General features: G+C 42.4%; 3 protein-coding genes across 3 annotated transcripts; 2 read left to right on the top strand and 1 right to left on the bottom strand.

Annotated features, from left to right (window-relative positions):
* Positions 1-28418: 28418 nt before the first annotated feature.
* LOC136845659 (gastrula zinc finger protein XlCGF57.1-like) lies at positions 28419-30917 on the top strand. The gene is made up of 4 exons (XM_067115809.1): positions 28419-29696; positions 29747-30044; positions 30282-30401; positions 30692-30917. Exons 1-2 carry the CDS (start codon positions 28644-28646, stop codon positions 30023-30025), a joined length of 1332 nt encoding a protein of 443 aa, XP_066971910.1. The 5' UTR covers positions 28419-28643; the 3' UTR covers positions 30026-30044; positions 30282-30401; positions 30692-30917.
* Positions 30918-42285: 11368 nt separating this feature from the next.
* LOC136845658 (adenine DNA glycosylase-like) lies at positions 42286-160146 on the top strand. Its single transcript, XM_067115808.1, is given in 16 exon segments — positions 42286-42478; positions 70390-70500; positions 80196-80383; positions 88448-88592; positions 88595-88638; positions 104592-104702; positions 119284-119437; positions 119655-119700; positions 135760-135881; positions 146789-146954; positions 150605-150778; positions 151097-151116; positions 158162-158352; positions 159049-159297; positions 159755-159787; positions 160090-160146. Coding segments are annotated over 16 exon segments (2004 nt in total).
* Positions 160147-184174: 24028 nt separating this feature from the next.
* LOC136845657 (craniofacial development protein 2-like) lies at positions 184175-184795 on the bottom strand. The gene has a single exon (XM_067115807.1). It carries the CDS (start codon positions 184793-184795, stop codon positions 184175-184177), a length of 621 nt encoding a protein of 206 aa, XP_066971908.1.
* Positions 184796-207500: the final 22705 nt, after the last annotated feature.

The following is a 207500-nucleotide window of genomic DNA, read 5'->3' as shown; positions in this document are numbered from 1 at the left end:
GTCTGCCGACAAACACAGATGTCCGGAACATTACCTCTATTTTGTTTTGTCTGTGCGTAGACGCTACTTTTCCGCTCGCACAGGCCAGCTAAATATGAAACAACAACTGTACATTCATTCAGTAAGGAACTGCCAATAAACCAGTCAACACCCAGCCAGTATGTCACTCCAATCCCGTCCTTACAAATACATCAACACCAAAATTACACACATAAACAAACACATACAAATCATAACAGTTTACAACAAAAATATACTGAGTTATGGTGACTTCACCCTGCATCTGGATGATAACGATGACAAATATGTCAAAGAATTTATAGTTACTTGAAAGCCACGACTTCATAAATGTCGTGAAAAAACCTGCATCACTATTGAACCATACCATTAACCTAGTGATACAGAACAAAAACAACGAGATTGTGAGTGACACAAAGGTGAGCCCGAATGCGTGATATCTCCAATACATAAACTAGTTACAGTATAAATATCTGGAAAACTATACGCTGAAAAACTATCACTTACAGAAACAAAACCAACTTTAAAGCTGATGAATTTATTGTTAAGAACCTCAAGAAAATAAGAAAAGCAAGTCAGGAGTGCAGGTGTAACTTGAGGAAACCTTGACATGCGACCAAGTATGTGTAAGCTGTTTGACATTCTATAGCAAAAGTATATTGGCGTCAAGCTACAACGATAAATGTCCAGAAGTAACAAGGCAAATAATAGTTCAAGAAAATGCCAAATGGTTTAACGGTGAATTACGTGAAGCTAAGAAAAATAAAAGGAAAATGGGAGATCTATGGAAAAGATCGAAAGAATCAAGAAGTGGTGAAAATTGGTCCTGCATAAAACAGCCAGAAATCAGTACAACGACTTGATTATGAAAACCAAGAAGATATATTGCAATAAAATGTTTAGTGTAGAGAAAAATCCCCAAAAACCCCATGACAATTTACCCGGGATATTGGGACTCATGAAAGGAAAGTTCTACCTGATGTAACTAGTGACTACAAAAACCTGGTCGATAACTTTGTGAACTACTTTGAAGAAAAACTGAAAGAATGTGTCTTAGTTTAGATAAGGAGATCCCTGCTGATCTCCCGGTGATCGCAGTGAGAAATAACAAACTGAGTAATTTAAAGAACTGAACATGAAAATGAAGAGGAAGTGATGGCTGATAAAAAAACTTTTATTTACAGGTCTGCCGAGGAAAGAATTAAGAAATAGGTAAGAATTTATAAAAGAATTATGGTATTTTAGAGACAAAAGACCTCAACACAAACAAAAGAGGAATAGAACGAGAAAGGGAGGAGCCGTTTCATAGGAAAATCACACCTCATAATGCTACTTCAACTTAACACGTAAGGTAGAAAATAAGTAAATCGCCAAAAATGCTCCATTAATTATATTTATAAGTAAAATAATTGAATTTAACAGTTAAATAATATATATAAAATATATCTATTACATATTTATAATTCTAAAATGTTAAAAACGTGATTATTAACCCAAAAACGACTCAAATAAAGGACCTAATCGTTTTGGGTGGAAAGTGACCGAACGACTCTTGATGTAAACAAATACTTTGTGATTCCTGTCGTCAGAAATCCAATCACAGAAATCAGTCGATTTCGACCGGAAATATCGACCGAATGATCGATTTAAAGATCAACCGAGGTAAATCAACGATTGAGGTTGAATTCGTGAGTTAAAAATTAGGTTAAATTTTATTTTTTAAGGTAAATATGGTTAAATAAAATGAGAAGCATTCTCAGTCTCAAATTCGCCTAAGGTTATGATTGGCAATGTCAGCCCAATTAACCGTTATTTAAAGCGGTAATTCCGTTGGTTTAGTTATTTTCGCGACTTAAATAATGCAGAAAGTTAAATCAATGATTGGCGTTAATCGAAATTGAAACTTTACAACAGCTGCGCAGCGTTTTTTACGCTAAAAAATGCGCGAAAAACGTACATTTTGGCGTAATTCCCGTAGACACGCAACCAGTGAATATGCAAAAGCCTACATCAAACGGTAAGCGGGATGATGTTGGGAAACCGGGGTTTCTGGTTGAAGAAACATACACAAGGGATGAAATCACGGAAACGGATGTCTTAGAAACATGTTCATATGCAAATGAGGCTGACCGAAGATACTCTGCACAAAAATGTTGTCCCGCAATCTGCACACAAAAATGTTGTCCCGCTAATCTGCCCACAAAAAATGTTGTCCCGCTAATCTGCCCACAAAAAATGTTGTCCCGCTAATCTGCCCACAAAAAATGTTGTCCCGCTAATCTGCCCACAAAAAATGTTGTCCCGCTAATTGCCCCACAAAAAAATGTTGTCCCGCTTTTCTGCCTAAAAAAAATATGTTGTCCCGCTAATCTGCCCACAAAAAATGTTGTCCCGCTAATCTGCCCACAAAAAATGTTGTCCCGCTAAATCTGCCCAGAAAAAATGTTGTCTAGTTTTAGCTGAATCTGCCCACAAAAATGTTGTCCAGCTAATCTGCCCACAAAAAATGTTGTCCCGCTAATCTGCCCACAAAAATGTTGTCCCGATCAATCTGAAGAAAAATGTTGTCCCGCTAATCTGCCCACAAAAATGTTGTCCCACTAATCTGCCCACAAAAAATGTTGTCCAATAATGAAACACAGAATGTTGTCCCTTATTTTACAAAACGTATAAGGCTGACCAGCTACACTCATCCCTATGAGGGGACCCGCTACATTGCACACAAAGTGTTGTCCCGCCACTCTGCTTACAACAGGTAACCTTATGCACCTGCGGACACCGCTAGCCTGGGCCATTTTCTTTTTAACATAACTGCTTTCAGTTGGAAAGCGCCTTATACGCTTTTTGAATTATTCTTGGCAAGCTTTTTGCTCTGGCAAGAGGTCATATTGCTGCTGCTTGTAGATCAGGGATTACAGTAGGCTACTTCTTGTTGCTGTAAACAAAACCCAACTTCTTCTCTTTTTCTTCTAACATATGTTTATGTTCTGGCCAAGTTCATAGTCCGAACACAAGGACTGTTCTTAGCCTGAGTGGACATTCGGACAGCGTGAGTGGCCCTGACTTCCGCTTGCCAACAGCAACACTTACCTATTTGCTCTTAGCCTTACTTAGGAACCATTTACCTTAGCTAAATACATCAATGAACTTACTTTTTGTTCTGACACAATATACAAACCCTCGGTCCTTTACATTAGGATTACTTTCCAGGCGTGGCTGAAAGAGCCGTTAAACTCTTGAGCAAGGTGGTTAGGCAATGACAACCTCCAGGTAGGCGGGGATACCAGCCTGCCCGGTGCAAACATTCCAGTTTGCTTTAAAAATAGTCCGTCATGCGTTGCTGGCGTGTTTTCATTCTCTGCCTGACTGTCGTTAACTCTTATTATCCCGGTGGGATCTTTCTGTATTTTTGTTTATATATAGTGTGTTTGATATTTGTTAATACAAACCCATGATTTGTGATAACCTTGCGTAAGCCGTCGTTCCCCTTTCTGTGTCTTGGGTTTGAGGCCAAGGGCATAACTGGAAGTAGCGTAACCAAGTGGTAATGCTTCTCTCCAGCAGTCCTTTACGTAAATACTGAAGGCGCCCTCTGTACTTTCGGAGATATAGCTTGGGACGTAATATCTTCACTCCCTACATCCATCGGAACGTAAGAGTTAGTTCCCTTCTTGGGCTTCCGCCCTCCGTGTGTAAGGGGCATCACTAATTTCTTCCTATTTATGCTGAGTGTTACTCGCCGCCTGCGCTTAGAGAATTAACGGGCTGAGTGGGAGGTTATGGGCGTGGTCGATAAGTTCCGCTTCCACGGCGCCCTTTTGGCCTCCCCTCCGTCCTTTTTCTCTTCCCGTAGGTTCTTCCTTCTCCCCTTAGTAGATCTCTCTCCTTCGCCCTCTTCGCTAGCAGTCGGGCGAAGACGGGATCTGCAATCGGCGACCTCGTCTAGAGTACCTTCTCCGCTGCGTAGGGCTGTTCCCCTTGTAGCGGGAGGAACCGTCTACTAATCATCTTTGTTTTCTTTCAGGTTGACAGTGAGCATCGCAGACACAGCAGTAGTTGGCTGGATATTTCAAGAATATCTTGCATGAAGCAGTCCCGACTGACTCTCTTCCAGAAGACAAGTTTCTCGTTGACCGAGTCGCATTCTCGTGTAGGATCTTGTGTTTAATAGCTAGAACTAGGTAGCGGGCTTCTCAAGGCCACGCCCTAACGTTGCCAGTCTTGGAAGTCTTCTAAGACTGGTTCTGTGCTTGGCTCTTTCGATCTATTAGGAAACAAAGCAGCCGCTCGGATTTCGGAAGTCTCGTGGGTAACTCGAATTCTATGAATCACAAGCGCTCTCCCATACGAGGCACAGGACGAAGAAAGTGCCGAGGTACCCAGGTGTTTGATTGCGGGACACCCAGGTGTCGGTGTGCCGTGGCGCCAGGTGTCAATAACCCGCCAACTGCTTGGGTTGCTCAGCTGGGCTTCGTTCTTGTGTCTCGAACTTTAGGGTTCGAGCATGCAAGATAGCAGACACAGAATTCCCTTTGAACCTTCTTCTCGAGGGCCTCGGCCTCTAAGGAGTTTAGGGTTGGGAAACTAGCAGTTGTTCACAGCAGAACGGGTCCGGCCTACCCAGTTATGATTATGTTCGCGCAATTGGCTCGGCTCGGCCCCGGTCGCAACAAAAGACTGGCTCGGCTCGACTGGCTTGCCAGACTGGCTTGGCTCGGCTCGACTTCGACTCGCTTGTCAGACTGGCCCGGCTAAAAGAGTAAACTCGCCCCGCCTGCCTCCCAGTCCGCAGAGAATACCACCAGCTGGGTCGCGTTGAGTGATCGGCTCGAGTGGCCCTACCGGTTTTCTCCGATTCGGGTTCTCAGCTATGTTCGAGTGAACTTTTTGCTCTTCCCAGTTGCGCTTTGCCACGGCACAAGTGCTCTTCTTTCCCGTGTGCAGTAATCTCCTTAAGGTTGATTATCGCTCATGGTCCGCCTCTCCTGCTTATCATACTGGCAGGACAGGTAGGATACTCTTTTCTCCTCACATGTTCTCTTCTCCTCTCGGTTGTTCTGAGAGGCGCGAGACGGACAGAGAGAGCTAATGAAATTTTCTTTCAGAGTTCGCTGCCTGGCGTGCTTTTGGGTATCGGTCTCCCGATTCTCTCGTATTAAACCAGGTAGCCAAGGAGGGTTTCATGGGATCTGTCAGGGTCTCCTCCAAGGGAGAGGTACAGGAGTTTCACGCATCGGAAACAGCGAGGTCTTCCTCTTCAAATTACTGATGGCCCCGTGTTCTCGGGAACTTTGCACCTATTTGTCTAACGAGGATCCCCAGGACAGGACCGCGGCTCCCAATGAATAACCTTCATCACTACAAACCCTTGCAGTTTCGAGGGGCCGAGAGTGTCAGGGACCGCTGCAGTCCTGGCTTCGGGGCGTTCTCGACCTGATGAATTCTTTTCTTCAAAGGAGTTAATTCAGGGCAGACACCAAGCTCCACCCTGCCTCGACAGAATGAATTCTTCTTGCCTCAGAGGGTCTTGCAAATCTGCAGTTTTTTGGGCAATTCTGGTGCTAAGAAGAAGGACTTTGTCCCAATTCGGATCTCGGTTTTTAAGTCCCGAGTTGGCTCGACCCTTAGGGGAACGAACCTTAAAGGTTCTGCCTTTCTCTTTCAGAGATTTGCCAGATACCCCTAGTAATCAAGGTTCCTACCAGGGCACTGACTTGTCCTTTGGACAATGGCCAAGAACTTTTGGGTCTTCTCGGATGTTGTAGGTGGACTCCCTTCCATTGGAGAACTGTCGGGTTCAAGTCCTTCTTGTTCCCTCCTCCTTGGACTTTGTATCAATGATCCAGATCATTCGTTACTTTGTCCTATTGGGAGCTGTGGTACTTTCTGGTTTGACATTTCCTAACCTGGATGTTGTTAACGTTTTAGCGCTAGTACTGTCTCTCCCAAGGAAGAAGTGTCTAAGGACACATCTTCCTCCTGACTTCATGAAGCGATCAAAGGAGGTACTTGGCAGCTGATGACTAAAGATGAGATACCGGTACCTTTCACCAAGAGCTCACGGGTCGATGGCTTGGTCCATCCCTCGCATTCTGGAAGAATATGTCGGTACCACAGGTGCTGAAGGCACTTGTGTGGGTCCCAACAGACTACCTTCACCTCCTTCTACCTCTGGGATGTTGCACACAAGTCCTTGGACACTTTTTCCTTGGGTCCTGTGGTGGCTGCTCAACAAGTTGTGTAGCTTATCCAGCTCCCCTAACGGGACAGGAGATTGCATCTCGTCTATGTTGTACGGTTGTGATTGGGAGAATGAATGTTGGTGACTGGCCTCTCTTCTTTCTCCCCATCCTGGCTCTCTTCCCACGGGCAGGAGGGACATGCCGTTACAAGCTGGACCGGCGATTGAGGCAGATAAGCACAAAAGGTGAGCTCCCGTTCTATTTCCGCTCAGGTTAATAGAACAACCCCACTCCTTCCTCTTGCAAGGGGAGGAAGGAGACCATGACTATGAGACAAACCCAATGCTTGTATTTGCCTTCTTGTCATCTGAAGGGTTCTTCCTAGCCTACTTTGCATGAACTGATTTCCTCTTTCATGCAAAGGGACCCCAGAAGTCTGACAACTGATCCTGCGTTTTTACAACCCGATCTTTTGTCAGAGGCAGTTTTTTCCTTCCTCGCTCTCACGACCAGGAAGGGAAGACAAGGTGGTGAACTCCAGTCATTTCAGAGAGACTTTATCAGATTCCTCCTCCAATCAGTGAGTCTCCATAATGTAACATAGACCGAGGGTTTGTATATTGTGTCACTACAAATAACAATTTTAAAAAGTAAATTGTATTTTTCCTAACTATACAAACCAGGTCCTTTATACTTAATGCCCACCTCATGCCACCCCTCAATCTATACCTGGGCCGAAAGGCAAACTGGAATGTTTACATCCGAGGCTATCCCCGCCTACATGGAAAAATTACTGCTTAACCACCTTGCTCAAGAGTTTAACGGCTGTTTCCAGCCTACGCCTGAAAGTAATCCTAATGTAAAGGACCTCAGGTTTGTATAGTTAGGAAAAATACAATTTTTTACATGCAACTTACCCGTCAGATATATACTTAGCTATAGTCTCTGACGTTCCCGACAGAATTTCAAATCTCGCGGCACACGCAACAGGTAGGTCAGGTGATTTACCTTTCCCGCCGCTGGGTGGCGGGAATAGGAACCATTCCCGTTTTCTAATCAGATTTTCTCTGTCGCTGGTTCCGGCAACATCTGTTGTTGGTTCCTCCTGCTTTGATTTTCGTTTCTTGCTTGCTGAGGATCTTTTTGGACGGATTTTGGTGACGTATTGGATCTTTGGCTTGGCATACGCTTTTGTGGACTGTTTTTTGGATTTGCTTTTTGGATTTCTGTTAAGATGTCTGATATCAATGTTACACCTGTGTTTCGTGTGTGTGTTAGGCAAGAGTGTAAGGTGAGGTTGCCGAAAGCTTCGGTAGACCCTCACACTGTATGCATGAGGTGTCGGGGGAATGATTGTTCTTTGGACAATAGGTGTAAGGAATGTGAGAATATGTCTGAAAAGGAATGGAAGGTTTTGACTTCTTATTTGAAGAAGCTTGAAAAGGATAGAGCTAGGAAGGCTTCCTCTAGAAGCTCTAGTAGGTCTCGCTTTGCTGAGCTTGAAGTAGACATTAACACTGTAGGCTCTCCTAATACTTTGGTTTCAGCCCCTTCTCCCTTCACCGAACCTGCAGATTCGTCTTCTGAAATGGCTGCAATGAAGGCGGAGATCCTTAGGATGAAATCGCAATTGCGTGTGGTGAAGGAAGGTAAGAGTGGCAGTGATGTGTGCAGTGTCCCCAGTGCAGTGGAGGGGGCGTCTGATCGGCTCCGCATTGCTCCTAGGCCTAGACCTCTTCCAAACTCCCAGGACCAGTGGAGGAGGAATGTTGAAAGCCGCAAGGAGGATGTAGAGCATCCCCCCGGTCAGGCGTCCCTTCGGCAGATCCTGTTGTTGCGTCCCAGGCTGCCTTGGATCGCCATAGAAAAGGCATCCTGAGGAAGTGTTTCTTTTCTTCCTGACTTCGTCTTCACCGAGACGCGGTTGGAGTTCGGCTGAGGAGTGGCGCCCTCTGAAGAGATCCTGGAAGGCTCCCAGAGTAGCAGCATTGGATTCGAGCCCTGAGCGCTTCCCAGAGGATTCTCCGATCGTCAAGAAGAGAGCGCGAAGATCCCCCTCGTCCTCTCCAGTAGGAGTAAAGGAGTCGACGAAGCAGATTTTGGTCGGTCTCCAAGAGCAGTTGTCAGCACTTGTGGGATCTCTCTCCAAGGATTCGTCTCGTAGGAAGGATGATTTTCTTCCCATCAAGAGTTCCAGTAAGCGTCCTTCTTCGAGTCGACGCTCTTCTCCTGTCAAGCGCCCTTCCAGCAGCAAACTTTTTTCTTCAAGGAGGCGCTCTTCTTCAAGCAGGCGCTCTTCTCCCAGCAGGCGCGTTTCTGCCAGGCGCTCATCGTCGGAGGGAAGCGCCTCTCCTTCCATGCACGCTTCTCCTCACAGACCCTCTTCTCCTTTGGACAGGCGCTCTTCTACCAAGCCTCTCTCTCGAATAAGCTCCCTCCTTCCAGCAAGCACCGCTCTCCGACCATGCGTTCTTCTAGTAATAGGCCCCTCTCCTGGCAGGCTCTCGTCGGTGGACAAGAGCCCCCTCTCCTGTCAGGCGCCAGTCTGGCAGCAGGCGCCATACTCCTGGCAGGCGCTCTCTCGATGGACAGGAGTGCTTCTCCAGTCCAGACTTGCTTCTCCTGATAGGCGCTCTTCTTCTTTCAAGCCTTCCTCTCCGGCTGCTCCTTTGGAAGAAGTTTCGGAGGATGAATCCCCTAAAGACGCTGGGATATCTGATTATAAAAGACTGGCTTCTTTGCTGATTCAGGAGTTTGGAGAATCTCTTTGCCATGCTGCCCCTCCTTCTCCTGGGTCATTATGGAACAGTACTAAGCAAAACCCTCCTCTTTTGTCAAGATGCGCCCTACGATCTCCATGAGGAAAGCTTTTAAGGGAGTTGGGGAGTGGATGCAGTCGAAGAAGGAAGCAGGCAAGACTGTTTTCTCTTTTCCTCCTTCTAGGCTTTTGGGAAAGTCTGGAATTTGGTACGAGACCAAGGAGCCTATGGGGTTGGGTCTCCCCTCATCAGCAGACGCGGATTTTTCGTCGCTGGTAGACTCCTCCAGGAGGCTTTCTCTCCCTTCGGCGAAGGCGACTTGGGGAATGTGTGAGCTGGACCATCTCCTCAAGGGCCTTTTTAGAGTTCAACTTGGATGGATTGGTCTCAACGGGCTTGTCTTGTTTGGACAATTCAGCAGTGAGGATGACCTTGCAGTGTGTTGTCTTGCCTGAGGAAGTCGCTGCCTTGTTCGGAGCTGGAATCCTTAAGAAGAGATCGGTCTTCAGCTCCTTCCTCACAAAATCTGTGTCTCTCTCTCCAGAGGTCCTCTCTTCTGTTTGCTCCTCTTTCGCCCATCTTTTCCCCAAGAAACTGTTAAGGAGATTTCTCGCTCCTTATCTGAGAAGGCGACCCAGGATCTTCTGGCTCAGTCTTCCAAGAGAATGAGGCCTGCTGTTCCATTCGCCAAGAAGGAGAAGGTTCCCTTTCAGGAGCCCTTTCGAGGGGGCCCTTCGTCAAGAGCCACCTTCAGAAGTAGAAGACCTGAGAGAAGAGGAAGGTCTTCCTCACGTCCTATTGAAAGGACGAAGTGAAAATCAAGTACTCCAGACAACAGTGGGTGCCAGACTGCTGAGATTTGCTGAAGTCTGGGCACAGAGAGATGCGGACGACTGGTCCCTCTCTATTCTAAGGAAAGGTTATCTCATCCCCTTCAGGAGAGTCCTCCTTGACAACAACTCCAAGGGAGTTTTCAGCCAGATACAAGGATCCTGTCAAGAACCAGGCCCTTCTTCTAGCAGTGGTACAAATGCTGGAAAAGGAAGCCATAGAACCGGTTCAAGATCTCCATTCCCCAGGGTTTTACAATCAGCTTTTCTGGTTCCAAAATCTTCGGGGGTGGAGGCCGGTTCTGGACATAAGCTCCCTGAACTTCTTCAAATCAAGACGAAGTTCAACATGGAGACGACCTCTTCGGTTCTTTCTGCTCTTCGCCCAGGGGATTGGATGGTCTCCCTGGACCTTCAGGACGCTTATTTCCACATTCCCATTCATCCCTCTTCAAGGAAATTCCTAAGGTTCGTGATTCAGGGAAAACTATTTCAATTCAGGGCCCTGTGCTTCGGACTTTCGACGGCTCCCCAAGTATTCACGGGCATATTAAGGAATGTGGCACGCTGGTTACATCTAGAAGGAGTAAGGATCTCGATGTATCTCGACGACTGGCTGATTCGGCACAATCAAAGGAGAGTTGTCTGGAGTACTTGTCTATCACCCTAAATTTGACCCAGTCCCTAGACTGTTAGTAAACCTAGAGAAGTCCCAGGTGATTCCGCAGCAGAGCATTGTTTACCTGGGGATTCTGGATGGATTCTCGGGTTTTCTAGCATTTCCGTCCCGGGAAAGAAGAGATCGCTGCCTCGAGAAGTTGACAGTCTTTCTAGGAAAGAACATTGTTCCGCGAGGGAGTGGATGAGTCTGCTGGGGACCATTTCCTCTCTGGAACAGTTCGTTTCCTTAGGAAGACTTCACCTAAGACCCCTTCAATTTTACCTGAAAGAAAGATGGGATGAGAAGTCTCAGGACTTAGCAGCGTCGTTCCAGATATCGGACAGAGTAAAAGAGGATCTCCGTTGGTGGTTGGACCCTCAAATTATTAAACCGAGGATTGTCTCTTCAGTTACTGAGCCCTCACCTAGTGTTGTTCTCAGACGCCTCAGAGTCGGGATGGGGAGCAACACTCGGCTCGAGAGAAGTGTCAGGCACCTGGAGGGGAGAACAGGTGAGCTGGCACATCAACAAGAAAGAACTGTCCGCGGTGCATCTAGCTCTCATCCAGTTCGAGCCACTAGTCACAGGACATGTGATTCAAGTGAACTCGGACAACACTACAGCCCTGGCTTACATCAGGAAACAGGGAGGAACACATTCTTTCTCCCTTTACGAAACAGCGAAGACGTTGCTGTTGTGGGCGGAGGAGAGAAAGATCAGACTCCTCACCAGGTTCGTACAAGGGGAAAGGAATGTGAGGGCCGATCTACTCAGCAGAAAAAATCAAGTCCTACCCACGGAGTGGACTCTCCACTCAGAAGTTTGCAAAAAGTTGTGGAGCCTTTGGGGAAGGCCGAATATCGACCTCTTTGCAACCCACTGGAACGCAAGATTGGAAAACTACTGCTCTCCGATCTCGGACCCGAGGGCAGTTGCCATAGACGGTCTTCTCCAAGAATGGTCCTGGATAGACGGGTATGCTTTTCCCCCATTCAAGATCTTGGGAGAAGTAGTAAGAAAGTTCAGTTCTTCGAAAGGCACCAAAACTGACCCTGATCGCCCGTTTTGGCCAGCTCAAGATTGGTTCACAGAGGTACTGGAATGGATGGTGGATTTTCCCAGATCGCTTCCACACAGGAACGATCTTCTCAAACAGCCCCACTTCGACAGATTCCACAAGAATCTCTCCGCTCTCAATCTGACTGCCTTCAGACTATCGAAGGACTGGTCAGAGCGAAGGGATTTTCGCACAAGGCTGCAAAGGCTATTGCCAGAGCCAGGAGAACCTCAACCTTGCACATCTACCAGTCTAAGTGGGAGGTTTTTAGAAGATGGTGCAGGACCCATAAGATATTCTCTTCCAGTACCTCTGTGACAGGCATCGCTGACTTCCTTCTCTACCTGAGGGAGCAGTGCAACCTCGCTGTACCAACAATTAAAGGTTACAGGAGTATGCTGGCTTCAGTATTCAGACACAGAGGTCTGAATATCTCTGAAAATAAAGACCTACACAACCTCATAAGGTCTTTTGAAACGTCAAAAATAAGACTTCTAGCCTCCCAGTTGGAATTTGGATGTAGTTTTAAAATTCCTAATGTCCAAGAAATTCGAACCTCCTCAAAAAGCTTCCTTCAGGGATCTCACCAGGAAGTCGCTGTTTCTCTTTGCTCTGGCTTCGGCTAAGAGAATAAGCGAACTACAAGCCTTAGAAGGTAGAGTTGGGTTTAAGAAAGATTCGGCTATATGCTCCTTCAAACCCTTCTTCTTGGCGAAGAATGAAAACCCTTCTAAACCATGGCCAAGAAGCTTCGAGTTAAAAGGTCTCTCGTCAGTGACAGGGCAAGAGTTGGAGAGGACTCTGTGTCCTGTTAGGAGCCTCAAATTCTACCTTGATAAGAAGAAACAGCTGGGAGGTACAGTCGAAAGTCTCTGGTGCTCAGTCAGGGATCCTACTAGACCGATCTCTAAAAATGCGCAAGCTTTTTTCATTAAGGACGTCATCAAGGAAGCGCATCTGTCTTGTGAGGATGAGCACCTAAAGCTCCTTAGAGTGAAAGCACACGAAGTGAGAGCCATTGCGACATCTTTGGCTTTTCACAAGACGTTGTCTCTCCAGACTCTTATAGAGGCGACTTACTGGAGGTGTAATTCAACTTTCGCATCTCATTATTTAAGGGATGTTAGAGTTACGTATGATAAGTGCTTCTCTCTAGGAGCGTACGTATCTTCGGATTCGGTGCTGGGAAAGGGAGCTGAATCTAATCCTTTATAGTTTAGCTTTTTTGGTTGTTTTTAGTGCTTGGTGATGTGTGTTTTTATGGTTGCTTGGAAGAGGGTGTTGGAGTAAAGCTCACCCTTTCAATTCGTATCACTAACAAGGTTAGGCTTGGTCAGGTGGTCGGGATTAGTTGTTATGCTCCTTGTTGATTTTTATTGATACCTAGCTCTGTCATGTAAGAGGGATAGCCCCCATTGATATGATTCAGGTGAAGGCTCTGTCATGTAAGTGGGTCAGCCCCCACTGACATGATCCATATTAGGCTCTGTCATGTAAGTGGGTCATCCCCCATTGACACGATCCAGAAGGGCTGTCAGTCATAGGTCGCATCCTCGCTGAAGCTCTTGAGGCAAGCAGACTCATAGACAGTATCCATGAAGTCTTCCGCCCAATCAGGTAAGAACCATGGTTTTTTTGTATATCCTACAACATATGTTGTTTCCCGTTTTTTAGTTATTAGCTGTCTCTTGCCCTCCGCCAAGGGTGCCAATCAGCTAAGTATATATCTGACGGGTAAGTTGCATGTACAAAAATGATATTTTTATGATAAAATAAAGTTTTGTACATACTTACCCGGCAGATATATACGATGAATGGCCCGCCCAGCCTCCCCTCAGGAGACAGGTGGAAGAGAAAATCTGATTAGAAAACGGAATGGTTCCTATTCCCGCCACCCAGCGGCGGAAAGGGTAGATCACCTGACCTACCTGTTGCGTGTGTCGCGAGATTTGAAATTCTGTCGGGAACGCCGGAGACTATAGCTAAGTATATATCTGCCGGGTAAGTATGTACAAAACTTTATTTTATCATAAAAATATCATTTTAAAAATATTTTTTTTCCCTATCAGTGCTGATTGACCTCATAGGTCCCAGCTCTTGGCCTGTGGCCTAGATTTTATATTCCATCCTATTCCATTTGTTTTATCTCTGCTTCTGCCGTGCCAACAATTCCGAGACTGGTGGTGAGACTAAGGTCTGGTCAGGTATGAGTGGTATGGCATTAATTCAGTGAGTACTTCAGGAATACAGTTTCACAGCAGCAAGATGATGTCAGAATGGAGAGTCTTGTGAGACACACGACAGGATGAGTGAAATAGTTCCAGTTAACTGTTGGTCTACAGACACTTATGTTTGGACAACTGTTCGTCTGGAAGACTTGGGAATCAGTTTCTGTGGAAATCATGACTGCGATATGGGCTCAGTATGATTGATGGGTTTGTTATGAACAATAAATTAAAAGCTTCAGTTTTATATAAGTAACTTACCAAGTAATTACATAGCTATTAGTTCACTTACACGGCAGCTTGCATTCAAATTTCGCTGGTAAGACTTCAGACATCTGTGTAGGTGACCAGTTCCCCCCACTAGCAGGAATATTAGTAACAACTTTAGCAGATAACCTCAATCTGTTCCTGCTGTGCTCTGTAAACAGCGAGTTATGGCAGCAGCTAATTCATTATTTTCCAGTTATTTAACTGGCTTTCAGTGGTGTATACATCCACTGGAACGTGTATTAGTAACCTTCATGAAATCTCAGAATGAGCTTTTTCTTGTTTTGTTGTTATTAAGTTGATTCATCAACAGAATTTTGACTTGAAAGTAATCCTCGTATGTCACGCTGTTCCTTTAGGCTGAAACTTTTTCATTGTTTTGTTTACCAGGCCTAGATTACTTGTGAGCCATTAGTATATAGTTTTGCCTTAAAATTAAATTTTCGAATGATGTTTTCTGGGCATAATGAGTGTTTCGTCATTCTTTTAGGCTAAAAGCTAAGTAAAACTTTTGCGCATTTTTTGCCTAGACTACCTGCAAGCCTTCATAGTTTTGCCCTAAAAAGTCATTCTTGTATCTAATGCCATTCTTTTAGCCAATGAAGTGGAAGACGAGGACGTAGATGGCTGGCATGCACGCTTCTTCTTCTTCTTCTCGATCAGCAATAGCACCACATCCCCCAACCTACCGAAGACAGGTCAAGGGTCGACAGAAAATTCGGCAACAGCAGATGGCACAAGAGTCTGATGACTGGCAGGAGACTCTTGCCGTGAACTTACAGTGGTGGTAGGCACAACAGAGGCAGACACAGGCAACAATGGATGGAACATCTGGATGACAGGCACGGGCAACGGTGGAAGCGTGGTGAGAGGCGAGGGAGCATAGCCAGGCAGGGGTAGGGTCACTGAGCAGACCAGCCCAGCCACCGTCGACACTGAGACGGCTGGAGTAGGGACCGCACCATATGCATGGTGCGCGTTTGATCGGTGGTCATCAATGCTCCCAGCAGCACAGCGGTGACGGTAGTGGTAGTGAGAGCGTCGACCGTGTGGGTAGTGGGGAGAGGGAGGAGTACTCCTGCCTGCGCAGCAGTGTTGATGTGCGTGAGGAGCGATGGTAGATCAGGCCTGCCAACCTTCCCGAGCAATTCCGACGCCTGACTCAAACCTGGCACGGATGCCAACCCTGTGGAAGACAGAGACGGGTAGGGGCCTCCTAATCCAGGGATCAGCGACTCTGCGTGAGAAGGAGAACTGAGAGGAGCGTAGCCTAGGTCCACCGATCTTGCATCCTCTGTGACTGCGGATGCAGACAGGGGACAGCGAGACAGACTCAGAATTGTGAATTGGCAGCAAGGGAAGGCCTTGGGGCTTAGATACGATTGCAGAGGATTAGCAACCAACAGAGTCGAAGGTGCCAAGACAGCACCTCCGATGCCTTGGTCTCCTTATGCTTGTACCTAGGCCTCCGAGAATACCTATCCTACGGCTCGGGGGACCAAAGCCTACACTCATTGCAAGGTTCGTCAACAGTACAATCAGGAGGGTCCTTGCTCCCTTTCGTACACTTTAAGCAATGGGAGTGAGGATCCGAGTCTGCACTACAGCGGAAAGCGCCACATTTTCTATCCTTACCAGGACATACCCGGCGCACAGGCTATCCAAGTCATGGGTTTGTAATAATTCATTCATAATTACAAACATGCACATATATACTCAAGTAACAAAGAAAAAACAAGAACAAACACACCATGAAAAAGGTGAAGCTTTAGCATCCAGGAAGGTCCGAGCAGAGAGCAGGAAAACACGTCCGCATCAGACAAGGCCAGAAAGTAAAGTGAATGCAGATTCTCTAGGGTGGTAGCGTGGGTCCCCACTGCAACCACCCAACTTTCCCGGCTGGTAGTTATACCACCGCTAACTGCCTTGCTATGTCTTTAGCGGCCAGTTCAGCTTCGCTGAAAGTAACCCCATATAAGTAGAGGACCAAGGGTTTGTATGTTAGGAAAAATACATTTTACTTTTAAAAAATACGATATTGCTTTGTTTCCCGGGCCTAGACCTCTTGCAAGCCGCTGGTAGATTAGTTTTGCCTTTAAGTAAATTCTTGAATGGTGTTTACAGTGCATGGGCTTCTTGCAAGCTGTCAATAAATAATTGCCTTAAAAGTCATTCTTGAATGTTCTGTCGTTCCTTTAGGCCAAAGATTTGCATTTTATGATTGTTTACCACACATAGTCTTTGCTAGCTGTCGTTAAATAATTTTACCTTAACCGTCACACTTTCCGTTGTAGAATTGAAAAGTGTAAGGGCAGAAGTAGTAAGGAGAGAAGGGTGCTTAATGGAAAAAGACGTTATTGTTGGCCGAGAATCGGTCTCAGTATTTGCTTTGACAGTACATTTACTAAATGGGAGTGTTTCTGAGAAGCTTCTCATGTCTCCTGTGCAAGGATGACATGCATCTGGGTTGATGCACAGATCGAAGTGAGCTTCCACACTTCCAGCACCCAGAAGCACCCACTGGCACCCACTTCAGCCTGACGTCAGCCCATGCTAACTTGAGCACTCAATGACCCCACTGGCGCCATCTACTATCTGGCGCCAACTCATGCTCTGAGCAGCCAAAAGTGTCCCCCAAAAAAGCGTTCAAGTGCTTAGGCACCAGTTCGTTCTCTGAACAGCCAGAAGTGCTCATAAGTTCCGTTAGCGCTCACAGGCGGCATCTGTAGCAGACAGCCAAGTATGTAGAGCTGTCATACCTTTTTTCTTCTCCTACTTCTACCCTATATTATTACCACTTGCTTTTGTGCCTGGCTCCATCGCTTCCTGCCCATGCCGTCACCAGTCTTGTGTCTGGGTTACCAGAAAGTTAACCTTGCAAAGTGAAGTGTTGTGCAGTGGAGGAGGTGGTTATCCGGCCCGCCGGTTCTCCTAGACTTAAGTCACTGTCATACTCCCCTACACCTGGGAGAAGTCATGCTGAATGTCCAAGGGAGGCTGGTGGGAATTACTCCGGGTAATTGCCCCTTAGGTCGAACCTGATGCATATTCCCAGGTATCAACAGACAGCCATTGAAAAGGTGTCTTCGTGGAGGTGTAGTGGAGGAGGCAGTATCCAGCCCATCAGATATCCTAGACCTAAAGTTCCTGTCATACTCCCCTAAACCTGGGAGTAGACATACTGGCAGTCCAAGGGAGGCTGAGGGGGTTATCCCCAGTTAGTTGCCCTTCAGTCGAGCCTGTGATCCAGGTTTGTTCTGACACAATATGCAAACCCTAGGTCCTTTACACTAGGGATTACTTTCAGGCGTAGGCTGGAAACGGCCGTTGAACTTCAAACAAGGTGGTTAGGCAGTTAACTACTGTCTGGGAGGTGGGAGTACCGCCTGCCCGGATGTAAACATTCCAATTTGCTTTCGGCCGTCGTAGCGCACGGACATTGTTCTTTGTCGCTCTCAGCCTGAGTGCTTTTCTTTCATCAATTTGGTGGGAAATCCTTACTTTTTTGTTTATTTGCCATTATGGATAAACCAACTAAGCCTCCCTATCCCCAGCATGTATGTCCCGGGGTGGGAGGGAAGAAATGTAACTCTTTTCGGTCTAGTGTCGACGCGTACCCACACGCTCTCTGCCCATCTTGCAGGGGGCGTGTGTGTTCACACGCCACTCCTTGTAGTGAGTGTTGCTCTTGGTCCCCGAGCAATGGAGGAAGTTCGAGGGGAGGAGACATTACCGTCAGCAGTCTACCAAGGAGTCGTCTGAGGGAAACACACCCCCAACAACTCCATTGGTGGTGAATGTGTCGGGTTCGTTTCTCCCTCCCGGCGAACTTCCCCTTCTTGCTCCCTCTCCCTCGGGTGAGGACTCCCCCTCCCCTTCCTCTTTCGTTTCATCGCTTGTGGAAGGGTGCGGGGGAGAGTCAGACCGGGACATCCTCTTGGAAGTCTTCCCATTCTGGAGGGGATTTTTTTCCTCCAGAGCGGGTAGAGGCTTCCTAAACTAACACGACTTTTGCTTCAGGTCTCGGGCTGGGTAGCCAGGCTACGGACTCGGCTTCAACCTGGCTACACCTGGGCCTACCTGGTACGTCACTGGAGGGACTGGTACCTCATCTTTCCTCCACTCCAGTGACCACTCACTCAGCAACGACAGCCACTACAACATCTGTCACCATGTCCAGGTTCGTGCAGCTCCCGGTATCGGTAGCCTCACATCTGGATACCCAGATCTCGGCTTCCCCTGCCTTGCAACACGCGGTACCACTGCCTCCTGGCTTCCTGGCCCCATTCACGCGACCGGGCCCCGCCTACATGGTGATGTCATCCTTCCCTTATGTGACTGTCGCTGCCCCCGTTGCTGACCCTGGCTCGTTTATGACTGCAGTTCCTTGCTTCACGATCCAGCCTGGCTCTTCGTCTGTTCCTCTCCCCATTCCTTCGACTCTGGCGCGGCCTGGCATGACTACCCACGCAGGAGGGCCGGCGCCTGTGTTCCCTGCCCCGCCCACTTTTATTCCTGGCTGACACGCGGTTGCTCCCACCCAGGTAAGTGCTGGCCTGAGCTTCGCGGTCTCTTCCCGGGATGTGCCTTCTGCTGCAGCCCCTCCTGCTGTTCCTGAGTCTTCGACTGCGCCTGCCTGGTTTGGGGATCTGATGGCGATTCTGAAGCAGATGGTGAAGAAGGTGTCGTCATCTTCGTCTTCATCATCGTCATCGTCTTCGTCTGCTGCCTCTTCTGCTTCTCCTTCCGGGGCTTTGCAGCCGAAGAAGAAGAAGCCTGCCTCTTTCCCCAAGAAGTCTCGCACCAAGGCTTCTAAGGGTCTGCCTCCTTCCACAGGGAAAGTGGGATCTCTCGTCGGCTCTTCCCGATCCTCGGATCAGGGAACCACTGCCCTGGCCTCTGGGTCAGTCGCATCGGGAGCCAAGGGCGTGCAAACCAAGGTCTGCACCTCCCCACTTGCCTAAGAAAACTCCTGCTTCAAGGCCAGCAAGTCCGCGTTGGACACTGTTCGCGAGTTGCTCCGAGTACCTGGGTCCTCAAGGAGACCCGGGTACCCCAGGCTGATACGGGAGAAACTTCTCACCATACGGACCAGTGCATGGGGCGAGAGAAAGAGCCCGGGCATGCAGGTGCCCCGGCTCTTCCTACTGGCACTCCTGTGAGTGCCAAGTCAGGTTCTCGGGATAGCGCTTCGGCCCCTCAGGCCCGAACGCCAGGAGAGGTGGAGAAGAGGTCCCCTGCTCAGTCTTCCCGAGAAGCTACGGCCTCTAAGAAGAAGACTGGGGCGCGTCCAGAGGACAGCACAAGCTCACGCCAGCGAGACGCACGCTTGACTCCTCCCAGTCCCCTGCCACGTCCGCGCGGCCAGCCTGGCTCGGGGAAACGAGCGCGCGGCTCGGCTCGCTCGAGCCGCTCTGCTTACTCCTTGGGAGACTGCTTCGCCTAGGCGAAAGCAGTCTCCTCGACCCGGGCTGCCATCACCACCACAGGTTGGTGACCGCTCCCGGCCCGCTGCCTCTGTTGGTTCTGCCAGCAAAGCCAGTGGTAGCGCCTGATCCTCCTCGCCTGATCCTCCTCGCCTGTCCCCTCCGCCCCTTCGGCTTCTTCCAGGGTGTGCAAGTCAGACAGGAAGAACTCTGGCGAGTTTTCTCCCCAGAGTTCTACCTGCGTGGGCGTCACGAACCTGGCTCCTGGTCCTTGGCTCCGACCAGGTCTTATGCCTGCGTGGTCCAAGAAGGATCACGGGGTCTGCCGAGGTTCTCCTCCTGCAGGGAGAGTAGATCGAGGATCACACTCTGGAAGGACTCGAGGGTCCTTTGCCCCAGGATGCGGACACTCCCGAGATACAGAGGACTTTTGCAGAGGTTATCGCGCTGATTCGTTAGCACAATGACCTCAGGGGAGGGACCATGACTTCTTCTGTGGATCGTCCGTCGCGCCTCGAATCCTTCTGGGGACCTAAGAAGGAACCCAAGGCTTCAATGGGGCTACCGTGGTCCATGCTTGCCGAGGGGGGGTCATCAACCAAGTGAACAATCTTGTGTCTGGGCAAGACAGCTCACTTCGAGGTCGAGCCACTTGGACAAGCTTCTTCCCCCCCCCTGCCCTCGCCAGAAGCGCTTCATACGCCAGCTGGAGGGGCGTTGCTGACTAAACAGGTTGACCCGGACCTGACTCATCTGGATCCGGGTCTGACGTTGCAACAACTTGCTGGTGAGAGTATCTCCTCTCCCAGCAAGAAGCTGCAACCCTGGAAGCCACCGCCATGGCGGCCTTCCAAGCAGTCTCCTGGCTTGATCTGTGGTCCTTCACAGTATCGAGGGTAGCGTCTTCCTCAGGTGCTATCGTACCTGGGGAGGACTCTGCCTTTGGGAGACCGTGCCAGTCTGGGGGTAGGGCTATTTCCTACCTCACCCACCAGACTGCGAACCTGTGGGCAAACCTGGTTCTGAAGCGAAGAGACGCCGTTCTCTCTCGCTTCTCCAGGTCTGTAGGTCCCGAATCAGCAATCACCCTTAGGAATGGACCGTTGCTGGGTTCCTCCTCTCTCTTCCCTAGAGAGTTGGTGGACGCTGCGGTAGACAAACGCCGGGCCGATGACAGTGACCGGCTTGTCCACCAGGCAGTGGACAAGACCTCCAGGTCTTCTCATTCCACCGCGGCCAGGTCTTCAGGCCAAGTTGGCACTTCCTCGGCCCCTAAGAAGTCCCAGTCTTCGAAGGGGGTCCGAGGAAACACCCAGCCTTCTTCTTCCTCAAGAAAGGGGGTCCTCCTGCCCTTTTCAGCCCACTTTCCAAGCTGTTAAAGGGGGCAAAGGGAAGAAGAAGAAGGGGAAACGCTAGGGGCGGTGTTCCCCCCCAACAGCTGCCGAAGGTGGGGGGTTGCCTGTTGAACCATTGGGCAACATGGCAGCGACACGGAGCCGAGACCTGGATAGTGGATATCCTTCGGGAGGGATATCTACTACCCTTCGAGTCTTGGCCTCCCCTCACCTACTCTCTGGTCCATCTCCAAACCTGTTCCAGGATCATGAAAGGACACCGCACTACAGCAAGAAGTGCAAGCCATGCTGAGCAAGGGTGCTGTAGAAGTCGTGTCGGACCAGTCCCCAGGCTTTTACAGCCGCGTCTTTCTCGTGGAGAAAGCCTCAGGGGGATGGAGACCGGTCATAGACCTCTCTCCCCTGAACCGTTTCGTTCGCCAGACTCGGTTCACGATGGAAACAGTGCAATCCGTGCTGGCCTCCATCAGGGAGAACGACTTTATGCTTACGGTGGACCTGAAGGATGCGTAATTTCAAATACCCATTCATCTGTCCTCTCGCAAGTACCTCCGCTTTGTCCTCGGGGAGACGGTCTTCCAGTTCAGGGCACTTTGTTTCGGGCTCTCGACCGCTCCCCAGGTGTTCACGAGTCTTCTCTCTCTGTCAGCTTGGCCCACTCGCACGGGATGTCTACTACTGAGGTATCTCGATGACTGGCTAGTCCTGGCGGGCTCTCACTCGCAGTTGCTACAGGACAGGGATCGGCTCCTCGAGTTTTGCCGGGATCTAGGGATCGTGGTAAATCTTGAGAAGTCAGATCTCACCCCCAAGCAGAGGATAAAGTACCTGGGCATGCTGATAGACACGGTGGCAGCGAAAGTCTTTCCCTCGGACTCTCGTATCAGCAAGTTCAGGCAGGCAGCACAACTGTTCCTGTCATGACAGGAGCAGCCAGCCCAGCAATGGCAAGTCGTCATCGGTCACCTGTCGTCTTTGGAGAAGCTAGTACCTCATGGGCGTCTTCAGCTGTGGTCTCTTCAGTGGAGACTAAAGGAGTATTGGTCCCAGTCCCAAGACCCCCAGTCCTTCCTCATCCCTCTTTCCGAGGAGGTGAGGGAGGACCTTCACCGGTGGACAGACGACAGGAACCTCTTAATAGGAGTATCCCTGCATACTCCCCCTCCGGACATGCTTCTGTTCTTGGACGCATCGACCGAGGGATGGGGCGCACACCTGGAGGAGTTGCTGACTTCAGGAGTGTGGCACCGAGACGACAAGCACCTTCACATCAACATCCTGGAACTCAAGGCCTTCCTGGCCAAGAGTTCCGGGATCGAGTGATGGGACACTCCGTGGTACTGATGAGCGACAATACCACGGTAGTGGCATTCGTCAACAAGCAGGGGCCTGGTGTCCCGCCAGCTTCATCAGTTGACGATGCAGGTGCACGAGTGGGCCGTGGACCCACTCGGTAGAGCTGTCAGCCAGGTACATTCCAGGCAAGAGGAATGTCGTGGCAGACAAGCTCAGCCGCCAGAACCAGGTGGTAGGGACCGAATGGTCCCTCCACCAGGAGATAGCAGAAAGGCTGTTCGACCTGTGGGGGTGTCCAGGGGATGGGGATCTGTTACGCCGATTTCGCCCAACAGAAAACTCCAGCTGTTCTGACTCAGAACCCATGGGTCCCTGAGGACGGTTCAAGTCCTTCACAATCCTCTCCCTAGATCCGTCTGACTTTGTAGGTAATGAACCAGACGAGATACTCTGTGTCCTGTTAGATGGCCCCAGGCCGTTCTGAAGAGGACTCTGACACCTCTGGCTTCCGAGTGTCGGCACTCTTCGGCCCAACCTACTGGCTCAACCAAGAAAGAAGTGTCCAAGAACATAATCTTTCTGGCTTCACGACTGATAAGTTAGAGCACCATCTCTTGCTGAAGGAGAAGACAACTTGGTATACTTCGTCCGAGAGCTCACGAGGTCCGAGATTGGTCCGTCCCTCCTTCCGGAAGAATATGTCCACAGGTGCTGAAGGGAAAGTGGTCATCTCAACTTGACCTTGAGTTCAAGCCAGCCCCTTCAACTCCTTAGCTTCAGAAGTCCCAGGCTTCAGAAGAAGATTGCAACTGCTGATGCCTGGATGAAATGATACTTATTGAGTCTCTGGAACTGGCAGCGACATTACTGGAGACCTGGGAATGGATTCCTTCAGGAGAAGTATCTATTTCCCTTAGGTCTCAGCAATTCTTTCCATTGAACTTCCATCCCGCCTCCTCTCCCCGTGCTCCTGATTCAGGAAATGCCAGTCCAGCTAGAGCTAATTGGCTCGGTCTGACCCTGTCATCTTGCAGAAGCTTCCCATGGTGGAGAATGGAAGTCTGCTTCCATTCCTCCGGACTTCTTTCCTCTTCGATGTATGAGGAAAGAGTTAGGCTAATGCTTGATTGAAGGAACCTTCGAATATGCTTGCATATTCCCCTCACATCTTGTGTCTACTCACAGATTCACAGATTGAGGAATAGGTGCACACTGGTAAGACCTTGTCTTGAAGTTGTGTGACTTTGAGACAATTAGTACCTTCTCATCACCGTCCTGGGCTCAGGGCAGCTGAAGAGGCCATCCGAGAATTCAGGATGGGTTTTGCGGACTTGCTGGTTTCGTTGAACAACAAAACCACAGTAGTGGCATTTGTCGACAAACAAGAGGCAATCGTTTTTTCCTCCTGTTTCATCTCGACATTTGCAGGTACTCAAGTGTTGTTCTATTGCACACTCGACAGCTCAATTAACCAGATGCATCCCTGGTGGGGATGTATTGGTAGGCAAACCTGGCCTCGGGTTTGAGTGATCAGGATGGAACATGCTGCTCACTCTTTCTTCACAAGATTCATGCAGAGACTGCTCAACTGAGAAATCTGTACCGTCCTTCTGTTGCCTCCCCTGCACACAAGTCAGGTAGTTTTTTTCTCACTCCTTCATACCAGACCAGGGGCCGCTCTGTTGAGGCATGCTGTCTTTTTGGGAAAACTTGATATCGACGCTTTTTTCCCTCCATATTTGTCCTTTTGGCTGGCAGGGTTTCACAAACATTGCTCACCCCCGAGTTACAGACAAATCTTGAAGACTTTGCCTTCATCCTACCTGATTGCTCGAGGCATCGAGAAGAATTCAGGTTTGACCCAACCTCCTGTAGCAGCTACACAAGAAGCGGTTCTTGAGGCAGTACATCCCTGTGTGTTCAGGACTGGGAGACTTTCCAGCTTTCCTTGCAAGCATAGGCTTTCTTGCCGAGCTTCAACAGATATAGCTGGATATCCCTTGAAGTCCTCTGCAACACTGTCCCAGGGACTGGATCCGTCTTTCAGCTGGTGGTGTTGTTGACAACTTCTTCTTGGGCCAGAGTCGCTCTTGAAGTGTGGACTTCCTCTTCTTCTCCGCTCGAGGGTTGCTTCTCTCCATTTCATTTGTGAAGAACATAGGCCCTTGGCACCTAGTCTTCTATCTAAAGTAGCCTTCGTCTCCTCAGTCGAGAGTTAGCTACGGACAAGATGCTTCTTCAGTCGTGCTGCCCCAGGGAACTGTTCCCTGGGTGGCATGTGACTCTTGTTGAGGGTTCCTGTCTGTGCTCTGCATGCGCCTTACGAGAGTCATCGGATAGAGATATGCCCTCTTAGGATCGTCTCTCATCTTACCCTGGCCTTGGCGCAGAAGATAGAAGAACAGGGACGGGGATCATACCTCGACTCTTTCTCGGATGTCGCGGGTGGACTCCGAATCCATTGGCATCTACTGTCAGGTTCGAGTCCTTCTTGTTCCCCTCCTCCTTGGACTTTGTGTCGATGATCCAGATCATTCGTTACTTTGTCCTATTAGGGAGCTGTGGTACTTTCCGAAAGGCTCGACATTCCTAACCTGGATGTCGTCAACGTTTTCGCTAAAACTGTCTCTCTCCCAAGGAAGAAGTGTCTAAGGACACATCTTCCTCCTGACTTCGTGAAGTGATCAAAGGAGGTACTCGGCAGCTGACGACGACGATACCGGGACCTTCCACCCGAGAGCTCATGAAGTCAATGGCTTGGTCCATCCCTCGCATTCCGGAAGTTTCTGTTGGTCTGGAAGCAAGACGTGGTCTCTTAGACCACACTCTTGTCTTCCTCCTTCGGTCTTGCCCACAGGCCCTTGGGACCTTTTTTTCTTGGCTCTGTGGTGGCTGCTCAACAAGTTGCGTTGTCTTACCCGGCTCCTTCAAGAGGACAAGTAGCATCTCGCCTAAGGCGATGGTTCTGGAAGTGAGAAGGATTCCAAGAGTGACTGGCCTCTCTTCCTCCTCCTTCCCCGTCCCCCAACTTCTCCTTAGGGATGAGAATAGGACTCGAACCAATAGCTGCTGGAACTGGCACTGATGCGGTAAGACCACACATCGAGCTCCCGTTCTATTTTTCTTATAGAATCATAGAAGCAATTCTGCTCCTTCCTCTAGGAAGGGGAGGAAGGAGAGACTGGCAATAAGGGAACCCTATCTCGGCTTTCCCTTACTGCCTCAGACTCTAGATCCTTCCAGCCTATTTTGTAGGAGTTACGTTTCCTCACTCATGCGAAAAGGTCCAGTATCTGATATTTGATCTTGCAGTTCCTACACCCGATCAATATGTCAGAGGCACCGTCCTCCTCTTTCGACCAGGAAGGGAGTCTTTCAAACTAGGAGTTCAAACAGTAGATTCCTCCCTCCAGGTGTGCAGAACTCCAGTTTGTATATCGTGTTGGAACGAATCACAATTTTTGAAAGTAAATTGTATTTTTCCTAACTATACAAACCTGAGGTCCTTTACATTGCATACTATGCCCACCTCATGCCACCCCTCAATCTGAACCTGGACCGAAAGGCAAACTGGAATGTTTACCTCTGGGCAGGCGGGTATCCCCGCCTACCTGGCGGTAGTTACTGCATAACCACCTTGCTCAAGAGTTTAACAGCCGTTTCCAGCCTACGCCTGAAAGTAATTCCTAATGTAAAGGACCTTAGGTTTGTATAGTTAGGAAAAATACAATTTACTTTCAAAAATTGTGATGTTTCCGGGTTTTGCTCCCCGGATGATGGAACCTTCTCACATATGTTGGAGAGCTCTAACTGTGCTTCTTGACCTTAGTTTACACCTGGACTGTGGTTGTTCTCTCTAAACGAGACCACAGTCCTAGCATATATGCGTAGAGAAGAAAGGCTCACTTCCTCTCTCATTTTCTCTCCAAGCAAGAGAACCTCTACTTGAACAGATCAGTTTTGTCTTCAGTTCAAGTCCATCTCAGGTTCTTGCGGATGAACTGAGAACAGGTTCTTCCCACCTGGTAGATCTTGCATTTCCTGGTCTGATGAGAACTGTGGAGTCCATGGGGCAGTCCGACTGTGATCCTATTTGCCACCTCAAGAAGTCTTCGAAGCTTCAGGAAGCTCATCAGTACAAGGTTTTTTCTGCTAGACATATTGCATAAACTATTGTGATTGCAGACGTTATTCTTCTAGCACTGTCTGTCAGACTAAGTGGGCCATTTTTTGAAGCTGAGGTTGCAGTCTCTGAACCAGCCAATCTTCTTGTGAGACTTCCGTGGCCATTTTCAGAACACCCCTTCTGTTCCTGAGGAGATCTACATCTTTTATATTCTATCAGTAAAGGGTATCAAACTATGCTATATAAGTGTCTAAGCACAGGGGCCTAGCTTTTGATGACCTTATCTTGTCTTCACGTGTCCATGCGTGAAGGAATCCGTCTCCTGGAACCTGGATGTATTCTGAATGACTGATGAGTCCCTTGTTTGATCCCCTGTGTTCCTCTTCTCTACAAAATGAGAACATGAAAGACACCCTTTGGAGTGGTCTCTGGCTTCAACTAGGACACACTAGTGAGATCCACGCCATTGTTTAGAGAAGGTCTTTTTACAGACACTTTTTTTCCTCATTTACCCTGGGAATTTAGCCAATAACGAGGACCCATTCAAGCTCTAGGTCTGTTTTTTCTCCCTGAACAGAGAACCCTCTGTCCAGCTAACAGTTTAGGTTTTAAAACCTGAAAGGGCTTATTTTTAATGCATAAGGACATTTTGCCTTCTTTTTAAGTGAAAATAGCCAGGGACATCAGAGCAGCCTCTTCTTCCTTAGCTTTCAGGCTCATTTGCCCTTTACTTCCATTCCACATTGTCCTACTGGAAGTATAATAGTCCTCCGTGTCTCACTTTCTTATCAAATGATCCCAATCTTCTAGCTCACCTGTTGCCCAGTTCTCCAGGTGACAGCTGCTTTCTGGCATCAGCAGCTGTCTGACACCAACTATAGAGCTTCCAGGTCCATGAGCTTCTAGCTCGCCTGACACCCAGCTCGCCTGGCGCCCTGCTCGTTTGGCTCTGGTTACAGCCTGGTGCCCGCCAGCACCCACGAGTGCCTGTCAGTCCCAAGCTCCTAGCTCAACTGGAGCTAGCTATAGCGTGACACCAGATCATTCTCCGAACGTCCAAAATGCCTTCCAGCTCTGTGGGAGAATAGGGAGGTCTCTGTCCATTTGGAGTTTTCAGAGGACCATCCTCTACTACATATGGTTATATGGCAAGACCCATTCCGTCCACTGAATAGAATGTATTGCCCTCATGGACTTTTAACTTGAGACACACTCAGAATTGGGAGAGCAGTTTGCCTACTTTTAAGCAAAACTAAGGACGTCAGAGTAGCCTCTACCTCTTTAGCTTGCATGCATTTTATGCCCTGTACATCCTTTCTGCTTTCGACCTACTGTCTCTTCACCTTGTAATAAGGTGCAGAGTTTTTTTGCAGAGCCAGGGGTTACAATGTACCTGAAGCACCCACCACTCTGTTGATGGGTTGTGGTTATATCTCGGTGTAGGTGACAATGTTGTCTTCTTTTTTATTTTGGTGCTTCGCCATTTGAGTACTTCCTTCGCTGCAAAGTTCCCACTAAGTAGGAGGTGACCCATGGTTATACCACCACACCACTGAGTTAATATAAGCACCAACTAGAGGCAGTATCCACTTGCAGTAGCTCTCTTAACTGATAAGCAACAACAAGCATGGTTTTTCAATGCTAGCAGTTTTTTCTATTGCAAATTCATTAGTTATCTTAATGTTTTGGAGTAGAATATGCCCATGCATCCTACCTCCTATCAATGTGGGAATCAGCTATGCAATTATGTGGTAAGTTACTCAAATAAAAATGACATTTTTATAATAAAAATAAAGTTTTATACATACTTACCAAGTAATTACATGATCAAAGCCCATCCTTCTCCCCACTGATGGACATAAGGAATGAACAGATTGAGGTTATCTGCTAAAGTCGTTCCTAATATTCCCGTTGGGGGGGAACTGGTCACCTACCTAGACATTTGAAGTTTTACCTGCAAAATTTTGAATTCAAGCTGCCATGTAAGTGAACTAATAGCTATGTAATTACTTGGTAAGTATATATAAAACTTTATTTTATTATAAAAATGTAATTTTTATGTAAGGTTTTCTAATAATCTTGTACCTTCTTGTATTTCAGAGTTTCTTTCTGCCCTCATTTAATCAAGAAGTTGTCAGTTTATTAGCATCAAGGTTTTGGAAATGAATGGGGTCCAGCGATGAATTAGGTGCAAGTTCCTGTGAGGTGTTGAATAAGTTCATAAAATAGGAAATATAACATTCTAGACATCAGAAAGGAGAAATTGGAGGAAATAAGATACCTGTAATAAATAAATAAAGTGATAGAAGCAGTGATTAACAATAGGAGAAAGTGAAAAATGTTGGTGTTTACATAAATAAACAAGTAACATCAAAGGACCAAAGGCTAAAATAAGCATATTGGAATATCCTTTGATTAGCAAGACTGAAGATCCAGTAGTGATGTCTCTCGTCAAACACGAAAATACAGGTTTAGCGGTTAGTGATGCCCCAGCCAGCTGTACATCTCTATCTTTGGATCCATTGATGGAAATCAAGATGGAAATGAAGATGGAAGTGGAGGTGTGTTATGAGTCTGATGGCAGTATGAAACATGGTTCTGAGGATTTTATGTCAGCAATCGGAGGTGAAGATGATTTGCCACCCATCAGAAAGGAAGTCGATAAGGAGAAGCCCTTTGTGTGCCGGGAATGTGGGAAAGCCTTTTCCATGAAAACCCACCTGGAACAGCATTTCCAGAGCCATACCGGGAAGAGGGCAGACTCCTGTGGCAAGTGTGGAAAGGCTTTCTCCCAGAAGTCCAGCCTCAGAGAACACATCAAGACCCACAATGGAGAGAGGGCATACACTTGTGACGACTGGGGGAAGTCATTCTCCAGGAAGGCAAATCTTGAAAGAAACGTGGCGATCCACATGGGGGAGAGGTCCTTCATGTGCAACAACTGTGGGAAGTCATTCTCCAGCAAGTCATATCTCAATATACATATGAGGAACCACACAGGGGAGAGGCCATTCACGTGCAAGGACTGTGGGAAGTCGTTCTCCCAGAAATCAATTCTCAAGACCCACATGGCAATCCACACGGGGGAGAGGCCCTTCGTGTGCAATGACTGTGGGAAGTCGTTCTCCCAGAAATCAAATCTCAAGACCCACATGGTGATCCACACAGGGGAGAGGTCCTTCGTGTGCAATGACTGTGGGAAGTCTTTCTCCCTGAAATCAAATCTCAAGACCCACATGGCGATCCACACGGGGGAGAGGTCCTTCGTGTGCAATGACTGTGGGAAGTCATTCTCCAGCAAGCCATATCTCAATATGCACATGAGGAACCACACGGGGGAGAGGCCATTCTTGTGCAATGACTGTGGGAAGTCATTCTCCAGCAAGTCATATCTCAATATACACATGAGGAACCACACCTGGAGAGGTCCTTCAAAAACAAAAAATGACTGTGGGAAGTCGTTCTCCCAGAAATCAGTTCTCAAGACCCACATGGCAATCCACACGGGGATAGGCCCTTCACCAAAAACTGACTGTGCTCCAAGTCATTCTCCCAGAAATGGCATCTCAATGCCCACATGGTGATCCACACGGGGGAGAGGCCCTTCGTGTGCAATGACTGTGGGAAGTCATTCTGCAAGAAATCAAATCTCAAGAGCCACATGGCGATCCACACTGGGGAGATGGCCTTCACCTGCAATGACTGTGGGAAGTCTTTCTGCAAGAAATCTTATCTCAAGAGCCACATGATGATCCATCTTGGGGGAAGCCATTTGCTCGCGAAGTGTGGGAAAACATTTTCCAGTAGGAAGAGCCTGAAATGACATTTCTTGACTCACACTGGTGAGAAGCCCTTCAGATGCACTGACTGGAGGTTTGTTCTTACAGAAGTCACATCTGAAGGTCCACATTACATACATTACTGTACCGAAAGCATTCAGAGATTTGCTTGAAAAATACTTATTCAAAGTGGTGTAGCTTCTGGTATTTAATTCTAATTTGTTCCTCGCTCTTTACATAGGATTTCTAATATTTAATTCTAATAATTCGAATATTTCATTAATTTAATTAATTTTTCAGCTGTGGAGCGGAGTGTCCTTACTGGGCAGCAAGGGAAGCCTTCAGACGAAGTCCTGTAGGAACTTCATGAGTATCTAGTCTTACGAGGAATACATCGGCCTTGTCATGGAAAGTGGACAGGTATTGTGGGTAGGCCTTTGGATTCATCGAGGGTTAAAATTGTAGGATTTTCTTTATGTAGAAAAGGAAATGTTTCTGTTAAAATTGCAGGTTTTCTTTTATGTAGGAAGGGACTTTTTCCAGTGTATTGTACTGGGACATACTGTATGTCTAAAATGTAAAATGATTGTTCAGTCAAACAGCTCATTCAGACTAGCAAGAGAAAGAGAGAGAGATTGATTGATTGATTAATTGATTTATTTATTTATCACCAATCTCAAATGATGCCTCTCAGTCATCCCCTTACACAGGATGTCAGTCATGACTACAACCACAGGACCATGGACAAAGACCCCAGGATAATGTGGCCTTCTTTGACTCCCTCCTCCAATGGGAACTGGAGGGCTGGAATTTAACACAGACCCCTCGGACGACCAGAAGGACCTCGAGATGCAGCAGATGGTCAATCTGGAGGAGAAGGAAGATACCAAAATGGCCACTTTGTCTTCTGCCGTGACTTCCCAGTCGGACAACGATCATGGCTCCTCCGCCCACAGTAAAGTTTGTTCTTCTCTCGGGCCTCCGTTCTTTTGTTCCTCTCGGGTTCCCTTTCAGACTTTTTTATTCCTCAGTTTCCCTTTCTAACCTTTTCATTATTCCTCTCATTTTCTCTTTCAAACTTCTTCATTCCCTTTCAATCCTTTCTGTTATACTACTGTTTCCTTTTCAAACCTTTCAGATCTTAATCTGTTAGAGTACAGTATTGTGTACAGGGCCAGATTTATTATAGGGGGCAATTGCCCTGGGCACCCCCTCTCTAAGGGGCCCCCCCAACTCAAAAAAAAATAGATAGTTGGGAAATTAGCAAGGTTTTGGGAAAAAAAAGTATTTTCTGACGAAGGGGCCCCCCCATAACATACTGAGAAAGTGGTAAGCAGTCATTTGTTCTGACACGATATAAAAACCGTCGTTTCTTTACATCAGGAATTACTTCAGCATAGGCTGGAAACGGCCATTAAACTCTTGAGCAAGGTGGTTAGGCAGTAACTACTGCCAGATAGGCGGGAATACCTGCCTGCCCGGATGTAAACATTCCAGTTTTGCTTTCGGCCATCATGCGTTGCAGACGTGGTTTTGGTTCTCTCTGCCTGACTGTCATTAAGTTCTTATTATCCCGGTGGGATCTTAATGTATTTTTGTTTATATATACATGTGTTTGATATTTATTAATACAAACCCATGATTTGTGATAACCTTGCATAAGCCGTCGTTCCCTGTGCTGTCTTGGGTTTGACGGCCAAAAATACTGGCAGAACACGTAACCAGTGGTAATGCTTCTCTTACAGCAACCCTTTATGTAGATACTGAAGGCAACCCTGTACATTCGGAGATATAGTTTGGGACGTAATATCTTTACACTCCCTTACATTGATCGCTTAACGTATTTATTTTCCCTTCTTGATTTCTGCCCTCTGTGTATAAGGGGCATCACTACTTCCTTCCTACTTATGCTGAGTGTTCCTCGCTTGCCTATCTACCATACCTACAAAACTGGGATGGGAGGTTTGTGGGCGTCCCTCTGTAACCTTTCTGCTTCCACGGCACCCTTTTGGCCTCCCCTCCGTCCTTTTTTCTTCCCATATTTCTTCCTTCTCCTAATAAAAACAGATCTCGCTCCTTCGCCCTCTTCACTTGCTCATTGGGCAAAGACCACAGGGGCGGGAGCCCTAACTGACCTCTTGTAGAGTACCTCCTCCCATTATGTAGGGCAGTTCCCCTAGTAGTGAGAAGAGTCTCCCTCTACTAATCATCTTTGCTTTTCTTTCAGGTTGACAGTGAGCATCGCAGACGCAGCAGTAGTTGGCTGGATATCTCAAAGGATATCTCGCTGAAGCAGTCCTGACGTTCATTTAGTGTTGCTTCAGGATCGACCACGTTACCTGGTTAGATGACATACAGTATTTCCATGTCAGGATCGTTCTGACTTTGTTCCCGCCGATGTGGATCGATCACTGTCATTGCTGGTCTTCATGTATGCTGTTGCACTACCTTTGGCGTATCTGTGGTCCATCTGCTCCTGCTGCTCCACGTTTTAGGCTCTTGTTAACTTGACGACAGTCTCTGGGCGGCTCTTCCTGGTCTCCTGCCGCAGCCGCCATCTGTCGCTACTGGTGACTTTCATGTTACATTTCTGTCCATTGCAGTAGCTCCTGCCTTCAACCTTTCACTAACGTTTCCTCCTGCATCGGCTGTCCTGATCGTGCCCGCTACTTCTCCTTCCGGTCTCATTCACCTGGGGCCGCTTCCGTTGTGTCCCTGCCAGCTGCCCTGGAGATTAATGTCTGCCATCGTGTAGAAGATGTTAGCGTGAAGTTGAAGGAACAGCCTTGTGGAAGTGATTTCCTGGCCATTGCAATTGCTCCTGCCCTCCGAACCTCTGCTGTTGCTCCTGCATCGGCTGTCCTGATCATGACTGCTGCTTCACCTGGCAGTTGTGTCCGGGGCCGCTTTCATTGTGTTCCTGCCAGCTGCCCCAGAAGTTACAATGTCCGCCATCCTGTAGAAAATGTCGGCGGGAAGATGAAGGAAGTCACCCTGATGAAGTGATGTTTCTGACCGTTGCAGTAGCTCCTGCCTTCCGAACCGCTAAGGTAGCTCCTGCTTCGGCTGTCTGATCATGCCTGCTGCTTCTCCTGGTGGTGGTGTCCTGGGCCGTGTCCATTGTGTTCCTGTCTGACTGCCCTGGAGGTTATGATGTTTCGTGACCACCATCCTGTAGATGATGTCAGAGTAGAGGTGAAGGAAGTCGCCCTGTGGATTTGTAGCCAAGCTGACTTCATCTTATCTTGCATTTGTCTCCTGCTTCTTCTTCCTTCCTCTCCCCGAGGTCCAATGTCCGGTCCCGAGAATCGGACAGACCTTCATCGGCCGAAGGAGAGGAAGGCTGCTTCTTCCCCTTGATGCCCTTGGACGTCTTAGGGACTTCCTCCTTCCGAGGAGGCAGTGGGTCTCTCGTTGGCTCTTCCCAACCTTCGGGTTAGGAAACCGATTTGCATAGCCCTGGGTTTTGTGTTTGGAAGCCACAGGTGCGTGAACCTCGGTTTGTGGTCCTTTCCCAGTCCTAGAGGTTCCACCTCAAGACTGGGGCTGCTTCAGGCGCTCGTTCACAAACCAAGCTCCAGTGCTCGAGATTCTATTTTATTCCTATCTTGATCTGGTCTGGAGATATTTTCCTAACCCAGTTCAAGCAGTTCCAAAGGGCCGAGGCACCCAGGTGTCTCTGCTCTTCCTGCCAGCACCAAATGTTCTCCAAACCAGTGCTCGGTCGGGTTCCCAGCCTGGTGTCTTCATCCTGTCAGTTTGAACATCAGAAGAAGCAGGGAAGAGATTCCCTTCGAACTGGTCCTGCAGGGACTTCTAAGGGACTGACTCTCCTCCGGGAGACAAGTTTCTCTCGTTCTTTTCCCCCTCGGATCTAAATTTAAACTTCTGTGGGGTCTTGCATTTCTTGTACACAAATCAGACACCACATTCATCGGGAATCGCTCTTTCAGAGTGGTTCAATTCAAAAACACAAAAATCAACACACAACACAGATACATAGAACATATAACCACACTATTCTCACCCTGATCCTCGGTTGCTGGGAGATGGATTAAGGTGTCCACTGCTCCCAACACAGCATTGACAAACCACACAAACAAAACTGAAAACAGACTCTCAACCAACAAAACGAGCAAAACTAAGAGACACATGCACCATCAATGTCCCCAAAATCCTCGTATCCAAAAACTCAGACAACTGAACTGCCCACTTTCATTCTTGAACCTCAACTCAAGACTCTTACATTATCACTTACATTTTCATCTACCTTTACTCTTTCTTTCAACTCCTCATACGTCCAATCATTAACTCCTTTCAAATCACCTGTCATCACCTGCCGTCTACCTTCACATACCTCTCATCATCCACATTCACCAATGTACGTAATATTCCCACTCAATCTCCCTCACATATTCCTCGGACTCGCTTCTTCCTGACACTTTCGGCAATGACGTTATATATACCCTCGGATCTCCCATGTTCAAAACCCCATCATATACACACATTTGCCCTGACTAATTTATTTTCATCTATTCCCTCAACTACATACTCACAACTATCATTGTTGGCTATCCCGAGGCTATCCAGCCATGCCACTTTCACACTCACAACTTCTCCAATCTCATGTGGCACTTTTACCCTCTCTGTCGCAATTACAGGCACTCTCTTCCACAATTTTTGCTCAACCCTACCATCCTTCCCCAAATACAAATCCCCAAGCACATCCCCTTTCATACGTAATTCAATTACATTCATACTAGGACGGACCACCATCCCATTTTTTCAAAAACTTACATCCCAATAAAATATCATATTTATCATTCATTACTCTCAATCACACAAAAATCACTTTCTTCCATCATTACACCCCCAATTTCTAACCGTTCACACACTCTTCCAACCACTGCTATCCCTAAATTTCCAATCCTCTTACTTCCCCTGACAATTCCTAATTTCACACGTATTCCTCAATTTCTCACATCCATTCATAAATATGACATTCATACTACACCCGGTATCTACTAACGCAATCAATCTTACTCCTTACAACACACTTGCACACTCATGCACTCGTCAGTCTTTCCAGCAAAGCCTCCCTCATGCAACAACCCCTCACGTATATGCATCACACACACCGCTTGCATCCTAGAGGATCCACCCATTTGAACCCCCTTCACACTCAGTTTCCCGAATTCACTGTCACAGTCACCCTCTTTCGTCTACATACACTTGATACATGCCCTTCCATTCCACATTCGACACACTTCACTCTCGGTTCTGAACACATTCTCGCATAATGCCCATTCTTACCACAGTTGCCACATATTACATTCACTCGGGTACCCCTACAACCATTAGCAATGTGACCCCCTGTCCGCACCTGTAGCATTTAACCCCTATCTTTCGTGACACTCACTTACCAAATGTCCCGATTGCCCACACACCCAAACACGCTCCTAAAGCCCACCTACACTCATTCTTTGTATGTCCTTCCTTTCCACATCTAAAACACTTCGCTCGACTTCCACTCACCGACCTTCCCCTTTGTACACTACTATCCCTAACCCGCCCAACCCGTTGTTCCCTTACAAACCCACCATTCATCCTCACTGGCACCTCCACATTACTTGCTCTTACACTCCTATCTATTACACTATCTGCCATTCTCATTGGGCCCCTCAACACTGCATCCCTAAAGCTTCCAAACTCTGGCACTCTCTCATCTACCCCAGCCCTTACACTCACACTTCTGCTCTCTTTTATAACCCTGTCAAGCTCATAATCTTCTACAATTTCCAAAATTTCTCCCCAAGTTAACCTTTCACTCGTCCATCTTTTCTTCTCCTTCCGCTTCAAGTTCACAAATTCTCTCAACTCCATCTGGCACTGTCTCTAACAACTCTCGTACTAACTCCTTACATTCATCTATCCCATCATCCCCAAACTACTTCCTTGCCAACGTCTCCAGCCTACAAGCATACAATGACAAGGTTTCCCCAGCTTTCATTCTTGCCTCATCAAATCCATTCTTCCTCTTATACTTAACACTCGCTTTTCATACGCCTCCCTTGCTCAACTAGTCTAGCTTTCACCTTGTCATACTCAACATCTCCCACACTCATAATAACCCTATACATACCAAGCAAAACCCAGTCAAATATTCTCCTAATTCTCGTGCCCACACTCTCTTACTCTCCCCATACTTATCCTGACAAAACCTTTCATACTCCCTAAAGAAATCATGCACATCCCTACTTACATACTCATTATACCTTTCACACCAGGTACCTCCCTCACATACATAGCCTTTCTCACTTCTTTCTCACTTTCACTCTCACTTTAAGCTACTTTCACTCTGTCCTTTCATACCCTCTTCCGAATACAAAGAGTCCACTTCCGCACTTACATTCATCTTACTCATTACACTCTTCTTCCCCTTCTTTTTATCCACTTTTATCCATTCACCTCCATCCACCTCACTATCACTACTATCTTTACCCTCTCCCTTCTTTCCTGCCTTTCCCACTTCCTTACCCTTCCTACCAATTTCCTTTCCTTTTCCCTTTTTCCCTTTTTCTTCCCCTGACTTATCCTTACTTTCCCTCTGTTCCTTCCCTTGCTTTCATTCCCTTTTTCCTTACCGTGCCTCTCATTCTCTCGTTTCTTACTTCCTATTCCCACATCACTTTCATCACTCACACTTCCATTCACTTCTTCCTCCTTTTCTTTCTCTCTTGCCCCTTCACACGTTCCAGAGGACCTGCCTCCAACAACCCCTTCTCCAAAAACACCCTTGAACATACCTTTCACCATTTCTTCTACACCTTTCATCATTCCCTCCAACTTTTTATCCACCCTCTCTTCCATTCTCTCTTCTCACTTTTTCATCTCCCCTTTCATTTCCTCTTTCGCTCCTTTTACCAATGATCCCATCTCTTCCAACTGAAGCCTCAATTTCTCATTCTCACTCTTTAACCATGCATTCTCCTCTCTTGACAGCCGCAACTCCTCTCTCAACCTCACCAGTTCCTCTTCCATCCTTTCCTCCAGTCACACTACCTGCCACCAAGCTTAATTGCAACTGCAACACCAGTTGCCCCACGTTGGGCGCCAATATTATGTGGCGGAATTCAAAAACACAAAAACAACACACAACACAGATACATAGAACATATAACCACACACAACACTCACCCTGATCCTCGGTTGCTGGGAGATGGATTAAGGTGTCCACGGTCGCCAACACAGCACACAAAACCACACAAACAAAACTGAAAACAGACTCTCAACCAACAAAACGAGCAAAAAGAAAGAGACACATGCACCATCAGTGTCGGCAACCGGTATCCAAAAACTCAGATGACTGAACTGCCCACTTTCAAGGTTGAACCTCAACTCAAGATTCTTACATTATCACTTACATTTTCATCTACCTTTACTCTTTCTTTCAACTCCTCATACGTCCAATCATTAACTCCTTTCAAATCACCTGTCATCACCTGCCGTACCTTCACGTACCTCTCATCATCCACATTCACCAATGTACGTAATATTCCCACGCAATCTCCCTCACATATTCCTCGACTCGCTTCTTCCTGACACTTTCGGCAATGACGTTATATATACCCTCGGATCTCCCATGTTCAAAACCCCATCATATACACACATTTGCCCTGACTAATTTATTTACATCTATTCCTCAACTACATACAACTATCATTGTTGGCTATCCCGAGGCTATCCGGCCATGCCACTTTCACACTCACAACTTCTCCAATCTCATGTGGCACTTTACCCTCTCTGTCGCAATTACAGGCACTCTCTTCCACAATTTTTGCTCAACCCTACCATCCTTCCCCAAATACAAATCCTCAAGAACATCCCCTTTCATACATAATTCAATTACATTATTACTAGGACGGACCACCATCCCGCATTTTTTCAAAAACTTACATCCCAATAAAATATCATATTTATCATTCGTACTCTCAATCACACAAAAATCACTTTCTTCCATCATTACACCCCCAATTTCTAACCGTTCACACACTCTTCCAACCACTGCTATCCCTAAATTTCCAATCCCTCTTACTACGCCCTCGTTGCCAGTCTTGAAGTCTTCTAAGACTGGTTCTGTGCTTGGCTCTTTCGATCTCTTAGGAAACTGAAAGCAGCCGCTCCCAATTTTTGGAAGTCTCGTGGGTAGCTCAAATTCTATGAATCACGAGCTCTCCTGATGAGAGGCACAGGACGAGAGAAACTGCCAAGACACACAGGTGTCTGGTTGCCGGGGCACCCGGGCGTCTGGGTGCCGAAACACCCAGGTGTCTGGGTGCCAAGACACCCAGGTGTCTGGGTACCGAGACACCCGGATGTCTGGGTGCCGAGACACCAGGTGTCTTGATACTGCCCGCCAGCTGCTTCGGTTGCTCGGCTGGGCTTCATTCTTGTGTCTTGAACTTTAGGGTTCGAGCATACAAGATAGCAGACACAGAATTCCCCTTTGAACCTTCTTCTCGAGGGGCCTCGGCCTCGAAGGAGTTTAGAGTTCAGGAAACTAGCAATAGTTCATGGTACACAAGTTCCAGCCTGCCCAGTTCCGATTGTGTTCGCGCGATCGGCTCGGCCCCTGGTCGCGCTTACGAGACTGGATTGGCTCGACTCGGCTTGCGAGACTGGCTCGGCTCGGCTCGGCTTGCAAGACTGCTCAGCTCGGCTCGGCTCGCCCCACCTGCCTCCCAGTCCACCACATACCAACTAACTGGATCATGTTCGTGTGATCGGCTTGGTTTGGTGTAGCTCAGCTCGGCCCTACTCGGGTTTTTCTGATTCCGGTTCTCGGCTATGTTCGAGTGAACTTTTTGCTCTTCCCAGGAAAGCGCTTTGCCATGGCTCAAGTGCTCTTCTTACCCCGTGTGGCAGTAATCTCCTTCGGTTGATTATAGCTCACGGTCCGTCTCTCCTGCTTATCTTGCTGGCAGGACAGGTAGGGATACTTTCTCCTCACCTGTTCTCATCTCCCCTCGCTTGTTCCGAGAGGCGCGAGATGGACAGAGAGAGCTCTGACGAACTTCTTCCGAGTTCAGCTGCCTGGCATGCTTTGGGTGTCTATCCCCCGATTCTCTCGTAGTATAACCAGGTAGCCGAGGAGGGTTTCATGGGATGTGTCAAGGTCTCCCTCCAAGGGGAGAGGTACAGGAGTTTCACGCTTCGGAAACAGCGAGGGTCTTCCTCTTCAAGTTGCGATCGCCCCTGTGTTTCCGGAGAACTTCGTGCTGATTTGTCAGTGCGAGGATCCCCGGGACAGGACCGCGGCTCTCCCAGTGAAGAATCTTCATCACTCGCAACCCTTGCAGTTCCCGAGGGGCAGAGAGTGTCGGGGACCGCCGCGGTCCTGTTTTCAAGAGTGTTCTCAACCTGATAAATTATTTCCTTCAGAGGAGTTAATTCAGGTGGAGACACCAAGCTTCTCCCCTGCCTCAACAGAATATGAATTCTTGCCTCGGAGGGTCTTGCCGACCGCAGTTCTTTGGGCAATTCTGGTGCTAAGAAGAAGGATTTTGTCCCAATTCGGATCTCCGGTTTCATAAGTTCCGAGTTGGTTCGATACTTAGGAACGAACCTTTACTTGGTTCTGCCTTTATCTTTCAGAGATTTGCCAGATACCCTGGTAATCAAGGTTCGTACCAGGGCACTGCCTTGTCCTTTGGACAACGGCCAAGACCTTTGGGTTATAGTCATCTCAACTCAACCTTGAGTTCAAGCCAGCCCCCCCTCCACTCCTTAGCTAAGAAGTCCCAGGCTTCAGAAGAAGACTGCAGAACATATAGTCCTCTTCTTCCCTTCTAGGAAAGTGCACATAACTATGTCTCTTTCCACCCTCTTTCCCATATGGGAAGAGGGAAGAAGGAAGAGAGAAGAGAAGTATTGACCAGAAGTAGTTCTCCTACTGCTGATGCCTGGACGAAATGATACTTATCAAGTCTCTGGAACTGGCAGCGACATTGCCGAGACCTGGGAATGGATTCCTTCAGGAGAAGTATCCATTTCCCTTAGGTCTCTGGAATTCTTTCCATTGAACTTACATCCTGCCTCCTCTCCCCGTGCTCCTGATTCGGGAAATGCCAGCCTGGCTAGAGCTAATTATCTTGGTACCCTGTCATCTTGCAGAAGCTTCCCCATGGTGGAGAATGGAAGTCTGCTTCCATTCCTCTGTCCTTCTTTCCTCTTCGAAGTATGAGGAAAGAGTTAGGCTAATGCTTGATTGAAGGAACCTTCGAATATGCTTGCATATTCCCCTCACATCTTGTGTCTATTTAGGGATTCACCGATTGAGGAATAGGCGCACACCGGTAAGACCTTGTCTTGAAGGTGTTTGACCAAGACGATTAGTACCTTCTTATCACCATCCTGGGCTCAGGGCAGCCTTTTGGCCGTCCGAGAATTCAGGATGAAATTTTGTGACACTCACTGGTTTCATTGAACAACAAAACTACAGTAGTGGCATTTGTCGACAAACAAGAGGCAGTCGTTTTTTCCTCCTGTTTCATCTGTCGACATTTGCAGGTACTCAAGTTTCGAGAAGCTTCTTTGGTCGTGCTGTCCCAGGGAACTGTTCCCTGGGTGGCATGTGACTCTCATTTAGGGTTCCTGTCCGTGCTCTGCACGTGCCTTACAAGAGTTATTAGATAGAGATATGCCCTCTTAGGACCATCTCTCACCTTACTCCAGCCTTGGTATAGAAGATGGAAGAACAGGGATGGGGAACATACCTCGACTTCTTCTCGGATGTCGTAGGTGGACTCCGAATCCATCGGTATCCACTGTCGGGTTCGAGTCCTTCTTGTTCCCCCTCCTCCTTGGACTTTGTGTCGATGATCCAGATTATTCGTTACTTTGTCCTATTAGGAAGCTGTGGTGCTTCCCGAAAGGCTCGACATTCCTAACCTGGATGTCGTCAACATTTTTGCTAGTACTGTCTCTCCCAAGGAAGATGTGTCTAAGGACACATCTTCCTCCTGACTTCATGAGGCGATCAAAGGAGGTACCCGGCAGCTGACGACGACGATACTGGTACCTTCCACCTGAGAGCTCACAAAGTCGATGGCATGGTCCATCCCCCGCATTCCGGAAGTTTTTGTCTGTCTGGAAGCAAGACGTGGTCTCTTAGACCACACTCTTGTCTTCTTCCTTCGGTCTTGCCCACAGGCCCTTGGAACCTTTTTTCCTTGGCTCTGTGGTGGCGGCTCAACAAGTTGTGTTGTTTTACCCGGCTCCTTAAGAGGACGAGTAGCATCTCGCCTAAGGTGTTGGTTCTGGAAGGGAGAAGGATTCCGAGAGTGACTGACCTCCCCCCCCCCCATCCTCCCACTACTCCTCCTTAGGGATGAGAATAGGACTCGAACCAATAGCTGCTTTAACTGGCACTGATGCAGTAAGACTACACATCAAGCACCCGTTCTATTTTTCTTCTAGAATCATAGAAGCAGTTCTGCTCTAGCAAGGGGAGGAAGGAGAGACTGGCAATAAGGGTTTTTCCTTACTGCCTCCAACTGTAGATTCTTCCAGCCTATTTCATGAGTTGCGTTTCCTCACTCATGCGAAAAGGTCCAGTATCTGACATTTGATCTTGCAGTTCCTACACTCCGATCAATATGTCAGAGGCACGGTACTCCTCACTCTTTCGACCAGGAGGAGTAGCCCAGGTGTGCAGAACTCCAGTCAGTTCAGGAGACTCACTCAGATTCCTCCCTCCAACCAGTGAGTCTTCCTAATGTAAAGGACCGATAGTTTGTATATCGTGTAGGAACAAATCACAATTTTTGAAAGTAAATTGTATTTTTCCTAACTATACAAACCTGAGGTCCTTTACATTACATACTATGCCCACCTCATGCCACCCCTCAATCTGAACCTGGACCGAAAGGCAAACTGGAATGTTTACATCCGGGCAGGTGGGTATTCCAGCCTACCTGGCGGTAGTTACTGCCTAACCACTTTGCTCAAAAGTTTAACGGCCGTTTCCAGCCTATGCCTGAAAGTAATTCCTAATGTAAAGGATCTCAGGTTTGTATAGTTAGGAAAAATACAATTTACTTTTAAAAATTGTGATTTTAGCTCATCAATGGGCTGGTTAAGCAACCTTTGGCTGTTTTGTCATCAGATGGGTGACTTCTCTCCTCAGAGTTGATTCCTTGGGAAAGGATCTTTACCAAAACTTCCTCAGTCTAAACAGCTGTAAATTAGTACCTATTCCTGATGGAGTAGTGTCCAGCTATGGGTTAAATAGCAAAACTCAGTAATGAGGGGAAGAAATGAAAGATTAAACAACAACGACATAAATGGAACCTCTGGCAACAGGGAGCTTCATCCAACAGCCAGTTATACAGCCCAACGAGCGGGGGAGGTCGGTCAGGTACTTGGAGGTCATCACCCAGCAGCTGACCACCACAGTGACAGTAACCAGCAACCAGAGACAGGAGCTACAGAGGAAGGTCAGAAGAAGAAGAAGAAATGGACAAGAGAAGAAAATAAGGAAATATGGAGATGCTACATCAGGAGCAACCTGACAGAAAGATGACAATTGGGCAACATCTGGAATGAGAGAAATAACACCCCTCAAACAGAACAGAGGCTGGCAGAGCAAGTAAGAAACGCAAAGAGAAAGAACTGGCTCACCACAACAGAAAGATAGGAACTGGAGAGAGAAAAGGGATTTTGACAAAGGAAAAATTTATTTCTGAGGGAGGCCCCGTTTCACCCGGTGAAATTCCATTCTTACTTGAATTTCTAGGTATAAATATTGCTAAATATACCAGAGAAAAAAGCTTAGAGGAATGCTGGAGTTACTACCCCCAGATTGAGCACCTTCGATGAAGATGTCGGTATAACCAAGGGTGAGTGAAGGAATCACAACCACAGAGCCACACTCGATAGACATCCCCATGTCAATATCCCGAGAAGAGTGAGGGGCCGTGCCAGCGCCCCACGCTCCCCAGCCCGCCACGCGGCGACTCCAGCGCCATCTGAACTCATTCCAGACTAGCACCATCCCCAGGCTTGGCATGAGCCAGCAGGGGGCGAACCTGTACCTCAAAAATATTCTAGGGGGTCACCGGGTGACACGGGGCCTCCCTCAGAAATAGATTTTCCTTTGTCAAAATCCCTTTCTGAGCTCGGCCCGTGTCACCTGGTGAAATAGTGCCAGAGAATCATGCCAAGACTGCAAAGCTGCAACAAAATACCAAAGGTAAATGGAAAGAGACACATGCTATGGAAAAATAGATTTAATAAGAATATCTCAACAATGAAAATCGGGCTTAACTATAAGTAAATACTGGTGGCACATTACACCTCACATCAAAGATTACCATGAAATAACAAACTTAACCTAGGAACAATCGTAGAAATACAAACATGTAGTACAATAGGGGAAATAAAAGGCCCCTACAAATCAATAGAATAACCAGTAATTACAAACTTAAACCTAAAGGCAATGAGATACAAATGAAAGACAAAAATATATAAGGTACATGAAGCAAAATAAAAACCGCTTCAGTACCTCTGACTAAATCTAAATCCGTAACATATCAAATTCCAAAACACAAGACAAGCAATAATCAGATAAACCAATATCGAGTATGAGGAGCAAGGCAGCGAGGCATGAACGATCCAGAAAGGCAGGCAGTGAAATAAATGAGGCAGGTGGGCGGGGGCGGGGAAAGGAAAGGGATAAGGATAATTAATGTGGGAGATGACACTTCCCACAGCCACTGTAGAAAATTTAAGAGCTTGAGTGATTTTAAATAGTGGCGTTTAAACACTAGAGGTGATTTCCATCCTGTATATTTGGTAAGTTCAGCAAAATCCATATTATAAAAATAATTGGTGGAGGTAGCTACTGCTCGGATATCATGAACCTTTGGAACTGAATCGGGTTAGCTTGTAATAAAATACAGAATTTGTTGTCTTATAGCATTCAAAGAAAGAGTACCACCTTTTTCCCTGATGAAAAGAGGACCCGACTTAAACTGTGGAGTTCTTTGTAGGTAAGACTTTAAGGTAAATACTGGACATAATGACTGGTCCTGAGGAAGAGGCACCACCTTCCAGAGGGACCACCTGTCCTGAGGGTCTTCATTCTTAGCTAAGAACGTATGATCAGGGGAAAGGAGGACTTCTCCAGATGGAAGGAAATTAACATGATCATCACCTCTAGTGAGGGCCGACAGCTCTGAAATTCTGGCACCTGAAGCTAAGCTAATCAGAAACAAGGTTTTCCTTAACAGATCCAAGTGTGAGCATAGAGAATTATCAATGTCAGTGGCTAATTTCAAAACATCGTTGAGGAACCAGGTAACGGAAGCAGGGCGAGTTACTGGTCTCAAACGGGCACATGCTCTGGGGATGGAGGAGAAGTATGAATCTGTAAGGTCAATATTAAAACCGTACAAAAAATACCTTCTTTAAGGCTGATTTAGCTGTAGTAATAGTGGCCAGAGCAAGGCCTTTTTCAAACAATGACCTAAAGAAAGTAACTGCTAAGTTGGTTGTCATAGTTTGAGCTCCAGATGCCTTTAGAAAGGACGCCAATTTTTTGACTGCCGAATCGTATTGTCTGAGAGTAGAATCTCTCTTGTCTGATTCTAAAAACAGAGTGTTGACGGGGTCAATGTTTGCTCCCTTCTTTGCAGCAAACTTTATAAAGTCCATAAAACCAGTGCATTCTGAATTCTTAAGGAAGCTGACACAGTCTTTGTTTGTACAACTTGGGTCAGTCTGGGTTTGGGTATCTGATGACACCGCAACTTGAGTTCCTGTAATAGAGGGAACCAGTTGCTCTTCGGCCAATAGGGGGCTACTAGAGCTAATTGGCCGTTGAATGACCTGAGTTTGTGTAGGACTTTTAACAACATATTTATCGGAGGGAACAGATATATCCTCTCCCAACAATTCCAATCTATGGACATCGCATCTGTGGCGAAAGCCTGGGGGTCCAGGTTGGGAGCCACGTAACAGGGAAGCTTGTGATTGCTTTCCGTGGCGAACAGGTCCACTTGGAGGCCCGGAACCCGGCGCGAATCCACTTGAAGGAGTTCCCGTCCAGAGACCACTCCGTCTCCAACGGAGTAGTCCTGGACAGGGAGTCCGCCACCACGTTCCCGCCCCCCCGCTAGGTGGGTGGCTGACAGATGCCAGCCGTGCTTGTTCGCCAAGGAGAAGATAGCTACCATCACCTGGTTTACGCGACCTGATTTGGAGCCGCCCCTGTTGATGCAATGAACCACCACGGCGCTGTCCAGCACAAGCCTGTTGTGAATCCGGCTGGCGGGCGAAGTTTCTTGAGTGTTAGAAACACTGCCATAGCTTCCAAGGTGTTTATATGAAACTGTTGGAACATTGTGGACCACGTTCCTTGAACTTTTATTTTGGTGAGTACCCTCCCCAACCGCTTAATGAAGCGTCCGTGTGGATTACCAACGCTGGAGGGGGAAATTGAAGTGGAACCGACTTGACAGGCCACTGACTGTGACCATGGCCGGAGTGTTGTTTTCAGGATTCGCGGGATTGAAGAGATCCTGTCTCTGAGCCTGACATTGGCTCGTCTCCGCCATACTCTGTTTATATCTTTTAGTTTCGTTTTCAAAAGCAGGTCCGTCACTGAGGCGAATTGAAGGGAGCCGAGAATCCTCTCTTGAGACCGGCGGGATGCTGTTTTGTCCCTCAGAAATTTCCTGGTAGCGGCGGCAATCTCCTTCCGCTTGGGTGGCGGGAGGGACAACCTGTACGAAGTCAGGTCCCATTGGAGGCCTAGCCACTGAAACCGGGATTCCGGAGTCAGGCGGGACTTCTCCCTGTTCAGCTGAAAACCTAACGACTCCAGAAACTTGATCACTATGGTCGTAGCCTTCCGGCACTCCAAGACTGTCGGAGCCCAGATTATCCAATCGTCCAGGTAAGCCGCCAGGGAGATTCCACGGGACCGTAGTTGTTGGACGACTGTTTCCGCCAGTTTCGTAAAAATTCTGGGGGCTACATTGAGTCCGAAAGGCATGACTTTGAAGGAGTAGGCTTGTTTCCCAAGTTTGAAACCCAGGAAGGGAGAGAAGTTCCGAGCAACCGGGACGTGATAGTAAGTGTCTGAAAGATCGATAGAGGTGGTGACGGCTCCACGCGGAAGTAGAGTCTGTACCTGAGCTACCGTAAGCATGCGAAACTTGTCGCATCTTATATATCGATTTAGACGTGATAGATCTAGAATCACTCTTTGTTGGCCGGAATCTTTCTTTGGGACTGTGAACAACCTGCCTTGAAATTTGAGGTGCCTTACTTTCTTTATTGCTCTCTTGTTGAGAAGCTCTGTTACAAAGTCCTGTAGAGTTTTGGAGGGGTTGGTAAAACCTGGTCAAGGAGGATCCTTGATCCAGCTCCAACCCAGACCTTTGGACACAATCTGTGTGCCCAAGGGCTGAAGGTCCACTGGTCCTTGAACCAGTAGAGGCGACCACCTACCTGATTGGTTTCAGTGGGAGGAAGAGGGCTTGCTTCCTCTACCACGGCCTGATCGTCCTCGAGAGGTGGAACCAGGCCTACCTCTGTATGGGGCGCGACCCTGCCTCCCCTTGCACTTCTATTAAGGCCGTGAAAGACCCCACGGCCCTCATAGGGAGGGTTGTACGCGGAGAAGAGACGTGCGATGGTGCAGCAAGAGGTTGGGCTGGTTGAACCAGCACGTATTGGTGGGGTTGAGCCTTGGAGGTGGAGGGTTGGCCTACCACCGAGACTGGGACAGCTTGAACCACTGTCTGGGGATGAGGCCTCCTTCTCCTGAAGCGTTTCCCGGCTTAGCCTGGGAACCACCAGCTTCGGGAGTTTTTCCGTTGAAGGCGAAATACCCCACCTCGCTCGCAGACTCTGATTAGCCCTAGTAGCTTCGCCCAGGACCCTCGAGACTTCATCCTCTGGGAAGAGGTTAGTCCCCAGATGGAGCTCTTCATGAGCTTATTAGGCTCATGGTGAATGTTGGCATCCACGAAAATGAATTTGCGGCACTCCAACTTGGCCACCATGAAGTCAAACAGGTCTGACTGAAAACCTGCCAGCAGGGATTTAGCCAGAACCTGGAAGAGTTGTTCGTCTGCGCATGAGATGGCCACCGCCTCAGACAGACACAAGGAATTTAGAGACCGGCTCAGTCTCGTCCTTGCCTCGAACTCCGTCTTCAGGAGAGCTTCTGGGAGTTTGGGAAGCTGCTCACTGAATTGTGAGGACGCACAAGAGGCATCTAGTTTACCCACCGTGAAAGTAGATGGGCGTCCCTCCAGAACTCCTCACCCCCCGGGAACACCAGGGATGTGGAGTCCGTCTCCCTGAGCTGAGGCAAAGGTTTGCCTTCAAAGCAGGCCTGAGCAGTTGCCAAAGTAACTTTATTCATGCAGGGAGTGGGTAACTTGTCACCCAAGGAGAACATAGTATAGTTCCCCTTGAGCGGAGTGAGTTCGTATTATCTGCTTGCCACTCAGTGAGAGTGCGAAGCAGAGCCGATTGTGCCTGGTCCTAGGGGAAGATCACCGTCTCCTTTGGGACCTTATCAGAACGTACCCAGGCTTCCTCCGTCAGCCTAACGAAGCCTGGGTAGGGGGCAAGAGGTCAGGAGGAAGAACTCCAGCTCCTCCAGATGTCTTGTGCCCAAACCCTCGATTGTCAGGGTATCCTCATGGTGAATGGCATGTAAGGCAAAACGCCACGGGTTTCCAACGTCAAAGGAGGGAGGAAGCAGTATCAGGGATCTGATAACTGGGTCGGCACCGCCGAGCGAGCCATATCAGCAATCAGATTCTCCTGACTTTGCAACCTGTCCGCAAGCCAGCTTGGAATCGACCTCCGGCGAGAACCTTGCTAAGAGCATCCCGGCGAGCGCTTCAGGGTCAAAGGGAGGCTGGCGAGGAGGGCTGGGTCTAGCCGCCCTCTTACTCGCTCCTTTGCCCGAGGTTCCAGCTTTGCTCCCGGAGGCCAAGGTGCGGAGACCTTTGCCTTCGACGGGAAAGGGGATGCCTTCCGGGAAGACGAACTTAAAGCCCTTCGCCTTCCCACGAAGTCTTCAACTTGGGGACAGTAGATGGAGCACTGTCCCTCAAGATGGAAGACTTGGAAAAGCCCTGAAAGGAAGAGGTTGATGAAGGGGAATCAAAAGGGCGCCCGCCCCACTACCTCACTTACCTCACCACCTACCTGATCCTGCTCAGTATTCATGGGCTCTAAATCCAGGTCCAGAGTGGCGGCGTCTTCGGAAACCTCCGGCGTAGAGGTCTCTTCTACAAGTGGCTGGGTCACGACCGGATCTGCTCAATGATGGGGCGGCCACTTCAGTTGGTACGGCCGCAGCGATCCGGGCTCCGGGGTAGAGAAGGTCTCTCCACTTCGTCGAGGACGTATGGCTTCCCGACGGAACGTTCCTCCCAAACCCAGCCACCCAAGCGCGGAGGACTCAAGAGCCTCTTTTTCGAGGACTCGTCAGCCTGAAAAAGGGGGTGAGTCAAAGGGAGGCTAAGAAATACCTAAATAAATTACAAAATATTGCAAAATATTGCAATATGGAAGGCAGAATTAACATACGGTGGAAAGCAAATAGCTTACCGACTCGTCCTGGGTGCACCATGAAGAAAAAGCACACCTGCGCAGCCCTCTGGGTGCCACACGATCAGATCATCCAGTCGGACCGCACAACCAGCGTGGGTCCGACACACCACATGGCCATAGGGTTGCTGAAGAGTGGCGGAACACCCGGGCTCCTCACAGCGAACAGTCTGTAAGTGAAAACAGTAAATTAGTTTACCTTTCTAAGAAACTTAATCTAAGTAGGCAAGGGTATTTCAGTAAACCGCGGAGTACTCGGCGAATGAAAAACCTTATCAGAGACGGGCCTACTAAAAGTAACTTAATTTAAGGTAAGCTGGGTATAAACCCCGCCCGACTGCCGGAGTAAACCGGCGGAATGAGGGGGCCGAATCGATGGGACCTTCACCGCGAGGAATGCCGGGGAACAGAACGGCAAAACCAGGGTGAAATCACCGGACTCTATGACCATCATAAATAATAATAATAATAAATAAATTTCCACTCAACGGCGGGTGAACCGCTGGAAATTCAAACTAATAAACATCTATCGGCGGGGTAAACCGGGGACATAAATAAACACACACTAGTCCCAGGCGGGATGAGGCGCGGAAACAAAACACAATAAGATGGTAACATAATTGGTTAACAGACAATATAAAACTACGTTCCCGAGTCCGCAACCACCCACACCGGAGATCTCAGGACCTTATTGAAGAGAACCAAAGAAGGGTGAGGCTGCCAAACACCACGATCCACCGGGGCAGATGTAAGCGCCAGTCAACCCAACTAAAGTATCTTGAACACCAGAGCGAACAAAGAACAAGGTCGAGAAGAAAACCCTGAGATGTTCGAGAACCTGTTCGATCGAAGGAGAGCGGGTGAACGAAGCATTGAGCCCAGCTACGAGTCACCTGGAACCAGCTCTGGGAGGGAGCGAATCCCTCAACCAGAAAGATTCACTACATGGGGTGAGAGTCGGACACCGACATCACCCACAAGAGAAGATGACGAGAAGCTGGACCCAAAACAGGGTAGGGGAGGGGGGGGGTTGGAAGTGGACAGGGAAGGTAGTAGGCCAGAGCAGAGGCGAACAGGAGACTGGGGAGAAACTCACCCGCTCAACTGCATGGTATCAAAAATCATGGCCTACACCTAGGGGGAAGAATGACCAAGACCTCTGTATTCTCACCTAAAAACATAGACGTAGCCTATGAAAAAAGGGAGGGGGAAGAGAAGGGAAAGGAGAGGAGGGAACAACAGGGAGAGAATTTCCCGTCGAAGACCCACCAGAGCCGAACGTAAAGGGGAGGAATAACAGCTCGTGGAGGAGAAATACCCATAGCAGAGCTCAACCCTTCGTAAAGAAGAGGGAGGAGAATGGGGACTCACTCCACACCCAAACAACGGACAGGAAGGCACGACAACAGAAATCCCTCAACCTGCTGACCCAAACCTCTCACTTAACCTAACTCAAGGGAAGGGGAGGAGGAGGTCAAGAATAATACAAAATAACCAAATAAATCACCAAGTGTGTGTGAAATAAACAAAATAAAAATATAAAAATATACCGTGTTTGGTGCGTAGCCTAACCGAAGGAAGCGACAGGATGAGCCTGACGTCCCCACGGGAAAGGACAACGCAGAGGTAGCATGATGTCGAGCATCAGCCAAAAAATAATGAATTAAAATATAATCATTAACTAAAATGTCCAAGAGGAAACATCCCGGTGACAAAACTAAGCGGGAACAAACGGGAACCCAATGCGGGAACCTTAAGGAACGGATCAAAACATTATCGTTAAAATGAAACCGAACAATCCCACTTAGAAAACCACAAGGATGAGACCTATGGGGAAGCAAAAGGCATGAGCCGACCAGGAAAAACCCAAACAGAACAAGCCGAGTGGGTAAACCTCGCGGACAACATGGCTGGCTGGGGACGCCGTGGCGTCATAACAAAGCCACGAATAATAACAATAACGGGCTAAGACAGCCAACAAACTATAAGACAACCCCAAAAGAAGATGGTACTTAATCTTGGACATGGTGAAGCTGCTCGACGTCATGGCAAAAATACAAAAATAAGCCGAAAAACACAGGCTAACCAAACACCGTAGCGCAAAAATCAAGTGCTAGAAATGGAATGAGTTCAGATGGCGCTGGAGTCGCCGCGTGGCGGGCTGGGGGGCGCGGCGCTGAATGCGGCCCTCACTCTTCTCGGGATATTGACATGGGGATGTCTATCGAGTGTGGCTCTGTGGTTGTGATTCCTTCACTCACCCTTGGTTATACTGACATCTTCATCGAAGTGCTCGATCTGGGGGTAGTAACTCCATCATTCCTCTAAGCTTTTTTCTCTGGTATATTTAGTAATATTTATACCTAGAAACTCAAGTAAGAATGGAATTTCACCGGGTGACACGGGGCCGAGCTCAGAAATAACACCCAGCAATGAAGGACAAGAAGACAAACTAAGAGACGATTCCACAGAAGATGACAGGAATGATGGCCTGCCAAACAACAGCACTTGAGGAACTACCAAAGATGTAACATAGAGGTCGGAATGGGTGGAAAAGATCAGACAGTGGATGAAGCCAGATACAGAAAGAACAAAGATTCCATCCATGAAAGCCTACAACACAAAGAAACTAAGGGGGAAAATAAGTGAAGTCAATGACATAATGAGACTAATACATACCACCAGTACAGTTGACCCACACCTATTCGCGGACTCACTGATTTGCGGATTTCTCTATGGAACATATATACATATTATTCGCGGAAAATTCTCTTATTCTCGGTATATTTCACTGAGAAATATTCACCAAGTGCTGTATTTTCATATTTTCATGACTCAATGCACTTTTTGTGATAAAACTATTAAAATACTCGGGTATAAGCATTTTTAGAGGGCTTTTTGTGTTTGAACTACAGTATTAATTATTAAGTGGATTTTAGCTATTCGCGGGGGATTGTGGTTCACATCCCCCACGAATACGGGGGTCGACTGTATCACAGAAACAAAGAACCTGGCATATGCAGCAGCAAGACTACCAGTAGAATTCATGGGGATACAAACACTAACACCACCATCGCAGTCAACCCAACAGAAATCCTCTTGGAAAAGGAACCTGGAAAAACAAATCATGGTAAAATTATGGTTACAGCCACCACATGGGGTGCACAGGTGGCACTCCCCCTTCACGGGGAAATAGTCTTATAATCAAAGGTAGCAATAAATCTACCCAGCATTAGTGAATACTGTACTAATCACAATGATGAAAGACTAAGGACAAACTATTGTGCTAATAATAGGTACCAGTGCAATACTGACCAATGGAATTCCTTTTGCACATCCACAAGGCAAGTCAAATTGAAAGTTCCACATCATTATATCCACATTCAAAGGAGAACAGGAATCCAGTGATGCAAAAAAATTCAATATTTCACAACCAGACTTGTACATCTTCCAAACTGGGTTTACGCTATACTTTAAATAGAGCTCAATGCTTTCTCAGACTGGACAAGGAAGATGTCATAAGCAGCTTGACAATCCTGTCATCCTACAAACATCTACTACAGCATGCGTTGTGTGACACACTACAGTCAGTAATAAAGGTTCTTGCTCAATTCACACTTAGCCAATCAATTTCTTTGACTTTATTACTTTATTTACATTACATTTCATGACATATCTTTCAGGGTAAACCTATGAGCCTACTACTTGGACTTGGTGTAGCACAGAATTTACTGCCAAAAAAATGCAGTGTCTGTCTTACTCTCTCACTCAACAGAAGTTTCCAACTGCAACTAACTCTGGCCTCATGGCCCAAAATTAGCTAATGTTACAAATGGGATTGACTTTAAAACGACAGAGGGTTTGCAGTTGAAATGATACCAACATGAAATGTCACACACTCAGGCTAATTCCAAGTAGTAAAAAAGGTTATGGGGAAGCAAAACAAAATTAACGACTTTCCAAATGATTTTGAGTCGGAAGAAGAGCAAATAATTGGTCACAACAGGTATAAGACATCTGGTTTAGAAAATCACAGCATGGTTAACACTAATAAAGGGCAGTATCATGCTTGCTAAACTCTTTATTTCAATCAACAAGGTTAGGCATCATTGGGTCTTCTCAAAATTTAGACAGTGACCAACAATACAACAGACAGTTGGTTCCAACTGATGTGACTGATCATGAAACTTGCAACAGACCTTGGGAGTTCAATGTACCAGCAAGTTATACAAGGCCCAAGGAACCCACAGCATGGAGTTGAACAGGTATAAGCTACCCAACCCAAATTGAAGCCTTAACATTGTGTAGCATGTAACCTGTGGCCCAATTTTAGGTTGTTCCGACACAATATACAAACCGTCGGTCCTTTATATTATGAATTACTTTCAGCATAGGCTGGAAATGGCCGTTGAACTCTTGAGCAAGGTGGTTAGGCAGTAACTACTGCCAGGTAGGCGGGAATACCCACCTGCCTGGATGTAAACATTCCAGTTTGCTTTTGGCCGTTATGCGCTGCAAATGTGTTTTCGTTCTCTCTGCCTGACTGTCGTTAAGCTCTTATTATCCCGGTGGGATCTTTGTGTATTTTTGTTTATATATACGTGTGTTTGATATTTATTAATAAACCCACGATTTGTGATAACCTTGCAGAAGCTATCATTCCCTGCACTGTGTCTTGTGTTTGACGGCCAAGGGGTAATTTGAGAAGCGTAACCGAGTGGTAATGCTTCTCTTCCAGCAGCCCTTTATGTAGATTCTGAAGGCACCCCTGTACATTCAGAGGTATTAGATTGGGATGCAATATCTTCGCTCCCGTACATTGATCGGAATGTAAGAGTTCGCTTCCCTTCTTGGGCTCCCACCCTCCGTGTATAAGGGACATCACTACTGCCTTCCTACTTATGCTACTTATGCTGATTGTTGCTTAGCCGCCTGCACTTGGAGAACTACAGGGCGGTTGGGAGGTTGCGAGCGTCGTCTGTAAGTTCCACTTCCACTGTGCCCTTGTTGGCCTCCCCTCGTCCTTTTTCTCTTCCCGGAGGTTCTTCCTTCTCCCCTTTAGTAGATCTCTCTCCTTTGCCCTCTTTGCTCACTCGTCAGGCGAAGACCACAGGGGCATGGAGCGATCGGGGGACCTCTTCTAGAGTACCTCCTCTCGCTGCGTAGGGCAGTTCCCCTTGTAGCAAGAGGAGTCTCCCTCTACTAATCATCTTTGCTTTTCTTTCAGGTTGACAGTGAGCATCGCAGACACAGCAGTAGTTGGCTGGATATCTGAAAGGTTATCTTGCATGAAGCAGTCCCTACGTTCATTTAGTGTTGCTTTGGGATCGACCACAGTACCTGGTTCGATGACATATTTCCACGTCAGGATCATTCTGACTCAGTTCCCGCCAATGTGGATCGACTGCTGTCATTGCTGGTCTTCATTTTTGCTGTTGCACTACCTTTGGCGTATCTGTGGTCCATCTGCTCCTGCCATTCCCTGTGTTATGCTCTTGTTAACTTGACAACAGTCTGTGGGCTGCTCTTCCTGGTCTCCTGCCGCAACCACCCTCATCGTTCTTGTCACTGCTGGTGACTTTCATACGACATTTCTGTCCCTTGCAATAGCCCCTGCCTTCCGAACCACTACGTAGCTCCTGCATCGGCTGTCCTGGTCGTGCCCGCTACTTCTCCTAGTGGTCATGCCCGGGGCCGCTTCCGTTCTGTTCCTGCCAGCTGCCCTGGAGGTTACGATGTCTGCCATCCTGTAGAGGCTGTAGAATATGTTGGCGTGAAGGTGAAGGAAGTCGCCTTGTGGAAGTGACGTTCCTGGCTGTTGCAATAGCTCCTGCCTTCTGAACCTCTGCCGTAGCTCCTGCATCGGCTGTCCTAATCGTGCCTGCCGCTTCTCCTGGCGGTTGCGCCCGGGGCCACTTGCATTGTGTTCCTGCCTGACTGCCCTGGAGGTTACGATGTTTTGTGTCCACCATCCTGTAGAAGATGTCAGAGTGGAGGTGAAGGGAGTCACCTTGTGGAAGTAGCCACCATCTTCATCTTAGCTTTGATTTTTTTCTGCTGCATCTTCCCTTCCTCTCCTGAGGTCAAGGGTCCCAAAGAATCGGACAGACCTCCGTCGGCCGGCGTAAAGGAAGGCTGCTTCTTCCCCTTGATGCCCTTGGATGTCTAGGGACTGCCTCCTTCTGAGGATGCAGTGGGTCTCTTGTTGGCTCTTCCTGACCTTCAGGTTAGGAGGAAACCGATTTGCATAGCCCTGGGTTTTGTGTTTTGGAAGCCAGAACTGAGACCTCGGTTTTATCTAACTTTCCAGTCTAGAGTTCCCAAAAAGGCCCATTTTCTGCTTAAAACTCGTTCACAAGCCGCTCCGCAGTGCTCAAGATTCTATGGAAATATCAATGTCGATCTGGTCTGGAGATATTTTTCTCAGCCTAGTTCGGGAGCAGTGCGAGAGAAAGGATTGAATATTACCCAGGTGTCTCAGCTCTTCCTGCCAGCACCACAAGTGCTCCCGAGTGCTTGCCAGTGCTCTGTCGGGTTCCCAGCCTGGTGTCTCGATCCTTTATTTAAAACACCAGAAAAGAGGGAAGAGATTCACTTCAAGTCTATGCCCGGGACTTCTAAGGACTGACTCTCTTCTGGAAGACAAGTTTGTCTCGTTGGCTCTTCCCTTCATATTCGAGGCAAGAACATTTAAATTCTCCTGTGGGGTCTGGCGTCTGGGGCCACGAGTGCAGCCTCTCGAGACCACGTCCTCGTTGCCAGTCTTGAAGTCTCGTCTAAGACTGGTTCTGTGCTTTCTCTTTCGATCTCTTAGGCTGAAAGCAGCCGCTCCCGATTTTAGGAGTCTCTTGAGTAGCTCAGAAATCTATGAATCAAATACGCTTTCCTGTGAAATTTGGCAGCAGGCACAGGATGAGAGAAAAGTGCCGAGACTCCCAGGTGTCTGGGTGCAGAGATTCCAGGTGTCTCGATACTGCCATTGCTACTTGGTTGCTCGACCAGGCTTCATTCTTGTGTCTTGAACCTTAGGGTTCGAGCATGTAGGACAGCAGACACAGAATTCCCCTTTGAACCTTCTTCTTGTTCATGCAATCGCCTCGGCCTCAAAGGAGTTTAGAGTTCAGGAAACTAGCAATAGTTCATAGCAGACGAGTTCTGCCCTGCCCAGTTCCGATTGTGTTCACGCGATCAGCTCAGCTCAGCTCGGCCCCTGGTCGCACTTACGAGACTGGCTCGGCTTGACTCGGCTCGCTCGATAAAGCTAGACTGGCAGCTCACTCTGCCTGCTTCGGCTCACCCTGCCTGCCTCCCAGTCCACCACATACCAACCAGCTGGATCGCGTTCGCGTGATCAGCTCGGTTTGGTGCTGCTCAGCTCGGCATGGCCCTACTCGGTTTTTCCTAATTCAGGTTCTCATCTATGTTCGAAAAACTTTTGCTCTTCCCAGAAAGCGCTTTGCCATGGCGCGCTCATCTTTTCCCATGTGGCAGTAATCTCTTTTGGTTGATTATCGCTCACGGTCCGCCTCTCCTGCTTATCATACTGGCAGGACAGTGAGGGTTCTTTCTCAAAACCTGTTCTCTTCTCCTCTCGGTTGTTCTGAGAGGCGCAAGACGGACAGAGAGAGCTCTGATGAACTTCTTCGGAGTTCGACTGCCTGGCGTGCTTTGGGTGTCGGTTTCCCGATTCACTTGTAGTATAAACAGGTAGCCGAGGAGGGTTTCATGGGATCTGTCAAGGTCTCCCTCCAAGGGGAGAAGTACAGGAGTTTCACGCTTCGGAAACAGCAGGGGTCTTCATATTTAAGTCGCGATCACCCTCGTGTTTTCGGAGAACTTCATGCTGATTTGTTAGTGCGAGGATCCCCAGGACAGGACCGCGGCTCCCCCAATGAATAATCTTCATCACTCACAACCCTTGCAGTTTCTGAGGGGCCGAGAGTGTCAGGGACCGCTGCGGTCCTGGCTTCAAGAGCATTCTCGACCTGATGAATTATTTCCTTCAAAGGAGTTCATTCAGGTGGAGACACCAAGCTTCTCCCCTGCCTTGACAGAATATGAATTCTTGCCGACTGCAGTTTTGTGGATAATTCTGGTGCTAAGAAAAAGGACTTTGTCCCAATTCGGATCGCCGGTTTCGTAAGTCCCGAGTTGGCTCGACCTTTAGGAATGAACCTTTACTTGGTCCTGCCTTTCTCTTTCAGAGATTTGCCAGATACCCTGGTAATCAAGGTTCGGACAAGGGCACTGCCTTGTCCTTTGGACAACAGTGAAGACCTTTCGGTCTTAGTGATTAGTCAAATGGGATTGAGAACTAACAATTTAATCGCCTATGTATCTCAGAGCACCTTCCATAGAAACCATTGTGCTAAGGAACCACCCTTCCTTCATGGCCAGAATCGGAGAAACAATTACACTCTATTGAATTCAACTTTAGGCGTCACCTACCAAGCCAAAAATTTGTCAGTGAGACAATTAAACTTTTATCTGGAGTACACAAATACAAAATCTGTTACGGAAAGAAGGAACATAGATAGGAAGACCATGTTGGCTGGATGAAAACCAAGATCATGTCCTTCCAAGATGAGCAGCTGTTCAGGGACTGTATTTTTCAGAGCTGATCCCAATGCCAGAAAACACTCCACCAATTTCCACTCTATCAGAGAGGTCAAGCAGCTTCAGGATGATGTATAATGGAGTTACGCTGCAAGAGATAATGGCGCTGAATGAATTGGAAAAAGCAACTCTGTATTTGGGTCATTTTTATGCTCTCCTCGGTCTGCAGGGCTTTCGATGCAGTCGTTGCAGGACTTCATCTTCATGCCCCCTGAAGTATCAGGTGAGCAAAACCAGTGGGTCTGAAAGGCTGAAGCCTCTCTCTCTAGAACTGACAGTTTACTTGTGAACCTAAGTTCTGGAGAGAAGAGGCGAGGCCTTTCAGACCCAGGGTCTAGTTCACCCTCCGACCCTACCCCCGTAACCGAGGAGACCATTCTGGAGGAAATAAAGGATTTGTAAAGTAAACATACAAAGTCAACAGCTTACATGTTTCTGAAGGCCAGCCATAACAATTTTCAATTATTCATAAATTTCTTTAGGTATACTTACTCTTATCCTTGCATTTAAGAAATGCAACTTCTATGAGTAACAAGATAGGAATATCTTGAAAAAGGAAGTGAACTACTGTCACATTATTATCTTAGAATATAAGAGGAATGGAAATGTCAAAATTCTGAAGTGGAACTTTAAGTTACTACTTGTAGTAATTGCAATCTCAAATAAATCTCTCAGCAGTAAAATGGAATGGTAAGTACAGATATGCTTCATAGCAACTTGCAACTTCAAATATGGCGGTTGGTTCTTGTCAACTCGCATGTCTCTGGTTGCTCACCCGATGGGCGTGGTTTTGTGTGCGCTTACGGCTGTCTGGGGAGAGCCAGGGGTGTGTCATGCAAAACCAGTGGGTCTGAAGGCCTCGCCTCTTCTCTCACCCAGAACTTAGGTTCACAAAGTAAACTGTCAGATCCTAGTTCTGCTAGCTTTAGAGTATGTTGTGTGAATGAGTGTAAGGTGAGGCTACCGAAAGCTTCGGTAGACCCTCACTCTGTTTGCATGAGGTGTAGGGGGCATGTTTGCTTGATTAATGATCGCTGCAAGGAGTGTGAGACTTTGTCGGATGCAAGCTGGAAGGTTTATGATTCCTATGTTCGCAAGTTGGAGTGTGACAGGATCAGGAGATCCTCCTCCAGGAGTGTTGTAAGAGTCAGGGTACTAATTCCTCTCCTGATAACCCAATTGTGAACATAGTTTCACCTATCCCTGGTTTGCCTTGGGCCTGAGGTTGTGTCTGCGGAGGTATGGCCTTGACGGAGATTATAGACACCATCCGTGCTCTGGAATCAAAGTGACGTCGCTTCAAAAGTGCAGTGATGTGGTAATCCTAGTGTTGTAGAGGGGCGTCAGATCGGCCCCATAACGCTTCTGAGCCACCGGACCTCTGCCGGACTCCCCCGGGACTCAGGAGAGGGCAAGTCGAAAGCCGTAAGGAGATTTAGGGGCTTCCCACCGATCTGGTCGCTTCGGCCAAGCCTGTTGTCACTTCCCGGGCTGCAAGGATCGTGCGCGTACGCATTAATCATGAGACTGCTACCAGATCTCGAGGCGTCCTTCGCGCCAAGTGGTGGATCTCTCGGAAGGACTCTCGCCCGCTGAAGAGAAGCTTCAGGGAAGAGGACGCTTGCCCCAGTCGCTCCAGGGAGAGAGCTGTTTTAGCTCCCGTGAGGAGGAAGAAGGCGTCCCCTCGCCCCTCGTCTTCTCACAGGATCAACTCTTCCCCCAAGAAGGAGACCTCTCCCTCCAAGAAAATCCTGCTGGATATGCAGCGTCAGTTGGCTTCTCTCCTTGCAGAGAGGGAAGCAGAGCCGCGTCATCGACGCAAGGACTCGAGGCTGCCTATCAAGAGGTCCAGAAAGTCCCCCTCTCCTGCGCCTTTTTCGTTGTCTCCGTCACCTGCTTCATCGCCCTGTCGTTCTCACCGCTCGCTGGATCGCCATCGTGACGTTCGTCTGCAGCGTGACGCTCCGCAAGCAGCTATCCTGGACGCCTCAGTAGCTGCTCGTCAGGACGCTCCTCTCGCTACCGTGCAGGACGCTCGGGTGGACGCTCGGCTGGACGCTAGGCTGGACGCTCATCAGGACGCTCGTCAGGACGCCTCTTTGGTTGCTCGCCGTTGACGCTCCAGAGCAATCAAAGACTGTGGGGAAGAGAAGATCCCTCCTGCGTGTTGGGCCGCAAGGCCTTCGTTCTCCCAAGGTCTTGGGAGACTCTCTGGTTTCTCCCATTGAAGAGGGAGAAGTCTCTGGCGAGTCGGAGGCTGCAGACCTTGAACAACCTCCTGCTTCTTCGTCTACCGACTACCAGGTGTTGGCCGGTCTTCTTAAGGACTTGTTTGGTGACAAGTTCAAACCCTCGGCTCCTCTCTCTCCTCCTTCGCAGTTAGCTTCGTCCAAGACGAGGAGAGCGCCGAGGTTTGTTAAAATGCCTTCATCTCTTGCTACGAAGAAGGCCTTCAAGAAGGTTAACACCTGGATGGAGGAAAGGAAGACCCAAGGCAGACTTCTTTGCCCTGCCTCCGTCAAGCTTAAGCGGCAAGGCAGGTATGTGGTATGAGACGGGAGAGGACATCGGCTCAAGAGGTTCCTTTCGTCGTCCCAGGAATTTGCCAGCTTAGTCGAGCGCACCCAGAAGGTCCCTCCTGTCTGCAGCCAAGGTGTCATGGACTATGTCGGAGACAGACCATCATTTGAAGGGACTATTCCGTACCATGGAGGTCTTCAATTTCTTGGACTGGTGTTTGGGAGCTTTGGATGTCAAGCTTAGAAGTCCCGACTCGATCAGCCTGGGGGAGCTGTCCAGCTTGTTGAACTGCATGGACAAGGCCGTCAGGGATGGCTCAGAGGAACTGGCCTCCCACTTTTGTACGGGCCTCTTGAAGAAGAGGGCCTTGTAGTAACTTTACTTCTAAGTCAGTTTCTCCATCACAGAGGGCAGAATTGCTGTTCGCCCCTTTGTCGAGCCATCTCTTCCCCCAGTCTTTAATCAAGGACCTCGCTTCTAGCTTGAAGGAGAAGGCCACTCAAGACCTCTTGGCCCACTCTTCAAGGCGTCCAACAGTCCCTTTTACGTCGTCGTCGGGTCCGACCTTCAAGAAGAAGAAGCCCTTTCGTGGAGGAGCTTCTTCCTCATCTCCCCGAGGAAGAGGTTTTCCAGGCGCAGCCCCACGAAAACCTAGGGGCAAGAAGTGATTTACAGCGCCTCCAGACACCGGTGGGAGCCAGGCTTCTTTCGTTTGCGGGAGCCTGGAGAGCAAGAGGGGCGGACACCTGGTCCCTCGAAGTTCTCGAGAGAGGATACAAGATCCCCTTTCTCGACTCGCCACCCCTGTGCACGTCGCTTGAGGATCTGTCGCCCTCCTACCATCAAGAGAAGCAACAGATCCTGTTCGAGCTTTGGAGCAAATGCTTGAAAAAGAGCTGTGGAGCAAGTCCTGAGCTAGTCTCCCAAAGTTTTACAACCGACTGTTCCTAGTTCCGAAGCAGTCGGGAGGATGGAAGACAGTCTAGATGTCAGCAGACTGAACCGCTTCGCAGTGAGGAAAAGTTCCGCGATGAGCGTCCCCAGTCTGTTTCTAGGAGCATTAAGACCAGGAGATTGGATGGTCTCTGGACTTACAGGACGCTTACTTTCACGTCCCCATGCATCCCAGTCGAGGAAGTACCTGAGTTTGTACTAGGGGGACAGAGTGTTTCAATTCAGAGCTCTTTGCTTCGGGCTAAGCACAGCTCCCATGATCTTCACGATTATCATGAGAAATGTGGCGAGATGACTTCACTTGGCGGGTATTCGTATCTCGCTTTACCTGGACGATTGGCTCATCCGAGCCTCTTCACAGTCAAAGTGTCTGGAGGACCTGAAATCGACTTTAGAGTTGACGAAGTCCCTAGGACTTCTAGTGAGCGAAGAAGTCCCATCGATCCCGACGCAATCCATCGTGTATCTGGGATTCCTGATGGATTCAGTGGCTTTCGAGCTTTCCATCCCAGGAACGTCAGCTGCAATGCTTAGGAAAAGTCTCATCCTTCCTGGGGAAGGAAACATGCTCGGTGAGGGAATGGATGAGTTTGCTGGGGACCATTTCCTCGCTGGAGAAGTTTGTTTCCCTGGGAAGACTTCATCTCAGACCGCTCCAGTTTTTCCTGGCGGAAAACTGGATAGACAAGGAGGATCTAGAGGAGACCTGAAGATCTCTCTGTTGTCAAGAATCACCTGGTGGTGGCTCGACCCTCGAGGTTGGCGAAGGGTTTCTCTACGCCTTCAGAGCTGACCTGGTGTTGTTTTCCGGCTTTGGCGTCCAGGGAGGGATGGGAACTGTAACACTAGGAGGGAGGAAGTGTCAGGCACCTGGAGAGGGAACAGGTGTCCTGGCACATCAATCTCCAAAGAATTAGGGGCGATCCTGCTAGCCCGCAATTCTTCGAGCCAGAAATATCAGGCCGGAGTGGTACAAGTAAATTCAGACAACACCACAGCCTGGCATACCTCAGAAACAGGAGGAACTCGCTCCCGGTCCTATTCGTCCTGGCGAAGAAAATCCTGCTTTGGGCCCATGCTTGGGGGATCACGATCCTTACGAGATTCGTGGCAGGAGTGGAGAATATCCGTGCGGACCTTCTCAGTCAGCAGCGTCAACTTCTACCGACCGAGTGGACCCTTCACGAGGAGGTGTGTCAGGAGCTGTGGAGGTTATGGGGACGTCCCTTGGTGGATCTCTTCGCGACGTCCAGGACAAAGAGGCTCCCTCTATACTGCTCTCCCATTCTAGATCCAGGAGCAGTAGCAGTAGATGCCCTCCTCTGGGACTGGAAGGGAATGGATCTCTACGCCTTTCCTCCCTTCAAGATTCTGGGGGAGGTAATCAGGAAGTTCTCAGCGTCGGAAGGGACGAGGATGACGTTGATCGCCCCCTTTTGGCCAGCGGCAGGAGTGGTTCTAGAGGTCATGGCCTTCCTGAATTCGGACTTCCCAAGGACGCTTCCTGAAGTAGATCTGCTCCAGGCAGCCCCATTTCGAAAAGGTACCACAAAAACCTCCCGGCTCTGAGTCTAACTGCATTCAGACTATCACAAAGTTGGCAAGAGCGAGGGGTTTTTCGGAAACAGTGGCAGGGCTATAAGCCAACGCCAGGAGACCCTCCTCCAATGTGGTATACCAATCTAAGTGGGCCAATTTCAGGAAATGGTGCAGAAGCAAGGGATTTCCTCAACCACGACCTCTGTGCCGCAGATAGCAGACTTCCTGCTTCATCTCCGAGAGAAGGAAAAGCTGGCAGTCTCAACAATTAAAGGCTATAGAAGTATGCTGTCGGCAGTCTTCAGACATAAGGAGTCTAGACTTAGCGACAACAGGATCTTCGCGATCTCTTGAGATCCTTTGAGACTGTTAAGGTGCCTCAACCCAGGACGCCTTCCTGGAACCTGGATGTCGTTCTAAAATTTTTAATGTCAGATACATTCGAGCCTCTTTCGTCGGCATCTCTCAAGAATGTGACAAGGAAGGCTATTTTCCTAACTGCTCTGGCGACGGCGAAGAGAGTTAGTGAAGTTCAAGCCATCAGCAAGCACATAGGCTTTAGAGGGCTCAATGCTGTATGCTCCCTAAGCCCTATGTTCTCATAAGAACAAATCAACTAAATGGCCAAGAGTTTGAGATCAAGGGTACATGATAGAATTCTTGGGCAGAGTCAGAGAGTCCTGTGCCCTGTCAGGACTCTCAAATTCTACTAGACAGGACGAAGAAGGAAGTCGAGGCCCGTCGGACAATCTGTAGTGTTCTGTTAGAGACCTGACTTACCGATGTCAAGAGTGCTCTGGCATTCTTTTTAAGAAATACATCAAAGGCTCATTCTACCTGCCAGACAGTGACATGCCTGTGAGACTTCTGAAAGTCAAGGCTCATGAAGTGACCATTGCGACTTCAAGTGGCTTTCAGAAGAACATGTCCTTAACGATCTTCTGGGTACCACCTTCTGGCAGAAGCAATTCAGTGTTAAACCACATTACTGCGGAATGATGAAGACGACCACGAACTGCTCTTCGCTAGGATATGCGTTTCACAGACACAATGTTGGGGGCGAAACCAATACTCATCCTATCCTTTAGAGGTTAGGAAGTATTTTTAATCTTGTTTTTTTGTGTTTTTGGTTGTTGGGTTGGCCACCGGAGGTGGACGTCCCAGTCGTTAGCCTATGTTAAGTTTAATGACTTAAATAGGCTCGGTCAGGTGGTTGGTCGTTGCTCCTTTTGCCCTCTCAGTATGGTCGTATGATCTAGTCCCTTTTGGTCATGCCCCATGGACAGATCATCTAGAGAACTCACCAGCTATATAGGTCACTACCTTGGAGACTCTAGTAAGAAAGCAGAAGCAGGCTTAGGTGACAGTAACACGAGTCAGCTATGCTAACAGGTAAGGAACCAAGGCGTCAATCGCCTACATTTATTTGTTCCCTAAATCCTATTCTGTCTCTTCCCACCTCCAATGGTGGGATTCAGCTATATATATATATCTGACAGGTAAGTCTCATGAACAAAATGATATTTTAATGATAAAATAAAGTTTGTTCATACTTACCATAACGAATATATATAATCATAGTGCCCACCCACACTCCCTCAGGAGACAGTGGCGCTAGAAAATCTGAATAGAAAATGGGAATGGTTCCCGATACCCGCCTCCCAGCGGCGGGAATGGGTACTAACCACCTGGCCACACTGCGTGTGCCGCGAGTTTTTGAAATTCTGTCGGTCTTCGGAGAATACAGCTATATATATATCTGCCAGGTAAGTATGAACAAACTTTATTTTATCATTAAAATATAATTTTTGGCAGAATTTGGCTGCAGGCATCTCATGCTCCATCCCTTCGGAGTATGCACAACCCCTTGCTTCCCTCCAGCGGCTGTTCCAGTAGTATCAGGTATTTCTCACAGGGTTTTGCCTGTCGCTCCCAGTTCGGGTTTGCGCTCCGCAGTTTTGGCAGGGCTTGCGGTACCTTCTTCGAGCGGTCCGCAGTTTTCATCGCCTGCATTTTTCTGTGGCGGTAACTCCGAGGGTAGCTTCTACCTCTTTCATTCTCCCTCCTTCTTCTTCATCTTCTTCCGTCCCTCCGCAAGCAGTTTCATTGGCATATCCTCCCCCAGGGTTTAGCAATGTGGGTTTGGCTGCTCTCACTCGTCTTCTCCTTGGCTAATAATGATCAGCTCCGGGTTTTATTTTCTGGGTTCAGCCTCCTCTTCTTCACGGTGGGTTCAACTATGCGCGGATTCAGCTCCAGGTACCCAATTAGGTGTGGGTGTGCAGCATTCTGGTTGGGGTGGTCTGCTTGCGGATTCTTCATTGTTGTCTGGGCTTCGTTCAGTGCCTCCTCCTTTGTCGGTCTTAGACTGTTTGGACATTGCGGAACAGGATTCTTGTCAGAGGTGCAGGGATTCTGGCAGACGCATGCTTGAGTGTCCACCTCTTCATTACCCTCAAGCAAGAGCTCCAGATCTCCCGATTTTCTCAATTCAGTCTTTTTTTTTAGGCTTTTTATGCCCACTAAGCCAACTCCTGCCTCTTTTTTGTGTTGTCTGGTTTGGTTCGATCGGGTTAGGCTTTGGAGGAGGCGGACGGTCATTTAGCATCTGTAGTGGCTTCTAATAGACAGGACCCTTCTCTTCTCTCTCCATGTAAGACGATTTACGCAGTTCGAGGTAATCCTTTGGCACGTGTCAGGTTGCCATTCAACGAATCGGTTGATGCAATCCTGTCTAAGTCTCCGGCGTCATCTTGGCTCCTTGGGACTTCTCTTAGGAAAGCAGGTGCTTGGAGGATGTGTTGCGCAATCAGACTGAGGCTCTTGCGCACTCTCTCTGGATGCTGTCAGGTTTACTGTATTGGGGTTCTAAAAGAGTTACGGCTATGTCCCTTCGGATCCGTGGTTGTTTGCGGCCTAATAAGTTTATCTCGAGGGGTGTAAAACGCCTAGAGCCAACTGATATTAAAAGAATTAATTGAGTATACGCAGTGATAACGGTGCTCTTTGGTGGACTCAAAAGGAAAGAAAACGACTTACATGCACGACCACGTACCTTCTTCGCCTCTCATTTCATTTTTAAAAGCATGATTCTTGGTTGATATTGCACTAAAATATGAGGTGTTGTATATCAAAATTCATTAAAATTTGTGCACTTTCTCGTGAATTGAGTGTTTTTGTTCTATTGCACTTTGTTTGCCGTATCTGAGTGATGCCGAATTTGCCGCTATATGCCCCTTTGTTGTTTCTCAGCCAATGGGAGGCTGCTACGATGGAAATGACTGAGTTTTTAGTTAGTAATTTTTGTACTGTATTGATATGTTTTCTGGTTGCAATTTGGCGATTTCATGAATGATGAAGAAAATGATTTAGGTTCCGGTAAATTTATTAAACTGTTTTTGAATTATTTGGAGCTGCTCTTTGTAGTTTAAATGTGGATATAAATGCAACTGTTTGGCTCCCCTGCTGCCTCTCTGGATCTCAGGGCCAGGCGGCGCGCATCTCCATTTCTTGAAGGGACACCTGGGACAGTGCACATGCCAGAGACCGAGAGGAAGGTTGGCGAGTCATTCATTAAAAAGTGTTAAGAACTGAGTGGGGATAGTACAATGTGGTAAATGTTTGCAATTATTTATGATCTTGTAATATAATATAGCCTATTGTTTTTCTGATTAAAATTCAATTAAATTAGATTGATTATTTATGTGCCACTGTTGTGTTACAGTGAACGACGCGCTTGACGTGATCTACTATGAAGATGTAAATGAAGAATGATTGAGGATTTATTAAATATCATTTCGCAACACTCAAAAGCACATTTTACAAGGGGTCTGGCTCACCAGGCGAATGCTATGGCTTCGTCTACGACGTTCGGAGCAGAAAAGTCAAAATTTCTATCTTGGTCATCTTCCCCCTCAGCATCTGGACGTTCATAAGAGGAATTGCTTAGAACACCTTAGCCTTAGCTAATTCTTGTTCAAGGATGATGACATGTAGTATGACAAACGTGGTTGCTTCTAACTCATGTCTTCGGTGTCGGCAATTATGCATCGTCGAGGGTACAGAGTGTTGAGGTATCTAGACGACTGGTTGATCATGCCTCCTCTCTAGAGGAGCTAGTAAGAACGAGGAACTTTTGTGGAATTTTAACCTATTCAGGTAGGAGGATTCTCTCTCTTCCTTTGAGGGTTTTCCCAACCATGGAAGGGATCAGTTGGTCCTTCAGCAGGCAGAAGGGTTCTGTCAGCAGAATGGCCGGTACCAGCTTGGAGAAGCCTCTTAGGGAGAATGTCTCTCTCTCTCTTTTAATTCCAGGGTCTCGTCTCTGGATGCGTTCTCTTCAGGTATGTCTCAGGAATCACTGGAACTTCAGCAACGAGAACGCAGTTATAGTTGGGAGCGATTCTTGCCTTTTGGATCGTCTGTGGTGGTCAAGAAGAAGTGCATCTGACACAGGAAGGTATATCACTCCCTCTTCCTGACATTCATCACCTTTAGATGCCTCAGATCAGGTTAGGGAACAACCTTGCAGGAAACCCAGGCCTCTGGCCTCTAGGGGTGTTCGGGAATGAGAGGAGGGGCCGGAGGAACAGGCTCAACAGAACTTAATACTATAGCACAGAGAGTCCTGAGTGGGTGCGAAGAATGAAAAGTGTCTCTTCTTCCTAAATTTTCAACGTACTGGCTGATTCGCTAAGTTGCTCCCATCAGGTATTGTGGGGGGGGGGGAGAGTGGACTTTGGCTCTGGAAGTAATATGTCAGGTTCTCCAGAGGCTCTGGAAGTAATATGTCAGGTTCTCCAGAAGTGGCCAGCAACTGTGGACTTATTCGCAACGTGATTAAACCATCGTCTTCCGGTTTATTTCTCACCAATGGTGGTCCCCATGTCAATAGGCACTGATGTGACGTTGCAAATTGGAATCACATGCAGGTGTATGCCTTTCCTCCATCCGGTCTCATTCATCAGGTAATAAGAAATTGTGGGAGGTAATCAAGACGTGTATGACTCTAATGGCTCCTGCTCACCATAACATGTAGTTTCCAGAACTCCTAGAGCTCCTTGCGGAAGTTCCGATGTCCCTACCCATGCGAAACTTCTTCTCAGACGACCGTATTCTCACCATTATTATCCAAACCCTCACGTACGGTACCTAGTTGCAGGGTGACGCTGTAAGAAACCACTAGACAGTCTGGACTCCTTAAGCTGTGTCTAGACAGCTTTCTTTTAGCCAGAAAGTCAACCTTTAAGCCTTACCAGGTTCAAGCTGGACAAGTATAGATGTTAGTGTCGTAAGGTCATTCCATCTCTGAACCTTCCATAGCCAAAATATTTGATTTCCTTTTATCCCTTTGGAAAGTCAAGGGTCTTTCGTATTTGGCTATTGCGTTCCCCTGCCTTTGAACCCATTGAAGCTATAACGTTAAGACACTGACTAAAAAGTTGCTTTTCCTTACGGCTTCAGCTTCAGCTAGAGGGTTGGGTGAGCTTCAGGCAGTTTCTAGGTTGGGTTCCTATTTGAGAAATGATACGTATTTGTCTGTCTTCCAGAATTTGTGGTGAAGACAGGTCGGAGGTTAAAACTGCCTCGTTCGTGTAAAGTTCCTAGTTTGTTTTAAAGTTGCAGGTGTTCGTTACTGGCTATCAGCGAAGATATCTTCATGTCAAGCGCGAACATTAAGGTCTGTTTATGAAGGTTGAAAAAACTCCGTCGCTTCCGCATACACTTCTTGTCTCTCTACGGAATCCTTCCCGTCTGCTGTCAAAGATTGCAATTAGTTACTTTCTGAGGGAGATGATTTCCCAGGCTTCTCAGGGTTGTTCTTCGTCATCTTCAGCTCTGTATTTTCCCGACCGCACAGTATTCGGAGTATGTCCACTTCATCTTCCCTTTCTAAAGGTATTCAGTGCTTCTATTCTGGGAGGCAGTTACTTGGAAGTCTGTCTCAGTGTTTACTTCCTTTTACTTAAGATACGTTTGATTCGCCTCAAAGCATGTAGCGGCGAAGTCTGCTATCTAAAGGTACGCTCATTTAGCTGGTGGTATTCACTTAGTGCAGAGATTCGTGGAGTTAACCAGTTAGAAATTCGCTTTTAGTCTTTGGAATTCTTAGGCAACAGTGACAGCATAATCCTCGCGAAGACTTAGGTTTTCGTGTTTGTGAAATCTTAGTCTTTGATAGTTTCCCTACGAGAGTCCAGGGGGTGCTCTGGTAGGCTAGGCTATTTCGTCAGTGCTGAGATATCCTGGCAAACTTCCCTTCGTTGTCGGGCCTTATCCTGAGGATCAACAGCTCAGCACACTGCTTCATTCCCATTCATACATGAGAGGCTCTGAATAGCTGCATGGGAGGTTCATCATACTCCTCCATACATGAGAGGTTCTGAAGAGCCACGTGGGAGGTTGACGGACTGAACAGTACTGACCTGACTGTCGATCGAAACTCTCAACATGTCTCTTCACTGAAAGTATTGATTGATATGGTGAGTGTGTGACTAAATGGATATTTGTTCCGACACAATATACAAACCCTCCGGTCCTTTACATTGGGATTGCGTCAGGTGTAGGCTGGAAACAGCCGTTGAACTTCAAACAAGGTGGTTAGGCAGTTAACTGCACATCCGGGAGGCGGAGTACCGCCTGCCGGATCTCGCTGTTGGTACTTTCGGCCGTCATAGCGCTCGGACGTTGTTCTTCGTCGCTCTCTGCCTGACAGCTATACTTCTTCTTTTGGTGGGAAGTGCTTTCTTTGCTTTTTCATTATCATGAAATCCGCTAAACCATCCTATCCCCGGTGTGTGTGTCCGGGGTAGGGGGTAAGAAGTACAATTCATTTAGATCTCAGTCGGCGTGGACCCACCGCCCTCTGTACATCTTGCAGGGCCGTGTGTGTTCGCCAGCGACGTTCCCTGTAGTGAGTGTTCGTGGTCCTCCGAACAGTAGGGCAAGTTCGAGAAGGGAGGAGACGTTACCGTTGTAAGCCTACCAAGGAGGTCGTCCGAAACACGCCCCCGACGACTCTGTTGGTGGCGAATGTGTCGGGTTCGTTTCTCCTCGGCGAGCCCCTTCTTACTCCCCCTCTCCCTCCGGGTGAGGACTCCCCTCCCTTCCTCTTTCGTTTGTCGCTGGCGGAAGGCGCGGGAGTAATATAGGACATCCTCTCGGAGGTCTCTTCCCGTTCTGAAGGGGAGTTTTTTCCTCCAGAGCGAGTGGAGGATTCCCGAACTAACCCGACTTTTGCTTCAGGTCTCAGGCTGGATAGCCAGGCTGTAGAGGCTTTTTATAGTGCACAATTGGGGCAGTATGATGCGAACAAATTTAGAGGTTACAAAATAAAACCCTCTGCTTTCCTTAACCTACTTTATTTCCTTAAATATTACAATGACCAAAAAACTTGATATGATCACTATAGTTCATCAAACCTTAATCTACTCAGTCTTAATCCTATAGTTTCCCTGCCCTTCTGTCAAAAGAACCTTAACCTAAAGAACTGCAACCCAAGCTATTTCGGTCTTAATATTACCTAAACCTAATTCGCCAACCTAAATCTACAGCGTTTCGCACCAACTATGGTCTCTATCACATCATCTTCAATGTGATCTCTATCACGTCTTCTTCCAATTGGGGTTAACTTGCTCAACATCAGTCAGTTGAGGATTTCGTCGCACTTTCCTTGTAGCAAATGTGTCGAGATCAGCACCTTTAAGGGTATAGAGTCATGTATGGAGGAACAGGAAGAAAAAAAAAAACAGCCTGACCAAATATCTGTCTCTTTCTTGCGGTCTGGCAGCTTCACGCTCTCTATGTTAATTATCACTTGTCTGTCTTATCCTTCTGCTATTTCAAAAAAACTCTACCACACTAGAGTGTCCCTCTGTCTTCAATTTTATTTATTTATGTTTTTCTGTATGCTACCACCACCGCAGTAGGCAGCTGCTTACACCTTGGAGTTGAAGGGAGCAAGCCACACCACTCCGACACATTCAGCAAACTGCAAGTAAAAACAAAAAAACAGACTTACCAAGTGTACTCCTTCTTGACATACAACAAAAAATCAAACAAAAATAAAAACATCACAACAAACAAAACGGAACAATTAATTCATGCAAACGTCTTTCATCATACAAACCCAAACTTAAAGTTGAATCATTCAGAAAAAAGATTCTTCTCTGGTACGATCTGAACAAAAGAGAGCTGCCATGGAGGTCCATTGCAGCTACAGAAGCGGACGCAAACAGGAGGGCTTATGCAGGTATGCAAATGCAATTGCAACATTATTTTATCATGAAAATTCTATTACTTTAAAAAAACAGCCTTATCTGTGGTAGCAGTAGTCTCCACAACACATCCCACATGAAGAGTTCTTTTTATGCATTTAGGTCCCAGAACACCTCCCAGTGGTGGAAACTGGTCCCTGTCAGTGATTGAATCACGTCTGCAGTTTCATTTCTGAAGAAATGTTTGGTGTAGCTTTCTTCATAATTTTTTAAATAATTGAGATTTCCCAAGCTATAATCCTTGCATTTTCTTTGTGGATGATTATCCAGTGGTAATTACCCATAATTCACCTCATTTTGCTTATGTGAATGTGTATATTAGGTAGCCTTATCAGCGGTTGTAAGTGACACACCTCGTGGAAATCTGCAAGTACAGGCGGTCCCCGGTTTACGACAGGGGTTCCGTTCTTGCGCCACGTCGTAACCGAAAAATCGTCGTAAACCGGAAAAAATCGAAAATCGTAAAAAATCATAAGAAAACCTTACTTTTAATGCTCTGGGTGCATTGAAAACGGCGTAAACTGCATTATTATTGAGTTTTACATAAAAAAACCTTCAAATTATGATTATTCTGCCGTTTTGGGGCCAAATTTCTTCCGTCGGATCGACGACGACGCGTCGTAACCCCGGGCGTGCGTCGTAAGGCGGAAATAATTTCTGATGAATATATTTGAAAAGCGTCGTAACCTCGGAACGTCGTAAGCCGGAACCGTTGTAAACCGGGGACTGCAAGTATAGAGTTTATTTGAACATTTTTAAAATTTGATTTCAAGTTCTCTTTCCTCCCAACCTCAAAGGTTAATGACACCAATACAGTACATTGAACCCCCCGTATTCACGGGGGATCGTCCACACCCCCTGCGAATAGGTCAAATCCGCGAATGCTTATAACCCCTCTAAAAGCACTTAGAACTGCCCATTTTTTAATAAATTTATGGGAGATGGCAAGGACTAACCACAAAGCCATGTAAACCAAGAACTTACTGTAGTAAATAATTTTTTTTATCATAAATGTATTTGTACGTAATCACCAAAATACTAACATGACGTAACAAACCTAGCATTCTGTTTGGAGGTACGTGTCCCATCGTTCTAAACTACCCACGTATTATAGATACACTCTGTATAGCAGTACTATCCTAAAATATGTACTGTACAGTAAATATCATTTCAAAATCTTACAACACAGCAAAATATCAATATATGTAAAATGTACACTCAGTGCATTACAGTATGTGCAGAACGATGTGCAAAGTTACGCAGGCCAAAGAAAACTTGCGTGTCTGAATGATAGGGGATTCTTAAGAGTAACAGTTGTAGGGTGGTACTTAATTTTGCAACATGACTTTGAAATGATATTAGGGCGTTCTGGGATGATAGTCCCAGTTTGGCGATGAACTGTTAAAATAGGAGTTATAAGCGTTATAGGGGTGTAAAGAGCCTATTTGAGAGTAATGTTATTAGGAGAGTACTGTAATGTAAGGTTACTTTGGGGGTTTTGGGATGATGGTATGGGATGTATTTTTTGTTTGAAATATTAAGTTGTTTTAGTATGATAATTTAAGGTATGTTTTTGTTTGAACTATCAAATTAAGCAGTGAAATAATAAAATAGGTAGTTATGAGCATTTTAGTTTATGGGGTACAAGTTATTTGGCAGTTATAAGCCAGTTATAAGCATTTTTAGAGGAGATTTTTTCATTTCTGCAGATTTTGCATTTCTGCAGTAGGTTCTGGAACCTGTCCTCACGTAAAAATTGGGGAGCACTGTACTGAAAAGGGGGGTCCAGATAGCAGGAGAGGAACGAAAAGTGAGAATATCCTAACAATTTTACAAACGAAGTTGAATATCCTAATGAGGCCTTTGTTAGTTGTGATCTCAATAGTTTCAATTAACCTCCACGTCTGGAGTAAATCCCAAATATGCAGGGATAAAGGGGCCGCAATGACAGTTGTGACGCCCACGAGCGCCGTAATCTCACTTATATAATAGCAACACCCGAGCCCTTTGTTGGCCGAGCCGGTTGAGCTTCAGACTGTCATTCGATGGGCCGGAGTTCAATTCCCGCGGCCGGCTGATGAAGAGTTAGAGGAATTTATTTCTGGTGATAGAAATTCATTTCTCGCCATAATGTGGTTCGGATTCCACAATAAGCTGTAGGTCCCGTTGCTAAGTAACCAGTTGGTTCTTAGCCACGTGAAATAAGTCTAATCCTTCGGGCCAGCCCTAGGAGAGCTGTTAATCAGCTCAGTGGTCTGGTAAAACTAAGGTATACTTACTTTACCAGAGGAAGGTGAGGTCCCTCAGGCAGTAATAACTGGGTAAGAGGCGAAGGCGATTGACAAAAAATCCTTCGGGTGATGAGAATGACAGCCCAAAACGTAAAGCTGACAGCGATCAAACTGGGGCAGGTGTTCCCCACTTCAAAGGCAGAGGGCAAAAAGTAGAAGCAACCAGGTTAATAATAGTTGCAGACAACTGTCAGACAATCCAAAACGCCTTGAGGAGGTGGCTCAGAACAGACTAGCTGCCCAACGTCACTGGACCAGCGACAGTACCTCTCAAGGAGGCGGGCAGGAACTGGATTGCCTGAAAAGAAAAACAAAACTTTAACAACAGGTAAACAAGTGAAGGGCTGGTGAGGAGGGAACTGGAGATCTTACAAAATACTGCCAAAGCGGCTTAAAATAAAAATTACGTAAATACAATTAAATTGAATTAAATAAATTAACAAGGCAAGCATACTGACAGTATATATAGGATGAATTTTACCCACTGTTAAACATAGCCTACTGCGCTAATAGGCGAGTCAGCATTCAGACAAAAGATTGAATGGCTGCCCAGATGACTGTCTGGTACAACCTCTTCTCAATCAGGTGTGTTTTTGAATGTTTTAGCTCTTGCCAGAATAATCCATGATGCCATTGTGTATAGGTGGCTGTTGGTATTTCATGCTTTTGGTTGTTTATTGCTATCACGGTACTGTACATTTATTCTTACTAAGATTCCTGCCACTGGAATCAAGGCTAAGAACATCAGATTCTGTAGGAATGAGTATTGTGTTAGCAGGGTTGTTGGTTTGTAAAGAGAGACACACACTTTGCTGGCTGCAGTGGTATAAAATGTGATCTTGAGAACAGATATGAGGAAGTAGGGATTTTCGAAGGGCTTTCGCTTACGTTTGTCAGTGTAAGAAGAGAAGGGAAGCAGATTGATTGCAAAAGTAACCAGTTAAGTCAGGTCACTAACCTGCCATTTCTCCCCCTTCTGCAGGTCCTTTGTCTGTAGCTATTCTTACGCAGTCCAGGCTTTTCCTTCGCTAATGCTTTAGTTAGTGCTGAGGCTTCATCTTTAGCTCCGGCAAGCGCTCCCCTTTCGGTTCAAGAAAAGCATGCAGTGTTGAGAAGTTAGAACAGGATGCAAACCTTATTTTCGTCAGTACAGGGTTAGTCTGAATTTGTTAGGGAACTGTTCCTATACACCAGTGTGCTACCATTTACCATTTTCGCATTCCCCCAAGAGAGATAAGGTCAGTGTCCAAGCCTAGGACTTCCCTGCAGCAGCTGGAAGAGTCTGCTGCCAGGAACCGGGTCGGTTCTCTGGGCGATGTGGTTCTGCCCCCTCCATCACCTGTCTTTCATTTTCACGCTCTCAGTCCTATTTAACGAGTTAGCCGAAAGATCGTTTTGGTGAACTTTATTCTTCGCAATGTATGCGACTTCTACCATCAGCACCTAGTATGAGGTTGTTAGCACCGATAGGACTAATTATATAGGTATGTAGACTGATTATATAGGTATATAGAACCCCCCCCACACACACACACACACCCCTAACATTTCTTGTTTTCTTTTGCTTATCTGACTTGTGTCGACTCAGGTAAGTCACTTGAGACTGCATTTCCCAGTCTCCCTGTGATCAAGTCACATGTATTACAGGTACAGTGAACCCCAGATTCGCGGGGATGCATCACACCCCATAAATAGCTAAAATCCGCAAATACTTAAAACCCTCTAAAAACACTTAGAACTGCCCATTTTGATAGTTTAAACACAAGAAAAACCCTGTAAAAATGCTTATACCTGAGTATTTTTATAGTTTTATCACAAAAAGTGCATTTATTCATGAAAATTATATGAAAATACAGTAATTAGTGAATATTTCTCAGTGAAAAATACCGCGAATGGGCGAATTTTCCTCGAATAATGGGTAGGTACGTTCCACAGAGAAACCTGCGAATCATGAGAATGCGAATACGGGGGGTTTGCTGTACTCAGCTGTCGTTGCCTCCTGTCAATGCTCTGGCAGAGAAGAGTTTGAATCGGAGGAATCGTCTTCGGATTTTCGCCATTTGCCGGAGCGCTGCGCTTCACTTTATCATCATTTAGTGGAGGAGAGAGGCCATGTAGAGATAGGTCTCCATTGTCTTAAGTATTCCACCACCCATTAATCATGTGGAGAAAGGGAACTCAAGCTTTCCCCCTTCAATTAGAGTGCTTTTCATAAGTTTTCTTGCACTGTAGTAGCACACAAAGCTTCTTGTAAGTCTGCCAGTGCTTATCTTATGGTTTTTTGAAGTCACGGAGAACTGCCTCTTATATTACAGGCGCTTGATTGGCTCTTAACCCCTTGTGGATGGATAGCATACATATATGTTTACTTATAGTTTTGGGGTGGATTCTCGGTAACATACATATATGTGCAAGATATCACCCCATACACTTTGAACGAATTTTGCGGGAAAAGTGCCCAGATCACTTCCATGGGCCGTAAATGATTGCAGCTTTTACCCCAACTCTAATAGCTAGTCGGTGCAGGAGAGAGAGATCAGTTTGCCTTGAGATATCATAGGGGAATGTTGTCCAAAATTCCCATCCAGTGACATAAATATTTCACAGTAAATGTACTCAGAATTTGTTACTGATTGTAGTTCTTATCTGTTATGATATTATGTGAGCTGTACAGTAATTATAATTTTACAAAATGAAATAAAAAAAAATTGGAAAAACACTTATAACTTGGTAAAATTAGCATATTTTTACGACTGTCATTTGGAAAAGGATTGGGAATATTCACTTTCAACTTCCCCTGGAAGGTACAGAAAATTTTTTAGAATTATTTTACTTATACCATGTGCATATGCTAATCTTCCTCTTACCATTGATGAGTTTTCTCTTTAAATTAGCCATCCTCAAATTTAGCCTAGTCTAGGAGTGTGCTTAATATATATTTAGCCCGGACTGAGAAGGTTAAACTGTCTTTGGTTAAAAATTTGGTTTTCTTAGTCTCGTTCGTATAAAAAGATGTACTTGAGACTGACAGTTGCTTTGGATGTGCTGAGATGGATTTTGTTGTCCAGTGGTTCTCAAACTGGGTGCCGTGGCACCTTGGGGTGCCACAGACAGTGCCTAGGGGTGCTGCAAGATTGTCATGAGTTTTGTCTTGGCCAGATCATCTCAATGAACATTTGCAAAAAAAAAAAAAAAAAAAGGTTTGCAGAAGTCTTCATATAATTATTATCAGTGTGTCTACTCTAATACGTTCACACACACACACACACACACATATATATATATATATATATATATATATATATATATGAATGTCTTTTCCTGTAATACTACAGTGTAATTGAAAATAAGAAGGCCCATAAAACACTATTTAAACGTTGAAACCCGGCACTTGTTTCTGTGCCCCTGTTCACTGGTAGAATATGGACAGGTGGAAAGTTACAATGGTATATTCAAAAACATGAAGGTGTGGCCTTGGGCCTCCGATGTTAAGGAGGTGGCGTTTCTTAAGAAGGAGAGATTGACCAAAAGTGGTTTTGGCCTCATTAGCTCCCGTTTGGCGATGGATCTGGCGGTCGCGTTTCTTGGTCATCTTCTTCGGGTGCGAGGATTAAGGTGTCAATGGCGTCCGATTTCCAATGTCCTCCTGACAGGTTCATATTGTTGGTTTGATTGATGATGGCAGATTCCAGCATCTTTCTTTTGTACGGACAGCTACTCTTGAAAACCAACTCGCCCCACTCCAGTTAATGACATGCCCTGTATTTCTAATATGTAGGAAAATTCCCGAACTCTCCGGCGTCATACTGATCTTTTGTGCTCTGTTATTCTTTGAGCGATCTACCTTCTCGCCTACATAAATGTCATGACAACTCGGTATCTTGTAAACTCCGGCTTCTTCCCTTTTGTTATTTAAGCGAACTCGATGGATTTGGGATAATGGAAAATGAAAGGATTATCAGAACTGAGTTGCTCGGTGGCCTTTTGGATGTTTTCATCGTATGGAAGCTTTATTTTGTTGTTGAAATCTAAGTGGGAAAGTATATTTTATTTGCTTTATTAATAGCCCTCTGATAATGTGTGGTGGATGCAGTTGCGTTAGGTGTTGGCGGATCGTGTTAAATTCTTGATCCAGGTACTCATTTGAACATATCCTAAGTCCTCTGAGGAATAGGTTGCACCTACCATGATTTTTACGGAGACGTCGTGGTAGCTTAAGAAATGAATGTAGGAGACAGCGAAGGTGGGTTTTCTATATACTGTAAATGCATACCTGTTCTGTTTTCTTATGATCAGTACATCTAGGAACGGCAGTTTTCCGTCCTTTTCCCATTCTGTTTTAAATTTTATGGTCGGAACTAGCGAATTTAGCCTATTAAAAATTCCTAAAGTCCCCAGCTATTGTCCCAGAAAGTAAAGATATCATCTATATCTAAGCCAGATCATGTTATGGGGTTTGATAGGCGACAAAAGTTCTGTTTTGAAATATTCCATGTACAAGTTTGCTAGAAGGGGTGATAGGGGACTTCCATGCTACAGCCAAATTTTTGTTTGTAAAAATTACCATTGAAAGAAAACACGTTGTTAGTTACACAGAGGTTGATAAGTTTTAAAGTTTTATCTATGCCAAGAGGAAAATGGTCTTCATATGGTTGTAACTTCCTCTCTAAGAAAAACAACAATGGGACTTTAGTAAATAATGAATCGACGTCTAGACTGAGCAGTTTGATGTTGTTTGAGGATGTTTAAACTATTAAATTTTTGTATGAAATCTTCTGCATGTTTGACGTGGGAGGATGAGAAGGTTCCTAGAAAGGGTGATAACAAGTCTACGAGCCATTTTGATAATTTGTACATGAAAGAGCCCTGCTAGATATTATGGGGCGTAAAGGGAATCCCATCTTTATGTGTTTTGGGAGGCCAAAAATAGGGAGAGAGGGTTGATTACCTTGAATGTCTCTAGTAATTCTATGTCTTTTTATTGCCCCTATGGTTCTAACTGATTTGTTAAACTGAGCAGCAATATTTGTTGTGGGATCTTTTCGTTAATTTGTCGTAGGTCTATCGTTTAGAAGTTCTTGAACTTTATTGATGTATGTCTCCTTGTCTAACAGACGGGAAATATATGGTTTCAACGTTTAAATAGTGTTTTATGGGCCTTCTTATTTTCATATATATATATATATATATATATATATATATATATATATATATATATATATATATATATATATATATATATATATATATATATATATATATATATATATATATATATATATATATATATATATATATATATATATATATATATATATATATCATGCTTACCCCCATACAAAAATGGGAAAAAAGCACGTTAAAAGAAGAAGAAGATATATGTATATATATGTAGTACGGAAAATAATTTTATTCATTGAATAAGAAGTTAATTCGTGCGATATGGTGGGGTGGTGAAGAAGGGGTGCCACGGTAATGATTACATTAGTTAGGGTGCCGTCACTCAAAAAAAGATTGAGAACCACTGGTTTAGATTGTTGAAGTTTTTATCTTGTACTGAACTTTTGCTCTGTATAATTTCTTCTTGAGGCTCCAGCTTAGGGAGTCTGTGGCACCAACTAGCACAGCTAAACCCATTTCATAAGCTGCAGACTAATGTTCTCATGCTTATACTGACTCGGTTTGGAAGAAGTAAGAACTCGTGCTCCCATCTGTTGTATAAGGCCTATTCTGCTCAGGAGACGGCAGCTTTCTTGCGTGGTTTCTCCTTTAGGTCGCCTTCTAAATGCTACATGATAGTCCAGCCATGGAAACAGATAGAAGGAATCAGCAAAAACATCGTGGAGCTAAAAATATCAGAAAGAGCAAGCAGAGGTAGATTAATAGTGCCCGAAACTATACCAGGAAAACTAAGGAAAGCACACAGGACATTTATCCACTACGCACCAGCATCGATAATGCAGCGATTATTCAGTGCATTACCAGCTCATCTGAGGAACATATCAGGAGTGAACGTAGATGTGTTTAAGAATAAGCTCGACAAATATCTAAGATCCATCCCAGACCATCCAAGATTGGAAGATGCAAAATATACCAGAAGATGCATTAGCAGTTCTCTGGTAGACATCAAAAGTGCCTCACACTGAGGGACCTCCTGGGGCAACCCGAATGAACTGTAAGGTCTGTAAGGTAAGGTGATAAGAGAGGATATATGGGTGTAAATCGTATTTTATACGTTTTAGAGATCTGCTCAGCCCTCATGTTCCAGTAGGAGACCAATTGCAGACCTCTTGGCATGCTTGGAGAGACTTAGGAGCAGAACCTTATGTAGTGCAGGTATTGAAGGAGAGTTATGATTTTGGTTCCCCTCCACTGCTTTAGGCTCATGCACTGTTCCTTTGTCTCTTCACCAGCAGAAGTATCATATTCTTCTGTAGTAGGCTGTAATTAGAGAGAATGCAATGGAGCAGGTGTCAGTCATTCATTGGAATTTTACCTCCGATTTTTTCCTATCGCCATAAGCAACTGGAGATTAGTGCCCATTGTTGGACTTCTTAAGACTGAACAACTTTATGCTTTTGTTGGGTTTTCCCAGCATGGTTGCAGTGACTCTTCAGAGAATGATTGGATGTTTCGGTGGACATGCAAGAGATATTTTTCTCATACAAGTGCATCCTCAGTCACACAAGTTCCTTTGATGTGTATTTGCCGGGAAGGTATTGCTGTTCATAGCGCTTTTATTTTTTGGTTACGGGCTGCTCTAGGAGCAAGAGCCCATGCTGGCACAAGGCCAGCTAAATCTAAAACATTTTTTTCGGCTCGTGTACAATGCCTCTGTAAGTATTCACAACGACTTTGTTGCCCATAGGCGGATGAAATTGACTTTTAGGAGCAAGAATTCTTTTATATTGAGTCAACTGGTTCAAGTTGGCCAACTGTCTGTTGACAGTACTCTAAAGGTCAAGGATCTGTTGCTTCACCGGGCTTTTTCTCCTTGCATTATGATTTTCATTCGCCTTCCCTAATTCCTCCTCAGTAAACTCTTGTCTGGTGATCGGGGTACAATTTTGTAATTTGCAGGCGTGTCTGTCAGAAGCTTCCTAAATGGTGATGGCTTTCTTTGTTGGGAAACATGGCCTCATTGGAGAATTTGTCAGAATAATCAGGAATGATATTTTGGCAGGTGGAAGGCCTAATTATAAGCAGTGAATTATATGACAAAATGACTAACTTTTATAATTTTTAGAACAAATTACTGTGTATATGAATTAGTGGGCTATGTATAGATTTTCATCTTAGCTTTGTAACTTTTAGGGATGTAAATGAGAAATAAAACTTATTCCTTGTAAGGCATTTATGTGGTTTTAATTCTGTTTCAGTTTGGGTATCGGAGGTTATGTTGCAGCAAACGCAGGTGACTGTAGCTGCAGGTTACTTTGAAAGGTGGATGTCGCGATGGCCAACAGTTAGAGATTTAGCTGCAGCAACTCTAGAGGAAGTTAACCAGTTGTGGGCGGGTCTTGGCTATTACTCCCGAGCTCAAAGGCTTCATGAAGGGGCAGTGAAGGTTTGTGTTGTTATTTAAAATATTTTGATATTTTTCGTACCTAATGTAAAATTTATAAGGCAGTTAATTTGGTGTTAGGAAACTGGTAACGGACATATGTGAAAATCTGTTTATGATTTCTGTATGCTTCGTGAGATGGTCATTTGTACATTAAGTTTCAATATTTTTTTTAATTTGAAATGAACCTTACCTTCCCATATATAGCTTTTATATATCCATGCCAGTGGGGTTCAACTGATTAAAAAATAAAAATGAGAACACTGTTTTCAGTGAATATCCATTTTCTATCCATGTACAATTTTTCCCCAACCCCCCCATCAGGGGACCAAAGGTACAGAAACTTGTAGCAAGGCAGTCTACATCTGTTGCTGGTTTACCCCCTGATCCCAACCCCTGATGAGGTGGGAGGCTTAGGGGGCTTTGGTAATGTGAAAGAAAGATTAGTGGCGACCCATGCCTCTTTGGAGGTTACACCAGCAATCTCTGGTGCATCAGCTTCTTTGGAGGCTGTGCCAGCTGTGGCTGGTACTCCTGCCTCTGTGGAGGCTGCGTTATTTGTATCGGGTGCTTGTGTCTCACTGGAGCCCACACCAGCCGAGACTGGTTCCCCTGACCCTTCGGAGGGTACGTCAGTTGAGCCTGAAAATTCCACCTCTCCTCAGGCACTGCCAGCTTTGTCTGTTGCTCCTGAACTTGAAATTTCTATAGGAAAGACGCTATCAAGGGTGCCCAGTGCCCGTGGTACTGGGGAGGCTGTGCCATCTGTGGCGGGTACCTCCTCCATGGAGGCAGCACTGCCATTGAATTTTTAAAATGAAATGCTGCCATAAATAATCGGTCTCCTTCCAGAAAAAAGCAGGAGCAAGGCAATAAACTTTGAGCGCTGCCTCAAAACCAAAGTAAAACTCATTTAGTTTCTCCAGTGGAAAACTGTCAGGGATTAAGAGCTAAGGCTCATATCAGAAGTGTTTCCGGTATGCACAGCTTTGCCGGAGACCGTGATTGGTTATGATATGTGTCGGAGCCCACGCGAGTATATGGCCTCATTCCCCTTATGACACAAATACAGGAAATTATGGAGTGTAGCTTTATATATTCGTAATGACACCCCACAAAATCCTATTAGTATCCAGTCTACATTGCAAGTGGTAGGTGTGCAGATCCATTTGCAAAGAAAGTACAGTATACAGTATGCTCTCTGCATCTACCACCTAGTGAAGTCTTCCCCACTGATGAATTTAAATCCCTCATTTAACAGCTACTATGTTCCTTTGTTATTCTGGGAGATATGAATTGTAGAAACCCTCTTTAGGGTGACATCATCACCAATCAAAGAGGAAATTGACTGTGTTCCATCATAGAAAGTGAAAATGTGTGAATCTTGAACATGGGGGTGTCTACACATTTTCACGTTCAGACAGACACATTATCAGCAATTGATTTATCTCAGTGCAGTGATGACTGCCTTATTGATTTTAATTGGAGAGTGATAAATGATAGGTTTATCAGCAACCATTTTCCAATTAGTGGTGAGTGTAGCTTTAAATCCTCTCATCTTCAAGACTACCTAAATGGAGCATTGGTGAAGCTGTTTGGGCGACATTCCAGGAACACAGCTCAGTAGATGACTCTGCCGATGACTTTCCCTGTGTAGGTGGTGCTCTGGATTTTTAAGTACATTTATATTTTCAGCTGGTCTTCAGTCAGTACCTACAACTTAAGCATATTTATCTGCCGACCAGTTCCACGGTGGGCTCATCAATGCCAGGAAACTCATCGAACTATGAGATCAGTTTTCACCAGATATCGCAGACGAAAATGTGAGTATTGTTTCAACATTAGCAAAATGTTTTGCAAACTCATTTCTAACCAGGCTACCACTGATCTTAATAATTGGAGGTTGAAAAGTTGCCTGCTATTTTTTTCTTTCAAACTAAAGTCATTAGTTTTGAAAAGGAACTGTCCAAGATTCCTCGTGCGTGTGGAAATCAGCTTTCCTTTTCAAAACTAATGCGTATTAGTTTTGAAAGGAAAAAAGAAACGAGGGAATCTTGGACAGTTTTCATATCTTCACTAAATTCAAAAACTCCCTGACTTTAGTTCAGAAGAGAGTTAGAAAAATAGCAGGCAGCTTTACTTTGTCAACCTCCAATTATTAAGATCAGTGGTAGCAGATCCCCGGTTAGTGGCAGATGAGTTTGCAAAACATTTTGCTAATGTTGCAAAGAAAAATGATGACAGGCCCTATTTCATCTTAAAGAGGGCTAATGGAACAGGTAGAAATTGATTTTGTTACATCAAGGAATGAACAAGACATTGTATACCTTTTACTCTGAGAGAATTCGAATCAGCCTTAAATAAATCAGCTCTTGGACTGGATGATACAGCATACACAGTGATTAACTATGCTCCCGGAAATGCCGGCCTTATCATATTACGCCTCATTAACAGAATTTTTTGAGAACATATCTTCCCTAGGCTATGGGAGATGTTAAAATCACTGCCATTTGGGAAACCAGGGAAAGACCCATTCAAGACAGAGAATTATCATCCCATTGCACTGACATCATGTCTGCGTAAGATGGTGGAAAAAAAGAGTGAACGCACGTTTGATGTGGTACTTGGAATGTGGTATAGGCAGTCCCCGGTTATCGGCAGTCCGGTTTTACGGCGCTTGTCCAGCGATGACGATAACTGGATTTTGGCACTGATATGCACCAATCGCTGGCTATTGGCACCGAAAATCCCCAGTTATCGGCGCTGACAACCGGGAATCAGCTCGATAATTGGGGACTGCCTGTAATATATGCCTGCTCAGTGTGGTTTTGAAGTGTGATTTAACCGGGAATCAGATTATCATCGATTTTCTATTTATGATTTTCAATTAATGTCACACTGTCGGGAACAGAACCCCCACTGATAATTGAGGAACTGCCTGTAATATATGTTGCCTGCTCAGTGTGGTTTTTGAAGTCTGCACTCCACAACTGATGTGTTGGCTTGGAAAAAAATCTTCAATATGTGCAGCTTTTGCTAACAAACAGCATCACAGCACTGTTTTCTGTGATCTTGAGAAGGCTTATGACACAACATGGAGATGGCATTCTGAGGGTTCTTTATGAATGTAACCTGAGAGGCAATTTGCCTCTTTTTATCAAGGCATTTTTAAAAAATATGTTATTTTAGGTTCAGGTTGGAGCAACAACGTCAGATGTATTCAACCAAGGAGTGCCACAAGGAAGTGTTATAATTGTAACCTTGTTCGCCTCAGGAATCAATGAGGTATCCAGAATAATGCCCTCAGATGTATCTTACACAGTACTCTTTCTGTTGATGACTTTTTGACATCTTTTGCAGCAGCAAGGATGGGAGTGGCTGAATGCTTCTTTCAGCTCTGTGCTGGTGATATAGTACAGTGGGCTGAGATGAATGGTTTTAGGTTTTTCTGCTATTAAAGCAGTAACCATGCTCTATTGCCATATAAGAGGATTCCATCCTGATTCAGATCTGTTCACACATGGGCAGAGAATCCCATGTGTTGGTGAAACAAGGTTTCTTGGGTTGGTTTTTGACAGCAAGCTGACTTGGATTCCACATCAGAAGTATATCAAGACAGAATACTTGAAAGCAGTGAATGTGCTGAAAATTCTGTCTTGCAATTCGTAGGGTGCAAACCGAACTTAGATACTGAGGCTATACAGAGCTTTAGTCTTTTCAGAATTAACTTACACTTCAGCAAAGCCTAATAGCCTTAAAATACTCAATTCAATTCATCTTGGAGGAGTGAGTTTGTGTGCAGGAACATTTAAACTGTCTCCCACTGAAAGCATGCTTATAGATACCGTTGTGATGCCTCTGGATATACATTGCAAACGTCTGCTGATTCGGAGCTAGTACAGATTTCAGAGACTCCCTAAGTCCTTAACCACTTTTCTATTAGAAATAAAAGCTATTGGCAATTCCATGAAAATCACCCCAAGCAACCTCAACCATTTGCTTTCAGAGTAAAACTTATAACCCGTGAATTAAACATCCCTAGGAAACAAATTTACCAACTAGGTATTCAGTTTGCACCCCCCACCCCCAAAACTTTCCATAGGTAAAATTTTATAAATATTTTAATTCTACAAAAGCAGAAATTTCCAATGAGGCATTGGGTTCAATATTTTTAGGTCATTTCACACAACATGGTAACTCCATTGCATTTTCATGGATGACTCAGAGTCAGATGCTGGCGTCAGCTTTGGAGTGGCTCTCCCTTGTGTAGGAAGAAGTGGGAGATTATCATGTATTACAGCTACTTTTACAGCAGAACTGCCTGTAATTTTAAGCAGTCTCACGATTCGCGGACTCACCTATTCTCGGATTTCTCTATGGAACGTTTATACACATTATTTGCTGGAAATTGCCCATTCGCTGTATTTTTCACTGAGAAATATTCACTAATTACAGGCAGTCCCCGGTTTATGACGGGGGTTCCGTTTTTACGCCGCGTCGCAAACCGAAAATCGTTGTAAACTGAAAAATTGTCGAAAATCGTCAAAAATCCTAAGAAAACCTGACTTTTAATGCTTTGGGTGTATTGAAAATGATGTAAACTGCATTTTTATTGAGATTTTCATAAAAAAAACCTCCAAAGTTTGATTATTCTGCCGTTTTGGAACCATATTTCCTCCGTCGGATCAGCGTACGACACGTCGTAACCCTGGAACATGCGTCGTAAACCAGGAAATAATTTTTGATGAATATATTTGAAAAGCGTCGTAACCTCGGAACGTCGTAAGCCGGACCCGTCATAAACCAGGGACTGCCTGTATTGTATTTTCATGGCATTTTCATGACTTACTGCACTCTTTGTGATAAAACTATTCAAGTACTCAGGTTGTGCTCGAGTTCTGATAGTTCACCTTACGATAATTTGATTTTGCAATGGGGTAAGCAATTAATACCGATACGACAATGTTTATAAAATATTTTTAAATTTTGCACGGGCTCAGGCAGCGAGAGAGACCAAATTACAGTAGACCAACTTCTTTTCCTCCAACCCTTTATCCCAACTTCTAGTTAAAAAAGTAACAGAGAATGGTAAAAGTATTGTTAGTAACGTTATACTCTTGCGTAAATGCGTACAGCCATAAACAACCGACCGAGAAACTGTTGTTTGTTTATCACCGAATCTAACAACAACAGCTCTTTTGCTTGTGTTTCGACCATCGTACGGTAATCCACAATTACCGTAGGTTATACAGTGAACCCCCGTTTCGCGGGGATGCGTCCCACACACCCCCGCAAATAGCTAAAATCCGCGAATACTTAGAACCCCTCTAAAAACACTTAGAACTGCCCATTTTGATAGTTTAAACACAGAAAAGCCCTGTAAAAATGCATATACCTGTGATAGTTTTATCACAAAAAGTGCATGTATTCATGAAAATTATATGAAAATACAGTAATTAGTGAATATTTCTCAGTGAAAAATACCGCGAATGGACGAATTTTCCGCGAATAATGGCTAGATAAGTTCCACAGAGAAACCCGCGAATGCGTGAGTCCGCAAATCATGAGAACGCGAATACGGGGGGTTTATTGTAGTGCAAATGACATCAAGTAGAATAGGACTGATATATTTTTACATTGTACCCTTATTCGGTATGGATAAAAGATCGGCAAGGAAATATACTGCTAAATTTATGCAGCAAGTTGTAGCCGAAGCTGAGAAAACAATATTGAAGCTGCTAATGGCTATATCGTGCATCGGCAACATGGATGAAACTTGATTGTAATTAAAATGGGAGAGAAAGTATTTTAATCAAAACGACTGGGCATGAGAGAACACATTACTGTTTTTATACGCCGATAAACGATAAATACGTAAAGCTCGTATTATGATGAAATCAAGTGAAAATGGTGAATGGAATCTTGAATTTTTTTTACACAAAACAAACGTCCCCAAACAGCCATTGTCATCTATTAACAAAAATAAAAGATAAATTAGTTTCACAGTGAGACGTATTTTATTTATATTTCGACTTTAAAAACACTTCATATAATGAAAAATAACCTTGCTCCATATAAATAAAGTATCTAGAGATTCATTTACATTAACTACAAGCAAGAAAAGCGCTCTGAACTGAATTAAATATGGCGAAATAAACACCGCATAAATGATTTCCAAACCAAAACATTGATCGCTATGACCGCAATTTATAATACAAAAGCAATATAAGAATATACACAATATTATGGGATACAGTAAATTAAGGCATAACATTTTAAAAGATCCATGGAAAAGGTGCATATTCATTATGTTGACGTTTGTATATTACGATATGTGAATATAGAACAGTATAATCCATGGCGAGTTGGTTAAGGCAGCATCCTCAGACTTCTTAGAGGTTTGGCGCGGGTTCAAATCCGCAACTGACCGGTCAGAAAGGCGGACACTTTGCTATCGTGTAGACACCCGGGATTATGTATGTAATAATCGGATAGGCTTGCTTAAAAGCAAATGGGTGTTACAGACCTATTACACACACAAACAAAGCCACTCCAACATCTTCTAAAAACATAACAGATACCTCCACGAACGACTCTTACGCTGCTGTGAGAAAGAGCACTGGTGAACTGGTACAATACATGTACACAATACCGGGTCAAGCGATGTCAGGCAGGGCAGCCGATCGGGACTACAAAGTCTACCCCAAAGCCAAATCAAAGTCCTTCAAAAAAAGAAGGCATCACGGCGACCCCATATAAAAATGGGAACAAGCTGGGAAGAAGAAGCATAATGTAGGCTACGCTACCGTATATGTATACAATATACCATAGTGTAGGCTAAGCTAATTCTTGTTTGTTATTCAATTTCGCTTTGCATTAAATTGCCATAAGTCACTTTGCATGAACCTCCAGAATTAGCTGATATTAATAATCACTGTACCGTGTATGTATAGAGTATACTTTATAGTGTAGGCTAGGCTACCATATATGTATACATGGTACCAAATACCTTAGTGTAGGCTAGGCTATGTTCGAGATACGTTTTGGTATTTCTTACGTTTTTTCCAACAAACAATGGGTTTTTTGGAACCTAACTCCATTGTAAGTAGGATAAACCTGTATAAGCATTTTTAGATTGTTTTGGTGTCTGTCTGAATTATCAAAATAGGCAGCTCTAAGTGTTTTTTCTAAGTACTCGCGGATTTAAGCTATTTTGGGTGGGGATGTGGTAAGCATACCCCACGAATATGGGGGTTTTACTGGATTTTTATTGTCCGGCAAGGTTGAAACTCAATAAACCCATATTAAAATGAGAGGCCATGAGTGATATTTGGTGATACACTTCCCGTATATCACCACACCTCAAGAGGTGGCAGGGAGCTATTTGCCCATTAAGGATTGAGCATGAGCGTGATAGAACATTTGAAGTACACCCACTTGCTTCGAATGTGAGCGATAACTATTTGCTGATTAAGAATGGAGAGAGTGCACTAGACAGTTTTATAATGGCTGGCGGTGTTCAGTCATATTGTTTTGTCCGTGAGAATGCAAGACGTTTGCTGGTTAAATGTCCTGTTTTGGGGGATCTTTGGAATCGCTCCCTCTCTCGGAATCGAGGTGAGGATTCTTGGTGGAGAGGTGATGTGTGATAGCTGTAGTATTGCAAGTTTGTTTTGGAATCAGACCTTTTAAACATCTGAATGATTAAAATATTCACATATTTTGTTGACATTTATGATGGTTCTTTGCATGTGCTAGACCTCTGAAAAGGTATAACTTTGGTAATTATTCCTTTTGTTTGCTGTAGTTCTTTTGTTGCATAGCTATACAATTTTCTTTTTGCACACAATAATTTTTACTTGGTAGATAATCGATGCCAGTGGCTTTTTATATCATAAAAATTGCAGAGGCCAGTCAGTCATCTTGAAATTGGAATCATTCCTTGGAGAATCTAAAGTTTGCTGCATAATAATCTAAAACATGGCTTTGTGTAGTAAGAGTATTTTCTGTGCATAGCTAGAGAAGGTGGGTTTAAGCTGTAGGATTAATTCCAAAATAATTTTCCAGATAGTGAAAGAAATGGACGGAAATTTTCCTAGTGACAGGGATTCCTTGATTAGAGACCTTCCAGGGGTTGGAAGGTATACAGGCAGTGCTATAGCTTCCATTGCCTTCAATAATTCGGTTGGTGTTGTGGATGGTAACGTCAACAGGCGCTGGCACGAATCAGAGCCATTGGTTCTGATCTCTCAGATAAGGTAAAGTATCTACACTTTTTGCATTGCACTATCTCATCTCATCTGTACAGTGTTATTGGTGGAGGAAATATATGATAATTTTTCATAAAAATCTTAAAAGGTTTAGATCTGGTCAGTTGTATACTGTGGGAACACGGGATAAAATTATATGTATAAGAGTTGCATACTAATGTCAGGTCCATGTATTGTCGTCATTAACCTTTTACATCAGACTTTCCTTGAGCTACCACTCTGCTGGTCGCGAGTTCGAATCTCCGACCGGCCAGTGAAGAACAAGAGGAATTTGTTTCTGGTGATAGAAATTCATTTCTCGCTAGGTAACCAGTTGGTTCTAAGCCACGTAAAAATAAATCTAATCCTTCAGGCCAGCCCTAGGAGAGCTGTTAATTAGCTCAGTGGTCTGGTTAAACTAAGTATACTTAACTTTTTTTTCTCTGTGAGGGGTTAAAAAGAAATAGCTCTCTACTCAGCTGTCTTTGTACATTATGGTTGAATTCCCTTATGGTCTAGGTCCTCATCTATGCCCTTTCTTTAGAATTTGCAAGACCTTCTTACTTATCCCCTTCAGTGTAGCTGTGGTGATGGGCCTCTTGAACGTCAAAAATTCATTCTTGTGTTGAGTTCATGAGGCCTACATATCAAATATCTTTGGATTGAATATATTGACTTTTCCACCATCGAATGTAGTAAGAGGTAGTCTATATTTGAAACCAATAGTGGGACCAGTGGTAGGACATCACCCACCCGAAAATATTGAGTTCATGAGGCCTACATATCTAATATCTTTGGATTGAATATATTGACTTTTCCACCATCGAATGTAGTAAGAGGAGTCTGTATTTGAAACCAATAGTGGGACCAGTGGTAGGACATCACCCACCCAAAAATATTGAGTTCATGAGGCCTACATATCAAATATCTCTGGATTGAATATATTGACTTTTCCACCATCGAATGTAGTAAGAGGTAGTCTATATTTGAAACCAATAGTGGGACCAGTGGTAGGACATCACCCTCCCAAAAATATCAACATTCTTGTAATGCTGATGGTCCCATCAGGTGACTTCGTTCGACAGCAGTGCCGCACTAATTTATGTTGGTGTCATCCCTTAGGGAAGGGTAAAGATTGGAGATTAAGGAATCAGCTCTCACTGGTTTCATTAATAGACAAATTGGTTATTAATACCAGTTGATGATAATACCTGTGCAGTGGACCCCTGGTGGATTGTGGTTCAGTTAGCCGTAGGTTTTTCTGTGGAACGTATCTCTAAATATGTCATGGAAAATTCACTAATTCACAGATTTTTGTAGAGCAATATTCACTAATTACTGTATTTTCATTTTATTTTCGTGACTACATTTTTTATGATAAAAAAATTATTTACTAATTTTCAAATTTTAACCCTTAAACGCCGAGCCTCTATTTACAAATGTGTCTGCCGTATGCCGGCGGGGTTTGAGAGTTAGCGCCAAAGAGGAAAGAAAGTTTTTTTAAATCACAGCACTCTTAGTTTTTAAGATTAAGAGTTCATTTTGGCTTCTTTTTTTTGTCATTGCTTGAAGTTTGTTATGCAACCATCAGAAATGAAAAAATATCATTATCATACATAAATATTGGAATATATGACAGCGTGAAAAAAATTCATATATAATTGTATACAAATCGTGCTGTGAGCAAAACATTTAAAGCTAATGAGTTATTTTTTTTTCGTTGTATTGTACACTAAATTGCAATGATTTTGGTATAAAACAAATTGTAAAACGATCAAAGCAACACAGAGAAAATATTATCACAAAATGATGCATGAATTCGTAACGTGCAGACGTAAGAAAAAGATTTTTTTAAAAATTCACCATAAATCGAAATATTGTGCTAGAGACTTCCCGTTTGTTGCAAAATGAAGGTAATTGATTGAATATTACTTGACTGTAAGTGTTTTAGCTTACAATTGCAGTTTACGACCATTTCGGTCGAGTTAAAAGTTGACCGAAGGTCGAATTTTTTCTATTTATTGTGATTTATATGAAAATATTTCAAAACTGATAAAAGCTACAACCATGAGTTATTTTTTTTGTATTCTACATGAAATTGTGCACATTCTCATGTACAAAACTTTTATGTAACGCCTAATAGAAAACGGTGCGAAAATTACGACAAGGTGATTAAAGAAATTCTGAGATTTTCAGCGAGTTACAAGGCATGGAGGTAAGGAAAAAGTTTTTTCAAAATTCACCATAAATCAAATATTGTGCTAGAGACTTCCCGTTTGTTGCAAAATGAAGGTAAATGATTGAATGTTACTAGAATGTAAGAGTTTTAGCTTATAATTGCATTTTTCAATCATTTTGGTCGAGTCAAAGTTGACTGTAGGTTTAAATTTTGGCACTTATCGTGATTTATATGAAAATATTTCAAAACTGATTTACAACCATGAGTTATTTTTGTTGTATTCTACATGAAATTGCGCACATTTTCATGTAGAACACTTTTTATGTAATGCCTAATAGAAGACGGTGCGAAAATTACAACAGTGTGACTAAAAAATTCTGAGATTTTCAGCCGAGTTATGCCGGAGGTAAGGAAAATTTTTTTCAAAAATTCACCATAAATCAAAATATTGTGCTAGAGACTTCCTGTTTGTTGCAAAATGAAGGTAAATGATTGACTGTTACTAGAATGTAAGAGTTTTTTTTTACAATTGCATTTTTCGACCATTTATTAGTCAAAGTTGACTGCAGGTTTAAATTTTGGCACTTATCGTGATTTATATGAAAATATGTCAAAACTGATAAAAGCTACAACCATGAGTTATTTTTTGTTGTATTCTACATGAAATTGCGCACATTTTCACATATAAAACTTTATGTAAAGGCTAATAGAAAACTGTTCAAAAATTACGACAGTGACTAAAGAATTTCTGAGATTTTCAGCTGAGTTACTGTGCGCGGAAGTAAGGAAAAAGTTTTTTTCAAAAATTCACCATAAATCGAAATATTGTGCTAGAGACTTCCCGTGTATTGCAAAATGAAGGTAAATGATTGAATGTTACTCGAATGGAAGAGTTTTAGCTTACAATTGCATTTTTTGACCATTTCGGTCGAGTCAAAGTCGACTGAAGGTTGAAATTTTGGCACTTATAGTGATTTATATGAAAATATGTCAAAATTGATAAAAGCTACAACCATGAGTTATTTTTTGTTGTATTCTACATGAAATTGCGCACATTTTCACACATAAAACTTTATGTAAAGGCTAATAGAAAACTGTGCAAAAATTACGACAAAGTGACTAAAGAATTTGTGAGATTTTCAGCAGAGTTTGCTGATGCTTTCTTTTGGGATAAGAAAGAAATTCGTGCATGCGCAGCTGGGTCACGCTTGTAAACAAAACAACAGCGTGATCCGTGAACTCCCAGCATCCCTCAAGGCGCGATTTAAAATTTTTCGCAAACGAGGCCTATAAGTATTTTTCCGCGAATATTTAAAAAAACTTTTTGTAGTCGACATATTTTACGTCCACTTGGCACCCGACAGACAATTTAGGTCGACGTAAATTATGTCCAGTCGGCGTTTAATGGTTAAAGTGATAGCAGGAAACAAAGGATTTACCTCAGAAGATCCCATAAGCCAAGCTTTAATATTAAAAGAAGCTAAGATTGGCCCTTCTGACCTGGAGGTTATCTCTCCTGCCCAACAAACCAATGGTAACCACTCACTCACCACAAGGGTTAATCCCACTGACCATCAGATCAGGATATCAGACCGACAGGAGGGTATTAACAACTCTCAAGAGAATGGAAACCAGGACAGCCATCCTATAAAGGACAGCGCAGGGAGAAGAAGTTCCAGAAGATTGCTGGGCCTTGAACCAGCCTGACCACCTTCACATCTCTTGAAAAAAGGTCACAGTTAGGACCTGAAAGTACTCGAGATTCGAGTCACATGTAAATATTTACAAGTAAACAAGTTTTGCACCAGAATCTTATGGGTTTCTCTTTCCATCTTCAGAAGAAAACTGAAAGAAGTTTTTGTTTGGTTCATTATTATTATTATTATTATATTTTTTTTTTTTGTCTATCACAGTCATCCTATTTGACTGAGTGGTTTTTATAGTGTGGGGTTCCCACTTATAGTGTGGGGTTCTCGCTTTTATAGTGTGGGGTTCTCGCTTTTATAGTGTGGGGTTCTCGCTTTTGTAGTGAGGGGTTCCCGCTTGCATCCTGCCTCCTTAGGAGTCCATTACTTTTCTCACTATGTGCGCTGTTTCTGGTAGCACACTTTTCTGCACGAGTCCTGGACCTACTTCAGCATCTAGTTTTTCCAGGTTCCTTTTCAGGGATCTTGGGATCGTGCCTAGTGATCCTAGGATTATGGGTACAATTTCCACTGGCATGTTCCATATCCTTCTTATTTTGATTTTCAGGTCTTGATACTTATCAGTGTTTTTTCGTTCTTTCTCATCTACACTGGTGTCCCATGGTATTGCAACATCAATGAGTGATACTTTCTTCTTGAATTTGTCAGTTGTCAAGTCTGGTCTGTTGGCACTTAACACTGTTAAGGTGGGGCTCCTCAGTGATGCACCCTATAAAATGACATGGCTTTATTAGGTAACACTCCTGCTGAGGTCAGCACAAGTCAGTCCTTGGTGTATACAACACGTGAATCTAAGCAATGGATTCGTAGATCAAATAAAAGCCATCATATTGAAACGTCCCTTTTCATAAAAAAGAAAATGACAGTATATTTTTCTTATGCAACACAACCGATTCATTTTGGGGAAACGTGATAGGAAGACATAAACATCATCTCGGGATTTTTCAAAACCTGAAACAAACTTAAGAATACTGTATGAGTGTGACATAATTCACAGCTGAGTATACTGAATCACTGCAAACATTAATACATGATCATTGTACATGCAGTGCTTCAATTTCAGCTCAAATGTCTTCTCGGTAGCGTATGGGCTTTACAGTGTTTCGTTTGGGTCTTCCACTTGGAGCAGAGGCTTTGGGATGCCTAACGGGTGATGATGGTATCACCGATTCCATTTCAGGTAGATGATGTCTCATGCTCATCAGAGCTGACAGATTTAGGAAGTGCTTTGTTATTGCCTTGCACGTGTAATTCTAATAGCCACAATGCCCTCTTAACTTCTCGAATTCTTCGCGCTTTTTTGGATATGTTTGTAACTACAAAGCCGTAACATCCAAACACAAGAAATTGAAGAGACTTGTGACTGCCGGTCGCGGGAGACGAACCCGTGTCACCTTAACCACAAGGAGGTCATGTTGCCGACCTGACCATGAGAAGGACAGTTGCATCAGTATCAGTGCCATTGGCTGGTAGCTCCCTGAATGTAAGTTGTTTTACGGCATTCCTTGAAAGTCCCTTCAAAAACTTCTGGTTTCTTCTTATTTCACTGCCATCTGGGGTAATTAAGGTGTACAACCTGTGTTCAGGATTTTCAACTTTATAGCAGCAGGAAACCAATTCTTGCCATCTTGCACAAGAACCTTCGTACCAGGTAACAACTCGCTCAACTCTGAACGTGCATGAAGGTCATAATTGCTTTGAGAATTGTTGCTGGTCTGCTGTAGCTTGAAGTGATGATCTATGAGATCAGGAGTTGTCTCCACTTTAACAGGAAGGCTATTGGACATCTCCCTTCTGAATAAAAGTTCGGCAGGACTTTTCATTCCATTAGGAAGAGGGCACGCTCTGTATGCTAGTAGGGCTTTGCGGATATTGGAGCCAGACTTTTCTCAATATATACTACACCTACCATCCTCTTGACAAATCCATTAGATTGAGCATACCTTGGGCTGCTGGTGATAGGAACAATATCCCATTCTTCAGCAAACCTCTTGAATTCAGCAGATGAATATTGGGGTCCATTGTCAGAGTACAGGACCTGGCATGGGCCATGGACGCTGAAGAGTTCTTCCAGAAAATTTATAACAGCTCTCAACGCGGTATCTCGGCCCAGCTGCTTAATAAAAGGCATTTTACTGAAATGGTCAGCTATAATGATATCATTCTGGTTATCCGATTCGAAAAGATCTGTGGAAATAAACTGCAGTGGGAGACGGGGAGCTGCATGTGACAGCATAGGTTTATTTGGGTATTTTCTGGCATTGAACAGGCATTCCCAACAACCACCTATGTGTTCAGCAATGTCCTTAAAACATGCCATTCCAATAAAGGCATTCCTTTGCTCTAGATGTTCTTCATGTATTCTCTTCAAATATTCAGTCTTCATTGATAGTGGGACTAATAGACGTTCTCCAAAGAATATAACATCATCTTCAACAGATAAGAAATCCTTCACTGAAAAAGATTGATGAATCGACTTTGGCAGACTTTTGGCTGACTCAGGCCGACCACTTATCACTTGCCCTCGGAGTATGGAGAGCTCGTAGTCTTGGTCCATAGCTTATTTGACTCTTTCTAACTGTCTTTGTTAGATCTGTATGAGATGAATGGCTTGTTCTAGCTGGACTTTTGCTCCAGGTGATGGCTGGACTCTTGTTAAATAATCTGCAAAAATTAAGTCTTTTTCCTGGTTTGTACTCAATGGTGACACCATACGATTGAATATGGAGCAACGTGCGTTGGAGCCTTGGAGGAGTGTGGCTAAGGTGCTTGAGATGAATGCTTTCCAGTGGTTTGTGATCACTGATCACAGTAACAGCTTTACCATATACAGAACGATGAAAATGTTCCAGTGCAAAAACAACACTTAGCATTTCTCTCTCAATATTAGCAGAACATGATTCTGCTGGTATGAGGGACTTGAGGCAAAAGCAACTGGGCCTCCCATCTAATGGATTTGTCAAGAGGATGGCAGGTGTAGTGAAAAATATATTGAGAAAAGTCAAAATGTCTGGCTCCAATAGCCACAGAGCCCTGCTATCATGCAGAGCATGTATCCTCTTTCTAATTGAATGAAAAGTCCTGCCGAACTCTTATTCAGGAAGAAGATATCCAATGGCCTTCCTGTTAAAGTGGAGACAACTCCTGATCTCACGGATCATTGCTTCAAGCTACAGGAGACGAGCAACAATTCTGAAAGCAATCATGACCTTCATACACGTTCAGAGTTGAGTGAGTTATTACCTGGCATGAAGGTCCTTGTGCAAGAGCGGCTCCCAGCCCATGCTGCGAGGCATCCGCTTCGAGAGTAACAGGACTTGTTGTATCAAAATAATGTAGTGTCATATCAGAATGAACTGCTTCCTTGAGTTCATCAAACGCTCTCTGATGGTCAGTGGTCCTTTCATATGGGACTTCATTCTTGAGTAACTGCCTTAAAACCTTAGCTTTCTCTGCCATCAGGGGTACAAGAGGACTTAGATACTGTACGAGACCTAGGAAACTTTGTAGTTCCCTCACGCTTGATGGAGGGGGTCGTCGATTGATTTCGTCACACTTTGCAGGGTCTGGTTGCATGCCATTCTTTGACCATTCAAAACCTTAAAAATTTGTGGTTTGTCGTCACACATGATGTAGGGGCTTTCTTCTCTCACACAATTAGAGCAGGATATTGGGAACAAATCTGAAGGTTATTAAATGAAACGCTGACTTTCCTTAACCTAGTTTATTACCTTAATATTACAGTGGTCTGAGACTTTCAAACAGAACTATACCTAACTTAGCCCATACCTAACTTAGCCTAAGTTAATACTATAGTTCATCAGAACTTATCCTGTATTCCATCTTAATACTACAAAAAAAAAAAAGAGCAAAATACTTCAACTGCATACGGTACCAACCAAACTGTATAAACAAAAGATATTAGATTAATAGTCTGGTGCAAATGGTCAGTCTTAATACTATGTAGAGTTGAAGATAAATCTTAATCGAGTGTACATGGAATTTTCCATTACTGATTTAGTATACAACCTCACTGTCAGCCTGACTCGCACTGATTCGCCTCACAATGGTTTCAATTTCCTTGGAATATATCTCTTTCAATAGTCACTTGATATGTTTTCTATTATCAGTTCATAGCGGAACTAGAATAAATCAGACTCTAGGTTCCCACAACTTATATCAAGACAATTTATAATACAGTTCACACAACTGATTTGCATACTAAGTTTTCCATATTTCCAATAAAAATGTTTGGTAAAACACCAGTTTTCATCTTGCCCCATTGCCCAGTTAATGACCACGTAACAGCAGGGCAAGCATTCGACTATGGGCATCCAGGTGAAGGGGAGTCCACTCTACCCTACCACTCTCAAGCAAACTGCAAGTAAAAAAAAAAAAAAATGAGAACATACATCAGACGTTCATAACAAAAACTCAAAATAAACAATAAAAAATATCACAAAAACAAAACAATCAATTCACACAAATCATCTTTCATCATACAAACCCAAACTTAGCCTACCACAATGATACTTCTCAGCCCGAAAAACAAGGCCTTCTTCAATGGCCACCTTCAGTAGCTTATGAAGATCATAATCATGTTCCTGTATGTCTCTTCCAGAAACTACAATGTCATCAGCTATACCAATTACTCCCTCTCCTACTTTTCCAAGAATCTTATCCATCCGACACTGAAAGTATCTTGTGAAACACTACCAAGAATCTTATCCATCCGACATCGAGAGTATCTTGTGAAACACTAAGTCCAAAAGGCAGATGGAGGAAACACTACTTCCCAGCTGGACTCTGGAAAGTGCAAAGTTTACTGCTCTCTTCATAAAGATTGATTGATCAATAGCTGTTTTTGGCATCCAACTTCAAATAAAGGACACTTCCTGACATTTTGTGTGTTATTTCATCTAAAGTGGGTGTCTTATGATAAGTCCTCTTCAGTGCAACATTGAGGCGCTTGGGATCAAGGCATACTCGCAGTTCTCCAAATGTCTTCCTCGTAAAAGCTAATGCGTGTATCCACTCAGACGTCTCGTCCTCCGGACGCTTCTTCACAGCACCCATATCTTCCAACTCTTGTATTTTTGCAGTTGTCTCATCTCTTAACTGAATTGGGTACTTTCTGGGTAGAACAGCTACAAGACAAGATTGGGGTCAATGTGGTATTCACCTTTCATCTCACCAATTTCTCCAAAACATTTTGGGTACAAATTGCACATTGCTTGTACATCAGGTATAGGAGCAGGCCTTGAGGTTTCAGGCTCCTCCTTGACACTCAATATATTCTTGCTTTCCTTTATAGCTATAATTCCTAGTCTCTCACAGGCATCATGACAGAGTTGCTGGTCCATTGGTACCAGTGGCATAAAAAAGTAAATTGACAACTGGGGATTTATCCAGACATGTTGGTATTTCTATAGTTCCATATGCATGAATGTTTGTATTCCCCTTTTGAATTAGTAATGGCAGCTACATTTACTTCTGAAGAGTCTTTAGATCCACAATTCAGTGGTATGTCATCAAAATGGATTTCCTGGTTTCTTCAGTCAACCTTAAAAATACTTTTCTCAAAAGTTTTAGGGGTTTGCCCTAGTGGAGAGCTGTTAATCATTTGCTCATTCAGTGGTTAGTTAAACTAAGATATACATTTATCTTTTACTTGGTTGCTGTGGACTTGAGTCATCAAATTTTCTGGTATTTCTTCAGTCACCACGTAAAAATAAACCTAATCCTTCGGGCCAGCCCTAGGAGAGCTGTTCATCAGCTCAGTGGTCTGGTTAAACTAAGATATACTTATCTTTTACTTGGTTGCTGTGGACTTGAGTTTTTCTGGTCTTTTTCTTGGACCTGTCTCTGGATACTTTGTCGTCGGGAGAGCAAACGACTTTTGTATCCCGACAGACACCCTCAAAGTGATTCATCCGACTGCATTTCCGGCACTTCTTCCCATAGGCGGGACATCTCCTGGGGATGATGGAATCCACAATACCTGCAGCTCTTCTGCTGCACTTGATGGCATCTCTTTTTATAGCATTCACTGACGTGCTTTTCTCAACAGTGAAGTACTGTATTAGAGAGTGTTGCTTGGAAATTCTGCGCTGTCTCAATAGCATCATTGAGGGTTAGTGCATTCCCCTTAGAGATCGTCTTCCTCTGTGCTTCGGACCACTTGATTCCCTTTATCAGTTGGAACGTTATTTGTTCATTCTCAGTATTTGCGAACATAGTCTTCAACTGGTTCTGACTCGCCCTGAGACATCGATGCCAGTTCTAACCTCATCACCCATTTACTCTGTGTGCCTACCAGATGATCAGCAAACTTCCTAGAAATAACATGTGGATCTTTCTTTTGAGTATCAGTCAACTACCAAGAATCCCATAACTGCTTTCCTCGTGAACCGACAGAAAGCTTTATATAGCGCCATTGATTTTCTGCTTCGGCCATATTGATAAACAGGTAACTTTCGAGGAAATCCTTCCATTCATTAAAAGCACAGATTTGGTCCACCTGCGACCAGACCAGTTTAGGCATTTCCACACTGGTAGTCATAATTGCTTATGCACCCTTATTCACAAGTATTGTAAAGACAGAAAAATTTGCTTTTATCTAAGGCACTTTTCCATGAAAAATGTTATAGCAATTATCATAATCTTGAAATTATACCCTGTTCTCCATAAGAGCCTCGTTCATAATTCTACAACTCCTCAAACTCTGAGCAGATACATAATACTGTATAATACAAAAAAAAAATTACCATGACCTTGCTGTCATATACGTACATTAATATTGACTCAAAAATTATTTTGTTGTAGGCATCAACACAATCAAGAAAATAAATTCTCAGAGAATATCAGTTATAAGGGCAATACCAGCTTACATGAGCTGAATAACAGCAGAATCTCAAAATATGCTAGGCTGTACTGTACAGCTATTCAGTATCATTCAAAGCATTAAAAAAAAAATCATTCACATTGTACCTCTCTAGTTATTACGTAGCGTAAATTATCAGTCAATAAATACGGTAATTGTGGGAGAGAACAGGTGGCTATTTATTAATTACGAAGGCTACTTAAAAAACTTCATCCTGGCACTATCAGTAATGCTATCACACATCGGCATTCATCGTACATCTGCTACCCATTGTACGTCGTGGGTAATCATCATACGTTGGCAGCGCAAAACACTGGCGGCGTCTTTGATACTTCGGAGGCTGTTTAGGGTACCCCTAATGTCGATAATCACTGCACAAAGTTGCAAACTGGAATTATCAAACCTGGATCAAGGTTATATCCTCTTGATGATCGCAGTCTTTCACAGATGTCGAAAGTGATGATCATCGGAACATTTCTACCCACCAAAACAACTTGGAGACTTGATGCAGTCAGGCTCAATACAACAATTTTAGCCACTTATCTTCAAAATCTGGTGCTGATTCTTTCTGTATATACGTTCTTGAAAACTTACCTCCGCTGCCACCATTTTAAGGTGGGGTTCCTCAGTGATACACTCTATAAAATGACATGGCTTTATTAGGTACTGCTCCTGCTGAGGTCAACATGAGTCAGTCCTTGGTGTATGCAACATGTGAATCTAAACAGTGGATTCGTACATCTAAATAAAAGTCGTCGTATTGAAACAATCACCCTATCTGTTATGATACCATAGTCTCAGAGGATCTTTGACAGATTGTTTTTTATCACTCCCTCAGGTTGGTGTTCATGCCACTTAATACTGCAAGCTAGCTGGTGCTTCTTGCACAGGCTTCAGCAGTGGAGGGCTTTTGCTACTGAATCATGCCTCTTTTTGTACTGGTTCTGTGCAAGCGCTAGACATTTGCTTGCTATGTGGTTCATGGTCTCATCTTTCATATGCACTTCCTGCATATGGGCAAGATGTTATTTCCATCTCTTGTTCTTTGAACATATTTGGTTCTTAGGGCCTGATCTTGTGCCGCTGTTAGCATTCCTTAAGTTTCCTTCTTGAGTTCTCCCCTCTTTAGCCATTGCCATGTTTCGTCGCTGGCCAGTTCTTTAGTCTGTCTCGTACTGTCCGTGTATTGGTTTGTTGTGCCATTCCTCTGTTCTGTTTTTCATTCTCCTGTCTCTATATATTTCTGGGTCTTCATCTACTTTTATCAGTCCTTCCCATGCACTCCTCAGCCACTCATCTTCACTGGTTTTCAGATATTGCCCCAGTGCTCTGCTCTCGATGTTGACGCAGTCCATATATGCTTAGTAACCCTCTCCCCCATTCCTTTTGGGTTAAGTATAGTCTGTCTGTATTTGCTCTTGGGTGTAATGCTCTGTTTATTGTCACGTGTGTCCTAGCTTTCTGGTATATGCTGCAGAGTTCAGCCTTCATCCACTCCACTACTCCAGTGCTGTATCCGATTACTGGTACTGCCAATGTGTTTATGGCTTTCATCATGTTTCTGGCATTGAGTTTTGACTTGAGTATTGCCTTAAGTCTCTGCATACAGTATATGCTTTCCTGATTATGTCCTTCATCTCTTGGTGTTTTATACCCTCTCCTAATATTCCCAGGTATTTTTATCCTGTCTCATCAATGTGTTGGATGCTATTCCCATCTTGGTAGCTTTATCCCTTCAGTCCTTGTCACTTTGCCTTTTTTGTATGTTGACCAAGAGACATTTTTTCTGTTCCAAATTCCATCCTGATGTCCCCAAATACAATCCTTCCAGTCTGGGTTAGGTATCTATTTCCCTGATGCTCTTACCAAACAGCTTGATGTCGTCCATGAACATCAGATGGTTAATTCTGTTGCCTCCTTTCTTGAGTTGGTACCCAGCATCCATCTTCTGCAGCACTTTTGTCATGGGGATCATGGCTACTATGAAGAGTAGTGGGGACAGTGAGTCGCCTTGAAAGACCCCTCTCCTGATGTTAACCTCTGCTAGTCTTACTCCAGAGCTTGTAAGTACTGTATTCCAGTTGCACATTCTACTTTTTAGGAAGCTGATGGTGTTTGCCTCTTCCCCATGTATTTTCAGACATTCTATTAGCCACGTGTGTGGTATTATGTCGAAGGCTTTTTTGTAGTCAATCCATGCCATGCTTAAGTTGGTTCTCCTTCTCTTACTATTCTTCATTACCATTTTGTCTGTCAGGAGCTGGTCTTTTGTGCCCCTGCACTTCCCTCTGCAGCCTTCTGTTGGTGGGGGATGGCGTTTGTATCCTCATGACAGTTGTATAGCCTTTCGCTGATGATACCTGTTAATAACTTCCACATTATTGGTAGGCAGGTGATAGGCCTGCAGTCACTTGCTATATTTCCCTCGTTCTTGTCTTTCTGTACTGGGGATGTTCTCCCTGTGGTCATCCGTTTGGGTGCATGGAGGTTTGTGATACAATGCTGGAGTTGTTCTGCTGTTCGTGGGTGTAGGGCCTTGGAAGTTATCGAGCCAGTATCCATGGACTTCATCGGGACCTGGGGCTTTCCATTTTGGGCATTGTCTTTAGTTGGTGTGTGACTGTGTCTGTCGTGATCTCGGTGAATCTTTGTTTTATTCCCCCCATTTCTTCTGCCTTGATTTCCTGGAGCCAGGTTGCATGTTTGTTGTGTGATACCGGATTGCTCTGTATGTTTTCCCAGAGCCTCTTACTTGGTTCTTAGTTGGCTGTAGTAAACCCCCCCCGTATTCGCGTTCTCACGGTTCACGGACTCACTCATTCCTGGGTTTCTCTGTGGAACATATCTAGCCATCATTCGCGGAAAATTCGCCCATTCGCGGTATTTTTCACTGAGAAATATTCACTGATTACTGTATTTTCATGTAATTTTCATGTATAAATGCACTTTTTGTGATAAAATTGTAAAAATATTCAGGTATAAGCATTTTTACAAGGTTTTTCTTGGTTTAAGCTATCAAAATGGCATTTCTAAGTGTTTTTAGAGGGGTTTTAAGCAGTCGCGGATTTGACCTATTCGCGGGGGGGTGTGTGGGACGCATCCCCCGCGAATACGGGGGCTCACTGTATCTACAATAATAATATTGGCATGTTCAAACTTTGAAGTGTTCAACACTTGCTGTATATTTGTTGTGATAGCTAGTATAATCAAAAATATTATTATTACAGAGATTCCTATGATTATTGATTCTTAGGTGTCAGTGGGTCTAGTCTACCCAACATTTTTTTGCTTTTGTTCTTTTACACAATCATTAAAATGTCTTATACTTTTTATCTTTACACTTTCCATCATGTAGGTAAATGCTGGGTGGAGGGGGTGGAGGAATTTATAGAAGTAGAAGTAACAGGGTACTGAAAATGACAATTGGGTTAAGGATCAGACTGAACAAAAGGAAAGCAACAGTAATCTGAGTTGAATATTCAGCACAGTAGAACACTCAGAAAAAGAAGAACTAAAGTGGACATGCAAAATTAACTGGAACAACTGAAGTTCAATAATGATTAATTAGCATAAGATTTAACTGGCGTCCCACACCCCCCGTGAATAGGTCAAATCCGCGAATGCTTAAAACCCATCTAAAATCACTTAGAAATGCCCATTTTGATAGCTTGAATCAAGAAAAACCTTGTAAAAATGCTTATACCCGAGTATTTTAATAGTTTTATCACAAAAAGCGCATTTGTTCATGAAAAAATATATGAAAATACAGTAATTAGTGAATATTTCTCAGTGAAAAATACCGCGAATGGGCGAATTTTTCGCGAGTGATGGCTAGATATGTTCCACAGAGAAACCCGCGAATGCGTGAGTCCACGAACCATGAGAACGCGAATACGGGGGGTTTACTGTATATAAAGTAGCAAGCCAAATTATTATCAATTGTAGGCAAGTCACTATATAAGGAATGAGTAGCAAATGAAGAAGAACAAAGAGTAACATTGTAGAATATCAAGACATAAATGTAGCATTGAAAGTAAACGATATATGTAAAGACATTAGAGTAGAAGGACTAGTCACTATGTTGTGCTAAGCACATCACACATAAGCCAATAGCAAATATATAATGCATGTTAAGAAGGAATAGATCAAGGAAAATGATAAAGGTCAAGCAACAAATTTAAGTCAATTAAGTGTATATTATGTAGGAAAAGGGTAGCTCAATGAATAATTGAGGAAGTAGGTTAAATCATTTTGTAAAGGTAAATTGAAGATAGCGTGAAAATTATCGTAAAATAACCAACAGGAACAAAAAACCTGTAAGCACTAAAACATATAAGCCACAAGTGATGCATTTATACGTGGACTTTGGACCAGGTTGTAGTTTAAAATATAAGATATTTTCAAGAGTATGCAACCAATGCTAGAATATGCATCACATGGTTTTATATGTATATCGGCATGCATTTGCTCACACGTGTATTATAGCAAGGGGTGTCAACATTAGGGGCCTCAATGTCAGGATGTCACTGAATTTAAAATCAAATCAAAATTTCTGTAGCGTTGGGATGTTGATGGTAATTGCCTCTTCTCTAATACATTCTTGAAGAAAGTGAATTTCAGTTCTAGTGGTATTTAGGTAGCGTGATTATTACACAGAATACAGTGTTTTTGTACAAGTAGTGTTGTTTTTTGTAAATGACTTTGTTTATATAACTGATGATTCTTATCATTTAATTTGATTGTATAGCTTGTAAGACATGTGTTTTTTATGAGAGCACATGTTGAGTGAATGTGCGCAAGAGTTCATAAGAATGTCAAATTATTTTTGAACTTTGTTTTGGTGTCATGATCTTTGTTGTTGTGACACATGATTAACAATCAGAACAGCTAAAGAGTCTGTTCTTTTTCGTAACATTTAAATACCGTATTTTCTAATCTTCATCTCTCTTGTAACTTTTCATTCCCCCCTTTTTTTAATTACATATATGGATGAGTGAATGTTTTGTGAAAATTCATAGATCTTTTTCTTTTAAATAAGTTTTTCTGCTAATTACCCTACTTTTGTGATGTCATTATAAATAACTCAATCTATCAGTTGCCTTCACAATTTACATACAGTTGTGCTGCCTTAATAGGTAGATATATGGCACCTCCCATGCCATTTTGCATACTGTAGTACGAATTCTATTTTCAGTCAACGATAGACCACATGTGGCAACTAGCAGATGAATTGGTGGATCTGAAAAGACCAAGCGACTTCAATCAAGCCTTGATGGAGCTAGGAGCCACAGTTTGTACTCCCAAGGTAAGCACTGTAATCTAGTTTAATTACAAATCAAGCTGTACTGTAAGGTTGGAAAGAGAATGATCAATAAAATTTTCAATTGACAGTATTTAATGAAGGTTTTTGTTATTGAAATGATGTGGGTATCTTCAAGCTCTAAGCCATCAAGAAAGTTGAGAAGGCACGTTGGAGTTAAGGTACTGTTTGAGACTAATTTCAAGGGTTTATTTTATCTTTGTAAATATATCTTTTCAAGTAAGCTAGGTTGCACTTGTAACATCTTGCCATAACAAATTATTGCAGAACAAACCTTAGCTTAACAAAGGACTTCTGTCAAGGTAAACTGTAGGGAGTGTTTGCTGTGGTGATATACCAATTTTGAACTAAGTCCTGAATCAAACAAAGATTTCAGGACAATTTTAAGAAATTTGTTTGGGGTCTTTACTTTGACTTTACCTTGGAGTATAAAACGTGTCTGTCTTCATAAAAGAAACGACATGCCAGATTAGAACAAAATATGGCATCTTGAAGCAATCAAAGGTAGTAGAGAAATGCATGAATTTGTCAAACTCTGAACCTGCTCATAGCACGCATGCTGATGTCAAGTTACTGTTGATTTGATTTGATTTATGAAAGTTGGTCTGATGATCTAGAACTGTTTGGTTTTTTAGCACCGTGATGAAAAATGGTTAGAAGATAGTATGGATAAATTAATGACAAATAATTCAGTAATAGATAAAAATGACTCGAAGTTATAGAAAATGTCGGTAGATTCTAAAGTGTCCGTGATGTTGTTAACATATATGTTATTTATGATGTGTTCTATGGTATTTAAAATTTGATATTGCTATCTCTCATCTACATATGTCTTCAATCTACTAAGCCTACCGTGAAGCTCACAATTTCTCTGGTATGATGACGACCAAAAGTCTATCAATGGACAGATTTCTGGTATTCCAAATTCTTTTCAGAGACAGAATTTCATTTATTTTACCATTTTTTGTTTTACAAAAGACCAAATTGGCCATTTTGTCTCAGTATAAGGAGCAGAGGGATAATCAATACTATTTAGTTTGCTACATACAGGCAGTCCCCAGTTTACGACGGTTCCGGCTTACGACGTTCCGTGGTTACGACGCTTTTCAAATATATTAATCAGAAATTATTTCCCGCTTACGACGCATGTTCGGGGTTACGACGCGTCGTCGCCGATCCGACGGAAAGAAATTTGGCTTCCAAAACGGCAGAATAATCATAATTTGAAGGTTTTTTGATGTAAACTCAATAATAATGCAGTTTACGTCGTTTTCAATGCACCCAGAGCATTAAAAGTAAGGTTTTCTTATGATTTTTGACGATTTTCGACAATTTTCCGGTTTACGACGATTTTCGGGTTACGACGCAGCGCAAGAACGGAACCCCCGTCGTAAACCGGTGACCGCCTGTATTCCGCTTTTGCACCTGGTTGTTCGTTACCTCTCGATATCAGCATGGGTCAGACTCGGCAAAACTGGACTGATTTGTAATGGGATGCAAGCCAGTGTAGCCATCCCAAGATTTTCAGAATACAGGCAGTCCCCGGTTTACAATGGGGTTTCCGTTTTTACGCCGCGTCGTAAACCAAAAATCGTCGTAAACCGAAAAATCGTTGAAAATCGTAAAAAATCCTAAGAAAACCTTACTTTTAATGCTTTGGGTGTATTGGAAACGATGTAAATTGCATTTTTATTGAGTTTTTCATCAAAAAAACCTCAAAATTGTTATTATTCTGCCGTTTTGGAGCCATATTTCCTCCGTCGGATTGGCGTACAACACGTCGTAACCCTGGAACGTGCGTCGTAAACCGGGAAATAATTTTTGATGAATATATTTGAAAAGCGTCGTAACCTCGGAACGTCGTAAGCTGGACCCATTGTAAATCGGGGACTGCCTGTAGTTAGGTCAGGTAAAAAACCTGGCATTTCTCCCCTTCTCCAGGTCCTTCGCTGGTAATTTTCCTTACTCAGTCAATGGTTTTTTCCTCTGATGCTCTAGCTAGTACTAGTACAGTACTGAGACTTCCTCCTCGGCTCCACCTTCTGCTCCCCTTGTTGTTGAGGAAAAGCGTATTGAGAAGTCAGAGCAGGACATAAACCTTGTTTTAATCAGTAAAAGATTTCTCTGACATTAGGTTCGAGAACTGTCCTGGGTACCCCCATATTGTGCGATCGTTTTTGTGTTCCTTTGTAAGAAGTAAGATTTCGGTGCCCCTACCTGTCTGTAGCCTGAGTGTAGGGCTGCCCTGTCACAGTTGGAAGAGTCCACTGCCGGGGAACCAGGCCGGTTCTCGGGGTGATGTCGTTCTGTGTCCTCTGTTACCTGCCTCTCGTTTTTCATGCTCTGAGTTTAGTTTACAGTAATCCATTGGCCAAAAGATTGTTTTGGAAGATGTAAATCTTCACACTGTATTCAACTTCTACCGTCATTGGCATCTAGTAATGAGGTTGTTAGCACCGATAGGACTAATGATATAGGTGTAGACAGTGTTATTAATAATAATATGTCTGTACTGAGTTGTACTTATTCTGATGTTAAAGTCAGTCAGTTGTTTAACCAATCTCTTGTACATTTACTTATCACTCTAAATCCGTGTCTCCTATTCCTCTTTTTCCTGTTCAAGGCACTTTGTTTTATCTCGTGTACAGAACCTCAGTATTCACAGGGAACTTGTTGCCCATAGGGGGATGGTGCAATCTTTTGGGAGCTAGAATTCATTTCTTTTCAGTCGACTGGTCAAGTTGCCAAAATCTGTCAACAGTATTCAAAAGGCCGAGGATCTCTTGCCCCATCTGGCTCAATATCTGTGCATTTTGGTTTTCAGTAGACTTCCCTAACTCCTCCTCAGTCCATTCTTTATCTGGGGACGAAGGTAGACTCTTGCAATTTGCAGGATTTTTCTGTTGGAAGACGAACAGGCACTTCTTGCTTTTTCTCTAAGAGTTTTAATCCTTACGGAAGCTTCCTATGTGGTAATGGCTTTTCTTTATTAGGAAACATAGCTGCATTGGAGAATTTCTCAAAATAATCAGGCACAATTACAGTGCAGTCTAGGCATAATTAATTGAAACTTAGAGCAAGTGTTCCATAAAACTCAGTATTCACAAGGAGTTTGTTACCCATAGGGGATGGTGGTGTTTTTGGGAGCAAGAATGGTATTCCGAAGACCAAGGATCGACAAAAGCCCATAGGGTGTTTAATTAATGAAAAAAATGTTAAATATTCAATTTGTGAGTTTTATTTTTTTGTTAATTATGTATTTTTTGAGTATGTATGGAAAGGAGCAAATGTTTTTAATGTGTACATTTAAATTCCATCTTCATTCATTCTCCATCTAGCGAATGATCTATTTGGTCCCAGTTCGAAGCCTGTGGTCTAGACCTGGTATTTCATCCTAAGCCAGTGGTCTGGTTAAACTATCTTAATAATAATAATAATAATAATAATAATAATAATAATAATAATAATAATAATAATAATAATAATAATAATCACCCTTCCCCCTCAACCTCCTACTCCCCTTCCCCACCCCTCCCTCTCCTCCCTCTCCCTGAACGGGCTGGTGCTGCCATCGACTTTGCAGACCATTATTAGTGGTGTTAATTTAGCTGTGGGTATGGTACAGATATGGGTATGGGAATGGTATGGTATCAATATGGGTATGAGTATGGTAGGGATATGGGTATGGGTATGGTATGGATGTGGGTATGGGTATGTAATGGTTTTGGGTATGGGTATGATACAGATATGGGTTGAGGTATGGGTATTGGTATGGATATGGTACGGGTATGGGTATGGTACAGATATGGGTATGGGTAACAGTATGGATATGGTATGGCTATGGGTATGGTACAGATATGGGTATGGAATGGATATGAGTATGAGTATGGGTATGGGTATGGAATGGATATGGGTATGAGTATGGTACAGATATGGGTATTGGTATGGTATGGATATGGGTATAGGTATATTACAGATATGGGTATGGAACGGATATGGGTATGGGTACAGTACGGATATGGGCATGGCATGGATATGGGTATGAGTATGGTACAGATATGGGTATGGACCTTTTGTTAAAAATTAATAAACATAACTAAAATTCCAAAATGAATGTTTGTTTGTTTGTTTGCACACTGGAAGGTAAAAGTGGCTGGTTTTGCCCATAGAATTTTGCTGACTATTATTAGTAGGGTTAATTTAGCTGTGGGTATGGGTATGGTGCGGATATGGGTATGAGTATGGTATGGATATGGGTATGGTATGGATATTGGTATGGGCATGGGTATCATTATGGGCATGGGTATCATTATGGGCATGGGTATCATTATGGGTATGGGTATAGGTATAGATATGGGTATGGTATGGATATGGGTATGGTACAGATATGGGTAGGGGTATAGTACAGATATGGGTATGGGTAAGGAATGGATATGGGTCTGGTACAGACAGATATGGATATGGGTATAGGTATGGTATGGGTATGGGTATGGGTTTGGGTGTGGGCCTTTTATTAAAAATGTAGTAACAAAAAAATGACCCAACGGGTCATGGGTGTTACAGTCTTAATTCAAAATTATCACACACGTTGAATTTGCCTATGTGGTTTTGTTTTTCGCAATCGTTAACCTACCCTAAATAGTGAGCCTAAGTAGTTAAAATGTTTTCACCCACACACACACATGTATATGAATATATATATATATATATATATATATATATATATATATATATATATATATATATATATATATATATATATATAATATACTGTAATTTTATATGTGTATATATATATTTTATGTATATACAGGCAGTCCCCAGTTATTGGTGATTGGGTTTTATGGGGCTTGTCTGTCGACGAAAATTGGCGATTTTGGTGCCGATTTGCGTAATTTCTATTTATCAGCACTGATTATTGGTAATCGGCACCAATGTTTTTGTTTTTCGTTTTAACATGCTTTTTTTCCCCATTTTTTATATGGGGTAAGCACGATGCCTTCTTTTGAAGGACTTTGATTTATGGTGGGGTGGGCTGTAGCCTCGATTGGCTGCCCTGCCTGACATCGCTAGACCCGGTAACGAATGTGTATATGTATTGTACCAAATCCCCAGCTCCCTTTCTCCCAGCAGTGATAAGCCCTGAAAATCGCGATTTTTTCTTATATATATATATATATATATATATATATATATATATATATATATATATATATATATATATATATATATATATATATATATATATATATATATATATATATATATATATATATATTAATGTGTGTGTATATATACAGTATGTACATACATATATATATGTATATACTGTATATATGTACAGTCATATTTAACTTGCAATGAGGTTAGGTTCCAGAACCCCTCGCGCAGGGTGAATTTTCACCAGTAAGTTTGGCATGGTCTCTAAAAATGCTAATAAATGCTTATTTCTCAAGTTTAAACACTAAGTATGACCCTAATCATGCTCCCAAATTATTAAGTTAACTTTGAAATGAAATTAAAGTTACTGTAATTTCATTTAAAAGTTAGCTTAATACATTACCCTTGAAAAGAGAAATAAATGATTGACATAAAAACTGAGATTTAGAAGAGAATTTCTCTCTCTCTCTCTCTCTCTCTCTCCTCCCCCTTCCAACCGCGCTATTTTTAGAATCGTCTAACCTCTTTTTAACAACTTTATTCTGCAACTCTTTCTCTTTGTTCTGAAATGCTTTTTCATGAACAAACAGTGTTTTATATTTTGACTAATACAACTCTTAGTTATTATGTCTCTGTTTTGAAACGTATTTGCAACACCAGCGTATTTACGCTCAGAGACGATACAGGTCAAATTAGATCAATTTAAACTATCTACTGTACAGGTAAAGACGTACAGAGAATCAATAAGTTGTAAAAATGTGTGATCGCTAACTATGAGAGAGAGAGAGAGAGAGAGAGAGAGAGAGAGAGAGAGAGAGAGAGAGAGAGAGAGAGAGAGAGATTGTCCTTACTTAAGAGAGTGAAATTATTTATCAATTATTACGGAGACTGAGAGAATAACACACGGGAGAGAGAGAGAGAGAGAGAGATTGTCTTTACTTGAAATATCAAGTTATATTATTTATGAATTATTATGGGGGGGGAGAGAGAGAGAGAAAGTTATTCTTACATTAGATATCAAAAGATGGAAACTCAGTATTAACTAACCATTAAATGAAATTAAAGTTACTGTAATTTCATTTAAAAGTTAACTTAATAAATTACCCTTGAAAAAGAAATATATGGTGTGACTCTCTCCCCCATTCCGTCGATCTATTTTTAGAAGTCCCATCAACCTTGTAAGGTGTCAAAGAAACGAGCAGGTAAAAGTTACTGCTACTTTATTACAGATCCAGGCAGCTTATATAGCGGCTGACTGCCCGACCCGCGAGAGACAATGGAATTGACTGTGACCTGAGGTCAAAACAATAAACAATAATATACAGTGAACGAGTACAAATTACAATACAAAACATACAGAGCTACAATATGGATACAGTCTTGATGCCTGTGAATGAAGAACATGTGATACACAATGTGTGACATTTGTATAAATACGCATAAAGTAAAAATGATTAAAATGCGTGACCTGGCACGTTTTAGGCATGACTAATTGAGCTTGAAGAAAATGGGAAGTCACCAAAGAAAACAAGCTCAGCGGAGACTTAACTAATGGCGCCAACAAACACTATCCTGGCGCCGATGTGGTGACTTTACAAATACTCCCCCAAGACGAGGGACGCGCCTGACTAATCCCTGTATCTGCTGGGACGCTGAAGGGTGCCGCGGCTCCTTGAAGATAACGGAGGGGCCTCCCGCCTGTGAGGCTGCTGGTTGGGCGGTCCTTCCTGGGCGGCGGCGCCTGCGGGGTGAGGCGTGCTGGAGTGCGGTTGGGCGGAAGGGGGTGCTGCGTCGCTGCCGGGACTCTCCGACAGGAAGGCGGGCTTTAACCGGTCTATGGAAACCCAGTCGTCCTTGCCGGGAGTGCCAGCTGAACGCCTTGCTGTTCCGTTCCAGCATGCGGAAGGGTCCCCTGTAGGGCTTAGTTAGTGGTGGACGGACGGCGTCGACTCTGGACGTAAGACGGGGTGGCGGATGACAGCTGTGGCGGCATGAAGGTGGTTGCTTTGTCGATGTATGAGCGCCTGCAAGGGGCGAACTTGCCGCCACGTCGCTGGAGCCTCTGCAGTGATGGGGGTGGCGTTCATCCGTCCACGAGCTCTCCCGCACCACGAGGGGTTCCCCATAGGTTTGTTCAGCTGCGGATGGGGTGCCGTCGGCTCTGGGGCGGTCCTCAACCCGAGGAGGACCCACGGCAGCTGATGTTTCCAGTCCTCGGCGGTGCAGCGGGCCATGAGGGATGACTTTAGGACCTGTGGAACCGTTCGACCAGGCCGTTGGCTGCTGGGTTATACGCTGTGGTGGTGTGGTGCGTGGTTCCCAGCAGTTGAGCCAGGGCAGACCACAACTCGGAGAGAAAGCGGGGCCCCTGTCGGTTGTGATGTGGTCCGGGACGCCAAAGCGGCGGCTAACCCAACTGGAGAGCAGGGCCTCGGCGCACGCGCTGGCGGTAGCTTGCATGGGTGTGGCCGGGTCACCTCGTCGAACGGTCTACCTACCGTCAGGAGGTATCTGGATCCGCCTGATGGGGAAGGGGCCCGACGACGCCGATGTGGATGTGGCGGCGGCGCCCTGGCTGTGGGAACTCGCCTACCCCGACTGCGTGTGACGACCCACTTTACTGGTCTGGCACTGCAGGCACTGTTTTGCCCAGGCCGTGGTGTCCTTTTGCACCCCGTGCCAGACGAACTTTTTTGAAAGCAGTTTGGCGTGGTCCTGCCGGAGGGTGTGAGAGGCCGTGAATTATGTCGAATACCTGGCCTGGCGTGAGGCTGGAACCAAAGGGCGGGCTGGCCTGTGCTGATGTCACAGAGCAGGCTGGGGCTTCGGGGCGAGGGTCACGTCCCGCCACTTGAGGGATGTGATGGCGGTGCGGTATGCTGGGGTTTCTGGGTCAGCGGCCTGTTCTCTGGCAAGGTCCTGGTAATCTACACCAAGCTGCACTCGTTCAACTCGACTCTGGAGAGGGCGTCTGCACGGGATTTTTCTTGCCGGGAGGTACCTGACGGAACAGGTAAATTCGGCTATGGCTGAGAGGTGGCGCTGCTGTCTGGAAGACCATGCGTCCCCCTGCTTCGTGAAGGCGTGAACCAGTGGCTGGTGGTCTGTGAAGATTGTGAAGGGCGTCCCCTCCAGGAGGAACTTGAAGTGCCGAACTGCGCGGTACATCGCGCAGAGTTCCCCTGTCGAAGGTGCTGTAGCGGGTCTCTGCGGGACTGAACTTCTTGCTGAAGAAGGCGATGGGCTGGGGCGCCGTTGATGATTTGCTCCAGAACAGCACCGCAGGCGACGCGTTACTGGCGTCTGTCGTCAGCTGGAGGGGAGCCTTGGGATCCTGGTGTGCCAAGGCGGTTGCCTTGGTGAGGGCGGCCTTCGTCAGGGAAAAGGCCTGCTGCTGGCTGGGTCCCCAAGACAGGGACTTGGTTGACCTTTAGACTTCCGTCAGGGGCCGTGGTGTGCGCGATCCCGGGGATGAACCGCCTGTAGAAGTTTACCATCCCAAGGAACTCCTGGACGGCCTTGATGGAGGTGGGTGCAGGAACTGGCTCACGGCTGCCACTTTCGATGTAAGAGGGCGGACGCCTGTCGGAGACACTCCGTGACCAGGAATTCTGCTTTCTGGACGCCGAAGGTACACTTGTGAACGGACGTGAGGCCGTTCTCTTGGAGGCGCTGGAGGACTGCTTTGATGTGTCTCTGGTGTTCGCTGTGAGACCTGGAAAATATGAGAATGTCGTCGACGAGCAGACGCAGAATGTTAGGTCCCCAGGATGCTGTCCATGAGCCGCTGGAAGGTGGCCCCGTTCCTCAGCCCGAAGGTGGAGAAGGCGAACACATAGGACCCGGCGGGCGTGATGATGGCTGTCTTTGGTATGTCCTCTGGCGCAACAGGTACCTGGAAATAAGATTTAAGAAGGTCCAATTTAGTGAATATTTTGGCCCCGTGAAAGGAGGCCGTGAGGTCTTGCATGTTGGGTAGAGGGTAGTGGTCGGGCTCTGTTGCAATGTTGAGCCGCCTGTAGTCGCCGCAGGGTCTCCAGGAGCCGTCCGGTTTCTGCACCATGGTGGGGAGGCCCATGGACTGGAGGCTTTCCTGCAGATGCCCATCTGTTCCATCTCCTTGAATGCTTTTTTCGCCTCCTGAAGGCGCTGAGGGGAAGCCTGCGGAACTCGCATGTGTCGGGGCCCTTTAGTCACTATATGGTGGTATATACCGTGTTTGGCTGGGGCCCGGGGACTTGGCGGCTTCGGGCTTAAATACCTCAGGGAACTCCGACAGTAGGTGTGCATACTGGTGGGGGCGACGGCGCTGATGGTGGGTCTGGGTCCCGCCGTTAATGGGAGAGACCGGCAGGAGTCGGTATCGAGGGGCGCTGCGCCCCACGTTGACTAGCAGGCGAAGTGCGCCAGAAAATCGGCCCCCAGGAGTGGGGTTCCTACGTCGGCGATGAAGTCCCAGGAGTAACTCTGGCCAAGGATGGAGATCGATAGGAGCCTGGTGCCGTAGGAGAGGATGGGGTTCCGTTGGCGGCCGTCAGAAAGCGGCCGGGTCTGGTGTCTGGTTGCGGTCCTCTCTGGATGCTGGGAAGACCGATTTAAAGGCTCCTGTGTCGACCAGCATCATCCTGCGGAGACGGTGTCGCGGACATAAAAACCTACTGTTTTTGAGGCCCTGGGTTCTTCGGCTGCCATGGCGGCCTGTCCTGCTGGTCGCCCCTGCTTTTTTGAACGGGTGAACGAGCAGGGCGGCAGGCAGTTTCGGGCGTCCTTTCCGAACCACTTGTGGTAGCGACAGAAGCCCGGGACCTCCATCTGCTGTGGTTCGGTGGACGTCTGTTGGCGATGGCGTTGACGGGCTGCTCACGCCCTCTTCAGGCTGGATGGAGCTGACCGCTGTGTGGCCGGTTTTAGCCGCTGTGAAGCCTTGACGGAGTCTGTGAGGTGTTGCGCCGTCTCTATGAGGTCCTCGACAGGCATGGTGTAGGGGTGAGCGATCTGGTTGCGACCTCCGGGAGGAGTTGGCGAAGGTAGATTTCCGATGTGAAGCTTATCTCCTGCCGCTTCTTTGTGCCACCCAAGTCTGGTAGTGACAGGAGATCTACGACCATGCCCCTAGCGTCTCTTGAATTGAGGTCGTGGCGTGGGTTTATGGCAAGGTCGATAGCACGGGCGGCCCGCCGGTGATGGGCAGGAGCAAGCTTCGAGGAGGAACTTTTTTGGTGCTGTATGTGAGGGTGTGTGTTTCGGGTACTCGCGAGATGAGTTTTCTGTACACGTCCTCCGGAAGGGCGTTGAGCACTGTGTCGGCCTGTAGGATTTCGTCCGTCAGGTCCGCGATTCTGAAGTGGCTCTCCACCCTGCGCAGCCACATCGATGGGTTCCCCTGCGCGAACGGCGGCAGCTTTTACGGTGAGGGCGGCCCGCGATTGTGTTGCCCGGCCGTCGTGTGTTCGGGCGCTGGTGTGGAGTTGCGGGGGGCCCGATGCGGGGCGGCGCGGGTGTGATGGGAGGTAGGTAAACCTCCGAGTCCGCGGGATCCGCGTTTAACTGCATGAAGGAGGGATATCGCGTCCATGCTCGCTCCTTTGACCCCTTACTGGAGTGGGGTACTTCGCGTCAGTACGCACTTTTGGCGCCGTGTGGTTTCGCTAGTGACGCTGGTGGGGTACGCCGACGAGAGTCAGCACGCTCAAACGCTGGTTACAGCGCCGTGTTTAGGCCGCTAAGAGCGTTTTTGGAGAAATCCTGGAGCCAAGACTAAGTCGCGTGTGAGTCCGCTAATGGCTCCGGGATACTCCGGGGTCACCACTGTAAGGTGTCAAAGAAACGAGCAGGTAAAAGTTACTGCTACTTTATTACAGATCCAGGCAGCTTATATAGCGGCCGACTGACGCCGACCCGCGAGAGACAATGGAATTGACTGTGACCTGAGGTCGAAACAATAAACAATAATATACAGTGAATGAGTACAAATTACAATACAAAACATACAGAGCTACAATATGGATACAGTCTTGATGCCTGTGAATGTGTGACATTTGTATAAATCGTGATATAAAGTAAAATGATTAAAATGCGTGACCTGGCACGTTTTAGGCGTGACTAATTGAGCTTGAAGAAAATGGGAAGTCACCAAAGAAAACAAGCTCAGCGGAGACTTAATTAATGGCGCCGCCGAAACACTATCCTGGCGCTGATGTGGTGACTTTACAACCTCGGTGTAAAAAACTTCTTTATTCTGTCACTTTCTCTTTGTTCTGAAATGCTCTATGTCTGTGTTTTAAAACGGCACACTTACAGTTTGTAAACGGCACTCCACAGGTAAAATCAGATCAATTCTAAGTTATTTACTGTACAGTTAAAGACATACAGAGAAACATTGCAGTATTACGTGGGTTGGCTGACTTGAACGAGAGAGAGAGAGAGAGAGAGAGAGAGAGAGAGAGAGAGAGAGAGAGAGAGAGAGAGAGAGAGAGAGAGAGAGAGAGAGAGATAACAGTTGTCCTTACTTAAGATCTAATTTTTATGAATTATTACAGACACACACACACACACACAGAGAGAGAGAGAGAGAGAGAGAGAGAGAGAGAGAGAGAGAGAGAGAGAGAGAGAGAGAGAGAGAGAGAGAATTACAAGAAAAAATTTGACCACCGATTAGCAACACTCCCCTCCTTGTCATGTTAAATGACATATCTGATAGCTTTTGCCTTCACCTCCTCCTTACAAAAGATGAGGGAAGAATTTGTTTGTTCAAAATAATACGAATTTTGTAATTGCAGTTTTATTATTATTATTATTATTATTATTATATTATTATTATTTAATTTTATTAATGTTATTATTTGAAAATTAGTACTTATTATTAGGTAAAAAGTTTATTTATCATACAAATAAACATACCTGTATACATGTACCATAAAAATTCATCTCACTAAAAGTGAGAGAGAGAGAGAGAGAGAGAGAGAGAGAGAGAGAGAGAGAGAGAGAGAGAGAGAGAGAGAGAGAGAGAGAGAGAAATTATTACTTTTAATAATATTTAATGTTATTTAATTTACACATAAAAAGCTTGAAAACTTATAAATTAAATAATGAAACAAACACTTTTGCTGGGTTTCTCAGTGTTCCATATGTTCCATGTGTCTGTAAAACTATGTGTGTATGACCATTAGTTAGGTTCCAGTGAAAAATTTAGGTTTGTGTGAATTTGTGCAACCGTCTGAAGGATGCTTTTGAAGTTCGAGGTATTACTGTATGTGTATATATATATATATATACATATATATATAGAATATACTGGTCACTTTTTACCAGATACACATGTAATTGTAATAGCCACAATTCCCTCTTAACTTCTTGAATTCTTCGTGCTTTTTTGGATACACGTGTCCCGACAAAGCCTTAAGATCCAAGTGCAAGAAATATGAAGAAATTATGATGTCTGGTAGCGGTAAAGCGAACCCGGGTCCCCTGATCAGAACAAGGTACCATTGTTTGACCTGACCACAAGGAGGTCAGGTCAGGTCGACAATGGTGCTGACCATTATCATGGAGGAGCCACACAGGTCTTAGAAAACTATATCTAAAAGCTAAATAACCCCGTGCCTTTGTTATTACAGTTTTCTCGTTCCAAGGCGTTGCCATTGAAAAAAAGGACTGAAATCACAGGCAAAAAAGTGATGAAATCACAAAAGGGGGAGTAAACACCAGCCACAAGAGACAGATATGGAGGTCAGGGGATATAAAGGAATGGGAGAGAGCATAGGGGGCTTTACTCTGGAACCTGATAAATTATGATGAAAGCGAAAAGTAGAAGTAGGAGTCTTTTCTCTATCAGTATAAAAAGCAAGTGCCATTATAATACGCTTATTGCATAGGCTCTGGTGTGGACGAACCACAGTCGATGGTATGAAAATTAAAGCAAGAGCACCCGACTCCAGTACCACCCAATGCTCACCCGTCCCAGGTTTTTGTTGAAGATTACTCTTGTCTCTGCAACAGCAACAATCAGGATGAATCGACTGTATTATTCTCAACAACAAAGAAAAAAATGATAAAAAAAAAATTGTTACCCACAAAGATTAGTTGCGTTTATATGATCGCACGCTTCTGAGCGGATACATTTGCTATTATGTCTTCAAATTGTATTGCTTGAAGATGTGCCAGTGTGTATATCTTCAGGTATGGTTAGTGTTGTGCGTATTACAATGGCACTCGCTTTCTATACTGATTGAGAAAAGACTCCTGCTTCTACTTTTTGCTTTCATCATAATTTATCAGGTTGCAGAGTAAAGCCCTACGCCCTCCTACCCCTTCCCCCTTCCTTTGTATTCCCTGACCTCCATATCTGTCTCTTGCAGCTGGGCTTTACTATACTACCCCTTTGGTGATTTCATCACGTTTTTGCCTGCGATACAATAAGAAGGGGTGATGTGAAGTTAAGTATATCTTAGTTTTACCAGACCACTGAGGAGCTGATTAACAGCTCTCCTAGGGCTGGCCCGAAGGATTAGACTTATTTTACGTGGCTAAGAACCAATTGGTTACCTAGCATTGGGACCGACAGCTTATTGTGGAATCCGAATCACATTATAGCGAGAAATGAATTTCTATCGCCAGAAATAGATTCCTCTAATTCTTCATTAGCTGGCTGGAGACTCGAACTCGGGCCAGCGAGTGCTAGCCGACAACTCTACCAACTCGCCCAACGAGGAACTGGTGATGTGAATACTTTATTCATGCACATATCATCAACTGACAAAACTGTTGATTAGCAAAACAGTAAATTGTCATATAAAACAAACAATACACAGAAAAGGAAGATCGTTAAGGGTGCTCTCATGAGGGCAGTGCCTAATTTTAACCTAAATGATGCTAACTATAAGTTTGACAGTTTGTTGTCCTATTATGTAATTCAAACAGCCAACGTTAACAATACTGTCAGTTTGTTGAATATTTAACAGTTGTTAATAGTGGCAGTTTGGTAATGACCAAAGGTGGCTCTTTATATTTTTTCTTTCTGAACATTTGTAGCTTTCCCTTTTGTATTTTATTATTCTGTAATCGCCTGAAGAAGAGACCAGTTGGTCTTGAAACTGTAGTGAATTTTAACGTTTTTAATATATTTCCAAAATACAATGGGATTTTATTTAACTTTAAAGTAAAAAAATCAACAACTTACTTGAAACTTTTTATTTACATATGTGAAACTTTCTTTATATATTACTGTATATGGAATTTGTTTTGAATCTTTGGAGTATTATGTTAATGAAATGACTGGGAATATTTTCAGTATCAAAACTTATGCATTTGTGGTTTCACATTAAGAACAATTATTCTAGTTTCTAAATCACGTCTAGCTTTTGTGTTAACTGCTGTGACTCAAGATTGTGCTATTTATTGCTTTCAGAGGCCAAACTGCACCTCTTGCCCAGTTCAAGAGTTGTGTATTGCTAAAAGGCAAACCGAGGCAGACCAAAATACAACTTCTATCGCTAACTATTTCTCACCAAAGGAAAGTTGTAAAAGCACGAAAGAAGTGATTGTGCCTGACATTGAATGTTGTAAGTATCTGCCCCAACATTGTTCATTCAGATCTTTGTTTATTCAGCAATTTTTAATTAGAATTGAGTGAAACATTCTACTGTACTGATTTGAAATAAAATAGGGATATTGTATCTACGTAACCTAGTTATATAAGTATACTCGTTGTTACTCATGTCATCTTTTAAGTTGAGCAGTCTTTATTGTTCAAATGTAACTTTATTTTTTTGTTTCCAGTACCAGATTGTAACATTTGCCTAAGAAAAGGAGACTGGGATGGAAGGTGAGAAATAGATTAAATAGATATGCTGTATGAGTTGATCAATTGAGAAAGGTCTCTATTGAAGATGTGTGGATGGATTAACAGCTTGATAGTTTGTATAAGTGCAAGGGCACTGAAATAGCATGTACTTTCTCTACAGCAGTCACACCTGTGATTCATGGAGGAAAAAAAGATTTCCACCAGGTATCATTACTTAGGCTAAGGGATTCTTCACGTCATTGATCCTGAAAGAAGGCATGACAGTACTTTCTTGCACTTCAACACTTCATTATAAGGTGTCAAACTCTTGCTAATTTTTTTTTATTTAGTTCTTCCCACTCGTAACCAAATTAGGCCAACAAAACTTGTATCATGGAGTTCAGAGGCAACATGAATGAATGTGTGGAATTTTCATTTGCAGAATAATCTAATTACATGAGAATCTAGGTTGTGCCAAGTGTGACGTGTCCATTACTACTACGGACATTATTAATCTTGGTATTCAGTTGAATAGATTATTTTTATAGCACTGCCATTTGCTTTATTTCAACCAGTTTAGGCTATTTTAATTTTGATATCCTCTGTTTAAAGCCTTGGTGATTACTGTTGAATGCATTCTGTATCTTTAAGGAAAGAATTTTAGTTTTTTATAGGGTCTTTTGTACCATTGACCTTATTTAGTCTTCAGGCTCGGCTACTTAGCTCTTGTTGTGGGGTGGTGGTGGGGTTGGGGGCAATGTCTAAGGAGTCATTAACAGGCTTGTAATGCCGGATGACGTCCCCTTAGTGAGAAAGTTTCATTCGGCCTTAGACTCTTGCTTCTGTCACAACTACCCTCTCATTGAGAGAAGCCGTGCTGAAGTCACACGGCCTCAACATAAAATATGTATATACAGTAAACCCCCCGTATTCGTGTTCTCATGGTTCGCGGACTCATGCATTCGCGGGTTTCTCTGTGGAACATATCTAGCCATCATTCACGGAAAATTCGCCCATTCGCGGTATTTTTCACGGAGAAATATTCACTAATTACTGTATTTTCATATATTTTTCATGAGTAAATGCACTTTTTGTGATAAAACTAGTAAAATACTCAGGTATAAACATTTTGACAGGTTTTTTCTTGGTTTAAGCTATCAAAATGGGCAGTTCTAAGTGTTTTTAGATGGGTTTTAAGCATTCGTGGATTTGACCTATTCGCGGGGGGTGGGGGGTGGGAAGCATTCCCCGCGAATACGGGGGGGTTCACTGTACTGTATCCCATGTTGAAGCCATGTGACAGCCAAGAGGGCTCTAAATCTTAGGGAGTCTCTTTACCCCTAGTTTGACTCTAAACGTCTCTCATAATCTTTCTCTTTCTCATTAATGTTTCAACTGCTTTTTCAGATTTGATCAGTTTTCTTCCTTCCTGCTGTCCAACCGGACTAACTGTTACCTCATAGTGCAACAGCTTGACCTTTAGATCCTTAAACTAAACCTCATTTACTATTTTTGTTTGTTTACCTTACTGTTCAGCCACTCCAACTCCTCCTTTTCATTGTCTTCATCATTGAGAAGAGGTATTGTTGCTGGGATTAGAACTCATTTTCAAAGCCAATAGTGCAAGTTTTCTTGGTCTCATTAGTCACCCAGTAATATTTGGATTTAAGAGATGTCAGTATGGTAACCATATTGACATCTCAGGGGCAAGGACTTTCTTGATATCAATGATCTGCCAGTCATGAAAAGTAGCCCCTAGTTACCTACTCACTGGTCTTGGAACTGGTCCAGGTACTGTACTCCAGTTACTGGTTGGTTACGAAGACTGCAAGCTTGGCATTCTGTCCAGCTTGCCTGTGAAGATGACTAAAGTGCAGATGATTGTATTCATGTAATGGCCTTAATGGCCTTAATCCCACCAAACAGGTTTGGCCTACGCTTAAACCGCTCAAATCATGTTGATGCCATGGGTTAGGATAAGAGTGGACATTGGGGTGTCACCGCTTACTAGTGCCATTCATTGGTGGAAATTGAGCTCCATAAAAAAATCTGTGGTAGCCTCTGAAAAAAATCTGAATGGATATTCCCCATCTTGACTCTGGTAACCCTGGATAACATGATGAAGACTTAACATTTGAGCAAGGACAATATGTCACCGTCAGATCCAAAGGTTCATTGGTAGAAATAGAAAAAATTGCTCTTTGTCTTCCTATTGTTCCCAGTTAACCAGGATCTGGACATGATTAGAAACCTTGTAAAAAAGGAAAGAATAAGAAGAAAAATTGAGTTTTCCCTTGTTATCAGAGCCAGCTTCATACAAGACATTCTTAACCTCTAGAATGGAAGAAAGTGATGTGGAAGATTCCAGAGCTGGTTGTTCATTATTAAGTTGCAAGGCAGAGAGCCTAAAATCTGTGTTAGAAAAGGGAAATTTCCAATTTTGCAGGCTCCTACATTAAATGAGGAACCCCAGAAGACTGTGGATCTGAATGGCAATACATACTTTTGAGGTGGTTTGTCCTGGAGAGTTACTGCCATGTACCAGAGAATAATTACTTAAAGAGCTAAGGGATCAAACTGTACTGTATAGTGGGAGTGACGGAGTGACAAGAATTCAGAAAAGAAAAAGTGGAGTCCTATGTCTTCAGCAACTTCTAATTCTTACCTTTGATGTTTTGGTACCTCCAGGATCAGTGTCAGTGGTATAAATTTGAATTAGTGTTTTGTTTATATTGCCAGATGTATGGCTATATAAATACATCTTGTTGATGGAAAGCTCAAGTTGAAAAAAAGGCTGTTTCAGCTGTAGGTGGGAAGCCTCAGCCATTTGCATTGAAAACCCCCATTATATTAATGGTGGAAAATATGTTGCATCAAGTAAAAAATGTGAGAGGTACCTTCCAGGGAGAGAAGTCAGAGCAAGATAACAAAAGATAGAATTAGTTTCTCTAAGAGAAAACAAATCACTATACTAGCAGGTTTAGTCCACAGATTTTCAGTTTTGCCAAAAAGAAAAAAATGATTGAGAACCCCATCCAGTACTGGGGCTCTAAGAACTGAAATGAGCAGGTGCCTGCATAAGCAGTCTCAGGGTGATGGAACCAACGAATTGCCGTGTAGCAAAGCTCAAAATACAAGGAAAGAAGGTATAGCAGTAACACAAAATAAATAGGAGGGATTAGGAGATGCTCCCAAAGCATCACCCATGATATAAGAGTCAGAAGTACTCTTCACAGACTCTCCTAATGTTCTGTTGCAAAGGAGACAGGCTGCTAACAACTTTCTGTTGAGGCTGACATACTTCATCAGGTGGCCCTTGTAAAATGCAGACGTCACCAAATAAACGTACAACAAAAATGCCTGCAGACTTACTGAGACCCCATAAAAGAGGAGAAAGACTTTTTAGGACAATGACCAAAAATCTGCAATACAACAGGAGAAAGACTTTAGGGCTTTGTCAAAAAAATCTGCATTCTTCTGGCAGGCCTCTAGATAGGGGTCTTTTCAGGGAAAAAAAAAAAAGTGCTTTTCTTCACCTTGCAATGGAACTGTCTGGGACTCAGTCCAGATTATGAAGAACTTGATAATTCATGAACATTGTCTTATACTTGTTTGTTTATAGAATGGTAATACCCCATGCATAGGGAGTATGTATGTAGGTTATAGAACACTTTTAGCCAGGTGACACGACATCCCTCAGGCACCTGTGAGTTCAGCCACAGCGTTGTCAGCAAGGACTTGTGAAATTGAAGCTTCCAGGAGGTATATGCTATCTATATCATCTTCTTATGACAATGAAACTTGAGAAAAGGTTGATTTAATACAGCTTCCTCAGCCATTCCTAACACTGGAACCTCCATTATGGGGCAGCCTCTTAATGAGATATTGTTTTGTTGAAGTCACATGGCTTCACCATACAATATTCTGCTTTGAAGGTGTGTGATGGGCAAGAGGGCTCTCCATCTGGGGAAAAGATAATTCCTTGGTTTGAATTTAAGTATATTTTTCTCATTATTACTCCAGTTTCTGTTATATTTGATTAGCCTTGTTGGGGCTTGTTGAAAACAAGACTGAGGTCAGTGACCCAGAGTGGAAATGTACGGTAGAAGGTGTAAAAAGAAAAACTCAAGTTTCTTAAAACTAAATTGTTATCTAACTAAACCCCAACCTTACAAAAACTGACGAAATTTTGGCCCCTTCACAGCACTAGGCAACCAAAAGAAACAATAGTGCATGTATATATTTATATATACATATGCATATATATATATTGTACAAATAAATATGAAATTTAAGCAGTGAAATTTCACTAAAGAAAACTACCACTTTTAACCCACACACACACACACTCAAGCACACATCAGTTTCCTTAAACTGTTCTTCCTTAGTTTGGTTAGTGACTTGGATAATGAGAGAGAGAGAGAGAGAGCAGTCAATCAATGCAGATAAAGGTATCAATCAAAATCAACATTACCACCCCTCTGTGGGCACAGTTCCCTCACCAGGTTCAAAATCAATGCAGATAAAGGCTCAATCAAAACAGCCACCCCTCTGTGGGCACAGTTCCCCGATTACTACTGCACAGACGCTATTCGGTTCCTTTTGCTCTCAAAGAGTAAAACCTTCATGTAGTTCTGAATACCAAATATGAATCATCAGTCTTCTGCAGCCTATTCTGTACTTTATTACCCGCAGCATGGAAACAAAAGAATGAAGTTTTCTTTACAAATTTCACTCCACAACAGCGACCATAAACACATTCACTAATTAAGGTTTTCCCTCATATCTAGGCTAAGATGTCTCATCTTCTCCTTTTGTAGAGATCTCGGCTTTCTAAAACTGCTTTTTATGATAAACAGAACACCGCTTGCGTGGCTCCACCACCTCTCTTAGGCTAGCAGAACGGAACATCAAACACCATCAAACCCCAAATAGGCAACCTCCAATAGGCAAACTTCCAAAGGGTAAACTTCAGAGGGGTGCCATAGAGGATACTTCTGAAGGGTACCACAAAGGGGGAAAAGTTGTCCCGACGACCGAACTCTCATTCACTCCTGAAAAGACAAAAAAAAAAAAAAACTTATAATGATATATAGCCATAAAAAAATATCATAAATAAACAAAATAACTTAAAAGAATGTTTCATTCCTCCACACAAACCTCCGCCCTAACACAAACCTACTACAGCCTCCAGCTTGCTATCCAACTTCTAAGGTTAATACTTACTAGTTTGAATATAAAATCCTATTGATTGTAATAACGTGGACATTTCCTCATTTGCCAAGATGCAAATATAAGGTCCTATTGGATGTAATAACATGGACATTTACCTGTTGGCCAAAATCTACTTCTTAAAAAAATGAACTTGAGAAGGGATCCTGGATAGGAAGGGGTTTACCTTCTGTGGCTGGACTATCCTCATGGGTTGGCTTATCAGAATGCAAAGGAAGCCATTTCATGAGTTAGGACTCACAGCTGAAGTCCAGAAGCCCATCATTACCGATAAAGGGGAGGATGATTCCATGTCTACGTGGTCTTGGTCCTAACAGGCAGTCTCAGCTTCCACCTGTGCCTCCCTTACTTGTTTTGGTGCTGTCCTTGAAAGGAATGGAGTAGCCTGTCTTCAAAAAGCAACTATCCAAGGTTCTGCACCTGTGCAACTCCATTCCTTCCCAAATCGGTGCAACCTGGCACCTACTGGGGTGCGAAGGACAGTTCTCACTTGCTGGTGGCTGGTTTGGAAGAAGAATTCTTTAAGGACTTTGATGAAGGGCGAAGGTTGGAAAGTGATCTCGACTGGGATCTGGCTCATCCTCCTCGCAAGGCTGGGGTTGCAGAGGAGAGAAGGACTTTGAAGCAACTGCAGGAGCTACCTTGGGTTGCTTCACGGATTGCCCCAACAAATCATGCGCCGATTTCTTCAGCAATGCAGACAGAACCTCTTTCACAGTGTCCTGAGGGAAGAGATACGACTTGTTGAGCAGAGCAAACATAAGGGCTGACTTCTGAATCGTGGTAACTCCTTTGGTAGCAAAGGAGCACCACAGCTCCCACATGGGTTGGATATGGAGTGGACCACTGGGGAAGTCAGTCTTAGACCTGTTTCCACCTGTGGGATGCTTTGTGGATGGCAGCTGAGAGGCAATGTTTCAGTGCTTTGATGACATTTTAGATATAAAGATCTTGGAAGCCTTGCGCCTCAGCTGCTGACTTAACAAATTGTAGTCAAGGATTTTTTACCTCTGTAAAAATGTTATTTTCCTTTTCTTCCATCAACCACTACCAAGGCTGACCTACCTGGTCAAGGCTCTCGGACCACTGCTCCTGGACCCCTCTGTCACTGTTCAAGCTCCAACAGGTGCAACAACGACACTGAATTCCCTGGAACCCATGGGTGCTGGTCCAGCCTTGTTAGCCAGGCTACTAGGCCAGCCAAGGCACCTGTGTTGTTGGTACATGAATCCATGGCTTGCAAGGGCCCATGGAAGTGACAGGGCCTGTGCGGTACTGTCATCCAGATTTAGTAAGGGGTGATTCCCACTTTCTATAGAAGTTTCGTTATCTAGGAAGGTTGTCCCCCTGATCCTAGACCCTTGACGAGGTGGGGGCTTTGGATTCACTGCAGGGAGAGTATGCTCTTTTACGCCTACTCTCTCTGCTGTGGATTCAACCGAACATTTGGGCCCGTAACTCTCTTACTCCTCCTCCTGTTAATTTACCCCTTTCTTCCTCTTTTGTTAATGACCTTTGCATGGCACTGAATTATGGACACTGCTGCTCTTGTAAATTTGGAAGAGGGTGGAGTTGGGCTACATGCTGCTCCACCCATAGATCTATAGCACTCGATATGGTCAAGCGAGGGAGAACTTTTATGTTAAATCATGCCCTCAGTGCTGGGCCTGATCTCATCGGACTGATGACCCTTAAGGCACTGGAGGTATGGCGTATAACAGGTGAGGATCCCAGGGCAGTTACCACTGCGAGTAAAGTTATTGCTCATCCCTCAGTTGGGCCTCTCTAGTGAGAGGATGAAATTTACAATATTCGTTTTATGGATATAAATCCCAACCTCCCCATAAAATAAGCTAAAGGAACAATCCCAATTAGATAGAGCTAGTTCAGAGCCATCAATCATACAGCCACAAACAAAAATAATAATAAAACTATGGTTGCAACTACCAAGAAACGCACAAGCAATAGTTCCCCAAATAATGATAATTTTATAATAAAAACTTCAAATGGGTTCAGTGTTTTGGAAGACATCTCTCCTCCTAGAAAGGTGGTTCCAAAAGTAGTTTCAGAACAAAACATATGAGTTCAATTCAGTCTTGCCGCCCTAAGACAAATAGGATTAGTGGTGCACAGAACCACAGCAATAATTCTGAACATCAGGTTCATAATAAAAAATATGAAGATCAACCAAAGACCCTGAACACCAATTCAGATGAAAAGGGATTAAGAAAACAATCTCTTATAAAGGAGAATTTCCCACTCCACCTAGGAACAGTACTTCCTCAAGGGTGGGAAGTAGCACATTTTACCACCTTAGCATTCTTGCTCGATATTCTTCAGTGGAACTGTAAAGGTCTCAGAGCCATTACAGAAGACCTTAAAGTTTTAATGCATGAATTTAATCCAGGGATTATATGCCTACAGGAAACAATGTTAGGCAACTCTGTTTATAATCCTGGACTAAATTATTCAATATTTAAATCATATCCCCCAATTGGTGATCGTGCCCATGGAGGTGCTGCAATTATTATTAATAAATCTCTACAGCACTCCACAATACAATTAAATACAACACTACAAGCTGTCGCTATTTCAGTCATTTTGGAAAAGAGGATAACAATCTGCTCCTTATACCTTCCACCAGACCTTGATTTTAACATTGGAGATATTCAGTCATTAATTGACCAACTTCCAGCTCCTTTACTTCTGCTAGGTGATTTTAATGCCCACAACCCCCTTTGGGGAAGTCGGTTTTAGATAGTAAAGGGAAATTAATCGAAGACCTTATTGACAGGAATGATGTTACCCTGTATAATAATGGGTCAATGACTTTCCACAACATTCACGATAATCATTTCTCTGCACTGGACCTTAGTATTTCTTCAACTAGTATCCACCTTGATTTTAATTGGTCTGTTAATGAAGATTTAAATGGAAGTGATCACTACCCGATCCATTTGAAATATGCTCTGAATGCTCCATCTGAAGTTTTACCTAAGTGGAAGGTAGAGGGCGCAGACTGGGATAAATTTAGTAAGGGTGTCAATCTAGATAGGGAGTTTGAGTCCTTTCATTCTCATCTAGATGCCTATGATTACTTTATTGAATCTACTTTGAAGAGTGCTGAAAGCTCGATTCCAAAAACAAAAGGCAAACCTCGTAGACCTGCAGTTCCCTGGTGGAATAAGACATGTGGTATTCTGAGAAAAGTGACTAGGAAATGCTACAGGCGTTACAAAACTAGTGGCTCCCCTCAGTCTAAATTAATCTACAAGCGTGCTTTAGCCAAGCAGTGGCGCTTTTATAAAGAAAGCCAAAAGAGAATGTTGGCTTTACTATATTAATGGAATAAACTCCAAGACCCCACTAAGAGTGGTGTGGCGCAAAATAAGGAAACTGAGTGGAAAATTTGTAGCGTCACCATTGCCCTCATTAAAAATAAATGACACTCTAATCACAGAGCCCACTGAAGTTGCCAATGAGCTAGGAAAACACTTTTCTAAAGTTTCCAGCCCTAACAATTATTGTCCAGAATTTCAAAGAATTAGGAATTCTGAAATGTGTCTGAAGTTTGATTCGGGAAAATCTGAACCATACAACTACAAATTTTCCCTAAGAGAACTTCGTGAGGCGCTCTCCTCAAGTGAATCCACAGCTCCAGGTGAGGATACAATCATATATGAAATGCTGAAACACCTCCCAGATGATGCCAAAAATATTTACTGAAGATTATAAACAAAATATGGGAAACTGGAATTTTACCCAAGGACTGGAAAATATCCATAATTGTCCCTGTTAAAAAGCCTAATAAAGATGCTTCCCAAGCCACCAGCTATAGACCAATAGCTCTTACCAGCTGTGTATGTAAGCTGATGGAGAAAATGATAAATACTAGACTGGTTTGGCACCTGGAGACCAAAGGATTACTATCGCCATTTCAATTTGGTTTCAGAAAAACCGCTCCACCCTTGATCCCTTGCTGAGACTGACCAACCAAATCCAGCAAGGATTCGCCAAAAAGTGTCAGACCATTGGCATATTTTTGACTTGGAGAAAGCATATGACACTACCTGGAGAATTGGCATCATGAAACAATTGCACAAGATGGGCATATGTGGAAGAATGGTCAGGTTTATATATTCCTTTTTATCAGACAGACTTTTTAAGGTAAGAGTGGGAAACTCCTTCTCCCAACCTTTTATGCAGGAGGAAGGAGTTCCTCAAGGAAGCGTTTTAAGTGTAACACTTTTTCAGTGGCAATAAATAGTGTGATTGAAAAAATCTAGCCCCTGTTAAATGCTCGCTTTTTGTCGATGACCTTGCAATATACTGCACAGGATATGATTCCTTGTCTGTATGTAAACATTTGCAAAGATCTATTAATGCTATTACTAAGTGGGCTGATGAGAATGGTTTCAAATTCTCCTCTTCCAAAACAGTTGCAGTAAGATTCACCAGGTGCCGGCGTGTGGAAGAGGTTCCCACACTTAGTTTAAAGGGTCCATCCTTCCTTACGTGAGTGAAGTTAAATTTCTGGGGATGACTATTGACCATAAATTAACATGGGCTAGCCACATAAATGCCCTAAAGTTTAATGTTAAACAATCTATGAATATTTTAAAGGTTGTCTCTGGATTTAGTTGGGGCTGATAAGAAATCCCTTCTGAGGCTCTATGACTCTCTGTGTCGATCTAAGCTAGACTATGGCTGTCAGATTTATTCCTCAGCCTGTACAACCAAGCTAAAAAGAACTGGATGTTGTACACAACATGGGGTTGAGAATATGCTCAGGGCTTTTAGAACTTACGCCTGTTGAAAGCATTTGTGTCGACACAGATCATTTACCCCTTGATCTAAGAAGGCAAGAGCTAGGGTTGCGATACATGGCTAGAATGAAAAGTGCTCCCAAAAACCCCTCCTTTCAAGCACTAAAGGAAACAGACTCTGAAGTTTTTTCTGGTACAAGAGCTTCTAAACCATTCCAAATTCGACTGAATGAGGATGTTAGGAATAATCACCTTAAATCCCAGAAAGTCCTGGAAGTAGAATATCCTGTAAATCCTCCGTGGCTTATCCCAGAAGCATCAATATGTAAGAAACTGTTTAACAAAAGGACTGCACTGTAGAAGAGATTAGGGGCAAATTCTTAGAGCACGATGTTACCCATACTAATTTTACAAAAATTTATACAGATGGATCTAAGTCAGATAGTGGTGTTGGTTGCGCTGTTATCCTTGGTGATACAGCGTACACAGCTAAATTACCTGACTCTGCATCAATATTTACTGCGAATTAACAGCCGTAGTGTCTGCCTAGATTTAGTTTTTCAAAGTAGTGACTCTAATTTTGTCATATACTCAGACTCTAGAAGCACCTTAGAAGCTATTAAAAAAATTTTATAGCTTTCATCCATTAATTCAAAAAGTTCAGGAGTGGCTTTTTCGTATATATTGTCGGCGTAAATCAGTCTCTTTCTGTTGGGTCCCTTCTCACGTGGGGATTTTTGGAAACGAGATGGCAGACAGGGAAGCGAAAGCTGCTAGTATTTTATCAGAAACCTCTTTTAGAAAAGTGCCTCATACAGATCTAAAGGTCCCATTAGATCTTATGTTTTAAGTAAATGGCAAGAAAGGTGGACTTCTCCCCTTCTTGCCAATAATAAGAAATATAGAAATATTAGGGATAATGTACTACCGTGGTCTTCGTCATTCCAGCTTGACAGACAGAACAGAGGTTATTTTAACGAGATTAAGGATTGGGCACACTCGTCTGACCCATCAGTTTATTTTTGAAGAAGCAGCCCTCCAGAGTGTGCTTACTGTGACGAGACACTAACAGTGGAGCACATTCTGGTGGTCTGCCCCAGATATTTTAACCAAAGAGAGATATTTTCAGGGTAAATCCTGTCTGATATTTTGGGAGATGAAGCAGATATTTCTGCTATCATCTCTTTTTTAAAGTGTATTAAAATTTTTAACGATATTTAATTTTATTTAATAATTTATTACATCAAGTAGAATTTTAATGACATTAATTTTTTTTTATGTATATAGCACATCATTCATTAAACTTCATACCCTTATTTATTGGTCACATCACTTCATTTTATTTATTAATCATTTCCTTCATGAATTCATAACTTTAACATAATTTATTTTCTTTCCATTACGGCGCTGAATGGCCTTGTTGGCCCCAGTGCCTGGGCTTTTGCCCTAAATATCATACATCCATCCATCCATCCATCCAACCTCCCCATGACTTCTGGCATGGCTATGGACTGTTTTAAGGAAAGCCCAAATTACAAAAGTCAGAGTGGTATTAAAACCTTAATACCATTTAGTAAACCCAAAAGAACTAAGTGCTGTCATGACCCAACCTTGACTCGCTTCGATTCCCTCTTTGGGAGTGGAAGTTGGTCAAGGTTTCTAATCATGGAACTGACCAAAATATTTCTGCACTTAAACTGGAAAATTATTTATCAAATACACATTCAATGGCAGGGTTGTCATCCAGACAAATGAAATAGAAGACTGGGCTTATAGAAGCCACAACAAAAGTCAGTCTGAAAACTATTTATCTTGGAAAAATATAAACAATATAAATGTTAAAGTGAAAAAACACGATACTATGAATAGCATTCAGGGTACCAACGTACTTCCTGAAATTAACAACAAACCAATCGACAAGAAAACGCTATTAGACTCTTAAAAAGGATACCCCAAGGTTCAGGATTGTGAGGTATATGTTGTACAACAAAAAAAAAAAAAAAAGAGCAATAAATAAATATTAAAAATAGCAAAGATAAAATTGGAGAGTGAAGATCTACCTCAAAAAATAAAAATTTTAGGCCAGGAGAGAGTGTTAAGACCCTATGCCCCAAAGCCACTAAGGGTTTTCGTATTTTATTACTTATTTTCATATTTTATTAATTAAATCACAGTTCCTCATGAACATTAAAATTGGAATTACTGAAAATCTAGAAGATTCTGACAAATCATTTACCACCTTTCCCAATTAGATCTAGAAGATTGTTAGAGTCACTGAATTTAAATATACAGCTACCATTAATAGTCAAATTACCTCCTCCTTGGACATTGAATAAAATGAGAATTTGTACACACTTGAAATATTTATCAAAGTTATTCATATACCCCAGAACACCATAGAAAACATACAGTGGAACATATAATCCGAAAAGGTCCACATTACACAATATACACCAACGGATCTAAGTCACAATACGGAGTGGGATATGCTGCGGTATCCCCAGACAAAACATACCAGTTCTCTCTACCAGATGATGCCTCAGTATTTATAGCCGAGTTGTGTGCAATAGCATCAGCAGTAAAATTAATCAAAGAAGCCCTATTTAATAATTTCGTGATTCATAGCGACTCCAGAAGTGCTATAGAAGCCAAAGTTACAATCCAAAAAATAACATTGTACGTGAAATTAAGTTTTCACCATAAATTGTATAATAATGGAAAAAATATTGAAATATGTTGGATCTCTGCCCATGTAAGGATTAAAGGAAGTGAAGAGGCTGATAAAGCAGCTAAAGAAGTGGTCCACATGACAAGAGCTAATGTAAACGTCCCTATTAGTGACTATATAAGATATAGGAAAACAATCATTGTGAGGAAATGGCAAAATATATGGAATGAAGAACCTGAAAATAATAAATTAAAACAGATAAAATCCAGTGTTGGAAAATGGAATTCATATCACAGAGACACACACACAAGTAATTCTGATGTGTCTTTGAATAGGCCATACTCGTTTGACACATGGACACTTAATGAACAGTCTATGTGGCCCTCCTCCCAAATGCCCAGATTGCAAAGTGTTGATAAGAGTCTGCGTGAATGTCCAAATTATAACATGCAGCGACTATCATATTTTGTAAGTAGATCAATGAAGGAAATTTTGTCAGAATCTTCTAGATTTTCAGTAATTCCAATTTTAATGTTCATGAGGAACTGTGATTTAATTAACAAAATATAAGAATATGTAATAAAATACGAAAACCCTTAGGCCGTGTAATGAATTTTAAAACAACTAAATTTTAAAATGTTACTTAACCTATTCTGAATTTTGATATGCCTTTTTAGTGAGTATGTGTGAAAACATGAGTTTAAATGTATTTATTGTGTAATTGTGTTCCAGTATGAGAGCGTATGCCTTTGTGCAGTTTTTAATTTAATTTTCATTCATTCTTCTGGTCTAGACCTGACAGTTCATGCAAATCCTTTGGGCCAGCCCTATGAGAGCTGATAGTTAGGTCAGTGGTCTGGTTAAACTACTTTATAATAATAATAATAATTTTCGATGGCTGTCAGACGTAACTCTGGACCCAGATGCTGTGTTTATTTTAGCCCTGACATTCGCGGAGGCATAGGAGAGTTATTTAGGCTCTCGTTTGTATGGTGCTTGGGAGGATGGAGATTTGTTTGTTCAGAATGGTTTTGAATTTTGTAACAAAATTTAGAACTGTCAGTCACGTCAGTTTGAATTCTCCTTCTCCTCTCTGAAGGACCTTTCAGTGGTGACTTGTGAAAGATACTACTGACCCTGTATGGGTGCTGCAGCACTTGGGGGGAACTCGATGCCTCAGACATGTTTGTTGACAACTGTTCAGTTAGTACTAACAGAGTTACAGAAGGAGTTTTCAAGTAGGCTGTTCTCCTGGCTGTGCATATTGATCCATGGTCATCATCTCTTGTCACAGAGTGCACCTTTAAATTTATAACTACCTATTTCTACATAATTCATCTGTTTGTCTGCCCAAAGTGCTTCAAGTTTGTTGAAGGATATCCATGCATCCCATTTATTATCAAATCCTTGAAAAATCACTCTTATTTCCTTTACTGCTCCAAATCTTCCAAAGAATTTGGGATATTGAATCTTCTTTGAAAAGAATGGCACTCTATATGCCGAAGATCTTATATTTTGCCTTCTCAACTTGGCATATAAGTTTCTTTGTTTCAGCAGGTAAATTATAAAGCAGCTGTCCAAAGTTCATTTATTATCTGGCGAATCAGTATTCACTTGCTATCATTGAAGAAAGTGAATGTTTACACCCAAAACTAGGTTTGCCTAAGAAAGGGAGCTATTTTTCATTGGTCGATCATATTCCAGGAGCTCTCTTACTGACTGCGAGTCTGTTTGACCAATGCGGGCACTGATTGGTTGGCTCCAGGGGGCTCTGCTTGCGGCTCGAGGAGGAGGGTGGCTGTGGCATTCTCTTGGGCAGGCCTCACTGTTCTCCTGATAGTGGTCGGCAGCACAAGGACCATAAAATTATTCTACAAGAGGTACATGAATGTGAAGTAGAAGACCATCGTGGCATACTGGCTCCCTAAGGTGGGGACAGTGTTTAAAACCCACACACTGTACCGTCACTGTTGTCTTTGTCATTTCTGGCCAAGAATAAGGACCCTTTGAAGAAGAATTCCCCTATTCTTCTACGGGAACTTGAAATTACAGACAAGGCGTTATCCCCAGTCCAAGCGCTCCAAGTTTATCTAGATGTGCAGCAAATATCCCAGATGGTGTATTTTTCTTATACTGTACCCTATTACAAACAAGCCACTTCTGTGCTTGGGCAGAGACTTAGTGTCTCTAGACAGGAAGATAAAACCTACCCTCCTCTGCTTTGCTTGGCATTAGGTGGGTGGAAGCATCCCTGGCTTTTTTTGGAGAAATATCCTGCAAAAAGTCTTTGTGTTTACAGAGATAGTGTTCCTTGAACACTGCTACCATGGCTTCCAATGACTTTGGGTACACTGTGTTTTGGTACATGGTATGGTAAGTCCTGATCCCGTAGGTGCTTGGGTTAGAAAATAAAGGGCCTTGATGCTGTGACAATTCTGAGGTATTGCTAGGAGGGGCACAGTAATGCTATATCCCAGCCGGGCATAATTTCATGAATACTTCAGAATCACTTAGAATAACATATACTGTATAGGTTCATATTTTTCATATCCTTCATTGTGAAACCCTAATGGTTATCCTGAATAAAAGGAGGTAGGTGAAAACTTAAGTGACTTTATGATGGGTAATTTTTTTTGTGTGGATCCTTGGGATTTTTTAATCAGGAGCTAAAATAATCCAAAAACAGGTTTTGGTGAAGGAAAACCTCATATGTGGTAGCTGTTGTGTGTCCTCAAACCCACCAGCTTTCTTTGACGAAAAGGCATGAGAATTTGAGGTATATTTTTCTTTCACAGACCCAGCAAGCAATAGGGCTCTCCAGCTTGTGGACTGTTGCCACACCAGTGTGAGAGGGATGAAAACTGGGTAATCAACGTAGGCAGGGGAAGAGCCCTCTTGCCTTTAGAGTCCTTTTATACTCTTATCATTGTGTCTATCAAAGGCACTATTCTGGCAAAGACCAACTTTGAGAAAATTCTTTGATATTCGCTGGTCTCTCTCATGGAGCCTGGGGCCCCCATAAGAGTAACTCCTTTGATGGCTCACAGTGGCTACCAAAATAGGTTTTCCTTCATCAAGACTTGTTTGCCTTAAATAAGGTTATATGCAATTGTGTATGCTAAAATGAATATGATCAATTTCATTGGCAAAGACTAATTATCCTTGTATTATGATTATTTTATTTATGTCACTGATAAAACTTATAGAAACCACTTTCCATTTCCTTGTGCAAATAGAGAAGAGAAGTAGATATTGTATTTGTGCTGGTGGCAATGTACAAGGCGCACATTCTACCACCAAACTTTGAAAGTTGACCAACATTGTATTTCTCTGGAACAGTACAGTACTATTTAAAGAATCAAAATACTGTAAAAACCTTTGTTAACAGAAGATTTGGTTTTACTTTTGCCTTTTCATTTTTTTGAATTTTTCCAGTTTGGGAGTGCAGAATTACCCAAGGAAAGCTGCAAAGATTAAAGTTAGGGAACAGACTAGTACTGTCATCGTACTAAAACATACTGATGGTCAAATGCTTCTGCTTCAGCGACCTAAGTCAGGTAATGTGAAGAATCCTGTTTACAATACAATACATCTATCATTTACCAGAAGGTTTAGTACTTAATTTTTTTTCCTTTATTTTATGTACATAAAATTAGTAGTAACTTGAGTTTATATTAGTGCATGGACTTTATTGTGCTGTCTTATATTCTCTTTATGTGATTTGACGTGTTTTTTCTTCTTTCCTGACACTCGTATGTAGGTTCCTCTTATCTTGTCAAGGTGTGCTGTAGTGTGTAAAATATTTCTTATGATGATAGGAGAACCTATCAGTAATCATCCTTAAAAGCAAGAGATGTATTTTGAGAACATGATCAGCTTGTATTGCTTCTCACTTAGGACTTTAACGATATCATGTTATAATGTGTGGCAAAAAGTCACCCTCAAGTAAGGTACAATTCCTACATTCTCATCTGTTTTTAGTATGAGGCTTTGCCCTTCAAATGTTTGTGTGCCCAGTCAGATGGGAGGGGAGCTTCCTATTCTAGTGATTTGCATGCTTGAAACTTAAAATTCATTTTTAGAATAATTGAGCATTTTTGAAAAGGGCAGCCCTTTGTCCTACTGCAGCTTAGGATCTATGTGGGCGGAAGCGTTAAAGTAGAGATTAACTTTTCTTAGGGAAAGATGTCAGGTGGAAAAGTACTGCACCTACATATTTTGTATCACTAAACCACTTCAGCACGTAGAGTAACCCAGTTTAGGCTAACTGCTAGCTTGGTAAGTCCAACAAAGAAACAGTTTCATGGAGTAATAAAAAATAATTGAATTAAAAAAATGAAAAGGATGCTCCTTATACGGAGGTTAAATCAGAATCCATGGATCAGGTACCAATGTGGGAAGCCCTTAAAATGTGTGGAGTGTTGGTTCACAGTGGATGAAACAGTGGATGCAAGAAGTAGATAAAGAGATTTAGCCAAATATCCTGAGTGAGTGGTGATTACCACAGGGTAGAGTAACATAAAAGTGAAAAAAGTGTAAAAGACATCCATGAAGTAGACCCTCTCATTAAAAGAATCCTTGTTGAACTTGCATGGCTTCGCCATGGAATATTTATATTCTATGTTGAAGTTGCCTTGGAAAAGAGGGTCCTCCAATCCCAACCCCTTGTTGAGGCGAGGGGCTTGGAGGCCCGCTGTAGGGATCGAATGCGTTATTTGTGCCTTCAATCTCTACAGTGGGTTCAAGTGGGCTCAATTAATAAGTGGGAAACTCTCTCCCTTTTACTTCTATTCCAGTAAGTTTTCCTGCTTCCCTCTTCTTGCATCGGTGACGACCTTTGCAGGGAATTGATTATGGTAATGATTGTGGTTTGAACATGGATGCATCGATTTAGTACAGCAATACAGTACCTCAGATTTATGCAGTTCGAGTTGCACGAATTCACAGATGCGCAAACTTTTCTTTGGAACCAAACTAATTGACATACACGATTTTCTCAGACACGTGACATTTGCGAAATCCTGAAGAAACCCTGCAGAAGTGTTTATGTTTACTTTTTGAATAAATTTATAAGCTTTCATGCTTTTATTCATAAAATCTATATGAAAAATGTATTATTTTTATTTTTGTGCATGCATAAATATGATACAAAGGAAATTACAGCACTTACAGGTAGTGTACGTTTACAAGATGTGATGCCCATTCGCAAAGTTTCTGCACTTTTCAAAGAGTGGTACCCCTGCAGAAAGTGTTTGCTTAATTTTTGAAGTGCAGTAATTTTCTGTATAAGTTTTCATGCATTTGAGTGTAAAATTGGTATGAAAAATTTTATATATATTTCTGATAGCGTAGTCACTTGTTTCGTCCTCAAGGAGTTACCCCCAGTGGTGTGCCAGCGCTCCATGTGACTAGACTAGTATCAAAGACATATTTTTCTAGCCTGGTCTTGTAGCTGAGTATTGTGTCGTACTGAAAACACTATGACACACGTGATAAGAGTAGAATGGACTCAAAGATAAGAGGGCATTTTCCCCTATCTTCAGCGAAGCTGAACCCAGTTTTTCCTACGTCAAAAACTGCAAGAAGTGACTATTGCGCGTCTGCCATCTTGTTTACGACCAGGCCAGGCAAAAGACCAGCCCCATTACCGCTGCTAGTCAAAATTGTGTGCACAGTGATTCAGTGCTCCTCACAAAATCACTTTGATTTCAAATTCTTTCATCAGCGAGAATCATGGAAACATCTCAACTTGAAAGTTGAGTGTTTAATTTTAAGCTCCAGTTAAAAATTGTTAGTTTAAACTGTGGAACAAGTGATTATTTTGTGTACAGAAGCCGGGAACCGGACTTTGTTTTCTAAGCACTTGGTCGGTGCTCTCTCACATTCTCTGTTATTTGCAAAAGGCCCCAAAAATTTGAATTTTTAATCATTCTATTTAGAAATTTTAATTAAAGAAATGTTCCACAATTTATTATTAGTTTAGATAATCCTTTCAGATAACGATGTCTACAATAGCCTGGGCGGTAGCCTACATGAGATGGTAGCCTAACAAATTCAGTGTGAATAACTACTATAATAGATGTTGTCTTTAGCCTATAACCTACAATTACAATCCTAAAGGGGATTTAAATAACCTGGATTAGGCAGTAGCCTAAATTAAAGTAAGAACCTTTTAAGACATATCCTTTTATGGTCCTAGGCAGCAGCCTAGTTTACACCAAGACCCTAGGATTTGATAAACAGGCTACTGAATTTTTCCTTTTATATAGCCTGTATACTTAAGCCTGATTTAAAACAATCCAGGACTATGCAGTATCTTACATTAGATTAAGTGATAAACTTTTACAAAAGTATTCCATTTTTGAACTAAATCATTTTCCTAGACCATGTAATCTAGAACTAGTTGAGAATAGTAACCTGTGCCGGTTGAGATGGTAGCCTAGCCTTAAGGCTACATACTAAGGCAATTGTATTTTGACGTAACCATACCCTTGTGAATTAAATAATTCGGATTAAGCAGTATCCTAGATTAGTAAGTATACCTTAGTTTAACCAGACCACTGAGCTGATTAACAGCTCTCCCAGGGCTGGCCCGAAGGATTAGATTTTTTTTACGTGGCTAAGAACCAATTGGTTACCTAGCAACGGGACCTACAGCTTATTGTGGAATCCGAACCACATTATAGCGAGAAATGAATTTCTATCGCAAGAAATAAATTCCTCTTATTCTTCACTGGCCGGTCGGAGATTCGAACTCGCGGCCAGCATAGTGCTAGCTGAGAACGGAACCCACTCGCCCAGCGAAGAACATCCTAGATTAGAGTAAGTGATAGCCTAGCTATAAGATTATACAGTGCTTTATTGGGTTACTATTTTATATAGTAGACCAAGTAACCTGGGTTAGGCAAAAATAGTAGCCTAACTATAAGCTTACATATTAGTAAGTTGCTGGTTTTATATAGCCTATACATCTAACTAAGTGTGATCTATTAAAATCTGGATTAGGTAATACCCTATACTAGGCTAAGAAAGAACAAATAAGCCTAGGGGTACATACAAACAGTATTCTAGGGTTAGTAACACTGGTAAGGTCCTATGTAGCCTATACCCTTACAAGTGATATCAGCCTGGAACAGGCAACAGCCTAACCAGATTAAGTAGAAATCCCTTTTTAAGGGAATATCCTACTGCTAATTTAGAAACAGCGTGGCTGAGTATCAGACAAAAGTTGTAGTCTCGGCTACATAAAACAAAAATCCAGATTACAGGAGGATTAATTTTGCATAGCTTATATCCATAGGTTTTTAAATAAACTTAGAAAAAGAAGCAGCTTAGAATAGGTTAAGTGAGAATCCTCTAAGAAATCTTCTATGCTTAGATTAATGTAGATTATACTAAAGAATTAACCTAAGCCATATAAAACACTAGCTTGGGTTAGTTAGACAAATTAGTTCATAGAAGATAGGCTGTGTGGCATGACAATTTAGAGTTAAAATTTCATACAGTCATTGCAAAAGAACTAATAGTTTAAGTAATACAGCCTTATATGGTGTCAAAATTAACCTAAACCTAAAATGGTTTAAGTTGATTTGGATATTTTATAAAAGTATTACATTTACACACTGGTAATCAAACTAACCTGTAAGATGTAATATGCTAATGATACAGGGGTGTTACAAAAGTGTCCATTATTAAAAACAATTTATACTAATTAATTTCTAATAACTTGGTTTTTTCAGCACAGGGCCACCATTATGCAGGACCCTCAGCTCAAGTGTTCCGTAGCAAATTTCTCGGTTCGCTTTTTGCCAGTGGGTACGGCCCATTCCACCTGCCATGAGTATAGTTCTCGTAAAAAACAAGACAAATTTGCTTGGTGGCCAGATGTGTGTGAAAGTTGCAGTGTGCTCTTGGCAGAAAGTTTTAAGGACGAAACAGCTCATTTTAAACTGTCATGATGGGTCCTAGGGTTCAGGAAGGGGGAGATTATATCTTTCTGGCAGAACTCCGGCAGCAAATATTTAACCCCTTCTCAGAAGACCTATATTTGGGCCAAAACATTCAGTCCAACATACCTCCCAGGTTAACCCCGTGGAGGAAATAGAGGAAGTTCCTCTTGGAGGTGGTTTTCTTACAAATGAAGTTGACATTGCTAGAAATGACCTTGCTGAACAAAGAAGGATCAGGATGCAACCTTCAGCTATTGATGGAAGAAACTTTCCTTCTGAAACTTTCCAGAAGGAATTCAATCCCCCATGCAGCTCTCAGAAGCTGATCAGGATCCTTCCCCCAAAAGGGATACAAGGATTCACTTAACCCCCATTGAAATGACTACATTTTTTGGAGGGGTATAGTAATTCACCCAGGACCTCTGCCCCCTAGGCAGTCACAGTTCAGCTGTGGATGCTCAGTCAGATTATGCAAGCTTCCCCAAAAGGGGTATACAGTTTGCAGCATTTGATCAGTTCCGTAAGGAAATTAAGATGCCCTTGCCACAGAACGGCAAATACGATGGACATATTGCATGGTTCCGAACAGGAAATGAAAGAAATCAAGTCAGTGATGTACATTCCAAAGGGTAAAAGTACTGTATCCTGCAGCCGAAAGGAGAGAGTTTTAACAAACTCTGACCAAACAAGGTCCAAGCTTAGAATTCCAACTGGAGCCAACAAAACAGCCAGTTCGGACTACAAAACTTCAGGTCAAAACACAACGGGTTCCAATATTCTCCCCAGATGGTACTGATAATCCTTGATGAGACACTTCAATGCATATTTTCTCTAACAGTATCTAATTAATGAGAGAAAAACCGTGATCGAAGTTGTACATGTGAAGTTTAGAGACAGGGCAGCATTCCCTAACACAGAATGGCGCCTGGTACCACCTTTGCCAGACATGGAGAAACCTCAAAAGGAAACAGTTCTCTTATGTGGGAATACAGCATTATTTATTTATTATTAAAGTAGTTTAACCGGACCACTGAGCTGACTTTCAGCTCTAATAGGGCTGACCTGAAGGATCAGATTAAAATACGAGGTCTAGGCCTGAGGCCAAGCACTAGAAACCAATAGATCATTCAGTACGATGATGAACGTATTAAAATGAAATTAAAAACTGCACACAGGCACGTACTCTCATACTGGAACACATATATACAGTAAATACATTTACTCATACTTCCTTACATACACACTGAAAAGGTATGTTAAAATTCAGAATATAAGGCATGTAATATTTTTAAATTTTGTTTTTTTTTTAATTCGACAAGCGCTATAAGGGTTTTCTTGCTTTTATTAATTACTTATTTTTATATTTTATTAAACTACAGTTCCTCACAAACATCGAAATTGGAATGATTGAAAATGTAAAAGATTCTGACAAAATTACCTCTATTGATTTATTTCCAAAAGTTGACAGTCGCTGTTGGTCATACTTTGGACACTCGTATAACACGTCTGACCGTTATCATCACCCTGCACTCTGAGCGCTCGGGAGCCAGGCCACCTGGGCTGCTCATTAAGTGCCCATGTGTCAGACGAGTATGGCCTATTTTGAGACGTGTTGGAATTACTTGTGCATGTCTCTCTTTCTGATATGATGGACTCCATTTTTTAACATTAGGTTTTGTTTCAATTCATTACTTTCAGGTTCTTCATTCCATATATATTACCATTTATTTATGATACCCATTTTTGTGTGTGTTACATAATCAGTAACAGGGATGTTCACATTTGATCTTATCATGTGGGTTGCTTCTTTGGCTGCTTTGTCTAAATCTTCATTTCCTTTGACACATTTCTACATTTTTTCCATTATTATATAAGTTATGGAGAAATAATTTAATTTGCTGTACTATATTATTTTTTGATTTGTAACTGAATAGCTTCTATAGCACTTCTTGAGTCACTAAAAATCACAAAATTATTGAATGATGTTTAATTATTTTTATAGCTGATGCAATTCCACACAAATCTGCTGTGAATACTAAAGTATTATTAGGAAGAGAGAACTGATAGGTCCTGTCCTGGGACACTGCAGCATATCCCACTCCGTGGTCTGATTTAGATCCATCTGTATATATTGCGTAATGTGGATCTTTTCGTCTTATATGCTCTACTGTATGTTGTCTATGGTGTTCTGGTGTATATGAGTAACTTTTTGATAAATGAGGTGTGTACAGATTCTCATTTTATTCATTGTCCGAGGAGGAGGTGATTTTACCATTAAAGGCTCTTCTATATTTATGTTCAGCGACTCAAACAGTCTTCTAGCTCTAATTGGGAAAGGTGGTGGATGGTTATTTATAAATACATCTCTTAATTCAAATAATTTTTTTGTTGGAGAATCACTAGTTTGAATTCTTAGAGCACTTTTCATTGTTACTAGCTCTCTATGGAGAGACAGAGGCAGTTACCACATTCAACTTGTAAAGATGATTTTGATGATGACCTAAAGACTCCTGAGGATATTTCTAAGACCTTCATTGTGAACAGGGTCTAACATTTTCAGCGCTGCATCCGATGCTGAGCCATAGTACTTCGCTTCCATAATCAATGATAGACAGAACTGTTGCTTTATACAGTACAGCAAGGGTATGTCTATCGGCTCCCCAAGTAGTGTTCGATAGTTTTCTAATTAGATTTAATGTTCTTTTACATTTAGATTTTACATATGTTACGTGGGCTTTCCAGTTCAAGTGAGTATCAAATACCAATCCCAAAAATTTTGCTGTTTGGCCAATTGGTATTCTATGGTTTCTGATTTTTAAGTCTATTCCTTCACCTTTTTTCCACTTTTTATTTTTAGAAAACATGATTGCTTGAGTTTTATCTAAGGAAAATTAAAGCCTACAGATGAGGCCCATTCATCTATTTTTACTATGCTTTTATTAATGATTTGTTCTGCATGTTTTATTCAAGATGCTGAATATTATATGGCAAAATCATCCATGTACAGGTTACTTTTAATGCCAATAGGTAGATTATTACTGATATCATTAATTGCTCAAGTAAACAGTGTGCCACTAAGGACACTTCCCTGTGGAACACCATTTTCAAGTGGAAATGTTCTAGACAGATCATCATCAGTTCTCACCTGAAAACTGTGATTTGTCAAAAAGTTTTGTATAAACCCAGGTAACGTCCACAGATGTTGTTGTTTTGTCAAGTTTTTAATGCAGCATACCTCCATGTAGTATCGTATGCTTTTTCACTGTCAAAAAAGACAGCTACAGTAATTTGTTTTCGTTCAAAACCTCTATAGAGAGAGGATCTAATGTAGATCTGTTACACTGTGACCCAAACTGAGTCAAAATTTTATTTTCTCGAGTGTGCCATGTTAGTCGGGCACTTACATTTTCTCTAACAGTTTGCATAAGTAGCTTGCTATAGATGACGCCCTTTACCAGGTCAAGGGTAGGCGGATGTATACTTCCATTATGAATAAAACCCAACTTGCTCACCAAGTACCCCCCAGCCTTCTTTCCCTTCACTTTTAAAATAATTAACCATGTGAAGGCAAACTCAGAATTATGTAGTAACTAGAAAACGGAAGCCAATGGCATAACTAAAATCATCCACCACAGTCCTCCTGGTTTAAAAAAATGCCACCAAGGAATGGGCAACACCTCAACTCCCTTTTGAAAGGAAAAAGCTCCCCTTGATGTTGCTACTCAGTAATTTGGGACCCAGTGAGAAGAATCCCAGATGAGACAGCTTTGTCAGAATTCTTGGCTAGGACTCTTCTCCTTAGTATCTTATCCACTTCCACCTTGCTAGAAGTTCCACCAAGAGGCTTCCAGAAGATCGCAGGGCACTTTTTGCTGTTGTGGCTAAAAGTCTTATGAGAACCCTACGGGAAGCACTCTGTGTGACTTTTTAGACTGGCACTTAAAAGCACAAATGGAAACATTGGAAGGCTCCAATAATGTGACCGCTTTATTACAGTCTAACCCTTCTGTAAGGACCTATTTGAGGATTCTATTGTAACTTAATTCAACGAGCAAGCACGCCAACAAACTTGTACAGTGTACGCTCTTCTGGGAAAAGGGGAATTCAGGAAACAAAAAACCCAAAATTTCCCTTTGCCCAATTCAAAAAAAGGCTCGCTTTGATCAAAAATCATATAAGCCTGCAGAAAACTTTCCCTCATAAACAGGTAAGTGGTCAGAAGGGACAACGCCCTTCAAAAGGACAGCAACAGCAACAGTCACATCAGCAAGGATTTATTTCGTTACAAAATGCAGTACAGCATTGTAATATCCTTTAATAAAATGTGGAAAAAGCATAAACATTAAAAAACATAAAACAAAAAAAGCTCTAACAAAGTCAAATGCCTTTTTACCCTCTCCACCCATTCCACACTGTGTTACCATCCCCTTTCATCCTGGGAAACTCCTTCCACGGCCACCCACCTTCCACCATCAACACCTTGTCTGTGTGCTTATTCCTGTAAAAAGTCTTACTACCGTTCCCCTCCTATCTCGCCCAACCTTCTGGTCATCCCGTTGGAAACTTTCCTGTGCCTCCCAAACCCCCTTCCCCTAGAGTTAAAAAAAAAAGATGCAATAAAATTCCTATGTCCTTGTTTGAACCAGAATTTGAGGGACTTAATATGTGGTTCCCTTTCGGTGGGATTTTCATCTCACTAAATACAAAGAATAGGTTTATGAAATGATACACAACCTAGTTTTTGTAAAGATAAGAGTTTCTCTCTCTCTCTCTCTGCCACAGTTAATTCATCATATTGCACATATGAGATATTTTTGACAGGTTTCTTCCTGAAGTACAAGCAACAACATGGCAACAGCCACTGCCACTAGCCAAAACTTGGCTCTTTTGTTTACTGGGAAGAATCATTGGCCTCGAGTCTAGTGGCGTCCAGATCGGCTGACTCTCCTGGCAAGGGGGCCTTCTCTGGTCACAATGTCTGTTCAGCAGGTCTCAAAATTCCTCATTCACCTGATAAGATAGTTTTCACTGCTTTCAGAGGATGTTGCACGTCTAGGGATGCAGGGATCATGCTTGCATTAGATCTCTTCTCTAAGCACTTTCCATCCAAATGTTTGCTGAATATCAGATGGGTAGAATAATTAAAATCTTGTCTTCTATGGAGATTCCATTTTTCTGGTTTCAGCATCTTTAGGGAAACAAAAACTGAAATTTCCTTTCTTTTCCATTTGTCTGATACCCATCCTTCTGCACAGATGATTAGCATTCTTAAATAACTCAAAAAACTAAAATCTTAAAATAAAGAGGAAACATACTGTCGATAATTAATTTTATGGCTTTTGTGATCGGTGACTATAAGAAATTTGAAATAACAGCTTGAAGCCTCTCTTGGCCTCATCCTTCCTGTGGGGTGGTATTTTGAGGGATAGCTGGCACCCTGACACAAGTTGTTTTACCTACTCTCTTATCCTGATCTTTATGTTGACTGCATAGAAAATCAGGACTCACGCTATACACTGAGTATTTGATAGGATAATGATATTTTTGGGAAATTGTTGGTCAAACATTACATGAAGTCAGATATTTGATTATATGCTGTACACATGTATTATATTTTAAGAGGATGATGAGGAAGTTTGCATTTATTTAGAGGTAAAAGATTCGGTCATTCAGAATTTCCACCAATCTCAGATTAGCTGCTATGTTGTGGCATAAAGCAAGCCAATTTTTTTTTTGTCTAACTCAGAAGAAATGAGCAATACATTCCTAATTTAATATTGTAAAAAGAGGATACAATAAATTGAACGGTCATCTCAGCTTTTATAAAGTTGGGTATCTTACGGAATAATGAACCTGCCATAAATAAACTAAAACATTGAACCTTCAATCAATGAATGCTCACACCTTTGTGATTCATATTTGATTAATGCCCTACATGACCCGATTCCCATGTTTAGTTAGTAAAACTCTGAGCATTAATATTCAAGCACTTTATCTGCTTTCTGAAAAGAAAAGGTTTGGAAGCAAAACCCCTAAGAAAATCATCAACATCTCTAATAGACCCACTTTTCAAGATATCCAACTATATTAACCTGCACTGCTGTTTATCACTAACAAGACATTGGAGACGTTCTCAGCTAGCACTCTGCAGGGCCCGCGTTCGAATCTCTGACCGGCCAATGAAGAATTAGAGGAATTTATTTTTTGGTGATAGAAATTCATTTCTCGGTATAATGTGGTTTGGATGCCACAGTAAGCTGTAGGTCCCGTCGCTAGGTAACCAATTGGTTCTTCAGCCACGTAAAATAAGTCTAATCCTTCGGGCCAGCCCTAGGAGAGCTGTTAATAAGCTCAGTGGTCTGGTTAAACTAAGGTATACTTACTTTACTGAATCCTTTACTATCAATAACATTATATATTCTAACTAACTGTAGGTAGATACAGCAGTCAGAATAATAGAAGATCCATTATAGCAGGTAGGTCGTTAATGATGTTCAATTTTTCATATTTTCCAGGCTTGTTAGCTAACCTATGGGAATTCCCAAGCTTTTCGTATGAAAATAACGAGGCTCTGACAAAGCAGTTGTCCAAGTTCTTCTCTTTATCCAAGAAGGCAGCCAATTCTTGTAATTATGTTGGAGAAATACTTCATGTCTTCTCACACATCAGGCAAACGTACAGGTAAGTGTTCATTGTCACAAAATTTTGCCTGCATAGATGTATGTTTTTTCTATATTAGGAAGCTGTTTAAAACCTCTTGTTTTTGTATCTGCTTTTTCACTGTGTATCAGAGTAAAGTGACAGATATTCGTGCCTGAATATGTCAGATTTTTTGCCAGGTCGTTACACAGCTGATTAAGCTGCAGCAACCCATTAGAAAAATCCCATCCTTGGCCTAAGGACTAAGCATGTGTGAATTAGAAGTGTATTTCATTTTGAATGAATTGAGTTGTCCCCTTATCTGCGGTAGATACCACACATCCCGGCACCTGCCGCAGAATGCAGGAATAGTGGGTAAAAATAAACCGTACATTTTACAGTACATATCATACTATTTTTCCCTCCCTCTAACGGAAGGGTGAAAGGAACCGATATCTTAGCATACAGTGAACCCCCCGTATTCGCGGGGGATGCGTCCCACCCACCCCCGCGAATAGGTCAAATCCGCGAATGCTTAAAACCCCTCTAAAAACACTTAGAACTGCCCATTTTGATAGCTTAAACCAAGTAAAACCCTGTAAAAATGCTTATACCTGAGCATTTTAATAGTTTTATCACAAAAAGTGCATTTAGTCATGAAAATTATATGAAAATACAGTAATCAGTGAATATTTCTCAGTGAAAAATACCGCGAATGGGCGAATTTTCCGCGAATGATGGCTAGATATGTTCCACAGAGAAACCCGCGAATGCGTGAGTCCGCGAACCATGAGAACGCGAACATGGGGGTTTTACTGTAATCCCAATTAGACTTTAAAACAGTTAAAAAGGATAAAAATGACACTTTGCTTACCGTTTTCCACCGCTAGAAGGCCTCGTGATGACTCCAGGAGGTCAAACACACGGCTAAAGCCAGCGCCAGTGGCAAGCAGCAGCTCAAAGGCACCAGGAGTGCTGAACAGCGAGAGGCGAAATCAGTACATTGGGGCCTCTCAGTAATGACAAAGGCTTCAGCGGCGGGAGCACAGGACTTCCAGTAGAAAAAGCCGTAAGAAAAATAAATGACCTCCTCTGTTGGGGAGCCGATACTCTCTCGATCTGCCCAAGCTGCCCAAACACACCCACCACGTCCAGTGCGAGCCAAGAAAGGAGAGCAAAAGCGTAATCGCGTAATGGGCAGATCAACAAGCGAAGCAGTGAAGAAGGGTAGTCGGCTCAACAAGACACAAAAAGGAAGGAGATCCAGTGAATGAAGAGTATACAAATAACCAAATACAAAACCTTGGCTGGTGATTAGAGAAAGTTCCAAGAAAACTTTTCGTGACTTAACCAACCGAAGCTTGATAAATTTATATTTATGATGAAAAGCCATGAACGAAATATTTAAAGCAATTTTTACAATTACGTTGTTGTACGAAATGACCAAGTTTATAGATGCAGTACGTGTAACTTTATTACCAATTCTACGTTTAGGAATTTGATGTCATTGTAAATTATTATTATTATTATTATTAAAATAGTTTAACCAGACCACTGAGCTGACTATCAGCTCTCATAGGGCTGGCCCAAAGGATTAGGATGGAATGATGAGTCTAGGCTAGAAGCCTAGCACTGGGACCTAATAGGTCAATCGCCAATGATGAATGAACGAAAATGAAAAAGAAATTAAAAGCTGTAAATAGGCATACGCTTTCATACTGGAACACACTCGCACAATAAATACATTCATACTCACGCCTCCATACATACTCATTAAAAAGGTATATTAAAATTCAAATTAAATTAATTAAAATTATAAAATTTACTTGTTGTAAAATTAATTATATTGATCGATTGATTTTTTATGTTTTATCAATTAATTCGCAGCGTCTCATGAACATTAAAATGGGTACTATTGAGAATGTTGAAGATTCTGATAAAATTTCTTTTAATTTTTCTATTTCCAAAATTTGATAATTGCTACAGGTTATATTTTGGACATTCACACAGTAAATGCTTAACTGTTATCAACACATTGCAATCTGGGCATTTGGGAGGTGGGCCACATGGACAGTTCATTGAATGTCCATGTGTCAAACGAGTATGGCCTATTCGAAGACGCATCAGAATTACTTGTGCGTCTCTCTCTCTCTGATATGATGAACTCCATTTTCCAACACTGGATTTTATCTGTACTAATTTATTATTTTCAGGTTCTTCGTTCCATTCATTTTGCCACTTTTTTACAATGACTGTTTTTATATATCTTGTATAGTCACTAATAGGGATGTCTACATTTGCTCTTGTCATGTGGACCGCTCCTTTAGCCGCTTTATCAGCCTCTTCATTTCCCTTAATCCCTACATGGGCAGAGATCCAACATATTTCAATATTTTTCCCTTCTTATATAATTTATGGAGTGAAAACTTTTTATGTTGTACAATATTATTTTTTGATTATAGCTTTGAATGGCTTCTATGGCACTTCTGGAGTCGCTATAAATCACAAAATTATTACGTGAGGCTTCTCTAATTATTTCTATGGCTGATACTATTGCACATAACTCGGCTGTAAATACTGAGGTGTTATCTGGTGGAGAGAACTGGTACGTTTTGTCTGGGGACACTGCAGCATATCCCACTCCATATTGTGATTTAGATCCGTCGGTATATTTTGCATGATGTGGACCTTTTCGGATTATATGTTCTACTGCATGTTGTCTATGGTATTCTGGAGCGTATGAATGGCTTTTTGATAAATATTTCAAGTGTGTACAAAATTCTCATTTTATTCATTGTCCAAGGAGGAGGTAATTTTAATATTAAAGGTAATTGTACATTTATATTTAGCGACTCAAACAATCTTCTAGCCCTAATTGGGAAAGGAGGTGGATGATTGTTTATAAACAAATCTCTTAATCCAAATAATTTTTTGGTTGGAGAATTTGTCTGAATTCTCAGAGCACTCTTCATTGTTACTAGCTCTCTATGGAGAGACAGAGGTAATTCACCACATTCAGCTTTAAAGACGACGTTGGTGATGATCGAAAAGCTCCTGAACATACTCCAAGACCTTCATTATGAACTGGGTCTACAGTTTTCAGCGTTGCGTCTGATGCCGAGCCACATATTTCACTTCCATAATCAACGATAGACAGCACTGTTGCTTAATACAGTAAATTAAGGGTATGTCTATCGGCTCCCCAAGTAGTGTTCGATAATTTTTAATTAGGTTTAATGCTATATATATATATATATATATATATATATATATATATATATATATATATATATATATATATATATATATATATATATATATATCTGTCTCAAATATAAGGAGCCCATAAAATGCCAAAAAAGTAGAAAGTAAATGCTATATTTCAGAGACCAGCTTATATTTGATGGTCTCTCTATGTCTCTCTCTCATCAGGCAAGTAACTCCTTATATTTGATGGATTCTGTTTTAACAGAAAATGTCTCATAGTTTTTGTATGTATATATATATATATATATATATATATATATATATATATATATATATAAAATTATATATTATATTACATATATATATATATATATATATATATATATATATATATATATATATATATATATATATATATATATATATATATATATATATATATATATATTCACCCATATTTGGAAATTTATTTTATTTTTTTCTAGGATTTACAAAATAGAATTGGAAGGAGACACAAAAAAGAAGTTACAAAGTAAAACAAATAGTTTCAGATGGTCAATTGTCATCTTCCAGGTATCAGAGTGGGAAATGACTGTCAGAGGCTTACAAAATCCAAAAAAGAGTTCCAGATGGTTAATTTCAGGGGTTAAAAAGAAAAGGTTAATCAGCAACCTCGACTGGAATATACTTAAAAGGAAAACGGAATATTCATTTTACAGGCCTGGAGGTCATTTTGTTTGGTAGTAGTATTAAAGTAAGTTTAACCCTTGACAAACCACTGAGCTGATTTGTTTCAGCTCATCAATAAACGTGGGCTGAATTCTGCCCTGTGGGAAAGGATTAGAATAAAATACCATTTTATAGGATTTACAAATGGAAGGAGAAAAAATTGGCCACACATACACAGTAAATACATTCACTCATGCTTCCACAGTAAAAGGTATAATAAAAAAATTCAAATTTAAATTGACTTTCAGATGCTATACCACATGGGAGGGTAAATACATTCACTCATGCTTCCCACGGTAAAAAAGGTATAATAAAAAAATTCAAATTTTTGTGCTATGAGGGTTTTTATTATTTACTTTTTATATTTTATTAATTAAACCACAGTTCCTCATAAACAACAAAATCGGAATGACTGTAAACGTAAAAGATTCCGACAAAATTTCATTCATTGATTCATTTCCAAAAGTTGACAGTTGCTGTCGGTCATACTTTGGACACTCACATAACACGTCTGATCGTTATCACCACCTTGCACTCTGAGCACTTGGGAGCCGGGCCACGTGGGCTGCTCATTAAGTGTCCATGTGTCAGACGAGTATGTCCTATTCTGAAACATGTTAGAATTACTTGTGCATGTGTCTCTCTCTGATATGAGAAACTCCATTTTTCAACTTAAGGTTTTGTTTTAATTTATTATTTTCAGGTTCTTCATTTCATATATATTGTCATTTATTTATGATACCCATTTTTGTGTGTGTTACGTAATCAGTAACAGGGATATTCACAGTTGATCTTGTCATGTGGGTTGATTCTTTGGCTGCTTTATCTGCCTCTTCATTTCCTTTGATCCCCACGTGGGCAGGGATCCAACATATATCTACATTTTTTCCATTATTATATAAGTTATGGAGAAATGATTTAATTTGTCGTACAATATTATTTTTTGATTCGTAACTGTGAATAGCTTCTATAGCGCTTCTCGAGTCACTAAAAATCACAAAACTATTGAATGATGTTTCTTTAATTATTTTTATAGCTGACGCAATTGCACACAATTCTGCTGTGAATATTGAAGCATTATTAGGAAGAGAGAATTGATAAGTTTTGTCTTGGGACACTGCAGCATATCCCACTCTGTGGTCTGATTTAGATCCATCTATATATTTATTGCGTAATGTGGAACTTTTTGGTTTATATGCTATTGTATGTTGTCTATGGTGTTCTGGTGTCTATGAGCAACTTTTTGATAAATATTTCAGGTGTGTACAAATTCTCATTTTATTCATTGTCCAGGGAGGAGGTGATTTTACTATTAAAGGCACTTGCATATTTATATTCAGCAACTCAGACATCTTCTAGCTGTAACTGGGAAGGTGGAGGATTGTTATTTATAAATACATCTCTTAATTCAAACAATTTTTTTGTTGGAGAGTCACTTGTCTGAATTCTTAGAGCACTCTTCATTGTTACTAGCTCTCTATGGAGAGACAGAGGCAGTTCACCACATTCAACTTGTAAGGATGATTTTGGTGATGATCTAAAGGCTCCTGAGCATATTCTAAGGCCTTCATTGTGAACAGGGTCTGACATTTACAGCCCTGCATCAGATGCTGAGCCGTATACTTTACTTCCATAATCAATGATAGACAGAACTGTTGCTTTATACAGTACAGTAAGGGTATGTCTATCGGCTCCCCAAGTAGTGTTCGACAGTTTTTTAATTAGATTTAATGCTCTTTTACATTTTGATTTTACATATGTGGGCTTTCCAGTTCAAGTGAGTATAAATATTAACCCCAAAAATTTGCTGTTTGGCCAATTGGTGTAATATGGTTTCCAATTTTTAAATCTATTCTTCACCTTTTTTCCACTTTTTATTTTTATAAAACATGATTGCTTGAGTTTTATCTATGGAAAATTTAAAGCCTACAGATGAGGCCCATTCATCTATTTTTACTATGCTCTTAATAATAACTTCTGTGTTTTATTCGAGATGCTGAATAATACATGAGAAAATCATCCATATACAGGTTACTTTTAATGCCAATAGGTAGATTATTACCAATATATCATTAATTGCTGAAGTAAACAGTGTGCCACTAAGGACACTTCCCTGTGGAACACCATTTTCAAGTGGAAATGTTCTAGACAGATCATCATCAGCTCTCACCTGAAAACTGCGGTTTGTCAAAAAAAAAAAAAAAAGTCCACGGATGTTGTTGTTTTGTAAAGTTTCTAATACAGCATACTTCCATGTGTGTCGTATACTTTTTCAGTGTCAAAAAAGACAGCTACAGTAATTTGTTGTCATTCAAAATCTTTACGTATATGGTCCTCTAAGTTAGAGAGAGAATCTATTGTAGATCTGTTACACTGTGACCCGAACTGAGTGGAATCAAAATTTTATTTTCTCGAACGTGCCATGTTAGTCTACCATTTACCATTTTCTCTAACAATTTGCATAAGCGGCTTGTTAAAGAATTGGTCTGTAATTATTTACATTACTGGGGTCCTTTCCAGGTTTGGGGATAGAAATTTTTATAGCTTTACACCATTCATCTGGAAATAAATTTTGAAGCCATAAATTATTATAAACTTTTAATAAGTATGACTTTGCCAAAGGTGCTAAGTGGCAGATCATCTCAAAACGAATATTTTCACCTCCAGAAGCAAATTTATTGCTGTTTGAGAGAGCATATTCTAACTCTGATATATTAAATTTTCTAATATATATCTTCTATTGTTTCAAAATTTATTGTTATTCTATTTTATTTTTCTTTGTGTGGAAGTGTTCATCTATATTTTTATCACTACTTACATTTGCTAAATTTTCTCCCATTATATTACTTATATTTCTTTTGGATCAAGTGTTCTTTTTTATTCGTATTCTAACGCTCGATGTTTGCAATCAGCAAAGTTTACAGGTACTTTGTCATAACACTTTATGTACATGTATAGCTGTACCTAAATTTCCTACTTCTTCTCTTAATGTAGATGCTAAGGCATATTTGCCTATCGTTGGTATTGTTTTGTAAACATAACATCATAGGTTCGTATTCTTTTAGTAATCGTATTTCTCCTAGTTGTAGTCTGGTCGGTAGAAATTAGTTTTGTCATTTAATGAAATAAACTATCGAGTATGGAAAGTGCAGGTGAAAAGCTAATGATAAAAGATGATCTTTTAGGGATAGTTGAAGGTAATGAGGAGCTAGTGGTGTTTCAGCAGTGAGAAAATTAAGTTTATGCCCTAACAAGGCTCTTGCTATAGAACCCAAACTTCTTTACCTTATTGGGAGATCCTACTGATGCAGGAGTGGTATGGAAGAAATTGCAAGACACTTTTCAGAAAAAGATTTAGGCTAAGAAACTGTCTTGAAAAAAGTTGGACAATATAAAATAAAAGGCAGGTAATAGTGTACAAAACTTTCTTAAAGTTTCACTGAAATTTTTGAAGATTTAGCCGTCATAGGTGATCCAGTAGAAGAATAGGTTATTAATTTAATTGTCCACAGTTCCTGACAATTGTGGTACATTAGTAACAGCTGTAGAAGCTATGGATAAAGTCTCGTCTTGGGAGTCAGTCACAGAACGACTGCAACATGAAGGAAAGTAACGGTGATGACCTACTGTGAGATTCAGAGCCTTTGTCCCGTTGTTTTTCTGGAATAACTTTTTTTCTGTGCATTTGACAAAGATATTACTTAGCCATAGTATACTTTACATCCCTACCTAATTTTTGGCAGCATTCTCTATTACTTATATTAGAAAAAAGTATATTCGTAAGAGTAAAATAAAGCAGTCGAAGCCAGTGGCGGAACACACTAATGTATGGGTTCAAAGTTTTGTGTGACATAAACATATGATGTCCCAACTCCTCCCACAAGGTGATGACGACAAACAGCTGTCTCTGAAATTCTGAATGAATATTCATACCTTGTCAGGGCTTCAAGAATGGCGGCTATGATAAGTCATTGACCCCGTGGTTGCAGGACAGCTTTTGTGATTCAACTTGCACAAGTTGTTTAGAAGTGTGGAGGCCTGTGGAAAACCCTACGTACACTTGAAACAGGTAAATGAATAATAGGGCCCTTTTTTGGGTAAGGAGTACACCCGGACATCCAAAGCTACCAAGTTTGCGTTATTTGTTAACTTCCATAAGGTGCAGAAAGATAATTACAGTATATATGCTCTATACAGCAATAGTTGTTGATTTCTTAGTAAAATATAACTTGCGGAACAACATTAAAACTTGCTTTGCCAAAAATAAATTAAAAAAATGTCATGGGTTGTATAATACATCACTGAATGACCTCTATAGGTCCCAGTGCTTGGGCTTAGCCCGAAACGCCATAATCCACCCATTGATTATAACGTCAAGTTTCCTCATGTGTAATTATGTTAAATAAAGGATCCATGTAAGGGCATGTCATTTCATATGATCGCTCCTGTCCTCTTAGTGACAGAGTACAACAATGGCCGAATTGTAACATTATAATGAAAGTTGTTTTCATATTCCACAGAATATTACCGGCATGGTAGTTCGATTGTTGGTAGGCTTTTAAATACCACGATTGCTTGCACACTAAAAAGTATAAGTATACTCGGTCCTTTAATTTGCTCACTTGAATGATTCTTAATTGAAAGTGATGAATTGGCAGATCATCCAATTACGACCTACAATAAGCAACCGTTTGTCTCTAAGATCAGACAAAGTCATTCTGGACTCATAATACCTGATAATAATAAACGAATGAAAATATTAACAGTAATTAGCAGCAAAAGTCAATTGTTAATTGATTTTTAATTATTTAATTTTTTGATGGAGAAAGTGATAGGAAGTAATTTCTCAGATTACTTGTGGAAACCCTTTTCTTCAAGGATTCTAGCACTCGACCTCATGGCATAAATCCTGTATACTACTACTACTACCACTACTACAAAATGTAAACAAGAAGTATTGGTTGTATTTCACTGTTGCCAAAAGTTGAGACTTTTTCACGAATAGCCAATTATCCATCGAGAGGGAGGCAAGTTAATGACGTCATAAGTTACGTCATTATATCTTCGAAAGGCATTCCTCTGAGTTTGCTGGCGATGTCTACAAGAAGTCGGTGCTACTCTTATAATTACCAGAATTATGCAACTTTCGTAATACAGAATACAGTAAAAAATTAGGTAGGGATGTAAGATACCAGTGACAAAGTGTCATCTTTGTCAGGTACGTTGATAAAATTTTATTCGGAAAAACACCGGGACACCGGCTGTGAATCTCATAGTAGCCCTAGTTGAAAGTAAAGCTTTGATAGGCAGAAAGAAATTCAAAAGGCCCAGTGTTTTGAAAGACTGGTCAAGTCAAGAAGAACTGTTATAAGTATAATGAAAAATGCATAAAATTCAGAGGTAAAGGAGAAATCTTTTAAATCTGATGATGAGGTTACTTTGTTTGCCAGTGCCTTGTCTACAAATATTGTCAATAAAGACTGTCGAATCATGCATTCAGGCGCAGCTCGACATGTGTGTAAATAATAAGAAATATTTCTGTTTGTTGAGATTTCTTCGTCAATGAATGTGGAAGTAGGTGATGTTACACAGTTGGAGAAAGTAGTGCTGTTGGAAGTCAGCCTACCGGATGACAAAGTGAAAACTTGTGCTCTATAGAAAGTGTTGTTTGCACCAGAATTTAACCTGCAATTTGATCCCTGTTCATAAGGTTGCACAAGGTGGGAAAATGACAAATTTCTATAATGGTATACCTACCTCGCTTTTTCGGGCTTCATTTTGTCGCGGATTTTTGTGGAACTCATTATTCACTTCTCCACTGGGGAACTTTCACTAATTCGCAGATTTTGTAGATAACATTACCACTGTGTAAGTACACTGTAAATTATTTTTACCATAAAAATCTGTATTTAGTCATGGACACTATGAAAAAATACAGTAATTAGTGAATAAGCACTGTTGCTCTACAAAAAAAGCAAATTAGTGATAATTTTGTTTTTACCAATGTATAAAAAAACGGGACGACTTCAATACTAAAAGAGAAAACGGCTTTGCTTATGTATACAGGGGTGACTTGATTAGTTGTCAAACGTTCTGTAAGACGGATTTATTAATTTGTATTAAAGATTTATTTAACTTGTATTAATCATTTTATATATATTTTGCTGTTTCTTCATTATTAATATTTTAAAATTAGTAACTCATTGTTGTAGGCATTTTAGGGGCGTAGGGTGCTAATCTGAGATGACTTAGGATGTTTTGGGATGATGGTTTGGGGTGTATTTTTGTTTGAATTGATATTAATTGTTTTAGTATGATAATTTAAGGTATATTTTTGTTTGAACTACTAAATTAGGCAGTGAACTTTTAAACTAGACAGTTATTGGCATTTTAGTGTAAGGGGGACAGGGTATTTGGCAATTATAAACATTTTTAGAGGGGATTTTGCATTTCTGCAGTGGGTTCTGGAACCTATCCCACTGTATGTAAGATTTTTAATGAGAAAAACGAGCTAGTGGCTGTAGGAAAGAAAATAGGGAAATTTAACGTTTGTTTTAACAATGGCACTTTTCATTTTTCAAGTGTTTCGTAGAACAAGATGTGGCATCGCAGATTTTGTCATCTTGGGATGAATAACTTGAAGAATTTGGTTTCCAAAAATTTTGTCAAGGGTATTGATGGTAAAATCACTAAAATTTCTTCAGTTTGTAACAACTGTTGTGATTGTGAAAACTATAGAGTTTCATTTCAGAGTAGAAAGTAACAACCACTCTATTAAAAGTGATGTTTGTGGTAAACTAAATCCAAAGTCCTTAGATGGTGGATATTCGTAACTTTCATTGCTGGTGTGGATATAATTAGGTATATATTCTGAAAAACAACTGAAGTAATACATTTAAAAGTTGGAAAACTCTGGTTGAAAAGCAGTAAGAGAAGATCAGGTGTGTTGTGTACTGATAATGGAGGCAAATATGCTTCTAAAGAATTTGAAGCTTTTCTACAGAGGGCCGCTATGCATCGCGAAGAAAGACTATTCTAAAACTCCTGAGCAAAACTGAGATGTATGTTGTCTGATTCATGGTTGCCTAAGAACTTTTGGACTGAGGCTCTGTCTACTGGCTGTGTATGCCTGTAAGCGCAGTCATGCTGCTGGTTTGAAGATACGACACCTAATGAGGGACTTGGTCACAAACTCATTGTTAAACATTCAAGAATGTTTGGATGCATTATGTTCATGTTCGAAAGGATGAAGGAGGTAAACTTTATTTGAAGTCCAAAAAGTATTTTACTGGGTTATAAATTTACAACAAAAGGATATCATCTCTGTAACTTGAATGCCAAGAAGGTTCTGCACACCAAATATGATACATTTGATGAAATGCAGTTTTTACTACTTGAGAAGGAGTCACCTCGCGATGACCCTATTGATAAGTTTATTCACATTCTTGATGATGAAGAGGTAGAAATTGTAAAACCAGAGCTGAAACTTCCGACGATCTACCAGGTACTAAGATCTGATCAACTGGGAGAATGGGCTAACTCTTGTGTTGAAGAATTTAATGAGCCTACAACTGTTGAAGAAGCTCTTTGTGGTCCAGAAGCTAAACATTGGAAATAAGCTAGAAAAAGATTGATTGATTCTACTGCCAGTAATAATGTTTGGACATTGGTTCGTGTCCCAGAGAAAAGAAACCTATCAGCACTAAGATAATATTCAAAGAGAAAATAGGACCAGATGGGTCTGTGTGTTTGTACAAAGCTCGACAAGTTGCCCAGGGTTTTTCTCAAAAGTTAGGGATAGACTATGATGAGACTTTTAGTCTTGCAGTGAGATTTGAGTCCATCTGTACGGTCTTGGCTTTAGCAGCTCAATGTGGTCTTCAGGTACATCAAATGGATGTATCTTCTGCCTTTTTGAATAGTAAACTCTCTGAAGAACTATACATTATGCAACCATAAGGTTTCATTGAAAATGGCAAACAGAACTGTGTGTGTATATCAAATAAAACTACTTATGGTCTTAAACAAGCACAAAATTGTGGGAATTCCTCATTAGACAGTTAACTGAAGCAACTGAAATTCGAGCAGTCAAGCAGAGATTTTTGTATTTATACTTATTGCTCTGATGATGTTTAAGTATCATAGCTGTACATGTGGATGATATTGTTATTGCTTGTAAATCTCTTGGTTTTCTGAATAGGGTAAAGTCAGCCTTAAGTGCTCATCATCATATGAAAGATTGAAGGAGCTACATTATTTTCTTGGTGTCACTGTTTTCAAGATGATGGTAAGGCCTTTATACATCAGTCTTCATATGCTCAATCTGTACTTCAGAAATTTGGTCTTGAAAACAGTAAGCCAGTATCAACACCCATTGATGATAAGTTGTGTACTTGAAAAGGCCTTAGTTGAATCTGAGCTGTTTGATTGTGAAATTTCTGGGTCTGCTGTTGGTGGTCTTCTATATTTGTCACCCGTCACCCAAGACAAGACCTGATAACACTTTTGCTATGATACCAGGTCAGATAGAAGTTCAGTATTGTCCAGTGAAAACATTTTGCAGATGAAAGTTTATCGTCTGAGGAATTCGTAAGACTCGAGAGAAGTTAGAATTGTGTTTTTTCCTCAAAACACATTCAGCATGAGGAGTGCTGGAAATATATTTAGTCCACCTTGACTGTGTCTGCATCTTTTATGATAATTCATAAAGTTGTCTGGAATATATGTCACAGTGATTTATTTTTGAGTTATTTGTGTAAACATGTATTTAGAACATGCTCCTTATTTTGTAATATTTCAGAATATGTACCAGAATATGTATTTATATGTTATACAGTTTATATTTACCAAGATATTTATTAATCATTCACTCCATAGTAAGAGCTTATGTGAACATTTCATTACAGGTGCTGAAAGCTGTAAATGGATGGGAACATAAGGTATGTTTATTATTTAATTGCTTTTGCGAGAATATGTTTTGGTGTAATTAGAATTTGAATTGATTTTAATAATGAAATACATCCTGCTGTGGAAATGGCTACTCCTTTCTAATAGCCTCATAATCTTAGTTACTGCTGCATTAGCAAAACACGGCTCCTTTGAGCAAGTATGTAGAATGAATTCCTTCTGTCATACAAAACCAGTGGGCAATTGCTGTTAGTCAGGAACACCATTTCTCAAATATGTGGAACAATTTTTCTTTTGAGTCATATCTGTGTAAATGGATGCTCTTTTATTTCAGTACAGTACTCCATTTGTTCATTTCTATGACTCCTCTCTGTTAGGTTTAAAATGTTGATAAAATGCACCTGCTATGTACAGTTATTTTACTCATCTCTGGAATGGTGTAGTGTCAGCAGGAACTGAGAATTCTATTGAAGAATTACTTACAAGTTACCTTTTGTGCAACCTTTTGTGCAGAGTAAATTTCTGCTCAGAATGTCACAGTTGCCTTAAGCTGCAGGCCTGCTGTAGCTCTTGACAAATGATACCGTTGGCTGTATGAAGACATGCAGATGTCACTGATGAAAGGCAATTCAGATATATCTCGCCACCTGTGTTAATAATATGTAGCTTTCACCATTATAAGATCTTAATCATCTACTTGAGCCATATTCTTGGGTGGTTAAATCCTCTTAGCTCAGTGTAATAGGTTAAGCCCATCCCATTCACTTCTTGCAGGAATTCTGCTCTTACGCCAATATCACCGGCATCGATCACTAAATTAAATTCCCTGCTAAAATCAGGTATCAGTAGTACTGGCTCGTAAATCATTACGACCTTTAATTTGCTAAAAGTTTCTATACGCTCGTCACCAAATACGAAACTTTGTCCCATCTTAGAGAGATTAGTTATGGTAGCACTTATTCCTGAAAAATTGTGCACAAACCTAAGGAAATGTGAAACCATTCTGAGAAATCTCATGGCCTGTTTTTCAGTTGCTGGGATTGGAAGGTTGATGATAGTTTCTGTGTTCCCTTGTTTTGGACCAATCTTTCCAAGACCCACTTTATGACCTAAATAAGTGATAAGAGGTTTTCCCAAATTAACATTTCTTGAGATTTAGAACCAGATTTGCTTTTGCAAGGGCTCCAAGGACTTTTCACTAAAATTCTCAGATATTCTTCCAAGGTTTCTGAGAATATTACAAGACCATCTAAATACACGACACAGTTGTCGATGCCATTGAAAACTTTACTCATTAATCTTTGGAAAATACTGGCTGCATTCTTCAAACCAAAAGCCATAACTCTGGGTTTGTAATTACTGTTGTTATAAAAGCGGATATTTTCCTGTTCTGTTCTTTTAGAGGTACTTGCCAATAACCTTTGGCAAAATCAAGCTGGGAAACAAATTTGGCATTTCCGATTCTATCTAAGCAATTGTCAGTTCTAGGCAGGAGGAAATTACTTTGCTTAGTGACACTGTTTACTTTTCTGAAATCAATTCACAGCCTATCTGATCCATATTCCTATTTCACCAGAACTACTGGAGAACCCCATTCACTCTCGCTAGGAACTATCAAATCAGTATCTAGCATATACCGAATTTCCTGTATTACTGATTTTGCGTTCCCTGGACTCAGACGATATGGACTTTGTCTAATGGGTTTTGTGTCCTGTAACTCAATATCATGCTCTTAAAGGTTAGTTAGACCTAATTTATCACCAACAGTATCAGGATAATTTGCCAAAGTATTGTGTAATTCCTTCAGTTTTTCTTTTTCTAAGCTAGGGTTAAATACCTTGAAATTCTTAAGACATTGGAGTTTTTCTCAAAACTAATTTCTCTCTGTGACACAGTTACTACAGGCACTGGGCGTTCGTTATATTTCTTTAACAAGTTTACATGTAACCACTTAGCTCTAGTCTACCCATATCAGTTAAGTAATTTAAATTTCCCCTTTTTTCTAAGATAGAAAAAGGACTTTCGAACTTAAGATAATGAGGGACCTTCTTTCTGAATTAACACCAAAACTTTTTATCTCCCACACAAAAATTTCTCTCTTTTGCCTCAAGATCATATTTCCTTTTGGGTTCCCCTTGACTGTTGCTCTTGTTTTCTGTTGCCATCTGCCAAGCTTCCCTTAGATTCTCCTTGCAATTCTCTAGATTTTTTATCTAGTCCTCTTCACCTCCTTCAAGCATTAATTTACACATCAAAATTTCTAAGGGTCCTTCAGCAGTGACCAAACACTAACTAGAAAGGACTACATCCAGTTGTGTCATTCGGCACCAACTGTAAGGCTAACAAGACAAATGGTAACTTTTCTTACCAGTCATGTTCAAAATTGTTACACAGTTTTCGTAAGCAACACTTTAACGTTTGGTGAAAACGTTCAACAATACCCTGTGACTCAGGGTGATAAGGTGTGGAAGTTACAAGTTCGATACCTAGTTCTTCCATTTTGTCCTTGAAATACTTAGACACAAAGTTACTGCCATTATCACTGTATAAAGTGATGCAGACCAAACTTAGAAAATAGCTCAGCAAGTGTTTAACTACAGTTTTTCCATTGCGGCTTCTTACGGGGATTATTTTTGGATAATGGGTTAGTCTATCAATGATTGTTAACAGATAAATATTCCCTCCCTTACTTCTAGGCAAAGGTCCTAACCATATCAACAACATTCTCAAAAGGCTTGCCTACTGATAGAATATTACATAAAGGAACCCTGGGAATTACTTGGTTAGGTTTACCAGCCATTTGACATTCATGACAACACATCTTTTCACGTCACTTCTCGTCTTAGGCCAAAAGTACATCCTACTTTTACATTTAAACGTTTTACTTACCCCCAAATGCCCTTGGTCATCATGTGCTGATTTCAGAATTAATTTGCAGAGTTTCCTAGGGATTACTAATTGTTCAATAATCTCCTCTTTGCTAATCGACTTAGGACGAAGATAATGACACAAAACTTCGTCTTTTAGACAGGAGGTTTCCTTACAAACATTATCGAACTCATCATCCAGCTCACATTCAAAGATTCTGGTTAGTGTCTCATCCTCTCTGCAACTTGACTAGCTCACCCTTATTCAAAATGTTAGTGCCTACATCATCGTAGCAACTATTGCTTGAAACCACGCCGACTACATCTACATCATTACTTTTGACAGGTACATCGTCAGCTTGGCTATCACTGTCAACACTGACAGAGTCGGTCTTCTCAGCTAAACACATGCTAAGATCAACTATACCATCTCTACCACACTCGCTCAAATCCACGAAAAAAACTATGACCATAGTCTATATCTGTATCTTAACCCGACCTAATTACTACCATTTCAGGCACTGGAACCTCGCTTAAAATAGGATTCACACACTTGGATGTAGCCGAATCATTACCGACAATAATGTCAACGCCATCAATGCACAATTGTCTACAAGGTAGTTTTACTTCTCCCAACATTCCCTGACTTCTTAAGTTCACCTCCAACAAGGGACAGACAACACAAGTGTTCGAGAATCCACCTAGCATAACTTTTTCTTTCATGCTGATTACTGCCCTCATTGGCACACTCTCTCTCCTAATGAGGGAGACAGCCGCTCTGGTGTCCCAAAGCAGAAGTACTTCTCTCGAATCCCCTTCTTTGAGAGAAGAAACTTCACCTTCAGACAGAAACTCTCCATAAAATTTCCTAGCTTTCTTAACGTCGTTCGTACGTGACGAAAGATTAACTGGAGACACTGGTTTCTTAACACTTTTGCCTTCTGCACAATTCCTCGATAAATGCCCTTTCTTATTACATCGGAAACAAGTTGCCTCGGAACTACTACATGCCCCTTTATTCTTACAAAACCTAGAAGTATGACCAGGTTTTCCACATGCATAACAATAGCAGCCACTTTTACCTGTATTGCTGCACTATTACTGGAATACTTACTACGTTGTACTCTACCTGACGAAGGCTCACTTTTATTCTTACTCTCAAACTATGAGTTAGACAGTACTCATCTGCCAACCTAGTTGCGTCTGCCGAAGATTTTTCACGCCTACCTTCTATGCATAGCTTAATCTCTGGGGATACGTTATCTTTGAAGTTTTCTAGTAAAACTAAGTTCTTGAGATTATCAAAATTATCAACTTCAGCGAAGTTGACCAGTCATAAAACAGTCTAATTTCTTTCCGTATTCTACATATATACTGCTCTTGTCCCTTCTCAAACTCCTGAATTTCTTGTGGTACGCCTCCGTTACTAACCTGTATGCACTAAGAACAATTTCCTTCACAACATCATAATCCTCATATTCCTCCTCAGACATGCAACTATACACAGAAAGTGCCCTACCACGTAAGACTGACTGTAAATACAAAGTCACGTTTTTGGACAACGTACGCTGTTCATTAACTTTTCAAAAGACATGAAATATTTTGTTACATGTTCCCCATCAAATTTTGGCACTAATTTCAACACTGCACCCATTCATAAATTATCAGCATCGTTTAATGACGAATTACTGCCTGGTGTGCTGCCTCACGGACTGTTATGAAACCTTCGCCTTAACCGAGCGATTTCATCTCTCTCTCTCTCTCCTCCTCCCTCCAAATGCAGTCTTTTAACTTTTCTTTCAACTGCTCTTTCATCTCTCTCAAACTCCTCCCTTTCTTTTTAACATACTCGAGAACAGCATCCCCTTCCAGACCCAGAAGCTCACCTGACTCGACCAACTCTTTCGTTATCTCACTCATTCTACTTCTTTTCAGTATTTCAGTTGTTTACGGTGTCGAAAATCCTGGCCTAAGGTCGCCAACTGTCACGATCCAATGAATCACTGCAGGTTCTTTTAAACTCTAAACAACAAGAATTCAACACCAGCAATGAAATGTGGGAACTGAATTTAAAAAGAAACTCACACAATGCTACAACACATTTATTCACAACCTTATTTACAAAGAAAACAAAATGTTGCTTCCCCTTTGCTTTCATTCAGTGTAACACAACTAAAATAAAAAACAATTATAGGTAGGGGAACAGGTTGGAAGGTAGAGCATTTACAATACTGTCTTTATATAATATGGAGAGTTGTCCTTCGTGGCTGAGGTTTCAGCTGAAGAGATGATGCTGGCACAATGGCTTTGGGTTTGAAGACATCACAGAAGGCCAGTCAGGGTTTCAGCTGAAGAGATGATACTGGCACAATGGCTTCGGGTTTGAAGACATCACAGAAGGCCAGTCAGGGTTTCAGCTGAAGAGATGATGCTGGCACAATGGCTTCGGGTTTGAAGACGTGACAGAAGGCCAGTCAGGGTTTCAGCTGAAGGGATGATGCTGGCACAATGGCTTCGGGTTTGAAGACATCACAGAAGGCCAGTCAGGGTTTCAGCTGAAGAGATGATGCTGGCACAATGGCTTCGGGTTTGAAGACATCACAGAAGGCCAGTCAGGGTTTCAGCTGAAGAGATGATGCTGGCACAATGGCTTCGGGTTTGAAGACATCACAGAAGGCCAGTCAGGGTTTCAGCTGAAGAGATGATGCTGGCACAATGGCTTCGGGTTTGGAGACATCACAGAAGGCCAGTCAGGGTTTCAGGGTTTCAGCTGAAGAGATGATGCTGGCACAATGGCCGGGTTTGAAGACATCACAGAAGGCCAGTCAGGGTTTCAGCTGAAGAGATGATGCTGGCACAATGGCTTCGGGTTTGAAGACATCACAGAAGGCCAGTCAGGGTTTCAGCTGAAGAGATGATGCTGGCACAATGGCTTCGGGTTTGAAGACATCACAGAAGGCCAGTCAGGGTTTCAGCTGAAGAGATGATGCTGGCACAATGGCTTCGGGTTTGAAGACATCACAGAAGGCCAGTCAGGGTTTCAGCTGAAGAGATGATGCTGGCACAATGGCTTCGGGTTTGAAGACATCACAGAAGGCCAGTCAAGGTTTCAGCTGAAGAAATGATGCTGGCACAATGGCTTCGGGTTTGAAGACATCACAGAAGGCCAGTCAGGGTTTCAGCTGAAGAGATGATGCTGGCACAATGGCTTCGGGTTTGAAGACATCACAGAAGGCCAGTCAGGGTTTCAGCTGAAGAGATGATGCTGGCACAATGGCTTCGGGTTTGAAGACATCACAGAAGGCCAGTCAGGGTTTCAGCTGAAGAGATGAGACTGGCACAATGGCTTTGGGTTTGAAGACATCACAGAAGGCCAGTCAGGGTTTCAGCTGAAGAGATGAGACTGGCACAATGGCTTCGGGTTTGAAGACGTGACAGAAGGATGGCTGGGAACTCAGCTGGCACAGTGGCTTCAAGCGTGAAGACAGCAAATGTTGTTTCTCCCAGAATCCAGAGATTGTGCAAATGCAAGGTAGGAAGGGCTGTCGACTCTCCTCGTTCACAATGAGGAAGGGCTTGGTGACTTCTCTTCATCACTTGCATGTAGGGCTCGCGTCTTCACCTCGTCTCGGGCGTGAAGTGGCTTAGAGACTTCTCCTCATCACAAGCAGGAAGGGCTGGCTGTTTCTCTTCGTCTCGTGCAGGACAAGATTTTATGGAGATAAGAGTAAAAGTCATCTGAAGGAGAAACTCCTTGCTTTGTCTGACCTCTGATTCCCCTCTCTGTCTCAGTCTGTCTCTATTTGTCCTGGGCAATCTCTTCTGGAAGCTTATATACCACTGTATGGGCAAAACTAATTACGACAGGCAATCGTCATTTGCATATTAGAAGTTTTTTTATTTTCTGCATACCGATTGGTTCCTTAAAAATGCCCATTTTCAGTCACGCCATAGAAGCTTCTGGAACAAATTTTCTGATGCAATGTGGACACTATATTGCACCATCTTACAAAGCATGGCGTGAGAGACCAAATGGTGTCTCCACAAAAAAAAAAAAAAAAAAGTTTTCTCCAAGTCCCTAATTTGCCACGAAGTGTTGACAGCAGGAACTGACAGGTGATGACATCTTCGAGCAAACACTGGCTGGATTTCCTCTCACTACAGTCACTCTTGGAAAAGAGAGATTTCTTTTTTAATATATTTCTTTAGCATTATTGCATCTATCCATGACACAGGTTCATGTCAGAGGTTCAAAAAAAAAGCAGTCAATAATTCAGGATCACAGTTACTTTTGTAGATGAGGCTTCCTCCTAACTCAAAGGCTGGAAAGGGATGCACACAAAGAAGAAAACACCTCTCAGAGCGAAGAGTTAAAAACAGCATTGTTGAAGCGTGTAAAATATCACTCATAAAACAGAACGTTTGAAAGTGACTGAGGGGGTAACAAAGGGTACAGCAAGAAAGATCACGAGAAATAATTTATTAACAAACCAAAAATAGCGTTCCACCCAAAAGAATGAAAATAAGAGTCCAGTAATTATTTTCATTCTTTTGGATGGAACGCTATTTTTGGTTTGTTAATAAATTATTTCTCGTGATCTTTTCTTGCTGTACCCTTTGTTACCCCCTCAGTCACTTTCAAACGTTCTGTTTTATGAGTGATATTTTACGCGCTTCAACAATGCTGTTTTTAACTCTTCGCTCTGAGAGGTGTTTTCTTCTTTGAGTGTGTCCTTTTGCAGCCTTTGAGTTAGGAAGAAGCCTCATCTACAAAAGTAACTGTGATCCTGAAGTATTGATTGCTTTTTTTTTTGAACCTCTGACATGAACCTGTGTCATGGATAGATGCAATAATGCTAAAGAAATATATTAAAAAAGAAATCTCTCTTTTCCAAGAGTGACTGTAGTGAGAGGAAATCCAGCCAGTGTTCGCTCGAAGATGTCATCACCTGTCAGTTCCTGCTGTCAACACTTCGTGGCAAATTAGGGACTTGGAGAAAACTTTTTTTTTTTTTGTGGAGACAACACTTACCTACGATACTAATACACAGACCACAATGACTCTGTCTGAGATACGTTTATTCCCCCAGTCACTACAGGAGGTAGGAAAAGTATTCTCGTCCTTGCTTACTCTAACATGGCTCTTCCATCATATAAAAGAGAAGAAATACCTTAAATCTACCTGAATGGATGGTAACCTACACCTAAATAGGCTTATGCTATTAATAGGATGGTATGACATTTCATGAATTAAATTTATAAACAACAGTTGGCATATTAATACATGCAAATATACAAAATATCAAACCTTGGGCATATCAAAATATTCCTGCCGAGCAGCATCATCATACTGGCCACACTCCCGGACACAGCACTGTTCTAACTGGATTCTTACCAGAAATATATTGAGCAGAAAGCACTGAAAAAAGCAAAGTCAAAACACTGAGGCTGTAATGGGGATGCCCTCATGGAGGCCATCTACCCGAGGGCCCCCCAACATACGGAGCAAAACACAAGCAAGTAGCAACAAGTATTCCAGAAAGCACTCGAGGACGAGGTCTAGACCGCAAGCCCTTGCCTTTTAAGACCTGGCTAAAATGCACAGAGCTCCAGAGGAGGACTAACACATGACCTCTCTCTCTCCATAGAAAAACCAAGGCTAGACTGCATCGTTAACTGCTGATCAAAGTGCTTAGCGTAGAAACGAAGGGGTCTGTATCTCTCTCCCTCTCTGTTTTCTCCGTCATGTTCAGGAGCAAAGTCACTCTCTAAACTGCAACCACGCCCACCAAAAGCTCCTCACCAACCATGGAAAAGAGAAAACAATGTGACTCTCATGGGATGGTTATCGTGACAAGGATAACAAAAGTGGTAATTCCCTCAACCTCTCCAGATGTAACTCATGGAAAATCAAATTTTTTAAGTATGTTAATCATAAAAATTACAGAGGCTCCTGACACGGTGATCAGTGCGTCTGAGAGAGGCTTCCTAACATCATATTGGACTGCAAACCAATTATACAGCTCCTGGTCCAACCCCCCCACCCCCAAGTGGGTTTATTACAATTTTAGGAATCCACTGTAGATCTCAAAAAAACTAATGCACATAATTTACACTGATAAAGTATACTAATGCTTCTAAGCTGGCACAGAAGAGGTGAGTGGCAGTGAAATGGAATTTTGCCACACCACTTGTTTCCTTTATTGACATCTCTACAGAAACCAGTTGGATCTGTGAGCCAAGGTTCATCAGTGACCTGGTCATATAAAAAGCAGTGGGGCTCAGTATTTCCTAATTGTCCGATGTATTTTCACATTGCTGATCAATCCCTGAGACTACTCATGAAAATTTAAATACTTTCTTCACAAGCAGAAATAATTTCTTCTGTTTGCAATGAACTTATGAAGTTGCCATTATGAATCTGTCCCTTCATCATTGCTGATATACCATATATAGATAACAGGTACTGATTCTTGCAGAGAAATTGTCCCAAGATATGGTAACTGGACTAATTAGTGACCATCTTTTGAAGTCTGTACGTCAACCCCTAATATTCTGAGTGCATTTACTGTATGTAATATGGTTTATCAGAAAACATTTTTTCCACAAGATATTTCATGGGTAAAATTTATCAATATCATTTATTGTATTCAACCAGTGAATCCTACGAAAAGCAAAATCTAGAAATGGTTTACAGTCCCAGACATATGTTGTGCAAAGAATCGCCCAGTTTACTATTATTACATGCTTTTATTTAACGTGACTCCTGCATCTGTCTGTCTGTCCTCAAATCTTGTAAGTCACTTTTTGACCTGTTCCCTTTGTCCAGTGGACTTGAAATTTTGCGTGGTTACTCAATCCCGGTGACAATACAACCTTACATGATCAGTAGGTCAGCAGTGACCTCTCCCAGTTTCTAAGGATTTGTATGAAACTTCAGATTTTTCACAGCTACTTTGACTCGGTAGAATCTATCTTGTATACAACCCCTCCCCGTTCCCTCTTCCATCCCCCTCCCCCGGCAAACAATCAAGTGTTAATTTAGCTGGGTCCTCCCCCTCCATCTTCCCTCTTTGATCCCCCTTCCAAAGCACACGATCAATTGTTAATTTAGCCGTGTCCTCCCGCCCCCCTCCACCTCCCATTTTTGTGTTGTGCATCTTTTCTATCTTGGCATTGGGCATTTTTGAGAGTTTTTCATTGCTAGATTTCTGCCACATGTCTGATAATCTGCTTGGAATTGATGGAAAACCCTCAGTAAACAAGGTTTTGGCATCCCAAATGAAAAATATAAAATTCTGTTGGGGCTGTGGTCCCCTTGGACTTCCTTGCCTTGGGCTTGATGGAAGGAATTCTGCAGCTCATAGCCCCTCCTGTTTTTGTTAATCTGACACATTGCTACCCTTTGAGGGTTGACAGCCATACGAATGGTACACATCCAAATTATAAAGGAATGGGCTTTAGAGCCCATACCCCATTTTTGAGTGATGAATGTGTATTCCATGAATTTTCTTCCTTTCAGCCAGGGAGTGAATTGAGCATAATGTTTTATTATCGTCTTAAAATTATATCTCCATACAACAGTATTGAGAACTGAATATTCCATTCAGACATTTTCTGTTGAGAAAATCAGATGCTAGATCAAATAGAATTATTGAAATACCTAGTAAGATTTGCTAGCCATTATTTTATGAGATTTCCAGTTCAAAAAATCTTTCCCATACCAGTTGCTTGTTTGTATACTCACTTGAAATAAGTTTTTCTCTTTCAGGTCAAAAACGGTAAACAAAAATGTTCGACGGATCGAAAGAACAACAAGAAGCAGAAGACAGAGATCTCCCACTACTTCCAAGTGGTTCCCAAGAATTGAATTGGAGCCTAAAAAGTGTAGTCATAGTAATCTATATATAAAAGTTTTTGCAAGCTGCAGGATGCAAGTTGGCAAGTTTTCTTGCCAGTATCTGTTTCGTTTATAACTTGAAAAATATATTGTTGTATGATGCTTTGTATGGTATTAATTTTTCTCCGAACTTTGTAAATGTAAACTAAATGGAGGTTTCCTTCCTCAGCTAATCTTTCATATCAACAAATGGGGTTTCCTTCCTTAACTGATCCTTTGTAAACTGTTGTTCACACAAAAAATTTGATTACTGTTGCAGGAAACCTTTTTAGTGTTGTTACCTATGTTTATTAATTACTAGAAGAAATGTTGGAAGACAGTTTATTCATAGATTATTCACATTCTTAGGTTAACAGTGATGGATGATCTGAACATACCACGCTTCCACTAAATATGCAGCCGATTTTATAAAGTTAGCAATTATATGGATTTTACAATATAGAGCAGTTCTTACTCCTACCTTTAATGTGTTACTGTTTTATATACATTTCCTATTTCAGCGAGTCTTTATTCTTGTGGCAAAACTAGTTGAGCCTCACATTTCTCCATTGTAAATTCATCCCTTCTGGAATGGTATAGATATCAGGATAAGTGTGATTACTCTTGAAATGAATGAATGGATAGGCTGGAAGGCATGTCACCTGAACCACTGAATTCATTATATCTGACGGAGTCAGGTAATTAGAAAAACCCTAATGTCAAATTTGACGGTCAGTCTTTGTCTTGAAATCATTTGATGGCAGCCCTGTACTACAATGTTTTTTCACTAATGGTTCATCCTTGGATGAACCATGACAGGTACTGTAGGTACCTTGGATGAAACTTAATTTCCTTTGCCTTGTTGAGGTGACGAACAAGCCAAATAAAAATGAACTTGATGTGATAAGGATCAATGACTACAGGTACTGTTGACTATCGTTGTGAAAGTTCTAGTATAATAGAACTCTTCAGAATTAGAAGAACAAAGAGAAAATATTTTAAGGGCATCACCCACTGAGACATCTGAATAAAACAATGTAGTGAAAAAAAATTCTCTAACACATACATTGCTAAGAAAGACTGGGACTAAATATCGCCTTTTTGTATGAGAAATAGTCTCCCTCTGTTTTCAAAACATCATCCGTCTCACTCAATGAGACACTGCTTGGTTGAGGTCATACAGGTTCAACATGGATGATTTTTTGTGTGTAGGATCTGTTTGATGGGTGAGAGGGCTCTCAAACTTGGGGTGTCTTTTTTTTTTTTTTCCTAGTTCCAATATAAATCTCTCTCTCTCCTTTTCATTATTGCTTTAGCCTCTTTCAGATTTTATTGGCTTTTTCCCTCTTTGCTGTCTAACCCTCTAACTTTCTTGTCACTGTCTTGATGATCAAGATCGGATACCACTGCCGAGATTGAAGTTTCTTTTTCAAAGCTAACAGTGACACCTGCAGGTTTTGTATACCACTCTAATAAAACTTTGGACCTCCTGAGATATTAGTATGCTAGACACATTGTTACATGTGGAGCATGATTGTTTAAGAATTGGCTCATGGGCTGATTTCTGGGATAGAACTCTTGGCATTCCGTCTGGTTTGTTCTCCAAGATGATTAAATGCTTTCACATAATGCTCTCAGTCCCATCAAGCAGGTTTGGTTTTGGTGGGCTGCCATAATCAAGTTGGTGCCATCCCTTTGGAGTAGGGTAGGGAGTGTACATTTGGGAGTCAGCTCTTGCCAGATCCTGGAAATACACATCCAATAATTCACTTTTAGTAATTAAATGCCAAACATATTCACCGTCAAACAAATCATCGTCAAGCAATTCGTCGCTAACATTTTTTATTACTAATTTACACAGATTAGTAATAAATGTAATAATACTCTAATTTCATTGATTTGTTGTCAACTCGCCCCACACAATTTATACTGACGAAGGAAATTAGGTACAGAGATTCTTTTGAAATAGCTCCTTGGTTTTTTCAGACAGAGGAACCCCCTCGACTTGGGACCCCTTGACTTGGTGAGGGGGCTCTCGAACCCCAGGAATTGGTTCCTGGATTTGAGTCCAAGAGTCCCATATATCATTATATATTTTCTTGGATTAATTTTGTGGAATTTTCCACTTTAGCTAAAAATTTATTGGACCTGATAAATAGGAAAAGATATCATAGCTGGGACTGGGTTTATATCCAAAGCTAAATAGTTGGAACTGTGGTAGGACCATCAACTGCCCGATAATGTTCGGACCTGAGAGTTATCACATTGACAGCTCAAAGGCAGAACTATTCTGCGGGGCTGGACCACGGATTCCAGGGGGGTGTGGTTCTGGGGATAGGACTCTCGGCATTCTATCCAGTAAAAAAGTAAGTATAGCTTAGTTTTACCAGACCACTGAGCTGATTAACAGGGGGTGGTTCTGGGATAGGACTGGGACCTCAGCATTCTATCCAGTTTGCCCAGAAATAAATTCCTCTAACTCGATTATCAGGTGGGGATGATTGTCCATTCTTGCTAATCGCCAACAAACATTCTCAGTTTCCTGAGCAAGGTGGGGGTTTGGCTAATACACTAGCAAGTGGGTTTGGCTTACACTAGGGCCCCTCTAATCATGTTGTCCCATCCCCTGTGGGGTAGGGTAGGGCCATGGGTATTTGGGAGTCGGTTCTCACTTGTGCCGTTGGTGGAAGAATAAACTCCATGAAAGGCTGATATCTTTTTAAGGTCTTCAGGTTTAAATTTTTTTTCTCCCCCTCAAATCTTTGTGACTAGGTCCTTTGATGATGTTTTGGCGCAGATAACGACCTCTGACAAGGCCCCGACACAAATGACAACTCTTGGCATGAACCTGACCTTGGATGTGGAATGGTCCGGTGGTGGTACTACCTCTCAGGGTGGTCATCACAAATTAAAAAATTGCCAGTGTGGGAACACAGTAGATAATTTGAAAGTATTACATGCTGAGCACATTTCCTTGAAATGTGACTACGAAACACTTGTTTCATTTGCCAGTTACGGTAAAATAATAGAGTTAAGAATGAGCTTTGATGAAACTGAATTAAAATGGGAAGCATGGGTAAATTTTGAAAAACATGAAACTGTACTTAAAGCAGCAGCAGTATTAATAATATCAAAATTTGTTAATTGACTGTCAAAGGAGCACTGTCTGACAAGAGCCCTAAAATCATGGATGTTTATAGACCATCTCAATGAGTACAAGTGGCTCAGCCAAATTTGGAAGACGACACCACTCTTGAAAGAACTCCCAGACCTCCAGTGTGGTTGGTAGTATCTACTAGGGAGGAAAAGTTACAATTACTACAAATTTAACAGATAATCCAAAAATAAGGTTGGGGGTATTGGTATGGGTAACATCTCAAGGTTTGGTAAAGGTAGTGTCCTTATTCACGCCAAATGTTGACACTGGAGAAGTTCGAGAAAGATGACATAAAAGAAATTAGATCACAGGTGAATTCCAGTTATGAAAGAGGAGTACTATTTGATAGAGACCTTTGTGATGCAAAGTGAAATTTGGAAATTAGTCCCGCCTCTGTATGGAAGATAAGAAAAATTCCAAAGGCAAATTTAGTCATTTTAACTTCTGATGACTCCAACATACCACCTTATGTCAATTTTGGAAATGAAAGCGTCAAAGTTTAACCATTTTTATCAAAACCTTTGCAGTGCTATTACTGTTTTCAGTTCGGTCACCCATCCATATTTTGCAAAAACAATAAAATTTGTAATAATTGCTCAGTCCCTGAACATGGTCCTTGTTTGAAACAACCAAAATGTATAAATTACGAACTGGATCATACCCTATCCAGTAAAAATTGCGGATGACATAAATATGAAGAGGCAGATGTATGTAAAGTTAATGCTGAACATATAAGCATTAGTTATGCTAAAAAGTGAATTGGTCAGACAAAGACCTATGCTATGGCTCTGAATTCCGTAGCCCCTATAAAAACTCAAGCCAACAATGTAGTACCTTTACCTGCTGTAAAAGGAAGAACTCCTGAAAACTAAGACCCAGTCAACTGGTCTAGGTGCTCAGTTGAAGCACCCCTCTTTAAGGAAGCTGTGCCTACTTATACAGCAGAATCATCTCCAGTTGATGAGACCTTCCTTCTGTCTCTCTCATCTCTCATGCAACAAGAAACCCTTCCTCAAAGAAATGGAACAAGAACAAACTAAAGTTCTTCTCCTCCACCTGCTCTAAGTATGAAGATTCCCCAACCCCATAAAAAGTGTAACAAGAGTGAGGCCAACAATGAGGGTGCTTCTGCCTCAGTAACACACAAGGAATCTAGTTCCTTGGATAATAAGAAAATTGTAGTTGAAGTCCGCTCTGCTCCATATCAGAAAGCTAATAAAAAACATAATGGAGTTAATCATAAGCCACATATCTCAAGACCATCTAAAGAAGCTCCTATTATCTCAAGACCATCTAAAGAAGCTCCTATTATCTCAAGACCATCTACAGAAGCTCCTATAAAGTCCCATAAGGAAAATAAATCAAAGAAATAGTATAGATTACAGTGGAATTGCCCTTGGCAGATCCCAGCACTAAAAGTTCAATCTGGACATTTTACAATGGAACTGTAAGGGATTAAAGGACCCATTCAGAAATTCTAAAAGTATTACTGCATGAGCATATTCCAGGGGTTGTATGTGCAGTTTTTAATTTCATTTCAATTCGTTCATCATTGTACTGAATGATCTATTGGGTCCCAGTGCTTGGCCTTAGGCCTAGACCTGGTATTTTAATCCAAGGACCTTTAGAAGTAACAAGCACTTTGCAAAATGGTGACGAAAGGAGACAATTGTCGAACATTACAGTAAATCACCGAACAGTACATTTCACAGCACTCTCTTTCTCTGCTAAAATAGATCCAAGTGGTTGACAGAATGCACTGGTGACAATTTTCCTAACAAATCGGCCTATGCTAACCTACCCCAAACCTTTGGGAGAGCTGTTAATCAGCTCAGTGGTCTGGTAAAACTAAGGTATACTTAACTTTGCAAAAAAGGATAAAGGTATGCAACAGTAATAAAACCACTTGCATATTCTATGATAATGTTCAAGGTGATGGAAAATATTTGGAATCATATAAGTTTATCTTCAACGACATAAGCAGTTTCTGTAATTAGTCAACTAAGGAAAATACCATCCTAAGAGACGTGATTATGAACCACCAGTGGATTACGTGAGGGTATTTGACAAGGTTACCGAGATATGCAATTAAACAAGCATTATAAAGGGCAAAGAGCACACAAGAACTCTTTAAGTTATTGATGTTAGTCTTACTGTAACATACAGTATAAGCTACAGTATAATGAAGACTGGCAGTGTATCTGATAATGGGATAAATGTTCATGTTCATGAAGGTTTAGTGTTAGATTTTGATGTTTATCACAGCATTTGCATGTGAAAGTGCAAAGGAGTGAAGGACAGGAGGCCAGTGGTTGCTACTGTAAGCAAATGACTTGTGTTAAAACTGTAACCTAAGGAACATGTGTGAAAGGTGAAAGAGAATGGAGAGGATTGCAGTCATAAAAAACTAATTGAATACAATGTGTGAATGTTTAAAAGACGAAAGAGATGAATGGAGAGGATTGCAGTCATAGATAAAACTAGTGACTAGAAAGTATTCACAAAGGTGGCCATGCACCTGTTGTGGGAAAGGTTAAGGAGTCAATTCAGTACTGTGTACCAAAGCTGATACTCAGGATCACAAAACATTTTTCAGGATTATAAATTTTCCATCTTTATGCAGACAAAAACAGGAAAAGAAGTAATTGGAGAACCACGTACTAGATGCACTTGCTTCAGAAGGGCAAAATACTGTTACCTGGGGAGTGCAAAACTAGGATTGAACATGGACGATTACAGATAGCTCGACAACGTGTAAACCAGAATACCAATCAGTAGAGAGACTATCATCCTATCAGAAGGCCTGGACTACTGCGTGCAGAGGAAACTCACGGCAAGACTTAGCAAGGCTGACCGCAGAATGGTTCCTGACCAGTCTGTGGTGGGCAGATCACACGGACAAGGACGTCGTGGAAATTAGTGGCAACCAGTGGCTGGAAAATGGAACGAAGTCTCAATCGTTGGGATGGATTGAAAGATGGATTGAAAGCAAGATGAGAAAAGCTGCAGACATGGAAGTGGAAGTATGGAGACCTCAGGAAGGCCAAGGAAATAAAACAAAGAGCTAGACTTGCTGGGAGTACAAGCAGAAAGTGCACAGATCACAGAAGTGGGGCAAGAGTTCATTTCATGTCTGACCCCACAAAAGGGAAAAGCACTTTAAAAAATTCTTATTGTCCAGATAATGATACCCTAATAACTCATTCATAAAGGAATTATATGAAAAGATTTGACTTTTTATTTTCCTTGAATGAGTGAATGTGAAAAAAATCACAGTAGTACGGGCTTGGGTTTAATGATAGGTTACTAGCTTAGACTATCCTATCTAGGCTGAGGTATAATAAAAGGTTACTAGCTTGAGATTATCCTCGTTAGGCTGGGGTACAATGATAAGTTACACATTGTATCTAGGCTGGCGAGTCTGGTCTAATACTGTAGTTCAAAACTTCAGCACTGTGGTCATGGAGACCAACAATGCAAAATGGAGGCTGAAACAGCACAACCATTATACCACCAACCCCAGAGTTAACATGACCTATATTTCCCACAAACCTCTCAAGAGCCAGGTTTCTCGCTGGGTGAGCGGGTTCCGTTCTCGGCTGCCACTCTGTTGGCCGCGAGTTCGACTCTCCGACCGGCCAGTGAAGAACAAGAGGAATTTGTTTCTGGCGATAGAAATTCATTTCTAGCTATAATGTGGTTCGGATTCCACAATAAGCTGTAGGTCCCGTTGCTAGGTAACCAATTGGTTCTTAGCCACGTAAAAATAAATCTAATCCTTCGGGCCAGCCCTAGGAGAGCTGTTGATCAGCTCAGTGGTCTGGTTAAACTAAGATATACCTAACATTTTAACTCTCAGAGCCAATAGTGACTATTGTAACTGTCACAATCTGCACGTGACAATTACATTAAGCCCATAGGCATATATACAGAAATGAGCTCACTTGGCAAAGCAAGAGGTTACTGGAATAGTACTAGTAATGTATTTTCACCTTATTAGTTCTTATGCATACATTTGGTAACTGTACATCCAAGGGAGTATCTGAAGCATGGATGTTGACATGCTGAATGTTTTCAATACAGGTACATATACAGTAACAACCATCTTGTCCACAATAACAGATAAAAAGAACATTGCTAGGCTTGGCCTATGCTGACCTACCCCAAAACTTGGCCTAACCTCGTGAGTGAATATCTTAACAGAACAATCTCTGTTGTGTGTGAATATCTTAACAGAACAATCTCTGTTGTGTGTGAATATCTTAACAGAACAATCTCTGTTGTGTGTGAATATCTTAACAGAACAATCTCTCATCATGCATATATAAACCTAATTTGAAAGTCACCTTATGCCTGTCAAAAAGGAAGTGTTCAAACCTTTCCACTGGGTCAGTAAAGCAGCTAAAATAACACAGAAGAAATAGTGGACTCTACAGAGTCAATTTTATACTGAAACTTGAAACCTTATAATTTCAGCCTTACAGGCACTTCCAAATGCTAATTAATAAGTAGCCCATGGAATACATTTACTTTAAATACTTGTACTGTACAACAAATCATTATGGCTTTTAGGATGTAATCAAGAGCAACTTTTAATAAAGTATTATGACTGTTTATAAACTTTCTTATTGTAGAAATCCGGTCTAGGCTATAGGAATGTCTACCAAGTCCTCTTCAGATAAGCCATGTTCTACAAACTTCTCAAATTATATGGAGGTCATGTCCAACAAACTTCACAAATTATACAAGTTTATTACTGTGCAATTGAAGAAGAGATAGACCATTCAGATATCTGTAGGCAGAACTTGCAATAGACATCTAAAATTTACTTTACCATTTTACAAAAAAGTTAACATACATTTTTAGCATAATTACTTACTAACCAGGCTCAGGGCACTGAACGCAATTGCACACAAATCTGCTGTGAATATTGAAGCATTATTAGGCAGACATTAGTAATTCATCAGTCTCTCTCAATTATGCTAGAGTAAAATAACTATACTATCCCAATTTGTGTGGGGATTTTATTTCACAACACTCAAGTACATTATATTTGTTGTAAGAGAAATTAGCACGAAAAATCTTGGCCAATCTTGCTGAGCAACTGACAGCACATCTGGTATCTACACTAAACAATGAAAATACCATCATTTGAATAAGTTTGAAAACTGTTCCTAGTATTCTATATCCTAAGACAATTTAAAGATGCACAAAATATCAAAAGAATTAAAAGATGAGGTTCAGTTAGGGAGGAAAGGTCAAACCTTGATCATCTAAGATAATGCACTCGCGCACCTGTACAGAATTCTATATTCGACTGCTTTAAGTATGAATGTATTACACAGTGGGTCAAGAACACCACCTTGAGGAAAACCAGCTACATATATTAGTACGATAAGTTCCCGTAACTTTAAGGTTTGTAAACTGGGACTACCCGATATTACAGTTAGAAGCTGCACTGAAGGAGAGACCCACAGGAACTCAAAGAAGGGTAGTATTAAAGTAGTTTAATCAGACCACTGAGCTGACTTTCAGCTCTCATAGGGCTGGCCTGAAAGATTAGAATCAAAATATCAGGTCTAGGCCTGAGGCCAAGCACTGGGACCCAATAGGTCATTCAGCATGATGATGAATTAAATTAAAATGAAAAACTGCACATAGGAACATGTTCTCAAACTATACCACATACACACAAATACATTTACTCATCCTTCCACACTACAAAGATATTAAAATTTATAATAAGTAATAACTAAAAAAGTTTTAATTTAAATTCGAAAAATGCTATAAGGGTTTTTCTTTTATTATTTATTAATTTTTATATTTTAATAATTAAACCACACTTCCCCATGAACAACAAAATCGGAACGACTGAAAAGGTAAAAGATTCTGACAAAATTTCATTCATTCATTTATTTCCAAAAGTTGACAGTCGCTGTTGGTCATACTTTGGACACACACAACACGTCTGACTGTTATTGTCACCTGGCACTTCGAGCACTCGGGAGCCGGGCCATGTGGGCTGCTCATTAATTGCCCATGTGTCGCACGAGTATGGCCTATTCTGAGACTTGTTAGAATTACTTGTGCATGTGTCTCTCCCTGATATGATTAACTCCACTTTTCAACATTAGGTTTAATTTGTTTTAATTTATTACATAATCAGTAAAAGCGATATTCACATTTGATAGTGTTGTAAAGTCACCACATCGGGCGCCAGGATAGTGTTTGGAGGAGGCGCCATTGATTAAGTCTCCGCTGAGCTTGTTTTCTTTGGTGACTTCCCATTTTTTCAAGCTCAATTAGTCACGCCTAAAACGTGCCAGGTCACGCATTTTAATCATTTTTACTTTATGCGATTTATACAAATGTCACACATTGTGTATCACATGTTTCTTCATTCACAGGCATCAAGACTGTAGGGGTATATTGTAGCTCTGTATGTTTTTGTATTGTAATTTGTACTCGTTCACTGCATATTATTGTTTATTGTTTCGACCTCAGGTCACAGTCAATTCCATTGTCTCTCACGGCCCGGCGTCAGTCGGCCGCAATATAAGCTGCCTGGATCTGTAACAAAAGTAGCAGTAACTTTTTACCTGCTCGTTTCTTTGACACCTTACAGTGGTGACCCCGGAGTATCCCGAGCCAAAAGCGGACTCACACGGCGACTTAGTCTTGGCTCCAGGATTTCTCCAAAACGCTCTTAGCGGCCTAAACACGGCGCTGTAACCAGCGTTTGAGCGTGCTGACTCTCGTGGACGGCGTACCCCACCAGCGTCACTAGCGGAACCCATGACAGGCGACGACAGTGTGTACTGACGCGAAAGTACCCCACTCCAGTAAGGGGTCAAAGGAGGCGAGCATGGGCGGATATCCTCCTTCAGGCAGTTAAACATGGGAAATGCGGACTCGGAGGTTTACCTACCTCCCATCACACCAGCGCCCAACACACGATGGCGGGCAACACAATCGCGGGCCGCCCTCACCGTAAAGCTGCTGCCGTTTACGCAGGGGGAACCCATCGATGTGGCTGCGCAGGGTGGAGAGCCACTTCAGAATTGCGGACCTGACGGACGAAATCCTACAGGCCGACACAGTGCTCAACGCCCCTTCCGAGGACGTGTACAGAAAACTCATCTTGTGGGTACCCGAAACACACACCTCACATACAGCACCACAAAAAGTTCCTCCTCAAGCTTGCTCCCTGCCCATCGCCTAACGGGCCGCCCCAAATATCAACCTTGCCATAAACCCACGCCACGACCTCAATTCAAGATTCTTGGGGCATGGTCAATAGATCTCCTGTCACTACCAGACTTGGGTGGCACCTCCAAGCGGCAGGAGATAACTTCACACGGAAATCTACCTTCGCCAACTCCCCGGTACGCAACCAGATCGCTCACCCCACACCATGCCTGTCGAGGACCTCATAGAGACGGCGCAACACCTCACAGACTCCGTCAAGGCTTCACAGCGGCTAAAACTGGCCACACAGCCGGTCAGCTCCGTCCAGCCTAAAGAGGACGTAGAGCAGCCCGTCAACGCCATCGCCAACAGACGTCCACCGAACCACAGCAGATGGAGGTCCCCGGCTTCTGTCGCTACCACAAGTGGTTCGGAAAGGACGCCCGAAACTGCCTGCCGCCCCTGCTCATTCGCCCGTTCAAAAACGGGGTGGCGGCGGCCAGCAGGACAGGCTAGCCATGGCAGCCGAAGAACCCAGGGCCTCAAAAACAGTAGGTTTTACGTCCGCAACACCGTCTCCGGCAGGATGATGCTGGTCGACACAGGGGCCTTTAAATCGGTCTTCCCAGCATCCAGAGGACCGCAACCAGACACCAGACCCGGCCGCTTTCGGTGGCCCGAAACACTATCCTGGCGCCGATGTAATATTTGTAAAGTCACCACATCGGCGCCAGGATAGTGTTTCGGCGGCGCCATTAATTAAGTCTCCGCTGAGCTTGTTTTCTTTGGTGACTTCCCATTTTCTTCAAGCTCAATTAGTCACGCCTAAAACGTGCCAGGTCACGCATTTTAATCATTTTTACTTTATGCGTAATTATACAAATGTCACACATTGTGTATCACGTTTCTTCATTCACAGGCATCAAGACTGTATCCATATTGTAGCTCTGTATGTTTTGTATTGTAATTTGTACTGTTCACTGCATATTATTGTTTATTGTTTCGACCTCAGGTCACAGTCAATTCCATTGTCTCTCTTTATAACCAAGCGTCAGCGCAATATAAGCTGCCTGGATCTGTAATAAAGTAGCAGTAATTTTACCTGCTTTCGTTTCTTTGACACCTTAGCAGTGTCATGTGGGTTGCTTCTTTGGCTGCTTTATCTGCCTCTTCATTTCCTTTGATCCCTACATGGACAGGGATCCAACATATTTCTTCATTTTTCCATTATTATTTAAGTTATGGAGAAATAAATTTATTGTACAATATTTATTTGTAACTCTGAACAGCTTCTATAGCGCTTCTCGAGTCACTAAAAATCACAAAATTATTGCATGATCTTTCTTTAAATACTTTTATAGCTGATGCAATTGCACACAATTCTGCTGTGAATATTGAAGCATTATTAAGAAGCCAGAACTGATAAGTTCTGTCCTGGGACACTGCAGCGTATCCCACCCCGTGCTCTGATTTAGATCCATCTGCATATATTGCGTCATGTGGACCTTTTCGGCTTAGATGCCCTATTGTATGCTGTCTATGGTGTTCTGGTGTATATGAGTAACTTTTTGATAAATATTTCAGGTGTGTACAAATTCTCATTCATTGTCCAAGGAGGAGGTGATTTTACTATTAAAGGTACTAGTTATATTTACATTCAGTGACTCAAACAATTTTCTAGCTCAAATTGGGAAAGGGGGAGAATGGTTATTTATAAATACATCTCTCAATTCAAATTTTTTTTTGTTGGAGAGTCACTTGTCTGAACTCTTAAGAGCACTCTCTATGGAGAGACAGAGGCAGTTCACCACATTCAGCTTGCAAAGATGATATTGGTGATGATCTAAAGGCTCCTGAGCATACTCCAAGGCCTTCATTGTGAACAGGTCTAACATTTTCAGTGCTGCATCAATGATAGACAGAACTGTTGCTTTATACACTACAGTAAGGGTATATCTATTGGCTCCCCAAGTAGTGTTCGATAGTTTTTTAATTAATGTTCTTTGACATTTTGATTTCATTTATGTTATGTGGGCTTTCCAGTTCAATTGAGTATCAAATACTAAACCCAAAAATTTTGCTGTTTGGCTAATTGGTATACTATGGTTTCTGATTTATAAAAATATTTGCCTTTTTTCCACTTATTTTTATAAAACATGATTGTTTGAGTTTTATCTGTGGAAAATTTAAAGCCTACAGATGAGGCCCGTTCATCTATTTTTACTATGCTTTAATTAATCATTCGTTCTGCATGTTTTATTCGAGATGCTGAGTAATGTATGGCAAAATCATCCATATACAGGTTACTTTTAATGCCAATAGGTAAGTTATTACTGATATCATTAATTGCTAAAGCAAAGTGTGCTACTAAGGGTGCTTCCCCTGTTGAACACCATCTTCAAGTGGAAATGTTCTAGACAGAACATCATCAGCTCTCACCTGAAAACTGCGATTTGTCAGAAAGTTTTGTATAAACCTAGGTAAATGTCCACGGATGTTGTTGTTTTGTAAAGATTTTAATATAGCATACCTCCATGTAGTATTGTAGGCTTTTTCACTGTCAAAAGAGACACCTAGAGTAATTTGTTTTGTTTCAAAACCTTCATGTACAGTATATGATCTTCTAAGTTAGAGGGAGAATCTAGCGTAGATCTGTTACACTGTGACCCGAGCTGAGTGGGAGTCAAAATTTCATTTTCTTCGAGTGTGCCATGTTAGTCGAGCATTTACCGTTTTCTCTAACAATCTGCACAGGCAGCTTGTTGAAGAAACTGGTCTGTAATTATTTACATTACTGGGATCCTTTCCAGGTTTGGGGATAGGAATTATTATAGCTTTACGCCACTCATCTGGAAATAAACTTCGAAGCCATAAATGATTATAAAACTCTACCGTCCTTCTCGCATCTCTTTCCTCTTCTTTTAAATGATTCTTGCACCCCCTCCATTCCACCACCAATTTTCTCCTCTCGACACTCCATACCCGCTGGTTCTTCCCACCGGTTACTCTGCTTCCCCCACATATATTTCTCTCGTCTGCCCACATATTTTCAACTTCTATGTTCCCCCTTTCCTGCAATCTCTCTCTCACAGTCCTCCTAAATTGCTCCCCCTTTTCTCCATGTAGTTCCCAAACCTTAATTCTAGATCTCATCCTCTCTTTTTGGGTCCCTCCCTCTCATTTTCAAATCCATCACTACCAACCTATGCTGTTTACCACATGCTTCTGCCAAGATCGCTTTGCAGTTCATCACATTGCTTTCGTCGGCTCCTCTAACCAGGATGTAAACTATTTGGCTTTGCACTTTTCCACTTTCTCATGTTATCAACTACTTATCCAGCTTCTGAAACCATGTCTTCATACAAGCCAATTCAAAACTCTGAGCCGTCTCCAATATATAATCCCCATCTTCACTTCTGATTCCAAACCCATGGCCTCCGTGTACTTCCTTATACCCATCTCTTCTCTTTCCCACCCTGCCATTCATATCAGCTCCTATTATTAGTCTCTCCTCCTCCCTAATGACAGCCTCAAACTCTTGTCCAAATAATTCTTTCTCTTGCTCTTGGCACCCCACCTGAGGAGCGTATGCTGCTATTATATTTGTTACTTTGTCCTCTATTATTATTGGAATCTTTAAAAGCCTATCATTTACTCTCTTCACTTCTACCACTTTTTTCTTCCAGTTGTTATTTACTATAATTCCAGCTCCATTTCTTCCCTCTCGTGACCCGCTGTAATAAAGCTTATACCCATTTCCCATCTCTCTAGTTCCACTCCCTTTCCACCTAGCCTCCTGCACACATAAGAAATCTATCCGCCTCCTCTCCATCACACCCACTATCTCCCTCAGTCTTCCTGTTGGGGTACCAACGTTCCATGTGCCTGCTCTAATCTTCCACTTACTTCTTTGGCTGCAGTTGTGAACCCTGTGGCACCCCTCGCCCATTTATCATGCCAGTAGGGGGATTCTGACGCACGTCGCTTACAGGGGATGCCCTAGCCGCATTCATATTTCTTACATCATCAGGCATGGTTCACTGTTTGGCAAAGGGGTTTTTATGACCGCATCGCCCTTGCTGTCATCAACCACGGTTATTGGCTGCGGGCCTTGCCTTTGACTAAACAGTCCACCTGCAAGGCAGCAGTTTCCACAGTTATTGGCAGTGGACCTGGCCTTTTACTAAAAAGTAAGACTGCAAGGCAGCAGTTTCCACAGTAATTAGCAGTGGGCCTAGCCTTTTACTAAACAGTTCACCTGCAAGGCAGCAGTTTCCACAGTTATCGGCAGTGGGTCTAGCCTTTTACTAAATAGTAAGACTGCAAGGCAGCAGTTTCCACAGTTATCGGTAGTGGACCTGGCCTTTCACTAAAAGTAAGACTGCAAGGCAGCAGCTGTCCTTTTAGTCGACTTTTATGACACACAGGACCTACGGTAGTTGTATTCTTACACCCCTACCAACAAGTGCTTTCATTTTCAGAATACTGTCCTGTAAACAATGTTATAGGCATGTAAGAACATAATTTAAATGAGGTCATTTATGTGAGGTTTCCAATGTATGTGTTTCAATACTGATGACCTGTGTGCAAAGGGCGGGGGATAACTATGGAGTTACTAATGATCAGTGTAGAATACTGTTAAAAATGACATTTTAATAATAAAATTAAGTTTTATATATACTTACCAAGTAATTACTTAGCTATCGATTATGCTTGCACGGCATCGTAAATTCCAAATTCGCGGTAATGCATCAGTTGCAAAGGGGGGGACGGGTCCCACCCACTGCAACGGGGGAGTAGGAGCGACTAACCGCCTGGTGTCATTCCATTTTATTGCTGCACAATCCATTAAAAAGGGGAGGGAGGAGGGCTCTGATTCAGTTATTACTTGCTAAGTATATCTATAAAACTTAATTTTATTATAAAAATGTCATTTTTATATAAGTAACTTACTAAATAATTACTTAGCTGAATCCCACATTGCAAGGGGAGTGGGATGAATGGACTGATCTATTCAGAAAAACATTAAAGGAAAAATGACTTGAACAGAGAAGAATGGCTAGCATTGAAACAACGCTTGTCTTTCCTTACCTGGTAAGAGAGCTACGGCAGAAGAATACTGCCTCTGGTTAGTGCTCATCTTGACCTGTAGTGGCGCGGCGAGGAGCCCAGAGCCCAGAGCTGCTCTACATTAGTGAAAGTCTTGCAACAGAAGATGTGCCTGATTGCTGACAATACATACGCAGTACCACAAATCAACAACCAGAATTCGCCGCCACCCGCCCTGACACGACAGACCACTGCCCATTCACAGAACTGGTGGGTACTCCAGGTACAAAGTAACCCCAGGTTCCCCAAAAAAACTCGACACCCTACATCAAGACGAAGAGACAGAAGAGAGACAGGATCTCTATGCTTCTTCCCTCAACACCATGCCAGCCACTGCTAAAAGTCCAAGGGTACTGTAATTTTCAAAATCTGTCTCCACTTCTTTCAAATAATGAGATGCAAAGATCGACTTGGACCTCCAAAAGGTCGACTGAAGAATAGACAAGAAGGATAGATTGTGCTTGAGGTGAGAGAGGTAGCCACTGCTCTAACTTCATGAGCTTTAACTTTAAACAAGGGAAAAGAGTCTTCCTGAATCCGGGAATGCGCTTCGGAGATCAAGTCTCTAATAAAGAATGGAAGGGCATTCTTTGAAAGGGGACGGGAAGGTTTCTTGACAGAACACCAGAGATTGCTAGCAGGTCCTCTGATCATCTCGTTCCTATGTAGATAGTACCTCAGGGTTCTGACTGGGCAAAGAACCCTCTCTTCTTCATCCCGTCATCCCGGCCCAGGATATCCATTAAATTCTTAATATGTAAGAAGCGAGGCCAAGGCTTAGAAGGTTCCTCATTCTTTGCTAAGAAGCCTAAGGTAAAAGAGCACACTGCATCTCCCTGGGAGAAGCCTACTCTCTTGTCGATTGCTTGCAGCTCACTAACATGTTTGGTCGTAGCCAGGGCTACAAAAAAGAGGGTCTTCCATGTAAAGTTCTTGAGGGAAGCAGAACTGAGTGGCTCAAAAGTGGGGCTCGTAAACCACTTAAGGACTGAGGTAAGCATCACTTGGTATCCTTTGATGTCGGACGAGGAAAGACTTCTAGAGGTCCTCAGGCAAAGGAGAAAGTCCGCAATCTGGGTTAAAGAGGTCTCAGAAGATGAAATGTGATGTCTGTTGCACCACTGACAAAACACTGTCCACTCTGACTGGTAGACGTTGCAAGTAGATTGTCGCCTGTACTTTGCAATAGCTTCTGCAGTTGCTCTTGAAAAACCTTTCGCTCTGATGAGTTTCCTGACAGTCTGAAGCCTGTCAGAGTGAGAGTGGCCAACCCTTGGTGGTATCTCTTGAAGTGAGGTTGTCTGAGCAGCCAAGGTCTTTGGGAAAGCAGCCTCGGGAAGCCTACCCGACTCCTTCGTGGGCCAAAATGGCGCTACGAGTCATAGAAGCGTTGCGGTGTGACATGAACTTGTTGAGGACTTCCCTCACCATGCTGAAGGCAGGAAGGCATAAAGATCCAGACCCGACCAGTCTATGAGCATGGCATCCGTCCATCGCCCATGCCAGGGGATCCGGGGCTGGGGAGCGTAAGAGAGGAAGGCGACTGTTTCTTGAGGTGGCAAACAGGTCTATGGACAGTTTGTCCCACAATCTCCAGTTATCAGCAGGGTTATAATACTGTAACCATATTTACATAATAAAATACCACTTCTCTAATATATGCATAAAGAACTGACACTTAAATAAACTAAGCAACACAAACAAACAATGAAGGAACTAAATAACATCACCACTTCTCTGACAAGGGCAAAAAGATGTGACACTTGAATAAGCAATCCTAAGGAATCAAGAAATCTGAAGACTGAAAAAATAAGTGTCTACGCCCATAAACATTAAGGCTCAGGAAACAATTCTTAAATACCATGGTACTTAAAACACCAAATTTGAGGCAGTTTAGCCTCAGAAAGACAAGAATGAGGTATACCTAGCCTCTCATTTCTCCCCTTACTGTAAAACCCATACAAAACCGTTGACTCTTCTTCTAACAGTGAGTGACAACTATATGGTTATACTGTACAAAGAGCAACTGGATGTAAAAAAAAAAAAAAAAAGAATGGCTACTATCCACCTTCTTGAGTTACACTGGATAAGGTTTCATTTAGAGTAAATTTTATTCTTTTTCGGCTGAAAATAAACTCATCATAAGGAGGTATGTGCCTCAAAAGGAAACTTTTCCTCAGAAGGAATAGTGAACTGGGACAATTTTTCATGATTCCTTTGTTGAATAGGAAGTTACTAGTGAACTGGGACAATTACTTCATGAACAACAGCAGCACTCTCTGTACTTAGTTAACAAGAGCAGTGCTGTACAGTACTGCTCTCCTAAACTGTCTCTTCAGTACTGGATACAGACTACTGGTTCATTTTCCATTTACAGCCAAGAAGCCCAGAGGTCTCGAGAACCTAATTCTCTTTTACTGTGCTTTACTCAAACACATGTACAACAATGTTATCTGCTAAACAGTATTTTCAAAATAAGTAGTTTTCTACATAACTGGAGTATTTACCAAGTTTATGATAGGCTCTTCCTGATTTATAGTGATTTGTGTTCTAGAAACGCTAGTTGGCACTGAAAAAACCCTAGCTGGCACTGCAAACAGTTTCAATACCTAAATTCATGCACCGCCTACCTATGTACACTCCTGTTACCAGACTTAATATTAATGTAAATCTATTGGAAAACCTTGAACCATGTACTTGTTATGGAGGAAGCTACATATGACAGCTATAAAGGGGAACTCAAAGTTGTTATAGAAACAGAGGATGATAATGTTTACAGAACCAGAGAACTGAAAGAAGATAAAATGACTAAAAATCAAATGCCGAAACAAAACCAGAAAGTAAGCAAAGGAAGAAGCACAATCAGGAACACTATGGGGAGGTTGCGGGGCAAGTAGGGGGAACTATTTACCTTGTCGTCATCATCTCGGGTTAATCCCCAGTTGGAGTCGCTCTTGCTGGCGAGCCTTTTCCAGCGGCTCGCTTCGTAATTTGTGCTGGCAGATGTCACTTCAGTCTGTGATCCTCTCCTTATTTCACTAGTTCTGGGATGGATGAACCACGTTCTACACTGTCAGAGAGTCAGAGTCCAGTCAAGGGAAGTACACAGGTGAACGACACCTACGTCAATATTGGTGCTGCATGCTACAGTTACATTAGAGGGTCTAAAATCCTCTAATATGTACCACCGCCAGGTTTCCACATGCAGAAGCCACCAACCAGGAGAGACAAAATGATACTCAAGACTTTCAGAAAAAAATTTAAGTAGCAAGATGCTATAGAATAGTTTTAATGATTGATTAGCCAAGTATAAAATTAATTTTGTGGCTCCCTGGGGACCACCATTACTGACAGGGAAAATGCAGTCAGTTTTTTAAGTTAGTCTATGTCAGTCTTATATGCAGTTTGAACATGCACTGCACCATATCTGCACACACTCCACCTGCAAAAGAAAAAATAAAAGGAAATTATGAACATGTACATAACTGACAACTCACAGTTAAAATATCCGATAGGGTTGTTACATAAACTTACTCTGGTATGCACCTAGAAAAATTCACCTTGAAGCAAACTCACTTCTTCCACGTTACCTAATTTACAGATTGAACAAAACTAATCCACTGAAAACTCTTCACCCATTGGAACTACATGTAAACACTAAAACATTCAACCTAACACTACTACTCATGTAAGACGGATGAATGTCAATACTGAACAATTATTTGGCAATGAAGTCAAGCTCAGAAAGCTCAAAATATTTTGCACACCCAAAAAACATCAACTGCAACCTGACACACTTTCTTTCTCAACTTGCACTGAGGAGGAGGGAATAGGAGACATACAGTGTCAACAGTTAACCTTTCAACTGTAAGCAAGCTTTTTTGGGATGAGGTTGGAAGCTATGAACTCGACTACAGCACCACTTTTTCACTCTTAAAACTTTCCCAATTGATATTACCTCATTATTGTGGAGGATTTCTCAGTGTCTGTAGAGCAATATCCTTGGGGAAATCACCTTCATCTGCCAATCCTATATTCTCTTGCTTGGATGACTTAACCCTGTGGACACTGATCTCGATTGGGGTCACCTGCTTCAACAATTCCTGTAAGAAAGAAACATGTTAATACTGACTAACATCATATAACGATGGCCTTTCATATATCTAGATAATGTTCTTGTCACAACTTTCCAGCATTTTATTCCACAACTATCCCATGCTTAAGTCTAGGCTACAAAGCCTACAGAATTCTTACAATAATTCAAATCTTTCATTAATTAGTAGTAGTAGTAGTAGTAGTAGTCCAGTTTAGTAGGTCCCAAATGACTTTTTGAAAGTGCTTGTCACCCCAGTTCCAAGGGTGGGGGATCAGTTGACAATATTTGGCTCCAGTACGTTTGTGGAATGGGCCTTGACCCCCACAAACTGAGGGAGCTAAGTCATGCATGGCACCCAATGTTAGATGCTGAAAGGAAAAAGGCATTGTTTTAACTCTGCAGAATATTACATTATTATACTTTAAATTCCAAATTATAATAAAATGTTTAAAAAGATTCATACAAGTAGACGGTGTGAGAAAACTGATTACTTTCAACCATCAATTAATCAGCAGCAAGAATTACAACAATGGAAAACGGACCCAGTCTGGTCTAACCTGGTTACACGGGCATGATAAGCTATGTTAGCACTGCACACAGTGGTCAAGTACCCTCAAAAATTACACATGGGCCTAAAATCCCTGAATTAAAGAAAGGTAGATCTAAGCAATAGGTACACGGTGGGTATTTAGCGAGAAATGGCAGTTTCTTATAGTATTTAGGTTGCTTATTTACAATTTAATGTTATTTTTGGGGGGTTGAATGTAATTAACCCCTGAAGTCCACCCAACAAGGGGTTTCCATAAGCGATCTTCACAAGACAGAGCACTGGGAAAGGTTCATATCCCATCCGGCAAGTGCAATAACTTGTTAAATAGGGGTACCGCCCTCCCCCCTGGGCCAGTACTAAACACGGCGAAGGGACATTCCATTTGGCTGACAACAAACAAATGCACCGCCAGTATCAGAAGCCCTAAAAGTGTAGAAAAAACCAATTTCCAAGGTAAAAACAGGCGTGGAGCTAATACTTACATTTACCTAAAGAAATACTGAGCAGGAGTCTCCCAAAAATGCACTTAAAAATACTTAAGTAAAACCTGTATGCAGACTGGAATCAGGCTAACCATTCCCAAGGGCACAGCACAGGAAAATTGGTGAAGTCAGTCACTACAAGGCAGACATGAGCTACGTCCTATAGGCATAACTGAAAAATATAAATTTAAGAGTTTGGGCAAGCACATGGCTAGTCCGAATGATTTCCTTCACAGAAACAGCCTGTGGCAATTGTAATCAGGCCAGTACACATGAAACATGCAGACTGAATCAGGCATGTGTGAGTTTTACCACCACAACATACACTTGTATAATTATCCAATACTAGTATTCACTAACCAGAATACGAAATTAAGTGAAATCGCATCACAAGACAATCAACCATGTGCAAAACCAATTTGGGGTGCAATTTTAATACATAATAAACACTAAGAAAATAACTTAATTTTTAACACATGAAAATAGAAGAAATGACGCCTGAACCACTAGAGGCAATAATTATAAGAAAACATGAGCTACCCAATTAATAAATAGAAAAAAAACACATTCCTATGGAGGGGCATAACTGAAAATATAAATTTTAAGAGTTTGGGTCAAATTATGGGCCCAACATGGCCTAGTCCACCGAACGATTTCTTTCAGCATGAAACAGCCTTGGCTATGGTAACTGAACCAATAAATGAATAAATCCTCAAGCTGAAGGTAGTGGATCCAAAATCATCCTAATCAGATGCCAAAACGTAGCAGTCAACAGCAGCGGCAAACTCAAGCTAGAAACGCCCACAGTTGTCCACCACTTCATCTGGGACGTTGACGCGGCCTCCTAGGCTATGGGGAGCTGGGGAGAAAAGCCACACCTCAAAATATGAAAGACAAAACGGTCTGTTAGTTACAAGAAAACCACCCTAGCTAATACATTGTGACAATAATTTAACATTTAAAATTAAAGTTGACAAATCAACTAATTAAATAATGACAACAAGATGACATATGACAACTCTACGCCTAGACTGAAAATTTTAAATTTTGCTTGTAAGGGAATAATAAATTCTCAAGCCTTAAAAAATTGATAAATTTAAAATTGCTCATCAGTCCAGCATTGCAATGAGGCCGATTTCAGCGGATTTCGACCGATTTTGGCTTTTCTTCACATTTCCCCAATGATTCTGGAATACATTGGCACAAATCACCTTTCAATTCTTAGAAGGCTTCGAGCTATTAGGCCCAGCCTGCAAGTGCAATTGGAATTGATTGTAGCCTGCTGGAATCCTAACCTAACCTAACTTGGCATACCATGCCCTACTCTTGCCAAAGGGTACAGTCTAGGATACCTTGCCCATGTTAAAATGCCTGAGGAAGACAACAGCCTAATCATCTTATCCTGTAAGTCCTCGAAAAGAGTCATATTAATTAACTTTTACATTAAATTCCTTAGTCTTTACATTCGATAATTAATTTAGGCTCTAAACATTGGATTAAATTGCAATATTGCATAAAAAATGTTTAAAAACGCAAAGCTAAAGAAAAACAAAATTATATTTCAATTTTAAAGTTGCCCAAGACGGCTAGACAGAGATAGCCCACGATTCCGCCTTCCATGCTGAGTCATTTCATCGTCAATCATCCTAATTATAACAATTATCTCATGCAAATTCCAACAAGAACTGGACAATATATTGAATGAACTTCATCTTTAACATTAACGCGACGTCATACTGCTAATATTAACAATTACACGGATCATAAAGACGGCTTGACCAAAGGCGTCGGTTGTCTTACACGAAGACGTCTTCACACCAAGACGTCTTCGGCGAGACTGAGGCTAAGTAAGCATAAATAACAGCCTATATGACCATATACTAATCAGAAATTTACCTAATTAACACAATTACTACTGAGGTCACCGAAGCAGGTATTTCGGGACCTAAATTGAGCAATAATAGGCCCAAAGCATTTAGGACATGAATAATGACGTCTCTTGATTCTCACATTCAATACTCAATTAAGAGGGCGCCTTTCTTTGCTCAACGATTTAAAAAAAAAAAGCCTTAACTCCGTCTTCAAAAAGTGCCTATAAATACATATTCTGTGCCTTTCCTCAAATCGTAGATGAATCAATTACACTGGCATAATAACTTTGGAGTTATCCTTATAAAACATCAAACCAAGTATGGCAAAAATAGGGTGTTGCCATAACCTTATGTTGTCACTTATACTCAAGGAACGCCTCCTACCACGACACATTACCACCTTCACTTCACAGTTAGTTCCTATACACCGGCACACATTTGCGTTATTACGGCCGTACAATACACACAATTGGCATAATTAGCAACCGGATTAACATAGTATACGGATAAAAGACTTAAAACGTCAACATACCTTCAGTAAGGTGGCATAAAATCCGGTTAAATGCACAAGGAAAGTAACACATTACGTTTGTCAGCCGCCATATTGGCCGGTTGAATCTATAGAAGGCCTTCTTCCTTCGACCCCTACCAATGGCTTCTTCATCATTCGCCCAAGGAGTCTGGAAAGAAGGTCTAAATGACCTCTCACCCAATCAGAAGCCTTCAATGCCAACCTCTGGGCATTTTTCGGACGCGTCCTCAGGTTTTCACGCCTTCAAAAAGACATGGCAGCGTTTGGTGCCATTTTATGAGTGTTAGTTCTCGCATATTTTACGTAAAACTGATATTTTACGTAAAACTGATCTTATATCGAAATATTTAAATAATCGAACATGATTTTCTTAATTTTAAAAGTATCCTAATGTCCAAGGTACTATTTTGATGGATTCTGTACCAAAATAAAGCGAAATTTAATGACATTTTTGAGACACAACAGTTTATCCTACTAGACTTTTAAACATCGTTTCCTTTATTTTACGTAATATTTGAGCTCAGTTTTATCTTTTTCGGTTATTACATAAAAAAATTATATTATATTCCTCCAACATTTTAGTAATGAATATAATATTTCAATCGATTTATACCAAAGAATAGCGAAATTCTGTGGCGTCTTTTGAGCCAAAATGCGAGATTCAAACGAGCTAGGTTAGCGTGTTGTCTTGAGAATATTTGACGTGAATATGACCTTATTTTGCGATATTCTACTTACAAATTTAGTATTTTATACATATAATATACTTTATTAATTTAGATAATATTATTTCAGTCGATTTTGGACGTAGATAAAACGAAATTATAATAAGGGTTGTATGAGATATGTAATGCGTAAGATTCGTCCTTCTAAATATTTTCTATCGGGAAATCATTTTCCAGCAATATTTCTAAATAATATATAAAAAATGGCTATATATATATATATATATATATATATATATATATATATATATATATATATATATATATATATATATATATATATATATATATATATATATATATATATATATATATATATATATATATATATAACAGGAAAAGACATTTATATATATATATATATATATATATATATATATATATATATATATATATATATATATATATATATACATACATACAGTATATATATTAGGATAGAATAAGGATGAATAAGTAAGCATACTTATTAAACAGTTATCCTAAATATACTAAATTTTATTTAAATAAACAGAAATTCAAGACATTAACTAACAACTTTTCCCACTCAAAGAAACAGTCGTAATTAACTTCATCTTGTAATATATGAAAATACAAGAGAGAGAGAGAGAGAGAGAGAGAGAGAGAGAGAGAGAGAGAGAGAGAGAGAGAGAGAGAGAGAGAAGAAAGTATCCAACAAGCGAAGTTCGCACTTGTAGGGTTTCTTCTTTGGAAATACTGATTACTTTGGCTATGTTAGATAATGGGTTGTCTTGCCAATATCAGCGTGCCCTATTACCATTGCTCTTAGTAATTGTTGGTAATATTCTTCAGTTCTTAGGCTAATATGTATGATTGTATTATGAGTTTCTTTTGTATAATTCCCCGTGAAAGTATATATTCGTGTAGGAACTTCTGTTACATCTCCTAAATAAATTATTCCCTGAATAAATTATTAACCTGTTGCATCAAATCCTATACTTACTTTTCCCTTTAATTGAAGTATATTTTTTCTCTAAGATTTGCGAGTACGGTAATGCGCGAGACAAAGTAGTACGCAAAGTCGAGCATCTGAGGCAGACGTTATTCGTGACGTCACGCAGGCAAACGACAACGACAAAGATTTAAGATGTGGCTATGGTGGCATGATGGAATCCTCTTCCCACGGCCATGAGGCTCCGGATGGACCCCCCGTAGTTTGGTCCGTTCTGTTGGGAAATGCAAACTCCAGGTCAGTCTGTCGAGTCATTCTCTAGTTATGGAAGCCTGAATTTTGAGGAGAAGAGTTTAGACACACTCCTGGTGGGAGGCTTCTTCATAAGATTTTCTTTGACTGGATGAGGGGCTAGAGATGTGTGTATGTTTGTATGTATGTATGTATGTATGTACTTATGTGCATGGATGGGTGGCTGGGGGCGTTGAATATTGGGGGTGGGGAAGAGCCCGTGCCATCAGGAGACTCCTTTCTAAGCTTTCTTCTACAGCAACAAGAACATTCTCTCTCTCTCTCTCTCTCTCTCTCTCTCTCTCTCAGAACCTATGCTTGTTTTCCCTCATAAACCTTCTACATGAATGATATTAAAGTTATACAATCAACGTCATATCTCCACCAACAGCAAAACAGCGTCATTGTCGTAGTGAGGACGAATGAATGAGAAATAAACTCCATAACCTAACGAGGACTCGGCCGAGAGACGCCTGAGAGCACGACATTCTCGACCTTATGGCCTGAGGGAACAGAGGCCCTTTTCCCTCCGTTCCCTCAGGCCATAAGGTCGAGGATGTCGTGACGTCATCATCTCCATTCATCCCGAGGAGCGTAATCGTAAACAGAATAGTTGCCAGTTAGTGTTTTTATCATACTTTTATTACAAATCTCATTCATCAACATACTTTTGCAAAAGTAATGGAAGTGATACTGATTCTGAATTGCAAGTAGGTATAAGGAAAAGACAGCTGCTGTTTTTGTCGTCCTAGGCAAATGTTGATACAACCCCTGTTCAACGTCAGATCTGAATATTTTGTTCGAAATCCCGTTCAAAACATTGGATTTTCCAGAACGTGGCAACATTTGTCATCCTGTCGTCAAGATAGCATTGGCAAGTGAGCTCCGGTTGATTGAACGGGGAAAATACCTATAACTGCGTTAATACAATGGAGAGAGAGAGAGAGAGAGAGAGAGAGAGAGAGAGAGAGAGAGAGAGAGAGAGAGAGAGATTCGTCATTTCCATTCAAGGTCACAGAGTTTTATCAATACATTGTCGACTGGACCAAACCGATGAAGGACGAAGCTATAACCTTATCGTTTATTTTATCGTCAGGGATGTTTATTCAAATCAGTATTCCCGAATATAAACTTTCACCACTGAGGTTCTGTGCTTCGGGAGGTTTCTGAGGTATCTATAGAGGATTCAATTTCAATTTCATTCTTCGATTTCCCGTGACGAATTCCCACAGAAATCTTTGCGGCTGAACATTCTGTGACATAACTGACATCATTCACCTTGTAGTAAGTCCAGTAGAGGCTATTTCTACCATACTAACTTATTATTATTATTATTATTATTATTATTATTATTATTATTATGCATCAACGCTTCTCTCTTGTATCTTCGACCATTTGTAGGGGTGAAAGTGGGTTCCTTGGCTACCGGAAGGGAATTATTCATTTTTATTTATTAGCGTCAGCAGAGGTATACATTTCAGTCCTGTGTTGTATTGTATTTCATAAACAGTAAGATCAGTAGGGATTTCGTCTTGAAATCAACTTGTCTGAGATTTTGAAATTAATTATTCGTGCTCTCTCTCTCTCTCTCGTCGTTATCCATGTCCCTGTCTGTCTCTCTTTTTAGTCCCTTACTCTCTCTTTCTTTACTTTTGACTTTTGCTTACTCTCTCTCTACACCTGTCCCCACCTCTCTCTCTCTCTCTCCCTACACCTATCAATATCTGCCTCTCTCTCTCTCTCTCTCTCTCTACACCTGTCCCCACCTCTCTCTCTCTCTGTCTCTCTTTCTCCCTACACCTATCAATATCTACCTCTCTCTCTCTCTCTCTCTCTCTCTTTCTAGCCCCCTTCTCTCTCTCTCGCCTTACTTTTGACTTTCTCTTTACTCTCTCTCTCTCTCTCTCTACTCCTGTCCTTATCTCTCTCTCTCTCTCTCTTTCTCTTTTGCTACACTCTCTCTCTCTCTCTGTCTGCCACTTTCTTCATCTCTCTCTCTCTCTCTCTCTTCTCTCTCGCTCCCTCGACCCTTTTCATCTCTCTCTCTCTCTCTCTCTCTCTCTCTCTCTTTAGCTACACCTGTCACTATCTCTCTCTCTCTCTCTCTCTCTCTCTCTCTCTCTGTCTGAGGGAAAGGGAGATATTCTGGGGGCTGTATGTATGTGTTTACAAGTACGTACTGAAGCTTAAAAACCTGACATTTTAGTGACATTCCCACTTCATCTTATGTGTAATCGTATGCATAAGCATGTTTAGAAGTATGACGAACTAACCTCATTTGAGGAATACTGAATATCAATAATAGTTTTCTCATGTTATTTCCAGCTAACCAAACCAGGAAGAATTATTTTGATAAACGGGAGTAATAGCAACATCCACCATTAATATATATATATATACATATATATATATATATATATATATATATATATATATATATATATATATATATATATATATACATACGTGTGTGTGTGTGAAATTATTTAAGACATTGGTAAATGATTTGCATTGCAGTAGAATTCATAAATAAATGTATCGATAAAAGCAGTTTTATCTAATTTAAAAAAATCATGTCTATTATTCATATTGGTTGATAAATATAACGGATTGCTACTTGAAAAAATGTTTCAAAGGACAGTACTATTTGTGATAATTATTGAAGGCTTTGGCTATATAAGTAGGCAAAGTGTTTTCTTTATTAGTAATAAATTAAAAATAAAAAAATTATTTATTTGTCAGGAATGAATTTTTTTTTACCAGTTCTTTAGGTAACAAGTAAGTTATTTTAAATGTCTGTTATAGTGAAAAATAATATAGTAATTGATATGTAAGGACGGCAGAACAAGCGCTTTGAAGCATAAAACTTCAGCGAGAAACGGTAAAGTCTCAAGTGAGAGAGAGAGAGAGAGAGAGAGAGAGAGAGAGAGAGAGAGAGAGAGAGAGAGAGAGAGAGAGAGAGAGTTGTGAGTTTCCCGCCAACTTCAGGGAGAGCCGTATGTGTGTTGAGTCTCAGACGAAAGGATTGTGTGCGTGCGTCTGATGTGCGCGTGCGCGTGTCGCGCCTGTGTGTGTAGCTGTGTGTGCACCAACGAACGGTTGTGTGCGTGCGCGCGCCTCTGTGGACGTGCGCGCCTGCGCGTGCGTTCTAGCGCGCGTGTGAGTGTATACCTGAGCGCAGCAGGTGGCTTCAGCGGCAGCTCAGAGTCGGAGCTCAGTCAGTGGCTCGGTAGCCTCGGTACTGGTTGCGTGAGTCGGTTGGTGCCAGATTCCTCGCACTTCATCGCTAACGCCGAGGATATTATTCACGACCGAACGACGGTATTACCGCACTATTGAGTGCAGGCAACGTAGGCTCTATGGAGGAGTGTGTTTGTGGCGTTGGGGGAAGTGTGGTGAAAAAGAGCAGAAAGAGAAACATCTGTCGGTGGCTTCTGTGGCAAAAGTCCTTTTGGATGGTGCCTCGTGTTCAGATGACAGTGACTCGGATGATGGTGAGCCTCTTCTGGAAATCTTCGTGATAGTGTTTCTGCAGAGCGAGGCGTTGTCATGATAGGTGAGGTTGACGGGGGAAAGCTGTGACGTCAGTGTTCTTACAAGTGGGGGATGAGGCGAGTCATGTCATCTTCGGGCTGTACAGGCCTTCAAAAACCACTGTGAGGACCCAGTTTGCCAAGGAAAACTTGCCTGAGGGAGGGACAGCAGCAGTAAATGACCTGAAGGGCACCAACGACACCAGAAAAACGACAGTGGCTGACACCAGAACACAGATGCAACTTCTTCCCGTTTGACAGTGTCTACATGCGATAGGGCATATTTGCTCTTATTTCAGTAGTATCTTGGGACTGTATGAAAAATACCTTGACTGGATGGATGTCAGCAGCCAGCCTGATGTCACCACGGTGAAGGTAAATGACTACGACAAGATTTTCATTCTCCATTATAAGAAATGTTTTGAACGTGAGAAGAATGCCTGCCCTCGTGAGTGGCTCACGAAAGGTCTTGTTGATAAGAGGCTCCTGGTTGGAGCAGATGTGGCCCAGCTGGAGCAAGAACAAGAGGCACACGTTGGAAAAATACCCGGGACTGCCAAAATCTGTCAACTGGGCGCATGACAATCAGTTTGCAGCGTAGCCTCTTCACCTCCGCCAGCCTCCCCCAAACCCTCCCAAGCCTCCCCCCACCCCCACCGACCCTCGGCCAGTCTAGGGGGACTGATGTAACTCCGCAAGATTACAGTGAGTAAAACCATTTTTTTATTGTGCATTTTTTTCACGCCTTTCCATATGGTAATGAATTTTGTAAAGGACTAATCTCTGCATCCTCATTAATTATTATTCCCAAGTTTGTTAGGATTATTATTAACATACTCTGTGTTAATTAGTGGTGATTAACTATGTCACAATATTAATTTTGGAGGAATCTTTGGGACTACTTTGCATTTCCACATTATCACCATCTTTAATCATTATTCACAGGATTGTCAGGTTTATCATCAGCATTCATACTTCGTTTACTCATGTTTATCTTTATATTAACTCTGTGACAATATCTCTGGAAACAGTTTTGGAACTTTCTCTGAAAAGAGCAAAGATAAACAGGTATGGGTTTGGAGCAAAGCTTCTGATTATCACGGAACATTGCTAGACAGCACAACGAATAGTTTTGGGGGAATTAATGCCATAAAAACACGATAAAACACATTTTGGTGCATAATTTGGGGAGCTGGAGGGACATATCGACATTCCCTTGTCATTTTGAAAATATCTCGGAATCGAATGACCTTTTTGAACTGCTACTTAAGCATACTTTAGATAGAATGGGCTTCGTGTCAGAAAATGCAAGATTTAGTCACGAATTACAACTCTGTTTTCACTCGTCATTCAGAATGTCCGTCGAGTGATGGACTCCTGCTTTGATACACATTCAAAAACCGAACCAGATCTGTTGGAGAGGCCGCAGTCAGACCGGATAATCCATGTCAGTGATTATCCGGCCTGGCTATACGGCCTCCCCAGTACAGAGCCGGGTCGGTTTTGTTGATTTTGAGACCCAGTTTCGCCAAGCCAGCACTTGATACTACTAATCCTCTCTCTCTCTCTCTCTCTCTCTCTCTCTCTCTCTCTCTCTCTCTCTCTCTCTCTCTCCTTCTGTCTGTCTGTCTCTCTCTCTCGTTCATATACATACCGATCTGCCACTGAAAACCTGATTTGACAGCACAGGCCAAGCGTAAGAGTAGACTGGCATGATGTTGCATGCCAGTATTAAGTAAAGAAATAATCTTCACGTATTCTGGCTCCTTATGAGGCAAATATTACTACGTTCTGGTGGTGTAATTATCGAACGTTTTCTTGCCTGCGCTATGGACGCTGCGAGCTGCGTCATATACAGGAGAGATATATACAAACTCTTCCGTCGAATCGTCCTCAGGTCTCTGCATTGCAAACCTCTTCGCAAATGGCGACGGTTTGGGATGGTTCGTTCAGGTGGTGTTGCTTTTTTCATGTGCCCGTTCAGGCGATTGATTTCTTCAACTTTTGGTCTTGATGTTCGATGAACGCTTTTTGGTGATATATCTATAGATGTATCCTAATATGACACTTTTGGGGGTATAAACAGCGCGATTTTCAGAAATCGGATAGTGTGCTCAAGAATCCAAGCTTGCGGGTGCATTTGTTGATTAAAAAACTCAAAATTTTGTCAATATATGCTTTAGCATGTGGTTTGAGAGAGACTTTTTTTTTATTTTCAGTTTTTTTTCCCCTCAGGAAACATAACAATTTATATATATTTATAGTCCTGGTTAATATGTAAGCCTTTCTGAGGGTGCTGGACTGGGCTGTGAGCGGAGTGCGCCGTCTGTGAGACCTCTCGACACTCCTGTTCGTAGACCGAGGGACTTTCATCTTTTCACCTATTATTTCACCTCCGTAACGAAATGTCATTGAATTACACAAGTGCCATTACGTCAAGTGATGTGTCACTGAAGTATATTTGATAAAAATGAACCTGCCTAACGTTCTGCGTCAGTGAAGCTGAAAGTTTTCACTATGTTGGAAATAGTCCCCACAACTGACCTCCTTTTGAGGGATGATTCGCATCGCTGACGCCTCATCAGCGGCTGGAAAATGTTTCTGGAAAGCTTTCTCTTCTTCTTCTTCTTCTTCTTTTCTTCTTCTTCTTCTTCTTCTTCTTCTTCTTCTTCTTCTTCTTCTTCTTCTTCTTCTTCTTCTTCATGGGCACTTTGAAACCATCTTTGGTATTTCTGTTATAATATTTTCCCTGAGACCTGGCTATTGATTTCATGTTTCACGTCTGTGATATATCAGGTCGGTTATTTTCTTTAAATAAATTTTTTTTTTTATTCTGCTTCATATCATTTTACAGCTGAATAAGAAATTAAGTTTTAAAGTGCGTCAATGTATCTAATGCATTCCTGCATGCGTTAAGAGAAGTTTTCAATTCTAAGCTTTTCATAAGAACAATTTTTTTTTTTTTGTCAGTAAAGACCATTTGAGTCGTGTACATTCAGCGATAAGTGTATCCTCATTAATAATGAGCAAGTCACTGAATGCCAGGTTTTGTAAAGGAACATAGCCTAAATCAGTGGTTCTCAACGTGGGGGGCGCGCCCCTCTAGGGGGGCGTCAGCAATTTCCAGGGGGGGCGCGAGGCCTAGGGAGAATTTTAAAAATCTAGAATTATATTCGTTATTTTCTTAACAAGAATGAGGAACTAATATCCAGAAGTTTATAAAAAAAAATGAAAAAGTATCGCCTTTTAACGTTAGTTTCCTATAGTCTACCACTCTAGTTAGACTCGCTAGGCTTACCATTATTTTGTAAAATTATATTTACCTCCCTCCCTGTCCCTCGAAACTCAATTTTTCTTTTTTTTTTTTATTTTCCTCCTAATCTGGGAGGGAAGTTTACTCATAGATGCAAGGGGGGGGGGAGTGGAGGGAAAGACCAGCTCTTAGAGGGGGCGTGGTAATAAAAAGGTTGAGAACCACTGGCCTAAATCATAAGTGAATGACGTGTTTCCGGTCTAGTTGGTCTGTCAAACTTTGTACATATCAAATGTCTCTGAATTTTGAATGACTGCATAAATTAAAAGGTCACTGATATTTTCTTTCTCATTATTATTATTATTATTATTATTATTAGTATTATTATTATTATTATTATTATTATTATTATTATTATTATTATTATTATTATTATTTTGTGTTTTTTGCCTGTTGTAGCCAACTTGTGCAGTCCTACAGGCTATTGGAAACGTGATTTTCAAGACCATAGTGAGAAAGTAGGCCTATTCATTGTAAAATGGTAAACTTGAAAAAAAAAAAATGCTTGATGTAAAACCCCAGGGACATTGCCGTGAAGAGCAAAATGGAACTTGAAATGACTCCTGGCAAGTAAAAAGATCAAGTTCAGCAAAGCACTGTGAGTGACTACTTTCCCAATCAAGTAACGAAGAAAAGAAACTAGAGTATCAATTTAGGTAGAGGATTTCACTCTGGTACAAGTGCATGTGAGCGTCCTATGAAACTGAGAGGTTAATATATATCCCGAGCTCTTTTCACTTCTTGCCTGTCGGATAGACGGTAGGAAATGATGATGATGCCTTTACTTGATGATGTTGTTGGTCCGGATGGAGGCAGTGTTAGCTGAATGGAGGTTTGCTCCATTTCAGGTGCAATGTCCAGCATTTGCTTGAGGAGAGGGGGGGAAATGTTTCCAGTTCTGAAATGCAGAGTGTAAAGTGAGTGATATCGTTCCTAATTTCGTGAGATTCAAACTCAATCAGTATAGTTTTCTTACTGTTTCTCTTTATTTTTTTATGTCATATAGATAAGTGACCCTAATGATGGGAAAAGTTATGTAATCCCGGAAAGCTCGGCTGTACCTCTGTGAATTTCTAAGAAATGATAATGTCTGCAATTTTACAACGTCTTCTGGCTATCCTGTTCCTTCTGAAATGCAGGGTGCATATATTAACATTTTGATTATCGTGGGTAATCGTGATAGTCTAAAAGCATTGAACTCCACGTTCAGATCAGCCGTTTTCCACCCCGGGTCCAGCCTCTGAACGCTGGACTCCTATGAGCGTGTATAAGAAGGTGCCTTGTTCGGACTTCTCTTCCACCACCGTTGCTTCTGAGGGTCTGCGCAATCCTTTCAAAAGGCGAAGGAATCAGTTCTAAACGGTTCAGAGAATTTTAGGTTTTCATCTATTTTGTAGTTGGTTCTTCTCGTTCAGTTTCAATGGGTCAGAGAAGTTTTTCATCAGAGACCATATAATAATTCTCTTCAGGGGAATTTGACTCTCTGGGTCTCTGTAGGTTCAAGGAAACTGAAGCTTTAAGACGAAGATTATTGTGTCTGCAGAAAACTACTGAGATGGCTTTGTCTGTCCGTCCGCACTTTTCCTGTCCGTCCTCAGGTCTTAAAAACTACTGAGGCTAGAGGGCTGCAAACTGGTGCGTTGATCATCCACCCTACTTCTACTTGTCACCTTCGTCATAATATATCAGGTTGGGTAGTACAGCCTTTCCTTTGTATTCCCTGACCTCCACATCTGTCTCTTGTGGCTAGGCTTGACTGCCTCTTCTGTGATTTCACCTGAAAGTAATAAATTGAAACAAATAAAACCTAATGTTAAAAAATGGAGGTCATCATATCAGAGAGAGAGAGACACGCACAAGTAATTTTAAAACGTCCCAGAATAGGCCATATACTCGTCTAACACATGGGCACTTAATGAGCAGCCCACATGGCCCGGCTCCCCAGTGCTCAGAATGCAGAGTAGTAAAAACAGTCAGACATGTGTTATGTGAGTGTCCAAAGTATGGCCAACAACGAACGTCAACTTTTGGAAATAGATCAGTGAAAGAAATTTTGTCAGAATCCTTTACATTTTCAGTCGTTCCAATTTTGATGTTCTTGAAGAACTGTAATTTAATTAATAAAATAAAAAATAAGCACGAAAACCCTTTTAACACACGTTGAATTAAAAAAAAAGGGCAAAATTTTAACATTTTGCTTAATTTATATTCTGAATTTTAAAATACCGTTTTAGTATGCATGCAAGGAAGTCTGAGTAAATGTAATTATTGTACGTATGTGTTTCATTATGAGAGGATGTGCCTATGTGCAGTTTTTAATTTCATTTTAATTCATTCATCATTGTACTGAATGATCTATTGGGTCCTAGCACTTGACTTCAGGCCTGGACCTATAGGATTTTAATCAAATCCTTCGGGCCAGCCCTATGAGAGCTGAAAGTCAGCTCAGTGGTCTGGTTAAACTACTTCAACAATAATAATAATGTGATTCCATCACTCTTTTGCCTGTGATAGTCATAGAGTTCAGAGCATGGCCGATGAACCTTCTACGTGGGTATATAAATAGATGATGTCGTGGAAATGTCCTGCACTGGGGCTTCTTCATCCGTTAGAGGACGACTGTAGCAGCAACCGCTGTCGTAATTATCTAATCTGTTGACTAGAGCGAGAGTCGCCAAGGGCAGCAGTGTTTGTCTCGACAGGATATCCTGCCCCAGGGAGACTGGACGCTGCCCGCCGGAGTATCACTCGACGCGTCAGAAGGATTTCATGACAATAACACAGAGAGAGAGAGAGAGAGAGAGAGAGAGAGAGAGAGAGAGAGAGAGAGAGAGGCCTCTGGAGACCTGGAGGGCGAAGATTCGAATCGCTGTCCCGACAAGTACATTATTTTGTCAGACATGATTCCCGTTGGAGGAAAGTTTTTCTGGAGGTAAACAGTTAACTCGATATTAAAGATTCTTTGTGGCCTGATGGTCGATGTTATACTCCTATATCTATCTATCTGTCTATATACAGTATATAAATATATATACAGTATATATTTATATATATATATATATATATATATATATATATATATATATATATATATATGACCTGATTTTCGGCCTTCTATAAGTTCTACCAGTACGAATACAACGCGTAAGATACAATTAACACACGTGTATTTTCCTTAATAGTTACACAGGGCCCTGTCGCTAATATCACGCTACTCAATTATGCAAATATAGTGGGAAAGTACTCGGATGCGACACGATCCATGACTGTCTTTCGGACGTGCTTTTATAGCCCGTCGACCGCTAAACCCTTACTGATGTTTCACTTTTCAAACTGAACTCGCTTAGGTCATAGACCTCAGCTGATTGGTCTCTCATAATCGAAAGGAACCAATAAGGGTCTTCGATGTAAGGCACTCATTTGAAATACCCGCGCCGAGCCTCAACGATCGTATGGCGCCCGACGACTCGGCAGTAATCTATCTGTTCGTTACTCTCTGATCACAAAGACGTACAAACAACTAGCAGATGTTCTGTTATGTCTCACCCATGAATTTCTATATAATCAGTTCGTATATATTTATACCTACAGAATAGCTATAAGGTCCTAAATGATCTTATGGTGTCCTACACCCCTGGGGCGTATACGCACTGAAATCGGCTGTCGAATTCATCGCCCTTCTGCACGCAAAAGGACCTGATGATGACATCGCCTCGCTCGACGTGGAAAGCCTCTTTACGAGCGATCAACATCACCCTTGGCCGCGTGTCCAGGTCAGAAAAAGAATCGCTTCCCCTATCTGAAGACATTATCCTTTCGGCAATGCATACTGCGGAAGTCCCGTTCCTCTCCCATGAAGGGGAACGCACGTCGGCAAGTGGACGGAGTGGCCGTGGGATCTCCACTGGGGGTCCTTTTCGCAAAATGTGCATCGGAGAGAGGACCTTTCGTGAACACCGAAAGCCGCAGATCTATACGGGCGATAGATTGACGATATCTTCGTTGCGTTAAAAGAAGCTGACGACGCCGGGGAAATTAGCGGATGCCTTATAAAGAAACTCTGTGATTTGTTTCACTACACAGAGCACAGCCAGCAGAAGACCTTACCTTTTCTGGACGTCCTATACTTAAACAACAGGAAGGGCAATTTCAAACTACGGCAGTCGCAAAAACAACGAACGCTGCGCCGTGGCTTGACTGCCCTTGGGAGAATGTCCAGACGCCTACAAAAAACTCGGTAGCGAGTGCTTACGTCAAAAGAGCCCTCACCCAATGCGCTTCTCGGAGAGATGTGAACTATGAACTGGACAGAATTCGACAGTTATACACGAACAATGGATACGCAGATCGTATCATCAGAACTGCAAGTAAAAATCAAATTGAAGAATTCTACCAACCGACCACGAGAATGGCAGGAGAGAACCTTGTCATATATCATCGCCTGCATGACCTAAGGCCCCTTACAAGAAAATTAACCTCAGGCTAAACAGCAAGCCTAATCTAGTAGCAGCCCTGAAAACGAAAAACAGCACCGCCCCCGTGGGACCGAGGGAGATGTGTACGAACGTAGCGTATAGATTCATATGCCCGGAGGAGATGTGTAAATCTCACAGCAATATCTACATCGGGCGCACTACTACGACCCTTCGGAGGCGAATGCTGGCCAACAGAAACCAAGGGGCCGTATCAGCAGCACTTCCTTGATATATATGAAAGGAAGCCATCCCTACAAGAACTCATCGAAGGCTCCCAGAAGTAGTGAGCATCGCCATCCGAAAACCGACTCTCCCGTCACGAACCACAGCCGGCATTTAGCGTTTCATGTCTGCAAAATATATTTTCAGTTTTGGTCTTATTTTATATTTTTATTTTTGTAAGTATGAGATGTACAGTACAACCATACTTTGTAAATAAAAAAAATTTTCTTTTTATACATAACTGTTGAGTACTGTTCTGTAGCTGCTGTAGAATATCCATTTCATATTTTCTGTGTTATGCCTAAAGCTTTCGACTCTAGAAGTGGTTCACCCCTTTAATCCCTGGACCAGTCACAGCTTAGGTCTATACTTTTCCATCCGCATGCCGAGACAAAATGATTGTAAATCCAAAACTGTAAAATTACGGGCTGCTCTGTGAGCAAGAGCCCGTGCTGGTATAAGGCCAGCTTAATCAACAACAACAGCAAACTGTAAACCAGTAGTCGCCTGAAAATGCCACAGTGGAGAAACCGTTGTCGTGA

This window comes from Macrobrachium rosenbergii, chromosome 14 (assembly GCF_040412425.1).
Source record: "Macrobrachium rosenbergii isolate ZJJX-2024 chromosome 14, ASM4041242v1, whole genome shotgun sequence".
NCBI lineage: Eukaryota > Metazoa > Arthropoda > Malacostraca > Decapoda > Palaemonidae > Macrobrachium > Macrobrachium rosenbergii.
The sequence above is the reverse complement of the archived record's forward strand: the minus strand, read 5'-3'. Positions and strand labels throughout refer to the sequence as shown.

Bases quoted from the DNA above. Each gene is read 5' to 3' on its own strand.
- LOC136845659 (XM_067115809.1), top strand. From the start codon at position 28,644: ATGTCTCTCGTCAAACACGAAAATACAGGTTTAGCGGTTAGTGATGCC. The intron at 29,697-29,746 runs GCAATCCACACG...CTGTGCTCCAAG, and splicing joins CAGTTCTCAAGACCCACATG to TCATTCTCCCAGAAATGGCA.
- LOC136845657 (XM_067115807.1), bottom strand. From the start codon at position 184,795: ATGGGCGAGGGGTGCCACAGGGTTCACAACTGCAGCCAAAGAAGTAAG.